The sequence below is a fragment of the Notothenia rossii genome (genome assembly GCF_949606895.1).
Source record: "Notothenia rossii genome assembly, chromosome: 4".
Classification (NCBI taxonomy): Eukaryota; Metazoa; Chordata; class Actinopteri; order Perciformes; family Nototheniidae; genus Notothenia; species Notothenia rossii.
In genome coordinates, this window is record NC_136902.1 from 68970185 (window position 1) to 69258542 (window position 288358).

The following is a 288358-nucleotide window of genomic DNA, read 5'->3' on the forward strand; positions in this document are numbered from 1 at the left end:
CACCCCCTTCTGGAAGTGACGGTTATTACACAAACAATGCTGACGCAATTATGACGTATGAAATCACCTCATCTTCAGTCACAATATCAGGTATATCTATCTGATATATCCAAAAGTGTAGAGACAATAGTGTAAGACCTGTCTCAGCCCATGGTCTCGTTTCTTCTTTCAACTTTTTTCAATGAGAAAAATTGTCACCCGGTTTTTATTTAAATTGTCAATTATTTCCTTTTTGTGACTGAGCATATACTGCATTCTTTTTTAAAACATAATCATAGTCACCATGATGATAGCAAGCCTCAAGTTTGGGATTCTGGCTATTGCCATCTTTGTTTTTGGAAGAAGTTACAAAAGAGGGTGAAGCAATGTATAACCAAACGATGAACAAGACATGTCTAGGTAGCCTAAATGACACAATAACCTTTTCATAAACTAATAAAACAGACTATGAAAGGGTTAAAAATTGAAAAAAACAAACATGTGACAAGTAATTTTTTCATAGACTTCTATAAAAATGTTGTCATTTTTGTAACGGCTTGAATTTTCCCTTGCTGGATATTTGAGAGAATGCAAGTTTATGGCACGTTCCTGGCTTTACTTTTCAGACCGGGGATTGCTTCTCAAATTGAATCATCTGAAAGCCAGGTTTCCTTTTGTTACTTTTCTTTTTTGTGATAGCTCCCACCATACAGTTGCTGCTTCATCAGTATGGTCTCCCCCCTTTCTGCCACACTCAGCTTTCGCTGGTTGATGTTAAACACATCACTTTCAGTGCATCAGCGCATGAAAGTTGCTACAGACAACATAATCCTGATATACTCTTGAGAGCTTTGATGTAACGGAGGTTCATTAATATCTTAGGGTTCCACAATCCAGCTTTACATTAATTTGAGAGAATTATAAGCATAAAAGAGTAGGCCTACCTATGTAACAGAAAGCCACCACCTGCGTTTAGTTGTGTGGGCTCATTTGTAGGTGTGACCCAGACAAATGTTTATTTTTTCCTTTTCAATTACCTGGCTCAAACCTATAGGGATCCTGGAAAGAACAAACAAAGCCTTTCACCAGTCAATCACTATATTGGAGGCATGTACTTATGTGCTTTGAACATTGGAGGCTATGTGGGTATAAGCCTTTCTTGCAAAGCACATTCCTTCTCCTAAAATAACTGATCTCTTCTGAGGGAGCTTTTCTTAACTCGCTGATTTTTCAGACATGAAATAGACCCAATAACAGATGAGCTCCTGTCTGAGCTTGAGCTGCAAAGTACTTTTTGTTTCACCACCAATGGCCAAAGATTGCCTTTGTGCCAGCTTCTGAATGTGACTTATACCTACAATGAATTGCCCACATTTAAACAAAATATGTCTGAAAAATGTTTAAAAGTTTCTTTCTACGAGATAACAGTAGAAGTTTCTTATAAAAAAACGTTACCCGTCAAAGTTTTAGCAGCCACCTAGTTCTACCACACGTTTTACTTACTGTATGTGCTTGTATTGCTTCCCTGGGAAACATAATACCCCCTTTTTTTCCTCTGGGAACTAACATTATCACTGTAGTGCAATTTCAATCACGGGAGAATTGTTTGCTTGATTTCACCTTTGGTGTTTTCTGTGGAAGTTAATCTCGTTGGACCCTTTTCTCACTGTCAGCTGAAGAAATATACTGTTGAGGATAGGGAAACTTAAGGTGACTTAAACCCTAATGGGCTTTAAACGCAACCATGAGAGGTGAAGATGATTGGAAAACTTTTTGAAGAATGTAAAATTATAATTCATTGTCCTTAAGAAACAGTCTGAGGCATTGGAGGACCTGTGTAATTCTCTCTCTGATGAAAACCATTAATACTGATTCATCTGATCAAGAGCTTCTCAACAGCTTTTTCAGGTCTGCTTGAGGAATACTAATAAACCAATCACAAAAGCCTTGTTCGGCAGTCGTATTGTACAGGACTCGGGCCTTTGAACACAACATATTTTAAGGGTGTATGTGAACACCCATGATTTCTAACGTATAGCAATAAGTTAGATATATTTTTGTCTCTGCCAAAATAGATAGATTTAAGCCAGAAATATACATTTTATTATGAAGGAATAGCTTACAGTATTAGCGTTAAGATTAGAATGACAAGGTAACTGTAAAACAATGAAAAACTGCAAATCTTATACTGTTTTTCAATCAAACCAAGAAAAGCATAATCTAATATATAGTTTAAGTTAATTTCAGCTTCATGTTATTCTTGGTTATGTGAAATTAAATGATGCAGGGCACTGTCTTTGTTGGGGAAAAACAATTGACAGAATCGTTTTTTTCAACATCTCTCGTCATGATAACACTAAAGCCCAGTATTTGATGCGAAGAAAAAAACAAAACATGGCATCATTTCCAACCAAAATGGCACTCGAAAGGATGTCTGGTCAAAAGCATGGTGGCCAGATGGAATAAGCTGCAAGAGAGCATGAGTGAGTTTTACATGCAATCTGTTGTTTTCTGTTTGGACGAGGCTACAGACTGGATCCTTTCTATCAACTCCCAGATGGTTAAAATGAGTCGGTCAACACATTATACCCACTTATTTCATGCAACTGGTGTTTGGTTCTCAAAAAAGCGAATTAACCAGCGTGTTCATTGAGTTGGACAGCAGCAAAAACGGCTATTATACTGTCAGGAAATCATTAAGTTAGTACACAAAAGTAAACATAAAATGACTATCAATTTAGCTTTTCCTTTTTTTGAAAATTACAGAATTATAGAAATACAGAATTGTACTTGTGTTTTTAGAGCAGGGTAGATTAAATCTTTTTTTTAACCATAGAAGTGAATTATCCATTTTTTAATAATGTATCAGTTGTGAAATATTTTCTTCTTTGAGTTCAAACTGAATTAAAGACTTTCCTCAAATTCAGAAGGAATCAGTAGCAGATGCCAGAACTTAAAGTGGTAACCTGCATCATGCATATGCTTTTAAAGAAAAAAAACTTCTATCAAGTGTAGCCAATCCAAATTATTGTAAGCACTACTTTCTGCTTCAGTTTTAGATTTTCACATTAAGAGCAATGCCTGGTGTACCAAAACATCCTCACGATGCAGGGGCAAAAATGAAGGTGCAAAACAGTAGTTCATTTGGGTTGACAGCGGCGCTCTGCAGTTGAGAGCCTTTAGTTTTTTTATGCTGCTCTAAATGAAAGTGAAAGTTGCTTTGCTTACAAAGCTGGTTGAACTTCTCTTGCAATTTATCATCCAGACTTAAATGTGTGCCTGTGGTCCACCTGGACAGGTATGAAGGTCAATGAGGAACAACATAAAACCGCTTTGCACCTGAGGACAATCCCTCTTATGTGCGCTGAAAAGATTTGTAAGTCAAAAGCTACAGATGCACAGACTTTCATGTGTGCTGGATTGCATTTGCTCTCTACCTCCAAGCACTTTCTAAAGGATGTGTCCTTTACCTGACACCAGACTCAACTCGTATGCAGCTGTGGCATTTCAAGCAACAAAAAAAAGCTTACTATCCCAATTTTAACTGTGCAGTGAAAGGCAATAAATGAAATCCCTGTGGATGCTCACATGTTTTAGAGATGCCTCTTTGTGTGAAGAGGAGCTAATCGCGCATAACGGCTCAAACGTCATCTGGACATGGGAGTCATAAACGAGAGCCAGCCACTTGCCACTTTGGCAGATTGCACTGTCAGGAGGTAAACAACGGAAAGAATGAGGAAGGACTCATCTGATAGGAAATGTCAGAGCATGATTGCATTAAAAAAATCTTCTAAATTAGGGTCATTAATCATGAGCGGTGAAAACAGTGACAGGTCTTGTTCTCGAAAGCTCTCCTCTGGAACTAAGCCGAGTGCCACCCGGAAATTGTGCAATTACCTTAATACCTGATTCAAATGAAGAGCATGCATGGTAGTGTCAATTGTTAATTGGGGAAAACAGCTCATATTATTTAGAGGTAATTGCCATCAACAGAAGTCTAGTTATCTAATCCTGCCTTTTTTTTATTGATGCATCCGTCTCGAATGCATAATTATCAAAACACTATTGCTTTAAATTCAGTTAGTTCTACTGTTGTCCCAGACTTTGCATCTAGGGTTGTACTGAATATGAAATGTATTCTTCTGTACCCCCGGCTGGTAATACAGATGTCATGCATGACATCTTAAACTCTATCATCACTGCACTTTCAGATTGGGAAATTGAGAGCTGTGCATCGAGAAGAAAACATACTTTTTTCTCGTAGTCCATCTCACATTCATCATCTTTCACCCAATAACCTAGTTCAGGACTGCAGAGTGCACACAGCAATTAACTGAGAGCAACAGGGTTTCCACTAATGTATCACATTTCTCTGCTCGCTGTGTCAGTGTAACAAACTGCACCCCCGAGGGCTGCTTCCGCAGAATGATGGCACAAAAGCTGAAATTGACTAGGGCATGTTGGGATCCATCAGCCCCCCCCCCCCCCCCACCTACCCCCACCACCAGGAGGCCAGACATCTCCTCTCATGCACCGACTGCCCCACTGTGTGATGCAGTGATAACAAAGGAAATCTAATCAGGAGCTGCCTGACTTGTGCATAACTCATGTCAGAGGTAATCAATGCTTATTTTGCATGGATTATTGATATCTCTTGTGAAATCCAAGCTCTTTTTGAGTTGCGGATGCTCCATCAGGCGAAGCCAGAGTGGCCCTCTTTAATGCAGTGAAAACGGGACTGCGGACGTGGGAAGTGTGTGTCTCATATCTAATTTCCCACCCCCACATGTACGATATGTGAAAGATGTCTCATTCACTTAGTGTTGTGTAAAAAGCCTGCGTGGTTGGAGCCTGTGTACTGTATGTGTTTTTTGTATTCCCAGCATGTCTCTTTATGGTTCTTGCTTGTCTCCATAGGTGCAGTCACAGAGAAAGACACCTGCGCTACTCCTCAGAAGACTCATGCTCGCATGACTAATATGAATGTCTTTTTATGAGAAAGGAGCCCAGGGACACAGTTTTCTTTTGAGTATTATCTTAATTAAAACAAAATTCTCTTAAAGACTCTACAGGCAGCTTTCTTAGATTGCAATTAGCCATGCTTCATACAGCTAACCACTTATCCACAAGACTCAACTGGTGTGTTGTTAAGGCAGTATTTTAGCCTACTTTTCTCCATAATTCACACACATACTGTACAGCCAGAATGCACATTGCATATTTAACTTTATTGCTAATTACTGAGAATTACCTGATCACTGAACCATTGCTTTTCCCACGGTCAAAGCCAACCGAATGTGTATTGCAAATGGCATTAAAACAGCAGTAGAAATTGCATATCCCCAGGCAAAGCTTTGTCATGTATGAGTTTAATATGATTTCAGTGGTGACCACAATGGCTGTTAATGGCTCTCAATAAATCACCTAGGGTTTCTCATTCAGTTTCATTAGAAGACTTACGATTTCATCACTGTTAGTTAAGGTATGTACTGTACATGTAAAGACAACAATGCTGCCGTTGTGGCTGACTCCTCAGGTGCAGCCAGAGGCCAGCCGATGTTCCTTTTCCACGTCCTCCCCACAGCCATTTCACTAATTTCTTCCACAACTGAGAAATTTAGGGTAATTATTGCAGAGTGAGAAGATAAGCTGAAGCAACCCAATAGAATCCTATAGCTACTGTTTTTCTAATTTTCTTGAGTTCTTGAAATAAACAATAATATATAATAATTAAAAACAATTTTTTACGATATATTTGTTTTTTCATTCCTGTAATTGCACAATAAACACACACAAAGATTGCACAAAATGCCCGATAAACACTTGCTCATGGCTTAATGATCCATTTAATTATCAAAATTGGGAGATCTATCTATTATTTTGTATGACTGGGTGTTAAGTACTGTTAGGAGGTACAACAAAGTGTTATGTTTTACATAGCCACAGCATATTTATAAAAACTTTTTAACGCATGAATTTCATTTATTCAGATGTTATGTTAACTATATTTAGAGTTTTCTTCCCCAGTGTAGTACAGTATGGACTTTTCCCCTTTAACTTTGATCTTGTGTTGAAATGGGAATCTTCACTGTGTACACAACAGCCTCCAGTTAGACAAAACTGTCATTCTTATACAGTAAGAACTGAAGTCAGTGTAAAAGTATTTTTATAAGCATTTCGATGGTGAGAAAAAAACTTGATATTTCAACCAGTATTGCTTGCATTACAAATGCGTATTTACTCACGCGATAACTTGACATGCAATAAAGTTATGATCGACCATGAAGAATGCACTCACTTTTTAGAGAATGTTAAGACTGTTTAAAAAGCAAGATGAAATAGGTTGTGATTGTGGTTATTTTGCCTGTAAATTTTCCAGAGACCTAATTTGACATTTTAACACTATTATGTTTTTTTCAAACCCAATATTTTGTGTAGGATTCAATAAGAATCTCTTACATTTGGACAATCACAGCTAGTGCCCTGACTCACTTCTTAGGAAATGTCATATTTCTGTAATGTATTCTAAATTGGACATCCAACATTTTGAAATTGTAGACCTGTCTAATTCAGTCATTGCACACTTAGGAAGGAACCTTTGAAGCCCCCATGTTTTGGCGGTTTTATAATGTCATGGTGGTCCCCTTAGTGCAGCAGTATAAAGCTCGGCAAAATATTCATATTATACTATACTTAAATTATTCGTAGCTGGTCAGACAAAGCATCTAGGAACATTGTCATAGTTCATGAGTACAGTACATTGATATAAGAATACAAATATACATAAATAATTTAATATCTGTTTTTCACCATACAGTATAGGACTACTTGCTGGAATATGATGCAGCACACACTAAAGAGTCGGCTGCAGCCACATGACGCTGCTCAGGAAGGTTATCTGTCTCCAGTGATTTATATCCCTGCTACAGTCAAAGCAGGCATCTATTTAGGAAAGGTTGCTAGTTAGTTATTGAGGAAGAACGCTACAAGGATAGCTTCCAAATGACACTGAGCAAAAGCCCAACCCCACTCTCAGAGCTTATGGTCTGCTCTTGGTAGCAAAGCATTGAATTATTTATGCACTTTTATTTGTGTGTATTGGTTGTAGCAAAAGCTGCAACATCCGCCTCTCCGTGGAGATTGCTTTTGCACTTTGCTCAAAGATAAAGTCTCTTCTCAGCCCCCCGATGCTCCGAAGCACCATAAGTAGAATGAGTCCTCAAAAGAGCCTTCCCACTGGAGGCAGAGCCTGTTCCTCATGCCGACCAAAATCCTCATTTAGAGTGTGACATCATTATCACCATCCTTCCCCTGTTGCATGAAGGGAATTTGACAAATTCCTCTGACTCCAATTAGGCTCTAGTTTAATTACTTCCATTTACCAAGGTATTAATTCGGATCCCACTCTTCTAAACCTCAGTAATTCCAGTATGATGCATTGTCAACCCATCATTTCTGCACAGCAAACAGTTCATTACTTTAAAAAGTAAGCCCGCTGGCATCATTTAACCAAAAATGTCCACGATTCACAGCTCAGAGGCTGCCATAATAAGATGAAAAATAATTAAAGTTTAATATAGCAAACATAATAGTAGTGTTTAATTGTAGCATTGCATAATAATGATCATTATTCTGTGTTCAAACATATTTATTGTGATTAGGTGAAAAAGCAGGATGTAGCCGTTTGTCTTGTAATGTCTTGTTTGGATTTGAAATAGATGCCACACAATTGTTGATTAGCCTTTTTAATAGGCCTGTATATTTATTTTTAAGATTCATCAAATCCGTGCAAGGCACACATGGGCACCAGCACATCGAAAAATATCGACTTGATTCAAAGGTGGCCCAAGGCAAAATAAACCGTTGTTCAGGCATTGTGGCTACTATTTTGTAATACATTAATTATGTGCTTTCTTTAGTTATCTCATGGTTTTGTGGGGTTATTTTTTATTTTTGACAGGAAAATGAACTCAAATTCAACAGGCCTTTCTCACACTAGACATACGACTTTCACAGGTGTTACCGATGATTGTTTTTTGCCATTCAACCTGAAATCAAAGAAGCTAATCATTGATTTCATTAACAGCTCTGCTTTTTTACCATGTTAAATAAAGGAGATAACAGCTGTGTTTTTTGTGCTATGAGAACATATCTGGGTCATTCTACAGAAAAGGTGGAATCTGGGTGATACAAATATGCTAAAATATATTCCTTCTTACACACCTACAAACCTGTTAAATAGCAATAACTAACTCTTAACTTGATGAATCCACAACAAGTAGAGCTTAAAGTATTTTTTATTAGTTTTTATTATTTGTATACATTATACAAAGCTTATTTATATAGGAAGGTCACTGGTGTTACGTGTTACCAGGAAGAAGAGTAGCACCAGTGACGGTAACAAAGTAAGAAACATCTGACTTACCCTATGTCTTTGTCCAATGCACTGCCTCAAAAGATCTCTTGTTACAGGAAGCTCTTCAGAGACAGTACATTGTTTCAAAAATAAAAGCGTTTTGTGTAGCAGTAACACCAATGACGTAATTTTGGGTGACTGATATTTATTTTATATTATTAATAATAATTTGCGTTTACCATTTCAGCATTATATTTAATGCATTTAATGTTATGTAAATGTGGCTGAGATTTATTTATTGAAAAATAAATATTTTAAATGAAAACTATAGGCTCCACTTCCATGTATGATCAAATTGACAATAGGCAGTTCCTTGAACTTGGCATCTTAAATACATTGCAATTTATTAATAAAACCATTTTTTAAATGTATTTATTTAGTACCATTGCAAAGACATTCTATATTTATTCATTATATGAATGTGAGTAGCCTATTAGGTCAACGTCATACATGTATTTTGGTGTCTGCAAAAGTAAGTGACTTCCACCATTTTTGTAGAATGACTCACCTCCCGGGACAGTCACTCTTCTACATCCTGGTAATATATTTCCTTATTGTATTTATTTTAGTTATTAATGGTTGAACCCATAAGTAGAGAAGTTGGGTTGGGGGTCAAATTTAGCTCAGAAACCCGAAAAACTAAGCTGCTTTGATTTAGGACTACAATAAAATAATACCAATGTGTAACTAATAGTAGCCTACGCTTTTGTTATAGACACTGTTTATGGATATACTTTTTATTATTTCGCTTTAATTTAAGTGAAAGGCACCTCTAATGCGGTAATTTACTTTGCAGTGTGACGTATCAAATGTAGTCCCCAAACGTTGATTTAGAGACTGACTACTGGTGTACATAAACGGTTTCAACTATCCTAAACTTAACCAGTAGGAGTCAGACAACAACTATTTGTTACGATAGGTAACCGAAAAACTCCTGAGAAAACCAAAGCGGAAGTTAGAAACATAGCGGAGCAGGACAACTTTTTGGGGGGAGTTTGGAGACGGCTGTATCTCAGCGGAGCTACGTGATGCAAAGCAAACACTTTTATTCGCTACGTTAAGTTTGAAAGGCAACTTTTTATCGTTGAGCTACAATGGGACTCCCCACTTTGGAGTTCAGTGACTCTTTCCTGGACAGTCCTGACTTCAGAGAGCGTCTGAAATGCCATGAAATAGAGCTGGAGCGGACTAATAAATTCATCAAAGATCTCATAAAGGATGGGAATATGCTCATCAATGCGCTAAAGAGTAAGTAGCCCAACACGCCATTTATCCCTCCCAAGGGTCATGAAATAATGTTGTATAACAGTAGCTACCTGAAAGCCACAGGAGACTTGTAATTACAGGATGCATTCATTGCAGCGTCTTTAAGTTACTGTGTCTGAGTGGGATCGTCTCCATGAAGCTGAGCCACCGGCAGAGGTGGAAAAGTACTTTGATCGTGTTCTTAAGTAAAAGTACAAGAGTGTAGGATTACTCTGTTACAATTAAAAGTCCTGCAATCAAAAAGTAAAAATGGAAAAGTATTGGCATCAACACTATACTTAAAAGTACCACAAGTAAAAGTACTCCATTTTCAGATCGGCTCATTTCAGAATAATATGTTTTAGTAAAGGTGCAGCTAGTTTGTATGACTTTGTATACTGCACTTACTGCAGGGTGGCTTGTGAATTTACTCCAGGTGTAACTAAAGTTTTATTTAAGAGTTATATTTCACATCATTAATCCAAATCTGCCTAGTAACTACATGTATTAAATAAATGTAGTGGAGTAAAAATACACGATTTATTGCTGAATTGTAGTGAAGTAATTACAAAGTTGCACAAAATTGAAATGATCAAGTAAAAATTACCTCAAGATTGTACTTAAGTAGGCTACAGTACTTGAATACATCTATTTAGTTTCTAAGTTACTGAGTAGTACCATGGGAAACATTTTCTGGCTATTACTGATGGAATCATATCGGTAATTTACCACAAGTACACATAATAGTTTTTTCAGAGGTTGTTGTAAATTCAAGACATTTGTTTGTCGTTTTGTCTTCATCCATGCATGCATGCTGATAGGCTTATCTATACAAAACTATCAATGGTGTGAATGGGTTTGTACTGCTCTCATAATGTATAATAAAGCCACAGCCAGACATTTGGAAATGATTAGTGCAGAGATGGAGTTTCTGTCCAATAATGCTTTCAAAAGGTTTTTAAAGTCACCTATGAGAAGTGAGTGAAAAGTGTTTGAGTGAGAGCTGTATGAGGATGCAAGCACTTTGTCATGGGTCAGTGTCCTCTGAAATTCTACTTTGCAAATTAAAGGGAACTTCCTGTTCTGCTGTATCCCAGGGGCAATGGCAGTCTGGTCCGTGCATGTCAGAAGTGTGTCTGTGAAATGGAGAAAAAATTAGAAATATATATGCCTAATAAATATGTAAACTAGATGGCTTCAATGAGGATGGGAAGGCCACAGCAGTAATGTCACTGCAATCACTAACCCATCAATCAACACAATCATGTTTTTTTTTCACGGTTAAGCATGTCCCTGTCAACCTTTAACTGTGAGGAAGCATCATACTTCATGCTTTCATCACCATTCCTACACACTTCATATGCTCTTGTGAAAGAACCAATCATCAACTCCTAAAATACTTTCTAGGCATGGAAATATTTACGTGGCTTAGAGCTGCAATATTGAAATCTCGTTCACATTAAGACATCAAATATTAGCATTTCCGATGCTTCAGATGATGAATATGTGTATGTATTTGAGAGCGTGTGCACACCAAATTTAGTTTATGTGCCAGAAATATTCAGGCATGATCAAGTGTATACCATAGTATGCCAAGATAGGCCTTTATTTTGTTTAGTGAGCACTAATCTTGTTTGTAAAATTAGCAAACCCAGTGTGCAAATTATGAAAATCTTAGAAAACTTTACTTTTCTTTCTGTTAATAAACGCTGTTAGTTATTTTATTAAGTGGGACAGTAATGTTATTCTAAAGCATGATGAAGAGATGGATAACACACAGAAAAACAAAACTACAGACCAAAGCAGTTACCTAAACCGCAATGGTTAACCAAAGTGACATTTGGGATAGCTACTGTATAGCATGTTCTAATGAGATCTGGATTTTGTTCCCACTGTTTCAATTTGAGGTCAACAAAAACAGTCAGGAGAGCTTAGCATTTTGATCTTCATGCCTTACCGCTGTAAAGGCCTACTATGTCTGAGGTCAGCTGAAGGCCAAACCTATTTCTTACCTTTTTGCTGGAAAGCTGTTCTGTCAGTGGGCAGGGTGCTGCAGGTGGACAGGAACACCCTGCTAAATGGTTTATTCATGGAAGGTATACTCGTAGCAGCATGTCAAAGGTCCAGGGCGCTTAATACCAAATAAGACCTTAACAATCCAGGATGTAATATGCATATAAGACAGTGGGGTATGAGTTATGACTTTGAATGCTTTTTTAGTTATGGATGTAGAAAAACTCTTAAATTGAAATTCTGTTAGATTCCATCCCCCCTTTCCTATGTGTCCGGTCTCTTGACATATTCAAAATCACAGACAACTCAACCAGATTCAGGAAGCAATCTCGACTTGTGTTTGTCTTTTTTTTATATTTGTATGCAACAGTCCTTTAACTGGAAAGCCCAGTTTCAGTCAGGGGAGGAGTGAGAGCGCAGGAAGTAAGTTATTGATGGTCTTTAACTTAGGACGCTACGAAGGTTTATGAGCCTTTATGACCTGCCATCAGTGGTGATATTACTGGAAGACCTTTAATGGAGCCTTTTTTTTTTTAATAGTAACCATCTCATGTTTCAAACTTGAATAGTAAACCATAAGTCATCTGTTTTCACATGTGCTGTCTGTGTGAATGAGGGCCCGTTAAGCCAAGGTTGACTTTCATGTTAATACATCACTTGTAAAATGGTTGGACACACACATAACTGAAGCTTTTGCAGTTTCTAATGCGTGTGTAGCTATACAACTTACTCTGGCTCAAATAATTAACTAGTAAAGGAAGGTAGGATCAAACTTGGTTTTGGGAATTAAATAGCCGCTCTTGATCTATATATATATATATATATATGCAATGTTAGTTTTGTCTCTTCTATGTTAACATGGTAATGAAAACCATTGCATTCTGAGACATATCTCGATTGTAATTAATGTTTATTGGTCATGATGAGGATCCTGGTTTAACTCTCCCAAATACTATTACATTTTAAAATTGGTGATATGGATAATTTGTTCCAGGTGTGAGTAGCATCTATCTGCAGATGCTGTAAATAGCTTAGCCTTACTAGCTCTGGCTGGCAATGACTGTTCACACCTGGTTTAAATAACAACTGCTGACTCTTATTAATCCCTCCGCTTGACTGCAGTAATTGAATACGCTATATGTACTAATTATCTCTTTGTGAGTGGGCTGGGCGAAACCACAAATACGAGGCCAATTATGATGCATTTTAGATGTGGTAGGTTGGTTTGTCTACAAAGCACTCAAAGGCAAGTAGCCAGGCCTCACTGGAGTCAAATGTTGTTTACTTGAAATCTATATGGTAACAATAAAATGGTGAGACGATGTGTGTAACAATGGTGCCCAAAATGTCACTTGTACACTTGTGTTAATTAACTGATATATCCACCCTGATTTTCAGTTTTAGGAAACATTCAAAAAAACTAACCATAATGTAATGCCACAATAATTCAATCAACCAAATGTAGTAGTGTTTCCATTATAGTTTAAGATTCTGCAAATTGTGGTTATTTATACTTTCACCTAAATGCATTATCACGTCTGTAGGATAAATAGGAAGCTACAGCCAGCAGCCAAAAATGCCCTTGGTTCATGTTAGCCAGTAATTGCATAAGTTACCATTGATTCAACGGGAAAAAAACAATTTGAACATGCACGTTTTGGCATATTTACAAAATATTGGATATGGCAGAGGAATAGATTTTCTCTTGCACATCATCCATCATAGTTGTACTGTATATCAGAACACCTCATCACATTTGATCACTTACATCAAACACACACAGAGCACCATGGGCATTCCATTTACAGTCTATTTTTCACCTGTCATTAGGGATGTCCCGATCACCTTTTTTTGCTCCCGATCCGATTCCGATCATTTGATTTTGACAATTTGCCGATACCGATTTTTCCCGATCCGATCTTTATGCAATGCATTAAGAGAAAAAAAAAGCATTCAAGTTGTCCCTTAAGGTTTTGTATTTAAATCGGATATTCTATCCAACATGGATATAGCTTCTTTTTTTCACAGCAGCATTGGATCAGTTCAGTTGTGCAGCATTGGATCAAAAGAAAATAAAGCTTATCAGTACTCGTTAGCTTACTGCTACAATTAGACACTGCGACATGCCCACTCTGTTGCCAGATTTGAGAGAAATAAGCAACCAGGTCTATGAAAACAAGCCCCAAAGAAGCAACACATACATGATGTTTTGTCATTTGAAACCAAAACTAAGGCCTCAGGATGACTTTAAGACTTGAACATGGTCATTTTTGTTTTGTAACACTGAATACAAAATTTTAAAAAAGTATTTAAAATTTTTTTTTTAAAAAAGGATTCCGATCTTTTGAAAATCACGTGATCGGCTCCGATCCTCGATCACGTGATCGGATCCGGACATCTCTACCTGTCATGTAAATCCAATATTCATTAGGCTTTCATCTGTGGATGGTCTGGCCAGCTCCTAAGAAAAATATTAAGGAGTGTTTATCTTGCTACATGACTATCTTCCAACAACCACTTGAATACTTCTGTCATGTCATAACGTCCCTGTAACATACTGTTGGCTTGCTCACGCTAACTGTTGAAAAGAGCCCCGTTGACGGAGCAGACAAAGAGGAAACCTTCTTTCTACTTAGCTGGATCAGTAAGGGACAAAACCTGCCTATGTATTAATACTACGCCTGTGGCTTTATCAAATAACTGAGATATGATTTATTTTGTGTTCTAAGGTTGTTTCGTGCTATAGCTGATGGCTGTAGCTCCATCTTGTTAATATTAAAACCAACAGACATAATGAGTGTTATCAAAGTCTCCTTTGTGCAGTTTCATTGGAAAAAAGGAGTGGGTCCTATGCTGTTTGTTAGGCTGAAAAAACTGAAAAGAGGTCTAGTTTTCTGACAGTGGCACCAACAATAATGCCTCTTGGAAACTCTTTAGGGGAAAAGTTACAAAGTGACCAATTTCCACTTGAAGTTTTATTGCACATTTTAGAAGTTTATTTTCTGTTCAGTCTTCACAGTTTTTAAAAACTGCAATATATTGCTTCTTTAACAACATTCATAAATCCAAGCAAACAATTAATTTTCATAAGCTTTAAAGAATGCAGCCAGATTAGTTCAGTTTGAACTAGAAGACAGCCCATTATTATGTTAGCTGACTGAGTCTCTGCCACCAGCCCAGGCCCACGCCTGTACATCAGCTAGAGTGATGCCTCCTCCCTGCTATACAAAGCAATGAATGGTTGACACGCATGGAGTGTTATTACGAAAAAATGATAAACTACAGTGTTTAGCAAGTCTATAAAATTGCATCTTTGCTTGCCCCAACTGTGCCTGCATAATTTTGAGGTATTTATGCAACTTGATATCGCTATAATTAGTGACTGCAACTTTAATAGAGGAAGATATGACGTGTGGACTTTTTGTAAAAAAAAAATGGCTCTGCTTTGGGAACTCTTGAATGTTTGTTTGTCTGAGGACAGATGATGTTCCCTAGGCACAGCCACAGGAAATGTCCTGTAAACAAGCTTGTATAACCGTCGCCCATCCCCCATCCTCCCTCAGATAGCATTTGGCTGGACATCATTTTGTTCCGGTGCGTGGGTGTGTATATATGTGAATTTGTATGCGCAAGTCTGTCGGACTGTGTGATGCAGGATCATACCATTTATAATGTATTGCTGCTTTGAGGACATTGATGAATCTGAACCAATGTAATGGAGATGAAATAGAGGAGTACATTATGTGACTTGTTTAGTAATGAAGCCAAGTGAAGCGGTAAGCAGGGCTCATGCAGCTCTGCAAGGGACTCTGGTGTTTTTGAAGACATATTTTGATAAAAGGATTAGAGACATTGCCCTCCTAAAAGCTGATTACCCTCAGACTCTGCCGGAATATGTGTTCCCAACAAAGTCCCAATGTATTGAAGTTTCCTAAGTTAAACACGTGATTTGTGTAGACTCCGTGTTAACAAAAACTCATGTTGACTTGGCTCGCAAACATTATGCGATATACATTCTTGTGAGGAACCAAGAGATTGTGTGGTAAAAGATGGGAAATGTGCATGTCGCCCTTCCAACGCAGACGTTAAACTCAGAGTTTGGATGGCGCATTAAAAAGTCTCCAGCGCCTGGCCCCATGGGTTGCCAAGTTTTATCAGAAAGTGTTTGCATAATAGGTTTTTAATTAGTTTTGCTAACGTCTTTTCATTTTGAATTGTCTTAAAGGACTTTGAAGCGTGTTCTTTGCTAATTGGGCCTGCCTCATAAGAGCAAGAAGGCCTCTCGCAAAATAAATGTTTTGTCAAATCCTATTTGTGAAAACTACAATTCCTACTTGCAACTATCACTACAATGAGATATGCTGTTTATTAGTTCTGAGTGCTTCTTCTCTTTCTTCCAGAGGCCATTGCATCTCTCTCAGAAGTTGTGTCAGATGTGTTGTCTCTTCTAAAAGAATATCTCTGTGCTCGGTCTAAAGAGTGTAGACTTGGCGATAAATGGCGGAGAATGACCTGCCTGGCTTTTTTCATTCCAACAGAATTGCAGGGCTAATAACTTTGATCTTTTTCTTTGGAGCTTAAGAATAAGCTGTAGCATTGCATCAGCCTCATATCAAAGAGCCGGAGTCAGTGTAGTCTTACAGTATTTCTTCAATATATATACTTATATTGATGTCATATTATACTATTTCTCAAATTCATACTTTTATTTGGGGTTTTAACTAGAACATTTTAACATGTTTAATGTTTATAAATCAATATTTTGCTCTGCTGTCTGTCTGAATACACCTGAATTCGCCCTCTGTCACAGACGTTTAGTTTTAGCGCCTGTCTCTTTAAAGGTCCCATGTCATGCTTTTCTGGTTATTACCCGTCCCCTTGTTGTTTATGTAGCTTTTTATGCATGTAAACGTTGCGAGGCTCGCTGCTGCGAGGAGCGGACAGTGTGAGCTGGCTCACTGGTGTGGGGTCAGCGAGACAGCGAGACACCGCAGAACTCAGCCTGGGCACACACACAAACTCCCAGCCAGGCTGCGGGTGTGTGTGTGTGTGGGCTCACAGCCACTGGGCACACGCAGGAGCCCAGCCACTCCAACAAGCCGTTTAGGACAGAGAGTGAATACACATACTATACAGAGATGCTGTATGAGAAACCAATGTGATTTTGGAAAATTGCACAATATAAATATATTCTAGTAGACCTCAACGACGGAATTATGATCAGTAGAAATGGCCATGACATGGGACCTTTAAAGAGCCTGTGACAGCCTCCCAACAACTGTTGTGCAATGAAATATTGGGCTACTAGTAATCTCGAACCGTCAGTTTAAAAAAGAAAAAGCGATACCGTTCCGATAAATATGAATAATTTCGAACATCGCGGGAAAATTCCTTCGACTCATTTTGAAGTTTTGGGGGAAGCCGGAAGTGACGTCAATGCGGGAACGCTTCACTGTGCGGCGAGAGAGCCAAACACGGACAAAGTGTGTTGTCATGCGTAGAAATGGTGAACTACTGAGTTGAGGCAGGTTAATAACGTTTGAATGAAGTTGACTAGTATATTCATATTTGTCAGTGCTTTCATGTCAATTCGGCGAACATAAACATAAATGATCGTGGTGAAGATGATGATTAAATTAGGATTACAAATCGGTAGTGAGAGCTGCTGAATTTCCTCCCGTAGGATGTGATATAAAACAAATCGATTATTTTTGTAGTTGTAAACTCAAGTGGATGAAACTACATTTATTTGTGCTTTCATGTCAATTCGGCGAACATATGATACATTAAATGATCGTGAGGATGATGATTAAAAATCGTTTGTTTGAGCCGGTCTGCATTTCCTGATGAGAAAACAAACCGATGCTTTTTGTTGTAGTAGTACACCAACATGGATTAAACGTGTGGTTTTTTTACCACAATGTTGGGGAATTAATGGATAAAATGCACGGATTATGATTAGTATTATTATTCCCACTCCGATCGGGACACTAGGTCCACCGTTTCCCCGCAGCGAGGCTCCCCCCGTTGACAGTTTACGTGGGCTGGGCTGGGTGCAGTGGCGGACTGGCCATCGGGACGAATCCCGATGGGCCAGTACCGAAGTGGTCCGGTTGGATAAGTCACTAGCACATCCCCCACTCCCCCTGTTGACAATTTACTAGCGGTACCGAAGTGGGCCGGTCGAGAGTCCCGGGATGATTTTTAGTCCCAGTCCACCACTGGCTACATGACCGTATTATCGTCCATATTGACGCACCTAATTCCTAAACTTCTAACAGATATAACATAAACCGATCCTTCAGCCTAATATGAGCTCTGTGAGACTGACCGTTGAGCGGCCCGACCAAGCAAGGAGGCAGAGGCAGAACGTCCAAAAATATAACCCGACGTGGGCATTTATTAAACCAATGTGCACAAAGTTCACAAACAGCCTCAATCCTGCTGCTGTTCACGCGAGCCCAGCCTGCAGCCACCAGGATCTCACACACACTACCACTCTCACAAGAAACAGCACTTAAATACACAGACACTAACAAGACACAGGTGAGGGGGAGCAATTAAACACAGGTGAGGGGGAAGGAGCAAACACAGGGCACCAGGTGAACACAATTGGGTAATCAGCAGGAGGGAACACAGAGACGACCGGAAACAACAGACAAGATGAGGGGTGAACACTTATTTAATTAATGCCATTTAATAAATAGCAGTAACGGCGTCTCGTCGTTACAAGCTCTCAGACACGTTCAAAATTAAATGTCATCGCTGTCTGAGCTGTCTGGAGGGCTGTGCCCGCAATGACACATAATTTGGCGGGACTTGAAGAATCCCCGAGAAGATCCAGAAAATGGTCAAAATTGAAGGGCAGATTAATGGTGATCAAAGTACAAATATCCAAAATCAGTTCAGTAACGGTTTTCAAGGGGACAATATTTATGGGTTTGGATGATGGGGGAAACTCGTGTCACAGGCTCTTTAAGAACCGCTGAATAAAACGCTCAGGTCTGCTCTGATTGGTCATTGTTTTCGGGTCTTCTGTATCTTTGCTCTAGTCTAGGCAATATGTATATAGCACCTCGACTTGTGATTAAAATCAAAAGGACATAGATATCCCACTTTTGATCATGTAGAAAGATAAATACAATGGAGAAGTGTATGCTGCTGGTAAATGTGGTTTTAAAATGTAGAATCCCCCCAGGAAATAGTTACTGGTATCTAATTAAGTATACAATAGTCAGCACATATACAAGAGCTATTAAAAAGTCATGATAGACTACACATTTACAGTATGTTTGTTCTATTAAAATAACAGAATCATACTGCATTTTGCTCAAATGTGTCATCCCTCTAAGAAATACCAAGTCTTAATCCCTAACATGTTGTTACACCACCCCTAACTTCCTTTCTTGCATTGGGAATCAGTGGTGTGAAAGATGTTTCAATAGCATCACCAACAGGCACTTTAATAGTCAAATATACAGTACATAGGCTGTATCTCTGCACCACAGAGACTTTGTTCTGTAACCTCTTCTTTTCATGTATTTTTCAGCCCATATTGAAAGTTTTCTGTCCCTTAAGAATTAGTTCACAGGTTTGGCAACTTCTGAGTTGCTGCCTGCTTCTTCGGCAGCAAGTGTGCAGTTATTAGATAAGGCTTTGTTTCAGGCAGAGGTTGGTGGTGGGAAATGTTCGGTATGCTCCGGGGGTGCGAGGTCCCGTCTGTTGGCACTTCTCCCTCCCCCGCTGGGCGACTGACAGGCGAACATAATAGCAAGCAGGTGGAAGAGGCCTTACCTGAAGGGCTGCTCCCCTATTACAATCCCTCAAAATGGAATCAAAGGGGCCCGCTGCACCCTACTGTTGCATCAAAGCAATCTCCTCGTCTCTCCTTAAGATAGGCGCATGGAGGCATTCCCCTTTGAAGACCTTCTCATCTGAAATCAGCAGTGTCTCACTGACAAGATAAAGTAGCTGGTGTTTTTCACTTGGATGTTAATGTGCAGGCACACACAGCGGAACCGTCTCTACAAAAGAAGAGCATTGTTCCAGTAAGCCTTTGCTTTTGTTGCTTTCTGAGTCGTTTGAGGAGACTTGCAAAAGCGTAGCAATTTAACAAAAGCCCAAGATGAATTCTTTATGGTGCAGATTGTTGCTTATTTAATGGGAAACATTTATGCCGTGTCTCGAGGTTTGAAAAGCTTTTCTGCTCTAATTTGTGTTAAAGCACTTCATTAAAACCTTTAAGATTGTTCGTAGGTGTGAGAGCTCAACAAGAGGCGCTTTCACACCGGAGTACTTTTACCATACTTTTCCCATTTAGTTCCGATAGTGCCTGGAATTTTGCGTTCACACCAACAAGAGAACTTAGTTCAGAGAACCTTTACCCCCATTTTTAGTGCCTGCTAGAGAGGTGGTACTAGCCTGGGGAGAAAAATGTACCAATTTCTGATTGGCTGGGCGAATTGCAAAACCACGGCCCGTAAAACTCTGAAAAGTTTTGTGAAGCCGCCATTGTATTTGCTGGCATTAGCATTATTAGCATTAGCCCTGCGCACCAACGGAGAGAGAATAACTTATGGCAAAAAAAAAAAAAAAATGGGAGCGGTGGAGTGATGAGGAGGTGTCGGCGTTTTTGACGATTTACTCGGAAGGATTCAGATGAAGCTGCTGGGACTCCCAGTAGCTTCTACTGAAGCCAGTCCCCAACTCCGGGGACTTCCGGCCGGGGACTTCGGGTGGCAGTATACGCCGTGAAGTGGTTTGCGGCCTGCCAGTAAACCCAAAGCAGAAGAAGAAGAAGTGGCGTCAGCGGCTTCATTTGCATAATCTTCCCTCAGGGAACTTATTCTGGTGTGAACGCGATCTGTACTTAGTTCCATGGGGGTACTAAGTGCTGGGCACTAAGTGCTGGGCACTAAGTACGGCAAAGTACTTGGTGTGAAAGTGGTTAAGGATTCTGCTTTGTAATTAGTGTTGTGATGAATATGTCAGTCATATACACTGCATGCCTCAGCATGTGCCTACAGACACATGTGTCTACAGACATTTTTGAAATACTTAGTTTTTTATACACGTGCACTCGTGCAGCCAAAATATCTGTCTGTATATTAGATAACATTGTTAAGAAGGAACCATTTCTAAATGTTCTAAGTGTCCCTATCACTCTTGTTTTTTCTCGAGCTTTATGCCCACTCTTTGCTATTACAGTCTTCTTTTGGCATAGAGATTATGTATATTATTTGTTTATCAGTTTTTGTGACAATGCCCTTGCATTTTGGCTTGGATTGTCTTGCTATCCTTGGAGGCATTTTCTCACGTTACAGTGAAAAATGAAGCTATTAAAAGACAAATGGTGTTAATTGGAACACCTTTGTATTTGCATTCCTCAGATAATAAAGTTTTAATGATGTCCTGCCGAGTAAAACAATAACTTGTTTTCTATTGTTTTTAATTATTTAAATACTTTTTAGCTATTATGAATAATACCACATACGAATAAAGTACCACACTGCATTATAACTACTATTTGGTTAAGTACATTTAGAACAAGGCAATGTCTAAATAATTCATTACATGCCAGTATTCCTGCAGAAATGAGAAGACATACTTTGGCTTTATGACACTTAAACCTCAGAACTGCACGTACAAGGCTTGCGGAAGTCAAACTGTGCAAATCTAATTACCTGTGCAGAATGTATGCACGCCCTTAAATAATAATTCATATAACGGCTACTGAAAAAAACTCCAGCTGCTAGCGAGCAAACCACAGACTTTCCTGCAGTGTTGTCTGTGTTTTGTCAGGGGTTGTCAGCAGATGGAATTTGGTAGTATGTGGTTGCCCTGGAGACGAGATAAAGGGTGTACCCAGGGGGATCTGCTGAGCGGTGACTGACAGCCATAGGCCTCACACACCTCACACACTCTGCTCTCTGCAGTCATGTTGGCTGGGTGGTCCGCGCTCTACTCATTGATTAGAACCTGCTTACACCATGCAGAAACTGTTCTCTCTGTCAGCCCTTTGTGCATGGCCACTGCGTCAGGAAAATGACATCCACGGTACAATAACAGATTAGAAGGCACTATTTAAGGTGACGGTATTAATCATTTTTGAGTCAACACTTACAATAGGTTGTGTTCTTTTTGTCTTTTTACCTCTGTTACTCGTGCTGAAATAGCTCTTTCTTGTCTTACTTCATGTAGTAAATAACGTCTTTTAGACCTTATCAGAGTTCTTCCGTTGTATCACTCCCCTGAGCAGAGCAGCTCTTTTCCACCACAGATGCTCAAAGTGAATTTTCAAAATGCTTAACTCTGTCAGAAGAGATGTAGAAAAGTAGGATGAAATATCAGGGGAACCATGAAGGCTCTACTCATACTACTCCCAATAAAGGTGCCTCTTCTATCTCTCTTTTATTCCTTACTTTCTGCTTTTCTTTACAAAGCTTATCTGGCCTGCATCAGTACAACCCTGCTTTGCATCAATATCATCGATGGGGTGTTATTTAATCATCATTGTAACAAACATGGCATGTAACAGCAAGGCAAGTCTGCATAGAGCACCATGAAAGTGAGATATTCTGTTTTTAATGTATTTGTAGACTGACCTTGTCATTCACTGTAATTTGATTAGTGTGTAAAAACTGATAAAACAAACGTTTAATTCAACAGTATACTTGACTATTTGGATGCAGATAGCCAACAGTAGACTTTCACAGTTAAACTGATAAAGCAGCATGGGAGCAGAGGGACTGTCCCTGCATTGTTTCCAACCTGGAATGTGTCACACTGATCATCCCTGTACTGCTTGCCTAAGGTAAAAACATTTAAGCAGTTCATTTATCTTCCTTTACACTCTTTCCTTTTCCATTAGTCTTTGCTGCTTGGTCTTGTGAGCACTTCAACTGAGTTGGTTTATTTGTAACTGCTTTAGCAATATTTTCTGTAGAATCCACTAATGAGCAAAGGGCTAAAATCATTTGTGATGATTACCCACTTCTTAAATAATGCATATACATAGAAAATAAACACAACATTGTTAGGCCAGGTCCTTTTGATGAGCATTGCCCTTATACAAATATGTTAACTATTAAGCACACTGTATGTTCACATTGAGGTATAGTAGAGACACATACCTCAATGTACACACTGCTCCTAACACTAGGATGGGTAAAATGCAGAGAAACCGTTATGTTACTACTACCTGTACTATGTAATGACAATAAAAGTAAAGAAAACGAAAAAAAACAACATACATATACCTAGAAAGCCTCATCATCTACAACTCTGCTCTTCTAGTGTTTGCTATTCCCGACATCATATATCATATCATTTATTCAGAGTAGAGATGTTCAAATAGATGTTCAAATAAGTCAACAGCATCAGTTTTCTATACGTTCCTGCTGAGGACAAATTTAACATATGGACTTCTAAAGTTATTACACTTTCTTTTTAGAAAACATCTTACTGTATACTAGATATATTAAAGATTCACTCACACATGATGCAATGTTTCAAATAGAATTTACATTCCAAAAGGTGTACCCTTAAAGTTCTGTTTTCTCTCTTACTTCAAATATTGAAGTATTTAAATTAGGGCCGAAAAGTTATTGTTAATTTTTTGAAGTTACAATTTGATAATGTTTGATACTGACACCACATGTCACTTTCAATGCTCTTCATCAGTTCCCTTAATATACTGAGTAGGAGGAGTTAGTAGCTAGCCAAAGCTTGTGAGTAATGTAGTATTTGCAGTCACATTTCTGGGCCAGCTGGTGCTCCAGCATCTGTTTCAACCACATCTCCCCTGAGCTTTTGATGCAGCAGTGCTGTCATCCCCAATGGGAGCGGTACCTGTGAAATGCTAATGAAAATCTAAAAAATTATCATAATTTTCCTTTGTTAAAATGATAATGTGCTCAAAATTTACCACCAAGGACAGAAGCAGAGCATACTTATGTTCCATCATGGAGAACGCATTGATGATAGCAAGCAAATCATGTGCAGAGATACCATGATTGTTTTTTATACAGCCTAGAATGCTACACAATCAATAATCAATGTACAATAAAAAATGAATAAATATATTAATACTCATGTTGCACTCAGGCCTCTATTATTGTTTTAGTGCTAAGACCAACGTAATAGATTCTGGGTAACTTACATTATACAAAATGTTCTTTTAACAAAAAGAGACACATTTCAAAACGATAAATGTTGTCTCTGCGAAGCAGCTATTTACGATGTTCCTCATTTACTCATTCAAATTCATTTGATTTAAATCAAAGACTATCTTATTAAACAATAAGTTAACAACAAAATCCTGAAATCCTGAACTTTTAGGGCAATTGGAGATACTCTGTTCCACAGACATACAGTATTCCGCTTCGCGTCGGGCCGAACCACGCCCCTTAGCTGTGATATAATGAGCATATACCACGGCCTGTCGTGAGCTATTGCTTTTATAAAACGGTTACCAAGTGTGGCAATATGAAAGAAAAATACACACTCTAATTTAAATAGTTTTTATTAGTAAATAATGATGTTCAAAATAAAATAGTCCCTCCGTTGCCTTCTGCACAAAACATAGTGCAAGGTGGTTGCTATGCAACAACACTAACAGCAAGCGAACATATTAGACAGAGAGCGTTGATCCATTATTTGGCTGTTTATTTACATTAAAGTGTATGTTGCTGTTTATTGTGCATCCACTGAAAAACTGTCCAGCATCAGTAGCATGGCTTACGTGGTCACTTCACTTGTATAGGTTGAGGTTGTTCGAGGCTGTTGCTTGGCGTGGCGAGAATATTGCTCCACTTTCTCCGGTCCCCGAGATTGGGCTTCCAGTAGCTCTGGAGAGAGCTTTCGCACCTGTGGCCACTAACGGTCATAATTTCTCTGCTTTGTTTCAAGACCCGCATCAGAAAGCTTTTGAATTTTGGTACTTTTCCAGTTGTTCTACCTGCTCTTCACGTAACTCTGCATGTCGTAGTTTAGGTGCTTTTTTTTCTGGAGATAGGCACTGCTCAATCCACTCCTCAATACTATAGTAAGACCCCCCCGGAGGTCGAAGTTAATCTTAAATGTTTCCATTTTATGCTTTGTAAGTTTGTTTCGTAACGGAAGAAATGTAAATATATTTATAAAACGGACAAGTCAAATCAAGCAATTTTGACTTGTCGGGCCGAACCACGATAATGAGCATATACCACGGCCTGTTGTGAGCTATTGCTTAATTATAAAACTGACAAGTCAAATCAAGCAATCTGATTGGTTCTTAGCCGTGATATACTGAGCGTATACCACGGGTAGAATTGTAAGTTACTTTTCACAACAAGTCAGTATCCCTCCGCTTCTGAGAAAAACAGTATACCGTTGTGCTGAAAAGCATTTCAAACTGGAACAAGAAAGCAGCGGAGAAGTAACGGGGCAGAAGCCCTCCTTTTTGACGCAGCGGTCCAGACATAGACATCAGAGGGCAAAACATATTCAGTGTGCAGTTCCTTTGGCATTAGGGCAGGGATATCTAGATACTTTTGAAGGTTTAACATAATAAATTGTGCTACTTTTAAAGCAAGCAACGATGTTTCAAATCTGTAATCAAAGAGGTCCGCAAAAACGCTATCGACCAATCAGATTGCTTGATTTGACTTGTCCGTTTTATAATTGGTAATAAGTAGCAATACTTTGGATTGGATACTGTTAAGATTGATTTATTTCCTTGGTTTTTGGAGGCTGTAAGGAAACAATGCGTTCAGTTGATGGAAACACAGCTTTGTTTTTTTAAGCCAGGCCTGTCCGAACCGCAGAGCTAAAAGATCATCTATTATTGATGGGCTTGCGAGCATATCCAGACAACTGCAGCAAGATATTGATTTTGAAATCAGCAGCTTTTGAGTCAAAGCAGGAATGATGGGCCCACATCAATGGCACAATATATCTGCTGGAAAAGTTCCACTCAGTGGCACTCAGGGCAGACTGAGCAACATTTACAAGTGGTCAGACATGCTCATTCAATACAGTGTAGAAGTCTTTAAGAGCTTTCAACCTGAGGTCTCATCGAGTAAAAGTCTTGTTATTCCATTCCTACCAATAACTACAGAAATACATATATAACAACGCTTACTCTTAGGTAAAGAAAAAAGTTTCTGAGAAATATTGCAGGATTCTTTTTTATCAGGCTTTGCAAGCAATTTATGTTCCTGTGGAGATGAGGGCATTGATTTTTGTGGGGCTTTTAAGGCTGGTTTGTTCTTCGGGAGGCCTGTTAGATAAACTATTGTTGTCACAGTGGGAGCAGTATAGGTTTCAACACAATATCCTTTATGGATTTTCAGTTACCTCAGAGACACAAGTTGTAGTGAAAACTTGTATTCATTGTAATTATTATAGTTGAGAAAGACAATCAATTAAATTAAGTCTTTATCCATTGAAATGTGTGACGTTTGGTTTGTAACTGCTAATGCTTTTATCACAATTTATACTTTTAATGTTCTTGCCGTTATAAATATGATTATGAATTGGATCCTTTGTAGCTTAAGAAAAGTCTTGAATGTAAAATGCCAAGATATAAATGAAATACAGTATATGTGTAACTGTACATGTCTAATGTAGTTACAGCTACAAACCCTGCAAAGCATTACAACTGCAGTACAACCTTAACCTCCATTTCTCATGTGCCATAATTGACAAGACTTCAAGCACGTTTGAGCGTCTGTGCAATGTATATTAGTGTGAGTATTTTCCTACTTTCCTGGCAGCAAGTGTTTTTAAGTTCACAGTTCTTTGAAGTGATGACATAATTGTCGGTGAGAGAAGAAAGAAGGAGAGAAGCAATTAGTGAGTCGCTGTCAACAATGGATACGTGAAAAATGTGTCAAACTGTGTGGGCTGACAACTAGAATGTCAGAGTATTTTAGAATCTCCATTTGTGCCTTTAATTATAAATTCAGCTGAGTTATAACACATGTTAAAAGCCTCCATTACGTGTGCAAGCTTCATCCCACTCGTTGGAGCACTTGTGAGCATAGGTTCCCCCTCAGCAAGAGTAAACTCACAGTGCTAACACGGCAGACCCACCCACTTATCTTTATGTACCTGAGGTATGAAACAAATTGAAATCAGTTGCATTATAGAAGATGAAATAAAAATCGAAGTGATTCATGCACTTGGTCAGCTATTCACGGGTCAACACTGCAGTTTCTTCGCCTCTTGTGTTAAAAAGCATTTTCATTGCTTTTCCTCTCACCGTGATTGCTTTTCCTGTGAATCTAACTGAAATCAGACACCACTTTAAAATAGAAAGATTATACCCATGAATACAGAGTTTTTCATGGACACAATCTTTCTATTTTACTCACTAAGAGAAGGGTTTATTTTCTTTTGTATTGCACTTGTTAGAAACTGTATTACTACCATAACTCAAAATGAATAGCAGTATACGAAGATGTTCAATAACTAAAAAAGATAACCTGCTATTTGCCTGAAAATACAGATGCATTTTGTTGAGCTAATACATGCTGTTACGTCAGGAGAACTGTTAAAACCTAAAAATTAGTTGTTAAGCAATTGCTTTGATGTTGGCTAATTGGGGAGTTTTACGTTTTTGATACTCCATATAAACTTGAAAAATGTTCCCACTGAGTCAATTAAAATGACAACTACGGTATATTAAAAAGAGAAAAGCACATTTGTCGACTGAAAACTGAATAACATCAAAACATTTTTGTCAGAGCAATTACAGTTATGAAGCTGAAAGGAATGGTGCGTGCAGGTCATGGTCCTGATGTTTTTCTTCAGTCTGTTGATGATTTGAGGTGAAATGAAAGGTTTATGTTTGGGTGGCAGGGCTTAGGAAATGAAAAGTCATCTGTTTTTTTATTTTTCATTGACAGTGTTGGGTGAGAGGCTGTTAAAGCATATCTCTTGAATAGACTTGTAGCACTCTGGTTGAATCATCACCAAAATAAATAACAAGCCCTTGTCCCATTCTGCCTCTGATAAGTGAGAGGTTTGCATATAAACTTTATAGGAGAAGTCAACTAAGAATTCCCAAGGATCTTACGACAGGATGAAAGCAGAGAATAAGCTTTGTTGGCAGGAGCTTGGTACACATAAGGACTTGGCTTGGGAACCAGAGGTTATTGGTTCAAGTCCCGGATTTGGTTGTTATTTTTAATAAATACTTGTTCTGACCTACATTTGCATTTTGATCAGTTCATCAACTATAGTGCAATGATTGGTTCCTGATTGCCATTGAAGCTTGGTGAATATGCTTGGACTGATTTGCATCTTCTTCTCCTCAATTATAATTGCTAAGGCTCTTGGGTACTGTAGTATTTAGAGCTATTCAACAAAAAAAATGTTTGGAATGTCGAATAGCTTTATTTAAGTATCTAGTGTTGTTCAAAGTCAACAGTAAATTGCAAATGAACAATTGGAAAATGTTTCTGAGACTTTAGAAATGTTCCACTTGCCTCTCCGGTTAATGTTTGATTAAAGGGGGGAGTCACTGGAAAGCTTTATTACCTAAGTGACACATTTTTCTAAGAATAGTAGAATTCCACTTTATCACACGTAAACTCCTGGAATGCAATAATCATTAATCATTTATATCCAAGAGTGAGAGTATCCAAAGGGGACATTTTTTTTATTTGAACTCTATGTGTGCAATATCACTTTGACACAAAGGTTAGGCATCTCAGTTGGGCTTCATTTCTCTGGACAGATCGCGGTATTATGATCAATTGGCAATTGAAAACATCATCACACATATTGCTTTCACTCACAGAACTGCTAAGCTATAAAGGTCAGTGGGCATGGAATTGGACAGTCAGCAGATAATATAAGTGCATTGGTTTGCTCCACTGCACCCTCAAGGAGTCAAGCAATAGTCATATGCGTAACTATTTTGCTGCTCTAGTTGCACTTGGATATGTTAAGCTCTCTTTATAATTACCCTGCTGCTTTTGTTTCACATATTCATTGATTCATTTATGAACGTTTAATTGTAATGCTCGAAACTTGTGTTTTTACAGATCTCTCTGTTGCTGTCCTGAAGTTCTCCCTGTCCCTGCAAGAGTTCCAGTTTGAGTGCATTGGTGATGCGGAGACAGATGACGAGGTGAACATTGGTGAGTTCATTTTGGCCTGCAGATTTCTCTCTTGCTTTGCCAATTAGCCTGATTGTCACCTCAATCAGAACCTTGTCACACATTTCCCAATGGATTCTGATGGGAGATCCTTGGTTATCATAATGCTGTAGTGCTGTCAATATAAGAGGTGTCTTTTTCCTATATTGCTAAAGTTCTGATGTTATACTACTTGAGCAATGTTATGTCAGTGAAAGGATCCATTGGAAAAAGGAAAAGCTTTCTCAGAGTCATTGGGAGCTTTTCTCAGACAAAATCAAGCATACTCTGCAATTTCTTGGAATGGGATTTGGCTTTGAGTATAGATCTTTAAGTTGTCTGCGATGCATGTCTAATTAATGCTATTGATTTGCTTATGATGCTTTCCCTGTATCGTTTCAAGTCTACAAAGATCAAGCGGACTAATTGTGATCAGTGTCAGAGATTAATGGAGGTGTGAACCTCCTTGCCTCCAACAGGAAAATGAAAACAGCTGCGCATGGGGGCTCTTTGGCTCTAATGGGCAGGACTCCCAGTCTGGCCTCTTTTTCCTCTTCTTTTTTCGCACTGCTCATTATCCGCAGCTTGAGTCCTTTGCTCCGTGGCGCTGGAGAATGCAGAATTACTGTCCATCTGTGAGGGCTAGACTGGATTAGACCTCTCGTACATAAGGCTGTAATGTTCATCTGAATGCGTAATGAAAGTCCGCCTTTCCTTTTTTTTCTCCCAAAGCTAAAGCGGCTATTTGATAGGCAGGGATGCAACGAACACTTCTGCTTGTTGAACATTCCACACCCAACTCCAAGCCTCATTAGCGTCAAGCACGTTTTAATTTATGACAATGCATTCTCTCCCCGGCCTTCAATCAAAAGAAGTGTTGATCTCAGGTTGAACAGTGGTTATTTTAGCTGCCCACTTGTTATGTAGCTGGACCTGCTCAGTATTTACAGTGCAAACCACTGGCACAATAAAAGCCAGTGGCTTGGCCGTGGCTCAATTGAGAGCCATGATCATCTGCTGGGAAGCATTTTATTGACTGTAATGCAGACAGTAGTACATTCACTTGAGTACAGTGGACTATGGATGCAGATTTGGCAGAAATAACAGGACACTGAACATATAATTGATCCATTCAGATTACACTAAACACCATGTCATTTTCTACAACAAAATTCCATTCATCCATAACACACAAACTCAATGCTTTCATCCAAAATAGCACACTGAGTCCAATTATGGGGCAAGCAATTAAGTGTTCAATATTTTCTGAAAGATAAAAGATGTTCTGATACTCTGAGTTACACTACGGTGTTCACCCTCCATCTTGGAGAGAAAAGGCCATTACTATGTGAGCGGAAAAAAATGAAACAGCTTGTTGAAATCAATCTAGTCATCAATGACACTGAGTTTTCTGACTGACATAGCTAGACCCTTGTGTGAATGCCAGCCACGATCTTGATGCAGTATCGGTATAGTTCACTTTGATGCTCCCAACTTCCCTACGACACATCGAGATCCTGTGCGCGATGCCAGACGGGTTCACCTGACCTTTTATTGATTTTACTCGAAGACTTCCTGCAGTGACATTCACATTCCGCGCCAGTTATCCATGAATCAATGGGGCCAAAAGATTGATGTAGCTATAGAAATTTAGATTTTTCCAAAAAGTAACATGCCCTTCTCTCAGAAGGTCAATCCTTTAGTCACTAGCTGTTCAAGTAAGAAGAGGGCGAGATCCAGATTTAAAAATTAAAAAATCAAGCAGCAAGACGCCATTTAAACCATGACATTGGATATAAGAACATTTTGTTATTGTAAGAAAATGTTCTATTAAATATACAGGCAAAAGTGTACAATGTCACACCTTATTTTCCTATAATCCTCCTTATGCGTCTACAATTGAGGAAGTCAATTTAATTTCCTTCAATGATTCATGAGGTCCATTGCTTCTCCTCCATTTACCAATGAATGATATGCAAGCTGTAACCTCAATTTGACTCCTATTTCCTTTCTTCAGAGTCTAATCTTGTCCCATCAACGGCTCCAGCTGTGCCCTTTACCCCCTGAGAGGTTTGTGCTGTTGATAAAGGAGCCAGTGGCGTTAATAGGAGGCCAGCCTGCCTGCAGGATCCCTGGCACAAAATCATTGCTCGCTGGTCTTTTAAAAGCTTTGGTGTGTAAATGGACCAAAGTGTCTTAGATGATGCATGGCTCCCCGTGCCAAGCCGTTGCGGCTGATAATGATGTTACCGTGTTGGCAAGCAGGGCAGCTCGACCGCAGCTAAATGGCTGGACACAGGGTGACACTGGGGCTGACCAACAGAGGCCCAACTGTATCTGTCCCTCTGTTTAATTAAGCTGTGAAGCTACATGGAACAATTCTCTGGCAGATGAGATCCAATGTATTGTGCTGAATTCATCCGAGCCTGCAGAATGCATTATGAGCTATTGAAGTGTAGCCCAGGTGGCGTGAACATATCTCAACCACATAAGTCACTCCTACATTGTGACAGCATATTGTGCAGCCTAACAGGGGAAGCAAATAAAAGGAAGCAATCAGTGGGCTCCATTCAATTGAAGTATTGTTTTTTACTGCAAGTCTTGGGTTTTAAATTGGACAGCTGCATGATTTTATTAGGTTCTAAAATGTGGTGCACTGAAAGCTCTGAAGCTGTATTGCAAATAAACATTTTAGCACCATGCTACACTGCTTGTGGGGTGCCAGGAACATCTGATGTTTAACGACTCAGCCACTGTGTAAAAATATATATTCTTTTATCATCTGAATATAAGAACCCGGTGGGTCACTGGGTCCGTGCGTAATGGTGAACATATTATGCGGGATGTATCATACATACGTTGATGCATTTATTGACCTAACATGCAGTGTTTCACGTTTGATGTGCTGTTGTATTTCTTTGTGTTACAGCCCAGTCTTTCAAAGAGTTCTCCCAGCTGTTGACCACGGTTGAAGAAGAAAGAAGGCGCTTGGTAAGAAAGCAATTTTGTTATTTGATTTTGTATATTATATAAAACAAGGGATGAACACATGCTTGTCTGGCTTTAACACTCTGAGAAACACCGTTTGGACACAAATTGGTTGGTTCTGATGAAGTAGAGACATATTTTTTACTATACCTCCCAATTTTGCCCTGAAACAAATGTATATAAAAAGTGAATTATCAGGCTTTCTCTGTACACCAGTCAGTCAACTTATTCAGCTGTCGAAAAAACAGAAGTGTTCTATTAAAGTTCACCAAGGTTGGAATTACCACAAAACTTTTCAGCGCTACAAAATCGCAGTATTAGGAACTGAGAGAAAGAACAGGTACAGAATATACACATTACAGCGGAACAAGGAATGTCTTGTACTTTATTCATATTGTGATATGCTTTGTATTTATTTCCCTTTATTTCTGTGTACGGTAATTTGGTTTACCGGCTTCATAGCATATCTTTCTTAGCTTTATCACCGTGCTGCTCAGTTTGTGTGAACAATTCTGGCCCTGCACCAGTTACTTTGTAACAGTAGACCTTATATAGGGTGGTACTGAAAGGTGCCTCAAGGCAGGAATTACCTTAGTCCACATGCTTCAGCTGTGCATCTAATTTACCAAGTCTGATATGCAAAAAAGATCAGCTGCAGCCATAGGTTTTGTAACTACCTCAGACATTTTCATTTGCTCTCCGTTTCCCTTGAAGGAGCTGTTTTTTACAGCCGCTATTTTCAGTTTAAGGGGGTGAGTTTTAGATACTGAACATATTTTATTTTTTTATTTATTTCATAGTTTGGGGAGCACAAATAGTGCTTTTTAGGACAAACACATAAAGGACAAACACATAAAGGACAAACACGTGAAGGGCAAACACTCAAAGGACGAACAATCAAAGTTTCAAGATAATTCTTCAGCTCTCACACTCTGTCACGAACGAGCTGAGAACCAAAATGCAACGCACGGGAGACCAGGGAAAGTCGGTAACCAGCTTCATTATAGCTAGTTTCCACAGAAAAGTTCTGGTGTAAGACAAACTGGCAGACAGTAGAAAAAGGGCTGGTCGGGGACAGGCAAGGTCGAAACCGGGAGAGCAAGGATGGAGAGGAGCAATCTGGGAGGTAAGGCTGCAAAGAACTGCATGCTGCGAAGTACGATCTGGCACTGAGGTGAGAGTGAAGGGGGCCTATATACTAGTGGAGCTAATGGGTGTAACAGAGTGTGAGAGAGAAACAGGGTGTGACTACCAGGTGACTAATGACGCATTTCCACTGCAGGGCTTCGCACGGCTTAGTACGGTATAGTTAGGCCTTGGTAGGCCAGACTCACTTTATGCTGCGTTTTCATTACAGTTTAGTAGCTGGGGCAGTAACTATAGTAACGCAGTGTAGGCGGAGCCGTGACGTCATCTTCAATGCGAAACACAGAAAACCAACATCAGCCGTTAGCTGTAGCACTCAGAGCTCACAGCTCCTCATATCTGTTCAGAAACTAGACAAAAGTTAAACAAGTACAAACCACAGACTGTCTGTGTCATGGCGAATACAGTCGCTGGTTTATTTATGTCTGTATAGGCCGTTGTTGTGAGTGTGGACGGTCGGAGCATATACAGCGTTAGCTTAGCCGATCTCCTTTCAGAAAACACGCATTTTAAAAGGTTTTTCGCCTGCCGTCTGTCTGATGACATGTCAAAGCATTCATTCTTAATTTTTACTAACCGGTATCAGTATGTTGTTACTTCGGCATCATTTTGAAACGTGTATTACAATTAAATCGCGGTAAAATATGTTAATTTTGTTGTAGTTGTAGCCCCCTTGCCAGCGATTCTCTCACTAGTTTAGTATATTCAGCCCGGTTCTTGGCCCGGAAAGAACCTGGATCTTGGAGAGCCAGAAAAACTGTGAAAAAGTAACCGTTAGCCGGGACTACCCCTAGTGGAAACGCAACCAAAAACGGGCCGGGTTTGGCACGGCACGCTTGAACCGCGGTCCGCGCTGCAGTGGAAATGTGCCATAAGGTGACTGAGAAATGCTAATGCAGAAAATAGGTGAGTGAGGGAGCAGACTTTGACACTCTGCATCATGTCCATATGGATTAATATAGTGTTCCTCGGTTTTATAGCTTGACAGAAGTAGCTGCTTGAATACAGAATCACTGAATACAAAGCTATAGAGGCTATGCACGTGTTGTCACCATTGGTGCAAGTCACAAAAATCATGTATGGATTGGGAAAGAGTTGATGTGCGATTGACTGTCCTAAAATATTTGACAATTGATGCAATTTGCAGCAAAAACTTAAATCAAGGGGCAGCAAAATGTGGATATACAGGTGTCATATCTGGTTCTAAAATGTAGTTACACATAGAAAACAATAACAAATATATATACTTCGAACGTCAGCCATGTTGCAGAAAGTCGTTTCACCTTCAGTCCAGCTAAAAGGGCGTGTTCTGGTGAGAAACTGATGTCAGTGCAAAACCCTCCATGTAAACATAAGTAATCAAATGTGTGAGACCTATTATGAAGCATTTGGCTCCTGACATTAAAAGTGCAGCTAGATTTTATGATGGAAAGAGTTGCCCTTTGAAGTTATGGGTCACCCCTCTGCAGCCCATGTAGCTTTATTATGGAATAACCTGTAATCTTAATCAATTTGACAAGCATAAAGGCACAGTGCATAAATTCATAAGCATTATAAATGAATGTGGCCTGTAGAGCAATATCTTTTACTTGTATAGTTCTGATCCTTGTCAATTATGTAATTACTACAGATGATACACACTGTCCAACACCAGTGACGAGCTGAACTAGCTGTATTCGGCTACATTAAAAATTAGGCAGAGCTTAAAAATGTCTTCTCTAGGAAGGATAGAAACAGGATGAGACATACTGGCCAATAAACTTGGTGTGCCACAGGGCTGATGGATTCTCACTGTGTGTGGTGCAGACTCTGGCATATGGGGTGAGTCAGTCTTTCTGGTGTGGTGATGGTCATCTGATGGCTGTCAAAGATGAGCATTAAACAATGAGTTACACCGTTTCCATACAACCTCTTTTTATGAGTTAATGTCACAAAGATGAATGCATACAGTGTATATGTATGTGGTCAAAAATATAAATTGGAACACTGTCTTTCAGCTGTTAACAGCATTTGTGTGCACTAATGATAGAAAATACAGATATTAAACAATTGCACATTAGTCTAGGTTTCTTCTTATCACAAAAGGGAACATAAACAAATCAACAAGCAGAGACACGGCTGAACTGATAACAAATACAAAATAGCACCACCACTGAGCGTAGGAAGTAAAGTTTTTATCAAAATGCAAGTTGACAGAAATAAATGTCATAAATCAAACGGCTATGACTAGTCTGAGAGGCTACAGGATGCAGTGTTTTATTTAACTGAAAGATTTGATAAGTAAACTAAGACTATTCATAGCACAAGCGCCCTTCATCATACTGTTTCTCCCTCGTCTTGCTTGAAAGGCCTCCTCTTTGCATCATCTCTTTTCTCTTTACCTGGCAGACTTCTCACTCGTCAGATCACAGGAATATGGAACATGGCTATGATCCCTGCACTTTGAGCTTTTGGTTGATTGTAATGTTGGTGAGACGAAATGTAAAGCTTATTCTCTACTTTCACATATTTGAAATCTCTTGAGATCAAGTGTCAGCAGTGTAACTTATGTCAGTTTTAAACATCCTTTCTTTTAAATCCCACTGAAATGAAAGTAAATAACTTTTTACATGGTTTCCAAGGAGCTTAATATACTTGTGCTTACTTTGAAGTAAGAGCAACTTCTTTCTTTGCTGCTCTTATACATGAACTGTTAGCTGCTAATGACTCACCTCACTTGGGGTCTTATGCTTGGATTGATATTGCTAGGGCTCATTTTCAAGCCTTTTTTATAGAAACAGTCGGTGTATAGCAAGTTCAGTGATTGTTAAATATGCTTGCCAGGACCATGGCTTTCATCAAGCATATCTGTTTCAATATAATTTACAGTTTCACAACAGTGCGATCTCGGCATAAATCGAGCTCCATCATAAATAATTAAAGGAGCTGTTTTATGTAGACAAGGCCAAATACACAGACTCATAAAACTGCATTAATTGTCCATATCCCCACCATAGCCTTTTTCAGCTTCCATCAAACTGGACATTAGGAACTTTCTCCAGATGTCCAGCTTTGTCCTGTTGCTGACTCAAGATGAAAAAAAAGAGTTTAAAAACAAGAAAATGTGCACTACTGCTGATTTAGCTAAGTTAGCCCAACAGCTGAAAATCTTTCGATGATATGGTTTATTATCCAGGTCTGTTATTATTCTTTCAGAATGTCTTTCCCCATGCATGTATGACATTAACTGTAATGGGCTTAAGCTTAGTTCACAGTTTCCTGTGGTAGTTCTTGGAAATGTATTGAACATCAGATTGTAATAATTCAGTAGTTGTAATACATTGGAAAAGCAGCACTTTGTATGCCTCAGGGTTGAATCCATACTGACCCAGAGCATTTACTGGATTCATATTAAAACATACATGTACTTATTGAGTTTACTCATAGACTGCATGGTTTAAGTATGTGCAGGACAATAACAAATACAAGCACTGAGCTATACAAACACAGCAACCTTCATAACTACAGTCCACTCCACATACCTTTTAATGACATATCCAAGAACTGAGATGAACATCTTGTTTAAATCATGCTCATTGAGTAAGATCCCATGATTTATTTCTCTCATCGTATGGATTTAATACGATGTAAATTAATCCCTACATATTCATATACATTTCTAACCTGCACTATTTGGGGATATATCTTTTTTTATTGTATTGCAGCAATCCTTTGCGGCTTTAAGCATTCATTTTTTAGTTGTATGCCCATTTAATGTTAGCATTTTGGGGCACATTTGAGGTTGTTATCATATATTGTTTTACTTTTCTAGCTCCATATGTGACACTAAGGATGTGTTAGAGTAAGTTCCAAGTAAAAAATGGCCCCAAGTGTAACCAGCAGCAACTCGGAAGGGTTGGTAAATTCTCTCATAAAGTAAATAATGTTCGGTTTGTCTTTTAATTATGCCCTTTTGTAAAATAAATGCAAATCGGAGTGCATTAGTTCTCATAAAGTAGTCATAAACCCATTGTGAGCATATTCTGCTACACTGTCATTAAAACCTGGTTGCACCACATAAAAACGAGACCTATGCCGGGATAATAGCCCATAATGGCCCATAATATACTATCAAAAATAGAACTGATATATTGCTCTACAGCTGTTAAATAATACATTTTTACTATAAAAGATATGTTGATGGCAACAAACGAATCGTTTACACCCCATGAGGAATAAAATAATATAGAACGATGTTTGAAAATAACTTTCTCTTTCATGACTTGCAATTATGTGTTTCACTAACAGCCCACCATGCCAACACTAGTCATTACATTAGATACAAAATACAGTTAAGCTCACAACAAAGAAAAGGGAAGTTACACAGGAACATTTATGGTGACAAGTATATTGTTTTTTTTTACCATTTGACGTTTATTTAATTGTAAGTCTACAGTGAATTTCATTTTCCCTCCTGTGTATGCTGGTTTCTGACAGCTGTCAGAGTAGCATATTATGGCATTTCCAAACTGCAGACTTTGTGTACTGAGCTACAGTGATACAAAATCAGAAATGACAGCATTCTAACAATAATGTAGAGCTGAGGTACGTGTGATTGTCAGGGAGGGAGGTGTCAAGCTAATACACTCAGCTGTCTGTCAGAAGCTCAAATATTGTTCAGTCTCACGTAGAAAAGACGGAAAGCTTTTTTCTTCACTTTACACTGAATATTTAGATAAATTGTTAACTGTCACACTCCTCTGTTTTTTCTCTGGTCAGCTTTCCTTTTAATGCCAAAGGGAACGGTGTGTAGCTTTACCTGGCACTTCTGGACATGCAAATGTCCAGGGTGCTAGTGCTGGCTATTGATGCCATACTCGGGCTCGGAGACCACAAGCAATTAAAGACTGTACATTATTTTATCTCGATGCCGTGTTGTCTTAAATGTTTGCTTAAATTAGAAGTGCAACCTGACGAACAAGCTATTAGCTTTCCACAGGCATTGCACTTTGCCTTGCCTTTCTCTTTTTGTGTGTAGTGGAGCCACACTTTTGAGTGTTTACCGCAATCCATATTTGGTGTTATGAGGTGACTGAGCCCGAGCCCCACATGCTGTTGGGTATCTAAACAAATCAAATCCCACGCTGCTGTTCCGTTGACGCGTGACGTTGTCACTTTCTACAGGTCCTTACAGATAGCTACGTAGCCTTAGCCTACGTCCGTGCAGATATGTAGGCTTTCTTTGCAATACTAAAGGGTTAGTCTACCGAGTTTCGGTTCCCAACCCCTATGTTATTGTTAACTGTTATTGTTATTTTATAGATATATATAAATTCTAGCGAGAACATGACGCCCGTATTCAAGATGGCGCTGCAGACGTAAACAACAACGCAACGTCAGAGCTCCGTAAAAACAAAGCTCTCTATGCTGTCTGACCGTCTATTTGACACAAATTTCATATTTTTTTAGTTATGCAGTTTTTTACGAACAGAAATATTGTTTCCTGGCATCACTTTAAAATGTTAAAGTAAGACGGCATTTTGGAAAGAGGGCGCAGCGCCCATGTTACCCGGTTTATACAAAACCCTGCTCTCTGTTAAGCCAACAGACCCCATTGACAGAAACAGTAATTTATCACTTTGTTCAAACTCGATGGAAACTAAATAAATCCAATCTTACAACATTTAGAAAAGCAAACCTCGTCTATTGGCAATGAGAAAACAATCTCTTGCCTATCGTTCTCACGTTTCCCTGTGTTTGAAAAACCCACATATACATCCTATATTCTGTGGAGAAAGGGTAATAGGGTGAGCATCTGGTTCGGGGAGAATGGCAGGATAATAAAGATTACCAGAAGGTTTTATTCTCGTTCTTTTTTTATTTGAAATTAAAACTCAATTAACACATCCTAAATCAACACATGTTCAGCCGATGTATGAAATCTATCTTAACGAGGGAATTATACAACCGCATAACATGAAATACTATGGAGTACATGAGTTGAGACTTGACTTTCTGCTTTATTTAAGCTGCATTGTCTCCCAGATGTTGTTTCTATGTTTTCGGTTTGTAACTGCTAATATATAACTGAAGCCAGCTGAGGCAGTGGAAGCTGCACATAGTTAAAAAAATCAAGTTGTCAGGCTCACACAGATAGACTATTAACTGTCAGCAGCGAATTCTAAAATGAACGCCAGATTCCCCCTCGCTCCCATTTCACATCTGGATTGAATCTAGGACCTAAAAATAGAAGGACACAAACTGATAAGAGTCACTGAAGCCCATACATGTCAGAGCAGACTGAGAGGAAACCTGTATTTTTCAGATGGAGCCTCCTGACCTCTGTGGAATTTTAACTAGCATACAGAGTATCTAAGGTGCCTCTGCTGCATGGGATGGATTCCTACCAGTAACCCAATTTCTGTTGGCCTTGTCAAGCATGAAGCCTTTGTTGTCTGTCCGGCTTGGCGGGTGGTCAGGCCTAAAATCTTTTGCTTGTGCACTTTGTGATTGGCTTAGCATCTCCCCAAGTGTGCTATTCCTCAGGAAGACATATCCAATTCTATCTTACAAAAAAAAGAAGATTCTGCTATAATTCCCCTGCTGATAATCCTTTCAGCTGCATAAAAAGAGTGAAAGTGATTCAAGTTCTGCATGGCTTGAACAGGTTCAGCCCTGCTGAGCGTGGAGGGCATTTAGGAGTGGAAGGGCAGTGCCCTGGTGTCGAGGCTTTCAGTGTGATGGTCCTATCCCCCCGGGAGGGAGCCTTTTATGGCTGTGGTGGAAAACAGATGTTGTTTTCATGGTGTTGCTGTTGTTGTTTTTTATTGAACGAGATAACAATTAGGGATAGCATTTTTACATCCCAACTCATACAATATTATTTGAAATACAGTATGAGCAATGACATTTAATTGCATTTTAATTTGAATGAAATGTATTTTAAAGGTCCCCTATTATACTGTTTTTCATCAATATATTATAGATCTCAGGTATATAGAAAGCATGTCTGTGAAGTATTTGCCTCAAAATACCAAACAGATTGTGCATTGCAGCATCCCATAATCCCCCTCTGTTTCAGCCCGGTTTCAAAAGTGCTGATTCTCTGTCTTTTACTTTAGATCAGTGGTCACCAACCAGTGTGGTGCGGGTAGATCGCGCACCATTCAAAAAAGTAACAAAAGACTGAAAAGTAAAAGAGTTAAATAATCATATTTTTTTTAAATAAAGTTTTTAGATGTAAGCCTATCATCCACCACCCCGTTAGCAGGTGCCACTTGATTGACGTATCTTTGAGACATTCCTTGTCGCTCCCGAAAATAATAGACTGACTTCAAGTGATGCGTCATTCGCATCAACCACGTCTGCCCGCGTCTTTGCATTGACTTTACATGTAATCGCACGGATAAAGAATGTTGTTTGAATTTGTTAGAATTGTGTTAAAAATAACTATGTTAATATTTAACATGTTGCACTTGCATGAAGCTTCAGTGGATAAGCCTCAGAGTTAAAATGGCACTTTATGTTATCTGCTCACTGGAAAATGTAATTTTTTCTTTGTTGTTGTTGCTGTCAACAAAATAATGTATTCATTCACTCAAACAAATGGAAAATAAGCTACATACATTTATATTTAGGATTGTAATAAAGGAATGAATGGAACTTAAAATGATATGTATGATGTAAATATATATATTTATCCTTTTTGACATGTTAGTTATGTTGTGTTCTTGTATTAATCATATTGGAAGTTGCACCAAATGATTTGATGTAATTCAGATGCAATTAGCCTACATAAAAGGCCTCAAATTGGAAGTACTGTCTGGGCTGTCTTTTTCACTCAATTGCAATAGGTAGATCTCGCCTTACACCAAGGCCGAGGTCGGGGATCTTGGGCTTGAAAAGGTTGGTGACCACTGCTTTAGATGAAAATGAGGAGCCACTCCCCAAGCCCCTCTGCAAGATATTTGGTTTAAAAAAAACACGATGGTGCTCTAGGAGGAGATTTGTGTGATAAGGTGGGGGATGATACCCTGGTTATTGGCTAATGGTTACACAAGCCAAAAAATCGTTATGACATCACAAAGTGGCCAAAATCTGATCAGCTCATTTTCAGACAGGTTTTTATATATATCTATATATATATACATATATATATCAGGACAGAAACTGAGCAAATATTTTTTCCTGAAACTTTCAGAATCTCTTTACACAGAGGGGACACGTGTGTAGTACATGAAAAAGTGGATTTTGCACAATAGGTGACCTTTAGCTGTGAATAATTATAAATATAGAAATACACATAATATTAAGGAAAATTGTCAGAAATTGTGTGTTTAGTGTCAGGTAGTGTATTTTTAAATGGTCAGTGTGGACCTTATATATATATATATATATATTATATATCTCCTCTTGTTAAAAAGAAATAGCTCAAACTTCCTCCCTCTATTCATTTCTTAATAGAGAGAGGAACAGTTATATTATTTAAAAGATTACTTATTCAAAATCATTCAAATCTAATTTTAATTGTAGAGCCCAATATCACAAAATACACATTTGTCTTTGAGGAGGCTTTGCGGTGCATACAGCATATGACACCCTCTATCCATAGACATATCAAAAATGGACCGCTGCCTCCTAAATGGAAAGTGGGCGTCAGGCATTACCACGGCAACAGGCGCGGCCATGACCCATGATCCAGAAGTAACCTTTAATGCTAGCGATCTGCCAGGTAAAAGACACAAAAACTACTGGACTGACACCCTGGATGCTCAGCTAGTAATGCATTTTTGGGACAAGAAATCACGCAGAGAGCGAAAAAGAGGAGTAAGAGAAGAGAGATACAAATTGGAAGTCCCCAGATAATCTAAGCCTATAACTAGAGGCTGGTTCAAGGCAAGCCTGAGCCAGCTCTAACTACAAGCTTTGACAAAAAGGAAAGTCTTAAACCTACTCTTAATGGGGAGCTTAATAGCTATTTAGATTACATTTAGACATATTTTTTCATCTCATTAGTTTTTAGTTAGTTTATTTGAAAATAAGCATGAATAATATCTTTTGTTTAGAGTTATCTCCCAAAACGTGGACAATATCAACAAGCTCTAGCACCCTCTCAGTAATATGTGCAAAATACAACTTTTCATTTCCCTTTTCCTGTTCCTCTATGCGATAAACAGCAAACACTCTTAAATTCCCATAAGTGCTGATTTGCTGCACCGCTTTGCATTTATGTTTAAAAGTTTTCCTTTGGTTTATATTTTCTTCGACAGCCTTTTATAAATGTTTAATTATACATCATTTGTATATGCCACTGAAATGGTATAAAGTGTGTCTCTGTCTGCGGCGAGGCGTTCGCTGCTGCTGGTTCTCAGGATTTAACAGTACAGTAACTGGGCTCTGTGGGTAACATGTGTGCAGGCCTGTGAACTGAGGAATCTCCCGCTGACCCTGAAACAACAGTGTGAATAAAGGCGGCCTTTGTTACCAGCAACCTCCATGGTGGCTTGTTTAATGAAAGTCAGACAAGTATTTGAAACGGACAGTATCAATTCCTTTGTGCTATCCACCACATAGCTAAAATGAAACTCAGTTAGTTCGAGCCAAGATATCAGTGTGTAAATCATTATGGTCCACACACATAGATGCACTAGAAGTCAAAAACGTCCCCAGAATCAGCTTTTTCTTCCACTGACAGTATACTTTAAAGGTCCCATGTCATGGCCGTTTCTACTGATCATAATTCCATTGTTGAGGTCTACTAGAATAGATTTATATTGTGCAATTTTCCAAACTCACATTGGTTTCTCATACAGGATCTCTGTATAGTATGTGTATTCACTCTCTGTCCTAAACGGCTTGTTGGAGCTCCTGCCCCCCCTCCCTGTGAGCCCAGTGGCTGCCTACGAGACAGCGAGACACAGCGAAACCCAGCCCGAAACCAGCGCGAGCACACACACACACACACACACACCCGCTGCCTGGCTGTAAGTCTGTGTGTGTGCTCACACACAGACTTACAGCCTTGCCGCATCCCGCCGTCTCCCAAATGGACCAATCCGCGGACATAACGTAATGGCTCCGCGGACGTTGCGTTACGTCACTATACCCAAATACGTCACTGTACCCAGGAAGAAAAAGAGAAATGTCCAACGAGGCGTTCTGGGGCAGCATAGACAGGTCTTTTCTGTGTTAGAGTTTTACTCGCTACAGGTTGTACTTTGAGGGTTTGTGACTCTGCAGACCGTTCACATGCAGAAAAAGCTACATAACACACAAGGGGACGGGTAATAACCGACAAAGCATGACATGGGGCCTTTAAAATAAACTACGACTACAGAGAAAATAAATCCTGGCTTGCATGTAAGATTTGAACTAAAATTAATTTCAATACATTAACATTGACTTAATGTTTTTTGCACCACAGAAACAGATGTTTTCTCTACATGTAATATGATCCAAGGAGTTGCTTCAGGGTTTGTTATTCCAATTTTAGGTCCGGAGTTTCCTCTAATAGCAGCTCAGTGTGAAGTAGAGAAAACAGGTCGTTATCTATTTATCCTATCTTCGTGTGTCTCAATCTAATTTATGTTTAATTCTCACTTTGTTTTTATTCAACATAGAATATGTCGAAAAAGATCAGCACCTCAGGCAAAGATCGAAACTCCTTCCATCCTGGAGAATTTCCGGCAAACCCGAGTTAGTTCAACAAAACGAGACGTATTGACACAGTGCATTCCCAGGTGGATCTCAGGATCACGTGATGGCGATTCTAGAGAGCAAACCTGATAGAGCTGATGAATGTCACCGTTCATGCTGCACTGCAGTGATTCCCTTTCCTCTCGCTGCTCTGCTTCTGTGTCACTTTAGTGTAGCAGTGTCACAGATTTCTCTGATGGAAAGCCTTGTTCTTTTCTGATGTAAACAGTCTTGGAAAGTGTGGAGAGCAAAGAAGGCCTTTTAGAAGAGCTGTTTGCTGACATGATGCATTTCCTGTCATTCATCCTGGCTAAGGAGAGAATGGATTCAGCAGAAAGCAGCATTTTTATGTTCCCATACATCAACCTGTTCACTAGGCATACATTAATTAATTAGAAATATGCTACTTAAATTGCTGTGTGACTTTGCCAGACAAATTATCTCACTCAATCAGAGTACTCAGTGAACTCCGCATGGCAGCTTTACTAACTTACTGACAGCTCGCTACATTTTTTAGGATCCAATTGAATTTTTTATGACGGCGGTTGGGTGGTGTTGTAAGTGCAGTGGGACTGCAGTGTGGGGAAAGCAGTACTTTTGCAATAGCTCTCTCCACATAACCTCCCCCCCTTCCCCAGCAAAGAGTCCTCTTTTGACACGCATTCTAAGTTAATAATATTACTATTTTTAAGTTTCTGCCTTTTAGCCCAGCTGAGTACATATTTAATGTGATGTGTTTCAAGTCGCTAAAAGTGTTTTCCCCAGTTATTCAAAGCCTGAAAACACAGCATTTCTTGACGCTTTTGCATGAAAAATAAATAATGATTAATCTAATGTCTTAGATAGTGGGCAATTATTTTGTATTTTTATTTGTCCATTTATCTAGCACTCAAACTAATGGGTGTAGCTCTAATTTGAGGCTTATTTGTTCAGAATATATTAAACAAGTGCTGTATAAGTGGGGCGTTTTGTGATCCAAAGTTATCAGGGTCAACTTATCCCCAAAAAATGAAAAACCGCGGGGTTTGTACAGTTATCCCTTAAATCCGTTGTAAACTACTAGCGATTGCTTCTCTGTGTACCAACCCCTTCAGTTGAAAAAGCATCTAAATACCCACAGATAAACAAACAGACAACTGCTCTACAGCAGCCTCACGCTCTGGTATCAAAAGGCATTATACTATATAAAAAGCAGCCAAACTGTACTTTAATAAAACAACAGAAAATCCTCAAAGGACCCACAAACCAGCTCCTGTCTCCATCCCAGCGGCTGCTTCATATCCTTGCTTAAAAGCTTACTCTCCAATGAAATGAGTAGGACAAATGTGTCACATCTTCACCCACACTGGTCTGCGACTCTGCAGAGGGTTTGTTTTAATTTCAAAGCTCATAAAAGTGACGGGAGGATGACTTTTCAGCTTGCTGCAGGTGCCAGTGCTGCACCAGATAAAGATTTAGCTCTGCAATGAGATTGTTACCACACAGAAACACACACAGAAACACACACAGAAACAGACACAGAAACACACACAGAGCTCCCCCCACAACAATCTGCAGACTGAAGGGAGTGAAACACACAGCTATAGCACTCCCTCTTTTGATAAAGGTCACACCGTCAGCATTAAATGGGACGTCTGTCACCATGATGAGGGCAATAATGTTTATTATGCATTTAACACATTAATTAGGTTGTGGGGGCTTTGCTCTCACCCACTTTAATGATTTAGGCTAATTCCTTTTGGTTGCTGATGCTGTCGTTGTGATTATTGGTGCGTGAGATGCTGATATTGTTATTTGATGCTGCTGGCTATCATCAGCGGTAATATGACTGGAGACAAAGAAGTGTATGTCTAACATATAAGGAGAGCACATCCGTTCCCTGTTCCACTCAGAAGCTCTACCAGCAGCCCTTATTCCTCGCCTACACTCTCTGTCATTGCTGGATATTAATAAATTGACACAATTATACATTCCAATCAGCGTCATTTCACTGTCAAATCCTTTAGTCTATCAGTCACACAGGACATCTGAACCTAATAGAAGAATGTAATCACTCCAAAGAATGAAGGCCACTGTCAGTATGCATAATCAATAAATAAGTATTTATAACCTGGATGCGTCCTTATGGTCTGTCGGTATCATGAATAATTCAAATCCAATGGATAAAACCACATGACCGGCAATTGTCTGTGTTTCTACTGTTCTAAAAGAGCTTGTTAAACTTTGAGAAAGTCTGATTGTCTCTGCAGATGCTAAATTGGTGTTTTTTCACCACTTGACTCCTCATCACAGTCCTCTACAAACAGCAGACATTGAAACAAATCATCGGAGGCCAAATGCCTTCTTGATGAGATGGCTGTTTCTATTAATATCTCGTAAACACGGTTGTGCAAGGTTGGCTACAAAATAATGGCATTAATTGCATTCATAACAGCGTTGGTCCATGTAAATCCCAATTACGTGAGTCTTAACAATAGCCTCACCTTTTTGACCTTAATCAATTGTCATAGTTGGCAGATTTAAACACAGTCAATAAAACACATGCTTGTCAAAGCCCAGGTGCCCTTTTCCAGAACTCTCGCTTTTGCCTGGATATTGTATGCAAGACTGAAATTGCTGAACCATAATAAAAAAAGAAGGGCTTGTTCATTTAAATGCAGCATGCGAGCAGGCTTTTATGTCGCCTCCTCAACCAGTAAAAAAAGTAGCAACCTCTGTGTGTGTCTGTGTTTGTGCGTAATCACAGAGATTCAGTTGATTTGCGGTGAAGAAACAGGGATTTAGGTGCATTAAGCTGGCTTTTCGCTGTGAGGACATAGTCAAAAAGAAACGGGCAACAAAAACCTATCAAAGTTATTTACTGCCCAGTTATAGACTTGCATGCAGGAAATTCAAAGTCAAATGCTACGATTATTATAACCCACAGTATAGGGCATATAAGAACAGAATTACAAAAAACAATCCTCAGGAATTAATCAAATACAACCTGAGATGTTTATGCACTTAAAGCTATTTCAATAGATCCAACAACGAAGAGGTTTGGTCCCAAATGTAGTTCTAGGGTCTAACAAGAGCTTACCTGGGTGATTGTTGTCTGCAGACTTCACTGTGAGTTATGCTTCTAAATGCACACGGTAAAAAATAAATTGTGCATTGTAAATGTTGGAAAACATATGAATGTGTTGGTTATGGGCACATACATGAGGCAGAGTTTCCAAACTATAGAGAGTAGATATACTTATTGAAACAAGTCTAAATATATCCAAGGAACATATAAATGGGTACATTTTCTACTATTTAAGTTGGTGTTGCGTTGGTGTCCATCTAATTTGTCTCTGCAAATGAACCTCGGAGCAACACTTCTGATCCGTCTGATATTTGGACTATAAAGCCGACGCTGGGGAAATATGGCACATTGACATTCCTTCCCCTATCTGGTAATGAAATTGCTTAGCGCTATTGCATCCTTTCAAGCATTACACTGTGCTCGCTCATATGGATTTAATCCATTTTAGAGAGGCTGTTGCTGAGGGCATTTCGGCATAATGCCAGTTTGAAAGTAAATCCATTGAGTCTTGAATAAGTTGCCTTCTTACAAATATCTGAATGGGATTATTGATAATCAAAAGTGATGAAGAATCCTCACATGCTAATTATATTCTTTGTCTATATTCTGCATTGATTTGGATATTGTGTGTGCAGATTACCACTAACAGTACTCCTCTGTCAAGTTTTTTTAAAATGAACAATTGATAATAGGTTTCTGACTGTCATCATAAAACATCCACATATTGTACACAGTCAGGTTTCAGGTGTTAATTTTGATGTGAATATAAGACCATAATCTCAAAGTTTATAGCGCTGAATATTAAATTGTCCCGTCCATTGAGCTGAAAAAGAAAAAGGAATTTATGGTATTACAAAATCCACGTTTGCAGCACGGTAATACTGCAAGCTCAATTAGACTAAAGGAATGGGAGATAAGACAGAGGAAATTACATTATCACCCTGGCAGAGTGGCATAATTCTCGCTGTTGACACAGTAGATAACATGATGGCTGAGATATGACTGCAGGATTATAACCGCTGGATTTGATGCCCGTCAAATGTCCTCTAGTGTACGTACCTAATGGAGTGTCACTACTTGTATCCAAATTGCCTTGGTTTATCTTACAGGAGCACTCTCTTCCATTTGCTTTTCCCGTCATTTCTACATACATTCAAATGAAAAACAACTATTTATACAGAAACCTTCAATCATTGGTACACTTGGTGGCTTCCAATGATAACAAAATGTCTTTATATTTTCCCATATCTTCTTTTTTATTTAAAAAGGTTCTTGTTTCATGACAGTATACAGTATACACCCCCTTAAATGGTCAAAATGGTTTCAAACTACTTTATCTTAAATGACAATAGTATATTGTACGTGTAATCAAGGGCATAACAGTCTGCATATGTTAGTTCTTATTTCTACCATAGGGATGTAACTTGAACGTTTCATGATTGTTGTAATTGTTATATTTTCTATTAGTCTAATACTTCAGTATAATGGTCAGATGTACCACAAGTAAATAGTATGACCAACAGTCAACAGTTTAAACATTCACAGCCATATGAAACATAAATGCTATATATTACAATTATATTTTATTTCTACTCGACAATTATCCAAATTAAGCTTATCAATTGATCATTTCAGCACAATTTCCTTTGACTTTCTATTATTTTGTGAGCAATTTCTAACTGTATGGGATTAGTTTTGTATCATAAAGATAAAGCAAGACTTTCTCAGAATAAAGCAAAACTATGAGTTTAAAAGAAAAAAAACTGAGTCAAGCAAAATAAAATAAATTTCAAAAATAAAACTATAAGCTGCAAACAAATCATTTGTGTAATCATGTAAACTATAAGTATTTTTTCTTTGTTTTAACATAGGTTTTTGTTTGCAGTTCTTGTTTCTTCTTTCTCAATGATCAGACTTTTGCTCTCGCTGCAGCTCTTCTCTTGTGCGCTCCCTCATTTTTTGTTTTCGATTTTGACACAAACCTCCCATGTGGGCGGGACTTTCAGGGGTGCGTCCCCATTGGCTACTCAGTTTTTGAGTGACAGCCCACTACACCACAGATCATACAATGCAACTCATGCAGCAACTCCGGAGTCCACTCGGCCACGTTAGTGTTGGTGTCTCCTGGGGAGTTTTCATGAAAATATCGGACTTATCTTATGGATTGCTGTGCATCATACTGTTGTGCAGTTTATACTTTATTCCAACTTTAAATATTTTAATACCTGAACACACTGCTGCTGTTGCTGTTAAATAATTTCCCAATTTGGGATTGATAAAGTGTCTGTCTGTCTATTTATTTAAAAGATTAAAAAAAACACACCTATGTATTTTCAAGCTAAAGGTGATACACAATATAAACTGTATACTATTATTTTTTCAAAGACATTTTACATTTCAAAACCATATATTGCTATGTTTAGGACAAACAATTAAAAACTGCTTTAATTTAACAAATTCTACAATATAAAAGTGGCAGATTTGCTTTATTAAACAGAGCAGACCTAGGCTGCATACCAACACAATTAGGAACATGCTCACATCTTACTATGTTGGTCTGAAGAGCTGAAGCATTCATACACAATGGATACAAACTGTGTTGTCTCATTCTATATCCTGTGACAAAATGATATACATTTAGCATTACAAATTCGACAAATTCTCCTGAGGAAGATATGAATAATCAACAGATTTGAATGGAATCTCTAACATTTTCATGTAGAATAAAGACAAAAGATTGATTATACAAATTACATTTATTGAAATGTGAACCAGAAGATGAAGTCTCAAAGAATGTTTTAAATAAAAGGACATAGAACAAAAAGGTGGATAATAATAACATCTATTACATGTAGCCTATATGTAAAGACATTTGATCAAATTAAATGACACTGAGCCAGTGATAACAACAACGCCCAGCGTGGATGAAGCTGGTGCAGGTCTTTCTTCATGACCCCCCTCAAACACTGAGTAGCTAATGGGGACGCACCCCTGAAAGTCCCGCCTACCTGGGAGGTTTGTGTAGAGCAAAAATCTGATCATTGAGAAAGAAGAAACAAGAACTGCAAACAAAAACCTATGTTAAAACAAAGAAAAAATACTTATAGTTTACATGATTACACAAATGATTTGTTTGCAACTTATAGTTTTATTTTTGGAAATTTATTTTATTTTGCTTGACTCAGTTTTTTTTCTTTTAAACTCATAGTTTTGCTTTATTCTGAGAAAGTGTTGCTTTATCTTTATGATACAAAACGAATCCCATATAACTGAACATATTTATACTTTAAAGTAACATCAACATGGCTATAAAAGACAATATTATCCCTTGCATGTACCCTACCTTTTGCTAAATGAATGCCATACTTTTCTTTACACTAAAAATGTCAGTTAAGAGCTCACTGTAGTATAGATTAAGTATAAGCAACAGCATTAGAGCACAAATAACCATAATATACTGTGGTGTAACAACGACGTGAACAATGTTGGGGTCGTTACTCAAAAAAAGTAATGCCTTACTTGACTAAATTACCCACTGCTGAAAGTAATTAGTTACACTAGTTACATTACTTTTGGACTACTCTTACTAAATTCTTAATCTAATAAGGGCAACACTATAAACAGACCTGTCTTTCCTGCTCTTTATTTGAACATCAGCCATGTTTTCTTTACCTCAGTTTCCATCGCGTGGTGCTATCTGATGGCGGCAGGCCGCTCGTTACCTGTATCTTGCTCGATATGTTTCAGAAAGATGGAGATTCCACCATCGAATTGGGCAACATTACCTCCACAATGTACGCTGTGACAAACCTGTTTATCTCGACTCTGACATTTTTGCTCCGTCTCCTTATTCATGAACTCAAGTGTAGCACGAGTGAAAAAGGACGTTTGATTAGTTTTTCTGTCCTCCCAATACGCAGATAGTTGAAAACCTTTAAGTATTGCAAGTAACAAGATAATTTAGTGATAAGTTATTACAGTTACTAAGCACAACATTCTTTCTCAGTAATGTAATTACAGTTACCCCTAACACTGGATGTGAACATATTATATGATTTATTTTGTTTATGTTTAAAGTGTTTTTTTAATGATTTGTCATGTATGTTACCTGTACATGTAAAGTGTCTTTGAGTACCTCATTTCAAGTACCTATATCTATGCTCGCAAGGGTAAATAAAATGTATTATTATTATAATTAACATGGATATGAGTTTGAGGCGTGTATAGTTGACGGTTCACAAATAACACTGTGTAATTACAGTGCAATATTACAACAAAGCTACAGATGTACACACTCACAACACAACATATAAATGGAAACAATTCAGGCTCAGAGAGATTGAAGCCTCCTTTTTCAAGTCACTCGTTCCGGTTGGGTGCTCGAGCTGACAGGGTTATTTTGGGCCAATGAGAATGCACCGTGATTAATGGCTCAAAACAAAAACTCCATCCTGAAACTGTACGTGTTCAGTGCACTGTATTCGGAAGCTGATAGACCATCTGGGCCGATGACACCTCTAAATTAGAACTGGTATCATAGATGCATTATAGACCCCAGCCCTTAGTTTATCGAACACACTCACCGCACAGAATAACACCTTAAATCAACCTTATAGCCATGTCATTTGTGACGGTGCCTCCTGTAGAGCAGCCCCACCATTCTGATGTCATCTGATCTCGGTAGATGAAAGCCCATCTTGGGGAAATTCAGCAGCACCTTAATGGCACCTTTCCGAAACGCTCGCTCGCAAGGGTCGTCCGTAGACTGTAATTGGTGCAATATATCTCACCTAATCTCTTCCTGTCTCGAATGAGAAGGGAGAGGCTCCGCGAGAGACCTTTTTACTCCAGTCATGGCGCAGGAGAGGTCACCAATATACAGAGACACACCTCAAACATTTACATTCATTGCAGGCTGAAGTTGTAAAGCTCCCTCCTCTGCCGTGCGGTGTCATATTTCAGCGAGGTTTGACAATGCTGGTGCTTCACAGCTCTCATAAAAAGGCTCAATTTTCTTCTACCTAGTGAACCATTGTTGAGTGCTCTATCTCTTATCTCTGCTGTGCTAATTTTGGGTACCTCACAGTAACACATTGTTCATTCTCACAGGCTTAAGAGATATTAATGAATGTGATTGCTCCATCCTCCACTTGTGTTTGGACTCCATGCAACTGCATTTGACTTGATCATTCTCTGTGCGATAATTTCCTCTTTCCGGCACATTTATAAAGAACATTATAATAAAACTGAATGACTGCTACATTAAAATCGTTTTGTGATATTCTTCCCGTCTAATAGTCGTTTTGAATTATTCAGAAGGTTACATAAAGTCAGATCACATCGTTTTGTCTGACTGACGTCTGTCTATCTCTCTGTTTTTCTATGTTTTTCATCTCAGATTCAGAATGCAGATGATGTGTTGATTACACCCTTGGAAAAATTCCGGAAGGAGCAAATCGGTGCTGCGAAGGTAAGAGCCCACCTACACGCGCAATTAGCAACTGAACAGAGGAAGATGTTTTAACACACTTGCCTCTCGTCTTCACCCCCTTCATCTCCCCTACAGTATGCAAATCATTAATTAAAAAGGAAGACGTGACACCTAGAAAAAGTGTCTTAATTAGACTGATAGGGGGTCTAAACAAAGACATCAGGTGGCTATATGATATTCAATTATATTAGGACGAAGGTGAAAAGATCTTCAGTTATTTCTTTTTTTTTTCTTGCCTAATGTTAAGTTGAAGATGGCACTTTTAACTAAACAATTATCTGCTGGCAGATATTCTCAAACTGTGCTGTGGGTGTTATTTAAAAATAATATTGAAGACATCACATTTTGAAACCACATTAATTGAACCACTGTATTTAACACATCATTGTACTTATTTACTTACAAATAGTGTTACGCAACATGAACGAGTGCTAAGACTTCAGTATCACAGCCTGAGTGCTGTTCAACCTTCAAAGCTACTTCTGGATTATCAAAATGTTATAATGCATTTATAATCTGATTACTGTAACCCTGCAGTATCTAATATATGGCATTTACCATTGTTGTAATCTGATTACTGTAGACCTGTTCCATGCAATGCATTCCTTCTATCCTATTGGTCATAGAGGATTGATAACACTGGGCTTCTGCAGATGTCGCCTGGAGGCACCCTGGTTCCACTGTGGATATGCTGATGAAGTTGCCTGCAAAAACCAGTGTGGGCTTGTTGCCACAAGCCATGCTTTCATTCCTGGCCAACGCAAAGGCATAAAATGAAAGTGTAGCCACTTGTTTGTGGTCTCTCTCTTGATGAGATCACACATGGATACTCCAGTAGAAGTCAGGCCCTTACAGAGAGCCCCCGCTGTGTCCCTCAGTCCACTGCTAGCTCTGCACTGGCCTCTGTGAATCATTTGCACATCTTCAGCCCTAAACCTCATAAGGGGAATTCCTAACTCAAAGTCTCACCCACCTTGATTTATTTGACATGAGTTGACAGTCACTGGTCTGCAAAAGTAACCATTTTACTGCTTTCTAGTAGTGCAAGCCGCAATGCAAAGGAACTATTTCTCTTCTCAGTGCTGAGGTGTGAACATCCATCACTCTCCTTTTTTACCGCCCAGACTAAATAACCATTGTCGCTACATGTCTCAGCCACCGCATGTACCTACCGTAATGAAAAAGCACATATTGCTGCCATCTCTTTCTCTCACTCCAGCCCATCACAGTTCTCAGTGTTATTGCACAGACTCTCTATGTTTATAAAATGGTTTCTTAAAAGCCACAGCCCCCGTCACTCCCACCACCTCTTATTTCCTCCGACCACTTCCTCCTAATGGCTCTCTCCTCCTACGGCCCATCCCCCGCTAAACATTAGCCCAACTAGAGTGAGATAAAAGGCAGACATCACGAGTGGCTGACCAACTTTCCACTGTTCCGAGAATCTGGAGGGATCTGCAGGCCGTCTGACCCTTCCAGTTACTGCGCTTCGGAACGTCAGATGGATAAACTGGGAGCTCTTGCCTTATTTGGGAATAATGCGAGTAATCCCATGGAGGTTGCGTACCAGTGTATCAGCTCCTTACGCACAAGCGCAACACTTTCATGGCCATAACACACCAGCAGATTGAATGCAGCACTACGGGACGTATTTGGCACAGTCTGCTTCACACAAATGCTGGAACAAATGTTTAGGAATAAAACCCTACAACTTTGCACAGCATAAACAAATACACATCAAGAAAGCCACAAGAATTCAAACAATCATGCATTTTCACTGCACCTTGTGCGCTTGCTGTAAAACCGGGATGTAGAACTGTCATTTTTCTAAGACCCTTTTTCTCAGTTCCAGATACATTTTTGTGATCTGAAAGTTTACTTCACAGGCCAAGAACTGAAGTGAAATAAGGACTGAAATCTGTGTTGGTTTCATTGTACTTTACTCTTTGCTGTCACTGCATCAACACAGTCAGCTCTGAATGGATTTCCCGTATCTTGGATCTCATCCTTGTGGCTGAACTGTCACATAGTCCTGCTCCTCTGATTGCTATGCTTGTATATTTTTCACGTAAACTTTTGGAGTAAAACTGCCTAAAGCTTGGTCCCCATTATATGTGTTTGTTTTGTGGTTGTCAGGTTCCTGGAGGCCTGACAATTTAAAAAGTCCTTAGGGACAAGGAATTACCAGGGGGGTCTAACTTTTGGCATTCCTGACAAAATGTTATTCCATTCAAGGGTCCTTAATGTTGGGAGCACCCTAGGGGTCCTTCACTTGCTGAGTGTGAGGAACTAGTGCAAACAGACCCAGATGAGAGTCAAGATAATTTGAGCTGTCCTCATCCTACAAGGGGTGCACGGACGTCAGATGATTCTCTACTAGTTTGAGTCTCCAGAGGCAGAAATGACATTTGCATTCATGCTATGAAATCCCAGATGCTAACCAAGACGCTGCTGAGAATAAGGATCAATTTAAGTGCTTGGGAAATATGCTCGCCAGCTGTGGGCTGCACTAAAACTTCAATCATAGAAATAAACCGTATACAGTATACATTGTTTTAGTTTGCTTACCTGGGGATGTTGTGCTAAAGAAATCATTGGAAATTAGGACTGAGCAAAGGCTTCATTTCCCGTGGAAGTGTACAGTGCTGATGGAAAAGTGTTATCCCTTTACAACATCCTTCGGGAAGTTAATTGCCAAGGGTACCAACAGATGGTGCCAAAAAGAGAAACTTACACATAGTGACTTTAATTGACACGGTTTATGTATAGTAAGATGTGACCACAGTTCTGCACAGTTATCCCAGCAGTACTTTAAACACCTGATGATTGAATATGTAATTGATGTCCTGTTGATTTGCAGAACATTTAGCATAATAAACTTTGTCAGATTGGGAGAAAATGGTTGATGTAGCAAAGAAATACACACTTTAATAAGACAAGAAAAACAATAGGCTTCAAAAACACTTCGCCCAATAACAGTGAGAGAAGAGGAAGTTAAGGTGACAGCCGTGGGGATGACTCTTACTTTATGCTGCAAAACAACAAAATGCATGAATAGGATGATGGAAATGAAATACATTTCCTTTCATTATTATATTGTCTGTCCCATCATATTCCACTGTGCCCTACCCAATAAAGCAGAAACACCATTAAAAACAATCTTTCAGAAAGTAAGGATTTTTTTCTCCTGATCACTAGCATTTCACGAGCCAGTCAAAAGTAGACCTCGAGAGGTCAGTCTCTTACCTGTTTGAAGGCGGCAGCCATCCACTGTAAATATTTCCGATTTTTGCAAAAGCAATATGCATTAAATTGGCTTATATTCAAACAGCGACAACATACAGAATTAACTAAAGGCCCTAAAAGTATAAGTCAGGAGTATATGTTGGCAGTTTTAAAAGGGTATTCATGTATTTCGCGGAAAGTTTTAATACAATTTTCTTTTATCTAAAGCACAGTATCCGATATACACTGCAATTTAACAATGACTTCATTTTGATGGATGAGCTGACATAATGGTTTGTAGTCTTATTGTATTTCCTTGCAGTGTATTCACTGTTTTCTGGCGCCAAAAGTGACACTGAACACAGGACTGTTTCACATCATTCCCTTTTTATGGTGAACATTTCCAGACAATCTTCTCTGGCTTTGGGTTAGAAAAAGCTGAATTGTTGAGAAAAGAGTAACATTATTGGTAAAGATGAGAGGTTCACAAAGACACAGCAACTATTAGAATGGACATTGATATTAAACGCATAATAAAATAAAACAAACTCTTCAATAACCTTGTTATAAACATAGAGTTATTTGAAGATGGCCTCAATGTTGTTATTAAACTTCCTGTTGCCTCGCACATAATGAGGGTAGTGTGAGAGAGCTCCTTAGTCATCCCCGACCAGTGTCCAAAACAAATAACCATTTGTGTATCATCTTAACAAGGAGTTCCAAACTTCCTGATGATTCAAAAGCTATTTTCCCACACATGATGTAGCCCGTGCGGTAGAAATAACAAGTAGATCTTAAAGGGGAGCACCACTTATATTAAAGGGGCACTATTATGCAAATGTTCACGTTTCATAATTGTATTTTGTGCCTCTACTGTGACATGCTTTAATGTTCAAAAAGTGATTTATTTTTCTCATACTGTCTGAAACCAGAGCCCAGTCTGCTCTGATTGGTTAGCTGGCCGGCTCTATTGTGATCCAATGGAGTTCAATGGAGTCCAATGGAGGCGTTTCAGGCAGGGGGGGATGCTAGGGAGATACTGTAAACTCCCTCTGGAGGGAACTTTGGGATTTGAGTCTTTGCAGATTATTTACATGCAAAAACCTGTATACAGCACTACAGGAAAGATAAAACCCCAAAAGCACAATAGATCCTCTGTAAGTTTCCAAGGCCTATAGGCACGTTCAATCGGTATTTGTGAACATGAGCTACTCTTTCTCAAAGCCAGACAAGTAAGTCTTGGGATGTGTACATTCTCCTCCATAGACGATGAATAATGTTGTGGACCCACACGACTTTCCTTTTCTTTTTTATACCCAGATTATCTTCTGTTGTTGTGTTTTCACAAACTATTGCTATATACTTGGAGCACTCCCCTGGCTGATGTGTGTCCTCTTCAGCATATTTCCCTGTTCATGGTCTATGGATCAGCTCCAGATATAACTTAATGACATCTCAAATGTGATCGCTCTAGTGTTGTTCATGTTCACTAATATTATTGACTGCCTTTTACCATAGGAGTGACATGTACAAAATATGATAATGTGCATAGTTTCCCTTTAAGATGGAGAAGCCTAAGGGATCCCTATAGGATTGAACGGAGCTATATTCCTAAAGCCTGCCAGAGGACTGTTTGAAACCATTACAATAAAAACGCTTTTGAAGGTTTGTGAGAATGTAGATACCAGCTTCTTACCCTATCAGATTCAAAGGCAATGTCTTTGTTCACTCTTCACATACTAGGCTATACTGTATGGAGCTTTTTTTACTTATATTTGTATTAATTTAGAATAATGTCATCATGTTTCACCGAGAGAATGGGCACTAAATGGTATAAATGTGTTTTCGATGAAAGCTTTGCAATTTGCCACATACACACTAGAAACAATATTTTTCTGGGTCTGGGTATTTGTTTTCAACTCTTTAGAAGCATCTGTTTGTAATTATTTCGTGTTAATTGGCCAACTTCTTGCTGCCTGTGATGTCTCCTCAGGAAGTGGGGTTTCAGGTTAGCAGGGAGACATTTTCTGGCTTTGCAGCAAAGAAACTCCAGCTGAAATCCTTGCGTTCGCTCAGCCGCCCCCGTGGAAGCGAGACCGTCTCATGTGTGGTGGAGCATTAAAAAAAAAAAAAAAAGCAGCTATTGCTATTTAATCGCCATTCTGGGCCCCTGCTCCAATTAGTTTTCTCTAATGAGCTTATAGAGATAGGTTGTGGAGCTCTCCCTGTTATGTCCCTGCCCAGAGAATTCATTTTAAATGAACTTCTGGCGCTGCACGTGACACCTCTCTAGCCATTGATGTTTATTTTATGCCATCGTGTTGGAAGGAAATGAGGAAGTGTAGTGTGTGATAACCAGGGTTCCTTCCTCACACATTCAACCTACCTCACTGCTTACATCTGTTACCATTGCAATGAGATGCTGAGAAATAATGGCCCGAGGCTCGTTAGGACCAGTGTCGAAACTGCGGATGTACGGCCAACCTCCAAATATGGCCCCCGTCTGCTCCCAGCACCCGTTCTTCTTTAGCACGCTGAGAACACCTGTTGACCAGTTGAAAGGCTGCCTGCCGCTTTTCCCATCATTTTCCTCCCTGCAACGCTCCATTAGCAATTAGCAAACGCACACATACTACAGCTGGCATCAAAGTGCTCTTAACGTCAACATGAGATTCGCCCATGAAAGACTACAGAGGAAAGCCGCATCAGAATTTCTCATCCTGCATCTGATTTATTCATGAGTGCGAACAAAGCAATCAGATGAGGAAATCTCCCAAGTGGTAGGTCCATGTGTGTTTTGTGCACTGCAGAGTTTTGGGAAGTACTTGGGCTTCATCCATTGCCAGCCAGCTGATTACACCGGGGGGGGGGGGCGCTGGCATTAGTTTGTCAGAAACGCCCCTGTCATGTGTTCTTCAGTGTTTATATCTCTCCGCATCTATGTCCTCTGCTACCCGTGTAGGACTTCAAAGCCTTCGCCTGTAATGCTCCCTCCTTCTCTCGGAGAGTCTTTGCTTTTTCAATTGTTTGTATTTCACCCTGATTACACAAACAGATCTGGGGGGCAGAGGGGGGGAGATGCTTTCACCACATGCACAAACCAACAAACACCTGGTGTTCTGCTGGGCTATCATTACAGTAGTGCCAGTTTGTACACGTTCTGCCTGGATCAAAACAAAGCAGGACACTTTGGGTGACTTAATCAGGCTGGCTCTGCCTCACAGATTCTCTGCAGCTCTGAGTCACTCCCCAGCTCTTTGCTTTGGACGTGTGAAAGAGTTAGTCCAGACAAACTGTGGAGGTGTTTTTCTTTGCAAGGAGTTTTTTGGCATACTGGTCAGCCGTGCAGGGAGATTCCTGCTTTGACTGCGGGGCTCAGCTAAACCTGAAGCTCATAATTTAATGTGATCCCCAATGTGTGTGTTTGTGCGTGTGTGTGTGTGTGTGTGTGTGTGTGCGTGTTCGTGTGCATGTGCGTGTGTGTGTGCGTGTGTGTGTGCGTGTGTGTGTGCGTGTGCACAGTGGTATTTTTCCCTGGTCTTTAGTTGCATGCGTGCGCACAAAATAAAGTCAACAGTAGTCACAATGGCAGACAGTCAGCCCCCTTTTTGTTATCTGAAAATCAAAAACACCCGACCCCGCAGTGAAATGTAATTCCTGTCAACATGATATCATATTTAATCACAAATCTTTTTTACTTTACCTTTTTTCGTTTCTGAATAGTGGGCACACGATGTACAGAATTGATTTTTTTATGTTCTCCGCGCTACTGACAAGATCAACCATGGGGCAGACATGACCAGAGAAATGGAAATCAGATGCTACTACATGAAATTATCTATTGATTTTTGTGCTGTATCTGTAAAAGTTATGTAGGAGGGTTACAGTGTCTCCTGGTGAATTCCTCCGCTGTGTTTAACTGCTGTGGGGGGGGGGTGCTGAGGCAGAACACTGTTCTAGGTCATATCAGTAGCTAGATTAGACTTGCTAAATTTCAGGGCCATGGGAATGAAAACAAACAAGGAGGATCTGGTTACATTGGCCGTTTCCTCACACTTTCCCCCACCCCCTCTTGTATTATGTCTCTCCACTCGCCCCTGCATGAGTGTTTGCATTGCGGGACGGGCATTAAATGGGCAAAGCTTGGTTTAGAGGTCAGACTTGCAGATGAGACACTCGAATGCCCTCGCACAGTCAGGTTCTGTTTGCATGGGCAGAGTTTGATTAAAGCCTGCAAAGTGGATCTTTTTTTCGGTCAGGGGGAAAGAATGTTCAATCTCTTAGTCCATATGCTTTTATAGATGGGCATCTGGCATGAAAAGCCCATTTCCTGTTCCTTCATCGCAGCCTTCTGGGACACCCTGTCTGAATCCTGGGACTCGTGACTACATAGCTTGCCTTGTCTTCGTAGGTGGAGCATAACAAGGAAGGAAAATGCTAACGGCATCCAGCCAGTCCTGCGTGTGACACTGCCAAATGCATTATCCTACTGATGATGAGCACTGTTTATTTTCCAGTGAACTTGTGTCCCTGGCTGGGGCACTGTTAGAATTATAGCGTGTATGGCTCTCTTGATAATAAATGGTTCTTATTGACCATGCCGACATAGTCTACTCGTCATTTAACAGTCATATGCCCCTTATATGAACTGCAATAATCTATTGACAAGAATCTTGAATGACATGGACCAAGCGGCATGTGAAAACGTAGTCAGACCTCCCCCTAGTGGCAGTTCCAACACACACACACACACACACACACACACACACACACACACACACACACACACACACACACACACACACACACACACACACACACACACACACACACACACACACACACACACACAGCCACATCAGGAATACATGAGACATTTGTGGTAATGTTTATGCCTTTTATGTGTTTTGTGGATCCTTTCAGGAGGGGAAAAAGAAATTTGATAAGGAAACAGAAAAATACTACTCCACGCTTGAGAGACACCTCAACTTATCATCCAAGAAGAAGGACACATATCTGCAGGAGGTAAAACCAAAGCAAATGTTCTGATCCTCTCAACATGTCTTTGAATAATGCGGTTTTATGGCTCAATGTCTCCTAAAAATAAAGCTGTTGTTTGTGCACCACTCTTGCACACCCTTCTCCTAGGTGTGCATGCAGGCATTAACTCTCTGTCCACACAGTGACCCCCGCCTTTGTGACGCCACTGACCCTGGTTTGTTTGCTATTTCTCAGGCTGACACGCAGATTGATAAGGAAAGACAACTCTTCTACGATGCATCCCTTGAGTATGTTTTCAAAATCCAAGAAGTCCAAGAGAAGAAGAAATTCGAGTTTGTCGAGCCGGTAAGAATAAGTTTTGCATATTTGTGTGCTCAGTTAATGCACATTTAAGATGCTGTAATTGCTTTGCTTTACTTAATATGTTGTTAAAAGCTTAGTTTAAGTGGCATCTAATTAAAAAAAGCACAGACTGTATTTACTGCTAATAGAAGTAGCTTTTTAAAAGTCTGTCGTCTCTTAAAGACACGCACAATGATACATCTCTCACAGGTATAATTATATGCTTGTGTATACAACTCATTTGTTGTCTTTATGGCAAATTCTATGTGATATAAATCAGTCCATTTGTGGAAGGTGGTGCGTTAAATGAGATGAAGTGAAGTGATTGTTGTGAAAAGCCTGTATAAAAACCCCCACCTAACAGATTTAAGGAGTCAATTCTAACATCTTTAGCGCAAAAGTTACCAGGAAGCATTAAGTCCTGTAAGGTGTTAAATGTCTGGAAATGTGAGATGGGAGCAAAGTGAATGTTATTTTGTTTACACCCGCTGGCAGCTCACCCAGAGCTGCAGCCAGAAATGTAAATCTGCCGGCCCCAGGTAGTTGGGGCGTAAAGAGTAAGAACCTTCAAAAAAAGAAATTTTTTGGGGCAATATTCAGTACAACTAGAAACAATTATATTGGTTGGATTTATAGATGTTTAAAAATAAGTTAATTCATTTTTGACTAGCAGTATGAAGTATTAGTATTTTAAAAGAAAAGTAGAAATCAATATAACATTTATTTGAAAATGTGATTGAAAGCACAGAATTAAAGCAAATTATGTCTATGTTTTTACAGTATCATAATTCAAACCATGTTGGAAAAATAGAATGGACTGGATTCCTGATGTTAAAGAGATTCTGAATGTGCGATACTAGTGATTATCAGCGTTTTTAGTGTTCAAAATGGAACATTTGATGTCGCAATGTTGCTTTTTAAAATGGCATTTCTCACTTGAATTAGCACTGAAGCTCTACATTAACTCAGTAAATCACCCCCTATTATTGTTCCCTTTCCAGCTCCTGGCCTTCCTTCAGGGTCTGTTTACGTTCTACCATGAAGGATACGAGCTGGCTCACGAGTTTGAGCCGTACAAACAACAGCTCCAGTTCAACCTACAGAATGTAAGTCCCAGCAGCTCCAGGGTGGTACACAAAGGCAACCAGCCACGTGATCAGATTCTGCAGCTTATCATACCCCCATATAACAAGCAGAGTTTTTACTAATGGATAGCTGTGTGATTAAATGAGATTCTTTGCTGCAGGGAGGATCAATATTTTTCGAGTGTTGTACAGCGGGCGGTTACTGCTGGCCATTTAATGCTAGTGTGTCAAGAATTGGGAGTAATACTCCAGCTGCCGCCATGCCCTCTCCTTCCATCACCATGACCTCACCACTTGCAGCCTCAGGGCTCAAATTTCTCTCTGACCCGAAATGTCAGCGCCATTGCCCTGACAATTTCCACTCGGTAACCCTCTCTCCATGTCCTCAGATGCAGAGGGCTCTAATAGGAGCTGCTGAAGGTGAAGCTGTCTCAGCACCGCTCTTGTAGTATCTAAGAAACAGCCTCATCCTGACCTTTTTAAAATACAAAAAGAGAATTCCTGGAAGCATTAAGAACTGGCTCTCTGTCCTAATTTGCATCACCTCAAGTGTATCCCTGCAATACAAATGTAGTGTTTTTGAATTAGATGCTGTCTGTATTTCCATAACGTTGGCCAATGAGTTCTTTTCCACAGGTGTTCTCGCGTCATTGCACAAATGTAAAGCATTTGTCAGATGTTTGACGTTTTTCCTCTATTTGTTTCAGCCTGACGTAGACAAAATGAAGCTATACAGTGTGAGATGAGAAATAGCAGGGGGAAAAAAACGTTACACAAGACTTCCTCTGTTAATGCAATTATAATCCAATCCTCTGTTTTCTGTGCAGACAAGAAACAACTTTGTGAGCACTAAGCAGGAAGTGGAGAAGCTGATGAAGAGGATAAGGTCTGCAGATCAGGACTATAAACCCCCCGGCCAGTGGACGATGGAAGGCTTCCTGTACGTCCAGGAGAAACGTGAGTCTTTCTTTCTTTTTTTTTCAAAATATTTGTATTTATTATTGCACTTTCAGCAAATTAAACAAAGTACAGAACAATTTGTTTGTTAAAGGAAAGACAAATACCCATCCCCTATCCCTTACCCCCACCCCGTTAGGTCCTGGTCACAGTAAATAGGAAACAATTAAAAAATACAAATACAAATAATAATACAAATAAATGAAATAATCAATACACAAAGTCACAAATAGCAGGAAAACAGCAAATTCAAATTAAGTAAAATAATAGATAACTAAAAAATTATGAAGACATGGGAGAACAATAAAGGATAAACAGAGTATTGTTCAACCTGAGTCTCTCTAACTAGACTCCCACCAAAGCCAACCCCCCCCCCCCCACCTCACTCATAAGTGCATGGTTTGACATCCATCACCATAAACATGCCTTGATTTTTCCCAGGCTTCTCTCACATAGAGCTCATAATTCATCCTGTTTACCGTTTCACTTTGATGTGCTCTCAAGTAAAGGGGGGGTTTGGTAGATTTTATCTGCAGTGATAAACATTTGATTTATCACACTTTAATTGCACATTGATTTTCAGAAGTCTTACAAGAAGTTATATTTTGGTCATTTGTCTGTCTCAGGTCCCCTGGGATGCACTTGGACTCGTCACTACTGCACGTATGAGAAAAGCAGCATGAACTTCAGCATGAGCAACAATGAAAATAAATCCAGCGGGAAACAGGTAGCTCAGTTTATTTTAGCTTAGTTTATTTGTACTGTTCATTTTAGTTACACATACAGATAACAAAAGAAAAGAAAAGCTAGTACAATCTGTGTGGATGAAACAAAGAACTCCCTAGAGCCTTATAAGACTCAACCCAGATGGGGGAAAAAAGATGACAGGACTGCAACTTGAGAACAGAAATCGAAAGGCTTGTTAACTTAAAGCAGACAAAAATGCTTCAAGGATAACGACATTCACAAATAACAAGAGAGGGGAAGGAATGAAAATAACATTTTAACAGAGAGAAATTGTGTCTTGAACGTATTCATTACATTTACAGTACAAGCATTTGCTTATAAAGATTTGTAAAAGCTTCATGAGACTTTATATAGATCCAATAATAAAGTTATACATTTATTTTTTATTTTGTGTATTAGATCAACCTCCTGCCACCGTCCTATACGTTTGTAGATTAACCGATAGGACGATTCATGTGTTTTTACTTATATAAACTTAAACGGAAAGTATTTGACATCATTTTTGTCATGTTTCCCTTTAATTTGTTTTTAATAATGTCTTGTTTGTTTATTTTTAGAATGGCATGGTCGTGAACCAGCCTGAGATGTTTAAGCTCAAGTCCTGCATTCGGAGGAAAACGGACTCCATCGATAAGCGCTTCTGCTTTGATATCGAAGTGATGGAGAGGTCTGTGATCTGAATCATCTATGTTTCCAAAAATGTCTTACAACTTACCTTGACTGAAAAAATGAACTTTAACACTAGTACCATCACCTCAAGCATGTCAACATTTCTTTTCCATGGTTAGTTAGAACAGTGGATTAGGAGAAAATGATTAGAAAAATTGAATATGCAAAGATCAGCATGGTATGATCTGTTCAATTTAAGCTTAATTAACCTGAGGTGAAACTATATCATATTCTAGCTTCTGGTAGTAATAATAATAGCTACCCTGCAATTGCTTTGGTTTTTATAATGTGTAAGTTAACAGTAAGAGAAATGTAAGGCTGCATTAATTTTTTGCTAGCATAGCAGATTGACCAACATGAAAACAGTGGTGATGTAATACACACCGTGGATAAACAGACTGTTTGAGTAACCAAAATGAAGATTAAGCAAGCGCATGTAGGACTTTTTTGTTCTCATGCATTTTGCGCCAGCCAACTGATGCTGGCAATTAACCTACATTACCCTGGGAGTACTCAGCACTTCAAGAGGCGTTCAGGTCTGATTAACATCTTCAAAGAGTCCCTGTTTACCAGATGTTTTCAGCTGTTTGTCTCCTGCATGTTCCTCAAGTCCTCTCCCTCCCTAGATCTTCGTTTGTTGTATGTGTCCACGACTTCAATATTTACTCCCTTTTTTTTTAATAACCCATTCCGTCTTTTCTCTGTGTTCGTGTCGATGTAGAAATGACATCTATCGTGGAACTCTTTTCAGGCCACTTCAGTTTTTCTGTAAAGTCCGGTATGTGAACTGACCAGTGCTGCCCAGAGCTCAGAGCAGTTGCATGTGCTGCATGTGTGCTGCTAATATCATCCTTCACTCAAATCCAAACCTTCTAATGAAAAACTGCTGCCTTCTGAGCACTTCACAAAATCGCTTGGTCAATGTGGGCTTCAGGACACAAACGCATTCATAAATGATTTCCACTTCACTGCAATTACTCAGATATTACATTGATTTATGCCATTCTGAGAATCAATTGATCATTTTGCCTCTTTTTAAACATTTTAATTAATGTGGCTGTATGGGAATATTTATAACTAATTTGTATTTATTGATGTACTGGGGAATAGGAAAGGGATCTAGCACGTTATAGTTGGCTTTCCACTGATGAGCAGTGGCGGAATTGATCAAGTCAGACGTAACGAGAGCTCGATATAAGCTCATTATTGTGGTGTGTTGCATTATTGTTGCGCAGCACCAGCACAGCTCACCCTTGGCGAGTGTTGCAGAGCATGGACAATAACTGCAGTTTATTTGCAGGACAACACATTTATCATAAACGGCCATGCCCCCAAGGTGATTGTTCCAACCACAAGGACAATGTGGGCCAAGCTCCAGTCAGCTTCAAGCTCATCCATTCATCCTCATTATAATAAACATGCTGTTACACCTATAGCCCCGCCAGATCCAGGCCAACAATCTCACAGCCTCATTTTTAAAGGGTTCACGTCAGTTAATCAAGGGGTATTCAGCCATGCCAATGGTTTTATTTTATTTGACCAATTAATACAATTTAATTGACTAGCTCATTGTAATGAAAATAAAGTTATTTAATAAATTCCCAAGCAACATGTCTTTCTAGAAAGAGTATCCACAGTATTCCAGATAATCCACATATCTTGGATTTTTCAGGAGGGGGACTTGGTCAATTTGATAAAAACATAATCTCTTTTTTCATATTTGCTCAAACTTTTACTATATCCTGCTGAGAGTAGTGCGTAAGATAGATAACATGAAATACATCCTTTTAAACTGTACCTCGCTAGGGCATTTACAATAATGAAATAAAAATTAAATTACTGTTCATGAACTCGCATTGAACTGTCAGACTAGGCGACACTGATTATAATCATCTTTTATATCAATCAATCAATTATGAATCAAGATTCTGTTACTGCATTGCCTATTTTCTCACCTCAAATGATTTAAAATACAAATGCTGGTGACGTACTGTTTAGCTGTAAAAAGAAAGTAAAGTTGAAACTCATGCCAAACATCGCCCACCCGCTGGAGCTCACTTTTCTCATTTGACGGTACACTGAAAACATTTGACAGAAGAAATAGCCAATGCAGTAACATGCGCCTGATAATTATGTTTGATAAAAGCTGCCTAGTTTTCTAGTTGAACTTCTTTTGTGTTATTTTGTTTTTCTTTTATTGAATCGTGTAAACTCAAAATACAAGTATGATCATTCAAATGAAATTCCTTCCACCTCCATTGTTTTAGAGATACACATCCGAACTTGGTCAAATAAATCCCAAACCATCCACATGGTAGTATATAAATAGAAGTAACATAAAAAATGTGGGCGTCTTTTGGTAATCCAGTTAATATAACCAACTTGACATGGCTCCATGCTGATACTGAGTGAACTTCGTCAGATATTGTTAAAGTTAGTTACTACATCCTGTGAGATAACACTCAGAGAGGTTTCAGCACTATACTGTGTGTAGCACTTGAGGTGAGATATAAGACACTACATTAGACGCAGATAATCGGTAGCGTGTTGGGTGCAAAAAAAATGAAGAAATCACTCTAATATCAAGCACATGTAGCATTTTAATTGGGAGTGGAATGTGATGCACCGAGCCAACCGAGGGCACAGTTTAAAGTCAAGCATTTGCACATGAGCTATTTTAGTCACACAAGTCCTTTTATAGTGGTCTCAGCCAATGTAAACAAGGTCTGTCCAGGGGGCCCCAAGGCCATGAGATCAGACTGAGAGCAGCTTTTCTCTGCAATCTTTACAGGCATGGCGTGATAACACTGCAGGCACAGTCAGAATCCAACAGAAGATTGTGGCTGGAGGCCATGGATGGCAAGGAGCCGGTGAGGAACTGCCTGTTTGTCTTTCAAATATTCATTTTGGCCTGCCTGCTGTTTGGTCTAGGATTTGGGGTTTTTATTTGTTTGTTTTTCTACAGGAAATCAATACCAAATGTGAATTATTTGCCACTGGCACCCTCTTCTGGTGGGTTAAGGCAGTCTTTTTTGTTTGTTTTTAAGAAACCATGACCTCACCATCCACTTGCTAAAAATAGAAGAGTCCACTTAAAGCAAAGGACAACTGGGGAAAATAAAACTCTTTGACATCATTATTTTCTTTCTGAGATGTTGTTCAGTTTCCCCTTGATTTAATAATGATGTGCTTGAAATGTCTCTAGATCTACAACCTGCCTGCCATATTAAGCAAAAAGGAAGAGAGTAAGTGTGTTCTTTTTCCAATTCATCATCAAAATGCATACATTTAGCTTGCCAAGACTTGTATTAACATCCCAAACACATACATGTCTAACACATGCTTTGTTACCTATAGCTATCTCTGTTCATTAACACAATTACTTGACATACACCCACTCAGCTGACATAGCAGGGCCTTCCAGCACACGGCTGTATCTTATTAGTCAGAGCACAAGCGGAGAGGAGAGCATGATATTCCTGCGTGTTGCGTTCTTAACCCAGGAGGTAATTGACGTGTCAACTCGATTCTCATGTTGTATTACAGCGTTTCTTAATGAGGCGGGCTTTAACTTCGTAAGGAAATGCATTGACCTGGTGGAGGATAGAGGTGAGGCATTTCAATCTCTCAGCTTTAATCTGTCAAATGACATAAGTGCAGCCTGACTGTGACTATGAACAACAATGTGTTTCATTCTTTGGTTGACATAACACATTATACTGCCTCTTAAGCCTTAACTAAACATAGAATCTTTCCTTTTCCCCCCAATCCTTTAATTTACCCCTGCCATACAGGAATAAATACAATGGGACTGTATAGGATTGGAGGGGTCAACTCCAAAGTGCAGAAGCTGATGACAACAGTGTTTTGTAAGTAGCCCCTAAAATAAGAGAAGCTGACATCTGTTATAATTATTTGTCAAGCTCTGATTTAAAATGTTTAGTCATTCTATGTCTGTACATAAATAATTAAATGATCTCAGATGGAATTAATACTTAGATGATTAACTTAAGTAAAAGTAGCAGTACTGCAGTGTAAAATACTCAGTTACAAGTAAAATTCCTGCATTCAAAATGATACTTAAGTAAGGTAATACATATTAGCATTCAAAATACTTTAAGTACCAAAAGTAAAAGTACTCGTTCTGCAAAATAGCATTTTAAGCACAATATATTTTCATATTTTATATCATAATCAATGATTTAATTATAATTATTGCTACATTTATGTGTTCATCAATAGTAGGTGATTTATATATTGTATTGATTGTCTACATTTACAAAGTAACTAGTAACTAAATATGTAATATAAATGTAGTGGAGTAAAAGTATAAAGTAGCAAAATGTGAATATACTCAAGTTACAATACAAGTACCCCAATTATTTACTTAAATAAAGTACTTGAGTAAATGTGCTTAGTTACATAACACCACTGTAAATGATACTCACAAGCCATGTAGCAAAACTAACACAATAGATAACTGTTTATTTTTGTTTTATTTGACCAATTATTCTTTACTTAGCTTGGTTTATGAACAGCCTATGTCCGACCACAAGTTGAATGGAGAGTTTAGTCAAACGTAATGTGACTGCAGAGTGAGGGAAGAGGTCCTCCTGGTGGTGTGACACTGTAACAGCCATCGGCCTCATAACAATCTGTCAATACCTTATTAGATGAGGCCAAGGTAATCCTGTTTGAATCCTACATTGAACAGGAAATGTCAGAATAATATTTTCAAATACTCTCTCAAGCTTGATTTCTGCGTCACAACGCACTGCTGTAAGCATGTCACAGAGTTCAAAGCTTACTTTTTATGATGCTAATAAACAATACAAAAAATGTATTTCCAATAGCAACCAAGGCACCTGTTGATATGGAGCTGGATCCAGAGACGTGGGACAACAAAACGATCACCAGCGGCCTGAAGAACTACCTGAGGTCAGCGTGCCCCACCGGCTGCAGGAATCATCATTATCTCCATAATGCCTCTTTGAAACCTCCCTGTTGTTAATCATTGATTCTTTGCTGCAACTCACAAGGTGGCTGCATTCAAAAGACCCGTGTCACTCAGGGAAATAAATGTCAACTCTTCTCTTTATTCACCAGGTGTCTCTGTGAGCCTCTAATGACCTTCAAGCTCCACAAAGACTTTATCTTGGCTGTCAGTAAGTTGTGAAAAGAAAACTTCAATTGTCGGTTATGATTCTATATGTGTTTTACCGTTTATCATTGTATTATTATACATTACATTACATTACATGAAGAGACATTCTTTGCTCAATTCAAAGACATGCATTAATAAGGTAATAATAATTAAATGATCATATCAAATCAATATTTTGCGCAATATATGTTGTTGTATTATTTGCTATGTGTTTGTACTGTGAACGGTTTTTCTGCTTTACTTTCTTGACTTCCCTGCTGTGGGCCTAATGAAGGATTATTGTATCTTATCCAACACTGCTAATGAGGAATTTACATACTGTGCTGTTATACATCAAGGAAAGGAAAATGATGAATTGTGCCAGAAGATATCCCACTTTAATTTGAAAATATGAAGATTTTAAATATATATTAACCAAGTGTATTTTCCTTGCATATTAATTATGTGTATATCACTTTTTAAAAGGGAATTAAGTTTGAACTGAACTGCATTTCAAGTGTATTAATTCACCCACCTCAGGGCTTACATGCAGGCCCTGAGGTTGGGAAACCAAATGAGCAAAGATTGAACCAATTAAACCATCTCAGGAAATAACTACATGCCCTGTGCATCATACAGCCCTTGTGTCATGTTAAATGAATAAGTTAATTTGGTTTAATCTCCAGTCAACTACTTTTTTTCACCTCTGCATGAAGTGTCTCAAGTTGAATGTCAATTTTACAAACTAAATTTGACATTTTAACCACATCTTCAAGTTGATATTTGTTCTATTTAAATTCATACAATTCTAGCTCTATGCGATCAAATCTATTGTTAAAATGGATACATAGCTGCATCGAGGTTAACAGGACTATTTTCATCATATTTACGACATTATAATGTTCTGTTAACCTGACCACAGTCACGCCAATAAGATCTTTATTGTCACCATTCTAAAAGTCAATGATGTGACCTAATCGTCATGTTTTTCTGTTGGTACATGAGGCTACTGGTCATTTAATATCCATTGCCTCTCCTCAGAGTCAGATGACCAGAACTACAGGGTGTGTGCCGTCCATGCTTTGGTTCATAAGCTGCCCGAGAGGAACAAGGAAATGCTGGAGCTGCTAATAAAACACCTCGTCACGTACGTATTCCTGTAATGAATCAGTTACACTGCAGCCCTTTTGAGAGAAGATACAAATAGCTGAGACTGATTAAATTATCTTCACAGGTCTAAAACAGTTTGTAGCTTGTAAAGTACATCCCCTTACCACAAGGTTAACTATCAGTAGAGAACAGCATCTTACCCTTATTAACGCACATGTAAGACATGTAACACATGTAACATTAAGCGCTTTGAGCACCAGGAAAAGCGCTTTATAAATGTAATGTATTATTATTATTATTATTATTATTATTATGTACCTCCACCTGCAGAGTTTCAGCTCAAAGCCAGTTCAACCTGATGACGGTTTCTAACCTGGGTGTCATCTTTGGGCCCACCCTGATGCGCTCCCAAGAGGAAACCGTGGCCGCCATGATGAACATCAAGTTTCAGAACATTGTGATGGAAATACTTATCGAGAACTTCAACAAGGCGAGTCATTGTTTTGCTGTAAATGTAAAGTATACTTGAAGTTTTACCTGCATCATTTATCCAATTTCTTGAACATCTTACTTTAAAGGTCCCCTATTATACTGTTTAATATATTATAGGTCTCAGATATATACAAAACATGTCTCTGAAGTATTTGGCTCGAAATACCAAACAGATCATGCATTGTACTGTAGCATCCCATAAACCCCTCTGTTTCAAAAGTGCTGATTCTCTTTCTGTTACTTTAGATGAAAATAAGGAGCCACGCCCCTCTGACAGATATGGTTAAAAAGAACACAATGGTGCTCTAGGAGGAGATTCAGGTGATAAGGTGGGGGGGTGTTACCTTGGTTGGTTATTGGCTAATGGTTACACAACCCAAAAAACACGTTATGACATCATAAAGTGGCTAAAATCAGAGGGGAGACAAATGTATAAATAAAATACATGAAAAAGTGGATTTTGCATAATAGGTGACCTTAAAAGTTGCAGTCCTATTTGGTTTCACCTTACACTAAATGTGGTTGAATACTGTTCCCAGAATACTTTGTGCAGCCAACATTGTCATTCTAACAAAGAGGTCAGGCAATAACTGGCCTGCTTCCATAATGCTGTGAGAACCGGTGATCTGACTTAATCCTGCACGCAGCATGAGTCTGCGAGCAGTGAGAGGAGGTGGTTACCACATAAGATGTTGAACGTGTGAAGCCTGTCGCCTGCAGCTCTTCATTTGACGGCTCCCACTATGACTGCTACTGACTTTCCATTACTCCCTGCACAATTTAAACCGCTTTTAAATAACTGTTGAAAATGAACGTTGTCTTTTAGGTAGTGATAACGGTGAGTGAATCGGTGAAAGTCGACTCATGTTTCAGCAGGCAAATCCTTTTATTTGACGCTGTGTGAAATTAGTTCTGGTTGTCTTAATACCACATCATTTTCCGTGAATGTCTCCACAGAAACCCAATTCATACACTGGAAATACTTTGATCATTGGGCCCTATAGGTGCATTGTGATTCCCGATTTAGCAATAGATAATTACTCAAAAGAAAAGTTTTCTTAATTGGAAATCTTTAAGAATATTGCTTTAAAAGTATTTTATTGCAAAACCCTGCTGTTACTCTTCCTTTACAAACACTTTTACTCCATTTTTATCGATACTGAGTAAGAGTATTCAAATATTGGTCACAATCTTCAAAATCAAATGCAGTACCAGTCCTCATTAGTAAAGAAGACACAGATTGTGTTGTTCACTAAACTAATCAGTGCTCCTTCTGGACCTCCAGATCTTCCACCAGCCTCCGGACCCCAACGTGCCCCTGCCCCAGCCCCAGAGCCGGCCGGACCCTCGCAGGAGCCGGGCCATCTGTCTGTCCACGGGGCCCCGGAAGCCCCGCAGCCTCTACACCCCGACACTGTGCCTGGCAGATGTAGAAAGTGAGTCTCAAAGCAATGGTTTTACACCACAGGTCTTCACACACGTAGCCTGTATTATTGCTCACACACCTGCGGACACACATTTATGAAAGATGCACCTCATTTAAGCTGGGTTTTCAAATACTAAATTCCAGATTAGTACTATCTCTTCAGAGAAAAGCATATTGTAGCTAACCATTTTTTTCATTATCATTCAATCTGTTTACTATTGTATTGACTAGTCGGTAAGAGGTATACACTTAGAGGTCTTGTTTATTTTGATATAAAACAGAAAAGCAGAACATATTCATATTTGAAGGTCTCCTATTATGCAAAATCCACTTGTTCATGTCTTTTATACATAAACATGTGTCCCCTCTGTGCAAACAGATTCTGAAAGTTTCAGGAAAAAAGATTCGCTCACTTTTTGTCCTGATCCATTGATATAAAAAGTAAACCTGTCTGAAAATGAGCTGATCAGATTTTGGCCACCTTATGATGTCATAACGATGTTTTGGCTTCTGTAACCATTAGCACCCCCCCCCCCCCACACCTTATCACCTGAATCTCCTTTGAGAGCACCATTGTGTTCTTTTCAACCAAATATCTCTCAGAGGAGCGTGGGGAGTGGCTCCTTATTTTCATCTAAAGTAACAGACAGAGAATCAGCACCTTTGAAACAGGGCTGAAACAGAGGGGTTTATGGGATGCTGCAATGCACGATCTGTTTGGTATTTCAAGCCAAACATGATATATATATCTATATATATAGATATATATCTGAGACCTATAACAGTCTTTCTTTGTAAAATACTTTAAAGATATAGTATATCATCTATTTTCTTATCAGCCATAACATATCCACAATGAATTCCTGGCTTAGTAGGTTTTAATGATGGCTGTGTGGGCCTCTTCTCTGGCCCCTGCATAGGTGACACTTTCAGCAGCAGTCCAAGCAGCACCCCCATGGGCAGCATGGAGTCTTTGTCCTCTCACTCCTCGGAGCAGAACAGCTCCTCCAAGACCGCTTCCTCGGCTCAGGCCAAAGACAAGTCTCTGCTGGACCTGCGCAGAACGCCATCGCTGCTCTCTAACGGCCCCAGGAGCGCCATGTGGGTCAGCAGCCCCGAGTCCAGTTCCAGGGAGGAGGGGGGGCGGACAGACGGAGAGTCAGAGGACGCTCTCAGCCTGTCCTCCATCAGCATCGCACCCCGGCTGTCCCCTGCTCCCAAAAAAGCCCCGCACTGCCGCATTGACCTCAAGCCAGCCCTGCTGAACCGCTCTGCCGGCCCCTCTCTGAAATCACTGCATATCGCTGAAGGTAAGTCGGCCATCAAGTGATCACAGTTTAAAGGTCACCTATTATGCAAAATCCACTTTTTCATGTATTTTATACATAAACTTGTGTCCCCTCTGTGTAAAGAGATTCTGAAAGTTTCAGGAAAAAAATACCCCCTCTCTTTTTGTCCTGATACATTAATATAAAAACCTGTCTGAAAATGAGCTGATCAGATTTTGGCCACTTTATGATGTCACAACCTGGGCTGTCCCTCCCTACAGCCCGATCACGCAGATTGCGTGGGGCCTCACCTTGCGGAGGAAGCCTCAACTGAGCCACACCTATGCGCTTATGTCAACGCTCGCGAAACAGAGGGCCTCATCATATAACTTTGCGTGGGGCCTCAAGTTGGCCATGGACGGCCCTGGTCACAACAATTTGTTGACTTGTGTAACCATTAGCCAATAACCAACCAAGCTAACACCCGACCACCTTATCACCTGAATCTCCTCCTAGAGCACCATTGTGTTCTTTTTAACCAAATCTCTCTCAGAGGAGCGTGGGCAGTGGCCGCTTATTTTCATCTAAAGTAACAGACAGAGAATCAGCACTTTTGAAACAGGGCTGAAAAAAGGGGGTTATGGGATGCTGCAATGGGTGATCTGTTCGGCATTTCGAGCCAAACACTTCATTGACATGTTCTGTATATATCTGAGACCTATAATAAATGGATGAAAAACAGTATAATGGGGACCTTTAAGCTTGCCTGACAGTAGTTTATAGATTTTGTTTCCCTTGCAGTGATGAAGTGGAAAACAACCTCCTCAAAACTGTCCTTTCCAAGACTCTAATCCATACAGCAGATACTTATATCGTCATTAATTATTCCTCTAGGACTTAGTACTTTCAAACACTGACAACACCCCTTCTTGAATTAAGCATTATTTAAACAGCAGTGGGACAATTGTATTTGAATCACTCATTTCAGTTGCTCTTTGCAGTATGTGAGCTGTTTAATTATTAAACGTTAATGTCTTTGTGTCATGTACTTGATATTTGTTGTTTGTCTCCCTCAAGGCCACAGGAGCTGCTCTGGATCCGTCCAAAGTCTGTCCACACTGGAGCCCAACGACACTTCAAAGCCCACCGAGCACCCGGACCTCCCCCCAAAACTAGTGATGCGCTGCAGGCTGGACACCTCAGTCGGCAACGGCTACCAGAGACCTGGCTCAGTGTAATGGATTTCAGAGAGCTTATCATTGTGCTTATTTAACCTACTATTCCTTACGAATTATGATATCCACTCCAGTGTAATGCCGTTGGTAAAAATCGTATCTAAAACCAGTGCTGCAGCTAGTTGAAAAAAACGATTTGCCTATTGGCACAATACGGAAAGGTATTCTGATAATTGGTTAACAGTTGCTATTTAGGTTGCAACTAACGATTATGTTCCTTGTTTACTTCCTATATAAATCGTTTAGATTATAAAAAGTCACAAAATAGTGAACAATATAAATCTCCACTATCTTAAAGTCCAAGGGGGTGTCTTTAAATATCTTGTTTTGTCAGTCCAAAAGATAAAGATATTCAGTTTAATATGATATACAAAAAAAGCAGGATATCTCCAGATGTGAAACAACATTTTTGGTAATTTTTGCCAAGAAATGACTACTATTTGCTGCAGCTTATCCATAAAGCAAAAAGGCCAACACGTTATGTTCCCAAGCTCTCAATGTGATGAAATGCTGCTTTTTCTTTGATTCATATCATTCTAAATCTAATAAACTAAGTGTTTGACTGTTGGTCGGAGAAAACAAGGGATTTAAAGCAGTTCTCCTGACTCTAGTCGAATGTATTTTTTAGTCTTTCCCCACTTCCTGGGCAGTAGTGGACAAAATGATTAATTGATTATTAAAATAACAAAAAATAGTCCTTAGTTGCCGACCTCTGATTTAATGGATATATTGTAAGGTCTGTTTGTACGTGTGCAGTTTCATGTGCCCCCAAAAAGTAGCTGCTAGTCAATAAGACATGAGGACAATAGTTCAGCAACATTTATCTCCATCTTCCTCCCCCTCTCCATGTCACCCCTGTGAGTCATCAGCCTCCTACTCCTCCGTGTGTTTATGAGCATCGAGCATAGAGAGGTCTCTGAGATCAGATGAGCATGTGAGAGCAGATTTATGTCTTTCCTCTGTGGTAGGAGCGCTGCCTTTAATTACGCCCTGCCTGCTCCTGGGTTGATGTGACCCAGCAGCAGTCTGCACTTGTTCTCCCGGAACAAATAGATTGTTTGCGCAGTCTGAAAAGCCAGTCACACAGTGTCTCTAATCATTTCCTTGCGTTGCACCCTCCCAACTGGCCCCGGGCTCCGTTGTCCCCTTGACTGCCAGGTTGTTGTGAGTGGGGTCAAGTGCAGCCTTGTTATATAGTTGAACTCAATCCAGAACTGTGTTGCCCTTAGGAAGGAAACCTTCTGTATTGTGTCATTAAGCATTTTACCACGTTCTAAACAATGAGAAACGCTGGAAAGTGGAAAGACTCGTATTAGATTGAATTTCTCTGTGGTGGCAGCTTTGCTGATTTTATAGTCATGATTTATTAAAACGGATTATTACTCTGATCATGTGATTACAGGCAGTGGTGGAAGTACTTTACTTCAGTGAAAGTGAAATACTTTGGTCGGAAAATACATCATTAAAAGTGAAAGTCCTGATTTCAAAATGTTACTTAAGTAGAAGTATAGAAGTATTGCCAGCTAAATGTTCCTTTAAGTACCAAAGTTAAAGTACTCATTATGTACCATGGCTGTTTTGAAAGTATTATAATATTATAGAAATATTAAATGATCCCTTCTTTTAATTGCTTACAAATACATAGTAAGACCATTTCCGAATTTCTATATATATATTGGTGTTAACGTACTGCATTATATCATATACAAATGTCATATTTATCTCTGAATATCATTTCAGCTTTTTACTTTATCCAAAATACAGTGGAGTGGACTGAACTTGTTTTTCTTCTTGTTTCAGGGTGGCTGCCAGAGCACTGCTGTTTGAAAATGCCTCTTCCCCACAGTCTGTTCCTGTGGGAAGGTGCAGTAAAAACATCACATTTTCTCTAACAGCTCTACCAAATGAATCACACTCCCATCATGTCAAATGTGCCATTTCATTGCCTTGATTTTTCGTCTTTACAGGGACGCCAAGGCGATGTATTCCTGTGAGGCAGAGCACAGCCACGAGCTCAGCTTCCCCCAGGGGGCGCACTTCTCAAACGGTAAGCGCTGCCATTAAGGGGCAAACATTAAATGTTCCAGCTGACAGAAGATCTTACAGCGTCCTTGCATAGGCTGATATGACACTTGGACAATGTAAAAACACACAGACTGTTGTCTGCTGGCAACACACAGCACAGTCCTGGATAATTCCCAGTGTTATGTGGAGGCACACAATCACTTTGTCCTAATGTAAAATCCTTATCTGCAGCGCTGAAGTATAAACAGCCTGAATGTCTTTTTTTTTTATTGCTTCTTGCCTTTTCCATGATGAGATGACTTGGCCCACAACCAGTGCAGCAGGTCACTGTAACCTCGCGATGGAAGGCACCAGCGCCTGTTCCTGCTCGCAGAGCCAGCAGCCAAATGCACAAACGTCAACAAATACTCCCCTCCACTTACCAGCAGACAGAGTGCTTTTACTGCTCACCACATTAACAGGCCAGGTTTCTCTACACTCTTGTAGAGCATATCCCTGCTTGATTATTCAAGCAGATCCTTTTTTTTAAATGTTGCTGCATCTGAGCAATGATTAACCTTGTTGTGTTTTATGGCTATACTGTATGTGTGTGATTAAGCAAGGAGATTCTACCATCAAGTATGCTAACATACTCCGCAGGGACTGAATCTAAAGAGCAGTCTGACCCTGAGTCTTCTCACTCTGGTTTAAATGTTTATTTTTTATGCCTAATAGCATTTTTCCACAAGACTAGGAAATTGTGAAACGAAATACAGAATGTTTCTCGCTTCCCTTTGCTTTAACTCTTTTCTTGATTTTTGTCCTGTAGTGTATGCCTCTATTGAACCAGACTGGCTCCAAGCAACATACGAGGGGAGAACAGGATTAATCCCTGAGAATTATGTCGTCTTCCTCTAACAAAGTTGGTAAACATGGCATCTTTTTCATGGTATCCATGAAAAACACAACACACAAAGTGGCAGATTTGTTTTTAATGTTGCTAATATTTCTGGTACTGACATTTTTGCATGTCATGCAGTCTAAGCAGATATCAAGCCAGGCAGTTCTTTAACATTTCAAACATATACCTCTTTTTACTGTAATAACTTTATTGTGAAATGATTGGGGAATCCACAGAGATTCAAAAGTTAAGAAGAAATTCACATTATTGTAAGATGAAAATATATTACCCATCGACTGCACTGATGTATTTAGTCCCAGTATTATCCAACAGAATCACAAAACAATCACGACTAATTTCACAAGTTTTATTCTCAGAAATATATTATATTTTACTTTGTCATTTATATCGACAGAACACTTTCTTTTAATCAAGCTTTTAATGGAAATCCGTAGTTTATTAAACATTTTCTGATAGCTGTAATTAAACAAACTGTGATTGAAAGTAATGATACAAATCTAATCTATTAGAGTCTAATAGAAAAAGCATTATGGGTTGCACCTTAACTGTCATGTTTATTGCCTGTGATCATTGTTCATCCACTGAACCTGCTCACTGCTGCAGTGCACTTTCTGTTAGCCACACGGTACTGTACTGTACATTAATGCTCATGAGCTCTTTAGTAACTGCTAACCAAAAATATGTACTTTGTGTTTCTCTTACTATAAGTTATCACATCAAATATATATGCCGTATGTAAAAATGTGTTTTTTATAATGTCATGAAGGTGGAGCTTTTAGCTTTAATGCCTTAATGTAGTACTGCTTACTGGTATGCTGGTGTACTAGTAATGACAACTAGACATGTATCAGATTATAATAATAAGATACCATTTAATATTGAATGTTCTATTACTGTCACAACCATTTCAAAGTCCATCATTATCAAAGCTTCTGTGATACTTTGTCAGAAAGAAGAAGATAAAACAAAATATAGACAACATAACTTCTACAATTAATACAAACTGAAAAATGATACCAAAGTCAAACCCTTGTGGTGACCGTAATGGTTGTTTTGAGAGCCCATGCTTGCCAAGATCAGGATGTTCTTTTCCATTCTCAACTTCAAGAATGCGAGGTGGCCTTGAACATTCATGCTGGAATAAAACTCCCTCACAGTCTGAAATTGCAGGGGAAATTATTTTCATATCCTAAATATATAACGTGCGACACCCTTCTTTTTGTATGGCAAGCTTGTTTCCTTGCAATCATCTACTGTTCTTGACGGTGCATAAACATGTCTTTAAATAAACAGAATGATTTATTCAAACTTTTGTCAACTTCTTTGTCACAGTTAACTTCTCACTGCAGCCGTCGACTGTTGGAGGCACACTAACACTTTTGTCTTTATGCACCAACTATAGGGGGATGTTTTTCAATTAAAAGAGCTACAACTAGACTAGAGTATGTCCTAGTATGAAATACTTTCATTCCTATCCAAAGCTAAGGAGACAGTGACCAGTTGTGTTTATGCTGAGTCAGAAAAGTATTTCATTGTGATATTGTGAATTGAATGTGTTAACGTACTGCAATCATTTAAAATGTGGCACACTTCTCCAATTGTCGGAATGTCTTTAATGAAGACATTTTTAGAATAAGTAACTGTATGAAAATAACACACTGAGGGCAAAAAGCCTTTGCGAAAGTGTTCTCGTAGTTATTATTTTTAACCCACTCAAGGTCACAGTAAGTATATTATTTCTTATCAAATATTTTACTGATAGTTATCTTCCATGTCTCCTCCCCTGAACATTGAATTGTAAACTTGTTGTTTTTATTTTGTTTCTCTTTTGCAGCTTCAGTACAAACTCAAAACCATTCATGCCTCTGAATTCATATTTTTCAAATAGATTATATTCAATGTACTTAAAAACATGTGGAAAGAACTCTGTTGTCCTTATAAAGTAAAAAGGCTGAAGTACTGACTCTTGAATAATGAAGGCTACAAAGAATTCAGTAAGATTCGTGGGATGAATAACCCCCTCACAAGATGTCTCCGCAGATTTGTGACGTGTTTGCTGGCATCTTCACTTGGAGTGGAAGGTGAGGGGCCTCACCATGCCTGCCAGGACCTTGGGAAGCTGGGAGGCGATCACCTCCGTCATCATCTCTGGAAACTCCACTTTCATGGCGTCCGCTTGGATGAAGGTGCTCAGACAGAACAGGTTGACCTTTTTCACTATCTGTCAGGGGAGAGACATGCATGTTTGTCTTGGTGCTCATTAGAACAGCAGTTAGATAAAGACATGAATCAATGCTCAAACATGTAGAGGGCTTACATCATGCATGGCGTCCATCAGCTTGGTGAGGTGGTAGAACCTCTGGGAGCTGGCCACCAGGCCCTTCTCCCTCAAGTGTATCGCCTTCGTCAGCTCCCGGATGTAGTTCTGTCTCATGTCTTCAAACACTGCCTGGCTTTTGAGTCCCTCCAGAGGCACTGAGAACAGACGGGAATATAAATAAAATAAATTCTCGAAAACAGATGTTTCCTAAGGGGGAGCAGTCCGTTGCAGGGTAGGCCAAGGGAATGGAAATCGAACAAAATGTATTTAGTTGTTTAAAGATCAAATATAATTGCATAAATGTGTGTTTTTTGGTTTGATATATTTGTAAGATACAGTAGATTTGGGGATTTCTACTATTTTCCCACTTTCCCAGTCAGAAACTAATAAATGCTTTAGGACAGACGTGTTTTATGTACTTGGTATTTACTCTAAACACATGTCAAACTATCGTAGTGGGTTATTTCTGCTCAATTCCTCTAAAGCCTCTAAAGGATCAAATAACTGTATCGTGATCTAGGAAAGTAAGGGAAACTAGGCAAGTAAACTAAGAGGGGGGGGGTGCATTTTTCCAAGCCTTGACTTTTGTTTTCCAGTTAAAAACTAGGTCTTGTTAGCAGTTGCTATATAAATCTATTCAAGGTCCACTCTCATGATCATCGAAGCTTCACATCTCTTACACCATTGTATTCTGTGTAAAGTCAAACGAGAAGGTCAACATGAGGGTACAAAGTGAGTCATCTGATGCAGGAAGTGTTGTTGCTTTTACCTGTGTTGAGTAATATTATGGCTTTCATGCAGAGAAACTCCTCGCGGCTAACTTGAAGGTTTGCAAACTCCTGAGGGATGAACTGTATCGCCAGGCAAAGCTCGTTAATCGGAGATCTCATCATTTGCTCCCTGACAGACAAAAAACTGATTTACGATTCTGAACCATCAAGAGCCTATTTTTCATCCAAAATAATTAAAGTTTGGGAAACAAATGTGTTTAATGATAGTTACTTACTGACTGAGAACCAGATCAGGTGCAAAGTATAAATATTCACTGGTGACATTCTGATAGGAGCGCCACCCAAGAGAGAACACCATCAGGTTCACCCACGAGTACTGGATGAGGGTCATCTGATCGGTGATGTGAAGATTACGAAACCCTTCGAAGAAAAAAGAAAATGCAATATGAATTTATTTTCCCACAGTATATGCCACCATTTCATTTGTATTTGTTCCGCTCATGGTACGCAAAACCCAATGTACAATAATGGCCAACAAAGCACGTCTCTACAAACACACCATTGAGCAAAAAGGAGCAGGGAGAAGAAAAAAATCTTATATTACCTGCCCCTTTCTAAAAAAAAAAATAGATGGTCTGCCCTTCATATTTATTTTTCACAGCCAAACATATTCACAGCAACAACAAAAAACATCAACACCAAAAAAAGGAAAAGTGCAAAACACCCTCATCTGAGTCCTACTGGAGAAGAAGGTGGAAAGTGGCGCATAATAATAATAATAATAATAATAATAACAATGGGACCTGCAAATAAAGAACAGACATCACATCAAAGACATCAACAATATTTACCAAGGACCAGATTACATAGATTTATTCACATTCTGCTTCATATAGTCCCATTTTTCTTAATTTATACAATTTCTTTAACTGAAAAATACAATTCTTTAGATCCTTCTGTTGAGAATTCCACAATTTTACACCAACCACCAAAATACACATTTGCTTTAGAGTAGTCCTTGCATAAGGATGCTTACAATTAAATGTCCAAAAACAAACAACTGTTGTAAATATACTGGTAACATTCTGCTTTTTGCCCTGTGCATTAATCTAATAATGTCTGTAACTCAACTATGTCTTTGAATTTAAAGAGTCCTGACTTCAAAAAACTGTTGGTCTGTTGGTGTGTTCTCTTGAATCAGCTTTATGAATTATTCGTACTGCTCTTTACTGTAATATTGACAATGGCTTTATGTTGGTCATATATGTGTTGCCCCAAACTTCTATACAATAAATATAAAATCTCAAAATGAGTGAACAGTACAACATTCTCAATGCCTTGTAATCTAGCAAATACTTTGCCTTGTTTAAAACAGAAATATTCCTAGACCCTTTCGTTTTAACATGTGCTATGTGTGATTTCCATGTCAGGTTATCATCCAGTGTCACACCTAAAAATTGAAATTCAGAAACCCTTTCAATAAAAACTCCATCAATGGACAGTGAAATGTTATCATCTTTTTTTCTATTAGCAACAACCATAAACTTTGTTTTATTCAAATCTAGGGTTAACTTATTTTCATCAAACCATCTTTTAAGTTTGACTATTTCATGTCCAATACACTTTTCTAAAATGTTTAAATCATCTCCTGAATTGGTGTCATCTGCAAACAACACAAATTGCAATAATGTTGACGTTTCACATAGTCATTGATGAACAAAATAAAAAGTTTAGGCCCTAAAACCGAGCCCTGTGGGACACCACATTCTATGTTCATACACTCCGATTTACTACCAGAAAATTGAACATATTGTTGTCTGTTATCTAAATAACTTTTTAAACAATCTAGAACTACTCCTCTCACACCATATCTATGTAAATAAAATTAATACATTATGGTCTATGGTGTCAAATGCATTTTTTGAGTCAATAAATACACCTATTGTTTATTTATTTCTTTCTATAGCTGTTGTAATTTCTTCGGTTATTTTCATTAAAGCTAAAGCTGTAGATCCATTTTTCCTAAATCCATACTGACTCTCACTCAATAACTCATTTTTTTCAATAAATGTATCACATTTTTGGACAAACAATCTTTCAAGGACCTTGTAAAATTGTGAAAGCAAGGACACTGGTCTGTAGTTAGTACATTGGCCTTTGTCCCCTGTTTTAAAAAGTGGGATAACTTTTGATATTTTCATGCTATCTGGAAAAATACCTGTCTGAAATGAAAGATTAAAAATGTAGCAGTTTAATTATAAAGTCAATAGTCGTTTTCACTATTGTCATGTCGATCCCATCACTATCAGTCAAAGTCTTATTTTCGCATTTGTCTACAATGGATCTAATTTCATAACAAAACATCAGTTCGCTCCTGATAGGGGTATTGTGATAAACTGGCATTGAAGATAACCTAGATAAAACAATGCAAATATTGATATTATGTCAGGAAAACAGTCATGATAATCTTTTACGTATTACGCATCTTAACTAGTTGTTGTTTTGCTGCTCTCCTTTTGTCTCCACCAATTCCCCACACACAAATTAGTAAATGTTTTTTCCAAAAGCGAGAAATAAGAAAAAAAATCACAGTTTCTGAATTGAACAGAAAGCATTACAGTATTTTATTCCTAAAGACATCCCAATAATATCCTTTTTGTGACTGCTTTTGACCAAGATAATTGTAAAGTGAAAATCTAACAGCTCTAAATCATACCCAGTGGGGATCCACTTTGGTTTTTTAACACAATTTATATCCACTTACAGCCTTAGTACAAAAAAAAACCTGTACAAAGCCTTCTAACTCTGTCGGTGGTTAAGGCTGTGAGACCTTCGGCGTGTGCTGCCAGTGCATCCCCATGGCGACCACAGTGGTGACCCTGAGCTGCAGAAAGACGTTACCTGGGAGGGACTTGGACCACTTGACGATCCACACCAGCTGTTTCTCACACAGTCTGTTGAGGCTGTTGAGCAGAATGTGGGGCCCATCGGTCTGGGCGCTGTCGAATCCGGAGTACATGATCTCTGGTTCGATGTTTTCCAGGATACTGAGGATCTGTTGGGAGAGCTGCTCCTCGTGGATGCCTGGTATGCACGACATGGAGGTCAAGGCGTGATTTTCGTTGGATATGGCAAAGTGTGACTGGAACATCAGGGACGGGGCCAAACTGAAGGCTTTCAAGGCCCCGAAACGCTTCAGCTTCCTGCCTGTGACAGAAGAGCAAGGCATGGTTAGATTTAGGGACAAAGAGAGCGTTTCCATGCCAAGTTAATTCATCAATCTTAACATCCTCTTTGATGCTAACCATGAATTCTGAATTACATAATTAGTTTCATATCTGGGAAAATAAATCCAACCACTCGTTACCTCCTAGCATCATTCCCGCTTGATAGCACTTCCGGAGGCGACATGCAGGGCAATTTTTCCTCCGAATTTTGTCCACAATGCAGTCGTTTCGCCCAGCGCAGAGATAGCTGTGATGGCCTGTTGAGTGAAAGGATACAGACAAGAACACCATTTTATGAGGAGTTGATCTTAAAATAAGCAGCGAGGGGTAGAGGCATAAGGAGGGGAGGAAATGTGTTGAAGGGCTCTTGACTATTAACATGGCTACTCCATCCACACGGAATCAATGTTCTGTGGAGAGATCTAAAGAAGAAAATTAGATAGAGGCAAGGCTGTGAGGACAGAGTGACACGGCCATGGTGAGACATAGTGGCTATTATGTATCTCGCGTTGCAAGATAACAAGAAAAACAAGTCCAAGCAAGGAACACTGTGAACACTGGTCAATGTGATACTGTTGCTAAATACCTTAAAAAAAAACTGCCATAGAAGGTCAGTAAAAATTGATGTGGTAACTCCCTATCATTATAATTTACTGGAGACGTGTGATAGCACACATCACAGATTCGATTTCCTGAGTGTTTTCTATTAAATGTTTTATCTTGGATTTTTTTCCCCGGGGAACTCTTCCAACTGATCAACAGTTGGCATGACGGACACATTTTAATTTGCAGGAACCATACAAATCAAGTTGTATCATACAACATGTATTATGTAATATCAACAATGTAAATACACTGGTACTAACAGTACAAAGGCTGGGGGGAAAAATCTGCTGTAGAGCTGATAGGTTTCCCCTCTCCAGCTCTACAGGATTGATGGAATATGTGAACAAAAGGAGATGAAAACGGATTTGTGGTTGAAATTATTAGGATTTTGAACATAAAATGTCCGGAAGTAGTTAACAAAAATGCTCTGCTCACCTTCAACTGCTCTTTTAAAAAATACTTTACAGCTCCCGCAGGTTAAGACACCATAGTGGCAACCAGACGCCTCATCCGCACAGATCACACACTGTCTCTGAGGTGGTCTTCTGAAATATGGAAGAAATGCATACATTAATGAACTCCCATATGAACTAAATGTATATAAAAATTGCAAAAATTACAATTCTGTTTTTGAGCAGAACAACCTAATTTTATCACTTTGGTAAAATGTACAGTATATTGTAATGAAGTCACATAAAGGGATAAATCATCTGAGCCAACCCTAATTAATTTAAAGGCCATAACTAAAAAAAATGTAATTAGACATTCACACTTGCCTTAATGGATGGTTTGTTTAACCCTTGAGGGTATTTTAAGTTAAGTAAAGAGTCCTCTTTGTATATTTGCAAAGTAAGGTATAAGACTTATGGACCATTAAGGACCAATTGTGTAGGCCTATAGGTGGGTAAAAAAAAAAAAGATGGTTTAAAAAAAATGTCTATCTCAAATTAAAAATAACAAAAATTCGACCAAATAGGATTAGATATTTTCATTTATTTTTACTTGTTTTTAAAACGATTGAAACCTTTTCATGAGATGTTAGATTAGTTTTAGAAATGAAGAGTTTTATAGTTGTTTTATTCCACTTTCTCTGCCACGGCAATGGCCGGTCCAACTGATAAACATGTAATTATGCTTTGGAAAAACCCATCCCCCTATCATGTCCTATAATTGGATTATTTAATGTCTGATCATCAAATGATGTGCATATTGGCCTAATTTGTCAACGCTATTGCTTCATTATCAAGTTAAAAAAGCAGAATGTATTTCAATGTATCACTTGAACTATCAACTAACCATTATGCAAACTTATTTTTAACGTTCATGGTTGACTCAGTTTTTTTTTTGTTTTTTTTAACGGTCAGGTGGTACTTAGTTTTTCTTTCTACGTCAAGTTGAGTGTTTTGTAGTCATAATTACCCGGGGTACGCGGAATATGGTGATGGGTTCCTTCGAATCATGGCCTGGTTCTGGATCCCCTCATAGCCGTTTTGTGTGAACTGGTCATCGTTCATCCCCACGGACTGGCACCAGTACTGGGTCTCAGGCGGAGACGGCTGCATCTGCCAACGGGGAACTTCGCTCTTGTACATGGTCAGAGGCTGCTGGGTTGCGTGCGTAATGGCATCAAAGTTTTCAACAGCCTTCCCGGACACACCGCACCTGGAGTCGGCCCTCATCTGGATGAGCGCCGGAAGCTGATCTGGCTGGTTCAGGTCCATCAGGAAGTTTGGAGACCCTTCCAGCCTCTGCCTCGCTGCAGCCGGGGAGAAGCTCGCGGACTCCCCGTCACTGAGCCTCAGCTGCTGCTTCCTGTCGCGGTCACAGCAGGTGTCCAGATCAGGAATCTCCGGTGATGTGTCGAAGTTGGGAATGGGGCTGTTCATAATCACAGAAGGCTCTTTTTCATCTTTGATGAATTGAAATGCTCCTGTTGATGTGGAGAAGCTTACATTTCCGCCTGGCAAAGTTTCCGTTGTGGCCACATGTGTCCTCTGAACGTCCCACTGCACAGTGTCACACTTCAGATAGTCACTGCTACGGTCATAAAAATGTTTTCCCGCAAGTGAACCATCGAGTAATGGAAATGGAAAGGAATCAGCCATCGTAGTGATGCTGCTTATTCTTCCGTGTGTGTTATTGTCCATTTTCTGATCCTGGGAGCGCGCAGCAGAGACTGGAATGCCCGGAGGTTGGATGATGTGTGATGAAAAGCTGCTCAGAGACTCTCCTGTAATCCTCCTCCCCGTCGAAAAAGGCTCTGGCCACGTCTTTTTCTCACATGGGAGTCTATTCCATGCAATTTAACTACGCTTCAGAAACAGATAAGAAAACCAACTGTTATCCTTTTGATGATGAGGGATCAGCAGAGAGATTTTAAACCTTTAAATTAATTGAACCCATATGTAAGTCAATTTCAAATATAATTCCTTGCTCTGGTTTAAGGTGTCATGTTTCAAAGCTGAATATACGTGTCCTTTAAATAGATCTCCAATAGCCTTCCTCACAATTAAATAGTTATTCCTTCAAAGGATGCCAGAGGAAGAATCAATGCATCAGAGTTGTTGGAGATGTACAGTATGCAGTTTCACAACCCTTTCAGTCGACCTAAAGTAAAATAGCCAGCCAATGAGAATGGATCACTTCAATGTCAAGGGCCAACAGTCTCCACCCCACTGTTCATGGATAAGGTAAACGCTTGGATATTGTTGGCCAAATAAGAAACTATTGAGACTGGGTGCCTTCCGGAGAGGAGATAATGGCTCTTTTAAATCAGTTAAAACCCTCAAAATCATAATCATCCTTTGAAAGTCAAGACCCAGATGTATGTTGTCCATTTTAATTGGTTATGTAGATCTCTTAATTGTTAGGTAATGTTGGCAGGTGAACAGGTTGGAGAATAGTAACACAAAATCACTACATGAGATTTTGGTTTAAAGTTGTATTTACCACTTTGGTACATCTTCCAATCTCAGTGACAGTGAACTGTTAAAGTAAATTATTGAGGGTAAGAAAAAAAGTCTGTAATGAATTCAATACAACAGCTTTATGCTACAACTAATAATTATAATACAAAATATAAAACATATCTAAATGGAAAATATTAATAAATTAGCGGTTAAACTGTCAATTCAGGTTACTTTTTCCATTTCCAATTAACGGTTTGACATTTAAACTGTTGCAACATTAATACAATGCTTTTAATATGTTTTTGTATAATTATTCATGTAGGCCACATTATTTTTCTTAGTTGTGATTTAATTTAAATGTACATTTCTGTTATCTTGGTAAGATAATTTCTTGGTTTGGACAACATTTCACTATTCAAGTTAATCAGCTGAGTGAGGATGTTGCTGATTAATGTGCTAATGATGCACACATAGGCCTTGGCCCCAATCTCCTACGTCATATGTCAGACGATAATCAGAGGGGATTCTCATGTAGTGGACCACATGATTATTGGATAACTGTTTCACATTCAAATCTACATGATGTGTTCTTCAAATGCTGTAATGGCCTACTTTTCAGACAAGGCTTTTATCTGTAGATGTTACGCTTATCTTGACAACCACCAGCAACAAGTCTTATGCAACCTAATCTGTATCCTTTTTTTTAAAACAGATTCCAACTTTAACACTTGGAGTAAATGGATTTGATCAAGCTCTAAAATAAACTGTAATTATGTTGTCAGTTTTGCTGTAATAGCTGCCATGTTCGCCCCTGATTCTTTCTTGAAATGTTTCACAGTAGCTTAAATCTGGTGGTAGCTTTTGCACGCCCGACTGATGGAGATAAGCTGTGTATACCTGACGCAGGTCAGCCTGTTCTCCACATTGTGTTTTGCTGCACAACATTAATCAGAGAGCACAGCAGCATCTGCTGCAACACTTTCAATAACCCATAAACTCTCTGTAACCAATTAGCTGAAGATAATCAAAACATATTTGAATTCAATTATTTAATAGTATGCTTAAGTGATCAACATTTATTGAACACTACATTAAAGCATCTTAAAGTTAATGTCCAGAAAATATACATCAGCATCCTGCTTATTGATTTAAAGATTACATTGCAAGAAAATAAATCAGTAATTCTCAGAGGAAAGAGCGGTAATTATCAAGCTTTCATATCGGACTTATAACCGTGCCACAAAAATATTCAACCATATGCTTTTTTTTTTTTTTTTGCAGCTTTGCTACTCCAGAGAGAAAATCACCACTGAATCAAACCATATAAACAGCTGGTAACCGGCAGCACCATCATATGTTAGCAGTCAGTATTGCATAATAGTGTAACATAGCCTGTGCAAGAAGAAGTTACATTAGTGCCACAGTGTGATTAACTGTACAGATAAAAGGACAGGGACGAAGAGGATTTGGTGAGTTACCTCCCAAGGGGCTCAATTTACACAAAAGCGGAAATTAAATGAATGTTTTTCATATTTTAAGTACAGAATATCTTTTTCTGTCAGTTGTTTTTGTCCAAAGATCTGTCTAAGAGCCCTTTGACCCAGACTGAATGCCTCATTAAGAGGACTTTACATTGACATTGAGAGGACTTCACCCAGTAAACACATCTCTATTCTTTAGATATTTTAATAATTAAAGAGATATCATTCTTCTGCTCTTCTTTCTGCTGAACATGCATGACTTCTCCCAGTTGCCTGATGAGTTTTGTCACTGTCTCCACGTCCTGGTTGGCCCTTTCCAGCAGCTCATAGCGGAGACTGGAGATGTCCTGTTTGATTTCTTTCAGCTCACCTGTGGGACATGTTTTGTAATTTAGTGATTGACAAAAGAAAAGAAATGTATCCAGAAAGCCTGTAGAACTCACCTTCATTAATTTCGTCATTTTCTTTATCTCGCTGTGCTTTTACTATGTATCTTTTGACGAGGCGATTCATTATACTCTGCAATTAAGAATTGAGTAAGCAATGATTGTTCCTTAAAAAAGGAGTATAAATAAAACAAGAACAGCTGACAACTTGTTTCAGTGAGCATTTTTTATCATAATGTGTTAACATGCAAGTCTTCTTTTCAGTACCTTAATGTCCTCTAGATGTAAATTACTTAAATACACTACTAACATTGCATTATTGATGTTTACATCTCTAAGTGTAAGACTGTACAGCTCAGTTATTCACAGGATAATCAGCAGTAGGAAATGAAAAGTGCTTTACTTGGTGACGGGTTGGACAAAGTGATGCATCCACACTCAGATCTGACTGCTGCCTCAACTAAGAATAAAAACAAAAAAGAAGAAGAACTGTCATCACATGCCTTTAAGTTACACTTTTAAACCAGCAATCTATAAATGTGACACAAGAGGGCTCTGCAGAGCTGTTTTAAAGAATATAGGTCAACTTTAAAAGGGACACTCTTATGCTAATTTTAAGGGTTTCCTAATTGTGTGCCTCTAATGTGACGTGTTCAAATGTTTTAATGTTCACAAAGGTCTTTATTTGTCTAATTCTGCCTTTACTGCATTAGAAAAAACCTATTTTCACCCTCTGTCTGAAACCAGAGCCCAGTCTGCTCTGATTACTAAGCTGACAGGGTCTCTTGTAATTGGTCAACTGATTAGAGATGTCCAGCACCTTAGCCTATTGCATACAATGTGTTTGAATGCTAGCCAATAGACATGTTATGTAGTAATGTCACTATGTCGCTGGAAGTAAACAAAGGAGTCCAATTGAGGCGTTTTAGGCAGGTGGGGAGTGTGTCGGATTGAACTTTGGGATTGTAGCCTTTGCAGACTATTAACATGCACAAAAACCTATATAACACACTACAGGAAAGGCTAGACAGTTAAAAGTGTCTCTAGCCATTCATTTACATTCAACCAAATGTATTTGGTCATTCTGTCGCATGCAATATTATTATTACCTTATTAAGCTCCATCTCATCATTTGAATTTCCTTTTATTTTGCCTTTAGGTCCACCCCAAATAAGTTCCCTTATCCCAAGCAAGAGGGAAAGGACAGACTTGGAGCTGGGTACGAGGTTGAAGGGCACGGACAGGGTGCCGCCGTGCTCAAAGTACGAGAACCACAGCTTAGCTCTGGCAAACTTCCACTCAACATCAGAATCATCCTGCACCAGAGAAGAAGAGGTAGGAGCCAGTATAAACATTTAATGAGCAACAAAAATGTGCAATTTGGATTTTTTTCGTGTTAATGGAAAACATTGACACCATTACATATACAAAACTAGACGGAATCTGGCACAAATTAGTACATGCTCAATATCACTAGATACTTTATGGATGGTTATGACTTACCTCAATTTCTTGGAAGGAGCTGTTGAACATGGCAATGAGCATATTCAGCAACACAATCACCATGATGATGTTGTACACCCCATACAGAACATAGCCAATATTCTCAATGAATTTATGGTCGATGTTGATGACCACTGATTTTACTTCTGACAAGCCAAAGATGGCCCAAAATAGCGTTTTAAAACTCTCTTCGAGCCTAGAAAAGAAGAGGAATGGGAAGTTTAGTCCAACGGGATGGCCCTAAATCATATCAATTCAACACAGATTTAATGTCATGGCACAAATGATGTGAAATATCAACGTTTTCAAGGCTTTTTCAGGCAATTGCATTACTGTCTATAGTTGATACTTACGTTGTGAAGGCATCGTTGTATTTGGCCCCGAGGTAGTACGAGTACAGATTGAACATTCCCACCATGAAAGCCAGAAAGACTGTTATGAAGATCACCATGAACTTAAAGAGGTCTTTAACTGTTCTTCCTAAAGAGATCTGTAAAGGCCCAAAGCTCTCGTTGGCAGGCAGGATGTATGCAATGCGAGAGAAACTCAGCACAACTGCAATTGCATAGAGACCTTCGGAGATAAGCTGTGGGTCCGATGGCATCCAGTTGATACGAGCTGAAAATAAACATGCCATATACTTTCACTCCATTTAAATTGCTGTTCCTGTGTATACTCATAGGGTTAAGATTTAGCCTGGGTTTGTTGATACTGGAAATCGCGCAATCATGACATGATAATTAACACATCTTAGTGGAAAAAGTATTTTTCAAATGATTTTCCCTGTCCTATGTCTCAAATTTGGTGGAGAAAACTAAAACTTTAGATATCCACCTATCAGATCAACACCTTAATTAAATAAATATATATAAATATGGAGTAAGAACAAATGCAACCTACATTTTAAGTCTGAATCAGTAAATCCTCTTTAATAAAATATTTCCTGTAGTGCTATTTCTACATTTAGATTGTGTTGGTGTTGGAGATATTGGCCGTAGAGATGTTTGCCTTCTCTCATATAATTGAACTCGATGGTACTCGGCTGTGGTGTTTAAAGCGATAGAAAAATACATTGTAAAACTCAAGAGCAATGCTTCTCATCAGAAATAATTACCTGGTTACACAAGATATAATCCACAGAGGAACAATTTTCTGACAACTGCATCATTGTGGAAAAGGGAAATGTGCGTCTACTCATGGACAATAGCCTCGTGCTCTCACTCATTGGCGGGTGTAGTTTAGTAGAAAGAAAATAGTTCCCATGTGAAACTGCTCACAACAATAATAATAATAATAATAATAATACATTTGATTTATAGCACACTTTAAAAACAACATAATCTCAAGGTGCTTCACAAAGCTATAAGGAGAAAATAATAAAACAAATAAAATAAAAAGATACCTAACAAGGTCTGAGAATCATCTTGCGTAACCTAGTCAGGATTTCTGGAAGGAGACACTTCTGTTGAAGCAAGCCAAGTGCTATTCAATGTCATTATTAGACGTCTGACATCTTTACAACTTTCTCCAAAACTTGTCAACTCACATCAAAAAATGTTTAGCTAATTAATAGCACTACAGGGATACAATATGTTTTGAACAAACTGTCCTTTTAAAGTTTGAATCACCCAATAGACTTTTTGTCCAATTCAGCAAATATCTCCTCAGAGCCCATGCTTCGTGTGCAGCCTTGGCTCGGTTAATGGATTTTTTGATTTTTTGAACCAAACAAGCCAATGCTTTTCCAGCCTGGACAGGAGAAAAGCACTGGAAGCGAGAAGGATGGTAAATCTCACACATGTTAACATTCTAAAAGAGCACTGATGGAGGAGTGTATTTGTTTGGGTGTTGAGTTCATATACACAACTTCCTTCAGAACCCTAACCCTCCACTTTATAGGTTAGTTGCATATATATGAAAACTAATTATAAACTACTTATTTTATAGGAATTATTTGGATATTTACCCAGCTGGAAATACTGTATCTCAAATGGCAAGGTCGTGTTGGACAGGTCAGTGTAGTGCTTGTCAACATAACACTGGGCAGAATATGCATGCCAGAAAGCCATTAATCTGGCAATGAAAGATGTCATAAAAATGGCCAAGATACTAAAGTCAAGAAGGTTCCAGGGCTCTGAGATGTATTCTCTGATGTCCTGCGACCAAATATCTTTACATTCTTTCCAGATCTTTCCTGTAATAGAGAAAAAAAAACATGTTTAATCGCACTGTTTCTGTCTCAAATGATCATAAATCAAGGATATAATGAATTGAGTTGTGAGTTAAATCACAAAGGGTTTAGTGATGCTGTATGCTGTTATAAAGTGTGTGATAAGGCTCCAAAGTCTTGTCTGCAGAGAATAGTGAAAGAGTCACCTTGCCTTGTGCCTTTGGAAAGTCAGTACTAGAATAATTCATGTAGACCATCTGGTAAGAATACATAATTGTCTTATCGGCGATTTAGATGTTTGGGGATTTATTACCCTATAATGACAGAATCCATGACCTGCATGTATAGCAGAATTATGGTGTTGTAGACATTTGTAAGAGCGATGGGAGAGGGACAAATACACAAAACAAAAATATATAAACTAATGTCACTGATTTTTTTTTGGCACATAGTTATTTTAAACATGAATGTGGAAGGGATCCTCTTCTGGACTCTCTCTGTCCTCTCACATCTCGGCAGGCTCGTCAGTCCCCTCCTGCTCTCTGGCTAAATGACGCACTGCGTGCTAATAGAACCATCCTTCGGGCAGCAGAGCGGAAACGGTGGAAACCCAAATACCATGACGACCTCCTAACCTATCAGGCTCTCCTCTCCTCTTTCTCTGCTTCGATCTCTCAGGCAAAAAGCACTTTCTTTCAAGATAAGATCCAATCTTATTCCAATCCCCAAAAACTATTTTCCATCTTCTCCACCCTCTTGGACCCCCCCAAAGCCCCTTCCCCCTCCTCCCTTCTGTCAAGTGACTTTGTTAACCACTTTGAAAAAAAGGTTGATGATATTCGCTCTTCTTTTTCGGACTCACCTTTACTCACCGCTGGGTCACCAGACCCTCCCTTCACCCACACACTAACCTCCTTTTCCCCTCTCTCTCCAAGTGAGGTTCTTACCCTCATTACCTCTGCCCGTCCTACCACCTGTCCTCTGGACCCTATCCCCTCAAACCTCCTTCAGACTATCGCTCATGATATTCTACTGTTTCTCTCCCATTTAATCAACACTTCTCTAACTTCTGGTCACTTTCCAAACAGTCTGAAGGAGGCAAGAGTAAACCCTCTCCTAAAGAAACCCACTCTCAACCCGTCCGATGTTATAAACTACAGGCCTGTCTCTCTCCTCCCGTTCCTGTCTAAAACACTTGAACGCGCTGTCTTTAAACAACTCCCCTGTTATCTCCATCAGAACAACTTTCTGGATCCGCACCAGTCTGGTTTCAAGGCAGGTCACTCAACAGAAACTGCCCTCCTCGCTGTCTCTGAGGAACTTGACACGGCTAAAGCAGCCTCCCTCTCCTCTGTCATCATCCTTCTGGACCTGTCTGCTGCATTCGACACGGTGAATCATCAGATTCTCCTTCGCACTCTCCAAGAACTTGGAGTTTCAGGCTCTGCACTTTCCCTCCTCACCTCATACCTCAAAGACCTACTTGGAGGTATGGAGGGTAACTTGAAGAGGGTCCGAGTCCGACCCTTGTCAATTAACTACAGGGGTCCCTCAGGGCTCTGTTCTCGGTCCCCTCCTCTTCTCCCTGCACACAAACTCGCTCTGATCTGTCATTAGCCCGCATGGTTTTTCATACCACTGCTACGCTGACAACACCCAATGAATTCTGTCCTTTCCCCGCTCAGAGACCCAGGTCGTCGCACTCATCTCTGCTTGTCTAGCAGACATCTCTCGGTGGATGTCTGCTCACCACCTCAAGCTCAACCTTGACAAGAATGAACTGCTTTTTCTTCCGGGAAAAGATTGTCCCACTCTTGACCTAACAATAAACATTGGCACCTCTATTGTTTCCCCGACTCAGACTGCAAGGAATCTGGGTGTGACCCTAGATAACAAACTGTCCTTCACTGCAAACATCGCTGCTACAACCCGCTGCTGCAGATACACGCTTTACAACATCAGGAGGATACGTCCCCTCCTGACCCAGAAAAAAACGCAGGTTCTGTTCCAGGCTCTCGTCATCATCCCTGGCTGGTCTACCTGCATGTGCCATCCGACCTCTGCAGCTCATCCAGAATGCAGCGGCTCGCCTGGTCTTCAACCTTCCTAAATTTTCCCACACCACGCCGCTCCTCCGCTCCCTAAACTGGCTTCCGGTAACTGCTAGAATACACTTCAAGACAATGGTACTTGCGTACCATGCTGCGAATGGATCTGGCCCTTCCTACATCCAGGACCTGGTTAAACTGTACACCCCAGCACGTGCACTCCGCTCTGCATCAGCCAAACAGCTCGCTGCACCCACACTGCGAGGGGGACCCAAGTTCCCATCAGCAAAAACACGTGGGTTTGCTATCCTGGCTCCAAAATGGTGGAATGAGCTCCCCATTGAAATCAGGACAGCAGATAGCTTGCACATCTTCCGGCGCAGACTGAAAACTCATCTCTTTCGACTCCACTTCGAGCGATAGAATTACTAACAAAGCACTTACTGTATATACTAATAAAGGACTGGCTTATCTAAAGCCAGTTGAGTAGCCCTTGAAATGTTTTAGCTCTATAAAACCTGATGTACTTACTGTATATGATTCTGTTTTCTTCAAGTTTGTATCTTGTTCGTTGAATGCATTTATTGTAAGTCGCTTTGGATAAAAGCGCCAGCTAAATGCAATGTAATGGATATGGTGTGGGGGGAGTGTGTTTTCACTTATGACCTATGACCCAGGATATGATGAGAATCTCCATCCAGGTGAAGGGGGTGGTCTTCATACGAAACAGTTGAGAGGGGTGATCGTGGGTGGTCATGTTGGGCAGCAGTGATGTTCCCCCAAAGCGGTCTGCTGCGTTCAGGACCAGCAGGCAAAGAAATATCATAAAGGAGGCTGCATGGGCCACAAACTTCAGGAAAGGTCCACGCATGAGTTTCCCTAACTGACACAAGTCAGGGAATGGAAAACAGAAAAAAAGTGTCCCAATTGAATTTCAAGTGTTATCTGTACAGCCTCTAGCAAATAAACCTATGTCCAACATTATGGGTAAGATTTGTGTTGAGTTCCACTTTTAGTTGCATTAGGTTGAATGGAGGATAATAACATTCTGAACCTACTCATATGCATGCCCCTTCTAACCCATGACTTTATTAAACAAAATAAAGGGTAGACAGCCCAGAGGCAAGGCAAAGGAACAGGAGGTGGTCTCGGGCGGACGACCCGGGGGCAAGGCAGAGTCCATGGAGGGGATCTCGGGCGGACGGCCCGGGGGCAAGGCAGAGTTCGAGGAAGGGGTCTCGGGCGGACGGCCCGGGGGCAAGGCAGACATCGAAAAGTCAGGGGCCGGGCTCGAGGGCGAAGGCCGCTGGGGAACTCAGGAGGCCGGGCACAAGGTCGGGCAAGAAGGCGGCGACGGGATAGCTCCGGAGGACGACGTACGCTGCAATGGGACCCCTCCAGGGACAGGAGCTGGTGGGAGCTGTTGGGACCCCTGGCGGGACAGGCGTGGACGGAACTCTGGACGGAACATGGGCTGGCTCAGTGGGACCCCGGACGGAGCAAGAGTTGGTGTCAACGGGATCTTCAACATGACAGGACATGGTGTTGGCAGGAAATCCGGCGGAGCAGGTGTCGGCGGAACCCCCAACAGGACAGGACATGGCGTTGGCAGGAAACCCGGCGGAGAAGTCGTCGGCGGGACCCCCAACAGGACAGGACATGGTATTGGCAGGACCCCCAGCGGAACCTCCAACGGCACAGGACATAGGGTTGGTAGGACCCCCGGCAGAAGAGTAGTCGGTGGGACCCCCAACGGGACAGGACATGGAGTTGGGACTTGAGAGGGGACTCAAGAGGTGACTTGAATAGGGGACTTGGGAGCTTGAGAGGAGACTCGAGAGGGAACTCGAGAGATGGCTTGAAAGAGGACTCGAGAGGGAACTCGAGAGGAGACTCGAGAGAGGACCTGAGAAGGAACTTGAGAGGGGACTCGAGAGGAGACTCGAGAAGAGACTCGAGAGGGGACTTGAGAAGTGACTTGAAAGGGGACTCGAGAGGGGACTTGAGAGGGAACTCGAGAGGGGACTTGAGAGGGAACTCGAGAGGGGACTTGAGAGGGAACTCGAGAGGGGACTTGAGAGGGAACTCGAGGAGAGACTCGAGAAGGGATTTGAGAGGTGACTTGAGAGAAAACTTGAGAGGAGACTTGAGAGGGGACTTGAGAAGAGACTTGAGAAGAGACTCGAGAGGCGACCTGAGAAGGAACTTGAGAGGGAACTCAAGAAGACACTCGAGAGGGGACTTGAGAAGTGACTTGAAAGGGGACTTGAGAAGTGACTTGAAAGGGGACTCGAGAGGGGACTCAAGAGGTGACTCGAGAGGGAACTCAAGAGGAGACTTGAGAGGTGACTTGAGAGGGGACTCGAGAGGAGACTTGAGAGGGGACTCGAGAGGGGACTTGAGCGGGGACTCGAGAAGAGACTTGAGCGGGGACTTGAGAAGAAACTTGAGAGGAAACTTGAGAGGGAACTGGAGAGGTGACTTGAGAGGTGACTTCAGTGGTATGCCGACAGGACACGGGGAGCTGGCGTCGGCCGGAGAGCCGACAGGAGACGAGGTGCTGGAGTCGGCCGGTACGCCGACAGGACACGTGGAGCTGGCGTCTGCCGGAGAGCCTACAGGCGACGAGGAGCTGGAGTCGGGACCATGGCTGCTGTGCCCGGTACTTGAGCCGGAATCATGGCTGGAACTGGAGCCGGAACCATGGCTGTATGGGCTGGTTCTGGAGCCAGAACCATGGCTGTGGGAACCGGAACTGAAGCCTGGATCATGGCTGTGTGGGCCGGTTCTGGAGCCGGAAACATGGCTGTAAGGTCCGGTTCTGGAGCAGGGACCATGGCTGCTGTGGCCGGCACTGGAGCCGGAACCATGGCTGCTGGGCCCGGTACTTGAGCCGGAATCATGGCTGGAACTGGAGCACAGTACCATGGCTGTATGGGCTGGTTCTGGAGCCTGAACCATGGCTGTGGGAACCGGAACTGAAGCCTGGATCATTGCTGTGTGGGCCGGTTCTGGAGCCGGAAACATGGCTGTAAGGTCCGGTTCTGGAGCAGGGACCATGGCTGCTGTGGCCGGCACTGTAGCCGGAACCATGGCTGCTGGGCAAGGAACCGGAATACGGAAACATGGCTGTGTGGGATGGTACTGGAGCACAGTACCATGACTGTGTGGGCCGGCACTGGAGCACGGAAACATGGCTGTAAGGTCCGGTTCTGGAGCAGGGACCATGGCTGCTGGGGCCGGCACTGGAGCCGGAACCATGGCTGCTGGGCAAGGAACCGGAACACGGAACCATGGCTGTGTGGGAGGGTACTGGAGCACGGTAGCATGACTGTGTGGGCCAGCACTGGAGCACGCAAACATGGCTGTAAGGTCCTGGAGCAGGGACCATGGCTGCTGGGGCCGGCAATGGAGCCGGAACCATGGCTGCTGGGACCGGTACTTGAGTACGAGCTGGCTTCCTGACCTTGCGTCTTTTAGAGGTCTTTTGGAGGCTCCGTGGACCTCCAAACGCCAGGCGGGATCCCAAGAAAGGGTCAGAGAATGGAGACTGGCACTCAGGGCTACGAGAAAAAACTCTGAGGAACTCAGGCAACGAGCTTCTCAACCATGGCACGTTGTCCACCTCCATTTGTGCCTTTTTGAGGACAGCCTCTTTCTCCCTTTTAGCCGAGTTTCTACTCCACTCAGCATAATGACACTGAAGAGTGTACTCTAGGGAGATCAAGTCCAAATAAAAATAAAAATCTGCTGGGTCCATTGTTGGTCGGTTCATTCTGTTACAATCACTGTCAAAGATTGCGGAAAAGGTTGGACCCAAAAGCAGACTACAAAAAGAGTAAAGGTCTATAAACAAAAGGGAGCTTTATTAAACAAAAGCTAATCAACAAAAACATGGCAAGGATATACATGAGTAACGCGAGGAAGACAACATACTACAAACAATCGTGACCAACATGAAGGGACGCAGGAGAAACAAACAATGAACCGACAGGGGAACACAGGAAGAGACAAGACTAAATACAGGGAGGGGTAATCACGAGATTAGAAACAGCCGGGCAGGGGAGGCAGAAACACAAGGGCAACAGGTGAACACAATTAGACAATCTGACACACCAGGGAAACTAACGACAGGGAGGAAAACACAGGGAGAAGAACCAGACAAGAAACAAGGAGGAAAACATGAAACAGGGAGAACAGAACAGCAAAATAAACCCAAACATACTAAACTAAAACCGTGACATAATACCAAGATCGTGACAATAATAATGCCACTCCACAGAAAAACGTATAATGTTTCTGTGGCTAATGTGTAAAACAATGATTACAGAATAAGAACTTTTAAGTTAAAACTAAGTATGAATTTTTGGAACTGACCTTACTTGATGGTGCTATCCAGTACAAAAAGGACAGGATTGGCAGTCCAAACGCTACACCAAGAACAAGAAGGATTTTAACTGCTGTGGTCTGCTGACGTAATCCGGACAAGTTCTCGTACCAGATAGAGAGGAGTTGCTGTTGGCAGTTTGGATGTGCCACAAACTGCCCCATTGGTGGTATTTGCGTTTGTGTGTGAGAGAAAGGGAGAGTAATTGAGAAGGATTATTTAGGGACAGCAGACTCCATAAAACCAACAAGATAGTTATAAAACAAAAAATGTGAGTGCTCTTCTCACATGCTTACCTTTTTAACTTCATACTTTATTGCAAGTTTTAACCTGATTAGGTTTTGTCTGCCCAAGGTCTCTGGGCTTGGACATGATTCAGTGTCCCCGTTTAAGATGGCCTTCACTTCCTCTGTGTTTCGACACAAATCCAGCAGTCCCACCACAAAATCTTTACACTGCATGGATAGCTTCTTGTAATCATTCTATAACGGACAGAGGAAACATTTATAGCACTTTTATGAATGGCATAAAAACAAACTATAAAACATAAATTCCTTTCATGACTGCAGAATGCAATCTTTTAAAGAGGCCTTATTATGCTTTTGTGGGTTTTACCTTTTCTTTCGTGTCTTATGTAGGTTTTTGTGCATGCAAATGGTCTACAAAGGTTAACATTCAAAGGTCCCTGCAGTGTGAGTTTCTCTCCTTTGGACTCCTTTGTTAACTTTAGTAACATAGTGACATCACTATGTTACACTCACATTTCTATTGTCTAGCTAGCGCTCTAACACATTGTACGTGATAGCATAAGTGGCGGGACATCTCTAAACGGTTGACCAATCACAACAGAGCCAGCCAGCTAACCAATCAGAGCTGAGTGGGCTCTGGTTTCAGACCGAGGGTGAAAAGAGCTATGCAATATGAGGATGTAAGAAGAATGTAAACATGTCACAGTAGATGCACAAAATACAAACACGAACTGGAAAATGTGCATAATAGGGCCCCTTTAATCGGCACAAAGCTGCTCTCCGATATGTTATTAAACATTTTACCTTAAACTCCTTCTCAATATTGGATAGAACTTCAAGCTCATTGCTCATCTCCAAAGCCGCCATCACCGGGTCTTCATTGGAGAGGGACAGATAAGTAGGACTGGCCAGACATTTATATGCATTGATGCGTGATTGTGAATGTCTGAATGAGTCGTGCCTCTGATGCTCGCTGCAGGTCCTACACTGGCAGAAGTAGTCATGGGGGCGTTGCACACGGGATCCCTTCATAAGAAGTATATGCACAATTTCATACTCATGGCACTGGGAAGCCAGTATGATGGGGGTGATGTCATGAGAGAAACGTGTGCCATCCTCATCATAGGCGAAGAAGTCATCATGTGGGTCCACCTGGCTGGGACTATTGGTCAGCCTCTGTCCGTCTGCGAAGGCCTCATGGCCCAGTAAAGCTTCCACTATACGGATGTAGCCTTTACTGATGGCTAACAGTAGAGCATCTCCAATTCGAGCCAGGTCTTTCCTCCTTAGCAGGAGCTTAGTGACTTCAAAATGCTCATTTGCAACTGCTAGCTGCAATGCATTCTGGCCCATGTAGTTCACACAGTTGATGTTGAGCTCTGGCTGCTCCTCTAACATCCGCCTCACTTCAGGAATGTTTCCATATTCTGCAGCATCTAAGAAAAGCTCCTCTGCCATGGAAAGGCAGAAGGAGGACTCCGCACGATACAGGTAACCAGCTCCCCGTAATACCTGCTTCCGGGGTTTGTGTACGACATGCTGCATCGTCATGGCTCTCTGATCATTGCTCCGCCTGAACACAGGTAAACAAATGGCTCAATACCTTATCTGTGTACATTCATTAATGTATGCCTAACATTCTACCATTTCCCCCCTTAATACAAATCAGACATATGTTTGATGTGTAAGATGTTACTATTATTTTTTTAAGCAAGCACATTATTTAATGAGTCTTCTGTTTTTTGTAAATAGCCTTAAGGTCAATCTATTTTACCAAAAATGTCCTTGGGACTGAGACAGCACGGAGCTAAATGGATGGACATTGGACAGCCGGTCTCAGCTGAGCTATAACTCACACTACACGTGTGACATCTCCCACAGATCCATCATCTGCTCTCCTTCATCTCATGGCCTCACACTGTCCATCTACTCACCCTCTGCCAGAGAGTTGATCAAATCAATTTGGCATTTCCGGAATATTATACAATAATGTCACCAATGTGGATCGTCAGTGATAAACTTGTAATATGTTCAAGTACTGTATGATGTTTACTTCATTCATTGCGATATAACCACACCACATTATTAAAGTGACCATCACTTACACTAATTGTATTTTGTGTCTTGGTCCAATTAGTAAATGTACTTTACATTCAGTAAATGCATTTGAATAACGTGATTATCTCCAAAGCTAATTGCTTTAACAAAGATAATGATAGATGAGGACAACTTCCCTTCATTCAATCATAATTAGTGTTAATAAGATCTTACATAACTGAGCAATTTGATGAGTGCATGCCATTTATACATAATTTTTTGTTATACAGACAAATTACTTATATTTTGCATCTATACCAGCTGAGGCGGAATAAAATAAAGTGGTATCAGGCTGTTCAGCCAGAGAAGGTGCGGAAATCACAACAACAATTGATTGATAGGATATTTCAAAATAACACGTCTGCTGTAGTTGTTTTATCCTTTAAAATGGTACAAGCAGCTGCTCAATGCCTCAATGCTCTGCCTGAGTTTCTGAGAATCCCTTGTTTATTTGTGCTGCTGCTCTTCCTCATCATGACAGGCAACTGGGTGATAAGGGAGATAGAAAATCAACAAAATGCACAAACTTTAGTGATACAATTTCAAATATATGAGATTATTCTGCATTGCTGGCTGAGATGTGTGTTTTGCATATGATATCATCACTAAACGTTTGTAGAAACTGAAACATGTCTACTTCCTCATGCAGAGAAGCCAGAGGACATCAGTGACAAGGACATGCACATAAGGAAATTTAAAGAATGAGACACTGCAGGATGAGATCACTGTCTCACTCTGTTTGTCCTTTTAGGAATATCATGGGCCTGAAGCTTTACCTTAGAAGCCTAAATAAACTCCAACATGTCTCAATTGATTTTTGGAAATAAAGCACGAAATGTCAGTGTGCATAATATGCGTCACATGAATATCAAATAAAAACTCTAACAGGATGATTTACTCACCTCACAGGAGACTTATGCGCCAAATGCCTTCAGTTTCACTTCATCAAGACATTACAACCCGAAACTACGATCAAAAGTGTCCATCTGCTCCTGCATCCCCGGCACCACCTGTCCGACTGACTGCGTCCCACCTTGGGTCTTTCACGGTGCTGCCTCTGCACGCCCACTGGGCGGTTTTCTAGCTTTACTGTGTGTTTTCTACTACAGGATATTAGCAAATGTGGGAACTGTGCTGAATATTATAAACTGTTTAATTTCCTTGATTTTCCATAAATGTTCCCGTTAAGCCGTCTAAACCAAGATATTAAAGCACTTTGTCAAACTAATAGAGGATTTTGGAACAGCAGAAATCCACTGACCTAACGGGCGGTGCCATAATTTGAGGATGAAGTGAAGAGACTATCAATGTGCCGGCTGCAGGCGAGACCACTCCTAATACTCTGGTGTTGGTCCCCTCTGACAATGGATTATTTTAAAGCAGTAGGCTACGTGGTTTATGTCTATAGGTCAGCATAAACAATCTGGAAAAAAGCTTTCATAGATCCTCTTAATTCATTGTGCTATTAAATGTAAAAACAACACATCCTTAGCCTATAGGCATTTTCTCCAAGCATATAGTGCTATGCAAAAACAATTATGATAAATAAATATGTGACCTTTCGTAAATATGTAGGCTATGTAGCTAGAACATATGAAATATGGCTGAAAAACGTTCAGATTTTATTTCATTATAGGCCTATATTTAGGCTTTATATGTTTATTTTTTTCAGTAACATATGTTACTGAATTTTAATGCCGATTTAGCCTGAATATAAGAGGGCAGAGAACAGTTTTAGTCAAATTGGTCAAACACAAAAAACCGTTGAATATTAGGTCGGTAAGGATCTGAAAACAATGATGGGATGTTCCAATGTAGCCTACTTTAGTGCTAAAAATAACCATCATTAATAATTTGTTTCTCTGTTCTCACACTTGCTGTTGTTGATATGTACATTTTACGATACTTCCAGGTGTACCTGAATGCAACCAGCAGCCCTCTGCTGGCCATGGCGGGTAAATGGTAAATACCCTCCACTCTCCCCGTTGTCAAGGAACTGCGTCCTCGGTTGCTATCACGGAGGGACTGTACACACAGACAGACACTATAAAAGTGACAGCTAAGCCGAATTATTTCTGAGTTTTTTTTAAACGACCATTCACGAAAAGTTAGTGCAATGTGGGGTCTAACATTTCCTCTGCATGTTTATCTTCGCCCTGAAAATGGTTGAAGGAGTTTGAACGGAGTACTGCGGACGTTATCTACAAGACCCAAGAAGCCAAGTTAGCAGCTAGCAGCTAACCTGCATGTCTGTCAGGCGTCAACAAGCTGCAGCAGCCTCGGAGGATGCAAGTTGTTCAGGGCAACTTCTTCTACCACTCGTATCCTTTAAACATTACGTTATTTACGCTGCTGAGTTATTTTAGAAATGTGTTTTACTTGTCTACCTTAGATACACCTGTGTAAATGTATAGAAGCTAAGTAAAAGTAGCAACAGCCTCACGTTACCACGTTTTAAAATAAAAGCCCTGCATTCAAAATGTAACTTTATTTAGTATAACATTAATAACGACTACCAAAAGTAAACAGCATGCATAATAGTTAATTTAATGGTAATGTAGGTCCATATAGATTTATAAATATTGATGAATTAATGTGATACTTTTATGTTGCAGCTGTAAAATATTAGGTTTTATTTTTTACTATAGGCCTATAGGTTAAAGAAAACGGTATAATACATCAATATTTATTCGATTTTTAATGTTGTATTAATAATTTAAACCAACTCAAATAAATTTATTCAGCTAATTCTCTCAAGCTGAAGGTTACATTCAGGTAACACATGTACGCTCTGGTATTTCAAACGTCCCCCCTTAACTTTGCACTTCCAGAAATTCGAGGTTGGGAGGCCTCGAAGATGAGAGACAGCTTTTGGTTGAAGAGCAGAAGTTATGCAGATCCAGATCTCGCAAGTTCTCCACAGAAACCAACCGACGAAGGAAGTCAGTTTATTGTTTACTATCTATGCATTTCTGTTTTAATTTGATGTCCTCTCAGGTCAAACTTGTGTATGCATTCTGCAGCCCAGACCTGCACAAGCAGACACTTCTTTTTTTTTGGAGTGGCCTAGAGTGCACCCCCTGGACAGCTTATGGTTCTGTCCTGAGCTAAGCACCTTTGCAGGATGGAGGGTGTTGACAGGCTTTTGCAGTCTAGACCTAGAAATAGATCTATGGGCACCGCGGGTCACTGTGGGCCATAGCAGTGACTGCAGCGTCCCCCCTCTGACAGCTAAACCTGCTAAACTGAGCTCCGCGTGAGGCTAAAATCCCTAACAGATATTAATAACTTTCTAAATGTGTGCTTCCACAACAGAAGCTAAAAGTAAATGTTGCTGTCTTTAAACTAGGAGCTTGCAATAGTGGGTTAATGCAAAGAGAACTGTAGGTGGAGGTCGGATTTATTGTGTAATATTCAGGTGATCATAATGCCTTTACATAATTAAAGTGCCTTTTAAAGAGCTTAGCACATGTCTGTACTAGAACAAAATGACCCACATATTATATTTGTTCAATTTAAAGGAGGGACATATGAATCGGTCTAAACAAACTATCTCTTTAAAACATACATTAACTTGTTTTTGTTTTAACTTTTAAAAAAACAATTTAAGTATGCAAACTTTTACAGACTTTCGGATGAATATAGTATTCAATATAATATATTGTCTAACAACACTGATGCTGGGAACCTAAATAATACCTTATTGCTTCGATACAATCTTTAGCCCTGTGGATCTCTGTTTATCAGTTCGCCTGGTTGTCTTTTCCCTGTCCATTAGTGTAATTGTTCTTCTGCACGGTTATCGTTTCAGACTCTCTTCCCCACTCAGCACTCTCTCTTCCCCACTCAGCACTCGTATGTTTGGTGTAATTCATTTTTCCAAAATAGAGACAACACACAATAGACAAAGTTAAGGGTGGAAATGACAGATAGTAATATTTATTTATTAAAATGTTCTATAGTATGATATTGTTACCATGCATTATTTTGGCCACAATCATCTATATAGTTAACATGTGATATTCTGACAGCTCCATTTTAAAGCCAATATTTGCCCAATTTCATTCCAGTTTAACCAGCAGTAATATCATAGATTTATGCATATTTTAAATTATAAGGACAAATGTTTTTTTACAGCGCACACTCATGCCTTTTTAGTATCACATTAAATTCCATATTGTTCATAATGTAGGGGTTTCCACTTTAAAGTACTAATAAGATGCATTCAAAAAATGTATTATATAATAAATAAAGCATAATAAAGAGTATGTTTACTTTTATAGAACATTTCATATGTCAACTAAAAGCTTTTTTGTATTCTTGCTCTCTTAAAATGTTCACTTCCTGTTGACATGGACCTCCAAACATTTGTACCTACTGAAAGAAAAACAAAATCCTGACCTCAGTTGACCCTGTTGATGATTTTGATTGTCTTGCTCTGTAAACCCAGTAGTGAGTGATAGCTTTAATTTATTAATGACTGTCGAAAACATATCCATGAACAGACTCAGGTTTCTGTGTCCAAAACATGGCCAGATTACATTTAATAACTTAAAATACACCTCGTCTTCATGCTCCTTCTTTGTCATGGCTCAGGGCTCTGGAGGACAGACGGAAGCAGCGGGACGCGCAGGAGCAACGGCTGATCGAGAACATCCTGAAGCAACGCAGACAGCGAGTGCAGGACGCAACTGAGCGCTTCCAAAGAGCCCATTTACCTCCCTCACAGAGACGCAGACAATGTTAGTGATGGGTCTTACAGAATTAGAATAGAGGAATAACAGCCTTGATGCATGCTTTTGTAATGTTTTCCTTTTTGTGATGTTTAAGCTTTCAGAAGAAATATCCCGAATATTGAAGATGCACTCAATGAAATCCAAGGCGCGTTGAGTTCATACACCCGGCAGTCCTCTTTCCTGTCCAGCAACTCTAACATTAGCAGGTAAAAAAGTTAGATTAATAATTATATAAATCTAATTTGTCCTACATGTCAATAGCCCAGGCACTGCTGTTGGATTTAAACTTCATTCTGGGAAATTCTGGCGACATTTTACTTGTAATGTACTTTTGGTGTAGTCCTTTTTTAATGGCTTGAATATAATGTATTAATGTTGTTTTGTTTCTCTTAAAGAAGCTGCTCTCCCTCCCCGAAGCCCCCCACAGTGTTTAAATCCTCCCACCGCAAAGCCCTCTCTGCTGTGAAGGCCTACACTAAACTGCTTCAGGAGCAGAGCATGACTTGCTTCAAGGACAGCCCACAAACTGAGAAGTCACCAGAGAACCAGCAAGATCCCAGTCATCAGGTATGTTACTTGTTTTTGTATTTGACTGTGGAGGAAACACCTACATCTTGGCTGGCATCTTCCAGAATAAGTGTAAGTCAGCCTTGGTTATTATAAGACAATCCAATTTGTATTACCTCAAAAAATGTTTGGGTTATTTTTGTTGTAAGATACTGTAACACACAAACACACAAACACCCACTAATACTGTATTTCAATGGGCTGACCGTTGTGAAGTAATTATTTGTGATACAACCCATTTTATAACCACACTGCAATTTATGAATGTTTATTATTGACCATTTTAGGTATTTGATTGACTACCATTTTAGGCAACACAAAGGCCTTTTTTTTATCTCACAATAAGACCCCTAGGGGGCAGCAGTGTCCCTGTTCTGCACCAGGAACACCACAGTGTGATGCTGCCTTCAGCACCCTCTGGTGAAATGTTAAAATAGTTGTTCTATTTGTGACAGAGATTCACAATTTTTGCTTTTGTTAAATAGTATCTGCTTTCATTATAAAGAGGCAACAAAGGGCTGATGTTTCTTAGAGTGGGACTTGAATGTATATGCAGAAAGTAGTATCTATGTTTTCAAAGATTACAGATATTTGCACCAAACCTTGTTCATAGTGCACATTTTACATCAGACACCTGCCCTTAAATGACCGTTTTTAAGTATATCATAATCTGAAACCCGTCAGGTTTACAAGTCTTTCCATTTAGATATGTTCACTGTTTGACACAAACAATGTATGAAAACAGTAACTATAGCTCAACAAATGTACAGACTCCAACATAATCACTTTCAATCGCTTTTCTGTTTCAAATGACAGAATTATTACACTTTAAAACACGTGGCACAGTTTAGGTGTAAAAGGAACATTCCCTTTATTCGCACAGACATAGAATTTAATAAAGTGTTTATCCTCTTTGAAAAACAACATCTGAACGAAAGTAAACCTGCAAAACTTTTCTGTGAGATTATTAAAAATTAGAACAGTGGATACAAATGTGTATCTTAGCCTTGACAATGCCTATTAAGACGTACATTAGCTCTATCATGGAAACACAAACAGCTTTTACTAGATTGTAAAATGTAAATGATTTCATATCTAATCTCTCTCTTCTACCTCTCTTCCATATTCCAGGACAGCCAACTCTCTGATAGCGCTAATTCTGACAGCATTTCCAGTAAGGACAGTTTGGAGAATGAAGACCCCAACCAAAGCACAAAATATTCCTATCTGTCATTCTTCCTTGAATCAGAGAAGCCCCATCCAGACCAAAACAAACAAAAGGATTTGTTACCAAATTCTGACCCAACGTCATTCTCAACAACGATGCATCTTGGTGATCTTCATCAATATCAGCAAAAACAAGATGATGACTCTGGAGGGCCTGATAATAAGATGCACTTTTCTAGAACTTCATGGGGGTTCACATCTGACGAGCGAACATCAAAAACGGAGTCTGCTCAGCACAACTCTAACTTATTAACTCTTTGTGAAATGATTAGTGCCGACCCAGAGCACTTTAAGGGAGACTCCTCTCAAAACAGTCCCAGTGACAACATCATCCTTACAAAGAGAGACGCTCCTGGCAACACGGCACTTGATACTTCCTGTCCTAAACAAGAGGCCCTGTTGAATCTCAGGCAGAAGGAAGTCCATGATGACAGACACTTCAAACGTCCATCAGCTACAGAAATGATTGTGCCTGCCAAAAGTGGCAACAGCAAAGACTCTTTGTTTGGGGCTCTCCCAAAGCCCAATATGTACTTAAATGATAGCACAACAGATAATGCCTCGCAAGAAGAGATACTTCAGCAAACAGGAAAAGAACGCCTAAATCATTCTTCCCAGAAACCGTCTAGTGCTTCCATAAACAACCTCAATAAGGTTTTAAACCAAGACCCCAAAACTCAGAAGCTCATGAATGCAGCATCGCTGCAACACGCATGCTTGTCCAACATTCAATCAGACATGAAGTGCCTTAAATGTCCTGAAGTGGAAGCACAAAAATGGCCTGTTTCAGTGAGGACATCTCGTTCAGTATGTGAAGTCAGATTCATTAAAGGAATCCTTAAAAAGCAGTCTAAGTATATGTCAGGAGATCCAGCGTGTGCATTAGGCTCCGGTCATGTGATGTTTACAAAACAAGTAGCTTTAGCGATCAGAGATAGTGTTGAATTGACCAGGTCAAAAACGAAAGACGAAGAGGGCAACAACGGTGTCAAAAAGAAGCTTCGTTGGTTTGATGAGGTGCATGTGGACACACAGGACAAAGAGGGGCACATCATGAAACAGATGAAAGGCAAATCAAATCTTCGTCCGTCATACAACATCTCCGAGGACCACCAGCTAAGCCTCAGCTCAGTCTCAGGGGCTTCCAAGCCTGGACCCGGGATGACCCCTGCAGCCTCCACTAGTTATCACTTTACAAAACAAGCGTGGGCAGATGTTGGGGTTCAAGTCAGCTTGGCCCAGGAACGAGCGGAGGAGGTCAAGGACAGCACCAGGACCGGTGGCCCCAAGGTCCCTCGGAGAGAGCGCTCCTCCAGGGCCGGAGCGGGTCCTGTTTCCTCTCGAGCCAGAAAGGGCACCGTCATACGACCTCAATCTGCCACCGAGGTGAGTCAGATTGCCAAAACCCAAGGGAAGATCATGATGCCCCGCCCACCTCCTAGGATGGAATCAGTTGAAGAAAAGTTGTTGTGCCTTGCTACGACTCCATATGGCATGGATCAGGCTGGTGTCAACTGTAAACAAGCTGTAGAGCAGGCCCAAGACAACTCGGAAGGCTTTCTCTCCCCTCACACACATAGTGTTATTAGAGCAGAAAGCACTGTTGCGTACACACCGATGCCCCCCTCGTATACCTACCCCGTCTCAAAGGGCAACACGAAGGGCCCGATGAACTCAGCTCCCCAGGAGGCGCAGGGCTGCAGCAGGAGAAGAGGGATGGTGTACAATGAGAAAGGCCTGTGTTTAGGTTGCACTCCCACAGATGAGGAGATCTCACAGCTCTGGCACGGTGTCCGCACGGCCTTAGCCACCAAGGAAGGTAATGTGTATTTTGGCTGACAGCCCCACATTGCAGCTTAGGCTAGGTGTGTATGTCTACAGAGATGTGTCATTTATTAACATGCTGTTTCCCCTCAACTTTAACACAGCAAAAAGCCCAGTGATTAATTTAATCACTCTTTTTATCTGCAACCAATCTCCTTTCCACATTATAAAAGGAACTTCACTGCACGATGTTTGTGTCACTGCCAATTTGTTACAGATTCCCAATAAATCCTCTTTTACTAGAAAGCTATTTCTCATCGCTGCATCATCGGCTGGGTCTGCTTTACCACCCTTTATGTGCTACAATTAATGAAAATGATCCTTATAATAACAGACATACTGTTCTATTTGCGTCATCGCATGTTTTGCAATTAAAGTCACTAAAGTCTTACTAACCTTTCCAGAGAAAAGGAAGCCAGTAATACTGGAAAAGTGGACTTAGTCGGCCCTAAAAGCTTCCTGCCTCACAATAGCCTGTTGTCTGCGTCCAGCCAGTGCCAATCTGACCCATGTTACTATCAGAGTTATCAGAAGTACGGAGCTTCTTTATTATCTCGTCTACTGCTGAGATCAGACATTGGATCAGAGCCAGATTTGCCCAATAAATAAGCATGCTTTTAAGAATGTACTTATAACGTGTTCAGTGTTTCCCATACATTGATTTATTTGTGGCGGGCTGCCACAATTTGCGGTTCCCCCACAAATAGAAGTCTGTGGGAAACACTGCGTGTTAACTTCATTGTGGCCTCTCTATAGATCCCTGCGCTAGTGGTCAAAATGTGCAGCTGAACAGATCCACATCGTGCTGCGAAATGTTTTCTGTTCAGCTTGCAATATCATTTTTGACACGTGAAACAAAAGCTCTAACGAAACAGAGAACAACAGTTGCAGTGCTGTGTTATGAAGTGGTATCTTTTCTTGCATATTAAGGAAAAATGCTGCACACATGAGTTATTTTACAGAAGCTTAAATAGAGCTGTGCAATATATCGATATTATATCCGTAATGTGATATAGAAGTTATTATTTCCAGGTTTTAATGGCTGCATTACAGTAGAGTGTTGTCTTTTTCTAATTTTCTAAATATGATTGTGAAACCACCGATTGCTAACCCTATGAATGTTGTTGCATAGATATTGGGGTTAGGATGAAAGCCTATCTTTTGTGGTTTCACTCATCTTATTTATTGCAGGCTAAAGATGGAAACTATTTAGTTATGTATCCTCTTTAGAGAACCCCAGAGCCTGGGCTCACAACATATCAATTAACATCAGTTGTGTTGACGTATTTATGTTGCTGCTATTTAAATGATTTAAGCAAATATGTCTACTTTCAGAAAAAAACAAGCTCCGAAAACAGGCGTTGGACAGTGGGCGAGGTGTGAGGAAGCCCTGCGTGGAGCCGAGCAGAGCGCCTCCTGGCTCAGGGAACAGAAGGCTTCCTCAGGTACATGCATGCTGCTGCCCTGTGGGGAGGAAGGGAGAGAATCATTGCTAAAGATCAGTTAAAGGGTGTGTTTGAACTTGTTAAATCACTCATGCAGTCCCTTTCATGCTGTCCTTTGCTGTTGGTAAAACTGACACGATTCATGCTTCTCGAGACGAGTCTTTCTGGATGGACTTGAGTCGTCAGCGTTTTACAAATAATAAGCGTTGATGCATAATGTTTTTGTTTACAACTTGCTCTACCTGTTTTGGAGTTTATTCATATCACCTTGAGGGCTTGCTGTGTAATATAGACTACTTAACTTTACTTAAAGTTAATCTGAGACTTATATTTGTTTTGTTTGTTTGTTGCAGCAAACAAAGGGGACCACAGAGCCTCTCAGACCATTTTCCTTTACTAATAACCTGGGCTTTGCAGAAGAAGGTACTTTGTTCTTTGGAGACGTTTTTATGAGTGTTCAATCTCACTTTTCAATTTCTATAATCAGCAGTATTACAAAAACCTTCGGTAATATGAATTTCTCCTGCATGTGTAAATGTATAGCCAAAAAGAACCCAAAGTTTCCAAATGTACTATTATTTGTAAGTAAAATGAAAAGTCTGAGCCCATTTTCAATCATTTTTCGGGTACAAAAAGAACACCAGACCTCTAGAAAGACAGCACCACAGCTGCACTTTTCACATGAATGCATTAGAAAAGAGAATAAGTGCGATTTCATGCCAGCAGTGTGACTTCGACTCTTCTCTCAGGTTTGTTGAGTGCAGCCCAGTTACACCTGGCACATGCTGGACAACTTCTGGCAGAAACAGATCTCGTCGCTGCCATGGAAACAGCCCAAACACAGAGGCCTGGCACAGTGCAGCAGCGCAGCCAACAGCAGGGACCAAACAACATATCTCTGGAGGAGCAGAAAATCCTCCTCTCTCTGGACAGACTCAACCACCAGCTGTACTGTAAGCACTTCAAAAAGGCTGTTTGTGTTAGAGCAGATGTTGTTCACTACACATGATTGTGATCTGGGTCATTCTATTCAGTAATAACCCTCCTGTGTGTTTCTGTGTGTAGGTGTGCGGGAGCAAATTGGTGGTAATGCTGGCACGCGTGGCCTCGTACTTCTTGATGCTCCCCCTGTGAGTGTGAATTACTCAACACATAATTCGTCAAACATGTTAGTGTGCTAACCTTCTTCTACTGTTTTCAGACAAGGGAAGGGAAACTCACAACCCATCACAAGAATCGCTCATCCTCAGCAAACAACCGCTCTCGAAACCAGAAGAAACTCTGACTGACAGCATGCGTGATCCACGGTGGTCTACCCTCCCTTCTGTGCGTTATATACATACCCTGTCATACTGCATCACCAGACTTTATTACTCGTTAATAATAAACTAATACGTTTAGTCTGTTTAAAACTCAATATATGTATAACTGCTTGAGTATTCTGGATCTAGGGAATGCAAAGGACCGTATCAGAGAAACTAGACTAAACGTAACTATCAAGTTAGAGAGATACATTTATGTTTGAATTTTTCCATCTTCCTTCGACAAAAACTTGTGGATAAAACATATATATTTATTGAGCAGTATACTATAACCAATTAATTCTATGTGCCTTTGAAAATTATTGTAGCTTCCAATTTTTTTTCTTTACTAATCAAAATAAATCCCTTCATATAATTGACACATAAGCCAAAGTTGACCTCATAATAGTCCTTGTACAAGATTAGATTTCATTTTCCAAACTATCTCATTCTGTATTTATTTCATATAGTAAAACTATAACTTTCTGTGCCTGACAGCGAATGAAATAAAGCTTCTTGTCAACCTACTGATAAACTGACTGGGTGCAGTGTGTTCAGCAACTTCAGCAGTGTGAGTATTTCATCAGTGACACACAAGGCAGTCCGTAAATAGAACTGGGGACCGGAAACGGTTTATAGAGAGCAGTGTCGCAACGCTGAAGGTGTGTTTGTCTTTCTTTGATGGCTGTAGAAAGGACGATTATATCTTGTGCAGTAGACTCAACCTACTGGCTAAACAAGGTGAGCCAGAGGCCTTCCAGCTTTTTGTTGAAGTTGACTCTACCCTGAACTCTTGCTTTAGGTCCTATTTCATTAAATAGCGTCCTTGAATAAGAGAAAAGCCTGTAGATCATATTTGTATTACGTATTAGTTGCTGGCTACTGCAATCAAACGGTTATTAATTAAATGTGTTTCTATCTCCCTTGCCAAAGACTAGGGGAAAAAAGCTCTAGGGATTATTGATGTGAGTTCAGTTGCCCCTCTTTCCCGGGCATGTCTGGTTTTGCCGTTCAGTCAACCTGCTGGGACTTGCTCCAAAAGGTGGAGGAAGCCCAATAGCTCATTTAAAGAATCCCTATCCTATCAGTGATGACATTGTTGTGTTTTAACTACAGGTTTCTTGTGTTTCATATGCATACATTCTTTAGCATTTCTACAAGGAGATGTAAACAGTCATGTGAATGTGCTGCCATATAGAGTCATGCTTCATCTTACACAAAATAGACACAGAGAGATATATGCTCCGCTTTGGTGTATGGTGATGCCTGCAGCAGCAGAGGGAGGCCTTTTGAGGAGCTGTGTGCAGAAAGATTCTCTAGTAAAAAAAAGGACAAAAGAACTGTGGTCATTTGAGGAGGAGCTCTTGTGGCATTTCTAAGCCAGTGGGTATTAGGTGATGAAAACAGAGAGAGGAAAACACTGACACTTCATTTGGACATGTCAGTCCTGATATTTAAGTGTCACTAAAACCAAAATGTGCCCAGTAGAAGCAACCAGGACTTGTGTCCTCCTTTCTTATCACCGGAGCCCCTCAAGGCTGCGTGCTCAGCCTTCTCCTATACCCCCTGCTCACACAAAACTGCGTGTCAGCACACAGCTCCAACACCATCGTAAAGTTTGCCAATGACAACACCGTTATCGGCCTGATCACCGAAGGCGACGAGACGGCCCACAAAGAGGAGGTCAGAACCCTGATATCTTGGTGCCAGGATAACAACCTCCATCTCAACGTCAGCAAAACCAAGGAGCTGATTGTGGATTACAGGAATGGGACTATTTTGTGGAGAGAGTCAGCAGCTTCAGGTTCCTTGGTGTCCACATCACTGAGGACCTGACATGGACTCCGCATACAATTACCATCAGCAAAACAGCTCAACACGGTTCTTCTTCCTCTGCCGGCTGCGGAGGTTCAACATGGACTCCAGGATACTCTGCAACTTCTACAGGTGCACCATAGAGAGTATCCTGACTGGCTGCATCACAGCCTGGTACGGCAGTTGCACCGCCCTCAATCGGCTTTACAGAGCCATCCATGGAGGACCTTTACTCCCAGCGGCTCAGGAAGAAAGCCCTCAGGATTACAAAAGACCCCCATCCCAGCCACAAACTGTTCTGTCTGCTGCCGTCTGGCAGGCGGTACCGCAGCATCAGGACTAAAACCACCGGACTCAGGGACAGTTTCATCCCACAGGCCATAATACTATTAAACACCTGAACTCTGTTAAGTGCCTCCATAAAGCATTCATCTGTTTGTATCTTGCAATTAATTGATCAAACAGTTATCACTGTAATAAACAATATTTTTGTATTTTACATTATGTTCTTGTTTATATCATATTCTATTTGCATATAGACTCCTGCATTTACTTGGTCTCTTATAACATTCTCTGTATTATTTGGATTATTGTATTTTTTTATTTTCCTGACATATATATGGTTTACTTCATCTTCATCTGCATTACTTGCAAATTAGTCTGCAACATAATCTGCACTATTCTATTCTCCTCTGTTTCTTCTTGCACTATTTTTTTGTATTGTTTAATGTCTTATATAACTAGGAAGAGCTCAGGATTTAAGATTTGCATTGCCATTTCTTCACAGTATAATGTGCATATGACATTAAAGCCTTTGAATCCTTGAATCCATCAATTGCATTTCAGAATGATATACTATATTCATATAAAAGAACAATATCAAATTAGAGCACTTTTTTTTATTGCATCTGTTAGTGAATACCAAAAGTGACCATCACTCTGAATACTTTGCTGCAGGTTTTCTGTGAAATCTGTTCCCATGATGTTTAGAGTTATTATACCATACAAAGGCGGGCCTAATGACATTTAAGCCTTAACCAGCACAACACCCAGAAACTCAACAAGACCGAAAAATAAGGGGAGATATTTCTACAGATGCACGTTCAGGCTTGTTCTTTTGTCTGTTCTGAAGCTTAATCTCATGTTTTTTACAGTCCATTTAACATGCAATGCATGACTGTCTGGTCTGGCCCAGTTTCTGTAAAACCAAATTATAATTGCATGCTTGTAAAAAGTTCAAACAGACTTGATAATAGGTTACAGCCTTTTCAACTGGTGTGTTCAATTGTACTTACACATTAAACCTTATACACAGTGCACATTTGAACAGGTTTTACAAAGAGATGAGAAAGTATAGAAAAAAATAATATTTGATGTATAAAATTGAAAAATAAAACTATTCTACTTATTTCCACTGTAGTGCTGACAATCACTATTGTGATTGTAGGCCTACTTAAATAATGAAATTCCAAGGAAAGGTAGACAAAGTGGGTCTGGATATGGAATGTGATTGTGAAGGTTATTATCAGTTTTCCGTTTATGTTTCTTATTTCCTTTAGCTTTTGCTAGTTCTTTCCTTTGCGTTGGCAACACAGATTAATTCCAATAAAGCAAATTGAAATTGTGGGAGGCGGGCAGGGAACCAGGCTGCTTGTTTTGATGTATATACCTTATATATTGTATTTTCCGATTAAAGACTGTAGGGGGCACTCAAGCCCCCGTCTGCCCAGCTGTCTGTAGCAACACCGTGCGTCACTATATCCGATAATAACAGCAGACCAACGCGTTTTAAACAGGGAGGACTTTCCCATCCGCCATGACTTTCATAACATTAATTGGAATTGAGAAAAAAAAAAGGTTCTGCTGATATCTCGCAACATCCAACCAAACAACAGTCAGGGGGAGAGACATGAAGAGACCAAAAAGTGACCAAACTGCGTGGTGGGTGGTCCCCTCCCCTCGGGCTGCCGGGACACTGCAGTCCATCTCTTTAATGTGTCTGAGTGCATTACAATGATGTGAAAATGACCACTTTCACTCAAACAATGGACATCTCTTCACTTGAAGCATGTGTGCACAGAAGTTATCATTCATACATGAAAATATGTGAGGCGTGTACAAATATTAATAAGTCATTTGTAGACTTAAAAAGTGAGGTGTAGGGATTTATTAATGCGCCTTGAGTGGAGATATTAAGAATAAAAGGAGGTACATCAATTAATAAAATACATTTATATGTATTTATGCAGGACTGAATAACTATGTGAAGCATGGTGAAAGTGCATGTGATAGTGTTGCATGCTGATATGTTCATACCTTTTATTTTGCTCATCTTAAATTTTTGGAATCAAATCAAATATAATAACTTCAATTAATAACAATGTATGGACAAATACAACTTGAGACCTGCATCCGAGCATGTGTGTGTGAGTGGCAGAGCAAAGCTCTTTAATCTGTTCATCGAGGCTTTACAGTGTCTGCGGGTATTTAATAGGGCTTCATAATCATTCATTCAGTGGATGTATGGGAAAAAGAGTTGAAACAGAGCCTCTGTATCCAAAGAGAGTGGATCTTGACAAAATGATTTCTCAATGGAAGAGGGGCCTCATTAGCATAACAATTGTGGGAACTGCATGGATCTACTTTTCATGAGCACTGTAAAAAAAGAAGAGAAAAATAGTACACTGTGTACACTGATGGGAGGGAGAGTGGTTTTCAATTATTGTTAAAATCATTGAGTTGTGAAAATGTTGTGTCATCATCCAAAGCCATAATAAACGATAAAATAATTTATATTTGAACAACAAAGAGCCTAAAGATATACACTATGGCCTTTTCTAAATATAAGAACACAAAACACATTTTGAAAAGTAGTGAAAATGTAAAAAAAAAAAAAAATGTAAAATTAAATCTTGTAAGCATTTTAAACGAGCCCTCAAAACACTAAAGGTAAATAATCCTGTACAAATGAAATACCGTTTAAGCAATTGTTATACCTATTTGGCATGGCAGAGTTCTGTTGATGTAAAAGTTAGGTAACGTGTGGTTAAGTATATCAGTACTATGAAACGTGCATATCTTTTTAGTTGTTTACAGTATTTACTTAGCACTCTGGCACAGTCATAATTCAATGTTTTCCCAAATGGGTTCCAGTTGGCACCAGCAGGGGGGCCCTTGTTGAATTCAACAGGTTGCCAAAAATAAATACTTACAAATACCCGATAATGATATTAATGTGTAAACATGACTATTAGGTCATCCATTATTCAATAAAACAATAACAAAAGTCACCATGTGGATACTGTCAAATCCTGAGAAATTGAAGTAAGATGATTTTTTACATTAAAAGTTGTGACATTAATCGCATAACATTTATTTTTGGTTTATATCATTTAAAGCTCGTGTTTTGTTGTAAATGAAGGTAAATGTTTTGCACAAATAAATGTGGAGGCCCTTGGTCCCACTCGGGCCCCTGGGCTACATTGACTGTACCTTTAAAGACTCTTGTCCCAATTAAAGCCAAGCCCCGCCTCCGGAGGAGACGTCCCATGAGTCATAAAGTTTGATGTCCTGCCCAAAGTTTAGACCCGACTGGAGCAAAAGTTTTTTCTAGAAAGTGAGCTGCGGAGATTTGTTGTACGAACTATGAATCTTTCCTGTAAGAATATACACTAACAGCTTCAACTTGGCTGAACAAGAAGGACCTATCAAGCCAAGCGTTTGTTGCCTTTTTCGTCTTCTGTGGCTGCGTCTGCTTTTTTCTTTTTTTTTGGAAAAGTTGGGCCGGGACGACAACACAGATTCCAGTGTGGAGTAGATATGCGCTTTGTTACATTCACAAGTATGCCAGCAAGAAACAACAGGAAAGCGCTGTCTTTCACTGCAGATTTCGACAGCTAACACACTTTGGAAAAAGAAAAAAAAACACCCGACTGTTAAACTTTAGAATGACTCGGGGTAACTTTTACTGAGTGTCGTCAATATTTCCTGCAGTGTTAAAGAAAAAAAAAAAGTTTGGGATTGGCTCAAACTTGTTTTTTGTGAGTTTCTCAACGCGACTTTTTAGGACACATAAAGTTTGCCGACTGCTTTGGGAGAATGGATCCGAGCCAGCACAACCCTCCTGCCGGACACCAGATCGTCCATGTACGGGGCGACTCTGAGACCGACCTGGAGGCTCTCTTTAACGCCGTGATGAACCCGAAAAACACTATCGTGCCCCCATGTGTGCCCATGAGGATGAGGAAACTGCCAGACTCCTTCTTCAAACCCCCTGAACCAAAGTCCCATTCCAGACAAGTAAGCCCGCCCTGTCTCCTCTGCCCCTTCCCAGAAATTACGCTAGAGCCAGGCCCAGTGTGTGGGGGCCCTCGGTACGTGACTGGAAGCCTACAGCCAGTTAAAGTTACTTTATTCTACTGTGAAGTCGTTTCGTTTGTAGACTTTGACAACTGTGCATGGAGATTCTATTCCAAGTGCACATCATAGGATATAAATGCATTTTTATATAGTTAATGGTTATTTGCACTTAAAACGTCAATTTACCCCACATTCTTTCACATGTTTTTTGCAGTTCATTGAGCTTTACATGTTTCAACAAGTTGGAACTAGCTCGGAAAAAAATCACTGCAGGGAAAAGGCCTTAGGGGCCTGTGCGTAAAAGTTAAACTCTAACCAAAGTATTCGCAAATCTATTTGTTTTTCTTCAGTGGTTGGCTATATTAGTGAAAAGATGTGCTGAAATAATTGTATTACACTTCAATTGAGTTGTCAGATTGACTGGACCTTCAGAGTGCAAGTGAACTTGCACATAAGTGTAACTGTTTGGTTTAGATTCCTTTGTATATTTACAGAAGGGTAGCACCTATATTGACACAATCTCATGGTATCTTCAAAAACAGAGATTTGTCATCAAGATGATGAGCCATTTAGAACATATGCGATTGTTGAATTCGTCCTATTAACCCCCTTATCCCTCCCCCTGTACCGTCCCCCACACAACTGTTGCTTGTGGTCTCTGTGGAGTTTTGTCGTCAGTGCGCATGCGTTGTTGTGCAGCGAGTCTGCGCTCTCCTCTGTCCCACCCAGGCCTCGGAACCCCCCCCCCCCACCACCCACCCCCGTCCTTAAACAACTCTCAAACTTGCCTACACATGCATAGAACGTCCTAACATGCAGCGAAGTAGCCTAATTATAACGTGTAAGAAGTCACTGAAATGTTAAATCAGGGTAATGTAGAAAAATCACCTTTTCTGTTATCTAAGTATAGGCCTTAAATACACGATGGTATTTTCTATTCAAGATCAAAATCTGTGCTGATGTTGTCCTTTCATCAATACATTTATAATCTCACACATGACATATTCATATATTCTAAGATATATATATATATATATATATATATATATATATATATATAGCTCTTTAACAATATCTATTTTCACTACAAATATTGAAACAGCTTTTAGTGTTAGACACATTCATTTAGCTTCATAAGAATATAAATAAACACATTATAATAAAAATGTCGCTATGAGGAAATCCCATGTTTTCAAATCTATGGGACTGCATTCATACTGGTTTTCCTCTCACACGTCACAGGCCAGCACTGACGCTGGGAGCGGAGGAGTTCTCACCCCCCACCATGTCCGTGCACACTCGTCCCCGGCCTCCCTGCAGTTGGGAGTTGTTGGCGGTGGCTCCATGTCTGGCATGCCCCCTCCAGGTGCTTCCCCTCAACATCTCCGTCAGTCTTCCTATGAGATTCCTGATGACGTGCCTCTGCCCCCAGGGTGGGAGATGGCCAAAACAGGCTCTGGCCAGCGATACTTCCTCAAGTAAGTATGCTTGCAAAAAGCGTAAACACTGTCTCTTGCATTATACAGTCCTTGAAAAACGTAAAAGGTTTGCAACTTAAAATCATTTGTTTTCAAAAATGAAAGGATAAAAAGTAGATAAACAGTTATATTGCTATATATCCCAGCCCTCTAGACATCTTCATGTACTACTGTTACTAAATTGCATCCTGATGAAGTCTTTGTCACCTCACAATATTAGGAGTAAGAAATTAGGCTTCTGTCATATCTAATGTCAACCACCCAACCATCTTGTCCATTATGTTGACTATTTTGAGGTTCAACATGCATGTAATTGAACCTTTCAATTTGCTAAGTATGCAGCATTACAAGCACATATCGAAAGCGTATTTTACATTCAGTTTTGGAAAGAAGGGAATATTTGATCTTCCACTTACGGTCAAGAAGACTCCAAGTTTCCAGAGAAGTCGTCTTGAGAACGGACTTACATAGTACAGCTCTGCTCAGTACAATATGCTGACAATAATTTGCAAATCTGCTACAGTGCACAATGCTGGCCAGTGTGCTCAAAAAGAGACAATTGTAATAGTTGAATTGTAGGTTATTACATTTGGTGGCCTCTGCAAACAAGAGAGAAGTCTTTTGAGGGACTGCTGCTGTATGTAGTGTTCCTTTTCTTGGGCTCAGGTTTCAGTAGAAACAATGGATCATTGTAGCCGCCCTAGACAGCAAAGGACAGACATCTCTGCAAAACTCATCCACTAAGGAGCAGATCTCCTCCACACTGATGATCCACAGTCTTAAATAGTTGCTTTTTGGTATAGTGGATCTTCTTATTCTTAATGACTTTCTTATGTATTTGACTTTATGCTCTGTAGTGCTAAGAAAATAAGGATTGAACTAGTAATCAAAGTGGTATCCTTGTCAATAATTTGTGTTAAGCTAATCTGCTCATTTTTAAATGTTCCACAGTCTTCTGAATAGCACATGTTTGGAGATTTGACATCAAAAGTCTTCATTCGTGCTGCTTTTAAAGGCAAAATGTTGTCAGCTGTAGGAAATATAACTCTCTGACAGAGAATCTGGACAAACATGATAGCCTCACATTAACTTGGATCCGAAAAGAGCTTTCAGTACCAGATGTTTTAAGGTCTCACATCTGGAGAACATCTGGACCGTTGTAAGGAGGCTCCTCTAAAATTGTACAAAAGGACTGGGGGGGGTAGGAGAGAGAAAACACTATTCCCAGAGACTTTTCCAGGATCACTGCATCTACTGCGCCTCCAGACAGTGAAGTTTAACTTGCAAAGTCCAATCTTGTATAACTTCAAACGCTTGTTTCAATATTACATTTTGTTGCCGGTTGTGTATATATATTAAGTCAAGTTTCTTTTTTAAATTGAAACAATCTGATGCCCCCCCCTCCTGTTGTATTACAGTTGCATAACTGGCAAAGTTTAAGTTTTCCTCCTGTTTTTATTTTGAAATCAAAACAGTACTGCAGATAAAATATATTGCCTCAGATTTATTTATCAGTGATAACGGCACAATGAAACATTTTAAAAGACAACTATTCTCTATTGACATTTGTACCAATGTCAACAAGGCCATCCTTCTCAAATAAAATGCACTGTAAACCCTGAATATTAAACATTATCCTGTTTTTCTAAAAGTTAATGCTAAAATATGGGTTTTAGATGATAACAAGTCTCTTCTCAAACGTGTTTACAAGTCTTATCCAAAGTCAGAGCCCCTTTCTTTTTCTGGCTTTGGAAAAATGGTTGAATCGCCATGTTAGGAGCTGTGTTTTGACGGGCGTGTCATACAACTGTAGAAAGAGTAGTACACCGTGTTTGTGTTCAAGTAAGGAAAACTCCAGGAGACGTCTTCCATACGCAGCACATCAAAGTGCAGATATTTGATCTGGAATACAGGCGGTCTCGGCAGAGCTGCTGGAGAAGACACTCCCCTATTTATAAACAGGGGTTGTCTGACCGAGACATGTTGCAGAAGGAGTGAAGCAGAGCGAGAGAGAGAGTGTGTGTGGGTGGGTGGGTTGGATGGACGGGTGGGGGTGGGGAGCCTGTCACCAGCTAGCAGAGAGAGAGCGGGGGTTCACATTTCACTCAGGTGACCGCTGTTGTCCTGAGAGATAAATCAACTCTGGGTGAAAGTTGTTTTTTATAATCATCTGCTTCTCCACTTCTGTTGTTTACTTGTACACTATAGGACCAAACAGTGCGGGGTTGCCTCTGTGAGTCATAGCAGTGCTGCCGATGTCCCACTCCCTTTAAAACCCCGGCTCCGTTTTGGTATGAATGGAGCCGTGGCGCTGTGATGGTGCCTCTTTTGTGTCAATGGAGTTAAATGGCAGCCATGTGGAGATGACTAGAAGAGGGGCCAAGAGAAACTGCGGCCCTCCCTTTGTCCCAACAGTGAAACAGTAATCTTTATTCAGACCACAGGCCTGTTGAGACTCATGTGAGCTTTCCAGAAATAGACAAATGGTTGACATGAAGTTTAAAGATGGCAGTGAGAGAGGGCAGAGGGTTTCACCTTGTTCACCGTGTTCTTCACATCTTAAAGGTCCAGCTCTTGTCAAGCTAGAAGATGACAGTAAATCATGGACTTAGTGCGAGTGAAACAAGTTCTGGAATAATTAACTAATCATTTGATTAGTTACGCCTCGTAAGATTAATGGTGATAAATCATTAAAATCATTTATTTTTTTGAACAAATATATATTTTGTAAGCTTCTCAATTGTGAAGATTTTTTGCCGTTCTCCAATCCCTATATGTAATTATGGAACCTTAAAATGTCAGCCTAGCTCTGTCATAGCTTTTTTAAATAATAAAAACATCAACAGTTTAATTATGAAATGAATTGACGGTTGTAACCCTTATGAAAATGGGATTAAGATTTGAGCAATCTCCTTCAGAAAATCTCAATTTGTTGTGATTAGAACACAAATAACACAAAACCTTAAGCTGGGAGAAGACTGGGAGAATGTCAACAAAGTCTGTTGACCTTTCCTCCTCTTTCTTCCAGCAGTTTGCTGTGGCCTTTGATTTATGACAGCAGGGGCAGGGAGGTGGGGTCACCTTGCTGGGTGCTGGGGTGGGGGTGGGGGCAGGGCCGGTCTCCAGGGCTGGGTCATAAACTAATGAAGGTTTCTAATTTAGACACACCGGTAAACTAGGAGGGGTAATCACTGTTTCCGGGCGCTTATTAAATGCAGCTTTGAATGAGCTTTGAGTCCGTGGGAAGTCAGCCCTAAGCAGAGGGAAGCTTTGGGGGAGCAGCCATTGTGCCCTCAGGGGCAGGTAGAGCTGAGTTTTGATGGACACTTTTGTGTTTTCTCAATTGGATTTAAAACTGTTTGGATGAGCCTGGGTTCCCACAACCACAATGTTTTTCCAAATTTAACTTAACTTCATCAAAACATTACAGTGACCAGATATGCTAATTTATAACTTCCACACTTTATCATAGGTTTTAACTTGTTTTTTTTTGTATTTTTTTCACTGCTTGGCTGCACTGTCCTGATAGAACAGAAACACTAAACCAGGAACACTAAACCGACTGAAAACTAGTCAAGCAGCACTATATGGGGTTTCCTGAACATCTGTTGCACCAAATATGAGTCAAAGGAACCCCCCATTAGAGCAGGAAAGACCAAAGTGTTTGTTTTGACCTTATGCTCTCATTGTATATCTGTGTAGTGTGGATTTGGTCCATGAGATCATATTTGAATTTCCTCCACACTAATGTACTTCCATAGTAATATTTCAGGATACTATACATTTAAAGTTCATACGAAAAAAGGATTTGACTTTGTTTGGAAAGAAAAACATGTATATTTAGTATTTGAATATTAAATTACCCACAGTCCATTGAGAGAGACCCACACTGATTTCATACTCGGCAACATCAAATATAATACCATGACCTTTTCAGTACCATCTGTTCTTTGATAGTCTGATGTGATAAGTACGCAAATTGGGTTTCTTACTAAGCTGTTCAGAAGCGAGGCCACTCGGTCGGTCACAAATGGTGCTGGGAAGACCTGGCTGTCAGCCTGCCTGGAGCCCTCATTTGGAGCAACTTTGTGTTTGACAAACTTTTGGTTTATTGACCACACACACAGACAAGGCCCTTCCTGTTCCACTGGGGCCTGTCAGCTCAGTACACAAATGGGACTGTGAGAAAGTCAGGCTAGTGTTTACCAAAGTCTTAATGTAACACCTCTGTTCCAGACATCAATGCGTGCACTGTCGCTGAGGGCATCTCCACACAGATGTAGTATCTGAGAAGTGGGCCCTCTCAGGTGGGGTTTTATAGAGTTCCCAAAACTACTCAAACCATAGCACCTTATGGAATAGTGCTTGGAAGAAATGAAAAGTTGTCGATTTTCAGTTGCATTCAGTTGCAAACTATTTTTACTTTTATAATGTATGTATAACAAGGGTGATATTGCATGGGATTTAATTCATGTGTTAATTATGTTGCTGTCAACACAGTTTTTGCTAAAACTCCTTTAAATCTCACTAAATTGACACTTAATTGCATGTTTCTTTTTAATTACTCTTTGAAAATAAACAACAGTCAAACTGAACCTTCAAAGCTCCATTCATTCGGGCACTTTGTGAATTAGTTGCTTCGTTAGGAAGTATGGTGATACAAACCCTCCTTCAAAGGGAAACTTAAAGCCACAATAGGGTCACAGAGGTTGCCCCAATAATCTCTCTTGATGATGTCCTGCTGATAGAGAGGCAGCCAGGCATCCCCAGTCAACCAGAGTAGAGGTGGTCATCCCCATCTTAGTGGCCTTATTACATCTTGCCTCCCTCAGTGCACTTCTTTAGTCATTCCGCTTCAACCACCTTCCAAGCATTTACTCCCAGGGTGGAGCCACTGTGGCCTGAGGATCCCATTTTTAACATTTGACAACTCAGCTGTTGGGTGTGTTTCATCATTGCTGCACTCCCAATAGCTTCCCTCTCTTGTTTCACACCAGTGAAAAACAGCTTTTGACATAGTTATGAAGAGAGATCATTTGAGTGGAATAAACAGTCAATCTGGCCTCGAATCGGGCTTTGATCTGTTGTTTTGGCAGGTAGCAGACCTTATTCGGAGAATGTTAAACCACGGAGCACACTTATTTTTGGATAGAACGGTCTCCCCAAAGCCAGATGAAAGCGCCACAGATTTCAAGGATGTAAACAGGCAATCTGTGTTAGGAAGTTTGTCATAGTACTGTAAACAGATGAGGTCTCTGAAACAAGTGCAACATTCAGACTTTTTCGCTCTGATTTTCAAGTGTTGGGCTTCTGCAAAGTTACTCTTTAAAGCTGACTCCTGTTAAATATTTTGATTTGGTCTTTACTGATCCAGATACATTTGATTTTGACTGATTTTCAGTATAGAAAGAAGTTGTTACTGACCTTCTTTGATGTAAATTGCACCGGACAGAAAAGTTGTACGCCAAATAAGCAAAGCAAAGTCAAGTTTAGCCTCGATGTGAAAGATCACCCTCCTTCTTTCTCAGCAACACACATTATAAATAACACAGGCACAATAAACGCCACCTTGATAATTGGGCCATCAGTCAAGGAGATGTCAAGTGGATCAAGAGTCCTACTTATTGCCTTTCTCAGCCACAGTCGACCATGATGATAGCTTGAGCAAAAATGAGCAAGTAAAGCATTTCACTACGGGCGACCAACTTGATAACGGGTCACGTTTGAACCACATTGCCCTCTTTTGAAATGCACTACCTGGCCATTTACAGTTTTTTATTAGTAAGCTAATTATGGGTTATGTTTGATCTTAAGTGATTCTCAACAGAATACCACTTAAAATTGTCTCTGGACATGTCCACAAAAATGCAGATACATTACATTTGTGTTGCTATTTTGACCTGTTATCCCCAATACAAACATTAGAACATGTTTGGTTATAAAGAGAATGGAGCGATTCAACAAACAATGCTTTGAAACTTGAAAACTTGAAATGTTATACATCTGCCCTTTCATCTCAAGGCTTGAAATGTGTCTGTATACAAATGTAGTTTTCTCATCATTAACATAACCAGTACTGACTAGAATGAAATCAAATCATCGACTACAGATTTGAATGAAAAGGACATGACATGGATACAACGCAGTCCAATAGCCAGTTTGTAATTTTGTTATAATCAACCAAATATGTTTGCGTTAGACTTTAAAGACAGACATTTTCAATCTTGTCGTCTTTCAGTTTGGCCTTTCCGGTGGGTCTTAATGTATATGACCCCCTTCTTCACCCTCTGATGTTTATTTTCTTCCCATTTTGCACCAGCTGCTAGATGCACGTCATCAGCATGCCTGCTCCATTCACACATGGTCTCAATCAGAAGTTACACACACTTTGTACTAAGGGAGCTGGCAGGGTGAAGTCTGTGTGATGTCTGGTCCAAACTATCCAACATTTACGTTTATTATCTAGATAAGTTTAGAGTTGCAGTGCTTGAAAGAGTATAATATCATGTGACCAAAGCCACAGTTCTTCATGAAGATTCACTTGATATATTCGCTTGATGTTTTGGCGTCTCAGTTTGGACAACAACCCTTTAAAAACAAATTTAAAAACAGCATTGTGGTTGGTAAACCTCAAACATGTAAACGTTGTTTTCCAATGTAGCTGCATTAGTGTGGACAAAGCCGGACCCACCACTAGTTTGTGCCCCCTGCCCTGCCCCGGGGATGGAGGTGGGGGGAGGGTGCGGTGGTCCTGCTGAGCTCGCCATGGTGTCAGAGACATGTAAAGACAACACCGAGCAGTTGTGACTGTGGAGGTTGCAGATCATCAGCAATTCCTAACAGCAACTGGTGGCCTCCAGCCGTCCCAACAGTTGCCATGACATTGTTTTGTTTTATGTTTAACCGACAGGAAGCGGTGTATAGCCCTGGCCATATAGGGTTCGAGGCAGGTTTAGTGAATGGATTATCTTTTAGTTTTCAAATCTGGTGATGAATTACTGGCTCTTGGTAACTTATTTACCAGTCCCCACGTACAGGCACTTTGAATACAGTGCAGTGCTGACTTGGAAGCTCTCACAGTGTGTGGAGATTATCACAAGGTCTAAGATTGTAATCTCCTCTGTTTAAACTGAAGCTTTGTTGACATGTCTTATGATTGATTTCAGCTACAGACACTAACCTCGCAGGCTGGGCTTTGAAAGAAAATTCAATATTTGTACTCTCATCTGTGCTAAGAGGAGCACACGTTAGGGGGGGAGCGAAGAATAATTTATGATCAGCGTTGTTGGAAGCTTCGAGGTTGTTTATTTCCATCAGTGTTTTCCACTTGTTGCACATTCGTTCGGGATTGGTGTACCAGGATGTGCAGGCCTCTCATTTACGATAAGCCCTCCCTTATCCCAGTGCTCCTCTCCAAGCCTCCTCCCCTGTTCTCCCCTCCCCTTTATAATAAATGTCATAGTTTCCAGAGTGGGAAGGACTCGGAGGCAGTGAAGGGGGAGGGCGGGCGCTCCGAGTGTAACAGGACCACAGCAACTCATGCAGCCAATGAAATTCAGAGGGATTGCTTCCGTAGAGGTTTTTTTCCCTCTTTCAATCCCTTTTTTTTTCTTTTCTGTAGTTGTCTCACCCCGCTCCCTATGACCCCTCTTTCTCAAGGGGCCCCTCCAATCTGAGCAGTTCCAGCTATTTTGCTTGGTTTGTGGTGTTTGTGTGTGTGAGGGCTGGGGGGAGGGTTTGGTAGGGGATTTGGCAGCTCCTTTGATCAGTAAAGCATAAACAAGAGGGGGCTTCAAAATGGGTTGCATTGTGTGTGTGTGTGTGTGTGTGTGTGTGTGTGTGTGTGTGTGTGTGTGTGTGTGTGTGTGTGTGTGTGTGTGTGTGTGTGTGTGTGTGTGTGTGTGTGTGTGTGTGTGTGTGTGTGTGTGTGTGTGTGTGTGTGTGTGTGTGTGTGTGTGTGTGTGTGTGTGTGTGTGTGTGTGTGTGTGTGTGTGTGTGTGTGTGTGTGTGTGTGTGTGTGTGTGTGTGTGTGTGTGTGTGTGTGTGTGTGTGTGTGTGTGTGTGTGTGTGTGTGTGTGTGTGTGTGTGTGTGTGTGTGTGTGTGTGTGTGTGTGGGGGGGGGAGTGCTGAGTCAGGCCCTCTCGCTCTTCGGCCTGGGATAGAGAGCAGACAGACAGGCTGGGATTACCGCAGAGGCCAAGAGAAACTCTCTGAATCTCTCACTTCGCCCAGCTGTTCCAAAATCTGGGCTGATGGCGCATGGGTATCAAATTAACAGCGGGTCGTAAAGAATCACAGAGGGTTGAGGGACACAATTATAGCAACATATAGAATACAGAGGGTGTTTTTCAATTGCATTACACTTCATTTTGTCCTTTGTACCAAATAATTCTGCTATATTAAAAAACAAAAGAGTTGCGGTGTGGCATAAAGAAGTTATTTGTCTGAGGTGAGGGGGGTCTTTTTAAATGGGATGTTTCAGAAAAACAAAAAAAAGAACAAGTGAATAGTCGGGTTTTAGGTCGTAGCTCAGTCTGTGCCTTTGTCAAGCAGGTGAAAGCTTTGTAAATGTGGCGCCAGATTGTTAAAGCCCCTGACACTCCACAGTGTCCGAGGCACTTCCAGGAAAAAGGACCCCCTGCGTTGAGCCCTGGGACTGACCCTCCCTCAATGGAGAGGGTCCTGCTCGGGAGAGGAGGGCTTCCTGTATTAGCTTTCCATCTTAATCAAGCAACAAGTACCAACAAAGCACTAATTATCAATGCCTTCACAGAATGAAACACAATGCCCCCCTCCACCTCCCCTTGCCCCCCCCAGGCCCCCCGCTCCTGTCCCCCGGCAGAGACAGGCCGTAAAATAGATGGAGCAACATTGTCTGACATCACAATAGTTGTTTTGAAACCAATCATAGCCTCTTAGACATTCACAATTAATTGTTAAGCCTACCTACAGACACATTGGTTTGACATGATTTATTTTTAAATTATCTATAGTTTTTTCTTATTGTTTTTTAACTTTAAAATTATTATTTTTTAAAACAAGGTGTTGTTCCTCCATTTCGCTTCTGGCGTACAGATTTAGGTGACTTATAGTGAAAAATATCTCAGTCTTATATTGAATTGTGGGTTCAGACTGGGTCCAAACTGCCACAGCTGACTTCCTGTAACAGTCATTGTTTACAGAAAGCAGGGGTTACATTCAGCATTTTAATCAAAGAGCTTGTTGAGTCTGTTCCGAGTCATCGGTTCGACGGTTCCTGCATGTGATCTGCTGTTTTGCATTGATATGGCCCCTGGCTTTAACTTAACACCTAAACACTGGTTGATACTTTTATTTTGTTCACTTATTTATGTTGCCTTCTCTTCTCCTTACAGCCACATTGATCAAACCACCACTTGGCAGGATCCTCGCAAGGCCCTGCTCCAGATGAACCAGGCTGCACCCCCCAGCTCTGTGCCAGTCCAGCAGCAGAACATTATGAACCCAGCCAGTGGTATGTACATGTTGATTTTGTTATATTCTGTGTTACCCCGCAAAGCAGCACATGACTCGAATTACAGACAATGCTTAGCAAATGGTAGGGCTTTCAACATTTAACACAAAACTACATTTCCTTGATTGTTTGATTATTTCCTTGGTTATTTCAAGGCATTTTCTTACTTTCATTGCACATACATTAGTAGTCAGAAGCAGTCTAGTTCCTACATGTCACTAAGACTATGTGTACCTCAGTTCTGGCCATGCAGATGGAATTTGCCCTAGGTGAGGTAAGACGCAGATAGAACGTGACAGGTCCTGTCTGACATGTTTGGGAGCTCCGTGACTCACAGAGTTTAGAGATGAAGGCTCTCTGTATTCTCAAGTCCTTGCAGCTACCATTAGATAACCCATAAGTAAACCCTACAAAAGAAAGAATAGTCTCCAATGGTTACAAACAGGCTTTTTTTCTGTAAAGAATGACAACGATTTATTACATTCTCAAAGATTCAAAAATAACAAGCAGCAATTTGTCCTGAACATCAAGCCTTTGCATATGATGCTTATTCTGTAACTATGCCCAATTATGTATTATAGTTAAAGTTGCAATAGACTTATATAACTTTCACCCAATCAATCATGGAAAAAGCAAGAAATATATTCAAATATATTATATTATAGTTTCATCTCAATGCTGCAGGGGGTCTCTCTGGGTTTTTTCCTATTGCATTTCACCCATATGCAAATTAGCATATAATGTCATCTGGTGATTTATAGAGTCTTTTAGAGGTAGTGTTATCTACCTTCATTGGGAAACAGTTGTAAACACTGCACTAGACACACTGCATTTTGTTTTCCACTGCTACTTCAGTTTTTCTACTGACCACCGTTTCCACTACTGGGGAAAGTAACTGCAAAAGACTTACATTAATACTCTTTGGTAACTGAGGATAGCTAACAGGAAGAGCAAAAGGCCCAACCTTTTGTTTACACACTTCCTTTTGCACTATACATTGAGCCTTCATTTTCAGACAAAATTTGTAAAAGTGAGGCTTAAAGGGAATTTATCTTAACCCAGATGGTGTCATTTGACTGTAGCCATTAGATCATCATCATCATCTCTCAAACATTATTTTTGACTGTTATCCCTCAGGTCCTCTCCCTGAGGCCTGGGAACAAGCTATTACATCAGAGGGAGAAATTTACTACATCAACCACAAGAACAAGAGCACATCCTGGCTTGACCCACGACTTGACCCGCGCTTCGGTGAGTTTACGATGAAAGCAAAATACAATGTAATGTACAATGTATTATGAAGCACCCAAATAACTGAATCTATAGTGAAAGTTTTCTCAAACGTGTGGTTTTTGCGGCAGGCATTTACTTTCCCCAGTAGAAAGTAAAGGCTAATCCATACAAGATGTATCACCACATTGTATAAGTGAGTTCAGATATGTGTGATTCATTGTTCATTTCACTGCACTACATTGCTTTGGAGTGACTATCCATTGAAACTAGATTTCCACCAATCCCCCACTCTCAAAATCCACACCTAACCTTTTGTCTGCCATTTTAGTGTTGGAGCAACAGCTGAGTTGGCCATTAATCCCCCAGTCCGAGTTTAAGTTTGACAGTTAGCTTTCAGAGTGTGGTGGCCAAAGGGTCGGTGAATCAGTGACAGGGCCTGGTACATGTGTTGAGATCTCTCTGTGGCCATGGGAATGAGCTATTCCTCCTTTGCAAAGGAAGACTTCCAGAGATGAAGGTTCCTGCTTATGTCACTCTGATTCATTTACGCTTCAGGTGCCATCCCTTCATTACAGCTGCATACCCCAGGGAATCTCACCCCGGTTCACAAAGGCAACATGTGTAAATCAGCACGCAGCCTGTTTTCCTGTTTTAATTTTACCTTTACTTTTTTCTGTTTTTATCAAGCCTGCACTTAAAGGGCAGTTTTGTTTTTCTGTAAGCAATTGTTAGTCCCCTCTGAAGGCAGGCAGGAACAGTTCAAAACAGAGTTGTAAGGGGAGTGGGGCAGCTGGGAAAAAATGGCGGCTCTGATCGGCAAACTCTTTGAAGATTTATAAGTCTTGAACACACAAGGCTGCTGGGCCCCTGAAAGCGAGTGAGAGGGAGAAAGAGATCATGTTAACTCGTTATGTGCCATTAAAAAACATTGTTTTGCTCCTCATTTGATACAATACTTATTGTACTTGGTACAACTAAATGTTCACATTTATACCTTGTGTAATACGCTGCTGTTGATAATACTTTTTGATCTTAGAGACTTTAGAAATCCCCAAAAATACATAAGTAGGCACTTTAAATAGCTTATTTAATTGATAAGTGTGACCTAAATGTTTCTTTGTGTGCTTTTTGGTCACATGTTTTCACATTTGTGCAGAGAAATGGGCTCCTCAGCTTCAGAAACATATATACTGCTGCTATGTAGGTCTCCAATCACAAGCCAGCTGCCTTGATAATGAAGGCTAATTTGAGCTTTGAGAAGAAAAGCAGCAGAGCGCCTTTAACTGAGGGTTGTTGCCGGCTGGCTTTCCCCTGCGTGAGGCCCACTGCAGGCACAGCCCCATTCTGCTTGAGCTCCAGACAGACTTGAATCTCTGCCAGGCCTCTTTATTCTGTGGTCCAACTCTTAATCTGTTCCAGACCTTTTCAGTCAAAGAACTCCAATGTGAGAGGGGAGGTGGGGGGCAGGGAGAGGCAAGGTGAAAGGGGAAGAAAGAAAAACAGAGGAACAGAGGGAAAATGCCGACGGGATAAGCATGCATCCTCTTTAAGATCCAAGAAGGTGGTGAACAGGGAACAAGCCATGAGTGCACTGTGGCTGGGTTCTAAAGGGGGGCTGGCCTCTGTGTGTGGACATGTTGTTTTCTGTACATACTACTCTGGAGAAACAGCAGGGAAAAACATACTGGGAGGAAAGTGGAGTGCACAAATGCATAGATTTCCTCTGGGAGTTTAATGTTTTGCTTTGAAGCCTTAATGTAAAGCCGTTTGTCCAACACATTGCTGCATTATCTGTCATTTGAAGTTTTTCTGCCTCTGCTGTCGAGTACTTCACCACGAGAGTTGGCAGGCTGGACAGTGTTGGTTTTATCTGCGGATTGATTTTATTATGTTTTATTACAACATCTTGGATATCTGCAATTTCTTTGGTGGTGAACCTATTTTGTGCTGCAAATAGCATTAGAAAACAGCAGTTCGGTTTTTTTTTTACATTGGGTTATCCCACTGACCTTGATTCAAACAGTAACATTTATTTGATCCTAAAAGTGTCTTTTGATTCATTTGCCGATCTGACCCTTTAACCCCTTCTTACAGAAGTTGCAGAAATAGTGAAAAAAATAATTGCTTTGCAATATTTGTTTATTTCAGTTTCTTTGAACAGCTTTGTTATATTTTTTTATAATGATTGTATTTTAATCAATAAGTAAATCCAACAGACCTTTTATTTTAACCTGTTTTGTAGTGAAATAATTGCCTAATACTTTTTTACCTTCCATCTCCTTGACATGCAGCACCAGGTCAACACAGACTAGCTTTACTCAGACCATAATGTTGTATTCAATGATTAAACAGTGTTTCTATCACATCCAGACTGTTGCTCCACTTTGCTTATCTGAACGCTAGAACACCTTCCCAAGGCGGCCTTTTTTTAAACCTGTTAAATCAAAAGCAGACAAATATTTACCAAACCCTTTAAAGGTGCTAAGCCCTGGCCACATAGAGAACTTCCCACAGCTGGCACACCCTGGGCCCTACCTGCCTCCAGGTGATCTGGTGGTGTATTATGCCTGGGTGTGAGATTTTGCTGATAAGGGCTTGTGTTGCTGGCTCGTTGTGTTGCAGGGGTGCGTGAAGAAGACAAAAGGCAGACGGCATTAACTTGTCTCTTATCTTCATGGCCCACCAGCTATCACCGCCCCAATGTGCTGCTGACTTCAACCACAACCTCCAAAAACCACACACACTCACACACCGTCTTCTCCTTTTATATGCTATCAGTCTGGCCCTGAACTGAACCTGTCCTTCGCTCTTATTTCACTCACAGATGTAATTCCTGCTTTCGATATTGTCATTGTTTTTGCATAGTTCCGAGAGTAGCATTGCTTTCAGTTAGCTGTTTGGTCTGGGAAGGAGTCCTTGACTTAGTGCTTCAGGAAAAATCTCAGCTCAGCTGTAAGATTGCATTTGTCAACATACGGTATAGTGTGTCATATGCCCTGCTCGCTTATTTATGCATACTTTCTTTAACAACACACAAATTCCAGTTAATTTAAATTTAAATTGCATTAACATGTTACTGTATTCAACATCAATCCATACATTAAACTCAGTTTTGAAAGAAACAGAACCAGACAGATAATTGGACACAAGCCAACTGCTGAAAGTTATGGAAAGTATGTTCAAAGTTAAACATGATAATCTGTAAACTCTGGTGGTTGGAAATGAACAGTTAAGTTAATAATTTTACAGCAAGTCTTCTCTTTTTCCTTCCAATAGATTTAGATATATGATCAAAAGTGGTCACTATGTCTGGCTTCCTATCAGTGATATTACATGAGAAAAATTGTTATCATCGACAGAAAATATGTTCAAACAAGAGTAACAAGACCAATCCTTTTTTGAATCTATTGGTAAATCTAGCCTGTGTGCATAATTTGTCTTGAGAACAGTTAACAGTGCCCCTATGGTGGAGTATTCCAACCACAAAAGGCTTCAGTATCTGTTAGAGATAAGAAGGGGAGACAAGTAACACACTCTCCCATGGCTTCAGTTGTGTGTGGGAGAGAGGAGGCGGCTCCGTGACTGTGTGTGTTTGTGGGAATGTGTATCTGCTGCTGGGGTGGGGTTGTTGGGGGAGGCAGCGTGGACAGAGGGAGGGGAGGGAGAGAGACGGCAGGGCGGGGCGGAGCTTTGCAGAGCTTCCCAGGGAGAGCCCTGAGCCACGGTTCATTCATCTCTTGAGATAGTGTAAACAGACAGTGATTGAATGGTGATGAGAAAGGTGCCGGGGCGGGCAGGACAGCACAGGGAGGCAGCCCCGCATGAAAATTGCGCCCCCGTCAAGGCTTTGTTTTGGTTGGTGCTTCAAGCGTATAAGCAAACAACTCTCCTCATTGGTTCCATTACTGTTACACCCCTCGTGGTCAGGCACATTTGCTTCTCTTTCTCTACTATAGTGGTAAAATGCGTGACCTACTTTGCATGCATAGATTGCTGTGCTCTGCTTTTATCCTCATGTTTATTAGACCCACCCTCGCTAGAGTAAAGAATAACAAAGATTTCCCAGGGGAACAGCTGTGTTTTCAATACACACATTTGTTTCGGATAATGTAAACATGGAGTTGGTGCACAATGCAATTAGGCTTACATTTGTTGAGTGAAAGAACTTTGAAAGTAAAGTGGCACAGTGGTGTAGTTTTTTTTTACATTAATTTGTCTAAGGTCAGAGAAAGGAGCCAGTCGGTATTGAGGGATAATCTGTGATTTGTTTTGAAGTGAACAAAAAGTACAATGAAAGGATAAGTCATAACTGATGCAATGTACGAAACCAACAAAGCCTGTCTTAGTCAGTCAGTGAGTGGGAGGGGATCAGGTCTTACAGGAATAGTGGTTGTTTCAGACACTAGGCGGAAAACGCATGTTGGGACTTCCCTTGTCCTACTCAACCTGCTGCACTGGCTCCACTATTTTTTTCCCCTTGTATGCAAAACGCTCAAGCAGCCAGTCTTGTTATGCAGCGTTTAAATGCAGCTAGGCATTAAAAGGTGTAGTTGCAGAGTGTATTTGTGGTTAGCTGGAGATCCTGCATTGTAGGTGTATGGGAACACACATTTCTTCATGTAGGCATCAAGATTCAAGGTTGATTTTAAAAACATTTGTTATACTAAAGTACCTAGTCATCCTTCACACATATTCAAGTTTTGTCAAGCATTAATGTGTGATTTATTGAATACTCACACAAAATAAAAGTTTTACAGTATTATTGTGTGTTCAATTTGTTTTGTAAACATTTTTTTGCAGGCTTGAACCAGCAGAGGATCACTCAGAGCGCTCCAGTGAAGCAGGGAGGGCCGCAACCCCCACAATTCATGGGAGGCAACAACCAGATGAGACTGCAGCAGATCGAGAAGGAGAGGATGAGACTGAAGCAACAGGAGCTGCTTCGGCAGAGACCACAGGTCAGGAATCGGAGCTAAAGTATTAAAACAAATATTCCAAGGCCTTTGGAAAACAGTCTTTGGCCTCATGGACGAATAAGTAACGTGTTTCATACTTTCAATGAGTGAAAGACAGTTAGGGTCATAGCAAGACAATTGACCGCCAACTGCTGGCTGTTTGAATGAGGCATCTGCAAAATATTTACGTAGTGAAACACAATGTACTATCTTCAGAGGCCTTTTAAATATGAGTCATAATTCGTAGGTATAGCATTGGATCTTAAGCCCCTTTGATTTGGCTTTATTGTTTAACCACCCTGCAATTAAGTCTTGTGAGTCATCTGTGGTAATTTTATCACTTCCTAACCGCAATGTGTCACCTTGCCGCCCACACATGGTGGTGCAAAGCAGTCCTGGAGTTTACTCAAGGCCGTGTCATACTAACAGAAACAGAGCTTTATGATTATGAATGAGGGTGCTGGTGACTTGTTGTTTACAATGCCATTCCCCTGGGTTGTTGAAAGTTCACTGTGTAGGAAGTGACCTGAATATGAACAGGCCTCAGGCTGTAGAGGTTAAAGAAAAAAAGATGTGTCCTTACTGCAAGTCCACAGAGCATAGCCCTCCATGCTTGAATAACCTGGTTATTGTGGATTTTCTGAAAAGTCATGTGAAGGAAAAATCTGGTTTGCCTAACGCGGGGTGGGGATTATAAAAAACATGGGAAGCACTGATAGATTTCAGATGGAGAATAGAGATATTTTACCATGTCAAAGCCTTAACTGGGTTTTAACTTTTCTAAACTTCTTTACACAAGGTTAAACTAGCCAGGTCATATAAGTGTATGCTTTAGTTATTTCCTGGCTCCTTGTTTTGGTGCATGTATGTGTAATGATAAATCCAAAATGTATTATTTTTGCAGGTAAAATATTGAATATGATCATGACACGTGAACAGCTCAACCATTCAAAACACCTCTGAAACCAACACTTTCCAGTTAAAGTAAAAGCGTAATGGAAAATAAAATTGTGCAAATGTATTGCAGACTGTATACATTCCAAGAGCTCCTCTATCAGACTATTGACAGTAACCCCCATATTTCCGTAACTTTCTTCAGATGTTTGGAATACGAACAGAGGCCATACTGTTTTTGCAAAAATAGGAGAGCGTGATTATAGTAGGAGATTGGGCAATTGTGCGTACTATATTCTCGTGTAGGGAGTTCAACTTTGGGGCAATACTTGCCACACCCAAATGGATTCCACATGGCAAATCTATGATGGAGAACGGGTGGCGATGTATGCAACTTGCTGGTGGCAGTCCAGTGCTGGCGCTGCTCAGTCATGGCCAAAAAGAGAGCCAATAAAATAAATGTAATCCTTTTCAATCAAACCCAGAATGCAAGGAATTTTGTGATAACATTTTGTTGTTGGAAAAGTAAAAACATCTTCAAGCACTGCTGCAAAAAAAGGGAAAGGCAGGATAAACATATACTTTTTTTTATATCAACAATTGTTTTGCCTCATGGAGTGTGTCCATTTCCCTTAAATATTTCCAATAGCAGCTTTAACAATTGGTGGTAATTTTACATTTCAAAATGGTCAAGTCACTTCACCTTCACGTTCAAGGTCCTATTATAGGGCAAGGAGTTGAAAAAGAACAACATGACTTCATATCCGGAGACTTATCTGATCAGAGCGTTATCTGAGCATGTGTAGAAAACAATTGTCTCAAACTGTTGTCGGCCCCTCATGTAATTTGACACTCTGTATGGGGAGAAATGGAGGGCGCCATGTTGGCAGTCTGTACATTCCCTTAAGTTAACATGTAATGCAACACAGCAGCAATGGCATTTGTGCCATTAGGTTATTTATTGTGTGACGTGTGAGGTTGATTGTGTTGCTCATGGGATTTGTGCTTTATTTTCCACAGGAGCTGGCCATAAGGAACCAGCTGCCCACCAGTATGGATCAAGATGGCATTACAAACCCTGTGTCCTCCCCTATGGCCCAAGATGCCCGCATCATGACTGCCAACAGCTCTGACCCATTCCTCAACAGGTTGGTTTGATACGCAGGAGTAGACTCATATCTCTTGCACATGGGGTGGGGGCTTCCATCCTGGCTCAGTTGTTCTTACTTAATGTATCCTGTTTGAGGGAATCTGTGTGCTGGACTGTTTGAGCTCCAGTGAGAGCTTTCCTGAGTTACACAAGTAGTAAAACACAGAAGGCCAGTCTATGGGCTTAACCCTCCTCACATGGTAATGTCTCATTTAGAGCAGCAGTTCATTGCACAATGATGACCTCTGGTGTACAACTAGTGCAATGAAGGCAATCAGAATCTTAATGGTGGAAAAAAAAACTCATTTTAATTAAAGAATACCAGATGGTCTGAAACTAGGTCTTAAAAAAGCAGTGATAAGAAAAGGGACAGACGTTTTTTCGGACTATCCGTGAATTCTGCTCCATGGTATTCTTGGATATTATTCCTCACAATTCAAGCTCTAGTTCTTCTGTGAGCGGATGAAGTGAGGAGGGATCTGAATAGCAAGCAGGCCATGAGAACATGTGGTCCAGTCAGTAGACAGGCCAACCTAATCTCCCCTCCTCCCCCTGTTGCCTCAACTCCCCTGCTCTCACAATGGCCTCATTCATCCTGCCTCTGCCATACTCTGCCTACATATTTTTCCTCTGCTAATTAGTATAGGCTTGTCAAATGTCTTCTCTCTACCTCTTTGTCTCTCCGTTTGCGCCATTCGTCATTGCTCTTTTTGCAATATTCTGCAATAGAGGAAAAAAAAAGTGAATCTGTGGATTATTCAGCCTGGTCGTTCAAACAGATAACTGCTGAAACGTGGATGTATGCGGAAGGTCCCCGAGGGAATTAAGTCACTGTTACTTTGCAGCCTGTGTGCTTTTAATAACTGAGTGTGTTTGCTTTGTCGGATCAGTTAATTAGATTCATGCAGTTCAGTTTCCCAGTAGTTAAGTGAAGGTCATTAAGGTCATCCACAAACTGCTGAGACCAAAAAAGCTTCTTTTTTTTTTCCTTCAGCGCAACAAAATAATAATGTTTTATAGCATTTTACAGAGTGAATAATCAAGATTTGTGTATTTTCAGTGGGACCTATCACTCCAGGGATGAGAGCACAGACAGCGGCTTGAGTATGAGCAGTTACAGCGTCCCTCGCACTCCAGACGACTTCCTCAACAGTGTGGATGAGATGGACACAGGTGAGGCTGGAAACAAAAGGAACGGGGTGATCTGTAGCATTAGATCCTTTCGCAAAGACTAGCTGAACTTTTGCTGTTTGATGCCCTGTTTTTTTATTTCTCTCACATTAGTTTAGTCAAACGCCACATTGTATTCATGTTGGCTGAATAGGATGGATCTCCTGTTCCAACATCCAACATTTACCTGTAACTTTAGTCATGTAGTCACAACATAGGCCTTCTGCATATAAAAAGCTGCTGATATGAACTTTTATTGACTCTAGTGCCGTTAATAGTAGATTTTCTTTAAATAATCTAGCGATGATGACAGTGGCTTTTTATCAGCCTTGGCTCGTTGATATTTCACAAGTCTTTCTACTATATGTGTAAAGTCATAGCTGTCTTCTCCCAAAACTCCTACTTTGCTTTATGTGAGTTTGAAGGACATATGCACAATTTCAAACTGACTAATATGCGATAACATTTTTGGAAAAAGTAAAGAACCTAAAGCCTACAGATTACTCAGTATTGCTGGCTACACAGTTAAAATATCTAGCTAGCTAGATATAATATGCTACTGCCTGATGCTAGCTAGCTAGCTAGATGTGCTGTGCTCTGCTAATGTAAGCTCTAACAGTATTACAAGTAGAAACATAACAATTTGAAAACATATATACTTCGGACCTATCCAGTTAACAAATATCATTAGGACACATTACCTGGACACAATGATGAATTAGGCTTTCATAATTTAGATTATGAAAAACTGAAACAACAACTATTTTCAGATATTTTTTGTTCTCACATCATAATCAGGGTCCGGAAAAAAAGATTATAAGAGATGTGTTTTAGTTCTATCATTACTGTAAAGCCCACCCAACACTCTCTAGCTTGCTTTGTCAAATTATTAAATGAAATATTTTCCTGTCCATTAGGAGATTCTCTTCCACCCTCCATGGCATCACAGCCCAGCCGCTTCCCCGACTACCTGGACGCCATCCCGGGTACAGACGTGGACCTGGGCACCCTGGAGAGTGAGAGCATGGCGGTGGAGGGCGAGGAGCTGATGCCCAGTCTCCAGGAGGCCCTGAGCTCTGACATCCTCAATGACATGGAGACAGTGCTGGCAGCTACCAAGATCGACAAGGAGAGCTTCCTCACGTGGTTATAGAAGATCACACACTCCTCTCCTCACACTCTGAACTGCTGCCTGCTCTGATCTGTGAAGGAGCCATAGATGCTTTTACAAGACATTTCAGCGAGCCTCTCTGAACTTCTGTCTCGGCGTGTAAAGCCAACCTATTTTGAGGCAGTATTGTTCTTTTCTTTTCACTGGTGTGTTATCTCTTTTATTTTGTCTGTGTCTTCAAGGCTGGCCCATGAACAGACAATAACGCAAGGGTCCCCAAAATCATTCACAGATCTGTCAATGAATCTAGGGCATCTTTACCTTCCTCCTTGTCTCTCCTCCTCATGGCTGAGCTGGGCAGGTGCATGAACTCTTCTGCAAGAACTGCTGACATCAGTTATCACCTGGACTCTATGGTGCCTCTTTTCTTGCAATATAGCATGAATCAGAACTACTTAACTGCGTTTGGGACTATTGCATCTAGCTTAAGTAGCTTTATATTTGGCCTTGTACATTTTTATTCTTGTGTTTGTTTGTTTTTAACGAGCCTGAGAAACCAAAAATGATGTATTCGAAGCATATGGAACAATACTGATTTGGAGTAAAGGTAATGTTAGGCCCAGTTTGAGCATGTTGGCTTGCTGTGGGGTGGGGGTGTGGGGGGGGGGGGTTGGAGCCTGGGGACCGACTACATTGCTGCTTGGCTGTGCCAGCAAGTCTAAGTTAAACCTTTGATAGATCAAGTGCCTTCAGTTGTATTCTTTAAGACGTGAGCAACACGAACAAATACTCAGTTTCTGTACCACAGCAATACGCATTAGACTCTATGAATTTACATCAGCAACACTTTCCTCTATCTAATGTTCAATAATCAGAATTTTATTTTTGTTTTATAAACACATTATAAGGGGGATTTAGGGATTTATTTTGGTTTTTAAATCCTAGCTTCTAAGTATCTCAGTCTTATCCAAGCCTAATTCATGATTCATTCTTTGATTTATCTTTTAGGTATTATTTTATTTTTTAGTTTACTACATATGTATAATAGCTTAGATCAAAATGGCATTTTGCTTGTTGTTTTTAATTTCTTTTATAGATGAATTAATACATTTTAACAGGGTCTACTGTTATCACAGCACACCATGTCACAAAGTGGTGCCGAAGTCTGCCAAGACACAGAATGATTCAGTTTGGGTTGTTTTTTTAACCATTTAGCTGATTTTCACCCTGTCTCTGATTTACTATACATATTAGTGTTATTGTTTTTTTTTGTTCACATGCAGCTTATAGTATCTCTATGAAAAAATTAACCAAAAAAAGTCAGATCTCTTGGCTAAAAAGAACCTAGAGCTCTTTGATCAATTAAACCTTGTGACAAATACAGTATACAAGAGATAAAATGTGTGGTCTTCCTGAGGAGGGAGCGGGGCCCCTCTGTGCGACGCTGTGTGTTGAAATGAGGGGTTTATAGAAAACAGCTAGGACAAGTTTAAGCAGGTTTCAGAGTCATGTTGAGGGGTAGTGTAGAAGGCCAGGGTTTGACTGATGGCGGTGAGTTACACGGATTGTTGATTTATTTTTTTGTGAAATAATTGAGAAACAATCAGTTATTATCTCAGTCAGGAATTGTTGTGGCAGATTCCAAAGATGTTTTTTTTGTAATGACGCAAACACTTGTTGCCTCCATTTTCACACAGTCCAGAAACGGTATGATTTGTCAATCAGCCTCTGTATGAACACACTGTATAAGCTAATGAGAAAATGATGTAGGTTGAAAGTGTTAATGGACATGTCTGAATAGGTCTAGCTGAGAGATTTCTTTTTTTTTTTTTTTACTTTTTAGACAAGATGGTTGTTTTGAGTGACTAACCCAGACATTTAAAGATGAGGTTTAAAAACAGAGAAGCAAGTGATTCTTCTTGAAGCGCTCACATGTTTACATTTTCTCTAAGTAACTAGACATCACACCAACAATTATTCATTATCACAAAATATGGCTACATATTTGCATGACTGCAGTAAGTTTTGAATGATCAGCCTGCCGTACATGCCCTGGGTTGAAGCCTTGGAGGGTGTCACACTGATTTTTGCCAACCGATGCTTAATTGAAAGCATTAACTTGATGAAACAATATTGATGTTGTTTTAGATCCGAGATCATGAACAATTTTCTTTAATCCTGTGTGAGAAGCCTCTTTTTAGTTTTGATTTTACTGATCATTAAGTCATTTGTTGATGATGGATTAAAGACAGATAAACAGTGTTGGTGAGAACAATGCAACTAAAATGAGTGGTACACTACAGTGCTTGTATTGCACGGCTACAGAGTTTCATTTTGATGCAATGACACATTTTGTCACACAGACCTGATTTTATGCTTACTTAGTGTGTAATCGTCAGAGCATATTAGCTGTTGACTGTCATTGTAGCAGTAGAACTAATCAAACAAGTTAAAGGATTTTGTATTTAGAGTTTTCTAAATGCACATGAAATGAATTTATATTCAGTATGATCTGTTCATTTTTTTTGATAGATATGTGCATGTGTTTTAGAAAAATAAATTCTGTTACATTATATCGTGCTTCATAATAATACTTTGGAATTGGCCTGAAATAAAGTATATACTTTGTGGTAAGTGTGTGTGTGTGTGTGTGTGTGTGTGTGTGTGTGTGTGTGTGTGTGTGTGTGTGTGTGACCTAGAATCAAAAAAATAAACCTGCAAGTTCTCAATGGATTTTAAAACAGCCCCATTCATTATAAACATAGTTAAGTATTTATGTTGTGTTTAGCTTTGACCATCATCGCAAATATGCTCTCGCACTATATTATGAAATTGTTTATGGCATACTACGTTAGAACATTTATGACATTTTTAACGTGTGCAATGTTATAAAAGTGTCTAATGCATACATATTTAAACAAAAAAAGGAAGTTCTATACAACATTTCTGTCCGACCTACTGTATGACTGATTATTAATTGTATGTTTTTTTATATGTTTTATAGTACTAAACCCGATTTTCTGACATATTATAGTATTCTGTTTTTAATTGCTCTTTAATTGATATGCTGTGGCTATTTAATTACTTTTTAATTACATACTATGTGATAACTTTTCGTGACATGCTATGGCTTTTTTCTGAAATACTATCACGACTTTTTTTGTACTATACTATGAGTTTTTGTATCACTTTCTCATGACAGACTGTACTATGATTTTTATGACATATTAGTTTTTTTAATATCTTTTTATGACTTACTCTGCAATACTTTTTAATGACATACTATACTAGAGTTTTTTATGCGTTATATTACATACTATGTGATTACTTTTTGTGACGTCCTAAAGTATGCGTTTTTATTACATACTATGCTATGACTTTTTATATGAAATAATGCTATTACTTTTTATAACATACTATACTATAATTATTAGGCATATTTAATCATAATTCTATGACGTACTTTACCATGTCCATTTTGACATACAATACTAGGATTTCTTCATGACATTTTATAGACACAAACATTTAAAATCTTTTTTTAATGACACTATTGAGTTCATCTTCATGAATATGTTTATGGAATACTATACTATGACTTCGTATGACATACTATATTTTGATTTTGTATACATTTTTATCACATACTATCCTATTTTTGGATATACTATGCTATAACCTTTTTATGGCATACTAGGATTTTTATTTTTACAAACTTAATGACTTATTTAAGAAATATTTGATGGTTATAACTTTTTTTATGAAATAGTATACTATGACTTTTGTAAGATTCATATTACTATCACTTTTTTAAACAAACTTTACCTTTTCATGTATTAATCAACAACAAAACAACAGCTGTTAGAAAACTATTACTATGATTGAAAGAATGATATTTAAGAAAACAGGCATCCCAAAAGGCAAAACGTGAACCAAATGAGCACATTTTATATATTTGTTTATTCAAATCAATTTGATTAATTACATGTATTATAATGTCTCATTACTATCCCAATACTTATTAAATATCACATGAAAAAATGAAGGGTTACATTACTTAAACTGCATCGAAAACTACCACAGATGAAAAAACATAAACAATAACTAAGAAAACATTTGTTGTGGCAAGGTTCTCCGTGTGCATGTCTGAGCAAAACTTCTGAAGGTAAATAACGTCATGCTAAATAGTGGATGCAGATTTAGAAACTTAACTTGGAATACCAAGATGAACTTGAAAGCAACACAGCAATGTTTTTTTTCACAGTGTGAATTGATATTTTATCCTTTACCACAGCACTACGGCATGAATATGACAAACCATATAAACATTCACTGAAAAGAAAAGTAGTTTCGTGATATACCAGGAATAAAATATGCAGGAGTACTAAGGACAGAACACAAATTCCTTTCACAGTTATTACCATACAAAACAATACAGTATACTTGGATAACAAATAATATGAGTTTATAAAATTCAATTTAAACATTATTTACAAATGTTCCCCCTAACACCGATAATCTCTATACTCTGAGCTGCGGGTTGATAGCAATCTGTGACCCAAATTCATGAGTGACTGCCCAGAATCTCATCCAAATTTATATCTTTCATCCAATCATCATTGCCAGAGCCAGACTTGAGCAGAGAGTCTATGAAGTCTGAGTCTGTGTTGATCCCTGGAACTGTGTTGTCTCCCTCAGGGAGGAAGTCAAAGGTCAGACGGTTGGCCCGGTTATTCTGGTAACTGCTAGAGCCGGGCTCTGCAAAGTTCCCTGCTGGTACCCTCTGTTCAGGAGAGGCCTGGTTCAGGGTCCCCATTGTTGATGGAGATCCCATCATCGGCTGGTTTGGTCTTGGAACTGTGTCTCTTAGTGAAGGGTTAAGAGGGAGCATCCCAATGTCTGGTGCTACCTGGTTTTGAGGGCCGATGTGCCTCTGTTGGTAGGGGTGGGTTGGCATGTCCAGCTGCCCACCCTGAGACTGGAGGGGATTGGGTAACCGTCTAACAAGTCCAGTTGTCACTTGCTTGTTGGCTGAGCCCCAGCCCATGTTAACATTTTTCATCAAGCCTCCGAGGGCCTGTCCTGGGATCCCTGAGGAATGCAGGTCAGCTGTTCTTGGCTGCTGTACACCTGCTACATTGTTCATCCCAAAAGAATTTCCGTGTGTGCTTGGTCCCAAGAACCTAGCTTTATTTTGATTGAGTCCAATTCGATTCTGATTGTTATGCTGCTGGAATTGACCAATACAGGGATTCGGACGAAGGTCAGTCCCGATACCAAACCTGCGGTCCGATGGTGGCTGACTCATCTTCGGGCCGGGCCCATTTGGGAGGTGACAGGACATAGACTGTAGGTCATTCTCAGAACCATTGCTGGAAGACTGGGAGGAGTTTTGACCTAGAAAGATATCAAGAAAAACTTATTATAATTATGGCTGTTTATTTTTAATTCAAGCACTTCCCACTAATGAAAACTGCACATTACCTGTGAAGAGGTTTCCTTGCTGAACTCCCACCATACTTCTTGACTGCTTGTAATCAGGTGGCGGTCTTGTAAGATGACGATTAAACTGATCATGTGCATTGTCCTTATCCTGAAAAAGGAAAGACAAAGTTGTGAATACTTATTATGTGATTAATCAATTCTGCCGAATTTTCTCAAAGTCTGAAGTGCTTATTAATTAGTCAAAGCAGTGTGATGTAAGAGGCCTCTTACTGAATTGCTAATAGTGAGCTGTTGTTGAGTAAGCTGTCTCTGCATGGCCTGAGTTTTGGCTGGGCCTTTTAGCTGGTTAATGGGCACCGGGGGCCGTGGCTGCGTCTGGGCTGACATGACTCCTAAACTTCCATTGGTGGGCAGCCTCGGACCAGGAAGAACCCCCTAAAAGAAAAAAACACACATTGTTTTAAAATTAGGGTGAATAAACGTACTTCTTTATATATGTATTTTTGCCTGGTAATTGGAGCCAGGTACTGTGAAATATGTAAAAACCAAAACATAGCAATACTACGAGTTGTCCACTAGAGGGCAAAACTCTACAAGACATCTTAGACCAGTGTCAAAGATGCTATTCAACCTCCAGAATGTGGTCAAGGCTACTCCCTCTGTAGATGAAAAAGGGAGACTTTGGAGAGAGGCTTTTTTTGGAAGGGGGAGTATGAGCCCTCCTCAAGGCCTGCTTCTCCCTTGATAATTGTGTCTAAAGAGAGTGGAAATAATCCCTGAGACAGCAAGAAATGTGTGCCAATGGGGAGTTAAGCGCCAGCACCATGACTACCTCCATTTAATAAACTCTCCTTTTCTGATCACTGTGTTGTGTTTGGCACGGAGGCATTCCATCCACTAGAAATCCATTTGGCTACTGACACTATCACACTGATTAAAATGTTGTAGTCCGCAGCACTCAAATAAAATTGAGAACTAGTGTTTTGTTTGAAGTCTTTTCCTGAACATATGCCATTGCAGATAAGCTTTCACCAGTGCGCTGTTTGAGATGTTGTATGGCCTTGTAATGCATATTTTTGTAGTTTTTTTTTGGCAGCTGTACGCACCATCAACTGCAAGTAAAACCTATCCTTCTTGTGGACACAAGGACACTCTCATAACGCTCAAGCTTCACCCAAGTGCAAGCATTTGTCATGAAGGAGGTTAATGTGCACCAAATTCAAGTCAACACACCCTGTGTATACAATGTCAGTCATTGTGTTGACTTAAAATGTTTCCCAGGGTGAAATGGATTAGAAATGTAACAGTGCATTTAGCAGGAGCTATTACTTAGAAGAAAGATTCTTTGCAGGGTGACTCCCTACAGGGAGGTGACTGTGGTCCCAGGGAGGAAAACAGAAAAAAGAGAGGGAAGTAAGTGTGTGTGAATTATAATGAATGGGGCTGAAATTTGAAGAACTAACAAGACAGGATTATAGAATGAGGGAAGTTGAAACTCATCAGGAGTCACAAGCCATTTCACATGAGCTAATATTCGCCTTCTCGTCGAGTTTCAACCCACACAGCAAACGGAGCATGGCAATGAGGTTACACAGGGACTAACACATCAAAACAGTGGTTTCTCCTGTTACTGGCTTTGATTCACTGTATTCAGTTATGGAGACTATGAGAAATGGTGAGTATCAGACACGTTTCCCCCGCAGAGTTACAAAAGAGGGAGTTTATTCCATCTTTGTTGTGAGAAAAACCCAATGAGGGGTGTTTTAGCGTGTACAACTGAGTAATCCTCTCTGTCATCCCGATGTGTCATAAAGCTGTTTTCCATGTTTTTTCCCCCCTCTCGTTCTTCACAAGCTTGTTGTTAATGAATACCACATGTGGCTCCAGCCTCATGGAAGGAGCGGAGTGATATAGTCTCCCATCCTGCGGCAGTGCAGGCAGCTGACAGTGATCCAGGCCCAGCCTTGCCGGCTCTCACACTGCACTTCCTCCAGCCTGGACTCAGGACGCTGTCACTGGGGACCGCCTCGGCATCTGGACTTGGCCGCGGTTCCCTTTCCCAGGAAACAAGCACTCCCTTCACAGCACTGCCGGATTGACCTGGTAGGCTAAACCCCCTTGGCCCCACTCTTATCCTAACTGAGGGATGTGGTGCCACAAGATCATCAACAAAAGCTGAGGAGTCATTATTTACTGCGAGCAAGCCTTTTCTTAAGTTGTAATTTGGGGTTCTGTGTTGTGAGTAAGGAAAGCACTCTATTCTGCAGAAAAGGAAAGTACATACTCTTGTGCAGCCTTACAGGGGAATCTGTATTAGCTGAAGCTATTCACTGGATGATGAAATTGCTGCCAAATGCCTGTCTTCACAGAAGTAGAAGTCACTCTGGATAAAATTCTGTAGAATGTTGGAAATGTGTATGAATCTATCAAGACAAGTATACATAGTAGGACTGAACGATATACCGTGTCATGGCGATAACCGCGATATGCGCATGCGCGCTATTCACATCGCAGGGACGTGCGATTTTTTAAATTGTGTTTTTTCTTAGGGCCTTCGATATTACAGTAAGTAGGTAAATTAACTCAAACACGTCATGTTACAATTATTTTGCTGCTTGCTACATAAGGAAAACTTGCGCGGCTCTCATGTCAGGGGTACAGGGCTCTGAGTTTGCATGCACAGCAAACAACTATTTCAGATGCCTTTGCCGGTGTTACACCATATGAGAAAGGTTCAAAACGGCATAAAGGAGCTGGTGTATAGCTGTTCTCAATTTTATTTTTATAATGTTGTTTAAAAGATGTCCAGTACTTTGCTGCTATTTGCACAAAAAAGGTTTTAATTGTTGAATAAAAAGTTAAATTACCTATTTGGTCACATGTTAATTCCCTATAATTCCTATAGTTTAATGTGATACGTTTAATCACTTGGATCCCTTCTAGACACCACTCTTCTTCATTCACAGATGAACCCCCTTATTTGAGGGTAAGCAACATGCATTATCATGACATGTTAGATCATGACTTAAGGTATGATGAGTCAACCAGTTAAGATCCAGACGTCCGTGACTAAAATCCTTCATCCGGTTAAATATAGTTAAAAAAAACACAATATATATCGCAGGGGAAAATAATATCGCAATGTCCGTTTTTTTCAATATCGTGGAGCCCTAATACATAGTGTACAGCTTTAACGGCACTGAAAGTCAAATATGGAAAAAGGTAAACCTCTTATTATGTCTTACATTGATCAGAATAAATATATTATTACAATTATTCAAGTAATTAGATAACACATAATGTATACATATATTATGGAGGCCGTTCAATATAACAGGTCTAATCCCCATTGTACAAATGTAAATTACAAAATAATTTGGGGTGAAAAGGGGTAAGTAGCTCAAACTAAAAAAGGGGGTAAAAACCTCCATTTATGCTAGAAAACAAAGCCTGTTTTTAATATCCCCTTAAATGGACAGCTATACTGCAATCAATCAGCTAAACGTCCATACAGATTTTTGTTTCTGATTTTATTTCAGACGTTATAAATACCAAATAACTGTGAAGAATTTCACAACACCAGGAATGCTGTCGCTGCCATGTCAAGGAACCCAAAAAAGTTGTCTTTCTTTAGATTAAACGCACAACACAGCTATACTGATGTGACTAGCTAAATTGTGTCCTTGAAATAGCATTGCCAACCAACCAAAGTAACTCAGGTTTCATAATGCATTAGTGTCCTCTACTTTAAGCTGCCAGAGAATGTATTCCTACTTTTGTTATGTGTGTGTGTGTGTGTGACCTCACAGCTAGAAAGTTGCAGAGTAGTGTATTTTGAATTTTGACATGTTTGACTCAGCAACCGATTATTAAACAGCAGTAGCTTCAAACAAGCACCAAAGCCCACATCTCTGGCTGGTTTTTAAAAAAGAAATGTCCTCAGCTTCACAGAGTGAGAGGGAGCCCACTGCTAGTTGCTAGCGTTACACCGGGGATTCAAGGCACTCTTTCAGGACCTTTATTTCTCTGGCATTACTAATTCAATTCACTGTGGGAAGAGACTCCACTCTTTCGCTCCTCTCAGTGAGCTGTCCCTTCCTCATTACGTAGACTTTTAACCCTGTCCATGCCGACTGCAAAAGACACACACAATCAGCTTTTTTTAAAGACTTGTTCTAAGATTATAAGAGGGCTCTTCTTCACAATGCCTATGCTATTATATCCCTAGGTTTATGTTTTCATATATTATTTGTTCAAACAAACTGAGCTTTTACTTTCAGGAAATGAACGCTTTGAAAAAGTTCACTTTTTTAATCATTTATCAAAATCAATTGAAAGCCTTTCAATTCATATCCAGCTCTTCTACGTCTCTGAAAAGGTTAACTATGAAATGTTGTTTTCTTTAATGCTTATCACTTGTTTATTAAACGTGTTATATTAGGTTAAAAAGCACAAACATATTACCACTGATACATTATTATTTCATCATTATTGCTAATACTCATATTGAAATAATCCTGAAAAAAAGGTTTGTTTTGATTTTTCACACAAGGATAGAAACTTGTGATAATGTAGATTTTTAAAAAGGGACATTTTGTTGAGAGTGTAAGTGGCTCTCTGACACCGTAGTGGTAAAACCGGCTCTGTTTTAACCATGACTGATGATGTGTTTGCCTTCCTACCTTGTTTACTTCCATGTCTGAATAACTCCCTTCTTCTCCCCCTCCTCCCACCATCTCCCAGTCACTCAAGCACTTCCCTTGATCTGTAAAGGTTATGAGAGCTCTCTTGTGTGGCTCGCATTATCATTTCACACAAAGACAGCCGCAGATACTGTTAGAGCAAAAAGGAAAGAGGGGACGGTCTAAATCTACCCAATCATAACAAATCAGTGGCTCAACCTCCGGCACCAGGCTAAGCAGATTACTGTCATTTTCCACCACTTGTCCCTTGTAGCTAACAACCTCCAATTAGCAAATCCCGCTGTGCATATCTGTGCGCTGACGGGGAGCCACCATGACAAGCAGAGAAATTAGAAGTCCTGCATTTTAATCTACCATGCTCTGGCAATCTGTGTCATCGTCAAAACACTTTGAGGGGAAATACATATTCAAGGGATTCACAAGAGCAAAGGCACAGTCAAGCAGCTAGAACAATGAAAATAAAATCCCAAAACAAACAGCGATGCATTGTTACTGTTCAGACAGCAGGTTGGCTGCTGCGGGGAAACTGAGGGAGCCGATTGATGAGGGAGGGAACAAAGTGAGCTTGACTGCACTGCATCATGTTACTATACCTTCAGTAAACAAGTGATACTATTTACTTGGTATATAGGGCGTAACAAAATCACACAACCCAGTTAGAAATAAAACCAGACAGGACATTTGTATTCATTGGAAATGTACCTTTAAGTCATTGCACTGTATTAGGACACTTTAGATTTTGGTTACTGCCATTAATTAACATGTACCTAATAACTTACCTGCACTACCTCTGTTGTACTTTATTTTAAAGCGTGATGGTGGCACATGTATTCCAAAATCCTTGCGACTCTAATGCCATATATATGATACACTCATATATAAAGTTAGATGTAACGTATGTCTTTAGAAGGCTTTGCAGCTTACATTCAGGGACTGTAATTTGTATAGTAAGGTTGAATTTCATGCTCCTCTTTAGATTTGGACATGGTAAAAATTGCTCAGTCAACATTTGGAGATGTTCACCTGAGAGCAAGAGTGTAATTGCCTTACCTGTCGCTGTTGTGCTAGTTTGAACGGCAGTCCTGAGGGAACCGGCTTGGGCGGCAGGCAGAGAGTCCCTGACGTGGAGATCTGCTGGTTCTGAAAGTGGAGGGATGGATGGGGCTGATTCTGGACGGTTGACAGCGACTGTTGCGGCTGTGCCTTGTTCACAGAGTTCCCCATAATGGGCATCGGTTGGCTGGCAGAATGGGGTGCTTTAGGGCTGAAGTGCAAGGTTGGTTTGGTGCTGAGAATCTTCATGTCCAAATGATGGGAGCCGTTGTGGCCATTTGACTTGAAGAGGCAGTTGTTGATCCCTTTACTTTGAGGGCCAATCCTCTGCTGGTTGAGCTGGGCCGGGTTGGAGACCTTGTCCTGGGGGAAGGCGCTGGTGGAGGAGTTGGTACTCATGGCGGGAGCCCAGTTGGTCAATCCTGCAGGTGGTGTTTGATGGTGGTGATGGAGCAGAGTGCTTGGCTGTTGCTGGTTTGCTGCCATCTGCTTCAGCTGCTCTGCGTGGGATATCTCTGGCCAGCAGGGCAGAGCTCTAGGGTGTCCTGCCTGATTGTTAGCTTTCTGTGACGAGGTGGGTGTAGGGGTGCTGGTCAACGTGAAAGAGGGTCCCGCTGAGGCTGGTCGAAGCTGTGGCGAGCCACCGTGAATTGGGCCAAAGTCTGGGGAGTGCTCCATCTTTATGGGCCTATCCAATGGGGGACACAGATTCCTGGCTGTTCCTGCCGAGCTCGGCCGACCAAGGTCCAAACCGAATGTATCATCCTGCTTCAGCATCTTCTCAAACTCCAGGTCATTCAACGTTGGAACTGTCTTTGTCAGCTCATCAAAAAGATCCTGGAGATCTGGGTCAATCTGACCACCGCCTTCATCTTTGAAGTCAAAGATCATCTCTGCGTTTGACTGGCCACAAGACTGCACCTCAATGGGCTCTTTTTTCATTTCTTTCAGGGTCATGTTGAATATGTCTGACCCCACTCCATGGGGCATCATGTAATTCTTCCTCTGCATGCCCATGGTTGAGGAGCCTTGCAGGGAATGAGACTGGGTTAAGTTATGGTTGCAGGGTCCATGTCCCAGGCCACCCGTGTCCATACGGACTCGCTTAAAGTCAGATCCAGAGAAACCACACGAGAGCCCATTCTGCTTTGATGCGTTTCCTGGTGCATGGCCCTCAATCTTCCTGCGCAAAGATCCTTGAAGCTGAAAGACATAACGGAATGGAGATTTAAAAACACTTCAGAAAAACTTGATACCTCATATTCATTACATTAATATATTATTTACAGGGTAAGTGTTTTTCTAAAAAAAGATCTCAACGGTAATGGAGTCTGAATTTTAATAGAAGACTTACCCACAAGAAAACATTTTCCTAACAAGGTTTTTAATTTCTACACTTTATTCCAAAGCTGTCTCGTGAGCCAATTTGAATTGTGGTGATAGAGTGGATGCATTACATTTGACATCCAGCTCAGAGTATCACCATGTAAATTAATTCAATTTCACAATTTGCTCCCAGGCCTAAAGATGCTGCATACTAGGCCAGCTTGGGACGTTTAGGAAGATTACTTTTATTAATAGACAGTGTTTTTTTATGTGGAATACATTTTGATTTTAAAACAGTGATGTCTAAAATGCTTTATTCTGACATAAATCACAGAGTCGTGTTACATTGTAAACATCTGATTATTCAAATAATACTTTACATTTAATATATAGTTGTATTGAAACACTTTCCATGCATGGATGAGGTAAAGTGTGTTGATAAAATGTAGATGGTGTGCAGAGGATGGGCTGTAAAGATAACTAGGAATCTAATACAGTCGACAGACTGCAGAGAGAAGAATAGGGTCTTTGTTTCCCTCATTTGCATACATCATTTTTTTCTTCCATTGTGCTTCGTTAGATAGCGGAGTTTCTCCTTTGTGGCTGAGATTCTGCTTAACATGCTGCTGCAGAAACCTGACTTCCTTTTGTCCTATCTGGTTGTCTTCATTTAAGGTAATGAGCATATCCACATGACTCACAGCTGTAACCACTCACTAACATCTCCAAAAAACTGAAGCAAAACAAAATGTGCATGTTATTATATGAAAAATAGATTATTTATATATTGAGGAGCAGATATGATTGTCATGTCAACAAAACAAAGCAGGTTTTTCCCTCCGCGCGAGTCTAGAAGTCCTTACAAATGTTCTCGCTGGTAGTAATTACAGGCACAGGGTTGTGTACATATAGAAAAGGCTGATTATCTGACTGTCTTTTAACGTAGCGCCTGCATGGAAACTAAAAGGCTTGCATTGCACACCAACCTGAGCACAGACAGGAGAGGAGTGTGTTGCATATTTCACAGTGGGAACACATTTGAGTCATTTCCACCTGCTGGCACACATTACATTAAGATGATTCATAGCCTGAGGGTTTGGAGTGTATCCTGCAGTTCACTATATTTCCACTCGGTTTGTGTCTGTATTACTGCTGCTAATGCTTCGAACAATTGTTCAGAGATATATCTTCACATTTTAATCATACATACAAACACATCTGTGATTCACCAAGCCTCCTTTATTAAAACTAATACGTGTTTATGCTTTTCCACATATCGAATGGATGTGGATGATTATGATTATGTTGATGGTGGTGTTGTACTGAGAGTGGGAGGGATACTAAAATGATCAATTCTATTCAGAGCATCACAGCAGTGGCTTTGCATTTAGCACGGTAAGTAGAAGCTGTTGTACTTCACATTAGTGCAGAACATTTTCTAAAGCATTATCTTGAGTTGCTGTTTTTTTCTGCATGCACTTAAATACAATGAATGGTAACCTGGAAATAAATCTATATGTTTGCACTTGGTACTTGCTGGAGCTTTACAACAACATGTGTGACAGTAGAAGAAAAAGATTGCGTTCATGGAAGAAAAAAAGAGAGCTGGAGTGTGTGAATAGTGTCAAAGTCAAGCAAGGGTGACCAACGCGTTTCCTTTTCTTTGTGTCAACTACACAATATTTTGCCCCTGTAGTTCTGCAGCTGGAGGCAGAACCCAGTTTCAAAACTCTAGTTGATGGTGCATTAAAGGTCCCTCGACCAAATAATCTTAAGGACATGTTACTCTTAAAATAGTCCCTTTTTTTTACAACTGTATTATAATATGTAGAGAATTACTTTTTACCAAACAAAACAAAGTTGACAAATAATTTGTTATAAATCATCTTACTCAAGACTTTGACCTAACAAATACTGAAATGCATGGAAATACATCGTTTTCTATGTATACTTTATCGATTAACTATTAATAAAAAATGCACAATATTTCATTTTGATCCAACCCTGTTTGAAACACATAGGACCATATCAGTAGCATTATATGTTATCAATGGGCTGACAAATAAATAAAAGAATATGTTTTTTTTAGTTCAGTGTTACCCTGTCTTTGACATTACATTCTTTTCATATTAGCTTAGTTAGCATTTTGTTTATGAAAAATTAAGTGGACAATGCATTACTTGCAGAGAAGCAACTTGTATTTTGATTTTAAAAGTACTAAAAGTTTGCCTCAGTCGAAAAAAGTTCTTACAAGAGACTCAAAAGAAAGAAAGCTTGTCAGATGATGTAATGACTGGATAGACGATGCCAAGCTTATACGGAGTATTAAAGAGACACATACAATTTTAACTTGGAGATGGTCCACGATTTCATTACAAAAGGTCTCCTTCTTTAGCTCCTTTTCACCATTTTCACTGAGATCCAGACCATTAAACATTGTGCGTCTCTATAGGCTACTGGACATCTGTTTTCCTCCAAATGCAGATGAAAACAGGCCCTCCAGTGTGTGCAGCTCACTCTCCCCTACCAGAGGGCTCTTTCTGTGGAAGACAGACAGGAGCACTCCTCATGGTTCAAGGCACTGTCTGAGAAAACACATCATGAATTATGCAGAGGACAGTGGATGCGTTGCAAAAAGCCATTGAGAGGCTGGGTTGCCTCACTACTGCCTGTGTGCCATAAAAACGGACTCAAGTCAAGAGCAGTTCTTCGTTGAAATTCAAAAGCTTTTAAAAGGAGTGAAATCATGGTTTTATCAAGGTTAGATCAATGTCATGTGTGTAAACTTCATTTGGGTACCAAAAAAACATATACTTTTTAGATTTGAATTATTTCTCAAATAAAGGACCATCCTGATCACGCAGCATTCAGAAGCAGCGGCCTCTTAGCTGGCCTGAAATCCTCTTGACAGATCTCCATGTGATCTGAAAATAGATTTTCTGATTAACATTTAATGAGCTTAGAAGCTCTGAATCACTTTGAAAGTGACTCCTGCTGCACGAGAGGTTTAAACATACGTGTAATATACTAATATTCTTAGAGATGGGGGAATTACTGCTTGTTTTCTGTGCTGTTAATACGCAACTTCCCTACTATCGGGGTTCAATTTGCAGTAAGCAGAACTTTCATTCAAATATGTTTTTATTATTACAAAACCAAAGCCAACAAAAGAATCTCACAGCTACAAGAAAGAGAAAAAGAACACAGTGTTTTACAGATTTTAACGAGGTCCAACTTTTTTTGGAATCCATCCAAACTGTGTCCTTTTTTACTGTGGACAATTTCCGAGAAAATAAGCTTCGCAAAACCAGAATGGATTTTACTTTTGAGCATAAGCATTTGGATGCTGCTTATCGATGCTCTTTGACTGTGGCAGTGAGGAACCTGACCTTGGCCCTGTCAACAGAGGCTATCTATTCCTGGGAGCTGGAGGGCTGCTAGCTTGTGTCAAGCTGAGCAGTGTGGTGATGCTGAGCACTGTGGATGGGGCTCCGGGTGAGCCATCACAGGGAGGCAACACCAGGCCTCCTGGTACCATCTGTCAGTCCGGTGGCACAGTCCTCCGAGCCATGCATACTTGAAGGGTATAGGTTTACAAGTGTTCGAAGGTTTTGTGTTTGAGTGTGGCTCACCAAAAGAACGAGCTCACCAGCCTTTAATCTATTCACCAGAGCCCTGAAACATGTTGCAATTCGCTCCAGCGAGAGTTAGAAACCCTCCTCTAGGCATTTGACATGGAAAAAACAGCCCCCAAAAATAAAAGGAATAAATACGACTATTGTGTTCCTAGGGAGACATAATATTTATGTGGTTCTGCAGGTTGTATACTGTTGCGAGAGGGGATTTCAGCTCTTTATTGCCAGATAAGAAACAAGAGCCCTCAGACCAGTGCCAATGATCAGCTGCCATACAACAGTCAGCTATCTGCTTGCAGAATGCTGAGAAAGTGTAAAGGGCTCATTTTAATTAAAGGGTCTCTACTAGCCGTCTTAAGCTGTGAGCGATTATATTATATCCAGAGAAATTGAATTAAAACATCCTGGATAACTTGAAATGTTTAATTATGTGAAGGGAGGTAAGGCAGCTAAGGCTGTGATAGTATGTTCATTCACAAGGCAATGTGTAGTTCCAGTTTAATCAGGTCAGGGGGGCTGACAGATTCTGCTTAGTCTTTCCTGTATCCCTTATTATTGTGTCTGAATCCCCGTTTGTTACCAAGTCATGGCTTTAAGGCATCAGCACATTTCAGGTAAGAGAGAGATGTTCACATGTATTTCTACTAAGAAACAACAAGAATAATCAAGATTAGATGCTATACAAACAGCATTCTAGTTCTAGTTCAAACAGAGCTTTCAATATTTTTGCCTTGAAGTTATAATATACAGACTATATTTGCCTAGCACTAAGAATAACTGAACACTAAGCAACAAACAGCTGAACGTGTCTGTAAAAAAGTGCCACACCAGCATATACAGTATAAGGTGTGTTTTTTTGATAATCCAGCAGGAAATACTGAACTAGATATCTATTGAAGCAATGTGTGGCAGAGATATTAGATAGCTGCCTCACGGAAATCTTGGCAGCTACTTTTGGCATTAAATTAAAATATCTTTGTAGGGTTTTGGTGGAAGATTAATGTCTGACAAAATGATACCATTGGTAGCCTTTATAGGTAAATTATTTAAAAAAGGGTTTATAACTGAAAACACTGGGAAAAGAACACATCGTTACCCGAACAAATAAGATAATATTTAATCTGTTTCTATAGGGCATGTGCCATAAGGTTTCACAGGGATACAAGGCAAGGTTCATGGTGTGCTTCCCTAATCAGGCTGGCTCGGGTTGGGACAAAGCAGCACACTGCAGAGGTGGGCTACTTTTGGCTCATCAGCACTTTGCATCCCCGCACTTCCTGACACAGTTGTATTAGATTGAGGCTGCCCTCGAGAGAGCAGGCAGGAGAGAAGGATGAGCAGCAGCGGCAGCAGGGAGAAAAAAAGAGAAGCAGCTTTGTGGCAGCCTCTGGGAAATGGGAAGAGATGATAAGAGCTCCTTTGAAGAGAAATCATCCATTATGTTTACTGAAGGCACATTTTTTTAACAGTTAATGTAGCTCAGCTCCGACATTCCATGGAGAAACTTGCTATTTTAATAAAACGCAGCTTGCACACAAAGAAAAAAATCCTGTTGGAGACACTTGCCATTCAAATATCAGCCCTCCATTATCCAAATGCAAAGTGTAAAAAATGGCATTCCAATCAGCTCTGGCTTTGGCATGTGCTTTGTTCAGAGTCAAGCAGATGAGTTTAATGTGATGCCCTCGGGGCTGAGGGAGGCAGGGGGAAGCTGCCCCGAAAATATGCATGGACCCCAGAAGAAAATATGTAGGGCCCCTCACTGCACACCCATTACAACACTGACAGTAGACTGCTGTTGGATTGTTTGATTCGTTAGAAACACTGATTTTAATCTACTTTTTTTAAACAGAGGTTTTATTTTATTTTTTATATTATTCACATTTATGCAAATAATTCAGATTGAAGGATAATAATGGTTAAATAGCAAAAATTCCAAATATTGTATTGCATAATAATGTGTATACTATTGAGAAAAATCATAGCCACAAACAAGTATTGGTCTTCTTCATTCATATATTTAATGTCCTTCCCCCATATATTTTGTATTTAAAGGTCTTAAAATCTTATCATTTAGCATATGTGAATGTGATACTGTATGTAGTCTTTTCATGGAGTAATTATTTCAAAAGAGCTTGACAACGGTTGACAACTTGACCCCCGCCCCACTGTTAATATCTGAAACCCAAATGATTATTAATGGTCAGATATTGAATGGCCAATTGTAAATTGAGTATAATCATGTAATCATGTCAGGGGGAGTTCAAGAGCTGCGGTTCCTGCAGGCCCTCAAATACCTAGGATGACAGGATAGCAGTGAAGTGATCCTGGGAACAAATATGGGGTGTGTGAGTGAGTGTTTGTGTGGGGGGGGGGTAGGCCAGCTCTGTCAAGGCATCACCACAGCACCAGCTAGGCCACGCCACTGCAGACTTACCACAGGTCACCAACATCGCAGTGACAAGCCGTCACATCACATCACCCATGGCCATGTGGCTCACAGAGCTCCTGACACTGCTGTCGCCTCTCATCTGCGTGTCATTCTTAACCACAGAGACATTTACCGTGGAGGACTGAGAGCTCCCTGGACTCAGGAGCAATCCCATGCAGCACGCATCACTGTGGCTCCTTCAGTAAAAGGGATCCCTTCAATAAGTGATTTAAAGTGAGAAACTACAGGATGTGTTCGCATGCACTGGCCCTAACATGTTGAGCACACTGAAAAGTCTTTTCCAGGTTTAACTGCCACATCCTGATCTTTAGACACAGCATCATTTTTCCTATTGAAGACAGCTTTGTCTTCACTTAGTCATCTTTTGAGAGAGAAAGGCAATGGACAGGAAGACGCCCCACCGTTTAACAAGCCCAGAGCGAGTCACACATTAAAGTACAGCTCCTTCCTTCCAACTGCATATAGACTAAGCTGCCACTGTAACGCTGTGGGTTTTATTCAGTTAGCTTAAACGCTCATTCCTGCATTACCCTATGAGCTGGAAACACCCTCTTTCAGCTCTCACTATTCCAATCCACATCTAAAGTGCTACACTGAAAATTAAAGGACACGCTGAGTCTACCATGACGACATGTTTCTTTAAATTGGTATACTGCATGCGCACTTACATGCCAGTGGCATAAGATGAAATATTTCTAGGCTGGGAAACTGCTTGAGGGTGTGAGAAGGTTAACATACAGTAAAGCATAACATTAAATTATTGTTAACAGCAAGGGCTTAGGGGTGAGATATCAATCCCTGCAGACACTAGAGGTCACTGTGAACAATATCATCCTCAAGCAAATACGTTGGATGTTATAAATACTTAGACAATATAGAATGTAATAACAGCACTAAAAGAATGGGTATGTATGTGGAGTTACAAGACATGGGCTAGAACATTCAAGTTACATAGGTGTTTTTAATCACAGTACTTAACAATGTATTGAATTCAGAGGTGAGAATAACATGGGAAAATAAGGCCACATAAAATAATGGAAAATCTAATGTTTTCATTCTTCTGCTAAAACAAATCCAACAGGTCCAACAGGTTGAAAGCTGTCCGAGAATGTTTGTACCCTTAAAAGGCCATTGCCATTCAACCACAAGTACCTTTTTCCCAGTTACTGTCAAACACAAGGCCTGCCTCCGGTCATGCCACAGGAAAAGGCCCATAAGCAGGGAACAAGTTCCCTTCCTGTTTTCAAAGACGAGTCCTATGGCATGCAGAGCCGTTTCCTGCTCGCTGGGCTCATTTCACCATCTCCAACATCTGGCTGCTCTTCAGTATGCAGCTGCGGCACGGTGAGAGCCAACAGTGCCACTGCTGAGTTGAGCAACACAGTCCAGAGCCTTTCCAGTCATATCTCTGGCCACGAGAAAGAATCATCTAGCTTCACTAGCCCAACGCCAGGCATCCCTCTAGTGTGCATTATTTAGAAAGTGCTGCAACTATTGATGAGATAATCTTGTACCATATTCAGTACTTATGAGCAGTTTATGTCGTATCACTCAATTCGAATTAAGAATTGCTTGGATGATCCCTTGTAAGCACAGTGACTGCGGTTCCAAATCAGGAAACAATATGTGTCAATATCGGGTGTGATCGCAGCAAAGTGATCTTTAGCAGCATTGCTGTGGCTATTTCCCAATGAAACAAGTATCCATTTTACATCCCGTGGGAAACCTGGGCTGAGTGGTTAATGCTGTGCTAATGCTGCATCACTCAGCCAGGTCTTGATAAGCCTTATGCTTTTAGAGAGGGGAAACACATTTAGTGATTTAAACCGCTTCAATGGAGAAAGCTTGGAAAGTTGAAAAGGGTCTACTTGTTGAGTTTTCTCACTCAGCTTTCACTAATATTACAAACACATATTAGACAGGAGAGCAGTCATGGATTGGAAAAGGGACTGCTGAAGCTAGAAAGTAAGAAGAAAAAATAAATGAGTGGGAAGCTTTGTTTGACTCCCACTCCTATCAGTTCTGACATTCCAAATAAGGACTGTGCAGACCGGTGCTGGCAGAGACGGACACAGAAAACACTGCAGAGCTCTCACAGACTCCAACCAAGGGAAAAGTGTGTGTGGTGTGGGGGGGAGCATTGGGGATCATGGTGCAGAAAATATGTGACCTCTAAAAATGTATCATCAGCCTGACATTTCCCAGAAGGACAAAAACACAACATCACATGACACAGATATATCTTAGATAATTAGTTAGATACCATCATCCATGAAAAACAAATTAAGATAAACTATTGGCCTTGATTCCAGATAGAAGTGTCCTAGACTAGAGAATGACAGTTTTTCAGGCTGTTTTGACTGGTTAACATATTTGGATCATGTTTACCTGGCACAAAAAAATGAAACCTAAAGAAATCATCAGCTAGAGAAGAAAACATAAAACTATGCTACATAACTTTATGCAGTATTGGTCAGGCATGTCACGAGAACCGATCATTTTGTACCAAGTCAACGACAACATTTATAATCTGTGATGGCACTCGTTTTTCTACAGTACAGTTCTGAGTACTGTCTGGGCCTGAAACTATTGGCTTTCATGGATGATAGAAAAGGTGTTTGAAGCGCAGTTAACTCACAACAAATCCATGTTGAAAGACGGTCCAGCTAAGTTCCATGCAGGGTGATTCAATGCTCTTTACAGTAACATTGGGCTAAGGTAAATGATATCGTTGCCATGAAGTGTTACGATGCAGTCTTGAAAAATGTGGTAGTTTTTAGAGAGAAACTTCAATAAAGACAGTTTCCATTGCATTTAATATAGAATGGAACTGATTTGTTTAACTTCCTGTCCTGACAAAAACCAGTATGCAAACACTAGTTGTTGTTTGAATGTTTTCTCCTATTTCTTTATGGTGGTATGGAAATGGTATATTGAGAAAGTGTCAATTAACAGCATTTTGATTTAATAAATGAGGCAAAACATTGAGCAAAGTGATTGTGTAGTGTTTGAGTTTTTTTAATTCAATCATTTTGTATACATACTTCATCAAATTAGAATAATTTGAAAGGATCTGATCCCGAGGTTTGCCCACCACCCGTAAAGGCCTTCAGGTTCTGAGCTCACCACTGTGGGGTGACGGTGGCTCTCAGTGGCAGGGAGAGTTCAAGGTTGCGGCAGAGCCTGTGTCTCAGAGCAAGTTTCTGCATGCAGGACGCTCTTGTGTGTGTCTAAGTGGGCCTTGTGAATTAATGCTGTAGGTCTTTTTACATGTCGCAGCTGGTGGGAGAGACGCAGAGTGTCTTCTCAGGTAATCTGCCTAACTGGAAAAAAACAACTTTCCCATGAGGTGATTCATTCAAAGTAAAGGGAAAAACTTTGCAACCTTTGTGATTTCAAACTGATTAAGAGGATTTGTGCTGATAAAGAGAAATGATCTCTTATCTCATCCAAACATAGCCCATAGAAATGAAAGGCAGGTCCTCTGTAGCTACAGTGGCGTTTAGTCAAATAAACAAGAAGACTGTTGCTAAGAAATAGACAAACTGTTTTTCATGGTGAGCTTACCGTCAGTGGTTAAAAGGCCAAGTTACACACTACTGTAAAGCATACATACAGCAACCAACTCATCTAAATGCTTTATAACTCAATAGTCAATACATATGCTAAATTAAATTTAAAAAATGTTTTGTAATACATTTTTTTATTTGTGTATCCTTGGTATAACACAAGTAAATGGACAGTGAACCCTGAACGCACAGCAAAGAAAGCTGCTAAGGGGAGGGACTCGCAGCAATGTGGCTTTTGTCACAGCATCTGCTAAAGGGGGAAGCACAGAATCTGGCCATGCTTCCTTTGCCCAGTCTGTAGCAATGTGCTGTACAACAACAATAACCTGACCGGACAGAGGCTGCCACATGGAAGATAAACTGGCAGAGATCACTGATGGTACAAGTTGGAAGAATTGGATCAGGAAGTGGAAATACAAGTTTATCAACTTCTGCTAATTCGCCAGCTAGTATTATGTTTTATTTCTGGAGGCTGTGTAAATCTGAACATTTTGTCAAAAAATAAGTAAAGGTAATTTATGTTTGTTTAAAAATGAAGCATGGTATGACATTGCTTGGTAAAAAAAATCCCTTTCACGAAAAAACAACATAACTGCCAATGTCAATGTTTTGGGATACCGCATTATACACTAAGCTACTGTCACATTAAATTACACCCTGTTAGGTCGGGGATGTGTTCATGGAACTATCTGCATTTCCATCCCAGGATATGGTCTAGGTAGAAGCGATTATCCTGCTTGCTTGTGTGGATTTCACAGCTCAACTGGCAAGGCATCCCTTCACCGACTAGACAGCTGTTTTTTTCCCTCGCTTTGACTACTTCAGGCAAAACAGATGAGCTTGGTGATTCAAACTCAGCCAAGGCAGCATAATAGAGGGGAAAATTCCCTCTTACCAAGGGTATTAATTCACTGGAATGACAATGAGGACAGACCCTGATAAACACAAGTGTCAGTATTGTAGTCGGTGCTTTGAAAAGTTCTTCAGTCAGTTTAATGTACTAACTATTGAAAGAAGCTACCGGTATATGCTAAAATTATTTAAATATACAATTCTTAAGATGACTGTTACATTTTAATTGGGTATTAAATCATATATTTAAAGTGAATGTTCTGTGATCTATTTCTCTACATTTATGGTAAACAAATACTAAATCAATAGTTGTTTTGCCGTCACAAGGACAAACATTACCATTGATGTAAAGAACATAATACCAAGCTATTATCCAATGGCAGGGTCAGATTCAGACCTGTAGACCTAGCACTGCAGTTTTAACTAGTAGCAGCCAGACAGGAACAACTGCAGCTCTGACACTCACCTCTAGGTGGTGCAGGTGGTAAAATTGTATGTGAGCTGGGTGAAGGGCTTCAAATCAGCCTTGCTGTCGATTGTTTAGTGGCTAACCATGGCTCTGCAACACACACAAAACCTTGTAGCCCAATAAGAAATGTCCCTGTTGGACCAAGGTTATACAACTGTTGTACAGTAAATTCATATAATACAATACAAGAAATAATTATTTTTATGTTTGATTTTTCTTAACCATGAACGTTTTGCTCACCTTTGTCTGAACTGCTATTACTATTCTTCTCCTTCCTACTTTTCATAAGATTTTCCCTTGCGAAAAATAAACAGGCTGCTCAATGATGAGTGAATTTGATTATACAAAATGTGAGCCACATAGTATATATTATATATCCTGTAGTCTCAGTTATGAGGTTAAAGTGTAAGATATTGACAAGAAATGTACATCTACGTGTTAGCCAGTATATTTCACTGTTGCAGGTATTGCAGGTGTTATCAATATGATAATTTATCGCTTATCTCACTATAATTCTGTTGTAATAAAATACAGTACACCTTCCTTTGTTTTACATTACTCTCAGTGAAATAATCAAGCGAGTGTCTTAATCTGGTAGCTGTGAATTGTGTGTATGCATGTAAATACAGTTTCTGTTACATTTAAATTAATATTGTTATGTTTATTATGCATTTAGGTGAATTTAATAAGAAACTACCCAGTACTTTTCAGGTAGTTAATCACACAGACTATGCAAAAATAGCTTTCACCATGGGGTTATTTCATATACTATTTATTTATTATATATATACCTTTTCAAATATTAAATTACCAATATCGTGATAGAACATTTTGCCACTTAAGCCTAGCCCTAGTAACAGGACACTGTTTAGTGTTTACAGAAAATACTGTACATGATGGAAACTGTTTCGGCTCTTCAAAGACACACCCCTCCCGACAAGACTAAGCAATCTGCTAAGTGAACAAGGAAGTGAAGTTAGAAAAGAGAGTAGAGTCAATTAATTTATCACATTTGTCCATGTTTGTGTAGTTTAACCACAGAACACCATGCTGTTATAGGTTATGGCATAAAAAGGCTGGCTTTGTTGCCGGATGTGGGAAAAACATCCAATAGACTCTAAAAAAAGCACAGGAAGGAAACTGGGGGTGGGGTGGCAGTGAGTAGCGATGGGGGTGTGGTGGTGGAGAGTGGGAGTGAGAAAGGAATGTTCCCTTCACTCTCTTTCTCCCTCTTGTTATCATGCATACACACACATAATAACCCCACTTTCTCACTAACAGCTATGAAAAGAATGCAGCCGTTACATGCTTAATGATCGTTTGCCATCAATTCAAAAGAACAATTCAAGCCAGGCAAAATGTAAAGAGGCCCTGTTACAGAAACCATTCCCTGACTGTGTGCTTACAATGCGTGGTTAAATGTGTTTTAGATATCTCAAACATCAAGAGCAAAAAAGATTACAAACAATAACATCAATCATATTCTCTCATTTAACATCCAGAACTTCAGAATGATCTATGTGCTGCATGCTGTTCTTTGGAGAGACAGCGGGAAATTGATGGAGAAGGGTTGAATAATTAATTGATTAATGATCCCTGGGAGGCACCTCTTCATCTAACACATGCATCACTCCTTGTGCCTGATATAGTCCTAAATGGTACAAGTTATTTTTAAGGGTTCACTTAGCTAGCATACGTTTAAAGTGTTTGGTGTAGAGGCCATACCATGGGAGGCCTACAAGCAGACTACACTCCAAAAGGTACTTTTAAATAACCTAGAGCATATTTTTTGCAACTATTTTCAACACTTTTGCGTTGCTGAGCACCTGTATCTTTCGAATTGATGGGTCTCACTTTTTTGCAGGAACTCCATGAGTGCTTCAAGTTGCTGGATACACAGACTATGACTTTGCCAACTGTAATTACCATGATCTGAACACTGCCTGGAGGAAGTTTACAGTTTGTGGTTGGTTTTAAGATAACGTTTACACTCATATTGAATGATGAGCTAGCAACAACTTTCTAAAATGACACAGAACACATTTGATCAAGGCCCAAGTCCGCTTATAAGCATCTCCCATGTAGTTGTAATGTTCATCTCCTTAAGTCATTCCCATCGAATAGAGGCAACCACTACCACCTGGCTTTACCAGATGAATTCATCTATGCATTTACTGTGTATGTTTAAGTTACAGATACAACAATTTAGGAGAACTAGGAACCGTTAGTGTGCAAAGTCTTTAAGGTGAAAAAAAAACCTTCCAGACATTGTAGGAATCCCCTCCTTGAACTTCCCTTTCGTTCTCTTCAAGATGAAATAAACTTAATAACCATAGAAATGCCTCCCTGTACCCTGTAATGTAATCTGGTATAACACCACAGAGTATTTATTTGATACTTAAACTTCAGGATCACAGTCTCCTAGCTGCCATAATTACTAGACAAATAGCACAACATGAAGTCTAGATGAAGGTTACAGTTATGTTTACACAACCTAAACTATTTGGCTGACATTAAGGAAAAACCTAAAGTAAAACTTAGACGCTGTAGGCAAATACATCCACCCACCCAACATCCAGACAAGACTCTATACTCTCTACTCTGTCTGCAACACGAATCCAGAGTGAGACTCCATTTTACTGCTCAGTGCTCATTACCCCTACATGTAATCCCTACACGGCAAGAAAACAGATTTCTCTAACTTGTCATGCAAAGGTCACAAAGCGTAACATTCTACAACATCATGCACGTTTCATTGATTTTCAGCAGTAGAATCAGCTGTGGCATTATTAGAATTAGAGGCACTGCTGATTTTGGCCATTCAAAATGTACTGTGACAACAACAAAAGAGAACAAAAAAACATTTGAGCCATTTATTCAACTGAAGCTGAAAAAATTGAATTAAAGCTACATAATTAAGTTAGTAGCAGAGGCAGCAGTCCCGTCAATGTAAGCCTGCTTCCTGTTAAAACCAGCGTGTAGATGATTGGACGGGGCAGATAAAGACCAGAGATCCTCCCCTGCTTTCACCTCCCGTGTGCCGTAGATTTAACAGCAGTGTCTGTGTGCCTCTAGGTAAGGTGGAGGGAGAGCAGGCGCCAGAGCACAGCTCAGCACCGTGACACCTCACCACAGCCCAGCACTAACACAAACATTCCAGCTGCCACTTCTCAGCCTTCCTGGCAGAGCCGCGGCAAGAAACAAGACCATCTATGTTCCTCCGGATCTGATGCTCCAGACAGGCTGGAGAGGCAGTCTGAGGCATTCGAATTACGACTTGACAGCTGTGGGATTTTGAAGGCTGATATAGCACCAATACCTTCTTTTAAGCAGAGGATATTTAGAAAAGAATACTTTGTCTGTAATTGATACTATCAAGAGAGAATTCCATTTTATTACAGCTTTCTTTTTTAACATGATTGTTAGCTTTCTTTGGAGGTAATGCCAAAACGTAAACAATTATTGCTCGGGAAAACTGTGTGTGCACACTGCGAGTACAGTAGGTTAAAGCAACTGATAGTTCGGGTAATTCAGTTTTCCTTTGTCGCCTCCTAAATAAATTGGCTAACCTGCGGTGTGTTTTAAACCTGTCTGATGCTGAACATTCACATTGTTTGCCCTGTCTGCCCCTTTTTGGAAATCAGAATACCTTTATTAGTCCCACAGAGGGGAAATTTGCAAATGATGTCATCTTCCCAGCAATCAGCAATTATCCGGGTAAGTACAATATTATCAAACCAATAATAGAAACAATGACTAAAACTATGAACAATTTGATCTAAAATGTTCAAATAAACGGGGAAATCCTCTCAAATTCTTCACTGACACTCAAACTAATTATATTGTTGAAACAGAATGGCAGATCCATCGGGTGAGGCAGTAGTGCGGTCCGTGAGGCTCCTAGATAATATTCCATCACAATGCACAACAATAATCAATTAAACGATAGTTTCATGCTGCGGTCAAGCCTGAATCTACACCAAGCTGTATCAACACTGATACAAATATTAAATTAAACATCTAAGCTCAGTTGGTTGACTTAAGTACAATTCTAATTTCTAAAGATAGGACAGAATTAAAGTGTTGTGTTTGGCCACATTTTCAGTGCTGAGAATAATAAAGGGATATGCATATTAAAACAATTTCTTCTTCAGAGGACGTGAAGCTGAAGAAAAGGAGATGTCAAGGACTGAAACAAATGAATAATAACTGAACAATGTATGCTTGAGCCGAGTTTGTCATTAGTTCCCAACATTCATGTCTTAACAATGTCACAACATCCTTTCAGACATTTCAAACATTGTCTATGTCAACTGCGTTGGTGACTTTCACCTTTCACGTTTCACATCTATAATATTCCCCAAAGGACAACTGTATCAAAGAACAGAACATTACTTCTATGTAAATGGACTTGAACTATGACTTAGACTCCAGAGTAGTGAAGCGGGAGGAAGAGGAGAGAAGAAAAAGTGAATGCTTGTGCTTCTTTTCAGCACTCTGCGTCTCTGGAGCCTGGGAACTTCAGCAGCTTGGCCGGGCTCTGAGAAATATCCTGAGCTGTAATGTAAACATGTCTGAACTCTGATCTAGCATGGCCCTCCCCTCCACCCTCCCCCACTCCCGGTTTAACCCGGAATTCTGTGCAAGGGGTTTGCCAGTGACATCAGGAGCCCACTTTCTCATTTCCTGAGCGGGGGTAATGACCCTGGGGAGAAGAGGTTGTTTGAAGTCCCGCAAAAAAAAGCTGCCTTGCACTGAACCCAATTGTTCTTCTACAGAGAAGCGAAGTGGCTGATTACATTTGGGCTGCAAATGTTTTTTTCTGATAAATAAATCCTGTTGTGAACCTATAAAAGCCATGTACTGTAAGGCTGGAGGAAAAAATTACAACAAGGTGAGGACATTATGTTAACATGGTAACACATTAGTGGACATCCACACCTTGTTCTCCAGTGCAGGCAGCTGCGATAATCAGATCTGTTTACAGGAGCAAGTCCAGGAAACTGACATATCAGGTAGCTGATTGGGAGATAAGTGTGAGAACAGCTCAAAAACAAAACCTTGAAGTCAGTACACAATATGACAGCCAAAAACGAACAGAAACCATTAAAGACATGGTTAAAAAAAGGTCTATGTTAAGGCCTTGTTGTAAATAAAGAAGCAAAATACTGCTTGAGTTTCCTTTTGCATGCATTTCGTCTCCTCAATTCACCTTCCATGCACTGCACATAAAATACACCTGAACATGCTTGTTCCCACAGGGTTCCAGTTTCAGCACTGGGTAGCAAAGCACTTCTGGAAAGACACTCCAAGGCACTACCCTACACCGCCCCTCCTTTTCCTTTTTTCCCCCACACACACACACACACACACACACACACACACACACACACACACACACACACACACACACACACACACACACACACACACACACACACACACACACACACACACACACACACACACACACACACACACACACACACACACACACACACACACACACACACACACACACACACACACACACACACACACACAATCTTCCCCTCTCTTCAATTAAGTCAAGCAGGAAAAACCTGACAAACCTCAAGGAGCTCTCTCAGCAGAAGAAATCACATCAGGCATGAACTGCTACCTCGACAAGGCCCCTCTGAAGATATAGATGTACATAAACACAGTCCTCTCTAGCTAAGTGAAGGCCCCAAGCTTCACACATATTTTTATATATAAATTCCGGATGATTAATAGCCATGGAAAAACATGTTTCCTCAGTCAAATGTATGTAATAGCTGAGATAGAGCGCTAATATATTAGTCCTCCTAAAATTCCCTATTGACTTCAGTGGCACAGATGAGATTTTTTTTTGTGTCTTCAGGTTCACAACAAAGTGCCGGCAACAACGGGAAGCATGCTGAAAGCGCAAATCAGCAACAAAGGGATACAGTGGGGACTCTCTAATCCAAACCCCTTGGGACTGGAGGTATTTCAACTCAGTGAAATGTGCACTTGGATGAAACACTGAATAGTCGGGTAATTCATATTCAAAACATGAAACAAGTATCCCCGCATATTCACAAGAGTCTATTCCACTGTCTAATTTGCAGTTGGGGGATCAGCAAGGACATTGAAACTAAATTGAGCAGCATTTTTGAAACGGTGCGCTTAACAGATTGCAGGATAGAGTATTAGACAAATATTATATTGTCACATGAACGCCTACAAATCACTTGTATTTCTTTTTTGACTAATGGAGTGTTTTGTTTTCTATTACAGTAAGAAATTAGATCAGTGGTAGAAAATGTCAGAACGAATGAAGAAAACGCCCGAGAGACAAACAGTCCAAACCCACAAAATATTCCGTTTACCAATAAACTCTAACTGGGAATAGCAAAAAACCATCACACTTAAGAATATAAAACCAATAAATGCGTATAGGTTTGATTGATAAACGCCAATAACTATCAAACGATTATGAACATTGACTTAGATTTCCTACTGATCAACTATATGATTTATTGATTCATTCTTTCAGGCCTGGGTGCATAACATTACACTTGTTATTCATCATGTAAGAATGCCAAACACATATACATGACCTTTTGTTTATCACTGCACTGGGTGTAAATTAGCAGAATGGACACAAAAAAAACACAACCTAGACCACCCAGGAGGAGATGTAGCAAGGTTGATGCTGATCATGTATTTTCTACAATGTTACCGCCGTGTCTGAAGGTAAAGTTGTTACCTTGCAGGCTCTGCTAGAGGCCACAGCCCACCGCCAAGGACTGCAACCAGATGTCTATGGAGGAAAGGCTCTTAACCCGGGACATGCAGCAGTTCCAGTACAACTAGAGGCTAAATGTACCCTAAAGCCGAGGCTGTTGTATACCTCTTAAAGAAGCAGAGCAGACCTGGCCCACCTGGACTGTCAGGGGCCTACGTTCCTCTGAGCATGTACCCACTTATATTGTATCATCCCTTGAAGACTGAGGATGAGATGGGTCTACTAAACAATTTCAGCAGACCTCTTCAAAGAGATATTCAGCCTTCCCATAGGCTGTTGAATAAAACATGAGGCGTGTGCGGCAGGGTGGGTTGTGTGTGAGATGGGTGGGAGGGTGGTTGAGTAAAGAGAGAAAGAGGGAAGGAGAATACGTTTTTTTAAGACACCACTACTAGACATATAACAGATGATCCATGCATGCCTTTGATTTGACACTCATCCTCACTGCCCCGCTGCTTGTTTGGCAGCTGTAGGCTTCACTGATTTATATATTATTCCTTTGTTTAGTTGTGTTTTTTTTCTATATGAGCTTTTTGGTGCCAAAGAACTTGTTCACAACATCTAAATTAGTCCAGAAAAGATAGAAAGCATGCTCATTTCAGGAGGAGAAGGCATTGCAAATCTTGCCAGGTATACAGAGATGTCCCAGATTTGCAGAGCACTGTTTCTTACACGCTGCTGCTGCATTGGCATGACAACACATTTGCTGAAGCTGTCTGGTTTAGACAAATGTTAGTGAATTTAACTTTATTTTGCTACAGAGATAACATTAAATGTATTATCCAGCAGAATATGGCAACATTTTCACATAAGTTATATCCACTCACATTGATTCCTTTTATGAAAATGGTCCTCAAGTATTATAGTATAAAGGGATTAGGACAAGGACACCGGAACTTGGGACTCACAAGGACTTTATTATAATAATAGTAAAACTGAAAACCGCAGCTCTTATCACACCTCTAATCTGTTTTGCTGAGCTAATCTTATGCGCGATGAATCACTTTTGTTTGCACCAACAAACAACGTCTGCAGTAACAGCATTTAAGTTATACAACATGTACCTGTTCTCCACCGTATCCCACTTTACACTCATGTAAGCGTTTACCGTACATAATGTCTCATATGTCTTTTCCAGGAAAACCCAGTGGTGCACAGGATGTGATAAATGTGTTCTGGCATTAACATTGTCTGGAATAGTCAGCAACAGCTACCATAGAAAAAAGAGCTTCAATGACTGCTAAGTCCTCAAGATAGAAAGAAAAAAGGGAATATTTTGGACAACAGCTTAAAATGTCATTTGACATACCGTAATCACACTGAAACTAATGACTTATTGAAGATCCTGACCTGTGCCATCATGACTTTTGGACAAATGAATAAAGCTCCAGTTTGTAAAATTGGAAACATTTAGTCTCTATAATAAGTTTAGTAAATCCAGTCATTAACTCAAAAGGATTGAAAATAAAGCTCCTCTGAGAAATGTTATTCATCAGTGAACTTTGCTCAGTGACACCAAAGAATCTGGTTTCTGGGTTGGCTACCAAAAGAGAAGCTTGTTGAAGCTTGTACCCCGCTCTCCCTTGAGGACAAAGCAATCATGAACACAAATGTATGTGTAGCTAAGTTGTTAAGAACACATGTATGCTGATGCAGTCATGACACTATGTTTACTGGGGAAGAGAGACTTTCATTTCATGCACAATTTAGCCGGAAGATGATCCTGAGGCTATTAACCAACTAAGAATCAACAGTGTCCAAACAAATGTCATCCAGAGGCAATCGTTTCCTGGAAACTGACAAGCTACAGCATTAGCTTTGTGTGTAATATTAAGCTACAACTTCCTCCTTCCTTAGGGACAAGCTGTACTCACGTAGATGTAGTTGGTGCTAAACATTTATGAACTGCCCTCGGATATGGCTGTGGAATGTCCAGAACATAATGTTACATGGTCCTAACTTTTATTGCACAAGTCGGTAAATCTGGCTGGTGTGTATCAGTTAAAAAAGCTCCCGTAGTGTTTCACTGAGCAAAATGTAATAATGATCCCTTGTGTTTATGTTGTGTCAGTCAGAATATATAACACAGACATGTTGGATTAAGATTTCATAATATCCACATTGGAAACAAGTTATTACTTGAAGTTAATCTGGAAATAATTGAGCAGACGAGTATAAAAAATAACAATTTAAGAGGCTAATTCCCTCAAATGAGTCCTCACTTAAATCAGCTTGTATAGCATACTTAAAAGCAATCTATAGCAGATCGTAAATGGAGGATAAGGCATCAATTGTTAGTTTGGCTTACTCAAATCTGTCAATCTGACACATTTGCCAAGTTATTATTATTATAAAATCGTTAGGTAACACTATTGTGAACTTTTGACTCAGCTACTTTCCATCAGTAGTATTCCCGAGAACATAATGAACACATGCTGCAAAGGTTTTTTGCTACACAACACTCACATTTGAATAATAGAAGACATTTTAAATACATATCCCACACCCACAAATGCACTTTGCATAAGTAGAATTGGATTGTGGCAGTGTTAAAACATATCTTGGAATGGGCACTAATCCCAAATAGAGGGAGGAGATTAACAGATGGCTTTACTACAGTATATGCAGGCCTATCTTAATGTCTTTTAATCAGAAAACTATGAGCTGCTCCACTCATCTCACAGCCAGCCACGGTCTATACAATGAGACAAGCTTAATCACATCAGGCTTACAGTGTAGTAGGGCTGTCAATAAACAGCATTCGCAGCGATTTCAGTCTTCACTAAAGGGGACTTAAAAGTAATGCAGTGTTCAGACCAACTGACGGCCTGCTACTCCTAAAAGAAAAATGTTAGCTTTCCCATGACAACATGGGAGTGATCTGTGGGATGAACATGGATCATTGCTGCATCCACAGGGCTGGGTTTAGCTGCGGGCTCCACTGTGGGTGGCCCCCATGGACCTGGGCTAATTGTTTCACATCACAGCGAGCCTGGCTGAGATCAGACCACCGGCGGCTCCGATTCAGGCAGTTCAACAGCCACACAGGGCATGCCAGGAAGCACTTACAGTGCACACCCCGCCCCACACTAACACACACACTCTTCATCCACCATACATGACCACAGGAGAGAACAAGGAATTACTTTTTGTCCATGCTTAGAAAGCTGTCAATCTACCCATCAGTAGCTCAGTGATGAGGAATTAAGAAGTGTGGTTGTTGTGTTTTCATTGCTGTGTTTGCTCAACAAAATGTTCTTGAAATGTAAAAAGGTGTACATAGAATAAGTAGTACAATACTGCCATAGGAAGAGCTATAGGATGTGATACATTTTCTATTGTTCTTTGAAATAATGTCTTATCAATGAATTTTGCCATATTTGTATTGATCGACCATATTCTGCAACACACGCCATTGGGTAGTGGTTTTGCAACCTCTACAGGAAAAATTATTTTGTTCTTTTGTCTGATTCCTATCCTGTTTAGAATATTGCAACAGATCAGATTTATCTTGCAACCCCAACATGGAAACATCTGATCTCTCAACAAAAGTACAACTGACGACGATTGCTAAATGTTGACTTTTTCTACGGGGTGTTGCAATTGGGCCAAAAACATAAAGCTTATTATTTAAGCATTGTACCTTGTTTGGGCAGTAGATAGTGACAAGTAACAACAGGAGAGAGGGGAGGAGGACAAAGGTATTTGGTCAAACTGGCGATGTTACGGTTCTGTGGTTTTGTTTTAGACCAATAGATGCCTAGACGCTTCATGTTCCAGCTTTAAAAAAAAAAGAGCTGCTGCCGTGGGGTGGACACAAAGAGGCAAACACAGCAGGCAAACACACAAGCGCACAAAGCACTTGCTCTATGAGTGCTTGCTGCTCTAGGCCTTCCCAGATCTGTCACTAGAACAAGACTGGGAAATAACAAAATGCTCCCAGTGCACATAGCACTGTTAATCATCAGGCCTCCTTCGCCTACAGCTTTTTCAAGGCCTGTTTGACTCTAAGTAAACACGTGCAGGAAATGTATTTAGTGGCTCTAAACATTTATATGGGGGCCTTGTGCTTTAAACAGTTTCATGGCCAGGACATCTTTCAAGAAGGTGCTTAGTGAGCTACTTGTTAAAGGCATGATAATGGGGTATGACAATGCATGGCATGCTCCACGCAGTGAAGCTGTTGTTAAGCCGTTGTTTGTGTACTGCAACTGCATCGTTGATAGATGTAAGATGGTGGCTGAACACTGATCTGATGAAACTTAATTTTTGTACATTGTAATACAGCACTAATAATGTTGTGTAAGCTCTGCCCTGGCCCGTTTCCATGCTGAATATATTTAATGACACAGGTATAAAAAGAGAAAAAAATTGATTCACATAATTAAATGAATCTAGGAATATCCAAAAAGCTTTCGATGAGTTCACGCAAGCATTATGGAAAATCATTTTCCTGAGTCGGTGGTAAGCTCTACTCTCTTCTTCTTCCCCATTTCTCCAATTTCATCTAAAAGAATATCCTTTGTTAATCTGGTCTCAATGAGCACCGTTGTTAAGTGCTGCTCACTCTGTACTCCCAGCCAGTCATAATCCATTGTGTTGTTTGCCCCTCACTTGGTGTACATTTCCATCGCAAATTCCAATGTGAACAGTCAATATCATGCACAGATGTGGCTATTGTAAAAGCCTTACTTTTCAATCCAGAAAAATGTAGTATGTGAACTACTCCAGGAAATATTTGAAACACAAATGTTACTTTCTTTATAGCTAGATATTTAAAGAAAAATTGAATTCATGTATTTAGTTGCAAGAGGCGAGCTATTCTACACTTGACTCAATTTGAATAATTGCAAGAAAGAACTCTCTGCAGTATTGATGCTGGATAGATTCCGTTCAAATGCAAGGGGAATTTCTGCACTGGCTGTTGTTCTGCTTCACCGAATCATCACGAGTTGTGAGAAACATATTAACCTCAGGGTTGATGTAAACATGTACGCCAGGACTTCATTTCCTCCTCACCATCCTGCTGCACTCATCAGTTTTATGTAGAACACGCTACTCCAGAGTCAACATCAGTACAAATGAAACAGTACATGATAATGATCTTCCCTGACCTCTTTTAGACAGTCAATATAATCCATGGTGTTGTTGTGTCTTGCCTCTCTACTTGTTTCATGGCTGCACTGTATACCTAACAGCATAAAACTGAATTATATGTGAAAAGCTAGAAGGCTCAACTGCACTTTATTAGCTCGATAAATCATGGAAAATCTACTTTTCTTGCATGTGAACGTCTCATGGCTTAAGCAAATACAGTCGCAGAGGCTACCCCGTGCTCAATTCCAGTGATGACAATAAATGAACTGACAGAAAAATCATCGTTGCCCTTCTATGGCTTTACTGGAAAAAAACATGACATTGTTTATTTTTCCATCCAGCATCTCAAGCAAATCTAGAGCAGGAACATCTGCAAGCTTTCACCCTTTTGACATCATACTGAAATGCTGCTTGGGAAATAATTCATAGTCTAGATGCTGAACTCCCCCATGCCCAATGAAAGAAAACAACTAAATAAATCTTACATATCGCTGGCTGTGCCCTTAACAGATGCCTACAGGAAGTCAGTGCTATCAGCACTAGCAGACACACAGAAAGCCCTGCTGTGTCTCAGTCAAGTTCCCTTAGCCTGTCCCCTGTTGTTGAGGGACAAATGAAAAATATACTGTCCTTTATTCTCGATATCGTTCTAAAAACTACTCCAAATAAGATATATTTAGATAATATGATACAGGATCCATTAGAAACAAACCAAAGCTCTTCTTAAGACACACTTTGAGAAACCCTGTTAAATGACAGGAAGTATTCTCTCAAGAATGTATGTGACCCAGAAGAAACTGCATTTTCTGTACTGGAAAATGCTATAATAATGCAAACTAAATGGGTTGAACAAGCACAAAATGTGCATCTGCATCCCTCTGTTTGGATGAGCTGCGCAGTATATGCTGACATGGGTTTGCAGAAAATGCAAAACATCCCCATGACCTAATGACCCCAAAACAATTTCCTCTGAATGGATTACTTTTCAAATCATTTTGGTGATCCTATATCATCCCATCTATTTCAAGGACCCCTTTAATCAGCAAAACCAGAAACCAAGTGTATTACTCTTGTTTGGAAACCTTGCTTGAGTGGTGTGCCAGTGGGTCTGGATTTGTTTGTCTTTTAAAGTTGCACAACGCCAAAACTGTTTGTTCACCAAGAGTCATAGCATAATTGTTATCCATGTGGAAACATTACCAAATACATTATGGCTGAACAAACTACAGCTCTCAGCTGACCAGCGGCACCTTGCTCATATTAGCATGCAGAGAAAAGAAAGTGGTCTGAGTTATGTTGTCCTGTAAGTTTGGACAGAACTGTAACTGCTTGCTCACCAACACAATCCTCACCATCACAACCCTGATAACTATATTCACCATGTGATGTCATCTTTAACACAAGCTGTATCATTATCATTACCATCTGTAACAGTGCACTAATGATGAGTAGGGCCTCAATTAACTATAATTTGGTTATCAATTAAACTGGATTTGTTTTCTTTAATAATTTGTTGGTCAATACAATTTCAGTGTAAATATATTTGTGATTGATCGATTATGAAAACAGTTGGCTGTTATCACTCTTGATCAGTGAGTGACCCTGCGTAACGCATAGTGCAGGGTCACTACACTAATTTCTCAGGCTGCATTGTTACCACCATCACCAACTGAGAAAGAAAAATAGGTTAAGTCCAATAACCTCTGAAACTCACCGCTATGCGCGTGGAGATCTTCTGGTCGCCCTCCGTGCCCTTTTGCTCTCCGTTGGCCCTGCTGTACTCTGGTGGTTGTTGGTTCGATCCCCGGCTGCCCTTCGCCTTTCTGTTCCCGGGCCCTTGTTGGACAATGTTGAGCAGATGAAGCGTGCTCTCGTGCTCCCGGTCCGAGGTCTCGGCCTGGCCCCTCTGGTAGCGGTTCTCGCAGGTGGAGTGGTGCCTCCTGCACAGCTCGATGCGGGCGCGCAAACGCTCCACTATGGCGTTGTGCAGCTGTGGGACCGCGGAGCCCCTGGAGCCCGCCACCACCGGTCCGTTACCGACCCCCCCGGGCATAGTTCCTAAACCGACCCCCAACATGGGTACGAAAGACCCTGCAGCAGAATGAGCAGGGGTCGCTTCTCCCATGCCCGCAGGTCCCGGAGAAGTTTGTAGAGACTGAGGTCCACTGAGCTGATAATGGACCACAGTACGGGCATGGAAGAGAACAGGATGTATGGACTCAGCTAGGATCCCATGTGGAAAGAAAAATACTACACGGCACGCACAAAGTCACTTGAGAGAATTACGATGTCGATACGTTGCAGAACCTTAATCAATGTTATAGTGATGTAAATGACTGGAATACACTTGCCTGTGGAATAGAATAAGCTACAAACTCACACTATGCCCTACAGAGGTATTAAAAAGTCCAAATGTTGCAGAATTATATTAGTGATTTCCTCCTCAGGGCTGTCACTACGTCAGCTAATAATTAAAACCGAAACGATTTATAAGCATAAAAGGCTCGTGGATTCACAGCTGGGATGAATCCACTCTTGCTTAACGACTCGATCTCTGCTCACAGATACATTATATTCAATATGAATCCCTTGGATGATTCATAACCATAGCACGCACAACTTCCATCGATGACTAGATCTCCGGTATAATGTCATTACTTTATCTCACATGTGGCACACTTATTAAATAGTCCAAGTAAAAGAGAGTAAGAGTGCCAAGTATAAATTAAAAGTGAACGATAGCTCGCCAAAATAGCAGCCGCCACACAAAAGCCACTCAACTTCCAAGACTCACGGCATTTTTGTTTGGAAATTAGTCCTTTTTCTCTGCCTCGCTCTTTCCTTCCGGATAAAAGGATCTGGTTGCAAATTACAAGTCAGGAAAACCACGCAGCCGAGACGCAGGGAGCCGTTGCATAAACCGATTGAGATCCGTCTCAAATAGTCCATTGACAATCGTTTGTCCGTGTGGTGCACCGAGGCAATAGCGGAACTACAATACACAGACCCTCATTGTATGAACATTCCTCCTTTGACATTATACACTCAGATATGGCGGGGTGCAAATGCACACTCTAGTGGACTGAAGGGGGACCTGTCCTGCAATCATGGACAAAGGAGGGAACATATCTTAATGTTTCTTAAAGGCTCTAACATCACATTTGAAGATAGAAGTACATGCCAAAGCATAATATACATATTTTTAAATATCTTCTGTGATGGTGTTTAAGATTTATATAATATCCTACTACTTTAGGTTAAGGCCTACAGTATTTAAGACTTGAAATGTTACATTAAGTGTGTGGTTTCTAGAATAATATCCCTATACATACCACAGTAATTAACTAGATTCAAACCCACAACATAAACTTGATTAGTGACAGTGATACTAATAGACTTTGGCCAGGGTATCAATACAACACCACAAATACAGACAGCATTGATTTAATCTCAAGAGAGAACAAAATGGATACAAAGAAAGTTGCTATTTGTTGAAACGAAGCGTTAAACTTATAGAATTCTGACAAGACGTATAAGCATAAGACTGCAAATATATGTCAATGTACAATTAGGAAAATAGGCACATTTGAAGTTGTCGGTCAGTTAACATCTGGCACTGTTTGCTAACTAGTCTGCGAGGGCACATACAGTATGAAGCACACTTACATATTAAGTGACGCACATAGCCTCCTATAAAAGACGATTAATATCTCATAAAACATATCGCTGATTGGTTCCAGACATGCTTGTATCATGGATGTATTCTGTCAGAATGGGTCCTTCATTCCCAGAAAGTAAGGGCTGCTGCTGTGCCTGAACATGTTGTCTACTACAGCAGCTGACTGACATCTCTAAGCAGTGTTTGCAGAAAATACTTAGTACTGTTCTAAAGTGAATTTAGTTGGTTTTTGTGCCACCTCTTTAGATAATTTACTAAAATAAAAAAACCTGTGGGTAAGATGACTGCTGACCCATAGTTTAGAGGAAAAAACACACAGATATAGGTAGAACAGGCAAAGTTCTAGTGAAGTAAAACAACAAATTAATTATAACATTGTAAACTGTTTTAAATGTTAAAGACGAATGACATCTAAAGAAAAATGTCATCATAAGTGTAAGTTAACATTAGTGGAGGGGAAATAAAAATGCATCTTTTATTTCCCTGCATTTATGTCTAAATGTGCCTTTTGCTCCCTTCAAATTAATACTATTTGTTGTATTATCTGTTAATGGTTTACACCTTAATAATATTTGTGGAGATTGGCATTCGAATGGAATTACATTTCTTATACCATTCATTTTTCATTAAGTCCATAAAAACTAACAAGTCTGGATGCTACAGTGTTACATGACAGGACTTTTTAGTGTGTACTCCTCTGGGAAGGCCCATCTCAGTCTTTATGGAGGCAGGACTATCAAAAATTAATACAAGCTTGGTTACGGTAATTAAATGTGGTCTGACTGAAGCATTTATTGAGTACACTTATCGATGCAACCACAACAGCAAAAAACTTTTATTTTTTAATTTGCTCCAGAGGGTTGGCTCAGCAAAAGAGAGCTATTGGGCTGGTTGGTTCGGAGACTAGCCCAGCCTTATTCGATCCAGATCCAGAGAGTAAAGTGATCCAGCAACACTTGAAAATAGTAAAAAGTATAACATATTATTGTAAAAATAACAATGAAGCAAGTAACGGTTTAACATCCTTTAGCCTCAGGCTGCTCCGACAAGGGAAGAAAACTAGCTATTGCAATCCCCAAACTGTTGACTATACAGGCATGAGACAACAGCTTATGACTCTCAGACCACCATACTGACCTGGAGGGATCAACCTGTCAGACACCAGATTCATTAAACTGACCTCCAAGGCTACTGAAGCAATAACTACAGCTCGGGTTTCAGTTTATTCTTTGCTGTTGGATGTCACCCAGTTATCAGTCTAGGAGTCATTAAATGACCATCATCTTAAACACATGGGGATTTCAATAGAAGTTGACAGCCAGCAGAGATACTTAAGAGCACCATGAATGCATTGTATTACAGGAGGACACCTGCAGAACTGCTAAATAACTGAGAAAAGGTTTATGTTTTATTAAATTAGAGCTCAAATGTTAGTAATGACTTGATTGCAGATTTCACATCGCCCTTCCTGGCTTTTTGGCACTCCAGCAATGATTTAAGGACATCTGACTTGTTTATATATTAATAACTGCTTCTGTTAGAACACATCTCTAGATTGTGGTAATGCTGTTGTTTCCTTATTTAAGTCCCCAGTAGATCCTTTATTTTCAAATACAAATTTGAATAAAATACATGAGACATCGAGAAACAATTTACCCTGCTACTTCACAGAGCCAGAGATTATTTAACGACCCATATAAACGCAATGTTGTAGCATAATCACTGATAATGAGAGAGAATCTTATTTTATAACTGATGTTTTTGTTGCTGCTGCAGCCAATAAAAGGAGAAAACAAATAAATAAAACACCAAAAATGCATTGCATATAAACATTTATATCAAAGAAAGGTAGTAGAAGAAATCTTATCTTTGAAACAAACTTTTTTTCCAGCTGCCTCTCTTTAATCAATCTGTTATTGCGGTCTTGGTTGACATTTCTAGCCGATTAGTCATCTTTTTTTTGTCCATGGCTAAATGAGATATTAGTCATTGGGCATTACCGTAAATGCAAAGTCATATCACGAAGCACATGCATTCAATTAACACGTGCATGAGTTCAACGCACCATGGAGGAAAACATATTTTTGTTTTATTTATTTATGAGATATTATACATTAAATGTATCATTTTCCAATTTAAGTCAAAATGCAGTTTTGTTCACATTTCCAGCATGCCGAGACAAAAATGTTAGGCATGGCATTGCATATGTGTACGTTTTTGGTAAGTAAAAATTCATATATCCTAACTGAAACCACTGGTATGTATATCAGATTCCACAAACCTTTATCCATTTATCAATGTACTTTATTAATGCAGCTGCTTTCCTACACAACAGGGGGCAGCAGACATTCAACATCTGAGCATTACAGCACCAATTGGGAATGTATGGGTAAGAGATGAGTAATGGCATCATTGGTTGCCAGAAAACAGTGTTTTGGTTCATGTTTAAAGAGAAACCAAAACGCCAAACTTTCACTTCTTGATTTATTCTATGTCAACAGTTAAGGTCTACCGTAATACAGGAATAACAGTGTTGTATCCTAAACTAACTGTACCACATCACCATGACACTGGCATCGTCTGTCATATTGCTTCACAAAATCAAGACAGTTTGCATACATCAATGTTAGTAGAGAGAGGGTTTCCTTGTTTGGTTGTTTTCTTTCTTTTTTACAAGTGTCGACTGCAAAATGCACAATAAATTAATAAATTAACACACAAGCAATCTGCAAATGCTTTACATTAGTAGCAATAACAGTGGTTAAAAAACGATCTCTACAAGTACAGTACGTCCACCCAGTGACAGTCTGACAGTAGATCTGAGCAGTGTTTTCAATATCGCCCAGTCAGGCTGTCATTTAACATACTACAACTCACAATCTACCACAACACATACACAGCTCTTCTGCTTACAACGGGTATCTCTAGATAATAAATTACACATCCATTTCACTTCAGAGACTGAAAGGGAGACAGGCTTTTCTTCAGCCTTTGTTTTCCTCTCTCACTTTCACCCTTTGTGAATCACAGCTCACCAGGGAAGGCCTCTGCCAGTGCAACTCAAACTGCCAGCCTCCCCATTTCATGTATAGATCATAAGAATTCAATGTTGGGAATAAAAAAGAAAAAACACACTGTAACAAACTTAGCTTAATTTAGCCTGACCCCATCCTCATTAATGTCACTTGCTTTACACGTATCAGTAAAAAAATGATGATAAAAAGAATACAAAAAGCAGTAAAAATGGTAGAAAAACATTAAGAAGTGAATCTTAATGAAATAATCAATAATACCATCCAGCACTGCATGGCCACACTTTTCATAAAAAGATCAAACAGGTTATTAACCCTTCAGTGGTTCCAGCCCACAATGAAATACTGGACTTAAGTTGAACTACCAACCGATCATTCAGCTGCCCTAAATACAATATGGCTCTCAATTGAATAATATTGTGAACAATTCAATTTCTCCTAGGCAAAATTTACAGTCAAAACTGAAATGAAAATCTAAGGCAAATTAAACAAATAAAATTGTTTAGGAAATTAAGAAAAAAACATTCTTTCCTAAACTATTTTCTTTAAGTGACTGATCCCTGGCAAATCTTCATGGTGGCAGGTGGCAGGAAAAGCACAATGTAACATTACTGTAGCGCACCTTTTGTCTCAGACAAGTGCATCAAACAGTCAACAAGATGTGCTGCAAATATGTCATTCTATTAATAATTTACATACAGGAAACAATTACTCTTCAGAGACATATCTGTAGTGTGTGGAATATCAAAGACCGGAGACATACATCAGTGAAAGATTGTGAATTATGGGAAAACATAAATAAGCTATTATCCTTCTGCTATTTATGGTCTCTAGGGAGAGATAGAGAAGATAGGGCTGGGTGTATCTGAACTATTGGAAATACATCTCCTGCTTTACTTTTACTTCACCTTGCTCAATAATGTTCTTGGTCAGTGCACATTTACAACAAAATGCATTAGAATATTACCTGAATCGAACTTAAAGTCAAAGAGACTGCTTATTTTCTCCGGTATTGCCTTTTTCATTCAGTGCATTACTGACTATGTACCTGCATTGAAATAATTGGCCTGCCAGCTTTTAAACATGGTTTGGGCACATGCCTAATTGAAACCCAGGCAACAGCCTTTTACAGTCATCATTAGGGCTTCTGACACAGGCCTTTACGTATTTGTAGGGCTATATTTCCCCCCCTTCTCCTTACCAGACATGCACTGCTAAGCTGAAATGATTGCCCGCAGTGAAAATAATCTCTTCACTGCTTCTGCAAGACTCAGCACAAATGATAGATTGAAGTGAAAAGAGAGAGTCAGCCTGCATGCCAAAATTGGAGTGCATCTTGGCATTCCTGAGACCAGCAAGCGTTCTCTCGCAGTATATTAATATGGTTATCGACCAGTTAGCCTCTGCTACTCTTTAAAATGGCAGCAATTGGGTAAATTACCTGCTAGATGCAAACTGTTTGTAGAGGGTGAGACAGCTTTGATGGAACACTTCATTTATAAAGGGTAGATGGATGAGTAAGGATGACATTTTGTATATACATTATCAAATATCCGTAGACCGCTGTACAACAGTCTGCATGAAGAGCTTTGGCAGAGCTTCAACTGTATGGCCTGATATCCTGCGTGTTAGCAGTGCATTGCAGTAAAAAATCATCACAGAGAACAGGCATAGGATAGGTTATGGCTTTCTGTCCAAATGTTTCAGTCTTAAACAAGCCCAACCAGAACTCATGGTGATAGAAATGCAATACTAGAGATGCTTGACTTAAGGTTGGGTTTTTGTTTCATTTTTTTGTTATTGTTTTGTACAGGTCAGTGTCAGGACTTGACCCCTTTAGCAGGTTCAGTAGACTGCCGCACATCGGTCCACTCTTGCATGGTGCTCTGCAGCGCCTGGGTCTTCTCCTTATCCACCTGCACGTAGTCTACCTTCTCATCAGAGGTCACGGAGGATGTAGAGGGCTGCAGAATGATAAATAAGGCAGGAGTGAGAATCTGGCTTGAGGGCGCAATGCAGTCAGATGGAAATAAAAACAAATGCTGATACAAATTGCACTTGTTTTTCTTAATTGTAGTGAAAATTGCCATTGCCAAAATGCATTTTAGCCAAACTATTTAAACTCAAAACTCTCTCAAACCTACAAAATGCTATCACAAAATGAGCTAGTTTAAAAATAACACTTGCAACAATTCTAACAACAAAAGCACACATTGTCACCTTTAACACCCTGAATTAAAAATAACAAAAGGAAGCATTATATAAATGAGGACCTTTTAACTTGAGCTTGTAAAACATCTTTAAAATATAGTATATAAAACAGAACCCCTTTTAGTCTTTTGGCAGAAATGCTACAGTATATGCTGATATGCCAAGTTTTTATTGTTATTTGAGTAAGGTTACTGCAGAAATGTGCCATTGTTCTGTTGTTTTTAACCATTTTGAAAAAAGTATGTTGGTGTTTGAAAAATGTACGAGTACGAAAGGTGGTCATTGAATGTTTTTTGTGTCAATCAATGAACACATCTTGAGCTTCTCTTTCGCAGACTACAGTATGTCAAGAGTTTTGAAAATATGAATACACCAATGCCCGTTGGCTATCGAAAGAAACTCTACAACATCATTTGTTTACTTTTCTGTGTGGGCTGGGTGATCCAGGCTGGAAGTCCAACGCTAAGTAGTCCACGTTGCCACACTTCCTAAGGGCCGGGCTGCTGGTGCCGCTCACGGCAGGGGAGGTAGACGCTGGGTTCTGCTAATGGGGACAAGAGGGAGACAAGAGGGAGGTTTCACTCACACAGGTCAAGTAGATCATTACAACAAGGAACAAAATGTGCTCTCCTGATCTCCCCTCCAGCTTTTGAGACTCACCATAGCCACATAATTCTCCTCACTGTCTGCAGAGTCAGTGCTGGTGATGCTTTGTGTAGAGATAGGTCGACAATGCTGGGAGGACATAGAGTTCATAGCAGGCCTAAAGCAAAGCAGACAGGACTGTGAGTGCTTCTACCTTCTGAACTCAGGCAGAAACCAAATACAGCAGCAATCTGTACCATCAAACCGTGTGTGTGTGTGTGTGTGTGTGTGTGTGTGTGTGTGTGTGTGTGTGTGTGTGTGTGTGTGTGTGTGTGTGTGTGTGTGTGTGTGTGTGTGTGTGTGTGTGTGTGTGTGTGTGTGTGTGTGTGTGTGTGTGTGTGTGTGTGTGTGTGTGTGTGTGTGTGTGTGTGTGTGTGTGTGTGTGTGTGGCCTTGTGTAACCCAGCTTGAATGACTGATATGAGACTCACATGGGCCGTGTCCAGGACATGGTCACTGGGCTCTTAAATGGCAGCTCATCAATGATCCCATTGTTCTTCAAATCAAGAGGTGTTGGCTTCGCTGTGGAAAACAAGAGCAGACATTGTCAACATTAACTTGTGTCTTTTTAAAAACAATTAACAACAACACATTCAAAGCCACAAATGCCTATAATTCTTGATGAGAACCTTGCTTTCAAAAACTCACATTTCCTGTTAGGTTTGAGGTTGCGGTTGACGGGTGGTGGTGTGACATCACTGAGGCGACTGGGCCGGTGACACAGGGAGGCGCTGCTCCCCTTACGGGCAGGTAACGTTGCAGAGAATCCTGGGAAATCAAAGTGATGTGGCCCCGGGCTCATTGGGATGTAGTTATTCTTAGGACTGTCAGCCTGGGCAGCGCTGAGTGGCGAGGAGCCGGGGTTCATGGGCACATAGTTGTCATCCGAGTTGCCGCTGTCTGAGCGAGTCAGAGGCGCTTTGGTTCTCTGGTGTCGGAAGAAACAGAGGGCACATGACTCTTTTAAACTCGTCGTTCTCAAAATTGGAGTAAATAAAAAAATGTTGCCCTCTCTTCAGTTGTTTTCACCCTAGCAGCATCTGTCTGTGAGAGAGTGACTCACCAGGTAGGAGCTGAACCCATCATTGACAGACTCCACAGACTGGCCTGAGTTGTTGAAATGAATGGGACGGTGATGGCTGTTAGTTTCAAACGAGGAGCCTGTGGAGAGAGAAATCAATATTTACCACTGCAAAAACTCTAAAAGCTTCTCAAGTGAAATATTATGATGTAAAAACAGCTGATTTCGATACAAAAAAACGACATTTCAAGGAGATAACCTGTGTTTCTAGTGAAACAAACAGAACAAAAGTGACATTTCATTAGATGCTTCACTGGGTTATAATTAGACTTTGCAGCACAGGTGTGTGAACAGCCTGTAGCCTCACTAACAAGGGTCACAGGTCATTTCTTGTCTCTGGCTATACACGGCCTGAGTGGAGCAGGGAACACAGCATAATAAGAGGCACTGCAATTTGTTTGCGACTGTTTTTTTCTTTTCATGGCTTATCAGCCTGGAACGAGGCATTCTGGAGCGAGCTGTATGGCTTGAATTTCATTAGCGTCTCAACAGAGTAGTGTCTGCTAGACTGGCCCGTTTGTTTCTGCTCAGCTGCTCGCGTTAAATCAGTAAAATGAGAGATAGAGAAAGAGGGAAAGAGTGAAAGAACGAGGGGGAGGAAGAGGAAGCACAAAGTCACTGCCATACCACAAGGGAACAGACTGATCAAGTCTGACTTGCATTTGAAAAACAGGAAACAGGTGAAATGTGAGATTTCTAAAGATCCTTATGAGTCAACTGAGATTGTGTTTAAAGGGGACAAATAATGAAAAACTCTCTTTTTGAGAGGTTGTGATTTGCATTTGCCTACCAACTCACACAGTGTCAAATATGAAAACCTAGTCAGTTTTTGTGTGGGCCTATTTAAAATGCATATTCATAAACAAAAACTTCCCCACATCTGATTATTTCACCTTCTAGCTTCAGAATACCCTTTGCAAAGGTTGGTCATACTTTTCTTGCAAGCAAACATGGAAAGTGGGTTAAAAAATCAGGCACTAAAAAGTAGCGGGTAAATCGAGAGAGGGTAAAGAAAGGGATGCTCAGACAAACAGTATGAGAAAAATAATGTTTTGTAAAATCAAACCATGTCAACATATCATTGTAGAAAAACAAAACACAAGTATGATCTGAGAATTAGCATTATATATCCCTTTTTTAAAAAGTAGCATTCAGGAAGAACACATTAGGGAAGCAATAAATCACACGTTACATTGAATGTACCTCGGTGCAGCCTGATGTTCTCGACAGCAGGAAGAGTATTCCTGCGAGGGATAACCGACACTGCAGTCGTCACATCTCCGTTCTGGCTCCCTACTGAGTGGGGGCTCCCAAACGGCCCCTCTGACCCCTGGCTAGGTTTAGGAGGCCTGGGAGGAGGAGCGCAGGAGGACTCCGAGCTGGAGGGTGTCAAGGCATTATGATTCTTATCAAACGTCCGAGGGATCTGGTAAAAGGAGCCAGGTGTTGTGGGGAGGTCATAATTGTCATGTGCACGTTCGTTGCTGTGCATGGTGGCAAGTGCATTGCAGGGCGTTTTGAAGGTATAAAGCTCCTCGTTCTCCAGGTCCGGCTCACCCAGTCCGCTGTGAGCCGGTGCCTCGGAGCTGAAACCTCGAGGAAGCACGTAACATGCCTCCTCAGAGTCCTCATGTCCTGGTAACTGGTGTTTGCCTGGCTTTGGCAGGCTGTAGAAGCCGTGCAGCTGAGCACCCATGCCGTTCAGACAGTGGGAGAAGCCATGGGAGAGTTTCTGCACCGCAGTGTCACTCCCCATAAACAGATTACTTCTTGTGGCCTGGGAGAAACTGGCACTCCTGCAACATAGACAAAGACATGCACAACAATAAACAAATGCACAAACTCATTTTTTATTCTCCCCACTTTCCAAAGTACCTAAATACTTTCTTGAAGCAGACATCTGGCCCAAATTCCAATCCTAAACAATGGCAAATGTCTAAGAAATGTCTCTTTTACAGTAGTATTTAAAGTCCAACGCTATTACCCCTGAAGCCACTAGATGGCACTGTCGCACTCTTGGTCTTAGCACAGTTTCAAAAAAACAACACACCTAGCCATCAGTGTCTGAGCCCCTTGATACAGCTTTACTGTAGCAGACACAATCAATGTTAGTATTCTTAACGTTTCCTTGAGAAGCTGATTTGTTCTTATGTTTTCTGTATGTTGGCAGGGCGAGGGCATCCATGTTAAGCAGGAAAATGCCATGACTTTCCCACAGTGTCTTACCCTAGGGACATGCCTAATTTATTCTGGCTCCTTAGTAGAACTTGACCTTGAGTGCCAACTAGAGCAAACCTACAGCTTAGATACTTCTAGCCAGTTAGGTGAGCAATGGTCTGACTTAGTTGGCCAATGCAAAGATAAGATATCCTCAATGAGTCGTTTCTTTATGTCTGAATTCATCTCTTTTGAGAAGTTATGCATATGTATTAGCTACACTGCAGGTTTTTAATGGTAACGTTCAATCTTGCTTATAAATGTAACCATTTCAAAGTAATATAATTAATATTGACATATCATTTTGCTCTCCCTGTCTCTATGACTGCGTTTCATCAATTCTTCGGCTTTCTTGTCAGGAGTTAAAATCCTGAATCAATAATACTGCTCATCACTCCTGCCTGACATCATGGGGCTTTTTACGTAGATTAATTCATATACTGGTCATCAGAGCAGCAGAGCTTCATTCTGACGTAAATCATACCCAGCCACCAGATGCCTGTCGTAATTAGCAGACCCACAGAGCAGAAGCTGGGGAGGGAGTGACAGATATATCTGCATAAAGCTGATGAGATGGATTGTGAGGTTTCATTTCCTGGTTTTCACAGAGGTCCAACACAGCAGATTTATGTGCAAATCGTGTGGCTGAGAGGGCAGTTCTCCCCTGTGTGAGTCTAAACCTATAGGAGTGATGAATTGCAGCTTCGGCCTCATTGATCATCTACTGTGCCGAGCTATCTGGTGAATGGCATCATTATTGAAGCTGCCTTTTGATTCGTGGAAGCGGGCTTGATGGCAGCAGGAGGTGAGGTGAATGTTAATGGAAAACTCAGGAGTGCATTTAATATAACATCGTGTTTTGGTCTCCTGCTCAGCATGTAGCTGATATATATATACACTTATACATATACAGTACTTCCAACACCTGACATGTGTTTCTATGTTATTGTTTTAATGTGATTAATATACTGAAAATTGTATAAACTCAGTTAAATATTTATTTACAGGAGTTTTGCAATGCAATACCGTCAATGTTCTTCTTTCTCATACAGTGGAGTATCCCTAAATATTATTATAAGTCTTTGGGTCATGTTACATGGAAGTTAGAAAAAATGAATTATGAGTGATGAATATTACATTTTACATAAAATATTAATGTAAATAAAAAAGCACTGAAATCTAATTTGAATAGATGTGTCCTATGTGTGTCTAGTTTAGTGACACTTTAGGTGTTAAATATAAGCCACTATATGGAAGTTATTGATATCATGAAATAAAATAAAAAATAGAACATAAATAAAATATTAAAGCACTAAAATAAAAGTGTGTCCTATGTATAATCTGTAGTGATGCATTTTAAATGTACTTTATACATATTTTATATTTTCCTTGAAAGAAAATAACGTAACATACAATTACAATCTATGTTACCTGTCTTCAGCTATCAACAGTATGTAATCATTTAAAATCAAATGTAATGCTAGAAAATAACACAAACCTTATTTGCTTAAAAAGGTTTTCAGACTCATCTGCCACACTAATACCTTTAAGATTACCAATTTTTCATTTCAGGGGGCATTTATCCTTAAAATGTAATATGCTTATTGTTATTTTTGATACTTCCTCCACTTTTACAGGACATATAGTATTTCCACAATGCTTTATCACACGTGCACGTGCACACACACACACACACACACACACACACACACACACACACACACACACACACACACACACACACACACACACACACACACACACACACACACACACACACACACACACACACACACACACACACACACACACACACACACACACACACACACACACACACACACACACACACACACACACACACACACACACACACACACTAGTTTTATCCCTTAGAGGCTTCTAAGCTGAGGAAACGTCCTAAACCTGTACGTTGACCTGCATCAATGGATAACAGGAAACTGACACAGGACGCCTGAGGGTCGTGACCTTTACCGTGCACTCTCTGTCTTCCTGCTCATGCACTGGTGGAGGAGGAGGTAGTCCTGGGGAGCACTGTTGGACAGGGAGCCGTGGTGTGAGTGGCGCACAGGCACATCAAAGGTGAAGAGCACTGGCTGGCTGGAGTGGATGGGGGCCGACGGCTTGCGATCTCCGGTCAGGGGAGCCATTGAGCCACTGACATCTGCTCCCACAGAACGGGGCATATGGTGCAACCTGCCATCTGCAGACAGGGGAAAGGCAAGTTATTGATTGTTTAACCCATAACATTTTTCTTTTCAGGCTTATATAAGAAGTTTAAAGCACTTTTATGCAGATTAAAGATGCTTTGCAATCAACACAAGTAAACATCCCGAAACCATCTTTCTTCTGAAGTCACACTATTTGAGTCAAAGGGTAGTGTGTGATTCATTTGATGGGTTTAAGCCTTTACATGACCTTGCTTTGTCTTGTACTCAGTAGCTTTCAGTATGCACTGATCAATAGAGAAGAGGGATCTGTCTCAAGGGAGCGGAGAACACAGAATCCTTCTGCTTTTCTGGGCTGCAGGGTGCGAGTGATTCACCAGCACATGATCCAAGCTATCCTTTTCGACCAGTGCCATGTGCTTTCTTTGATTGTATTGAGTTGCATCATTCTGCACAGCAGGACTGTGTGAACAACATGGTCATACAGTCTTTTTGTTTATGTGTGACATCCCTGATATCTGCATTGAAAGGCTACAAAGAAAAGACAAATCTGAGAAGGAGATGCTGCAAATAGACTAGGCAGGGAGCCAAAATGAGGAGGCGCACACTGGGCTGTAGGAGTGGAGAGTGGGCGGCACACTGATCCATCGACCCATGGTGCTGTGTGCAACACTAGCTGATGGCAGAGAGGGGAAAAAACTCCACCAATCGGGTTCTCTCTCTCTTTCACTGTACACAAGGTTTTATATGATCATATTTATACAAGAGCAACGAGATTCATCTATTTCAAATTGGGTTGGTTATTCAAAAATATTGACAATATATTGCTAAGTTTTTGATTTGTTTGTTTTATGAAAAATACAAATGCCCAATACAACATTCAAAGGACTTTGGTAATGTTTAGAATTGTATTTTTGGTCGAAGAAAAAGTCTCCAACCCAAGGTATTCAGTTAATTACATTCTTCTTCATGATGGGAGCTTGAATCAGTGTGTATTAGGTATTTTTTGTTAAATGAATGACTATCAATTACATAAACAGGTGATATTCTTTAATCACCTAATCTGTCAATCAACTAGAGCTGCAACAATAAACCAACTAATCAACAATAATTGATTAACAGAAACAAACTGCCAACTTTGATAATCAATGAATTGTTTAAAAAAAAAAATCTGTCAAAAATGCAGACAATCACTTTTAGAGTAATGTTTCGGTTTCACAATGACATAACAAGGCATTTAAAGACAACACCTTTGACCAGGCAGCCTATTACAGACATTTTGTTTGTATTAATGAAGGTACAAATATATACACTGAACAAAAATATAAACGCAACCCTTTTGTTTTTGCTCCCATTTTTCATGAGATGAACTCAAAGATCTAAAACATTTGCTATATACACAAAATAACAATTTCTCTCAAATATTGTTCACAAATCTGAAAAAATCTTTGATAGTGAGCACTTCTCCTTTGCCGAGATAATCCATCCCACCTCACAGGTGTGGCATATCAAGATGCTGATTAGACAGCATGATTATTGCACAGGTGTGCCTTAGGCTGGCCACAATAAAAGGCCACTCTGAAACGTGCAGTTTTGCTTTATAGGGGGGGGGTCTGGGGGGGGTCTGAAAACCAGTCGGTATCTGGTGTGAGGGTTAGGGTTAGGGTTAGGGTTAGGGTTAGGGTTAGGGTAATGTTGTGAATCGAGTAGCCCATGGTGGTGGTGGGGTTATGGTATGGGCAGGCGTATGTTATGGACGATGAACACAGGCCACTCGATTCACAACATTACCCTAACCCCTAACCCTTCATCTCATTAAAAATGGGAGCAAAAACAAAAGTGTTGCGTTTATATTTTTGTTCAGTGTATATATACTATCTATTATATAGATATAATTGATCAGATGCAATCAATCATAAGCTTAAGGACATCAAGACAATTCAGAAAATTATGAATTGCTCTAATATAAATCATATCTGAAAAGTCACTTCCCACTTCTTTCTAACAGACACACATGCTTTTTTCTTATCCTCCACCATTCTCCCCCTCTTCTATCAGACCTTCACTGAGCATGTTATGGGTCAAACTGCCCTTTAAGAAGAGGGCAATGTCATGTGAGTCATAATGTGAGCTGACCATACAGAGGGAACACAGCCACAGTGAAAAACCGAAAACACACAAGTGTGGTGTGTGAGCATGCTTGTATGCATGTTGGGTGGTGGGAGGGCGGGGGGTATTTTGAAACCCAGTTAGCTGAATGAGGTCACATCCATGCCTTAGGGGGAAAAGGCCTCTGCTGTGGGGTCTCCAGGCCAGTGGACATCAGTGAGATGCCCGCGCCCACAGCCACACAGGCAGGGACTCCCCCTCATGATCCTCAATTATGCCATTGTTCTTAGCGATTCCACTCTCCCTAGGCTGGTTAGGCATCATCTCCCTTCTCCACAAAAAGCTTTGTAAAAGCTTCCATCTACTGTGGTGAGTACTAACATGGGTAGATATATTGATTTGTTGTAGAAAGACAGCTCCTCCCCCTCCTACTACAGTGGTGAGCTGCATGGAAAAACACATGCCATGACTCAAATACTGACGACACAACGCAACTTCAAAAGTCTGTGCGCACAAGAGCATGTTTTTGTGTGTGCCTTAAATGATTTTTATGAACTAACTCGACTGTCAGAACCAGAAGGAGAAGAAGTACGACTTGTCCAGTCTGCTGATGGAACAGCAGACATGGCTCATCACTGACACTAATGGGTCTGATGATGTATGTTACCACTGGGAAGCAATTCCATCAAGTCGCTACACAACCCAGAAATAGAGAAAACAGCAGAAAATATAAATGCTGAAAGTGTCCCCTAGATGCTTCCAGTAATATTCCCACAACTAATGTACTGTGACCATCAATATAGAGATGGCGAGAAGCTTATTAACCAAAGTGAAAAGAAACATATCATAATACGTCTTACAAAGAAAATCATAAAACTGGGAGGGACTGGCACCAGTAAAATAGAGGCTTATTATAGCTTTTTAAGTTAAGAGCCTAATCCAATCCAATCCAACTTTATTTATATAGCCCTTTAACACCTCCAGACCAAAGTGCTGTACAGAGATATATAAAATATAAAATCACACAGCTCAGCTCACAAAACATAAAATAAATACATTTAAAATAAAAGATACAAACACAAAACAAACCAGAATAAACGTAACAATTACAAAATAAAAAACAGCCATATAATAAAAACAATAGACCACTGAAAGCAAATAAAACCAACAATCTACTTGTTTACGAATGCTAAGGAGAAAAGGTGGGTTTTAAGACGGGATTTAAAAAAACAGACAGTGTGGGAGCCTGTCTGATTAACAAGGGCAGGTCGTTCCACAGTTTAGGGGCGGCAGCAGAGAAAGCACGGTCCCCTCTAATGTCATTAGCAGAGACGGTTTTCTTGACGACTCAGCTGAAACCGCAACATCAAACAGGCCAGTTAAAAGAGACAAAAGAGTTCATCCCATGACATTCCTTAGCGTGAAACAAACATCAGACTATCAACAGCAATGCATTAAAAGACCCTTTGGGTTGGTGAACGACATATGGCTGTTCTGGGTCAAAGAGCTCCTAAGTTCACGAGCAATTTTCCAATTATTCTCTATAATACATCACCTACTGCATGTCTCATCTGCTCTGGCTATAATCGAATAGAAGCTGGCTGCTGGTCTCAGGAGGCCAAAATTAGAACCGAGCTGGATCACCAAGGACAAGAGCGTCTTTGTAGGGTGCTCATTTCCTCTCAGTCCAGCTAGATTTAGACGAGGACATCTGATAATCTAATCTCAAATGAGAAGAATCTAAAATTGAAAATACCACTGTAACCCATTGAATTGAAAGGGGTTCAAATGGAAAAATGAACAAAAAGGAAATATGTAAATGTTGTCAACATCGTATGCTTTTCCTCAGGATTACAATAATCTCTTTAATATTCCAAACAACATAATTATGTAAAGTACACCTTGTCCACCTGCTTTCAATTTCACTGCAAGAAAAATGCAATTTACTTAATGGTTTCATATGAGATTGCCCTTACAAGGAGTGTTGCAAATTAACCTAAAATATGGCTCTGCATGGTGGCCTGCTGGTGGAGGAGGGGGGGGGGGGCATCTTGTGAAACAAGGGTCAGAAAAAGGTTTGATCCCCCATGGGTCCTGTCAAAATGCCCTTGAAAAGGCCTCTACCTGTTCACGTCGGTTTAAATCAATCTAAAAAAAGAGCATTGGCTTAATGACCTGAGTATGTGCAGAATACTTCAAAATTGAATTCCAAGTTCTAAATCAACATTTTTTTTCTTTTTTTTCAACTCTATCTATGACGTTTAAAGCCAGTATTTCTAAACAGTTGCAGATACAGATTCAGTTACACTACAATATTGGTATTACACTATTTTTGTTTAATTAGATTCAAATTTGAGGATTTAGTATGAAGTTTAAAATATTCAGTTTTATGTGATGACATCAAATATGAGGACAGACAATCATAGCTTATTTCTAAAACTTCAAGCTTTGAATGTAAAAAAAGACCCTAGTGTAGGATGCAGCCCTACTTCAGTGTGAAACTGATTTATTTTCACTGGTGATTCCACGAATATAGATACATCATTTGTTGCCGTGCTTGGATCTTCCAGCTCAGTGACTCTTTAAAGCAACACTGTCGCAGGAGGCCAGATAGTGGGCCATTTGCATGTGGGGCTATGGGTGGGGGGGGGGGGGGCTTTCCATGAGACTGACATAACTGGATAAAGGACATGCTAGCTTCAGCAGAGATGGGTTAGTTGACATAGCGGAGAGTTGTTAGCACTGGGGGAGTGTGACGTTCAGCAGGGAGAGGGGAAATTGCGTCCTTGCTCTGCTAGTTAGTCTGAAGTGAACAAAGAGACTTGGCTGTTTCATTCTACTTTGAAAACAACTCCGAAGAGTATTAAGCAGAGCAGACACACAGGTCCCTGATTACATTACTCCTCTGTGCCTGCCCCGCACCACAGCATCATGTGAGCACCGCCCCCTCCACTACACTGCGACATCAATTCGCTCCAAAACACTGGACCGATCAATTCACCTAAAAGGCTCAGGCTTGTCTGGGGCTAAATACAGAGTTTGGCTAAAGTCTTAAACAGCAGCTGGTGGAGTTTGAGTGTTGGTTTTCCTAGTTTCACAGGAAAAAATTCAATATTTACCGGGGAAGGACTGTGCCACTGAATGCCAGTAAACTAATCTGTAAGCGAAAAGGATAATGTGCTCTGACAATAGAGTGCATTACAATATGGGGACATGCTTGGTGTGGAAACACTGATGTCACTAGGAATGGAAACTGTTTTTATTGTGTATGCTCTCAATTACAAAACACTTTCCACTTGTAGTGTTGATGTGTTATACAATCACTGCAAACACCTTAAGTGCATTTTTTAAGGGTGAATACATTGGATTCTGGGATGAATCAAATCCCTTTGATTGTGTTTATGCAGCTTGGTTGCCTGTTAACAATTCTAGAAAAGAGAATGTTGAGTAAGAACACAGGTTATTTTTTTTTTAAATAGAACACAAATATATCATTTTATGGTGTCTGACAAAATAAATAATTAAATAAACTGAAAGTTTACAGTGATATTTTCAACTCCATAGCATAATGCGTTGGCAGATTGGACTACAAAGTTGAACCACTGATACTGGTCGTGTCAAGCAGGTAACCCAACCCTTGAGATATGGTTAGGACTAGACATCAACCTTGAAAGGTTAAGGTTTGGCAATGGCCTCCAATGGTTAGGGTTATGGGGAATGCGTGGCGCTCCGTAGGAACGCAGCGTGGTGCACGGGCTCTCGGGTAAATATTTTTTGTTTAAAAACTCCTGTAGTAAAAACAATAAAAGTTTATAAAAGCCCTGTTTGGTCTGGGTTAAAAAATGTTTAAGAAAGTGCAATAAAAAGGATAAAAGAGAGCAGCGGCATTATTAACAAAATGATATGTGTCCTGCATGTAGCTGGGGTGAAGTTTGGGGAGGGGATTTATGAAATGATCAATATATTCTGTAATGTTGTAGGTTTCAGACCCGCAGTCACTGACGATGGGGCGGCCGACCAGAACCACAGAGGTTAGGCATTGGCTTAGAATGGTTAAGGTAAGGTATTGACCTGTAAAAGGTTAAGGCATCTTAATCTCTCACAGTTAAGGTTAGGGGTTGGCATTGAAAGGTTAAAGGTCCCATGTCATGGCCATTTCCACTGATCATAATTCCATTGTTTAGGTCTACTAGAATAGATTTATATTGTGCAATTTTCCAAAATCCGTTTGGTTTCTCATACAGCATCTCTGTAAACTACGTGTATTCACTGAATTTCACTCTCAGCCTTTAACGGCTCGTTGTAGCTCCAATAGCTCCAGCCCCCACCCTCCCTGTGAGCACAGTGTGCTCTGATTGGTCGGGACGTTGTGAATCGCACTGAGCTCCGTGGAGGTGTTGTTTCCTTGTTTAGCGATACACAGTGAAACACAGCCAAACTCACCCTGAGCACACACAAAGTCACAGCCGAAGTAAAAACAATAAGTGTGGCTTGATATTGAGTAAGAAAAAGGTTGATAAACGCTGTGAGAATGGGTCTGCAGAGAGAATTTCACCGCGATCCCAACTGTCTGTTATCAGCCTGCAGCCAGGGAGGAGAGATCAGCAGAGCTGCTTGCACTGAGTGTGTGTGTGTGAGGAAGTCCGTGGATTGGTCAATTTGGACCAATCAGCGGGGGCTTAAAGTAACGGCTCCGCGGACGTAACGTAACGGCTCCACGGATTGGTCCATTTGGTTCCGGGTAACGCATGACATCATGAGTTACCCGGAAGAATCAATGGACAGTGACGTATCTCCAACGAGGCGTTTTGGGGAGGTATTTTCTGTGTTAGAGTTTTACTCGCTACAGGGTGCACTTTGAGGGTTTTGACTCTGCAGACCGTTTACATGCATAAAAACCTTCATAACACACAAGGGGACGGGTAATAACTGGAAAAGCATGAAATGGGACCTTTAAGGTTAGAGTATGTCATCAAGAAGAAAGCCTTGCAGTTCGCTAATCTGTGGTTACATTCTACACAGACTTCAATTTTTTTCGAAATGTCACTATGAGGGTAAAGGAAGCAGCTCATTCATCGATGAGAATGAAGCAGAACATCCTCTACTTAGCAAATACTTTAGAAATGCAACTGTAAGATGTAAACAGCTGCATGCCAACATACACTTCTTCACCACTAATAAGTTACATTAAATATCTACAAACTCCTGTCCACAGGGGACAGCTCTGTGATTACACATTTATCTGTCATAACACTACCAGCCTCCTCATTACGGTGAATGTTTTATAGTGTGAAAGGAGACGGATCCCTATCTGCATAACAAAGAGCCGATTATACTCCAAATGGCTGGTTACAAGTCGAAAAGATGAAGGAAGGTATATCAAAATCTACCTACTGTACATCAGCTGAGTTGCAAACAAACAGTTGGCCAAAGAAAACTATCCCATTCCAAAATAGTCTCTTTTTCATATGACTGTAGCAGCCTGTTCTCAACCAAAAAACAACCAAATAGGTCGATTGTTCAGTAGCTTATTACAACCTATAGTCACGTTTTAAAGTTTAGCACCTCTAGTGGTCGTGTAAGAAACAACAATTTGCGGCATATGGGCATATGCTCCCGTTGGTTGGAAACGCTCCGGAGGGTCGTATATTCACAAATAACCCTCTCTGGAAAATCCTAAATTATAGAATAGTTTGGCCATTAAAATGCTTTTTGATTTGATTTCTAGCGATAAGTGTATATTGTACTTTTAGAATCCACGTCCAGTGGAGGTGTAGGATCTATTTTACGAAGATAATTTGAGGACTCGCCAGGAGAACGTGTACTACATCTTTCCCCTATTCCTTTCTATTGACCGCGTCCATGTAAAGTTGGCGTCAACCCTCAAACAGTATTTCCGGTCTTGAAGTTTTCATAATAAAACCGGAAGTATTCCCCTCACTGTCAAATGATTTTACAGTGATATCTGCCGTACCCATCCACTAAAAAAGATCAGTTTATCCTTGTTAATTACACGGCATTAATTGGTTTAAATGGTGTACAATGCTTTTGTGTTTTTAACCTTCGATTCGGAGAAACAAATAGTTTTTTCGGAGTCTAGGAAAGACACTACACTACCCATAATCCTCAGCTATCGTTTGGGACTACAACATCCGCTTTGCTTGACAAACCCCGTGATTAGTAAAGCTCTGTGATTGGATGTTGGAGTGGCAGTGCGCCAAGGTTACGCCGAGCGTCAAGCAGCTCTTTGAAATGGAATGAAACCACGGCAGACTATCCAAAACTGGATTCGAACGAGTGGGTGGGGGGGCCACCCCCACCCCACTCCCCAGAACTACACATGCTGTCTAATTGTGTTTCGCAACATGTTCTATGTCACGTCTCTACTGGGAATTGTAGTTTTAAAAGACGTTTTCGTATTTCCCAAAATTAGAAGTTGCCCGTATTATACTGTGTACACCCCTGGAGGTTCAGGGGATGGGAAACACCGTGGTGTTATCAAATTTAAAACATATAATTAATAAATGGGTGAAAATTGCTTGTGTCCATAATGGGCAGCATTAATATATACCCACATGACAGCTAAGGTCAGAAGAGCTTTATTTAATAGCTGGTCTTATGTCTTCAAATGTTGCAAATATGGCAGTAGCCATCAATCAAAGATAAGATAAGATATACTTTATTGATCCCAAGTTGGGAAATGTTTTTGTTACAGCAGCATGTACACAATGCAATTTATTCTTACTTTGTAATTCTACTCCACTACAATTCAGAGGTTAACCTGGTATTTTTACTCCATTATATTTATTTTAGTTACTTTGCAGATTCTGATTAATGATGTGAAATATAAATAACCCTTAAATCAGACTTTAGTTACACCTGAGTAAAATTCAGGGAAGGTGATTGTCAAGTGTCAAAATAAACTGTGCAATATATTAGACGTTAAGTACTTTGTCAGGCTTAATATATATCTGTTGATACCCCCAACATTTTTTTCTTATTCAAAAGAAGACCTTAATTTAAAGTATTCTTTAATGTTTAAATAAGTTATATTATAACTTAGTACTTTTTTAACGCATTTAAGATATGCAACACTAAGCTGTCTGTGGCTCTTTCCTGCTGTAACGCTGCAAATTTCCCCTCTGTGGGACTAATAAAGGTATTCTGATTCTGATTCTGAAAGCCTTATTAGTTTGTCTGTTTTGCACATCCTCCTGTTAATATCTTTGGACGTCCTGCACTAAACTGTTGTATTGTAGAGATCACTACAGTATCTTTTTGATATTTTCTATTCTATATTTCTATCATTGACCTTCTACTTTCCCCCTATTATGTATGTAGGCTACTCTTAATATTTTTAATGAAATATAACATAATCAACAACACAATTAAATAACGTGCTTTAACCACTAGGCCACTAGAAAACGGTCAAGTTTGCACTGTTAACACAATAAATTGTACTTCCAGTATAAGTTTCCAGTTTAGTTTATGACAGATTTATTTTGTTATCCACACATATATTGTTTTGATATTTTTAACAACAAACCGACAGAAAAGATGGTCTTAACATGCAGTGGTCTAGTTAATAAAACATAATAATATCAAACATAATATTACTATTAACTTTATTGTGAAATTAAAACAGAACGGTAAAGAATAATACAGTTTCAGTCTCAAGATTTGAAGCTTTTGCATTGTACCATGAACCTGTAGACCTGAAACAGTCAACTGCTGAGGAGTTGGAAAGGTAGTTTCTGAAGATGTTACAAATAACACACAGCATACAATGCCATCATAACTTTGTATTATTAGTGTAGGACACTTATGTATGTGCCTGCATGTGCCATCCGAGCTCTGCAGCTCATCCAGAATGCAGCGGCTCGTCTGGTCTTCAACCTTCCTAAATTCTCCCACCCCACGCCGCTCCTCCGCTCCCTTCACTGGCTTCCGGTAACTGCTAGAATCCACTTCAAGACACTGGTACTTGCGTACCATGCTGCGAATGGATCTGGCCCTTCCTACATCCAGGACATGGTTAAACTGTACACCCCAGCACGTGCACTCCGCTCTGCATCGGCCAAACAGCTCGCTGCACCCGCACTGCGAGGGGGACCCAAGTTCCCATCAGCAAAAACACGTGGGTTTGCTATCCTGGCTCCAAAATGGTGGAATGAGCTCCCTATTGAAATTAGGACAGCAGATAGCTTGCACATCTTCCGGCGCAGACTGAAAACTCATCTCTTTCGACTCCACTTCGAGTGATAGAATTACTAACAAAGAACTGCTAACAGAGTACTTATATACTAATAAAGGACTGGCTTATCTAAAGCCAGTTGAGTAGCACTTGAAATGTTTGGCTCTATGAAACCTGATGTACTTATATGATTCTGTTTTCTTCAAGGTTATATCTTCCTGGTCGAATGCACTTATTGTAAGTCGCTTTGGATAAGAGCGTCAGCTAAATGCAATGTAATGTAATGTATGTATAACATCTGAAGATGTGTAGTTTTATTCATGTTTTCACAGAATATTGCTATATTATTTCACATATTGTAGTTCTACACATTAATATCTGATTAGTAAAACATCATAGACAGAAAGGTATATCCGTCATTTAATAGTAAGCTAAAAATAACTAAATATACACAGCTAGATCAGATCGCATTCCTTTTAGATGTGACTTTAGAGTAGAGGGGAATTCTTGAAACGGGATGTACAGTGTTCCGCGGCATCTGCCGCTGCGAACATTTTGGGTAGGGCTGTAAAGTGGGGGGACCAATGGCCCCTTGGCCCCCCTGCTTCCGGCGCCCCTGATCTGAACAATTGCTCTAATGGCAATCTAGAAAATGACACCTACAACCTGGGTCTGCACAAAAAAAACAAACACAAATGATAAAACCGAAATAGATACTGAACACCATACTGTATAATCCACCACTTTAACTCTCAATGTCCGCATGAATGTATTTCAAAAACAGTGCCTTGAGTTCTTAACATTATGTAACCGCTTGTTTGCTTCTGGTTGGTCACATTGAGTGACATTTCTTTCTCGTCGAGGGAAGTTTAACTGTTGCCAACAGCAGTCACAGTTTAACTGACATTTCTTGTGGAGGAGAAAAGAAAACACTTACCACAACATCACTGTCTAGAAGTAAGTTCCTCTTTGATCATTATCGGTATCAAAGAACACATGTCTGTCTGTAAGAATAATTCAATGAGGAAGTTTTGATTAGATTAAAATATTTCCTCAAAAGTTACATTTTGAAAACTTCAATGAAATGGCATGGTCATCATGAAGTTTAATAATGTCATTAATGAATCATTCTGTCTGAGAAGTATATCTGCAGTCAACAAATCATCAATATGTCCTGAAAAAGGGGCTTTAATATAAACCGCCTTTGAAAAAATCCCAAATCCCTTTTCAACACCTTTTTTGATAAAAAACTGATGAGGCTGCTGCTTTACTAGCTGATTTAGTAGTTATTCTTTTTTCAATTTCTCACCATCTTAAGGCCATGCAACAGTTTAACTGAAAAACAATACTGACGTTTGTATTTCCCCCCCCAGAGATAGACAGGGAACAGACAAAATGACGAGGAGGAAAAACAAAAAAGAGTGGGAGCTGTCATGCAAAACAGGGAACAAAAAAAAAGAGGTTTGCTGACAAGTAAAAACCTCATCCTTTAGTTGAGATTATCCTCATCTCGAAGTTCAAACAGCTGGGGGAGAGCAGAACAAAGCCCATGATTGACGAGATGATGTTCCATTCATTAGATTGTGCTCGGGGGTGGGTCTCCCTGGGAGCAGACACACGCCACACACCCAGCCGTCACTATCTGAAAACAACAGTACTAACACCCATCAGCAGATTGTGAGAATAAGAAAAACATGTGGAAAAGGTGTTATATTGACTGGTTACTGTCCAATTTCTGATAAATATTGTGCCTTTGATTATCAGCATTTGTTCAAAATAAGATGAGTGACAAGCACACATATCATTTTTGTATTCATATTGTTACAAGTGATTCAGGATTCATATATCAATCTCTTTTTACATACTTCTTTGACAAACTTGATGATGGGCACGCACAATGTATTCTCAAGTCTCCAGCAAGTGTTTCAGATGTTGCTAGTGTTATTGTGGGATGCACAGCAGTGGCAGCAGTAGCAAACCGACCTCAGACAGCTCTGTGGCAGCAGAAACCTGACCTTCCAGTGCCATCGAGTCTCATTGTTCCAACAAAAAAATCAATGCACACAAAGGGCACTTTGGGAGGGGAGAGGCAGATGTGTAGCCAATGAAGAGGGGAGTATGTTTGTATGTACTGTGTGTGCCTGTAAATATGTATAAAATATGCTGTAGGCTACAACACTGGCCTGTTATTTATTTGAATCAAGCCAAAACGATCGGCATAAAATGGGACTCTTGGAAGCAGATACCCAAATATAAAAAATGTTTTACTTGGCCCATTTATTAAGCATGTGTGTATTTTCTGCTCACAATGTGTGATATTCTTTTCTCAAACCTTCGTCAACACATTAAAGCAGGGTGGATGGAGCTGACTGTGTGCTGCTCAAAGCATTGAATATTTGACTTAAAACTCCATTATAATCTTTCTATCAAGAAACTACAGTATGTCCCGTTCACTTTTGATAATACACAGACCTCATTGAGAACAGTAGAACTACTCTCTACTGACATTGTACATTTTACAGTTTGTTCTGGGATTATCTGGAGTGACAGAAGACCAAAACAAGCTGCTGTTTCTCGGTTGTACCTTTTAACTGTAGAAGGACAAACCTAAAACCAAATGATTGTCATGGCCACCAGAAAAATGTAAGTAGCTCTAATGATGTAAAAAGTCAAATGGTCACTGAGTGTGACAATGTGTGGGGCATTGTGAAACCTCATCAGATATAATACAATATAAAAGTTGTATTATATAAAAAGGGAACGTTGCCCTTCCTCGGTTGTGTAACAATGAGCTGCTGTCATGTACTTGGCCAACCTTCCTCAAAGACAGACTGACAAAAGGTAGGTTCAGATTAAGGTGCTGATATAACTAATGCAGGCAGAGTCTCAACAAAACCATCTGAGGAACACAAACACTCCTCTCTAAGAGTCACTATTGTCTAGCCAAGCCTGGTTGATCCCATTCACTGTCATTTTAGGCTTCCCATTGGCACTGCAGATGTATTAGAAAAACAAATATGACACAGTGTAGAGTATGTAAAACTGCGTAATAAAATCAATATGAATTCCAGACACCCAGTAGTCTGGTCTAGTCTGTCTGGCTTTTTATGAAAACTAACATTGTATCTGCCTAACTTGCCATTTGTGTGTCGTCTTCTGTTTGTCTCAGTCTGCTAGTGTACTTTCCATAAGAGGAAGTAACTTATCATGTTTTTCAGAACATGGTTTGTTTTCTTCCTGAAAGGGAATTCCCAGTCTGTTAGGTGACACACTAGCACAGATCTGCAGATGTCTGCCAGAAAACAAAATTATATTTACCTTCTCAAAGATCTTTGTGAACAGTTATCCTCTGTTTGCTCTGAATACAATGCAAGTGTCTGAGTCACTTCATCAAACTAAAATCACTTAACCCACAAGTATAGGATTCTGTATCAACTGATAAAGGCTCAGTGTGTTACAGTTAATGTGTTGCTGCTGTGAAACTGTGGCTCTGCTCCACCAGTACTATGGCTCAAAGAGCAAGATCAGAGATGTTGTGTTAGGAATACTGATTCACGCAGGGAGTTGCCTCCTCACACACACCCTTATTTCTCAATCTTACAGTCACACAGATGCTCAGTGAAATCAATGTCAGCCTCAATAAACATTATTATTCACAGGTCTGGTAGTTTCTTCAGGTTATATTGGCATAAAGCATTTTCTGACTGAACAAATATTTGTGTTCTCAGCAATTGAATTTGTTTCCATGTGACTGCAGTACGTTTTGTCCCTCTCAAAAATGTAAACTGCTTTGTTCAACACACTAAAATAACGCTTAATGCTTGGCTGGTGACTTGATGAGTTGATCCTTAGAAAACAAAATAACTAATCTATCAGACTTTTCAGCAATGAAATAAACGGAAGAATATACTCTATAGTATTTACAACTGTGCAACAATCTAACATTTTGTATTAAGTTACCATTGAATTATTTCAGTTGGTTCCCTGAGAATCTATCCTAGTCACAACAGCTAGAGGATGTTATGTATTGTACACATTGGTGATCCATTCTAGGCTAATTTGAGGTTTTTGGCTCTAAGACAAAAATATCTTGCTCTTGTAATGAAAGGTAATTTTTGAATTATTATACAATAGGTTATTTCAGCTTTGTATTATTCCACTTGTGTGAAAAGTGAGGCAAAAGTTACGGTCTTTGGAGGGAGAGCTGCATGGAATTGCATAACAGTCAACAACTTATTCCTCGGAAAGACACTGCCTTAAATGCCTATCATGCAAAAATGCTTTTCCATAGAAGGTGGAACGTGTTGAGTGGAACAATCTTAAAATGTGCATGTAGTTTGTTTAAGATGGAAAGCAGAAACAAGCAAACACCAGCAAGAAGAAGCCATGTGTGTGAGCACCAGTGAACAAACACAATCAGCTTGTTTCAGATCAGCAGTGGGTCAGCTCTGAATGGTTTTATGAACCAACTCAAATTCATGGCTGTCTATAAATAAAGTCCTTGCTTTTTCACATAATTTAGACTTCAGTAATGACGCAATAGAGAACCAGTGGTAAATCAAGCAACAATGCCCTTGGGGAACAAATAGGTGAGAAAATAACATCTATATTTCCACTTGTTTGGTTCACTATTCAGCTGCACACATTCAAAACTACTACTACTACTTAAGCATCTAAATAAATGAAGTTGCAGCTTATAAGTATTAGTAGCATAAGATTGTCATGCCTTTCTAGAGCATTGAAACATTTGAAGAAGGTATTAGTTTTGGTTTTGAATGCTTATCAAAAGCAGTCCGTTTTTACTCCTTTGGCATAAATAATGCTAGGAATCATGATTTTGCGAGGAATAAGCTGCAAGTGGTTTTTCATCAAATAAGATAGCACAAAGGGGTAATAACAAATACTAACTTCCTGTTATGATGCACCCATACTAAAATATAGTATGAATTTGGAAGCAAAATACATTTAGATAGGGATTTCTCCAAAACACATTTAAGTGAAGTTTCTAGATCAAAAAATGGTGTCACTAATGCAGCTGTGATGACATAAACCCTCTCAGTCCCCCCACCCATTCTCCCAGCCACACCCGCTGGCTACAGCTTATACAGTTTGAGATTCATAACACGACCTCGCTAGTTGTTGAACTTGGAGCAGGGGGATTCCCTCCTGATGTGAGAAAAATAAGACAGCTGTTTTTATTTAACACCTGGACATATTGCATGTTGCAGATGATCAACCATGTGCACCAAGATTAACGTCCACCAGCTGCCAGATGGTGGGAAAACAACATCATGAGCTCAATCTGGATGGACAAGAATATGAGGAGAGTATATTTTACAAACTCACGATAACACACACTGTCCTGAATATATGGGGTGCAACTAATTATGTTTTTCATTATTGATTAATCTGCTTATTTGTTTCTCGGTTCATAGTTTGGTCTATACAATTGTCAAAAGAGGGGTCTTTAAATACCCAAGACCCAAGAAAGTCAGCTTAATATGAATAACCTGAAAATAGCAGGACAACTGCATATTAGAGAGGCTGAAAACTATTTCCTAAAAGTTCTGCAAAATACTTAAGATTAAAGGGGCCTTTTTATGCAAATGTTCAGGTTTATAGTTGTATTTTATGCCTTTACTGTGACATGTTTACATGCTTTAATGTTCAAAAAGGTCTTTATTTTTTTCATAATGCGTGTGCTGCATAGCTTTTTTTACCCTCCATCTGAAACCAGAGCCCAGTCTGCTCTGATTGGTCAGCTGGCCGGCTTTGTTGTGACTGGTCAACCGCTTAGAGATGTCCCAGCCCTTCGCTTATCACGTATGTTGGAGCGCTAGCCAATAGCAGCTTGAGTGTTACATGGTGATGTCATTATGTTACGGAAGTAAACAAAGGAGGTCGAATGGATGCATTTCAAAGGCAGTGGGGGAGAAACATTGGGAGTTTAGCCTTTGCAGACCATTACATGGATAGACAATAGCCTATATAAAACACTCCAGGAAAGGGAAAACCCCAAAGAGCATAATTGAGCCCCTTTAAAAAGGGTTAAATATGTTTCTGTTGATCGACTAATCATTGTGGTTCTACTGAATATTTGTGGTAATGTATGATCTAAAGGTGCATCGATGCTCCAAGCGCACCTCAGATGCCATGAGCTAAAGTAACAATAACTAACACAACACATTCAGCTCACTATTATAGCAGGTCTTTGATCAATCCACCCAGAAAATGAGTCTGACATCTGAAAACATTGGGTTCACCCACACTGGGTAAAGACCTCACTTACTGCTGCTTAGAGGGAGGCGTTTGCATTACTATCATTTATTTTCTTTCAAATGGCAAGAGATAATAGCAAAGTGTGATTCAGAAAATTAAGACCAATTTAAGGATCACAGAATTGCTCCCAGACTGAATCTGTTTTACATAAGAACATTACTGCATAAACATGTTGTCATTTGCATGAGTTTTCTATTTGGCACTTTAATTCAACAAGCTCCTTTTTTTTATCATGAGCAATCCAAGAGGAAAACAAGCCTTTCTCAAGCGCAAAATATTTAAAAGAGAAGCTGTGGCAAAACTGTCCCCTCTGTATCTGCCACTAAGTTTTATAATGGCCAAAATCAAGAATAAGAATTCCCACCATCCTGGAAACAAGAGGCAGAGAGCAGACCCTTTCCTTAACATAACAAATGAAGAGAAAAATCAATAACACTCTCCGGCACTGTGTCCATTTATTTGGCAGGGATGTTCCCATTCCACTCTCTCAAATAACAAAGATGAAAAAAAAAAAACAATTGCCAATGATATCATGTGGCTGGACCTCTGCTGCACATTTTGTGAAAACTAAGACACAAGCTGTTCCAAATAACACCAAAAAAAAGCACAATAGGAGACTTAGAGAAGGAATGAGTTATTAGATTTTGTTTTGTACTTGCATGCCTTAAACGCCAAAACACATTATATTGATTCAGTAAAGGTGTGTTTTTTCATAAATTCTATCATACTATTGTACTTTGTAATCATTCTACAAATTGATATGCAATTGATTTCTGTCTACGAATGTAATGTTTATTTTTTCGTCTATTGGTTTTTACATTTTACAAAACTTGAATAACACATTTAATGAAAAGATAATCATTTATAAATGGTAAACATAGCCAGCAAGGATTTTTCTATACTGTATGACTTGTGTAACTAATTGATGATCTATTGTGTCCCTTATTTACTGTTGGACAAAGAATAATTTAATGAACTTGTCCTTTTAGTACTACTTATTATCATATTGGAAGCAGATTTTTTACTTTACAAACTAAATTGTCTGAAATGTAAAATTGACATACAGTAACAGCAGTAAACACAAAAGCAGATCAATAAGCCAACATGACACAAAGATTCCTAAAAATTAAAAAAATCTTAATGAATTGGCTTGTTAGGTTTCATTGTGTTTTAAACAGGGAGATGGTGGAGAGTTAAATGAAATCAGTGGCAGGTGGATAGAGCAGCAAGCACAGGTCAGGCTTTCCTACCGTGGTTGTCGTCTGACTGGTTGAACCCACACAGCTGGCAGATGGAACGGACCCACTTGTTCATCTCCTCCTCAGTCTCAGCTACGAGATAAAAAGTGCGGTCTGAGGTCTTGATGTCAAACACGAAGCTGTCCTGGAACTCCTTCCTCTTAAAGGTCAGGCCGGCGTCAACCTGCTCGCAGCAGTGCAGGTCGATTACCCTGATGGGTTTCTTGGAGTGGTCGTTCTTGTAGTACTCGAGAACATCAGGGTCACCACTCATGCGGCCGCTGCGGAGTATGAACCAGCGTTTCTTCCATGCCTGGGAAATGGGAATAAAATGTAAGTACAAGACTGACCCTGTGAGCCAGAACAGCAAAATCATATGTGTTGATGGAGAATTACTTTAATCTGCATTTAAAATACTGAACAATAGTTCTGTTTAATTCCCTACTCTATGTGATGCAGAATGTTACCGTGGCAACGCACTAAACCGCTGAACTGGGTTGTGATGTTAACTGTTTATCAAGTAGGGAAACTAAAGTCTGCCTACTTGAGGAGGATGCTGTGCTTTAGCACGCATGTGGTTGTGTGTGGTTGGAGTGTGTGTATGTTGGAGGCTGCGGGGGGAGGCAGCAGGTGTTTACTCCCTCCCAACGCATTTCCTGTGCTGAGATCCCTCTGTGAGCTAAGACAGAAGCAGATCTCCTCCATGACAACTTCATTATGAAACTGCAGACCCCGCCCTCTTCCAGAAGTGGTGAATGACAGTGCGTTGCTCCAATCAACACTGACACATAGCTGCGTGTGACCGTGTCACTGAAGTTGCCTCTAAGACTGTAAATAAACACTCCTTGTCACAACCAGATGAAAGGCAGCAGCAGTCCAACAATACCCACAATTATGCAAGAGCAAAACCAACAAAAGTAACATGTTGATTTCACAAAAACAAAACCACTGTTGCGTTTGTCAACTGGAAACAGCATAAAGGAAGGACAGTGGCCTCCATATGTTTTCCCAGTAACTGTCTTAAAGGGCCTCTGTGTTCTCGGTGCTCAGAGACAAAAGAGGAAGATAGACCAGGAAGGGAGAGGGGGAGTAAAGGGGGGTTTTGGACATCTGCCAGCGATGCACTTCCGCCAGGCAATGTCTCTCACATGCAGGCTGCTGACACACAGGATCCTGCAGGCCCCCTCTCTCCATCAACACAGACACTGCTGCAAGGCTAGCTGCCCCACACCCCCTCAAAGCAGACAGATGCATAAACACAGAGCAAAACATGGATTTCATTGCATCTCTCCTGTGCTTTTCAAATGAGGTATTTCTAATCTTCTTCAGATATATACATACATCATTTTCTTATAAGCTATTTCAGGGATACAATGAATGATGGCTGAATTCGCTGTTTAGGTTTCAATGTCCTTGTACTGCGCACACTGGCTCACTAATATGGATATCTGTGACATTTGTACACACTTCTAAAATGTTTATTTATCCTCTGAGAAGTCAACAGAGGTAAAAAGGAAAAAGGCAGCAACATATGTTTTCTCTTTTTTACCCAGGAAGTGCAGATTGTGATCTTATCTCCTGTGTAGCTGAAGAGCTCCATGTGGTATATGACTTTTTCATTTTTATTTTCTGTGAGAACGATACACTGATAAAAGCTGGAGGCAGTGTATATATATATATATATATATATATATATATATATATATCCTACCACTACAGCCCTATCTGATGAGCTGTGCAGATATACGAGGTCATTTCTCACTATGGGAGGTTGTTATTAATGTTGCAGTTTGTACCGCTAAAGGATGTGGGAGAAAATATTTCAAATAAAGTCTTTAAGCTTCCTTCTAAGTGATTCTATCTGAGTGTGAACTTCCTTATTTCATAAATGCACAGTACAGTCATCTTACGCCTCAAAAGAAACAAACTGCATTCCCCCCATCGGGTCTGTAAAGCTCTTTGGTTCAGTGCCATTACACCATGCACAGCTATAACTCTTGCAAACCCCATTTAAATATTATTGCCTTTTCTGGAAGGAGAGAGCATCACTTAATTGAGACCTGGAGCGCTGCCCAGTTTTCAAGAGGTCAGTGTGACCCTGCTGGGTTATTCCTGGCATCCTTCAACTGCGGCCAGCGTATTAACCCAGGACAGCCACAGCTCTCCACCGCGGAGCAAAGACACATCATTTAGGAGGCCTTATCACTCTAAAAATAGCATGCTTAGTTTCCACGGGAAATGTAGTTGCAGCCTAATTTGGGAACAAATTAATTTCCAGCTTGGTCTTTGAATAAGAGGGTTAAATAATGTTTCCTTTTGTCACACTTTCTGCCAAGCTCTTCAACTGGCATCGCAGCCTCTACTCCCTCTATCACTCTCTTTCTCTCTCATGAACTCTTTCAAATTCGAGCAAACTTCCCCGGCGAAGTAGATCATGGGGGAGGAGGACACAACAAAATGAGCTTACCCACCCACCGCCTGTCCTACAGAGCATGTCTAAGCCCATCGATCACTGTCTAAGCGCTGGGAAGTGAGCGCTGAAGCTGTAAAACTAGGCTGAACTCTCCTGGCTCTCCAACTTTCCCCTCCCCCTCATAGCTTTGGTTTGAGCAGCATCACTTTTCTATGGGGGGGGGGGGGGGGCTCAGCTGAGAGACACACTGTCCATAATAACAACTGGACAGGACAGTCCATTGAACCACTGACAGAGCTGTGAGATACAATATGATTGTTATGAGCTGTTTACTGCAGCATCACAGGGCGTGTTGGAACTCCCTGCTATTTATATAGTGTTGCATCGACTCAGTTGTCTTGTGTCTTATCTGTCAGAGAGAAACCATTATTTATGTATTTTATTATCATACATTTTACCTCCTTGTGTCTATTAACCTGATAACATGTTACATTTTGCTGCCTGTACCTTTAAAGTTCTTAACAAATAATCTGAGGGGAATGTCTTGTTTGTTTTGAACTTGTGATGTGTCATTTTGTAAAGCACTTTGAGCTGCATGTGTTGTATGAAATGTGCTATATAAATAAAGCTTTATTATTATTTGCTCATCATGTTCCCGAGGTCAAAGTCAAATAAAGGTCAAATCTGAGCAGAAAGAAACTATAACCTCAATAAGCAAAAAACAAATACACTATACAACAAAAAATGGTTCTTGACTTCCTCAGATGTATTTTTGTTAAACTCTGCTTTTTAGATTGTCAGGGTCTAAACTGTAGAATAAATGTTCTGCCAGCGCTTGAAGCTCTCCAAGAAGAAGAGCAGCCATCCGTGTCTATGTGTCTATGAGTGTTTAGTTCCTTCAGTCTTATCCAATCAGCCCAAAGGCTTGATCTCACCTTGTTCTAACTCAGTCTCCCTTGTCCTGTGCTGATGGCATGCTAAAGATACAGAGAGGCTACAGTGGAGTACAAAGGAGAACACGTCGGCATCTATTTCAGATGACTGGGAAGGAAAACCTCTAATAACAAATCCTCACACAAAAACCTTTTGATCTAGTTCATTTCTAAAAATAGGATCAAAACGTTTTGTCTTGCCAATTCCTTTTGTTTCTTTGCATGTTGAGAAAGAGACATGTTTTGTTCTATTTTTGACTTCAAAACAATGATACTGGGAAAACAAACAATCATACAAAGGGGATACAATTGTCTGGTATGTGTTGATAGTTCTCCGAGGCTCAACACAACAGTTTAGGAGATAAATACGCAGCGACAGCTGATAAGTCACGGCAGTCATTCACTGTATTTGCACATATCTAATCCAACACCGTAAAAACAAGCCCAGTCTCGTGTCTTTCAACACAACTCATCACTCTGCTGTCCGAGTAACACTGAATAATGAATTTGGGGATGGTTGTGGCCTAAACAATTATCCAAGGTGTGCCTTACAGCAATCGAGCAACACACAGTGTGTGTGTAGGAGTAGGCTGTGTCAACAGGCTGGCTGATAAGTATCATGTTTTTAAATGTGCATGAGCAAACATCCAAACTAAACACGTATGCTATCATCATAAAGGTTAGAATAGTCTTGTTTACCTCTCCTCCTAGAGCAGGAGAGGAGGAGACAGCAGGTAGTTGTGTGTGACTCCGCCTCCTCTGCTTTACCTGCTGCTGCTGCTGCTGCTGCTGCTGCTGCTGCTGCTGCCGTACTGCTTGTGTACATTTTTTTTCATATTACCATCATTTTTGTAAAGGTCATGTGTTGCGGCAGGGCGATTTACCTTTTGTGACACTGAATGCTTGGCTGCCGTCAGAATGGAGGCCTTGGGCAACATGTTTGATCAGGGCAACATCGCTCAAACACACGCTCAAACACACGCTCAAACACACGCTCAAACACACCCCCCCACACACACCCCCCCCCCACACACACACACACACACACACACACACACACACACACACACACACACACACACACACACACACACACACACACACACACACACACACACACACACACACACACACACACACACACACACACACACACACACACACACACACACACTAACAACACTGTGATGAGACTGCTTGTAACAAATGCACTAGTGCCGGGCCATTACTGCGTAATTATAGTAAAAGGTGAAGGGAGAGGGATCCCATCAGTGTTCTCAGAGGTCCCACCGGTGGGCTACTAAGGGATGGGACTGAGCATCAGGGAAAATAAGAGGGGGAGGAAAAGTGGTTGGGGAGGTAGTATCCAATTTCAGCCAAATTGGACTCCCACTATTATCTTTCATATATGTTGAAGCTCCATAATCTTTATCCATCTTTTATCTTTTGTTCTTTTAAAGCTGGCTGTGTTTATTAAAACATATTTACAACTCAAGAGCTATGAGTTCTGCCTCATTTGTAAAATTAAAAAAGCTATTTTTAAAGAAAGAAACGTGTTAGTATCCCTCAAGAAAGATATGAATGACCTACAATATTTATATCTTGACTTTCCCTGGTAACATGTTTTAGAAGGTTATACAATAAACTTTATTATCCATAATTCTAAGAGAGGACCAATTGCTCGTAAGTTAGCATCGTAGGCTACAGCTTTTCATTTCACACATACGGGATCATTACTGGTTCTAAATAAGGACAGCAGACATAGCCCGCCTACAAGAATTCCCTGTAATGCATTAACCCCACATCTATTCTATGTGGGTGCTGTTTCCTAGCTTCTCAAAGTTAGCGAAGAACAAAAGAGGAATATTCAGCACATAAGCGACTTTTTTTTCTTGTCCCTTCTGGTGTCTGAATAAGATTAGAATTGCATCTTTACAAAACAACACCTCACAACAAAAGAACAGCAGCAAGAAGGACCTCGTTGCTGTGCAAGAATGAATAAGTAGGAGTGCAATAACAGCCATGATCGTACAAAACAACACCTCACAACAAAAGAACAGCAGCAAGAAGGACCTCGTTGCTGTGCAAGAATGAATAAGTAGGAGTGCAATAACAGCCATGATCGTATGAGTGAGCGCCTTAACACTTGAGATCATTGTTAAAGGTGAGAGGGGACAAAGCTTGACATGCTGCAGCAGACATTGACGACAGAGACCCGATTACGTGGTCCTGATCAATAGCCAGGTCTAACGTCAGCCAACATTCCATGAACAGATGGGAGTTTCAAAAAGTGAGGGAATGCAATGCTTTTTCATTTGAAAAATATCTCCTGGGCATTCACACAGCTCACAAACACCTTTAACATTTGCATAGTAATGCTTTTGAAGCGTTCCCTGACCTAGGATTAGGGCCATGCGGTTGACCTTTTGCAACCACTTTCTAGACCAAATGGATGTTTGTACCAAATTTGAAGAAATTCCTTCAAGGCGTTCCTGAGCTAATCAACTGGTGATATGCTTGCCTTCTTCTGTGTGCTTGACGGGTGTCACGAATCAGTATTTACGTGACATCGGTTTATGTAAAAGAGAGCTTAAATAAACTCCAAATGGACATGAGAGAGCATGGAGCATGTCCTTGAAAGTCCTACAGTTTACACAGGGCTCCCCATCTGGGCTCGCAGCGAGACGTTAAGCAGACAGCTATCCCAGACAAGGTTTATAACACACGGTTCTGAAGCCTTTCCAATCAATTCAACTCACAAACAAAACAGGAGTCCGACAGTGAGCCAACAATGTGTGGCCGTTTTGCATTTTCAGCAGCTCCAGCCCAGTATCTGTCTCCAGTGTTGAGGAGATCCAGATGCTCCTGGGTCGGACATGACTCTGTCCCATCCGTGTACCCGGAGAAGTAAACGTAAACAATATGTTAAACAGGATTCGTGAGAGTTTTAAACTACAGCCATTTAAATCCAACGGGTGCTTCAAGGCACAGTTGCCATTTAAATCAACCTGCTCATGTTTCCCAATAGTCAAAACACTGACCTTGGAAGGCCGGCAGCTGCAAGACACAACACATGCAGATAAGACCCTAACAGGCCCATAAATTCTTGTGTGTTAATAAAGAAGGTGAGAGGTTAGCCATGGAGCGCCAAGGCAGACATAGTAGGGACACTCCTTATGTTTCCCTCATGCGTATAATTCTCTATAAGACATCAGCTTTGCAAACCCCTTTAGTGCATGTAGAATAGAGCCTCATTTGGTTCAGCTTTCATAGCATTATAGGAAATACGACTCCACACACAATGCCATCATATGCCTGTAATGGAAAGCTCCATCCTACAGGTGCGATGAAGATAAAGAGGGATGCTGCATTTGGTAACTGCAGTGCTCATTCAATCAGTTCATCATGTGCAAAATGTGTCGCGCCTCCTATGAAAAACAACCTCTCAAAACTCTCAGTAGATATAATCAGCCTCAATGTGCAGTCGAACACTTCCATCATTAGGAAAATGAGTAATCTCTCGCCATATCTCTGTACCGGCGAAAAAAGCTCGGCTTATTTAGTGTGAGCCCGCCCTGACAGTTTGACTAACGGGGAGCATTATCTTTAATCAGAACTCTTTGTGTTACTTCCCCTGCCTCCGCCATCTGCTGCGACTCATACATGTCTGTGTAGAACGGGCTGTGAGCATCTCCTAGTCTCTCTGACTGCTACCAAGGTGGCTTTGGGTGCAAAACACAATCATTAAATCGGGAGTAAAGTCTCTGAAACAGCCTCTTCAGGACCACAATGTAGACATATATAGATTCAAGGTAAAGGTTGGACCTTATACTTGTCGCACCAATCGACCCAGCCCAGCACATCACAGAGCCACACCAACATGTGCATCATTGAGTCAGCCACTGCTGCATTCAGGGTCTTGTGTGGATGTCAGCTGAATACAGTGGAAAATATAACAGATACCAGGAGCGCATCAGGCACACACCATCCCAAAAAGGGAAAGGAGTTGTCATATATCTGCACACAATATTAATGTATCCATCACTGTATGTAGTCATTTGAAATATTATATTGAACTAATTTACAAATGTATTTATTATTAGTTTTGTCATTGTTCAATTAATTTAAATCAATAATTGGCACACTTAATTGACATCTGTACTTATGTTGATCACTATGTCAATTAGGATTAAAGGCAACTAACTGTAATTCTAATCATGTAAGTGGCACACTGCAATAGCAATCATTGTTTTAGTCGAGCTAAGTGGTCGGCTCATTTCAGGGGTGTTTTTCACGCAAAAGACAGAATTGCAAGTAGTAGTTGATTATTTTTGGTGAGCAGTGAAAACATTTCAATGCTAAACAGGACCAAAGACATTAGCGTCAATGCTTTCTGTACTTGACAGTGTAACTAAGTAAATGTATCCTCTCTTCATACACCATTCCCCATGCTGTTGTTTGTTTAAATGTCACTGCAGACCCAGAATCTCTTTCTGATTCTAAATGAATGCAAACATTTGAATGGCTGAAAGAATGATCCAAAATTACAAAGGATATTTGTTTGTCATGACTCAACACAATCACATTTATGTGTTCGAGTGATTATTGGAGGGTTGCATTAGAATATAATAAAAACTGTAGATATTGATTGGGATTTGTACCTCGATGGTGCCTATCAGTGAATGCAACTATACACACAGATCTGTGACATGCAACACTGTCTCTTCTAAACTTAGATGACATTTGTCTTATTTTGTCTCACTTTGTTCCACTGAAGTCTTTATTTGTACGCTAGCTACATTACACAGACATTATTCTTATCTGAGTTTCAGTAGTAGGGCATTTCAATTCCAATATCTGAGCAGTAATGACTCATTACTGTCTGGATGTTCAGAGAAAGAAGAGTCTGAGCTGTGTCAATATTAAAAGAAAATTAAGCAAGTAAAGGAGCTAAGTGATCCACAACATATTCAAATTATGGAGATGCAATTCACTTTCTTCAGCTGAGCTACATTTCAAGCATGTGCTTGCTTGTAGCTGTTTTCCTTCTGACTAATGTTGCAACCTTTACCACAACCTTAGCTGGAAAGCACTTTGCTTACACATTTCCAACTCCTACAGACTATTGCAACAAGGCAAGTGATTCACCTACTTGTGTTAAAATCATATTCCACCATGGCTTGTACCAAACAGGCCCAGACAATTAACTCCCAATTCACTTGAAATAATGTGTCCTGGGGCATTGAGCAAGGTCAAATAGTATATTTCCTAAGGTGCAAAAACAAGTTATTTGTATTCCATGAATAACCTACTTCCCTTATAAGTGGTACCTTAATTAATCTCCATGTATCACCAAGCAAGACATTATCCGGTTTAATCAAAGTCCTGCTTCACAAAGCAGCATGACCAGGATGTTTGCGGGAAGAAAAAAGTCCCCACTAAAAGGGACCGCAGACCCTTTTAGAAATATCCCTGCCTACTGTATAAGCTGTAATAAGGAAATAATACATTCTCCATACCCCATTTCAGGGGTTATTGCAAACTACGTTCTGTAAATGGCATGTGCAAACGTTTGTTTATCTTAAATTGTATTTTTAGATGTATATAAGCTATAAAAACACCAGAGTTTCCTGTTATTTAACATCCACTATCATGCTGCATCTAAACTGAACCTGCTCCTTGCTTAGGGGCATCAGAGAGGTGTGGTGTGAGCAACTGTCTCCAGTGTAGAGCAGGATGCTGGTCAAAAAGAGCAAGTGTGCTAAGTAAACCACTAAATGAATGCAAAAAAAAGAAAATGAGTTAGCTTTCAACAAGCTCTAACACAGCTAGTATTCATATTTCTGAACATAAATGTTAATCTTTTGCTCTTAATAATGGTTTTTGGTACCATTCTCACGTTTATTTCTTTGCATGCTGCTGTGTGGAAGGCCAAAAGGCATTTCTACTGACTGACATCACCATTTCAAAGCCCTTTCCATCAGTGGGCCAATCCAATGAAAGTTACATGACATAAGCCACTAACATGTACAAGCTGGTAGTATGATTCCTGTAAATGATTGCTTGTTTCTTATCTTATCAACCGTGCAGAGACTAGATGTATCTTCATGCAGAAGAAACAGTGCAACAAACTAATAGTACTACACTTAGATTATGTTTCTTGTGTTACAAAAACAGCCGGCATTGGGAGGACATACTGTAACAGATCATATACTGTATCTATAATCATCAGTGAGCATTTTATACTGCTGTTAGTCAGGATATTATCAAACAACATGTTGTAGATGCCAACTATTTGTTTAGGGTCTCCCTCATACAACGCTCTGCTGGGCTGTAATCATGTGTATCAGCAGAGGGTTTCAAACAGGAATGGAATAATCCCAGAAGTTACTTTGGTCAGAGGTTTTTAACCCATGTAGTTGTAGAATGACTCATTTATTTTAATTTTAAGCACAGTTAAATAAAACCATCACTCATCTGATAGTGAACTTTCTGAGAAAAAAAGAACTATCTCTGCTGATGGTCAAAGAGAAAAATCAATGGGATCTAATTTCCTTCAGAACAGCAGATTTGTAAACTCTGATGTAAGCTGATAAAGTTTGTTAGATGAAAATACATTTATATACTCACAGACCAATTTAGTTTCTTTCCCTGTCATGGGGCCTCTGTCACAACACTTCCTGTAGGTACCATCCAGAGGAAGTCTGGCATCTGCTAGTGCTGCAATAATTAATTTTTGGGCAGAAAACACACACGCTAAACCAGAGTTCATGGCAAAGGACAGGATATTTTGACAAAGGTTCAAACAAGGCCACCCTGGGATTTTCACAATGAATGTGAAAGAATGGATGTCAAAAGGTGGAGTAAAGCATAATTGTGACAAACAACTTTGACTTTTATGCATTTATTTGTTATGAATGTCACCGCTGTTGATCTTCAGAAAACGTATTAGCAACACATTTGATAAGAGATCATAATTAAGCTCAATAAAAACTTTAATACATTCTCTGTTCCCTGCCTCTTAAACATGGAACAGGAGCAATTAAAATGTTTATAAGAGATCTTTAATGTTTAAAAAAAACAGTCAACAGATTAACCAACAATGAAAATGATCGAAGGCTTCAGCTTTATGACCATCACAAGGAATCTGTTAGCCGTACATATCCAACAATGATACACTAATCTGACTTTGATATCGCAGTCACATAGTGCCACCCCGGTTTTGTAGTTTATGGGCAAAGGCCCTGTCGAGGTCCCACAGATAAAGTGGAACAAGGAAAATGTCTGTGTGAGTGCTGGGTGTCTGTCAAAGCAGGAACTTGGAGGCGTTCTCCTTTGACCTCTGAGGGCAAGGACTTCCCAAAGCCCCTCTGCAAAACAACTGCAGACCCGGCAGCTGACAGTGGGACACACCATGTCCGCCTTAAAAACTCACCACCTCCCCCCCGCCTCTCTTCCTCTGTACCATCCGCAAGGGCAAGATGGTAAAGCCCGTAGAAACTGGCAGATCCAGAGAGCTGTAGCTGCAGCTATCACCTTGCCGATATGATCCATGTGGAATGTGGCAATGCTTTACTGTATGTGAACAGACACGTTTTGTGATGTTGGATACAACAACGGCAAATGGGAGGGTCTAGCCACTGATCCCGACCTGAGAACAGGAATTAATTTGTTTACAGAATGACACGCAGCATGTTGAGCAGGCAAATTACTATTCATATGTGCTTGATATTGTGCATATGTCGTCATTGGATGTCAGGTAAGGTTAAATGTGAGCATTCGTTTGTTTATAACAGGTCAAGTATTTCTGATCATTATATTGATCAAGCAGCGACTACAAATAAAATAGGAAATAGTTTGTTGGAGAAATTTTTAGGCATATGATCTGAATGCTGAGTGATGTGTAAAATAACCACGACAGAACTGTGTAAGAGGCATTAGGTAAGTGCTGGATTAGTCAGTTGTTTTCATGTTCCTTTTGCTTATTCTGGACATTGTTCAACAAAAGCAACCAGGCCACTCCCACCTGCCCATAAAACACGGCCCACCTCTGAAGCCTCCATCAGCCCCTGAGACGAGATAAACTTCAACCAAGTGAATCATTTAGCAGCACTGGGACATTAGAGCGCGACTGTTTTCCTTGTGAAGATGCAGAGTGTGTGAAAGGGGCTACACACGTCTGCTATGCCGTGTCACATGTTCAGGGGGGGCATGGAGAGTTTACACTCGTCTAGTGATGTTTGTCCAGCAAAGAGCTGATGTAGAAAGAGTGAGTCACTGCTGAGAGTTAATAGCTTTGGTAAATAAATTAGCAAACATTTAACCAAGACTAGTCATACTTGTTGTTACTAAGCATAGCATGTTTTCTCATGACTTCACCCACAGAGGCATTGAGGCTCCAACTGCCATAAGTGTTTTCTCGCTGATTTTGCATATCATTTGCATGCCTGACCTGTGGTGGTAGTACCAGTTTTGACTCTTCTAACCAGGCGTGGAATTCCATGCTGCATATCTGTGTGCCACATTTTTTAGAGACCAATGAGCAATTATTTCAACAACAACTATACTGATTAACAAACACAGGCCTCATCTGGCTTAGGGAGGACTTTTTTGGTAATACAAAAAAAGTGGTGGAATATTGACAGGGAAGAACTAAGAATTAAAACACACACAATTGTAGCAAATAATCTCCCAAAAGAGGCCCAATAGTATGAACTGGAGCATTTAACATTGGAGCTCTGAAACAATACACTCCTTACACCTCCTCAGCTCATTCCAATATAATGACCAATCAAACTTGCTACCAAGTACTCTGAGAAACACAACACACCTTCAGGCTGGAATGTCTGCGGGTATGTGAAAGTAGTATCTGAAAATATCCCTCTGCAATAGGACGTCAACTCTGTCAGATGACAGCAATACTGGTGAGTAAATGGCCCCGATTGTCCATAGCCTGACTTAAGTGGAAGGAATTTCAGATGGACAGATTATCGCATTCACATGTCTGCCTGTTCTGTACACTCCATCTCATGACACTGTTTTCTGGCTCAAACTGTGTTTGTGTGTGTGCAGTTGTTTGGTTATCGCTCAGGGTGAGAAGGGCTGAGAGCCTGCTCTCTTGCCTGAGGAAGGCCATTATTTTAGCACCAATATGCCTTGTGAGCATTTTCTCTCCTTGTTTATACAGTACTGCTATGAACCAGGCAAGTTTTTTCCTCTGTTCCTCTGCCGTTCCATACGGACCACGGTGGCCTCTGTGTAAACATTAGCCAGCTTTAAGTGGAAGACAATGAGGAAATGACAGGACAATGGGGGGGCTACATTTGAAGACATCCAAGGATGGATTTCCAGATGAAACGGAGAGATGACATCATGGCAAAATCAGCTAGTAGGAACATGGAGAGAGAGGCCTGGTAATGCAACACCATACATAAACAGTGGACAGCTGTATTTATAGGAGATTGTCTCATGGTTCTATCTGCCTGCATACATCCTATTATCTGATTTGTAGCCTTTCCTCTGCCCAGCACCCAGCAAGAGATGAGCAGCTTTGGCTTATGAAGCCTTATCAAGACACTCAAGAGCTGTGCAGTTATTACTATTGCTGTGACATTAGTCGACATTAGATGAAAACTGCACCTCCATGCTTGATTAGACATTACCTCATAATGATCAGACCAAGCCAAATGACAGTTTGTGTGTGTGTATATGTGTGTCTGATTTAGTCAAAATGATAGACAGCTGCCGGGTATTACACAGGCTTACTACCATGTTGTCACTGGACCTCACAGCAGGGGCTATAAAACCTGGCAACTGCATTTTCATGTTAACACACATTTCTAGATGATATTGGATTGAGGCTGTAGGCCTATTTCAGAAACCAGGATAACATGTTTTGCCTCCCATGGGTCACAAAAGAGAGGAGAGGTCCAGATGGTAGTGGGGTGCACCTGCTACAACTGGGCTCTACATATTGGAGTTTGACACCACTTGACTCTGATGCAGATATGAACAAAGCAGCAATTTGACTGAGAGGAAACTTGCACACTGCTGTTTCAGCTAAACCCATAAACATAGCAAAACTAAGTGAAAGTAGAGATCACTCACATATCTCCTCAGCTTTTTCTCCGGAGGTGACTTCCTAAGCCAGCCTTGGAAGATGATTTCACCGCCGCTCATATTTGCCAGGGTGTGCTGTCTCTTCTTGCTCTACAACTGCCGTCTGTCACTAGAACATGACGGCTCCTGATCGCTTGTCTGTTCAAAGTGCTGTCGGCGTTTGGCTCTCAGTGCTGGTGCAGTCCGCTCCCTCCATTTGATACAAATCAAAGTAGTGCTGTTCGGGGACGTTGCCAGTCGCTCCTGGTGGAACCGTGCGCAACGACCGCCCCGCAAAGCCACACTTGGGGGGGGGGGAGATAGAAAGGCGCAACTCGACTCTTGGGGATTTACGCACGGCCAGCTGACGAGGAGCCGCGGGGAAACTCAACTGATGCAGGGTGAGGAAGTATCGTAGAGTGTCTGCAGTTTGTTTTCCCAACTCATACCACGCCCACCGAGCCGAGAGAGGGATGGGCTGCGCTGGGATGAACAGGATGGAAGCACGGCCAGCCACAAAGTAGCTCCAAGATCCCAAAAGGAGTGTAAATAATTGAGGAACCGATTGATTTGTGATATACCATCTTTAAAGGTTCACCAAAAAGAAATGTTTGTTTTATTTCGAATACGGAAACGAATCTGATTGCACATTATTGCATCTAAAGTGTTTTGAATGCCTAACCAAATAATTAAGTATCAGTAACAGCTAACATATTGTAACGGTGATATGTGTTTGAAACAAAAGGTCAAGAGTCAGAAGCTGCTGTTATTGTCCGAGTAAATTATTTGATCCACTGGATGGCCTGGGGAAAAAGCACCATCTAGTGGAAATACTGTCAGTTGCTTTGGAAAAAAAACATTTATTTTTTTTGGAAGTTTATGCATGTATAAAAAAGGTACTTACATTTTACTTAACACTTCCCTGATGTGTGGTGAAAAATATACTTCATTAAGAATTTCTTATTGTTGGGAAATCATTTACAGTTGATTGAAATTAATTCCATATTAACACTCATTTAAAATACCAATGGTCATTGTTTTTATATTTCAGGAGCAGATACATTATAAATTAAATAAATAATGATATCTAAATACCAATAAACCAAGAAATAACTCTGACAAGCAAGTATAAGTTAAAATCATTTTTATTTGTCGTTAGGCAGACAACCAATCCTGTCATTAAAATCTCTACAAGGCTGAAAATGTTTCATAGAACACATGAATGGGAAAACCTAGGAAAGGGGATCACATCTTTGATGTTGTCAACACCGAGGATGCATAGCAAGTATCTCTCAAATCCCATTCCAAATCCACCATGAGGCACGGAGCCAAAACGCCTCAAATCCAGATACCTGCAAATAAATAAAATGTCATTACAGTTCTTTGGTGTGTATGAGTGTTTCTTTTAGAATGTTGTTGATATAAATGTGTTTTTTTTACCAGCGGTAGGTGTCTTCTAATCCAGCCCTGGAAAAAAATACACGTAGGGTTAATGTCAGATGTAATTTAGTTTTCATACAACGTGACATGGGTGGTGAGTCAGGAATAATAAAAAAACATATATAGATTATAGTGTCTTTAAGGGCTGTCGTTGTTGCACAAAAAATGCTTTACAGCCACTGCAGCACAGGCCAGCTTGCACTACTGGGATTATGCTTGATCTCAATTCAATTCAAATACATTTGATGCAACTATGCGAATATTGGGAATGCCATTGCCACGAGGCTTCTAATAAACCTGGAGTTCATGTACATACTGTTGGAGCCGAGCTCTCAGCAGATCCAGCCTCTCCTCCCTCAGCGAGCCCCCACAGAGCTCTCCAACTCCTGGCACAAGAAGGTCCACTGCAGCTGCCTGCACACAAACAGCAGTCAGCGCAGAAATGCAAATCACTGCGATAACCCAAGGGACAATACAAGGTTAGAACGGAGCGGTTAAATCATTGATTGGCTTTGTGTTTTTCACAGCAGAACTATTTCTTACTGTATGCTCAGGATGATCCTGGTTGTCTCTTGCATAAAAAGGCTTGAGGTCATAAGGATAATCAGTGACGAACACTGGAATGTTGCCGCAATGTTTCACCAGGTACTTCTCGTGTTCTGTCTGAAGGTCACAGCCCCACTGTGGAAAAGAAGAGCTAAGGTCAAAGAGGAGCTCAGTGGAATGATAGTATCAAATATACAGATGTAGATATGAAGGAGAAAATAATTATGTTGCGCTTACGTCTGTTGGGAAGGCAAAATTCTCAGAGCTGCGGTTTAGGATGTTGATAGCCTCACTGTAGGTAATCCTAAAAGTCGATTCAGATACTGTTGATTAAACGCCTTAGACTTCATTCTTTAGCTCATATAACTTCCTTGTTTAAAATAACAAAGACTTACGTAGGGAATCTGTTTTTCAGCATAGCTTCTAAAATGTCCTGTAATTGAGATTATAATACAGTGAGATGCAGTTGTGTCTGGTTGGTATAAGGAGCTAGGTTATGTAGCCAAGTTAAATAAGTGTCCTTCAGGACTCACCCTGTGTCCAGGAGTCACATGCTTGTGAAACAAATCCACATCCTCAGCGCAGTGAGCCAAGACATGCTCCGTGGCAGATCTGAACATGCCCTCCATGACCTGTGAGCGGGGCCGGTTTAATAATTAAAGCATTTCTGAATAACTGCGCATCAGGGCAACTTTAAAAGTCACAAAAGGCAAGTGTAAAGTTTAAACTTCAGCAGACGTAAATGTATGTGGTGTGACATAGGTTCACGTCATCCAAGATCCTCATGTTTAATGCATTAGCCAGTCTGTGACGACTATGATTCATAAAAAAGTCACGGGAAAGAGTAAAGGTTACTTCTCTCCTTCATAAAAGTGGTCCCCCCCCCTTTCAGATAAAATAAGATGACACATTATAAAACTTTTAGTTTATTTTTTATAACATGCTTAATTGAATAGAAAAAATGTGCTTTGAAGACCGTGATAGTGTACCTTGGTGAGATCCTCTAAGGACTGAGCGAAGGAGACCTCGGCCTCCACCATGTAAAACTCAGCCAGGTGCCGTCTGCTCTGGGAGTTCTCAGCCCGAAAAGTTGGCCCAAATGTGTAAACCTTAGAAAAAGCCCTGGAACAAATATGAGTGACATGGCATAATTAAAAAAGCTCTTCAGTGCTAAAGTGTATCTCTTACTTTCTGAGGTGGAACCGAACGTGCAAGCAGGTAGATGTGATCACCAGAAGATAAATCCATATAGTTGATCTCACCCTGACATCAGTTCCAAGTGAAGCTGACCAGACACAGTGAGGAAGGCTGGGACAGAGAAGAAGTGCTCTTCTTCTTCATAGTTTGTGCCTGAGGGCTAGGAATCAAATCAGAGGATTTTGATGTTTAAACAATATCATTAATACTTATGTTCACATCAGGGCTTTGATTCACAATTGCATACTGGAGGTGACAACACATATAATACATATATACACACGATATAAGACTAATAGGAGACACAGAAAGCTAAATTACAGACATGTTCATTTATTATTCATAAAATAATATTTCACACTCAAAATTACCATTTGAGTAAATATCAATTAAGGTCACTTTTAAATCTTGAATACATCTCACTACTTCCCCAAGCAAATGCATTTTCACAAAAGAATAATAAAGTAAAGTCATACTTGCACAAACGAGAAGCATGCTTGCACAAATGTAAGTGCTTTAAAAAATTCGGACTTTGAGAAAACACTCCTCATTTCTATAAATTGTGTAATAAGTGTTTTTATTCTTGCGAGAAAAAAAAAAAAAAAATGGTCACACAGGGTGAGGAATAGATACACACTTTTACTTTAAAAACATTTAAAAACACATCTAGTAGATAATAACCTCAATTTTGAAGAGCTCCCCTGCCCCTTCACAGTCATTTGAGGTGATGACTGGAGTGTGAATCTGCAAAAAGCCATTTTCCTGGAAAACAAAATATATACAAATAAACACAGACAGTCTCACTGCATTCTGTTACAAACTCATCCACTGATGGTCTCACCTTGAAATACGAGTGAACAGCTGTAGTGGCCTCACTTCGTATTCTCAACAGGGAGCTAAAGGCATTTGTTCTACACCTGAGATGAGGAAACTGTCGAATATACTCAAGGCTGTGTCGTTCTTTGATTTTGAATGGAAACTCCTGAAGCAAAAAGACAAAGCAACACAATGATGTTACATTTCCTTTACAATGAACACATAGTTATAACATAGATTAAGTTTAATTTCAAGCTAGCACATTAAGCCATGTGTTAAGAAAACGTACCAAAGGGTTGCATTCTCCTACGATATGGATTTGCTCTGCTTCCAGTTCAACTGGCTGTTTTTGGTTTGGGCTTTTCTTAAGAGTGCCGGTGACTTCAACAGCACTTCCAAATGTGAGCAACCTTTGTATTAGGAGAAGAAAATGGAAGATTATAACTGTATAACTGCACCCTATATACCTGAAACTACATTGTCAATGATTAAGTAAAGGAAGTAAAACTGAAGGGCTTACGGATAACTCAGCTCTGAACTGGCAACGACCTGCAGTGATTGCAAAGAGCTTCCATCGTTCACATGCAGGAAGAGATGTGACTTCTGAGCTCTAACAGATCGAACCCATCCCTACAAGTAAAACAAATAAAGAATAAACAGTGCATTCTGGTAATACAGAAGAAAAAAATTAATTAAGTTCATAAACCCTAATATTGGTTATTTCATATTTGTACCCTAATATTTCTCAACTTAATGTCAACTAGATGTATATAATGTGATATCAATATGCAGTTATACTAGAAGTGTCCTTTTTCATAGTTGAGACACTAGCTAGAATTCCAGTGAATTATTTAAAAGCATATATTTGACTGGACGGTTGTTTAGCAAGTAGGCATATAAAGTATATACATGCAGTTTTTTAGTACGTGTAGTTATGTGTATCCTTGAATTATTAGCAAATAAAACTGCAAGCTTTTTAAGTTATTGAAAGGATTAGGCTATTGTATAACTATTTTAACACACAATATTGGGCGCATGAGATATTGCTTTTTTCTTTCTTTCATATTAAATTATATTTTAGGAGAAAAAAAAGCATCAGCCCTATGTGCTTAAACACTTATTTTAGTATTATGTATCTAACAAAAAAATTACCAGAGGAGCAACATTTGGTATTTGAACCCGCACACACATGCAGTGTAAAAACTGTGTTTTATATGGAGGACATTTTGAATAACGCAAAGTCTTTCCCACATTTAAAAAAATTCTAACTTTGACTCCATATCCTTTCACCAAGTATATCAATAACATAACACTTAAGAACAATCACAATAAATGCTGTGATATGTTCTGTAATAAACATTTGCGAGAAATTGCTTAGTAAATAAATGTAACCAAATAATATAAAGAACATTAAGGTTTATTATAAGGTAATATGTATTACATTCAGTGAAAATTCATGATAATAAAGTCAAGTCAGTTTGGGTAAACTGCATGCTACTGGAGGATAATTGTTAGCACAGATTAGCAGAACATATCGTGTGATGAAAGCATGCGTGAATATTACCTGTACTTTGACATTAGCTCCCAACTCAGCACCTGAAACTGCTTCGGACACCCTTAGTGTTGCTGGTGTTTTCTTACAATAACTTCGAATATTTAACAATATTCCCCGAGATACTGAGGTGGTTGTGGCAACAGAAAGCGTTTTAGCTGCAGCTTGTAACATCGTAACAAGCGCTGCACTTTGACGCGAGCATCCGCTAAAAGCACAACATGTTGCGACAACTTAAAGGTTAAAAAAACATCAATTTTAACGGTATTTTTAAACGTTTTTCTAACACTTGACTTTCACGTTGTGTCACTTGTGTTGAGACACACTTCCTGTTTGGGTCTTCTTCTTCTTCTTCTTCTTCTTTGCTTTAACGGCGAATCACTTCCACTTGGAGCATATATCGCCACCTACTGTTGATTTATTTGTTCATGTTAAATCCTTGTCCTCAGACCAGTGTTTTTGAGAAACTTGAAGATCAGCTTGTTTACTTCATCTCTTGAGTTACTTGCGAATATTGCCTTGAAATCCATGTCCTTGATGTTAAGTTGTTCCAGTGCAGTTTTCAGAATGAGTCTTTGCCTTGTATATTCCGGGCAGCTAAAATTGAATACGGACACAGACATTATGTATTGTCTCTGATTGTTGGCAACCATCACAATTGCCAGTTGGATGTTTTCCAATCAGATTTAGTGATGAGTTTAATCCCCCTATTTGGGTCTTTCACCATTCGTTTAATTCAGTCACGTGGATTACGGTAACCCAAATCAGATAGCGATGTCTCACAGCAGTCATTTTATTGCAAGGGAGGCGTGTGGTGCAGTGGGTTAATTGTGCGTTGGTGTTCAGATCAGGGTCAGAACAGGTTCAAACCCCACTGCAGTCCGCATGTCGTTGTGTCCCTGGGCAAGACACTTCACCCCAAATTGCTCCTGTGGGGATTGCCCACAGTATTGAGTTTGTAAATCGCTTTGGATAAAAGCGTCTAACAAGTGACATGTAATGTAATGTAAAATTGCTCCAGGGATTTTTTGTGTTCTACTGAGTCAATAGATGTCTTGTTAAAATTCATGTAAGATCCTCATGCCTTAATATAATTCTCATTGATGTTAGAAGTATAACAATGTATGTATTTCTATTAAATTTCTTATGAGTCTGTAAAGACCAGCTACACATTTCAATCAGGTATTATTATAATTTTAATGGAAAAGCAGAATTCAGATGATGCAATCACATTTACGAACTAGAAGTTATACATAAATACAATCGGTTTTAAAAGGCATTACAAAAACATGGTGGGTTCAGTTATTCAGTAAATTAGGCTGAATATAACCTCAGAAACGACACAAAAATCTAAATATTATACATTTCTGCTGCTTTTTATCAAGCATTTACATATCAATATCCCAGTTGCTGTCCATCAGCAGTAGATGCAATAGTGATTCTTTTGTTTTAAGGCAAGCAATGTTTCTTGATGTAAAATTGCGACAAATATCCTGATCTAATCCTAATCCAAATGACCATCCACCAGTGTCATTTTCTACATACAGTGGAAAAAATAATATATATTTTGAACACCAAAGCGTAACACATGGCGAGATTCAAAAGTGTAATGAAGCAAGCAGAACAGCTATTACAACCACATGGAAATCCTCTTTAATCTTCCATGATGTATCTGCCGTCAGTGTGAGGTCCATTTGTGCGTAAACCTCGTTAATCCAATACCCAGAACGACACTGGGTCTATTCCCACCATTTGCTGCTGGGGTAAATCAGATCATGCCAGCAATGTAATAAGATGCCATGGACAATTATTCACCTGGACTCGCCTGTCAGCTCTGGAGCCCCTGGTCTGGGACTGCAGCAAACACAGAGCTGGATGTCTCCACCTCCGGCTGCTTATGACACATCATCATTAAACCCAACATGATGCATCTGAAAAGTCAGCGGGGTCATTGATATTAATTATCTCCTGCGTGGATGGAGCAATTATTCACATGGTCTCATCTTAATGGGTAGCAGAACAAATCTATTTTCCAATTCATTGAGTACAAAATACAATGGGGAATTAGTAGAGGTCATGATGTCTGTATCACATGTTTCTTTGTCTTGAAAGTTCAAGATGAAAGATGGTGACTATCAGACCTTTTGATACAACAATTAGGAGACAGTTATCTTTAATCTACTGCAATAAAACAACAAACCTTTGACGGATATAATAGGTTAAAATGTACATACAAATCACCCACTTTTTAAGGAAATATGTGTATATAGCTTGTGTATAATCTGATTGTTATACTGCTAAAATCTGCTTTCCTGCTGTTCCTCCATCATAACGTGCAATATCTTACTTTACCGCAAGGTGGTGCTGTAGCTCTATGACACAATTCACTCCTTTGAAATCCCCATCTACTACAGATTTATTCATTTACCCCTGAGTTTCCTCCAATATATTATTCATTTGCAGCTCCAAGGTCTACTCAAATGGAAACAAGCTGGCTTTGTTATGTTCTCTCTGCAGTTCTATCAAGAATAATGCAAAGGACCTGCTCGATTTCATTGGCAGCAGGTAGTCCAGTGCAGCAGTAAATTCAGGTAGCATCTAGGAACTGTTTCCTACACATCAACGGGAGCAGCAAGGATGAGATCCCCATAGTGTTTATCTATAACCTGATTTGTATGTTTCCCTTTTTTTAAGGCTTGACACATTCAGTTACATCCTGCATGTGGGAGTGATGCTAGATTGCATATTGCACGTGTTATATCCACAGACAAACTCCCAGGAACCACATGCAACAAACAGTATGTCTAAATACAAATCTGTAAAACGTCTAAAATAACGAAGTGTCATCCTGATAACATTCTCCGATAACAACCAAGAAGAGAAGTCGAATGGTACTTGCAATGGGAGATATAGCTCTCTGTTCTTGGAGCCTCTACAGGTAGAATAGATGTTTGGCAGTGTCCTGAAAACCTTATTTGGGCCTAACAACTTGTTAAAATCAATACCCGATTAGTCAGCAAAACAAAGGATTTTGCTGTAAAAGCTTGGATCTCAGGAGGATCACTGAACTTAAAGGGCAAGTGCATCCTCTGCTCTTAGCAGCCCCCCCCCCCTCCCCCCCCCCCCCCCCCCCCCGGTCCACCCACGACAGCACTGTATCGACAGCATCTCCTGCACCTTCCACACTCCTTCATCAGCGCCTCCAAATATTCTGCATTCTCAAATGAAAAGCAGCATTGATTTTATGTTACATGGCTCGTTAAGTGCTGATTAGACCATTATAGTGATGTGATTTCAGGGAATGGGTTTGGGTGACAGGCGGCCAAAAACAAATCAAAAGGAACTAACAACCCTTACTGAAAGAGATTTGGGCCGCTGCACTGCTTCACCTACGACTCTGCAGTTAATATCAGAGTCTTTTGTTTGTGTGGGTTGATATCTAATGGACCAGCTTCAATAGTCTCGAGAAAATATCCATTAACAGTGCTCAAGACTTTTACTGTTTGGAAATGATGATGATGTTCAACCAGTACAGGTAAATATGTTTTACATTGTATATCGTTTTTTATTTTTGGATTGTTAGTCAAAGTAGAAATAAAAAAGTGATTTTCACATTGATCTCCTGAAAATGTTCACTATTTAATGTCATTTAAGTGGCTAACTGTATTGATTGTAACACTAATTGTCAGATAAATAAATAATGAAAGTGGTCATTGGTTGGAACCATTATTTGTACAGATTAATTTGCAGGGCACTCAATAATATATATTTGTTTTTCTAACTCTGATTGGAAAATTGCAAAAAAAATACAAATGCTTGTTCGAAAATAAGGTTGACAAGTTACTATGGAGCAAAAGTCACATTCCAAAAAGTGCTTCACAAAGGCGGCACAATAAAACAAACAAGTCTTAAATCAACTATCAGGTTTAAAAGAAAACGGCAAAAGAAAAAAAAAACTAGTATCTCATATCAACATAGTGAATAAAAGGTAAGAATTGGGAAATATTGTTTGATTAAGGAAATAATAATCGTTAAAAGTTAAAAAATATATATAAGCAAAGGAGCTCTGATAAAAGCTCGTTTTGAGAAGAAAATAAAAAGTGATCACTGTCCCAGTCAACCTGATCTCCAGAGTCTTGGGGCTCTGACAGCAAATGCTCTTGTTTAGTATGCAGCCTCTGGAACAGACAAAAGACCTCTGCTCAGGATATTGAAGTCTTAAAGTATTGATAGGTCAAATACACATCAGGGAGAGAGGGCATAAAGAGCCTTAAAGGTAAACGGTAAAATCTGAAAATCTATTCTGCACATACTGGGAGCCAAGAAGCTAAAAGAGAAGTGATGTGTTTAGATTTTTTGGATAAAGCAGGTTCTTTGATTAAAAGCCTAGCCGCTCAACTCTGTACAGTCTGGAGTCTATAAAAAGATGATTAATGTTCCCCAAAGGAAGCTTGTATGGAAGAAATAAACTTGGTCCCAAAGCCGATCCCTGAGGCATACCATATTTAACAGAAAGCAAATGAAGAGACACAGAGGGCGTGTTTGAAATTGCACATTACATACTCAGTCTGTATGTCCTGTATACTGCCTACTAAATTAAGAATACCATTACCAGCAGACTGTTCATTGGTTTTTCTACAGTGCATTTTAAATGTGAGCTCCAGTGTTTTTCCTCTTAACTGTACCTTAACCGCACTCACCATCATTCGTAATTATTTTATCCTACAGTAAATTATTAAAACCGTCTGCCTTGAAGTCCATCATTGGACAGTCTAAAGAGTTGCAGTGCATTTTGGTATGGTTGAATATGTTCAGAAAGCTAATTTCTCATAGTCAAAATGTCTTACTAGTCTGATTAACATCCAATCATTTCTCACGTACAAATGATTTGCGTACTATGATGGAACGCACACATACTCAATTTAGCCTCATACTTTGTAGGAATAGAAGGCTATGATTGTATGTTAACACAGCTACTGTAGAACATCCTATTCGACAGGTAGGTGAAACCCATTGTGAGGCTGTTCCAGATATCTCCAGCCAGGGCCTCAGTCAGTCTAACAGGGTGCTGTGATCGATTGCGCGAAATGCTGCGCTAAGGTCCAGGTGTACAAGGACTGAGCACATGCCATCATCAACAGCCATTACATTGTTGTTGGTAACCTTGAGGATGGCAGTGCTGAGATACAGGAAAAATGTGTTTGTTATTCATTGCAGAGAGAAATCTCTTGGACACTATTTTTTTTCTAGAAATGTTGATATTAAAGATATCTTGGAATAATCATGATCAATCGTTTTAAGGGCAAGAGGGATCCAGCCCAGGTTTTTTCTCGCATTGATTACACAAGCAATTTTAAAAACAATTCTGAGATACAGCCATTTGACAACTGTTACAATCTGAAAGCAGACGGAGCACAAAAGATTCCTTTACTTTTAATACATTGTTGGTATTACCTCAAGACGGCTAGAGGACAATCTTAACTATATAATACTGTTTAAAAAAGTTGATGGGATGAAACTGGTTCAAATTACTCACTTTATCAGTAAAATAATTGTAATATTTTAAATGAGGAAACATGTTGATTCAGTCCATTTAATGAATGCTGTTATTTCCAAATAAGGGTTTCATGTTACTTAATACACCTTTTACAAATCAGTCCTTAAACTGCTAACTAAGGACAACATGTAGTTTTAGTTTAACCTGATATCTGTTAGTTAGCCTGAATTATTTAAGCTTCCATCAAAACAGGGCACTGAAAATACCGTTCACAACTTCAGAGTCAATCAAAACACAGTGACAGATTTGGGGTATTCTGTCATGCTTCAATTTCACACAGAAAAGATCTCCTTTCATGTGCTGAGGAGATAGAGTCATACTATATATAATATCACAGCTTCAACCTTAAAAATGTCACGACAGTTTGGCACCTGAACCCTTTCCTTTCTTCCACTGGATGTAGTCAAAGACAAGACTCTCCTGAGTTGGCTAAGAATAGATGATGAAACACAGTGATATCAAAACATTTTACCTCATCATGACACAGTGTAATTTTCCTCTGCACACACACAGGCCACAGTCAAATGAAAGAATTCATCCTAGTCTTCACTTTGTCCTTTGCAGTAGCTTCACTTGTCACTGACGTCTTTAGGAGGTTACGGTGTGGGCTTTATTTCCTCGGTTCTTTAATGTATTGTCCACTAATGATTAAGCTTTCATATCCTAATTTACAAAATCACTTGCACAAATTATCCTAAATTCTTTATTGTTATGCAAGAATTATAGTTATATCTATGTCACCCATATAAAAATGCAATTTATTTTCTTTCCTTGAAAGGCGTACATGTAGAATACACGTTTACAATCAGCATATGTTGCTTACTTGTTTTTGTCAATATTAAACATGAAATCCCTGGAAATTACCTGTTCAAAAAACACCTTAAGGACTTTGAAATTGTATTTTTCTCTACATCGTGCTTTGCCGGTCTGGGTCTGGAATACCACTGAGATTAGTTTGAAAACATTCAGCTCATAATATTTTTCTCATTAAAATGTCCTTATGTCATATATTTCCAGAGGTCTGGCGAGGGGAAATGCCTGCCATGGGATTTTCATGATCTGTCGCTCCATTTGAAGATTTGACAACTCTTTCAGGACATTTTTAACTCCCTTACATTGCTGAAACTGCTGTGAAGTGTATCTTATCTGAACCACATATATCGTTTTTACCTCCGCCAGTAAGGTTACGTTTATCACACCCATCAGTCTTTCTTGAATGTCTCTGTATGTCTCTCTGAATGTGCTAATACTGCTATAACTGTTTTTGTGCTGAATAATCAAAAATAACCTGCTTTTTAGTAACTGACTAAACTAGAGAATGCAATTCCTGAAGAAATTGCTAGTGGGAATGCTTTATGCTGAAAAGCTGACGCTAAACTGCTATGCTGAAATGTAATGTGTAAGAAGAAAGTGAATAATTTAGATTGAAATGATACATGAACACTGGGGGCTTGAATGTGTGATGAGAGAAGAAAAGAAAGTAAAAACGCTTGGAAAATCACCTGAATATTTGAAATGCAAACTTTTGAACTAACTTGATGGCGAAGGATCTGTCGCCATGCCAACAGCATTTGATGACATCCCATAATACGCTTAGATGCGTTGATGGCTGCATCATTACCAAACCTGTGAAGTTTTGGGCCATTTGGTGCCTTTTCACTGAAGTTATGAGAAAACCGTGTTTCATGGCGGGCAATGTGTTGCCATGGCGACGGCATGTCCCGTAGATGTCTTCACGGCTGGACTGTTAATACACATGTGAAGTTTGAGCACTTTTTGAACATTTTCATAGGAGTTATAGCGACATCATGTTTTATTGCGAGGGATGCGTTGCCATGGAAACGGCATATGGTGAGATCTCAGATTTGGCGTAGAGCTGTTGAAGCATGGACCGGTGATATACAAGTGAAGATTGGGGGACGAGTGGACCGTGTCGATTGGACTTACAGCGACATGGTGTTTCATGGCGAGTGGTCTGTCGCCATGGCAACGGCATTTGAAGAAATCTCAAAACTGTCCCGTAGATGTCTTCACGGCTGGACTGTTAGCACACATGTGAAGTTTTAGCACTTTTGGACAATTTTCATAGGAGTTATAGCAATATCGTGTTTTATTGCAAGGGATGCGTTGCCATGGCAACAGCTTTTGAGGAAAACTCACTAATGGTATATAGACATGTTGAGGGCTGGACCATTAACTGTCATCTGAAGTCTGGTGGTGTTTGGACCATTTGCATAGGTATCACGACAACATCGTGTTTTATGGCGAGGGATGCGTTTCCATGGAAACAGTCTACGGTGAGATCTCAGATTTGGCGTAGAGCTGTTGAGGCATGGACCGGTGATATACAAGCGAAGTTTGGGGACGATCGGACCGTGTCCATTGGAGTTACAGCAACATTGTGTTTCATGGCGAGGGATGCGTTTCCATGGTAACACCACATTAAGTAACATCAGATTTGAAGTAGAGCTGTTCCGGGCCACAGTCTTAACCATCATGTGCTGTTTGGTGGCGTTCTGAGCATGTCAGTTGGATTTATGACATCATCATGTCATCACTATGAAGGAACAGTTAGCAGTTGAAGTCGCATGAAGATTTTTCAAGTCTGAAGAGTTTCTCCACTGACTTCAATGTTGATGAATTATGGTATATATCTCTGGAAATATGACATTTATGACTGAGAAAAGTAATAGCCATCGATTCCCGATCGAGCTGAACATTTTGATGTTAGAACGGATTTTGAGGGTGGAAAAATGTGGAAGGAGTTAAGGTACAAAAAAAAGGGTTGGAGAATATCATATAAATACTAGAGAATGCAATTCCTGAAGAAATTGCTCGTGGGAATGCTTTATGCTGAAAATCTGACGCTAAACTGTTGAAATGTAATGTGTACGAAAAAAAGTGAATAATTTAGATTGAAATGATACATACAACACTGGGGGCTTGAATGTGTGATGAGAGAAGAAAAGAAAGTGAAAAGGCTTGGAATAGCAGCAGAATATTTGAACCGCAAACTTCTGAACTATGGCGAATTATCTGTCGCCATGGCAACGTCATTTGATGACACCTCATAATACGCTTAGATGCGTTGATGGCTGCATTGTTACCAAACCTGTGAAGTTTTGGGCTGTTTGGAGTATTTTCACTGAAGTTATGAGAAAACCGTGTTTAAAGGCGAGCATTGTGTTGCCCTGGCGACTTTATTTGAAGACATCTCAAAACTGTCCTGTAGATGTCTTCACGGCTGGACTGTTAGCACACTTGTGAAGTTTGAGCACTTTTTGAACATTTGCTTAGGAGTTATAGCGACATCATGTTTTATGGCGAGGGATGCGTTTCCATGGAAACGGCATATGGTGAGATCTCAAATTTGGCGTAGAGCTGTTGAGGCATGGACCGGTGATATACAAGTGAAGATTGGGGGACGATTGGACCGTGTCCATTGGACTTATAGCGACATCATGTTTTATGGCGAGGGATGCGTTTCCATGGAAACGGCATATGGTGAGATCTCAGATTTGGCGTAGAGCTGTTGAGGCATGGACCGGTGATATACAAGTGAAGATTGGGGGACGATTGGACCGTGTCGATGGGACTTACAGCCACATCGTGTTTCATGGCGAGTGGTCCGTCGCAATGGCAACGGCATTTGATGACACCCCATACTACGCTTAGATGCGTTGATGGCTGCATCGTTACCAAACCTGTGAAGTTCTGGGCTGTTTGGAGTATTTTCACTGAAGTTATGAGAGAACCGTGTTTCAAGGCGAGCATTGTGTTGCCATGGCAACGGCATTTGAAGAAATCTCAAAACTGTCCTGTAGATGTCTTCACGGCTGGACTGTTTGCACACTGCTATCTGAATTCTGCTGCTCTGAGCATGTCAGTTGAAGTGATGACATCATCGTGTTCCATTGCACAGGTGTTTATAGTTGAGCTAACGAGGTGCCTAGACTTCAAAGGCTTCATTTTTCTGATTGAGAGATGAACCTCTTACATGTGAGCGTTTTGTGGAAGAACCGTAACAGATATCTGTGAAATTTGAAAACGTGAAGCATGTCAAGGAAGTTGAGTATCTGAAGTGCAATTTTTGTGTAGTTTCGGATTAATAATGTGGCCTTTTTGGCAGTTTAACTAAAGGTGTGCGGCTGCTGCCGTGAGGAAATATCAGCCTGAAATTACAATGGGCTTTAATGGAGGAATGTTGAACGTTTTTGTCACTTCATGCCCTCAAAAAGAATTTTGTTTAATCATTTTTTGCTTAATTATTTGTCATTTTTCAAGCTACGGGATGTTTTCCTACGTTTGTCATGAAAAATTATGTCTCAGGAATGTAGGGTTTGGGAATTATGGCAGTTTTAAAAATATATATGAAGGCAAATTTCAAACTGTCCTCCACTCTAACTCTGACATCACGCACTCTGCCTTAACGAGCTGCGCAATGTTAAAGTTCAAATGTTAAAAATGTGATGAATTATGGGATGTATCTCTGGAATTATGAAAGTTATGAATGAGAAAAGTAATAGCCATCGATTCCCGACCGAGCTGAACGTTTTGATGTTTGAACGGAGTTTCTGCGATGTTCAATGCGGGAGAAGAAGCGCGGCAAAATAAGTCGGCGGAATAATAAACTTTTCGTGCGTTGAAGAACAGTTAGTTATAGTTAAAATAATTCTGCTTTCTATTGAGTACGTTACATTGAATTAACAGCCTGTCCTATTTCAAGAATGCCATTAGAATTATCAACAATTTACTTACTGCCAAACTACAAATTAGCAGTGAGAGCTGCTCTTTTCTATTTGCGTTGGAGCATTCCTACAGCCCTATCATTACTGTGTCCTTCCCCTGCTGATTTATCTCATTTACCTCCCCTGTTTAAACAGGAACACTCTGATGATAAGTGAATGATAACTAGTTACATCCCTGATGAAAAAACACTATTGCAGTGGAACAAAAAGAACACATTGGCCTTGCCACACGGTGTTATTGAAATTGGGAAACTTCAGGAGATACAGTTTGACATGCACTTCTCTGTAGACAAGAATTTCTGAGACATGTATGTGTAATCATAAAAGAGCAGAAGTTACTGGTGGGATCAAGGGCAGTTTGAAAAATAATGTCATGTTCTAAAAATTCAGCATGTACTGAATCACATTTGTATGTGTCCTTCTGCTGCCCCACTCTGAAGAAATGTCATTCAATCTAATTGAAAAGCAGTCTCCCCTTCCTTATAAAGACAATAATCCCTTTCATTAGATGCAAGTGTTGTCTCAGCAGACCTCCAACCATAAATCTATGACTAATTACTTTAGTTTATTCAGACACACCAACTACCCTCTAATTAGCCAAACAATGAATGGGGATGTCTTAGGTGTCCATGCGGGCACTCGCTGACTGCATCAAACTGAAGATATGGGTATTCAACCAAAGTGTTTTTAATGTTTCAGTGTATATGAAAACAAAGGCCTCTGCCCATATGCTGTTGTGTTAATTATAGAACAATTAGGACCGGCCTGCACTATCCCTCAAAACTAAGGAGCCGTATTTAAACTTCTAAAGCTGAGAACTGCAAATTGTGTGAACATAATGACAAAGTATCACACATATCTTTTTTTAAAACAAAATTATTTAAAAAACGATTTCCATTGTTACAGCATAACCCTGTCCCTCCAGCTGCATCGCATTTATTTCATGCAGTCAATTCCCATCCAAGCACCTTTGTGGTGCAGCCACAGAGACTGAAATATCATCTTTTGTTTTATTTGATAAAACAAAACATGCAGTGTTAGCTGGGAGTTGGCAGGCAGTATAGCTGCGCTACTCCTGAAACAAAACGTCATGATGAAAAGAGCTAGTGTTCAACGAGCTCTGTTTTCTGATCAAACTCTTCTGAGAGCAAATTATATTTTTAAAATGTCAACTGTTATTTATCTATTTCTTTATTTCACAAAATATTTCCTATTATTCCCGTCAGGTTAATGTTTATCATTCAAGCTGAGTTAAAAAGAAAAGAAAATCTGAGCCGGCTGCTGCTCTTGAAAGTTGCTTCTTCTTCCTTCCATGTAGGACGTTTTATGCAGATTTAATTATTTTTTACAGCATCCCCCATCCCAAATAAAAGCTGTATTTGCTGCACTGGGACGTCACTTATCAAAGCTGAGAGCTATTACTTTTCTTTTCCATTGTTTAACTGCTGCCAACAATCAGCGGCATTGTATTGAAGTGACTTAAAAAGAAGTATATTATAATTCTTTTTTTTCATTTTGCAAGTGCGGTAGCCAAATCAACGCAGTGAAAGCTAGTGTGCATTATAATTATCATTTTTATTCTGCTCCACTGCATGCACGTGTACTGGTCTGACGTTTCTTGCCAATAAACAATGGATTTGCACATGTAGAACAACAGTGTATAAAACTCCACTTAAGCCAGGAGGGATCATAGGAATGTGAGTCATCCAATAAAAGGGGTTTTGTTTGTGTCTGTCTTTGTCTTCCTGTGTTACATCCAAATGAGATTCAGTATGCCAAACAACTGCAGCATTCAAGCTCTTCCAAAAGGAACTTTTAAATAGGAAGTGACTATGAAAACCTGAGGTTAAATATGTTTTGCCCTGACAGCAATAGTCATTGTGTTTTCATGCTTTGCCAGCGGTGTGGTGGTGTGTGTCAGTCGGTGTCTGGGGGGGCAATTATATCAGTTTTTCTGGTTAGAGAAAATATGAAAGAAGACAAATCTTTCTGGGAAATATGCAACAACAAAAAAATCTCCTCAAGTTAAAAGCATTTGGATTGGCAGGCTTATTTGTGTGGATAAATGAAATGAGAGGCCATCCGTGTCCTGATCCAGATGCACAACGTGGAAATACATTTCCCAAGCCTGATCTACATAATAGTATTCATAATGGGCACAGAGGTTCTTTAACCAAAATAATTATGTCAGGCCGTCTTCAGGCTTTGTATGTCAGACTGAAAACACACACAGCTGCAGGATTCTGCGAGGACAAAGGAAACAAACTCTCTGCTGCATTTCTGAAGTCCTTTGGAATGGCTTCGTTCGGACTGAAGCACATACATTCTACTGTCTAAACCAATATCAATCACACAGTGTTTATCTAATCACTACCTCTCAGATGTACCTATTGTCGACCATCGAAAACTCAGAAGTTCCTTAGAAAGTACATTTGAAAAATGTAATGTTTTGAATTTAACTTTATTTCAAAAATGTTTTTGCGATAAAGTTTACAGAAGGTGCAATGGAGTTGTATTAGAGATGTCACTGCCAACACGAATATATATGTTTATAGTTATAGTGCCAAAGGCTATAAGAATATGCCTGTGGCAATGAGCACTTTGGGGATTTTGCCCACTCCAGAAGGGGGGGGGGGGGGGGGGGGCGGCAATATATGCATCACTATATGCCACGCATCATAAATTATAACATTTTCCAGATTATGAAAGGTAACGTATTACATTTATGAAGTCCTGCACTTCCCTTACTGTTCTTTATTAAAAACTCTTTGCAGTTGAGACACGCTTGCACAAACTGACCCAATTATTTCTCCATGAAAGGTTTTTGACCCATTTTAAAATCCTTTTAAAGACAAATATGAGAAGAAAACTCACATTCAGAGCTTGTGCTGTAAATTAATACAATCCAGTCAGATTTGTTGTGGGCTGTAAGAAAGTACAGGATCCGACAAGCTATTTATATTTCTCTCCCTCTCCTATGGCATATGCAGGCCCATAGAATAATTCACACCCTTTCTCAGAATCTCCACCATAACTACCTTTAAAAAGTGCAGCAGAGGGCTTAAAGAGAAGCCGCTAACACAGGGCTTTTTAGACCGACAGTATAAGAAAAACATGTTTTTTACAGTAAGAACTAAATACACAAGTACAGACATTAAAATGTGAAAAATATATCCCTTTTAAATCACCTCAGTTCATATGAGGTTCATTCTCGGAAACAAAATAGCTTCAGTAATTTATAAAAAGCTGACTAGAGGGGTTTGACATCCTTACAGAAATGTAACCTTTTGACCTGAACAAAGCTGACTAATTTAAAGAATACACAACCTTTTATTCTGCTTTATATATTTTTAATACAGCCTGCTGTTAAATAGACTACTTTGCAGCATCTCAAGCCTATTAAATATACATGCCTTGTTTGAACTTTGACAACAGCAAATCTCGACTGAGGACAAACCCTGTCTGTGATCAACGTCTTATCTCTTTCATCACACTCTCACATGATGGAGAGATGTGTTCAATCATCAAGTTTGTCTCCTAAATTTGATGAAAAAAACCTTCAAAGACACATCTTTCCATATATTTGCTATTCATCACTGCTGTCGTGCTAAACATTGAGAATGGCCCCTGACTGGTGCTCACGTTATGGGCAGAAATCAATAACACCTATTTTTTCATGGACATAAAGTGCTACATGCTAAGCTGTCCTAAGATATTAAGCATTCGTTAACATAGACACTTGGTTTGTATGGGTACTGATATTTGACTATGGAAAGATTTGACCTTAGGCATAATTAGCCTAATAAAAGCATTAGATATTCTGTCAATATTATTTGCATAATGTGTGAAGGCAGTTTTATTCCAGAATGCAAGCGGTGAATAACGCCGCAGTGACATTTCTCGGGGTCCTTTGTTCACACCTGTCAGGGGAAATGTGACGGAGTCGGCAGCTGCAGCTGCGGCCCCCGCCTCCAGTGAGTCCATCAAGACCACCCCGCTGGAGTCCGCCCCACACCAACCACACACACGGACATACACACCCAGTATGTATTTCGAGAAAGCAGAGAATTATTTCACCTTGTGTTGACAGATACATTTCTTACAGCGTCAATTCCAACATAATCCATTGTGATCAGAGTGAGAACAGAAAGATAATTGACAAGCTTCTCAGGTACACAAGATGAGGTAGCTGAGGAGAAAACACGCTGCATTCATTTCAATCTCAAAACAGGAGTGTAAAAAAGGTTTTTCAAAATATGCAAATTACTTTTGTCACAATGTGTATTTTTGTAATGCATTCACAAAAGAGGTACAACACTAAAGCGTGTGATCCTCTGGCGATTACAGTGAATAACTTCCCGAAAGAAACTACAGACTGTGATGTTGGCCAACATGAGGCCCCACGCAAAGTTATATGATGAGCTAGTGGAGCCTCGCAGCAGCGAAACTAACACTAATTGCGCCGCCTTTTTGGCTCAGTTGAGGCCCCCTCCCTAAGGTGAGGCCCCACGCAGTCTGCATGATCGGCCTGTAGGTAGGGACGGCCCTGGATGTTGGGGCTTTGATGTGACTTTACAGATTATAGACTAGCATAGCGATGTCTATCTCAGGGAAAATGACACAAAAACACTGAAAGCCATGTAATGAGCCACTCTCCTGCTAGAACAGAGGTCACCACTGTCAGGTTATGTTGCTCCAAAATGGGGGAGTGCAGGCTCTCATCGGGCTCTTAAATCCCATTTTTGGAGAATAATGCCTCTCATATTACAGGCATGCAGCATTGTGCTGCTTAAGGTGCTGGTACTGCACATTTTCCATTTTCCCTGCGCAGGTCAGTCGTATGAGAGGCAGCGCTGGCCTTTGAATGAACTGTAGAAATATGACACTTTGGGAAACCATCACCTCAGTTTCATTTCCGAGGCTTGCACTTTTCCTAGTGCTTGTGTTGCTGCTGTGTTTTGTCATCACGGTGGGCATCCAAATGAGACCTGAACTTTGAGGAGAAATTCAGCCTCACCTCTCTTTCTATGGCCAGTTGGTTTACCATTCCCTGCCCCATTAGCTTTTATGATTGGTCCACTATTTGCATAACTGGTTGCGAAGGGAATGTGGAGCTGAATGATTAAAGACAGAATCTGAGGCTGTCCTCTCCATCCAGGCATATGGTGTTATCAGACTATAGCTGTGGACCATCACACCAACCAGTTATGTTATAGCTGTTGGGAAAACAGGAACAAGTTTAGCCAGCCTGTGATGCTTAGAATTGTAATAGTGGGGAAAGGGGTTGCTTTTTACCAACATCTTCGCTCATTTGCTCTGAAATAAATGCAACTCACAGACATGTAATGACTGTACCTTTTGACAAAGTTTGACAAAAAACGAGAAGCAACAGGTGTTTTATTTCAGAAGTTATTTACAGACGATATGTACATAATTCATTGAGGGAATGGATGGCTGGGCCTCAGGAGGAATCTACCTTTTGCTGATTTTAACAGCAAATACCTTTTTCAGTGTTTATCAAACACTAAGAGAGTTTAAATGATCAGTAAGGGGAAACAGATGGAGTGTGAAGGCAATAGGAAGATATCTCTTCGTGTCAGACTCGTCGGCACAGGTAATGGGAAATAGTTCATGCATGAATCTCAGAGAAAAGTTTCCTGATACTAAAACTAGGGTCCTCTCTCATGAATATCTGGAAATGGTTAGTCAAATATGAATGTAGCTGTAGGTTTAAAGTGAATATGAGATCAAATTCAAAGTTTGGCTGCATGCAACTGACTGTTACATAAAAACATGATTCTGTCTTATGTATTATGACATGAACATCTTTTATTCACTCGTCTGTTTTGGGTGTACCGGTAGTAGGAATTATTAGGATTAAAGAAAATGTGTTATTTGTAGCCATACTGATGTGATGCTTTTATTGACTGAGATTAAAAATAAAATGATTCTCAATATCCCGCAGACACATATAAAAAAACTGTACATTTGCGAGGTTTTAATAAGGCGGTACATCAAAAGCTGTATATATAAAGATCAATATGAGTGAATCAGCCATTACTTCCTCTGCTCTCTGGCACATACACTTCCCCTCACCCTCCGTTCATCCACTCACTGACGGAGCACGGTGCCGCTGTATGTGCAAAGTATCAGCATCACAGAACACTCTTTTCTCAAGCAAAACATAACAGTTTCTGCAGAATGATATCTTTTATTTATCCATACATAACATGTTATTTGCACTAAACTAATTAGTGTGTGTGAAACATGTGGCTTAGTGAGCTATGTGAAAGGCTGTCGATGCTCCATAATTCCCAAAATAAATTAAGTCATACCAAATGCTGAACTTAATTAGACCTTATTAAGTTACATAGAAAAAATGCCCTATTTTTGGCAACTTTAATTTACTGTTATTAACAGAAGACTTCAGTCCTCCAGGCTAAAGGACATGTTGCCTCTGCAGTGGAATTAATTCTGCTCCGAATTTCTGTCCCCTGTTCATCCTCTTTACAGGAGTCATGTAAGGGCTCCAGGCTCAGGCTATAAAGAAAGAGATGAGCCACCTATTTGAAATGTACAAAATAACCTGTGTAGTTAAATGAGCTAAAGCAAATATTAGAGTCTGATCGATGATGCATGAGAGATCAGCACCGAGATCAGCGGCATTATACGAATGCAAAGTGGAGAAGAACAAATCAGAGTACTCTCTGGTTGGGTAAAAAACCTCTTGTTTTCTTCTGGGCACGGAGCTCAGCACTGCATGCAGTGAGTGTAAATATCCCAGGATCCCTTGCTGCACCACATACTGGCAGACAACTCCCCGCCTGCTAACAGGATTGGCCCCTGAGCTCCGATTGTTTCAACAAAGTTATCAAGTTCAAAAACACACCGTCTCCTGGTGGCTTTTGTAACATCAAAGAATTGGACCTAGACATTGACAGGTTAATTAATAGGCAACAGCATCCCTCGAGGCAAATGCATTTACTCTAAAGATGTTTTTTATTAAGTCTGTATTTCATGTAGTGGTGATCTAGCCACATGTTCACGTCATGTGAGGATATAATATATTTGAGTTTAACAGGTGCTAGTGCATGCTTAACTTAATAATGGCACATGGTGCAATACTGCATTATCATATTGCATTAAATTAGCCTCATTTAATTTTTATAAAATGTGTTAGGGTGAGAATTAATGTGTAATAAACTTGAGGTGCAGATGAACATTAAAACGTGTCTGGAATTTCTTAACTATGTAGTATATTAACCAGGGTTCCTTTTAGGACGTATTTATTGCCACTCAGAAAATAAAACTTAACAAAAGGCAACATTGATTTAAAGAATGGCTTGAATTAGTTAGGGATAGGGCCATTACCAGAATGTTTATTGTTGTTAGAATCAAAATCCTTAACTGTGTGCATTTCATAAATTCTTTGGGGGATTTTTATTTGGAATTTTCAGATAAAAACGATTCATAAAACATAAAACACACTTTCTAGGTTTTAGCATTTTTAGGACTTTAAAAGATTAAAAGTGGCCCTATGCTCATTTTCAGGTTCATATGTTGTGCCTCTACTATTGTACTACTGGGGGGGCGTACACTGTGGACATGAGTCGCCTTTCAGCGCGACTTTCATGATGCCGTTTAAAACATATAATAAAGGGCGGAGCCGGCCGTCAGCGAACCGAGCCGGCCTTTCTCCGCAGAAGCGTTTTGGCCAATCAAAATGAAATATGCGGGACATTGCCTCAATTTGCAGACGCACCAAAAGTCGTGAAAATGCTGTGCAGTCCCGCACAAAGCGGGACATCTGGTCACCCTAGGTCAACTGCTTAAAGATGTCCCGCCCCATAGCCTATCATGTACAATGTGTTTGAGCGCCAGCCATTTTCTTTTTTAATCACCTGGAATTTCAGGCAGGGCGCGGGGTTCCGTTGGCTGGCGCAGCGCCCCTCCAAGACAATGGTAGGGGAAACTCTGTAGGCTGCTGTGTATATCGTATTCATACCCCCATACCACTGTTTATTCATCATTCAATTCATTCTATATTTTATTCTGTAGATGTAGATGTACATTACTTTTCACTTTACTGCTTTTTGCACTCCTGGAAGCTAAACTGCATTTCGTTGTCTCAGTACCTGTAATATGTGCAATAACAATAAAGTTGAATCTAATCTTGAGCAGGCACAAATGTATTTACTTAGTAGGCTACATATCTGACATTAACGATTATACACATTTGTGCATTCTTTATAAATGCAAATAAGACCACTGACGGAAGTAGGCTAGTCTTGAAAAGTAATAAGTGGTTCAGTCATTTACATGTAGGATTCAACCACCCTTGTATGGATTTGTTTTAAAATGAACAGACACTTGAGTCATTCATTTGTAGTGATATAATAATTGTGGGATTTCTATTGCATCCACTTCATCTCCAGCGAAGAACGTCAACGCTATTTCCGCCATTGCAAACCGATTCAAGCCGACTCCGAGCTGTCCGACTTCAGGCGAGCTTTTTGGGGGGGGGGGGACTTTGGGATTTTAGCCTTTGCCGACCATTTACATGTAGAATAACATAACACACTACAGGAAGGATAAAGCATTATAGGTTTCTTTTATACCAACTAAAGCCATATTTATGAATTCATCTTTAAATTCAATGTCTTTGGGACTTTATGAGGGTCCGCGGGTATGTTAACATTAACTGTGGTAATCAAGTGACAGTAGGATAATCCCTCAGATATTTCTCTGCGTCTTAGTTTGAGATAAAGCTTTGAAAATATATGTTTCTGTAGTATGTAGAATATACAGCATACATAAAAAAACACCAAAATTAAACACAAAATATTCCCTTTATTTTTTTTCTACCTTAAGACTACACAGGGTCACTGATGTAGCTCTAAGAGGTATCTACATTTGCATTTTATTTACAGCTTACTTGGATGTCTTCGTATTTACATGATCAAAGAGAAGCGCTAAAAACACAGTGTTGAGAACAAACTAAAACTCAAAATGAGTCCAAAACTTTAGAAAAAGATACAGTCTTATGACGCGACAGTTCTCAGTGCAATATTCCACAATGCAAATATCCTTCATTCATATAATGTTGAACATACATATTTTTTTGGAAACAAAACGTCACTGAATCAACCAGCAGCAGAACAAACAATAACGGTGTACTTTGTTTACAGACTGAGACGCTCAATCATGCTCCCACCACCCCGTCCCCTACACACACAAATATTCTGATGGAAAATGATAAGAGAATCATAGTGTGTAGTGGATTGGCATAGTTCAAAAAGTACCAAATTTAAAATCAATGTCACAATTTCCAAAATAGTCTTGATTCCTCTTGAGTAATGACATTTTCCGAATGAGCAGAATTGTCCTTTGCGGTTTCCACTGAGGAGGACACGGACAAATGGGAGCTAGAATGTGTCCATGTGGGTTATTTCCAAGGTTGGCGTGTATGGACGACCTTTAGTCTGTAAACGGGCACTAGTACACCTGCAGGTCTAACGCAGCCAGGGGAGCCAAGTGGAGTCTTATTCCGGAGAATGAAAGCACTCTGGAAGCTGACCTGCGGGCAGCCCTTCGGGCAAAGGCAATTTGTTTCTTTCATCTCACCAACAGCACAATGTGAAGCCTCTCCCTCTCAGCAGCTAGTATGTTAGCATGGTACGTATCACGGATGACAATGGGTAGTCTTTATTTTTAAAAATATTCTCATCCCAAGCTTTACATGATTCGACTTTGTGTTGAGGAATACTGACTTAAGCTCATTCATAAACAAACACTGCCCTTCAAATGCAAATGAAGATCAGTCAAATGTAGTCGGTTTCATGAAACAGACAGTAATTGATTAAACTAAACCACCTTCCATAGTTTATTCCATGTGTTGAAACACCCTTAAGTATTGTTCAAGTACAACAATTAACAATAAAAGGGACAATAGTTCACATTATTTTTTAAATTCACATTTTTTATACTGTTAATTCATATAGCTATTTATAAAACAAAACTAAAATGTAATTCAAACCCATTCCTGTAAAATACCATTTGTTGTTTAACACAGACATTAATTCCACAGTAGCTTCTTACAGGGATGGCTCTTAGCTATTTTTCATAATCGAGTTGTTTGACCACAGTCAAATAAAAGGGATCAGAATAATTTATTCAATGTTTTCCTTTTTTTTCCTATGAAGAAAAAATTCCACTTAAAAAAATAAAATACACAGAAAATAAAAAGAGTGACCTCGTACCCCTGTGTTGGCCTTACTATAAAATTGAAGCTTGATTAAGCAGTTTACCTTGTTTTGTAGTTCATAAAGAAGGCATGGGCATGCACAGTCAGGGAGCTTCAAATGAGTATCAATCGTCCTCTGAAAAAGTACGAGGCATCACACAAATGAAGGTGCTTTGACAAGTTCAGCTGGGGTTTTGATGAAAGGCTCTACCGCCAACAGAAATCTCTCTCATTATTTATGGGTGACTGGGGCTATGAGGGGTTTCAAGTATAAAAAATAAGTGATTAAAAGAGAAGGAATCTCCTTGGCTGAGGCAGAATGGAGCAAGCTTGTGAATAACAATCTGCAAGTCTGGCTGCAGAGTTAGCCGGTGAACATAATGCATTACCAATACTCCTCTCGGGTTTCTTTGAACAGAATCACCAACAGGGACGAGGAAATGGAGTCACAAATATAAGTCACAGACATCGCAAATGTTCATCCTCTAGCAGCCGCACTTGGAGGGCAAAGACTGTTAAAGTATCTTCAAAAGGAGAAGGGCACTCTTCTATTAATACAGTGCAACTGATTGCAACCATGTTTTTTTCCTTTTTTTCTCTTTTTACAGTATATTAAAAACCAAGTTGAGCACAGTCAAAGGAGAAAAACAAACTGGTGGTCATGTACACAACTGTCTTTGGCAAGAAGTCCCATGTCCTAGATCTGAGACAGTGACTCTGGAGCCTCGTTTTCATGTCACCTTCGGCCCATTTCGCTCTGTCTCATGAAATGAATGTTGTTGACACTGTCTGCCAGCTCGGGGTACTGGTCCACTGACACCACGTAGTATCCGTCGTAGCCCTGCGCCTTGCCCGAGCCCAGGAGCTGCTGCTTCTCTCCCTCGGTCCAGGTGCGGGACCCCTCCTCTCCGTCCCTCAGTCTCTGGCGCTCCCGGGCCCACGCCTGGGCCACGGACCTCTGCCGGGCCAGCTCCAGCACGCGAGCTTTCTCCTCGTCCACGCTGCTGCCGTAACGCGTGTTCAAACACAGAGCGCCGTACTGCAGCTGGATGTCCGTGATGCGCCTAGTCCTGCCGTTCAGAACAGTGTTGACCTGAGACACGGTCACGTTGACGCCGGTCTCCAGCGTGCGCCGGCCCACCGTCATGCCGATGAGCGACAGGTCTCCCTCCACCGACCCCAGTTTGATGAAGTAGTGCGTGTCCATCCCGGCGATAGTGAAGTGGAGCTCTTCCAGGTAGAAGGCATCGTTCAGCACTGCTGCCATGCGCCGCCCGTCTTCATTTGCTAAACTGACGATATCTGTGCTAATGCGACCGTCTCGGATAGCGAATTTCACCCCCTTTCCGAAGATGGAGCCACCAGAGGCAAAGGTCTTCTTGTCCTCCGTCTGAGGACATCCGGCACTTTTGGCTCTGTAGATCTGACCAAAACGCTCTAGCTTCACAAAAGCCTTCAGCTGCCTCTGAACTTCACACTGAACACCCAGCAAAGACTGCAAAACAAAGAGAACGCGGTTAGTCACGCAGGCCCGCAGCATCTACACACACAGTGAAATGCTTGGTCTGCTAAGCAAGACAAGGATTTGCACAATATCATACAATTGCTTGTAGGAGACGTTCTTCTAGATATTTAATATCACACATTGTAACCTTTATTCAAGGGTGAGGGATTTGAGATGGGAATAACTGGCACTGTCGCTCTGTTTTTCAAAAGATGGATCTATTTTGCTTCATTGACACCTCAAACATTACATTTTCCAAAGCTATGACTATAAACAATTTTTTCTAACAGACATGACTAAGTGAGGTTGATTTGACACCTTTTGTAATATTTACATGTATTAATGTGAAGGAAATGAACAAATAAAAGTGATCCATGTCTAACAAACTGTAAATCACAAGAATGAACAAGTAAGCATCAAAGGTTATAAGCAGATTGCATTAAGAACTAGTTTGAGAACGTTTTATCAAACATTCTTTAATTAAAGGATTTCGCTGTGGTATAGAAATAAAACAAAAAGGTTTCAACACATTTGTTAACAATACATTGAAGGGTGTAAAAATAAGGGCTCACAGGTTGTATAGATAGAACACATCACACTGATCCCACATTCTCATTTGATTAAACATCTTTAAAACATGATGTTTTTAAATAATGATGCCAGTGCTACACATATATTATCAACACCAAACAAATCCCTGCTGCTGTAGCACTGTGAATATAGCCAACATAGTCAAGGTAGGGGCAGAGGTGTTTGTTAGCGAGTGCAAATCTTTCTGATCGTTTGTGACAGGCATGATATTTTCAAAAAGGGTGAAATAGCTGCGTTGTGACAGCCATGCTGTGCCAAATATGAAGCAGAAATCTGTTGCTAACTAGTGTGTATATGTATATTTATTTTTATCTTTCCTTTAGGGAATCAACACTTTGTATAGATACCGCATTCCCTTGAGCCAAAATTAATACTTTGTCTTGTGACTTGACAAGAGAAAGCTCCCGGGGAAGGAAAAGAGACATTGAAACGAGGGAAGTGATGTGAAATGGACGCCGGCCAACACACAGCGAGACAGTCGCCTGAACGCATCTTAGCAGCAATGAAAAGGTTCTCAAACTTTGTTCCTTCTTGCGATCCCCGAAGAGAAGAATCTGTGAGACCAGTCACATCCAAGGTCCTGCTGCCAGATTCTAATTATGTCTCTGCGTTAGAGGGCGGCTACAGGCTGGGGAGTGGGTGGGGCGGGCGAGCGAGGTGCATTCACTGACCTGCATATGTGCCCCGCTCTTTGACGTGACACTGCATCAGATCCTACATGAAGAGGGACAATCTAAGGGGGTGGTGCAGCTGTGCAGAGGGGCCCCTCGGGAGAGATGGCCTGGGGGGACACTTCACACCATGCCACTCCATGTTTGTTTACCGTGCCAACAGTGTGACCCGGTCAGCCGTCCCAGGGGTCGTGGGGGGGGGGGGGAAGGGGGCAATGTCCTCCACTTTACTGAAACACCCTCATGGGACACACCCAGAGAGGCATCATTCATGTAGTGTGGGGTGCAATCAGCCTCCAGCACAGCCCGAAATGAGAGATCAAGCCTGGTGCAGCAAGAAACCTCATCTGTCTGGCCCCTCACGGCATTTTTCAATCTGTGCACGGATTCAGCAGCATGGCGAAATAGGGGCTTAAATGAAAAGAGATAGAGGAAGGCAGGCAGGCTTCGTGTAAAATGAAATGCCAAGTGTACAGGATGTACCATGTGTAGTTTTAAAGCTATATTCATGCTTCAAAGAACCCTTCATTTAATTAGGCTGGTCTACCCATCTGCGGTGAGGATCAGCGTGGCATTTACAGGCTCAGATCACCATTTTCCAAGCAGGAATTCTAGATAAGAATATCATGCCTCAGCTCATTCACATGGTATAGAAGAATTATCTCAATCTTTCCTTACATAGCATTTACAGTATATGCTCCAGGGTATATACTCCCACAAACACGAGGTAAACCTGCAAATGAAGGGTGTTATAAGCCTCAGTTACGTGATTTTTGTTATGTCATGGGTAATTATATACTTAGCTGGGTTGTAGATGAATAATTAGCCTAATGGTATTATGTGTCAAATGAACTTCAGTTTGAGTCACTGAGGGTAAAACATAAGGTTCATTTCATTTATTAGTTATGAAGAGTGCTTCCAAGAAACTCATGGTAAAAATGGAAGCAATCTGTTGCCCTCTCTGAAAGTATGGTTAATGAATTTTACTTAAAAGGCTCAATCTGAACCTTCATGACTTTGTTAGCAATTAAAATCTATTAGATAATTGTGAAAAAAAGGCTTGAATTGCATGTTGGTAAATGTTTTCTTGGCATTTAAAATTTTTGAATTAATGTGTGAGGTCTGAGGTGAATACTTAATATTTAGAATTGCAACTGAATGTCTAAAAAAACAAGTGTTTCTTTTAATTATTTTTATACGAAACACTATTCCATCATATCTCAGATATTTTAAATTGGAACAGCTAGGGTGTCTGTGGATTAAATTGCATACTCTTTTGCAACTAATTTGTAGACTAGTATCCCAGCTCAGATATACTCAGCAGAGTTTAGGCTCAACACAGAAAAATAAAAAAGGGAAACCAAATGTACCAAAAGTAATGTCACATAAAATAGTTGAGGATTTAAACTTTGAACCATTTACTTGTCTGTGTTTTTAATTCTTATTTTAAATGCCAGTCCAGCAGTGGATACTTTATCAACACAGTCACACATTACTGATTTATCTGTTTGTCATGCCTGGTTGGGGGTGCCTGCTTATTATGGTTGGTTGAACCAGTAGCTTTTAGGCTAACAAATGTTTTATAACAAATACCCACTATGTTAGGGCCGCAGCCAGAGTGTTACTCAACATGAATCTGGCCTCCTGATGGGTGGCATTCACTGTAACCAAACCCAGGACAACAGTGGCCTGTTCAATAATTCAGGTGAGTTGGCGGCAACTTAAAAGGGGCTGATAAATGCGCGAATCAGAGCATGTCTACTACTCTCAGACCTTGGCTAACGGTGTAAGGCTGAGATGAAATCAATGGGCAGTGGTGGAGGGAATGGAGAGTGAATTTCCCTAATGGCATGACAATTACAAGAGCTGTTGAGCCTGACCCCATTCCCCGAGATGAGGACTGGGGGCAGGGGCCCGGCTCACTGGGCTGTGTTCAGGGCCTGATGGCTGGCAGCTCCTCTGGGAGTGTGGCTACACGGAGCATGTCTTCCTGCTAATGATGTTGGAAAGCAGAGTGAGGAGAGGGTGATGTGTGGTAAGGGCGAGAGGTGGGATAGGTGACAGCTTTACCTTACTGCTATCCCACTCCTGTGTCTTGATCTGGGTGCGCACTAACTCGTAGGACGGCTCCATGGCCTCTGTGTTCGGTTTGCGATAGCCGGGGATGACGTTGTACAGTTGGAAGCCGAAGGTCACCAACCAGCTGTTCACATCTGCAGAGGATAGATCAAAACATTAAAGGTTATTATACTCTTTTTCATCAATATATTATAGTTCTCAGTTTTATACAAAACATGACTCTGAAGTGTTTGGCTCGAAATACCAAACAGATCGTGCATTGCAGCATCCCACAATCCCCTCTGTTTCAGCCCTGTTTCAAAAGTGCTGATTCTCTGTCTGTTACTTTAGATGAAAATAAGGAGCCACCCCCCACGCCCCTCTGAGAGATATTTGGTTAAAAATAACACAATGGTGCTCTAGGAGGAGATGTAAACGAGATCAAGACCACAAGAGAGGGGGTATTTAATCTCTTTACACAGAGGACACACATATTTATGTATAAAACACATGAAGAAGTGAACTTTATATCAATGATTTACATATACCGCATCTCACTAGGCACAATAATTCTGGCTCTAGAGAAACCATAAAAAAAACTAGGAATTGATTGATTCATTATTAACAGTTGGCATTCTGCGGTCAAGTGGCTGTCTCCTTGAAATACTCGTCCTTCGGCCTGAGCATTTGATTTGTTTGTGAAAGTGGACAAGCGATAATAAACACTCGAGAATGGTGGCAGTGATTCATGTCCACTCCTGCAGGTGCCGCACTAATGACACACAGCTGGGGCCAACAAAAAGCCAAGAGACATCTGAGAGTGTCTGCTATGCTGATAATTATATACTGTAATTTCATGTCATCTCCAAGGCAGCCTTAGACTTAGCACACTAGATATTTTGAAGACTCAGCGCGTTCTTCAGCGATCATTTTTTCCCTAATGAGATGCTGAGGAAAGTGACGTGTCTGGGATTCAAATCCGTGTAATCATCATAATGTGCTTCGTCTAATAGAAGCCACCAGCGCCGTGGTAATAGGTGCTGCTGGAATCCCATGTGATAAGTCGTCATTAATTCTGAAAAATCACAGAGAAGGCTGCAGATATGACTGGAAGGGAAACCTGTTCAATCTGAGCCATGTGTTTCCCGGCCCTTTCAATGTGTTTGTTATGGACAGCAGAATCATTGCTGTGACACTTGGGGGGGAAGTTTGTCACAGATTGGCACTGCCACATTGTTGCACCTGACAAAGCTTTTTTAAATAAGAATTTGTTTGAGGACAATGAAAGGACCCTGATAATTTAATGAAAGGAATGGAAATGTCAGCACCATCAATCACAATTGAGGCAGACCCACTAAAGTATATCTAACAGTCTGCTTAACATTCAAATGCCAGTCAGCCCCTAATGGTGGATTGTGAGGCTGAACGGCTTTCTGTTTGACAGGCGGCTAAATGGCTTTGTTTAGCAGAAAGAAGTAGAGACTTGGACTCCACTTGAACAAAAAGTGACTATTTTCCTCTCTGTATCATCTGTAGGAAAATAAAAATAAAAACAAATTTTTTGATAGTCAACATACGCATATTGGCTAAATATAATGCAGAACGAACATGAGGATTTAATCTCACATTTGTGAATGAAATCTGGCTGAAGCCGATTGGTTTTACCGTAGTAAAGAGTATTTAAAGACTATCCTTAAAAATGTTGTTTCCCTTCCAGCCAAAGAGGCTGATACAACCAGCCCTGGCTAAGGTTTCTATGGATCTATTGTGCTCCCCTTCTCCACCGGGGTGCTTTCACTGCCATTTACCTCCTCCCTGCCACAAAGCAACACAAAACGATGTGATATTTCTGGGAAGGGACCTGGGTGTTCAACAACAGAGGGGGCTTTGCCGTACAGCATTGTTCCCTTCGAGCACTTTCAAAGCAATAGCTACTGGACACACACACACACACACACACACACACACACACACACACACACACACACACACACACACACACACACACACACACACACACACACACACACACACACACACACACACACACACACACACACACACACACACACAGACAGACAGACAGACAGACAGACAGACAGACAGACAGACAGACAGACAGACAGACAGACAGACAGACAGACAGACAGACAGACAGACAGACAGACAGACAGACAGACAGACAGACAGACAGACAGACAGACAGACAGACAGACAGACAGACAGACAGACAGACAGACAGACAGACAGACAGACAGACAGACAGACAGACAGACAGACAGACAGACAGACACACACACACACACACACACACACACACACACACACACACACACACACACACACACACACACAAAAACAACCTCAGTGTGAGGAAGCTTGTAAAAAGCCTCTAGCACACTGCTTTTAGCACACTGCTTTTCAATTTAATTTTAGCTGGGTCTGTTCTTCCATTTGTGGCTTGTTGTTTAGAATAAAATCCAACAAATTGGACAAAAAAACAACCTAGAATGAGTATTGTTTGCTGAACTGCAAGCAATAGCAATTTCACACATGAATGACTATCCACCCCCTCCACACATGTAATTTTAACACCATAAAAACGTTAAAAGCATCACTGATTGCTAGTAGGACTCACCTGTTACTTGCTAATTACACAACGTTTCTGTAAATAATTAATATACATGTTTTTTTGACATGTTATATTAAGAATTCTTGCTTTTTGGTAAAAAAATTGAAAATGCCTTTAGGTTTGAAAAATTGATATAGTTTTCATCTTGTTATGTTGCAGGGTAGGGCATTTTATATGGATTTAAGACTTTGTAACAAATGTATCATTGTTTACCATCCTCTACAAATCAGGGTTATGAGCATTTTCACGAGTCTATAAACTTATATGTGTTAACTGAACTCACCGGTCATGTAGCACTTTATGGCCTTATTGTTGCTGAGAGGATTGTTGTTCTTGAACATGTACAAGTTGAACGGCACAATGTGGTTGCTGTTGAGCCGTTTCCAGATGTCATGGTTAGGTGTTGTCCAGCGGCCGGCGAGGACATCGTAGTCCCGTGTGCCCATGTGGATCAGTCTGCTCAGCGGCTCGTACAGGCCTCCTTGGTAGCCGATAATGAGTTGGAAGCTGTGGTTGGTGTCGAGGTAAACCTCTCCAAACGCTGTGTGGAGGATTTGTTTGATCATGAGGCCTGAGCCACTGAACACAGCCAGAGGTGTGCCTATGTTATCACAAGCTACATAGAACTCATCCCCGCTGCTTAGCTCCATGGCAAACAAGTGTCCCTGTAAGTCGTAGTAGAGCGACGTGATCTCTGAGCTGGAGTGATTGTACATATGGGTGACCCTGGTGGGGCTGGATAGGTCAGCATAGAAGAACTGCAGGTGGTGGCCCGTGCTGCTTCTGCTGGACACCCTCCTGCCCAGGCCATCGTAACGGTATTTGATGTTCCAACCGGCCACTTTGTTGTACACCTTAACCAGCAGGCCCGCTGAGTTGTACTCAAAGTAGTCGTTCCCTCTTTGCTTGAGGAAACCGTCCTCATCCATTCTGTACTGGAAATCTCCCAAGCGAGTGATGCGGTCTCTGATATCATAACGTAGGGGCGTGAGCCGCGCGCTGTTTCCGGGGCTGAGGAGGTGTAAGTTGCCGTTCAAGTCATAGCTGTACCGCCAGAGAGGCTTGTCGTTGATGGAGACCACCTGGAGCTGACCGTCGGCATCATACTCGTATGTGTAGCGTGTGGTGTTGGCATAAGGCCCAACCTTTAGCTCCTTGGCAACCACTCTACCCATGTTGTCATACTGCACCATCATCCAGTACATGAGCGAGCGAAATATCTCATACTGGACCTCCTTCACTCGGCCATAGGCATCAAAGTGTTTAGTGTGGGTCATCACTGCTGTGGTGATAATTTGATTGATGTCATAATAGATAACTCCAAATTTGCCGAACTGTTCTGTTTTGCCGGACACATCGTCATAGCGATACAGGTCGATTGGCAGTGGTGTTTCATTAATGACAGCCTGCATGCTAGTGACGCGGAAACTGTTGTCGTAGACATAGTCAAACCTGGCATTGACCATGCCTTCTTCACTGAATCTGAAAATCTGTCTGTCTATCAGCGGGCCGATCTGCCGGTAGCGGATGGTGCAGGTGAAGCCCTCACTCTGCAGGTTGACCGTCTTCAGCATGCCGGCCACCTCGTCGTAGGAGAAACCGATGCGCGTGGTGTCATAGAGGATCTCGAGCAGCTTGGAAAGCTTGCCGTATTTGTAGATGACCCTGCGGCCTGTGCCCAGGTAGGTGGTCTGCAGCAACTGGCCCTCCTCGCTGTAGTCCTGGAGCACTGAAGCGTTACCTTCAGGGGGCCGGTAGGTGTTTCTGTAGTAGCCAATGGAGCGGGAGGTCTCTAGGGTCTGCCGTGCCACGTTGGGCATGGTCACAGAGAATAGTCTGTCGTTCTTGTCAAATTCAAAGATATACTGCCTCTGGCTGTAGAGCAGCAGTACCATGGACTGTAGAAGAAAGGAGGAAACAGTCAGAGCATTATTGGTGGAATTGAAATACAGTAAAAGATTCATTATATTTTGTGTATTTACATTTTTCATAATTAAATTCAAACAGGATATGAGCTCCACTTATTCCAATTACACAAATATTTGGGAATAGTATAAATAAATCATAATACCAAAATGTTACTTTGAATCTATTCCTAACATTACCTACATACTGTGTGCTGTCACTAAATTTAAGTTGGGAATAAAAGACAGTGGGCTGGTATGTCAAAAAGGTACAAGAACATTTTCACACTTCCATATTATGCATGCAACTCGGGTTGAGACTGAATCTAATTCCCATCTTGAATGTGGAGTTGTTTTTTATCCCTCTGACATTAAGAATTCTTCCTAAAGCTGGGGTAGGCAGTTTATTTCTGGCATCATGGGGCAAAAGTTCCATAATAACCTTTAAGCATTCTCTGATTCAAGTGGTCGGAGTGAAGACTAGACTCCTGCACCTCCTCTTGTCTCTGTTTACGGGCTTTAGAAAATGTAGCCATGACGGGAGAGACCAATCATGCCAAAGGAAATTTCAGAAAGAGGGTGTTCCTATGGGGAAAGCCTGATTCAATGTGGAATATCTTGCAGGAAACATTGCCATTTCAGCAATTGCAAAAACTGCCCTACAATGCAAAGCAATTAGACCAACAGTCTAATATTATAACTGAAGTGTTTCAGAGTGTTGTAAATGCTAGCTTAAGCATGATGCTAACTGTAGCCAAAGCTTTACCACTCCCACCTCCATTTTCTTGATCTCATGAATGCTTTGCTAATGTTGAATTACAGCATGTCATTTCTAAGGGTTGTACAGGCCCAATGGTTTATAGCCTTAGGACAAAGAGGGCTGAGCTGCAGGATAAAGGCTGTATTTTCACTTATTTCCCTTCGCCTCTACAGCAAGTGCCTACCCTGTAGTAACACTCGAAATATACAATGCTAAAAGGTTATTGTGGAATTTTGCCCATTGCCAAAAATAAACTGCCTCCCCCAGCTTTAAGAGATGAACAAGCTGCTCCGGCAAAATCCATTAGCACCTATCTTGGACCAATAAATAATATCTTTGAATCAGTTCTAAAGCAGCTGTCACAACAAGCTGGGAGTATCTCAGCACTTAGAGGTTGCTGAAACTATTAACAAGATGATTGGCTTCCATTTTCACGTTACATCTAAGATGCAGTGCAGCATCTCTTCACCTTCTCATCAACAATCTTTCCTTCAATTACAGTAGTTAGAAGGAAGTGACATTTTACCGTGTTCTTCTCATCAGAGCTATTTTAGGTTGAGCTCTGCTGCCAGACTGTGGTAACAAAGTACAACATCTGTGGTTCAGCAGACAGGTTTTAATTACATTTTTGCTGATAACTGCGCTGGAGTCTGATAATGTTGCACAAACACTGCTGGAGTTTTAAAAGTTAACTTTGAACTCCTGTTGAAAATCCACCGTTGAAGTTCTTACACAAACACACCTACAGAATTTATCTGTACGACATTTTCCAACTGTTTTATATTACATTTTTATCTCCAAACCATTTAATCATTACTGCAGCACTAAGAAAACGCACCTTCTCAAGGTAAGTGTAAGTCCATGATTTTCCATCAGCGAATATCTGGGAGGTGATTCTTCCATTCTTGTCATACTCCATGCGTACAGACATGGTTCCTCTTTGGATACCTGCCACATGCCCTCCAGGTGAATAGGTCACATTGACTCCATTCAGACGACTGCTTGGCGCCCAGAGAGTGGGCCGGCCAGCCTGGTCATAATGGATCCGTAATGTAAACTTTCTGTGGTCATCGTAAACCTTTTCGGTCCTGGTGATTCGATCGAAGTCCAAAGAAAGTAGGTTCCTGTTATGAACCTATAGGAAAGAAAGCAGGAAGTTAGAAACAGTACATTTGACCACAGCAGCTCAATCAGGCGGGAATAAACATGTTTGGAAGTTTGAAATGATTGATAGGAATTGTTGCACTTCTGAGGTGAAACCTTTAGAGGAAAGCTATAATCATAATGTAATTATTTTATATTCTTCTTTTCACAGCTTTTAATTACAATGGAGGAGCTGTATCTCAGGACTGCAGGAGCCATTGAAGTGATGAAATTATAATAATTACCATATTTCTTTGTTTGTGCAAAAAAATTCTGTTGAGTCTAAGTGGGAGTATGCCTATTCATGCAAGAAACATTAGGGCCACATTGATCATTGAATTCATTTCCAGTGCTTACTGAAAAGAATCACCAGGCACACATGACTAGCCATTTCCGTAAATTGGAAAAGATGAGACAAAAATCAATTATTCTCCTGTGTGACTCAGAACATTGTTTCTTCTTTTGAATGTGTGAGGCAGACAGTGACTCTTGGCTTCTCTGTGATCAGAGCTGAAAGACACCTCTCGGAAGAGTTAAGCCTTAAAACCATGTCCAGGTCAACAGAGATGAACTCGCTGCCAGTCAGCTCCTGTGCTGCAGCCACAAAGATCCCCAAACAGCCTGACCAATACACTTCTCAGTCAGCAACCTCTGTGAGCAGAAGCTACAGAGGAGAAAGGAATCAAATCATCAGGAGAAAAGGGCCTTAGATGCAGGTCAGAATACATGCCCACACAAACCACTGATTTAAAAACCATCTGGAAGATGGACATGGATCTTTGGTATTAAATAAAACTAACCCTGAATTTATTACGTATTTTTCTTACTGTAAATAGTTTCTCTTCAGATGTCTTACAGTTTGGCTTGGTAAAACACTTGGCAAAGAAAACTGCTTCTGGCAAATGTCCAACAGAGCCGGTCGCAGGGGGCTTGCTTTTTATCTTACAAATAAAAAACATGCTAAGGCCTCTCATCTGTGAAGGGACGATTACACCATAGGCAATTAATGTCACTGATCCCTTTTTGAGAGGATTACTTTACACTAAAAGCAGTGGTAATTTGAGAATAGGGGGGCTGGGGAACACATTTGTTATGTTCTTATCTACTCTTACTGTTATAACATGTGCATACCAGACTCCACTGGCAAAAATTACATTTGGACAGCATTTAGATTTACCGCCAAGGTTGTTAAAGATAAGTGACTTGATATCAAAGACTGAGGCCCCTCCTGCTCCCGCATTGGTAGAATTGTTTCAGACCACTTCATAGGTAGCAGAGGCCAGAATTCTTTCCAACACAATTTTATTTGGATTGCCAACAAGATATAAGGTACAAGAAGAGATCAAGTTCTTCGTGCCAGGATTTGTTTCACCGAAGACTCAACAGGGTGTAAAAACTCGTAGAGCCGAGATCCCAAGATCCCATGAGAATGGAAACTCACTCAAGAGGAGTTATTTTAAATTGGGCATTGCCTCTAAAGGGTATTCTCAAAGTAAGTTGCTGTCAGAAGAGAAACTTCTGTACATTAGACCGACAACGTTCAATTTCAAACTGTTTTTAACATGAAACACTGCAATATCAATGACTTTTGTGTCAAATGACAAAAATCTATCTGTTGTTTCACAAGTAAAAATGCCTTTCATTAGTTCACATGTTTAATTCAAAACGCACTCTCTCTTCCTCAATAGAATGTTTATTCTCGAACTGCAATCAAAGACAACACATTTTGTTATTTTTATTTATTTCCATCTGGTATCTCTTTTGAACAAACTCTATGATGATACCAAAATGCTAAAACAGAGATTTCAGCTTTGATTCTCTTATGAAATCAAAATTAAAGGGGTTGAAGATGCTTCCTATGGCAGAGTTGTAGCCACAAGGGTGCTCTCATTGCTGTATATTTACAAGGTACTCAGTTTGAGAGCAGGGTTTGTTTCTTTGGAGAGAGAAAGGTCTGTAGCGTTTCGGCAAACATAAATCATGACGGTGGTTGGGAGGGGCTGATCAGCATCAATGAGCCATTTAGCCTTAAGACATGAGAAGCACAATGCAACAAAAACTTGTAGTTCCACAATGAAACAAATACAGTCTGAGACACACAGGAAGAAAAAGAAAAGCCACAACCCAAACACTTTTGCTTTCTCTCTGTCATCTTCTCTTATTCCTAGCACAACAAAGATCTGTGAAGTCACACTGCCTCTCGTGTTTCTTTTCTCATGCATCTCTGTGCCCCCCCCCCCATCCCCGACACAATGCCACACACTCATCCACCCACCCACGTAATATCACTTGACATGCCACTCAAGGTCGCTCAATGATTCCAGCTCTGTTCATCCCCTCTGTTCTTGCCATTAGGCTGCTCCCATTTCCTATCTCACCCCTGGGGCCATTGTCTGTAACAAACATTAGAAGCTTTCACTTCCAAAGGGACGGCGGGCCATTAAATGAACAGCCAACGACAGACAAAGTGGCACCCCCCCTCATTAGCTGTGTCGCCTTACAGAGACTGTGAAAAGACAACTTAAGCAATGTTTATTTTATTTGTTGTACGAATCTGAAAAAAAGCCAATAAATTAGGGTACATTTTGTTCTAGGTGCTCTTTGTTCCTAATAATGTCTAGTGGGTCATTCTAGATGCTTTATGATTTATTTCTTGGACGTAGAATTCTTCATGAAAAAAATACTTGTTGATATTATGTGAGGGAGTGTTTCAGCTCTGCAAAATTAGCTCAGATTTCATTCCAGCAAAGGTGGAGCCAGGTCATTTATTCTTTTCTCAACATGACCCAGGTCTGGCCTCTAGGCTTTTTGACAGAGTGCTAATGTTCGCCTGAACCTTGCCTTCAAACTGTGTTCCAGTGAACATGGCTGCCATTCGTTAGCATACACCTACGACTCACACTGAGTAATGCAGAGGGCTTTCAGTCAGGGCTACATTTCACAGTATGTGGAGACATGTGAATGAAGAGGGTGAAATCCAAGGCCATTTTGAGCGAGATAGAATTTCTCCTCTCAGCCAGCCATCCTTATCACATTGTGGGTTTTTTTTGTGTGTGTGTGTGAGCATGAGTCACTCCTTGCAAGGCGGCAAGCTTACCCTTAATCTGCGGCCATACACAGTGACCTGGCCACGAGCCTGCTCCTTCCTCTGCCTCCACTCCACCAGGTTGAGGCCATTGTCGAGGGCCAGTGTTACGTTCCTCTTGCTCACTGTTGGATTGACGGTGCCGGACAGCGAGTGGGGCTCTGTGTGCAGCGACACCTCCATACCATTGGCCAACACCAGCCGCAGCGAGCCATCCAGACCAATGTAATAGCTGTTCCGGACTTGATCTGAGGATGTAGAGATAGGTGGAAACGATTAGGATTAGAAAAAAAAAACAAAAAAAACAATCAGTGCTTCTTGAAGCTGATGTAAGAGGACTAAATCTAATATTCATCTCAGCGAGACACAAACATAATGACCTAAAAACGCTGCTCAGCAAAAAGAAAGCCTTTAGCAGCAGTATTTAACTGAACCACTGCGATAATCTTGGGTCTGTGACAACAAAGATCAATAGTGAGATGTTTCACAGTGCCAGTAAAGTAAAGTTTTACAGCTGTTGCAGCAGCCTCGAGGATATGGGGAAATGAAAACTATCAAAGCTGCTGGCTTGCCTGTGGCCACAGAGAAAGGAGGGTGAACACACATGCAGTACACACACACACACACACACGCCCACGCACACACACACACACGCCCACGCACACACGTTGGATAAATCTGAGCCTGTCTGTTACTGTCCCCTAGGTGATGATAGCCTGTGTTGCAGCTCCAGACCAGTGACTAATGTTTTCACTGAGCATCTCATGTACATTCATAAGAGAATGACTCCTTCTAGCCTCCTGTCAGTCGACTGACAGCGACCGGGATGAATATTATTCTCATTAAAAACTGTGGGAAAATAATGGCTTGTCAAACACTACATTAATTAGTTGACTTCATTTAACAGAAAGAAGCATGTGACATGTCAGGTTTAAAAATGTCTTGATTTTGTACAGCAAACCATATAATAAACAGCCCGTGAGAAGATTAGAGTTTAGTATTTTTTTTATAGGATGTGTTGTGCTGCTGAGGCCTGAGAAATGGGCAGAGGAGGCAGGGCTGACCTTGCACTGGCTCTTACCTCGCTAAATCATACAGACACTTCAGGGGTTGACCAGCAGTCTCTGGGGCCGACCCTACCAAAAGGGGGCCACTAAGACCAGATGAAGCTGGAAATACTGCTGAATTGGACAGTTTACAGGAATGCATGCAAACAGTTCGGAATGGGAGGGATTTACCTTTACACTGACACTAAAGGGGCTTTGGATTGCTTTAAACCAAACTAATAATGCAGCAGTACACCTGACGCTAGGGCTCAACATTTTGAGTTATCAATAAGGATGTTGAACTGTAAGATCACAATGAGTCTATTTATACAATTAGCTAATAAAGCAACAGTTAGTTATAATTAGCTCATAAAAGGTCATTTTTAAAGACAATTACACTATAACTTCTTAGAATATTTAAGTAATCAGATACATATAATGACAATGTGATTAACAACCATGAGGTGTGTTGAAGCGCACAAAGAAAAGGACAAAAACAACCAGATGAGCAGAAAGGAATCATGAAGGCGGTGCATTCATGTGTTATGTGATCACCCAGTTGCAGGGCTTACAAAGCAGACAATAGTGAATTAATTAACAGCAGAGTTCCTGGCGCCGCTCCTCTCACCAGCAGATGTCTAGGACAAGGTCACAACGCGGAGGTGACCACTCCATTGAGCAACGGTGAGAAACCAGAGATTGTCATCTCCTGTTTCAGTTTTGCAGTGAGTCAGTGAGTGGAGCACACTTTTAAATGTTGAATCAAATGTTAGAGGGGGAAAAGGTGTAGGTGGCGCAGCACTTTGAGGAATGAAGGTAGAAAAGTTCAAAGCTATCAACGGGTATAAAACATGATATTGGAATCTATAAATGTTTAAGACAAATCAAGTGAACTAAGACACACCGTTACTCCACCCTCTGCCTGCTTCTCTCTTATTCAACCTGGAACATTTTGTATGGGCCCCCAGCATTGTGCCTTATGAAATGTGTGTCATGACAGAAAGTCAATATATAGTGTGTTTCCATTTGATTAAATGAGAGTTGCACTATAATAGATAAAATAAATGAAATCTGTCAAGTAGGGTTGCCTTTGACCAAATATCTTTTTAGTAAACCAGTAGTCGACAATTACTACTGGTTTACTTTATGATAAATAATGTTAATCATTTTATTGGCTTTATTTGGTTTCAAGGTTGAGAAAATACATTATGAGTAACATCTTGGCACAAATGTATACGTGCATTAAGCCCTGATCAATAATTTGAAACTTTAAATAAATGTTTTCTGAGGTCAGAATTATTCTATATTATCTATCTAAATATAATGATATTAGGCTAGGGCTGACTCACTGTCACTCACTGCTGCTTTTTCCTTCAATCCCTTCACTTGAAACTTGTTGTCAGATGAGCTCCGTGTCAATTAAGCCGGCTGAGATGTGGAAGGCACATTTTTGCTTGCACAGTTTTCCTTTCACCTTCTCATGGTCGTCCTTTACACGCTCTGAATGATCCCACACTTTGCATTTCTGCACATGAACCAGGCGCAGCTCCCCAATAAAGTGTGAGGTGTTTTCCGGCTGACGACAAAATACAAAAAAGTTGTTTTCTGAAACTAATGAAAAATTGGTTGACTAAGACTTTTTTAGCCAGCTAAGGTTCAGTTCACTTTTAGTGGGCAACCCTAGAGTCGAGACATGATGTTGTGGTTATTTAAGATAGCACAGGGACAGTTTTTTGTTGGACCGACACACCTTCTGAGTCAAGAATAGTTGATATATATTACCAATGAATGAATAATAACTTTATAGAGAGGTATCTGACTGAGAATGTGGTTTTGGCACTTTGTTTAACACAAAATACCTTTAAGTTACCGGTTCCATTTGTGAACTACAGTAAAAGACACTTACCCTGCATGAGTGTGTAGAAGGTGCCGGAGGCTGACAGGTTGGTGGTGATGGTGATATCTTCTTTGTTGGAGCCCTCTGTCTGGATGCGGATGGAGCTGTCGGAGTCTGTGCGGTAGCTGCTCACTCGGCCCGTGGGGTAAGTGACATTAGTCAGACGCCCGTAAATGTCATACCTACAAAGAAACACATTAATGTGAGCCAGAGAAGGCAAAGGGAGGGCATGTTGTTTGTGACTGTGTATAAACAGTCACTGCAGCAGAATCATAAACAGGGCTGTCATGAGACATTTTCTGAGCCTTGTTGAGACCTTTTAAATCATAAGGAAGCAATCAGCTGCAGGTAGGGTAAGCATACATGCATTCAGCAACATAAATGTGACTAATGTTGAGTTGCTTTCAAGGATATACTGTCTCAGTGGCAATTACAAGTAGGAAATGGGTGTCCAATATTTTCCTCTTTGTGTCACAAATTGTAGAAATGTGTCAACACAGGCAGTAAACACTGCAGTCAAATCTTCAATGGTGGCAGTCTGAGGTAATAAAACTCAGAACCATCAGCTTTAATCACTGAAGCACAACCTACACAACTTCTAAAATGTGAGCAAAGTCCACAGCAGTTAGCGTTTCATGAATAAAAAGTAGGTGCACCAACAAGCGGAAAAACAACCTTTTTAGCTTTTGCTTGAGGATGGGAATGTGCCATCAATACAAATGCTTCTCAGTTTGTAAATAACTTTCAAATGCTGGAAGCACATTTTAAAAAAAACCTGAACTTTTGACAAGGAAAAACTGTCATGGCCAAGATGAGAAAGCACACACCTTTTCACATTTGGAATTGTGTTTATTAGCTTAAAAGATTAGGGATATCACCCTAATCTCATTATACAGTCTATGAAATAGGAGCAGTGAGGTGAGACTCCTCCAAGAGATGCAGCATCTCCCCTGCCTACAAATCAGTCAGTTCATCACATACAGGAACATGAGTGGCCAGATTGTTTCATTTCGCTCAGAGAGCACATCAGCATAGAACAATTTGAAATCTTTCAGATTGCCAGTGTTCCAGAATAGGTGTGAGTGAACGGTACATTACTTAAAATGAAGACTTTTATCTGCGCACTGAATACAGATTGGAAAGCCCTCTTCAATGTTGCTGCCTGCCATAATAAAGCCTCTAATAAATGAGACGGCGGGTGCTGGTTTACGGATATTTCCTCAGCGCTGCCATCTCAAATATCCAATATGGAAAGGAAGAGTGGGAGAGGAATCATCTCCTAGAGATAAATGTTATCTGATCTCAACTGCACTAGGGACCGGGACTCATATGCATTACAACCCAAAGTCTTACCACTTTAGGAAATACTAAATAGCAGAGTAATTCATATCTTAAACGTTTGATTTCTTCTGATACTGCTTATATTTTATCAAGCAAGATATTCTCCCTTTGTTCATCTCACAGAAGTTGCACATTATCTGTGCTGAACCACTTTTAACTGTTCACTTCATTGGACAAAGAGTTCGCTCTTGTTTTCCTTAACCTCTGCACAAAAGACAGAGTCCACAAGACAGAAATCTCATTCCAGAGCGACGCTGCCATCCCCAGTTTGATCACTGACCCAAACTCTCTCTGTCTCAATTAGGCCCTAGAGCTAGAGCAATTCCTCGGGCATCACCGCTGAGCTCTAATGGCTCTGGCCTGCTTCAACTCAGCTGCCTATTAGCTTGCTTTCTCTGTACAAGAGGGGCATGCAGGGGCAGGCTACTCAGCAGAAGGAGAGGACTGCTTTCCAACTGGATGGCCACAAGTCCATTCAGATTGCATCACCTCAGTGTCACATGCTAGCTCTATGACCTTTCACGCTGGGGCCCAACAATAGCCCGGACTCTTCATATCAGCGTCGCCTCTGGCAAACCTAGCTTCAGTCTAACGCTGAATTCTTCCTCTTGCTGCGTGAGAATTTCAAAACACATGTGGCTAATGACTGTACAAATGAAATAAAGGCAACAGCCTTGTGATTGATTCAAAACAACTTGTTTTACATGATTTAGCTGCTACAATTGATGTATAATCAAGCCAAGAATATTTGCTTGGACCCAGTGACTACAGTAGATGCATTACTGGCCTGTTAATTAGAGGGCCAAGAGAATAATTAGGCATCCTTCAGAATTCCGCATGATTTACTAGATTTACGGCATGCCTCAAGCATGAGCACTTATCATACAACAAAAACATTAGGAGGTCAGCGGAGCATCTGCGTATACAGTAAGCGACAGAGAAAATGAGGTTGCCAAGGGTTACAGCAGAAAGACATTATAGCAGCGGTCTTTTTTTCACAAGACAGTCCCTTTGTGTTTAGTTTCTGCATTCAGCATAATTGATTTTACCGTATAGGCTGCAGGACGTAAGTACATATTCATTAATATTGGTAAAAATGTTTAGCAGTGCACTTTGCTTAGCAGAGATGAATGCTCATTCTGATGATGGCAAATTAAGGTTTATCCCCTCAGGTATGGAGTGACCTTCAATGCTTATTATTGAAGAAAAACCAACACTCTTTATTGGGTTTAATTTAAACATGGATGACGCTCATACTGTAGGTAACATGATGTCATTGTTTCATTTGAAAGAGAGAAACAGGAATAATTCCTTTTCTTTATTTTAACGTTAGATATTTCTAAATAAAATATGCATGTTTTTGAGATAGCGTAGGTTGTAATGCCGTCATGTGCGTCTGTTGTTGGTACAATAATTTAGCAGTAAATGGAGGAAACAAGCCTCTAGCAATACATTGCATTTACTACCGGCTAAAACACCATGCAGTGTTTCATATTTACAACATTTAAAATACATACTTTAGTTCTTTCATTACAGATCTTGATGATAGTACCGTTTTAGAATGATATGTATGAACATTATCCCTATTTCTAAAAGTTATTTGATGTTACTAAATACAGTTCAAACAGCTTGCAAATGCTGAAATTGTTTTGGTCCTTAGGTATAGGTAAGGTTGGTGAGGAATTTAGGAAATCCTGAACACCCATAATTTGTATTTCCTCTTTAAAAAAGCTTTTGAAGGCTGGACATCTTGGAAGCTAAGAGTATGGGACAGTATTATCTGTACTGTACTGCACAACAGTCTTGCATTGTGCTTTGAACAGCCTAGATTCCAGTTTCCTAGATTTCGTGCTTTGCTTGACCTCCCTAGGTTATGGCTCTAGACTCTTTTTACCGACCTTTAGTTTTTGTGTATATTTAATTCATCCTAGGGATTGACATGCGGATTATCTATCAGATGGCAGTGTGTTTTATGTTTGTTATTTTGTCCCATCTATTTGTTCATTTTGTTTTGTAAAAAAGGAAATAAATCATAAATAAAATATGTTTGTCTTTTCTCTAAATAAGGCAACTTTACTTTGAGTCTATTCTTAACCCTGATACTAACATCAGACATTTCACAGGAAGTCAAAGAGAAACAATTCAGAATACCAACCACCCACTTGGTTTGTCGAAGCCGTAGGCAATTCCCTGTACTCTGAGAAATGCCTATGCAACCGTCTCCGGGGACGACCAAATCAAACACAGGTGATAAATGTCTGCTCAGATTAAACAGAGCGCCGGATTATGTGTCAGAGTGTTATATTCCTCAAGCGAGGATGTCTGACCAGATGAATCACACTTTTTGGAATGACATCCAGTTAGCACAGTATCCCTGGGTACAGTATATTAAGCTAAGGGGCAGATTGCTCCATAGAAACCACAAGAACATGAAATCCTATGTCTTCGGTTGTTCTCTCACAATAAGTGGTGTGCCTCAATCAATTACTACCTCTGGCAATTCTATTATGCCTATATTGCGGGCCTTGTCACAGTCCTACGGGTAAATGTGCCTTCCAGCAGATATATGTTGTTCCAGTGCCTAACAACTCCAAACAAGCAATGGTCTGCAGTCTGTCACTGCAAGCATGGGTGCAGATGAGTAACACATCATCCAGTAATCCTATTTGGTATGATAACAGCAAATAGGATTAGACCAATATTTCCACATGCCTTGTATTGTAAGTGAAATAGACATAAGAAGGTAGATCATGTGCCCAAACACCAAACTCAGATGTCAAAAAGCACTTCAACTCTAAATATACACTCAAACCTACCATACATATAAAGACAGATTTCTGTTCAGATATTCCAACTCTATATTGAATTTAACAGATCTATTAAGTTGCTCTGTGGGGTGAATCTATTATCAGCTCAACTGGCAACCAGACTCTCAAAAGATTATTACAGTGTTTTACAATGTTTCTTAATATTACTTACTCAAAGAAAGTTGTCCATCCATTTTCATTCGTCTTAGTTGCAAGGAGTCCTGAGCTTCCGTGGTAGGTCATCACAGCCAGCTCTTGACCCTGTGCAGCCACTGATTTAAGGGCATTGTTTGTGCCAATGGTGAACCAGAATGTCTGCCCATCGGGGGCCATCAGCCACAGAGGCATGCCCGTCGTGTCTCGCCGAATGGTCACTATGTTTTTATTCTTGTCAGTAATGCTACTCAGATCTCCTGCGCCTGTGTAGGTCAGATTGTAGAGGTGGTCTCCTGTTGTCAGACTTTGAGTGAAAATGTGGCTGCCGTTGGAGTCGAACAGATAGAGTTCATCGTGAATGGGAGAGGACACTTCATACATGCCGAGGGGATTCAGATAGGGCTTGTTTTTGCGCACAAAGCGGATACGGATGTTGCCCAGATCTGCAATGTATAGCTCTCCATCCGGACACACCGCGAGAGACGACGGTGCATTCAGCTTAGCATCCTTGGCATAGCCTTCGTCTCCAAAGTAACAGTCACAGTTGGCATCATTCTTGCAGTCACAGCCACTCGGTGCCCCTGCAACCAGAGAGATCTCTCCATTGGTGGACACTTGTCGTACTCTGTTTATTTTCTTTTCATCTGACTCAGCGATGTACAAAACACCAGTGTGGGACACTGCTAGGGCATTGGCAGACTCCAGGGTGGCATGTATGGCCACTTTGCTCAGGAGGAAATGGTCAATACCAGGCACTTGGCAGTGCATGGGCCGGCCTGCAACAATACGAACTTGATGGTTTTCTGAGATCTGGAGTACTACATTGTTGTCCAGGACGAACAGGGAGTTGTCCATGGGACTCACTGCCAGGTCTGTGGGCCACTCAAGACGCACCTAAGAGCAAGAAAACACAACAAGAGTATCAGCTTTAGGTCAGAAAAACAGACCACTCTTATTGATCCACACAGTTTTCACTTTATCAGACATAACAGTCCCTTGAGGGAACAATCATTGAAAAGTGCTTACAAAAAAGATAGGCTGCTGTGGAAAAGGTGGGCTATCTCATAGCTTACGCTGGAAGCAAAAACATTATTTGAAACGATTTTATTATCTGATAAGGAGGAAAACAGCAGCTGTTAAAAGGGGAGCACAAAACATAATTTTAAGATCAAAGATGATAGCAGTGTCGCTGAGGGAACGCATCACAGGAAGAGATCTATCAAAACATCAGATTAACCTAAAAAAATCACACCGTAACTGATGGTGAGAACTCTGTACACACAGGACTGTATCTTTTACCTCCACCCTGTCACTACTTTTCCTTTGCTCTGGGTTATTCATTTTGTGATGACAAGAGATAGCATGAGTCCTTGAAAAGAAAGTGGAGCACACTTACCAAATGAAAGTACATCCTGCCTTTGGCCTCTTAAATTATGACCTATTGTTATGCTAACAATCTATCGGGCTTTTAACAAATTGAAATGATTGGATTCATCCAATTTAGCGGCCTCCCTCTCTCTTATGATCGCAGGGGACCCCTTGGGAACATAATATGAAGTGCCATATTTCAATAGAAGCCTTGAGGCACAAACAAAGGCAGGTTCAGATTTGGCAAGCCATTAAAAAAGAGCGGCCTTAGCATTGTTTTGGATACTTTGTACTAGAAGTGGGTGATGTGAAGGTGAATGAATGTTACTGTGGTTAACTCATTTGTCATAATGACCTGGAAATGCAACTACAGGGAACTGGGAAATCTCCTGAGCATCATGTCATGTGTACTTTGAGGATCATATTATACTCTTAAAATAAACAAAAGTTGTATGAGTAGTAGTCTTTAAACAATTTCCCAAAGTGGGATCAATAAAGTACAATCTTATCTTATCTTAAAGAAATAGACAAATGCAACATGCTGAGTTCATCTGTGAGGACAATAGAGATGGTATCTACCTACTGTGGTTAAATAATACATTCTTTCTTTCTTTCTCTTTTTTATTAAGCTTTGTTATGTATTTGATTAGGCTGTACTTCTTGGAAAATAAAGTACCGGTAGTAGCAAAAAAAAGCTAAACAATAAATTCACCAAAAGCCTTTAAAAAAAAAAGGAAGGTTTCTTACTTGCAAATTCAAGAGCTTGAGGATTACAAGGCCTTGAGAAAAAAATGTTTTCATTGAATAATTTGGGAAAACAGCCAAGGCTGACTCATTACATTTAACTTATTTTGACATGCTACTCTGCATTACATGGCACGAAACACAGGGGTCATAAAATACAAAATATTAAATTTAGTAAAGCACATAACAGCAGGTTGCTAACATTCAAACGCTTTCATGCCATATATTGTCTTTTATTTAGGGCACATATACCTAAATATTTCATCTGAATATGACAAATGTTTCTCTGAAGGGGATTATTTAACTCCTGGCATTGGTCATGTTTTTGAATCCCTGACACTCTTTAACAGAATAGTAGTTGACCACTTTCAATAAAAAAACCGATTTGAGCATCACACATAGCTCGAATCCCATAAACCTCCCATCATCCACCCCCCCCCACACACACACACAACTGATGAGGTTTATATAACGGGACATATCTTGGGCCACATACGGTACAACAAACAGGGGACAGGCAGTGGATACATGTCATCTTGCAGTGAGCAGAAAATGCATTTACTTGGGAAATGAAGGGGAGACTTTAAATTCCTTAAAACCTATTCCTTGTCAACACTGGTGTTTAAATATTTCATGAGCCAGAGTGTGGAGTGGCTCGGAGGAGCTGCCTGTAAGGAGGTTTTCACGCCACTCTGACTGATGAGGGAATATTTCCCGAGCTGCTGTCCCATATGCTGTAACCTGATCATACCCTCCCCGTTATACAGTGGGGCAGCTGTCAGTAATGCCTGTTTGACACAGCAGCCTCCAGCAAAAAAACACAAAATGTGTTTATTAGCCAAGGAAGCACATCATGGATTTGCACCGACACAACAGTTATTTTTAAATGTATTTGAACTTGTATTAGATAGATAGATAGATAGATAGATAGATAGAATTGGAGGGATGAAACACAGCACACACAGTGACATGTGTTCTCTGCATTTAACCCATCCTAGTACCAGGACTCTAGTACTACATGTAGGAGCAGTGTAGCACCATATTGTCCTTTTCCATTAGCAGTCTCCTCACTATTTGCTCAGACCAGCATGATGTCTGCAAGGAGAAGAGTGACAAGACTTGAATTGAATGTCACAGTCAGAGGCTTGATGAAGCCCTCTGAAGCTGCTAATACACTTGAAATATTTTAAAGTGATCTTGTTTCAATACATGGTTTCCCTCTGTTGAAGTTTGAATTCAGCGCGGAAATGCATGGACGATTTACAAGAGAAACATACAATGGAGCAGACTCATTTAAAAACAGTAAGGGCGAAGACTTTGGTATAAACAAATTAAGAGATTGTCGAAATAGGTCAAACTCTTGTCCTATTGCATGATAATACAAAGCTGAACATGGCATATACTGTAGGGAGTGTGCACACAGTAAGCTCAGAAAAAACCTTATTATCTTTGTCTTTGTTGCATGGCAACATTTTGAACTCAGGCTAGGGAAAACTCTTTTTGCCAGGATTTGCACACACTTGTGCCCTTTCATGATAATACAAAGTTAAAAGAAAGAAAGATTACAGAGGTGCACATTGAATAAGAAAGGACTTCAACAGTACGCTCTCTGCACAGATGGCACTGCAAGATAACAACAACCTCATCAGAGGAGAGCAGGAATTGTGACATTATTTCATGCCTGGAACAGGTGAGGTACGGAAGTAATGACCACTGCCATGAGCTTTCTCCAGAGAAACTCTGGTCCTAAGTGAGGGATTGGGGAGTGTTTGAAGTAGGAAGCTACGTGCCCTGGATGAATCTTTAATGGATGCTTTTTACTGTCTGAGTGTCTCTGGCAGTGCTGGTGCGATTTGTCATCGTTGTACAGCTGCAGTCAGTCTGCTTGCGTCCTGGCTGCTGGATGGTGAGCATCTATAGGCGCTTGTGTTTGCCTGTGCGCAGGGGGGCAAGGGAGCAAGGGAGCAGCAAGCACAGGTCAGGAGGGGGTGTGGAGTTCCCCCCGGGACTAGAAATGGGCAGCTGGAGGCTTTGCTCCGTCTCCTGAATACATCATTTCACAGACACACAGAAAGCTTTTCTGCACTGACATCTGAAGCCCCCTAGGACCTGTTTGCTAGTCTTACTCAATAACAAACACCATGGGGCTGAAACAAACTAGTGGATTGTAAATCACATTTGACCATTAAGGCCCAGGAATGCTCACCTCATGGGAGTATATCTAAAACAAGAATGGATTTATTTATTATAAATGACTACTACAGTATGGCAGGTATATCCAAACAACTCCTATGTACTTGCATTGAAAAACATTTTTTCAGGAAAAACAGCCATGCAAAGGCTGCTGGGGTATGCAAAGTATCTTCACCTCCAAAGCAAGTCACTGAGCTAGAGAGCGATGTGACCTCGGAGCAGTGTCCTTGCCTGGGGAATGTGCTCTATCTGAGGTAGCAGTCTGCTACATATGTGTGCATCAGTGAACATGTGTGGGTGAATCTAGAGCCACTGAGGTTACAGGTCACCGTCATCATCCCTACAGCTATAGGTCAACGGCCCTTTGCATTTGGTGCTGTGTGGCCACTTGACACGTACATGTGAGCTCCGGGACTACAGTGCCACCTCTGATTTCAGCATGGCTCAATATGCCAGTGCTATGTTTATTCCAGCTTCTGTGTGCATCAAGAACGTGTATTTGCTTATAATTATATCTTATATATATTATGCATTTTTGTCATATACCAGGATGGCACAGCTGTGTTTGGGATTGCATCCCTAAATTCATCATTTTTTGTAGCATTAATTATAACAAATCCATACAATCCTTGGTCTGACCCTACTCACGTGAATGATCAAAGTTTTGCAAAGAATAGCTGAATCCTGTTAAGATAAGATGTGCAATAAACACATGTATTTCAAATATACAATACATTCCTTATAAATTACACAGTTTAATGTATTTTTTGTGTATTTGCATCTTCTGTTGTCACATTGAGTTTTTATGTTTTAAACCTTCTTGCTAACAAACCTCCTCTTGCGGAGTATTACAAATCTGAGCCCAACTATTACTGGCAGTGGAATCCAAACAAAATGCTAGATGCCCGCAGGCTCTAACTGCCTAACTCAGTATATTGTTTAAGTCCTGAGTATTTGAAAAGCTGGCCTCGTGCAGACGATAAACAAATGGGAATCGGAACTAAGCCCATATACTGTAGGGATGTCGGCCGCCTGACCGGGGTTATTCAAGGAGATGGGAGTATGTTGAGAGACACGAGAAAACACATTCTGCTGGCCAGGTCAGAGAGGTCGTACCTGAGAGATGTCCATCACAGCATCGCAGCTGAGAGGTCGGGCAGAGGTCAGGTCATTGAAGCCCAGAACAGTAGAGATGATACCATTCTGATCAATCCTGCGAATCATGGTCCCATCCACAAAGAAGATAACACCGTACTTATCCACCGTAATGCCTGCAGATAAAAAGCCCCCCAAAGGACAGAAGAGGAAAATATTCATCAGTTGTTTTGTTTATCTGAGACTTAAAGTGAGGACAGAGAACCACTAAATGACAAGTAAGTGGTATTCACTGCAATACAAATTAAAGAATAATCACTGCAATGAAAGCTAATGCGAAGATTGATTTTTTTAATCAATATTAGAGAACAATAGACATGAAGTATATGAAGAGTAGTTTTTATTGATTCAATTAAACCTACAATTTCATCAATATAGTCCCTTTATCTCATGTTCCCTCAGCCCAAAACAACAATGGAGCTGAAAGAACTACATGTAAATCTCTGTATTTTTGTATTACTTCAGGGTTTGTCACACAATATTCAAGTAGCTATGAAACATCTAGCCTAGAGTAGTCACGGCAACATTTTCTATTTGTACAACAGACTATATGTGATGCACATTTCAGAGGGACTTGAGTGTTATTTCAGTACATATGAATCACAATGTCATCCCCATGGAGGACAACAAGTAAGCATGTGATCTGGTGACTAATGCATCATCCAAATATGGAAGCATCAAGACAAAAGACCCAAGAAAACGGGAAAGCATGCCATAAAAAATATGTTCTGTTTTAAAAATAACCAAAGCTAGTTAGGCCAATGTGTCCAGCATTAAGTGATGGAGGTATGATTGTTTACGGCATGAATCCTGAAGTGTATTGATTTAGCCTTTGGGAATACTGTCTTTAATTATCCAGCAATCTAGTCTAATTAAAAAAGGAAGCAAGACCACCAACTGACTTGGGATCTCACTCTACATTGATTATAATAACAACGAAAACAATACCTCTGGGGTTGGTGAGAGTGGCCTCAGCAGCTTTTCCTCCATCCCCGCAGCGAGTGTCATCGTACGGGAGACACTGGTCACCTGTGCCCGCCACCAGCTCCAGGTTCTTTGCCACATCTTTCACAACATTCAGGGACTTCACCTTGAACACCTTCCTGCTGCTGGTGTCCGAAAGGTACACGGCGCCGTTCACTGGACTTGTTGCCAGGTAGTACTTGTGAGCAGGGCTGTTGCTGAGAGGAGGGAAGAGAGAGGACCAAGCCAATGGAAGTCAATAAAGCTGGATGGGCTGCAGTGCTTTCAATAAGAAACATTGTTTAATACAATTAAAATGGATTCAAAAGCCATTAAGAGAGTCAATTGGGCACAGTTACAGTTTAAACCATAGACATGGGAAAAAATAGAAAGAGATTAAACATGGCAAAAGAGAATGAGATTAAACATGACATAATGGTGGAGCTTAGACCTCATGTACAATACAGTCAGCTTTGTTAGAAATCCCTGTTGTCAAAAGAGGGTGAAAACTCCTGTAGCTTATAGATTTATACACAGAAGACATATGTGAAAATACTGTATACGTAGACACATACATATGTGTAGTTTATTTCAAATGACTGGAACAATAGCAATGCTGGGGGTTATAAAGAGTAAGGAAGACAAAGACAAACGAGGGTCTATTGGGACTACGTCATTGGGGAACATTGGATTCTTTACAGAGATCCTAATTACTCCCCCATCCCTGACCAAAAGAATCATTGTGATAGATCTGTATCATACTGTAGCAGTTGCCTAGTTATTGCTAGAAGGAGCACAGACAAGTATATTTTCTGTCTCCCATGGGACTTTCTCTACAGAAACAAATCCAAAGCTAAAGCATCATTCCAAACAAACCATGCATCCATGAGGTAGATATTCTAGTGTAGGAAATAATATACTTTTAAACTTCCAACTAAGTCAGCAAAGTAATCCTTCATATCCAAAGGAGGTTGCCCAATCTGTCAGACATAGAGACACATATAACCAATCCTGCTGTGGTGGTGATGCACACAATCTATTAGCAATCTCCTGTCAGAAAACACAGCAAACAAAGATGACTGAAGAAAAATCCATAGTTGTATAAATGAAGTGACACAGAGGACTATTTTTTCACAAAACATCTTAACTGAATAGAATAAAAAACATTATCTCCTGCTGAAAAATCAATTCATGACAGATTGTAAGTAAAACTTCCAAGCCCACTGGTACCATACACTGCTGGATGCTATTGACTCTAGGCAGGTCAAATCTTATTTTGTATCCACCTGATATGACTGACAGATTTGACCGTTTTCAGTGCGCCCATTACTACAGTACATAGAACACATTGTACTTGGACACATGTTCTTCCAGACATGAAACACAGCGGAGGTTTAGTCGAGTAACTGAACGTCAGAATTGTATTATCAACAATTTGGCAAATCTACAAAGATCTACAAGGGCCATTGTGGGTTAAAATAAATAAATACGAAATTAGGGGAGGCAGGTTATATTCCAATAAAGGACTCTGACTGAAAAAACTAATTACATAATCTATGATATTTTGAAGTCATAATTTCGGGAGAAAATGCTCTTGTCCACCACATGCTTGACTTTGCAAGGTTGGATTTACTAACCAAATGATACTTTGTAATCCGGTTTAGCCATAATGAAATAGCTGGATTTTAGCCCGGAATCAACATATTGTAATTAGCAATCTGTGTGGCATTCCCTGTTAACACTATGCATCTGTGGTGTGATGGGCTTGATCAACTTTGCAAAGTGAAGCAATTTGTTAACTTCAAAAAAGAAAGATCATTTAAAAATGTTGGAGGTATGTTCCCCCTTTGCCCCCATTTCTTTTTTGTGTTATCTACATTGTCCCCTATGTGACATCATATTAATATAATACATTATTAAATAATTTTTGCAACCATTTGCTGGTTCCACCTGAACACATATTTTCAGCTTCTTGTTGCTAAGCAGTGTAGTGTTTAGCACCATCTTAAAGATGACCAGAGTCATCAGGGCAGGCTAGAGCTCAGTTCTGCCAGACCTGATGAGCATTACAGAGAAACCTGTCAGCAGGGTGTCATTCAAAGTGGATTAAGATAGAATTTCAACTATAACCTTGAGGGTTCTTTAGGGCTTATGTTCTGCACGACAGTGCCAAAGCTTATGTTTTTTATAATACAACAAGAAGAAAGACTAGTGGGTCTGTGGAATTGTCAACTCTGATACATAATTTTAAATGACAATTGACCTTCAATGAATCAGCGATGACAGGGCACTGCAGCACACCTCAGGCACACATGTCACAAACAGCCCACTGATCCAGCTGACTGATATGACGGCCTACAGTACATTCCAGGTACAGCTGAATGTCTGAGAGAAACCACTGCTGTCACAGAGTGGCTCAGTAGCAAGCCTCAATAACTGGATACTACTTTGCATTCTATCTGCCATGTGCAATCAGCTGATAGCTTATCAGCTTCCAGTTGCATGTAGAACCGTGTTTGTCCCCCATAGTGTTTGAAACTATGAGGCGTTATTCCCTGACCTTGAGCTACGGCCATATACTCCATCTATATTCACTGACAACATCTAGTTTGTAGAAGATAATTGGATTTTGCTGCATGCTGGCGCGGCAACGGGGGGAGCATGGTTGGAGTAGATGGGGACATCCTTAGTAGGGGGTCAATGAACATTGCAGTGAGATCACCCACCTCACCATCCTATCGCTAGCTCCCACATGAACAGCAGGCAGCCACCCGTTTCATACAGACACATGCTGTGTGTTCCTACATGCATTTATCTTTTTATTATGCACATTTATTTTCGGGTATTGAGAGCGAAGGGACAGAGCGTTAGAGGTTCTTTGCGTTTGCTATGAGGATGTTTCTTTAGTTATTGAACACACAAATAATTTTGTTCTGCAGAAATAAAAGATTAAGATATTGCGTAAAAAGCAATAGAGGGTTTTCTTTTGTGGTCCTTTGAAAATAGAGGTCAGTGACCAGCATCACTTGGCTTTTCATCCTCAGTGTGACTGCAATGTTCCTCAGCTGAAGTCATGCAAGGTATCAAACGACCACATGCCACCTGCTAAAGAAAATGAGGTTGTATCTTTATATCTTACGCCAATGAGAACATCTACACCGAGTTACCATTTTATTATTTTCACCTGGCATCATTTTTTTAGGCTTGCTATTTAAATGTCAGAAAGGTGTTGATTTAAATCTGTATTCTTGTTTACCTGTCGTATGCAGTGCAATTAAACCATCGGGGCAACATTTGCTTTTAAGTATAAACCAACACCATAAAGCACTGTCTCCCAATGACTGTACAATACTTTAAAACCTCTCTGACAAGAAAAACAAAGACCAATGTGTTTTATAATGACTAGGTTTCTTGCAATAACTTTCTAGACAGCACGCAAGAGTTACTGGTGCACACGAGAAACTAACTCGTGAGCACATTTTCTTTTTCTCAGAGGCTCTGTAGGGTTGCATTTTGTGCCATCATTAAAAAAAAACGTTTTAAACTGGCATATTCAATATCTTAATTCTTCTAAACTGATTGTTGTTTTCAAGTCTTTGTTTTTTAAGTCTTGAATTACTGTTTGCTGTTGCTTGCTTTTAATTATGCTCTGTAAGGTGTCCTTGAGAGCTTTGAAAGGCGCCCATAAATAAAATGCATTATTATTATTAATGTTGTTTTTAATCCTAAGGGAAAGTGCCTCTACTGAGCGACCAATCCATTGCATTTGCTCTTTAAATTCACACTTACAGATGCAAAAACACTCTAGTGAACAATGCACTGAATCTAGAGATAAAGCAAGCTCATAAACCAATAATAAACTAATAAATCCAGGCTTTATGGAGATGAAAATGATGCAGTCAGCCAGTCAGTATTTTACGATATGGTATTCTCGCTGCTCAAAAGTGTGTGTCTAAAATTGGTTTGAAAGGGCACTTCGACATCAAGTATGTGGACTGTACCCTTTTCTATATTCATTTAAGCAAATACTGAGGCTTACCTATGCCTGAAGTCTTTATTTCTGTTTGCCAAGAGCAGCAGAAATTGAGAGAGAAAGGAGAAACAATGTTAGTTGTTAGTGAAGGGATGGAAAATAACAAAATAACACTTGTTAGTGGACAGAATTAATTATAAGAGAATCATAACACATCATATTCTGTATCAAACCTTCTTTGCTGACATTTTGCTAAAAACACATTTATATTTGTCCTGCTCTGTTAGGAACCCATTACATCGTCCTCATCCCTATAAGGGCCAACTCCTCCAGCTGATACAGGTGGAGGAGATAGGCAGGACCATCAATCCTGGGCCTTTAGGGCTTTTCTGTCTATCTCTATCAGCCTCTGTGCTTTATGACCTGTGTGCAAGCCCATCTGAGCTCATGGTTCTCAGTGAATGTTAGCAGGCTACTCCTGAGTTACCTGAGCTCCAGGACGCTGGTGACATTCCCCGTGTTGAAAATCCTCCTCACATAGTTGAAGTCGCCCACATACAGACTTCCATCCGAGCCACAGGCCAGAGCCACAGGAGCCAGCAACTTGTTTCCGTCAGCGAGGCCATTACAGCTGGGGCAGGAGATGCTGCGCCTGCGCCCGTTACCCATCACACTGCCAATCACAGGGGGCTGCTGGGAGATGAACACGTTCTCCCCATTGCCCATGTGAAGAATACCTGATGAGGAAAGAAAAACGTTAAACCGGCAATCTGTTTTGGTCGAGCCTATTTGAGGCATAAATGCAAGTGCTGACTTGTGGATAATTGAAAACAGATGTGACATAGAAGTTACAGGTATTGCAATTGATGTATCTAGAGGGGGGCTTGAACATTTGACAGTTAAATCAAGTTTTTTATATTCTTTGTCATGTAGCAGTGTTTCTAAATACGCCATGTAAGGCATTCAGGTTAGTTCCCTCCAAGAAAAACAATTATTCAAGAGGCTTAATGATGCAGCACCTTTTATATGTGATCAATGTCAGAGATCGTTTCAAGGGGGATTTAATCCTGTCCATGTGTAATTCACCAAACTATACAAAAGTATAGTCACACAGATAGTAATAAACAAAACAAAAATGAAATATGGTACCATTAGCAACTGTTGACTATCATTTTACTACAGTGATCATAAAGGTTGCACCGAATTAGCTAGGTTAGGTTAGGTATGTCTACGTGCATGTATACAATCCTAAATTGTTAAGAAAATACACTTTATTGTATAAGCTAAAAGTTCCTACATAATTATGTTCGCACAATATAAGTTTGGATCATACAAATTATACAATACTGTTTGGAGTTTTGCTGAAATAAAACAATGTAATGCTATTATGCTGCTTGTCATTTTCTCCTGGTGACCAAAGATTGTTTATTGCAGTTTAAAAAGTACAAATGATGAACATTTTGAGGTCTGCGAGTGCAACTCCGCCACAACTGGAGCCATTCAAATGAATCTGTGTGCCAGTGTTTGCACTAAGAGTACTCTATCGTCTGTTTTAACGGGTGGAAATACAATTTCACGCCAAATGGGTACCAAAAAGCCCTTTGGCAAAAGAGGAATACCTTCGAGCTAGAAAATTACCACCCAGTCACAATAACGAAAAAATGTACTTGCCCCGATTAAAATGGCATTGTGCCTCCCTTTCTAACTCCACATGAATATAAATGGAGCCGTATGAGTTCAGTTCATGTGCAATCATTCAGGCATGTACCCACACACACTATGTTTCCATTAGTTTTGCCAATCTACTCTTCAAAAATGTTCAAATATGTTAATGTAAAGATGTTCCCGCTGTCCAATCAATGTAATCATATTTGAAATTCAGCATCTGCATGTCTGTGGTGGTTTTATGCTTCTGAGTTCTTTGAGCAGCACAACATTTGGTCTATTAGAAAAGATCAGCCAAGCATCTCCTTCCTGGGACTTGATTTAATCTTAGGGGCGGCTGCTGCTGGGAGTAGCAGACTGACAGCAATTTAATTAGGGATGATTCTAAAAATGCTGGGCCTGAACATTGGCATGGAGGTGCCAAAACGGGGGAGTCGGGTGGAGGAACTGGCAGTGCAGGTGGTGAGGGGGCAAGTAGCAGCTCTCTGCCTCACCCAGACAGCACATCCAGACTCAGCAGGTTCAGTGTGACAGATCCAAGTGCCACCTTCCTGGGCACTTTTCTTATAAGTATGCTTCATCTCCTCTGATGAGCCCTTCCAGACACAAACAGACTGTGAAGCCTAGCTACTGACAGCTAGCCCCTCACTTTTTCCTCTCTTCATTCACACTCCTGCCTTTCCGGAGTAATTTGATGGCAATAACAAAATTGACCCTGCTCGCCTAAAAGTGGACAGCTGTAATAAAAAAGTCAGATCTATCTACGGTAATACGTCATGACACTGCTGAATTGGAAAAGCCTCAAAAAGGCAACAGACAGGGAGAACAATTCAATGTTACACTAAAAGCACGGTCTTAGGCACTGAGCGGACAAGGTGGTACTTATCTGCTGTCTTGGGTACATGCAGAATGATGTGTGTAAAATACAATAGGGAGCAGCAAACAACAATGTTCCATCTTAACAAATGGCATAGTATGATTGAGTCATAAGAACATTTCATTCCATAAGGCCAGTGGTGGAAGAAGTACTCAGACTTCTTATTAAAGTTAAAGTAGCACAACTACATTTCTTTATTAGAAGTAAAAGTATTGCATTCAAAATCTTACTTAAGTAAAAGTACAAAAGTATCAGCATCAAATTATACTGACACATGCAAGTAAAAGTAGTTTTTATGCCTAAAGGACCATTTCAGAATCATATATATGAAATGACTGGATTATGATCAAAGGTGATAGAAATACTCAGATCCTTTACTTAAGTAAAAGTAGCAATACAGTAATGTCACAATGCTTCATTACAAGTTAAAGTCCTACAAGTACTAATTCTGCAGAAACATTTCCTCCATATGTGATATATTACTATATGTATTACATTATTGCATTTTTATTATTATTGTTGCATCAAGTAGCATTTGACTGTTGTAGAGAAACAAAGTTTTGATACACAAATGAAGGATTTCAAGAACTGTTTGTAATGTAATGTTTTACTTTCATATGCCTTAAAGTCGTTTAATTTTTCACAACATCTTAATCTGAAAAGTCAAATAAAGTTATTAAATAATACAGGATTTAATCAATGTAGTGGAGTAAAATTACATTATTTCCCTTTTAAATAAAGTGGAGCAAAACTCCAAAGTTACTTTAAATAGAAATACTCAAGAAAAGTACAAGCACTTCAACATCTTATAAAAGTACAATTGAATAAATATAATTTGTTACTTTTCACCAGTGACATTTTAATAAAACAAATAAAATGTAATTATTTATTTGAAATGTGTACTTGTATTAATGTACAGTAGGAGTGAGACACATTCCTGGTACACACATGTATTTTCCTTGCTGTGATTCTAAAATTGAACAGTTTTAATAAATAATGTGTACAAAAATATATAATTTTTTACAGTTTTAATGAATGAGTGGTTATGAATAGAATTGAAAAAAAAAAAAAAGTAGTTGACTCACCACTCTGGATATTTAAAGCGTGGTGGTTGTCAATAGTCCATCCGCCCAGTTTGGATGCAATGGTTTCGTAGCCCTGAAGAACAGCAGTCCTCTTCTCCCAGAGAATAAGGTCTGGACATGACTCATACTCAAATCCCACAGATACTAGAGAAAGAAGCAAGGATAACATTAGCATTAGTAAACCACACATGTTCTGGATACAAATAAATATACATGAATTCCATGTAATATACACTTGAAGCCTTACCAAAAGCTTCAGACAGGCCATAGACCTTCTGGCTGTAGACGTCAGCCTTGTCCCAAACAAAGTAATACAAGAGGTTTGGAGCGGCAGGAAACCACTTTCTGAAGAGCCTGCCTTCCACAGCCACCATAAGATGAACCTTCATCAAGTTGAAAGGGATTGAGGTGTGGCTGAGGGTCACTCTCAGTATTGACTTGTAACCTGGAGTCCTGCTGCTTAAATACCCAAGATGAATATCCGTCCCTGGTATGGGGACTTCCTCCTGCAGAGACTATGGATGAAACAAAAAAACAAAGCTTATACATTTCGGAATGAAAACATAAATCCTTAAGCCAGCTGAAAGGAATTGTATATCCTAAAGAGCTTAGAAATCTATTTTCTTCAGTGTTGGTGTGTCAGGATTAATAACAGGCCTTTGTGTGTCCTTTTTTTCCACGCAGATTATCATTTTCCCAATCCTTTGGTCAGTGGCCACTACAACCTTTTTTCACATATTTTTCATTGACTTGCCTCCCACCAAATATATGGCTCCGTGGGAAGATAAGAGCGTCAATTAGAGGACAATTATTTTCATGCATTACAAGGAATCCAATGAAGGATTTCTTCATTATGTACTCCAGTGAGTATTTCATTATTGAATTATTAATAGTAAGCCCTTCATTAGGACAACAGTCTTCCCTGCAATCCATATGACAATGGCATTACAAGATTGCCCTTGGGCCCGGAGCTTGTGCAGTCCGATTATATATAGAGTAATACAGTTAGACTGGGAGATACGTAGTGGCCTTGGGAGTTGTCCTACTGTAAGACCTACAACCTCCTGATGATACAACAGTAGGTCAGCAGCTGTTGTACATTGCTCATATTTAGGATCAAGAGTCGACAGCAAGGGTTTGATTGAACAAGTCTCTGCTTTGATTTAGTGACCTCTGTTCGTCTCCTCAGAATAAAATGTAAAGTAAACATTTAAATAGCTATTCAAAAGCCACATCGGTCAGAGGACACATCACTTATGACATGTTTCTTTTTAAATGTTCACAGAGTGTGGCCATGCCTGGTTAATTAATTAGAATTCCCTTTCATAAGGACAGGCTTGAATTGGGTGATGCTCCTTTATGGTGTTCCTACAGCTCTTGGGATAGCAAATACAGGGCTTCCATAAATAGACAGGACTGCATAGTAAATTCACTGATATGCCATAAATCATTTGAAACAAAGTTGGAGACAAAGTAATTAGAAGGGCACAGAGATGCCTGCTAGAGATACAGTAGCCACACTTTCACCTGCACACAAAGGCTCAACACATAGCCAAATCTAAAAATATATCAAGTTAAAAAAGACAAAAGCAAATCGTTTACCCTGGTTCTCGTATGCCTATCATCATCGCTCCGCACATTGTAAATTGCCCAAGTTCCGCAGACCAATTACACCGGAGAGATAAAATCACAGCACTGCCATGAGCCACAGTTACTATTACACTTGTACTTGATGAACAGTCTTCAGGGGGCTCCCCCAGATGTGTGTCATGAATCATTTGGAGGACAGACCCATGTAGATCACATCCTGCAGGGCAGTGAAGAGGGGGGGGACAGTTACCTGGATTTCGGGTACGACGGTCCGCCTCTCGGTGCAGGAGCCGGCGAACGCGGTGAGCGGCGCCGGGGAAACCACGGGGCTCGGCCTGGTGAAGCTGCTCAGGTCACAGCTAGGGATATCATTTTCCTCATGCCGCATGACAATGGTATCCATGACAAAGAAGCGTCCCCATGGCAACCAGAGAGTGTGCTCCTGGGTGATGAATGGAGAGCGCTCAAAGTGCAGGGCTATGGCTATGCCCCCATTGGTCACCAAGTCAAAACTGGAACACAGACGTGCACACAGTGTCAGAGAGGATAAATGTTGACTCGCATACAGAGAAGATGGATTATATATTTTTCAAATAAATACAGTGACAATTCCCATTAGCAATGCGTGTAATCTGCTGTGCGTTGAGGATTAAGCCATGCAACAATTTACTGTGAATATAATGACTGTTTTCTAATTAATGGTAGTTATAACAGATCAAACCTTAATACATTCCATGTTTTATTAAATGAATGCTTTGAAAGGATTTGTTTTCCAGTATATAGCATCTTTTAGGCAGACAAAGGCTAAAAAATACAATGGGATTAATCACAATGTCAGACCCGCATTTCTTAATACATCTCATAATCTGTAGATTTTCTTTGCTGAATGGAAAATAGTAGATGTCTGCTATAAATCCAGGCATGGCTGTTTCACCCCCATCTATGTGTAATGCACTGCACCTGTGCTCACATTTATATATGTGAGAGAAAGAGATTTGTGCTGCAGGAGGGAGGCAGCCGCCACTTCTCTATCGATCCCATAGATGAAGGCTGTCCACTCTAACATCAGTCTAAAAGCCCTGCAATGCAATCCCCTCCACTGTTGAATTTAAGGGCCTCTGCCTCTGGTCTGACTTGAGAGAGTCTCAGTAAACAGCCTGCTCTGGCCATTTCATCATCTGTAACTGCTGCCTGGCTATAACAGCATATCTGCACCTGTGCCCAGTTTCTGCACTTCTTGTCACTTCTTTCTAAGAGCCAATTAGCACCTGGTCACCTACAGGCCCCTGGGACAGGGCTGCATCGCACACAGGAAGTATTTTTACCAAATGACAGGGAAAATAACCAAATAGTGGCCTCGAAATAAGGCAATATCTCCTGATTTAAGGTATTTTAAATAAGCTTCCAAGTCTAACCTGCGTTAAGGCTAAACATCTGATTGGCTATTTTTGTTTTGCCCTTGTCTGGGTGTGAGGTTGTCCACTAGCGGGGTGGCGCAGACAGAATAGGGGTCGTGACAGTCATTCGCTTGTGTAGCCATGATCCGTCAGGAGCCGTACACCTGCAGCCGGTTAGTCTGCATGACACCTGGCAGGCTAAGGCTACGCACGCTCATAACACTTCTGTACAGATAGCCATGGGCATCGTGACCAATCGATGCAGGGATTCACTGGCTGTTATCAATCATGACAACAGCCTTAAGCCATGTGACAAAACGTATAAAGCTACCTACAACAGCCATGCTCACTTGTGCCCTCAGGGAATGCATCAGGCTCAAGGAGTTAACCCTGCCAATGAATTTGGCGCGGCTTATACAAATTACAGCTGATCATTTCTCAGCCAGTGTACAATTATACTGGGATGGACACGATCTACTTGATGTTAACTTGAACCAAGGAGACACAAGTTTTGTAAAAGTGAATAAAGACAGTATTAAGCGCTAGGGTAGCCTCAAATACAATATTCATGTGCACTTATAAACTAATATAACACACACACAAACATCCATTTTGTCAAGGGTGCCCATTGTCTACATAAAAAACGTATAAGGACAAAACACATAAAAAGGATAGGATATTATAAGTACATGTGAGATGTAGACATCACAGCACCCTTTTTGGGATATTTTTTTACAAACTGCCAAGGGGCCAAGTGTATACTGATTTTCCCATTTATATCATGTCTCTTATAGAGGTTCTTCTAAGCACATAATCATTTAATAAGCTGGAATCCACGTCAGCATTCTTGTCATTATTGGAGAATAGCTTAAAAGGCAACGCATGTTTTTCAATGATCGGCCAGTAAGAAAATGGCTATGCAGCTGTAAAGAAACGATGCTCAACCTCTTTTGTTTAGGCCAGAAACTTTTCAAGATAGTGGAAAAGGTAATTTAAAAGCTAAGCCCTTGGACAATAAAGAACACATCATAAAAATGAGTTGAGACAGCTTTCCCATTTCTAAGTGGCTGAACAGGTGCATTTCTGATTTCACGCTGCACTGAGCCGGTTTACAGTGATTGCAGGGGAGTTGCAGGAGACTGGGCATGTTTACAGGCAAACCTTGGAGATGGAGTAGTGTTTGCACATATGCTGGAAGGGAGAACAACAGTATAGAGCTTTTGCAAAGGGTAGAAAAGGAATGATGCATAAGAAAAACGGGACACGCATAAAGGGGGAAAGGATAGAGATGAAGCGAAGGCAGTG

The 288358-nt window shown here is 40.2% G+C and overlaps 9 protein-coding genes across 23 annotated transcripts in view; 3 read left to right on the top strand and 6 right to left on the bottom strand.

Annotated features, from left to right (window-relative positions):
• Positions 1-9347: 9347 nt before the first annotated feature.
• On the top strand, positions 9348-79079 carry arhgap42b (Rho GTPase activating protein 42b). Of its 4 annotated transcripts, none has more exons than XM_079675599.1 (25): positions 9348-9643; positions 28687-28782; positions 31709-31770; positions 52053-52124; positions 60294-60395; positions 60606-60716; positions 61715-61819; positions 62626-62755; positions 63382-63482; positions 64060-64169; positions 64893-64949; positions 66963-67041; positions 67377-67416; positions 67718-67780; positions 67966-68040; positions 69025-69109; positions 69278-69336; positions 70356-70461; positions 70755-70914; positions 72202-72352; positions 73251-73652; positions 74688-74844; positions 76646-76708; positions 76813-76892; positions 77679-79079. In XM_079675599.1, the coding sequence occupies exons 1-25, from the start codon at positions 9490-9492 to the stop codon at positions 77765-77767; spliced, it is 2709 nt and encodes a 902-aa protein (XP_079531725.1). In that variant the 5' UTR covers positions 9348-9489; the 3' UTR covers positions 77768-79079. The 4 variants fall into 4 exon arrangements, with proteins under 4 accessions (XP_079531725.1, XP_079531726.1, XP_079531728.1 ...); XM_079675600.1 differs by having other exon boundaries at positions 73263-73652; XM_079675602.1 differs by lacking the exon at positions 64893-64949 and having other exon boundaries at positions 73263-73652.
• On the bottom strand, positions 78619-87215 carry pgr (progesterone receptor). Its single transcript, XM_079675603.1, has 8 exons — positions 86075-87215; positions 85091-85200; positions 84190-84306; positions 83724-84029; positions 81098-81242; positions 80861-80991; positions 80089-80246; positions 78619-79992 (listed from the first exon to the last, which is right to left on the bottom strand). The coding sequence occupies exons 1-8, from the start codon at positions 86800-86802 to the stop codon at positions 79837-79839; spliced, it is 1851 nt and encodes a 616-aa protein (XP_079531729.1). The 5' UTR covers positions 86803-87215; the 3' UTR covers positions 78619-79836.
• A 1591-nt stretch (positions 87216-88806) lies between these two features.
• Positions 88807-103187, bottom strand: trpc6b (transient receptor potential cation channel, subfamily C, member 6b). 2 transcript variants are annotated; one of them, XM_079676570.1, is made up of 12 exons: positions 102787-103187; positions 100592-101360; positions 99836-100021; positions 99530-99694; positions 95819-96035; positions 92901-93128; positions 91288-91552; positions 90935-91130; positions 90541-90747; positions 89835-89891; positions 89489-89564; positions 88807-89415 (listed from the first exon to the last, which is right to left on the bottom strand). In XM_079676570.1, exons 2-12 carry the CDS (start codon positions 101336-101338, stop codon positions 89234-89236), a joined length of 2526 nt encoding a protein of 841 aa, XP_079532696.1. In that variant the 5' UTR covers positions 101339-101360; positions 102787-103187; the 3' UTR covers positions 88807-89233. The 2 variants fall into 2 exon arrangements, with proteins under 2 accessions (XP_079532696.1, XP_079532697.1); XM_079676571.1 differs by lacking the exon at positions 92901-93128.
• A 692-nt stretch (positions 103188-103879) lies between these two features.
• On the top strand, positions 103880-115613 carry cep126 (centrosomal protein 126). 2 transcript variants are annotated; one of them, XM_079676866.1, is made up of 12 exons: positions 103880-104205; positions 104716-104826; positions 106481-106626; positions 106715-106826; positions 107016-107187; positions 108319-110233; positions 111574-111683; positions 112037-112106; positions 112433-112636; positions 112749-112813; positions 112885-113009; positions 113483-115613. In XM_079676866.1, exons 1-11 carry the CDS (start codon positions 104171-104173, stop codon positions 112966-112968), a joined length of 3024 nt encoding a protein of 1007 aa, XP_079532992.1. In that variant the 5' UTR covers positions 103880-104170; the 3' UTR covers positions 112969-113009; positions 113483-115613. The 2 variants fall into 2 exon arrangements, with proteins under 2 accessions (XP_079532992.1, XP_079532991.1); XM_079676865.1 differs by having other exon boundaries at positions 112885-115613.
• Positions 115614-118347: 2734 nt separating this feature from the next.
• Positions 118348-143670, top strand: yap1 (Yes1 associated transcriptional regulator). The gene is made up of 8 exons (XM_079677087.1): positions 118348-119098; positions 120401-120636; positions 130011-130129; positions 131267-131380; positions 136163-136320; positions 138232-138359; positions 139422-139534; positions 140449-143670. The coding sequence occupies exons 1-8, from the start codon at positions 118898-118900 to the stop codon at positions 140682-140684; spliced, it is 1305 nt and encodes a 434-aa protein (XP_079533213.1). The 5' UTR covers positions 118348-118897; the 3' UTR covers positions 140685-143670.
• A 913-nt stretch (positions 143671-144583) lies between these two features.
• maml2 (mastermind like transcriptional coactivator 2) lies at positions 144584-179045 on the bottom strand. The gene is made up of 5 exons (XM_079677086.1): positions 177748-179045; positions 151841-153046; positions 146358-146522; positions 146127-146235; positions 144584-146039 (listed from the first exon to the last, which is right to left on the bottom strand). The coding sequence occupies exons 1-5, from the start codon at positions 178156-178158 to the stop codon at positions 145207-145209; spliced, it is 2724 nt and encodes a 907-aa protein (XP_079533212.1). The 5' UTR covers positions 178159-179045; the 3' UTR covers positions 144584-145206.
• Positions 179046-181779: 2734 nt separating this feature from the next.
• gab2 (GRB2-associated binding protein 2) lies at positions 181780-222805 on the bottom strand. 2 transcript variants are annotated; one of them, XM_079677291.1, is made up of 10 exons: positions 222359-222805; positions 208919-209219; positions 190893-191121; positions 187884-188476; positions 186663-186760; positions 186248-186527; positions 186031-186121; positions 185616-185718; positions 185377-185496; positions 181780-184708 (listed from the first exon to the last, which is right to left on the bottom strand). In XM_079677291.1, the coding sequence occupies exons 1-10, from the start codon at positions 222428-222430 to the stop codon at positions 184565-184567; spliced, it is 2031 nt and encodes a 676-aa protein (XP_079533417.1). In that variant the 5' UTR covers positions 222431-222805; the 3' UTR covers positions 181780-184564. The 2 variants fall into 2 exon arrangements, with proteins under 2 accessions (XP_079533417.1, XP_079533416.1); XM_079677290.1 differs by having other exon boundaries at positions 185377-185499; positions 222359-222802.
• Positions 222806-223476: 671 nt separating this feature from the next.
• Positions 223477-228257, bottom strand: nars2 (asparaginyl-tRNA synthetase 2, mitochondrial). The gene is made up of 14 exons (XM_079677419.1): positions 227913-228257; positions 226869-226978; positions 226638-226758; positions 226374-226514; positions 226214-226294; positions 225598-225692; positions 225325-225457; positions 224869-224967; positions 224731-224768; positions 224573-224639; positions 224333-224470; positions 224106-224203; positions 223790-223816; positions 223477-223701 (listed from the first exon to the last, which is right to left on the bottom strand). The coding sequence occupies exons 1-14, from the start codon at positions 228072-228074 to the stop codon at positions 223557-223559; spliced, it is 1455 nt and encodes a 484-aa protein (XP_079533545.1). The 5' UTR covers positions 228075-228257; the 3' UTR covers positions 223477-223556.
• An 18778-nt stretch (positions 228258-247035) lies between these two features.
• Positions 247036-288358, bottom strand: part of tenm4 (teneurin transmembrane protein 4) — a 151448-nt gene continuing 110125 nt past the window's right edge. For 7 of the 9 annotated variants that reach the window (XM_079673681.1, XM_079673676.1, XM_079673678.1 and 4 more), the window contains 14 exons: positions 285907-286168; positions 284314-284581; positions 284067-284210; positions 280927-281176; positions 280506-280526; positions 276452-276684; positions 275465-275619; positions 270060-270937; positions 265749-265921; positions 262809-263044; positions 259407-259703; positions 256188-257802; positions 253285-253427; positions 247036-249943 (listed from right to left, as the gene is read on the bottom strand). In XM_079673681.1, the coding sequence (XP_079529807.1) occupies positions 249185-249943; positions 253285-253427; positions 256188-257802; positions 259407-259703; positions 262809-263044; positions 265749-265921; positions 270060-270937; positions 275465-275619; positions 276452-276684; positions 280506-280526; positions 280927-281176; positions 284067-284210; positions 284314-284581; positions 285907-286168 (5434 nt within the window). In that variant the 3' untranslated portion in view covers positions 247036-249184. The remainder of the gene's footprint in view (positions 249944-253284; positions 253428-256187; positions 257803-259406; positions 259704-262808; positions 263045-265748; positions 265922-270059; positions 270938-275464; positions 275620-276451; positions 276685-280505; positions 280527-280926; positions 281177-284066; positions 284211-284313; positions 284582-285906; positions 286169-288358) is intronic. The other 2 variants (XM_079673677.1, XM_079673680.1) reach the window with 1 other exon arrangement.

Excerpts from the sequence above, each read along its gene's own strand:
- maml2 (XM_079677086.1), bottom strand. The coding sequence starts at position 178,158 with ATGGGAGAAGCGACCCCTGCTCATTCTGCTGCAGGGTCTTTCGTACCC. Across the intron at positions 146,236-146,357 it reads AGCTCACTATTAGCAATTCA|GATAAGGACAATGCACATGA; the intron begins GTAAGAGGCCTC and ends TTCCTTTTTCAG. Across the intron at positions 146,040-146,126 it reads GCAAGGAAACCTCTTCACAG|GTCAAAACTCCTCCCAGTCT; the intron begins GTAATGTGCAGT and ends ATATCTTTCTAG.
- arhgap42b (XM_079675599.1), top strand. The coding sequence starts at position 9,490 with ATGGGACTCCCCACTTTGGAGTTCAGTGACTCTTTCCTGGACAGTCCT. Across the intron at positions 62,756-63,381 it reads CCTGTACGTCCAGGAGAAAC|GTCCCCTGGGATGCACTTGG; the intron begins GTGAGTCTTTCT and ends TGTCTGTCTCAG. Across the intron at positions 64,170-64,892 it reads GATATCGAAGTGATGGAGAG|AAATGACATCTATCGTGGAA; the intron begins GTCTGTGATCTG and ends GTGTCGATGTAG.
- pgr (XM_079675603.1), bottom strand. The coding sequence starts at position 86,802 with ATGGACAATAACACACACGGAAGAATAAGCAGCATCACTACGATGGCT. Across the intron at positions 84,307-85,090 it reads TTTTAAAAGAGCAGTTGAAG|GCCATCACAGCTATCTCTGC; the intron begins GTGAGCAGAGCA and ends TTCACTCAACAG. Across the intron at positions 80,247-80,860 it reads CATAATATTACTCAACACAG|TGCCTCTGGAGGGACTCAAA; the intron begins GTAAAAGCAACA and ends GTCTGTTCTCAG.
- gab2 (XM_079677290.1), bottom strand. The coding sequence starts at position 222,430 with ATGAGCGGCGGTGAAATCATCTTCCAAGGCTGGCTTAGGAAGTCACCT. Across the intron at positions 191,122-208,918 it reads CCAGTCAGACGACAACCACG|ATGGCAGGTTGCACCATATG; the intron begins GTAGGAAAGCCT and ends CCCTGTCTGCAG. Across the intron at positions 185,500-185,615 it reads AGGAGAATTATGTGGCTATG|CAGAACCCAGCGTCTACCTC; the intron begins GTGAGTCTCAAA and ends TGTCCCCATTAG.
- nars2 (XM_079677419.1), bottom strand. The coding sequence starts at position 228,074 with ATGTTACAAGCTGCAGCTAAAACGCTTTCTGTTGCCACAACCACCTCA. Across the intron at positions 226,979-227,912 it reads GAGCTAATGTCAAAGTACAG|GGATGGGTTCGATCTGTTAG; the intron begins GTAATATTCACG and ends TTTTACTTGTAG. Across the intron at positions 226,295-226,373 it reads CTGTTCACTCGTATTTCAAG|GAAAATGGCTTTTTGCAGAT; the intron begins GTGAGACCATCA and ends TTTGTTTTCCAG.
- trpc6b (XM_079676570.1), bottom strand. The coding sequence starts at position 101,338 with ATGACGATGCAGCATGTCGTACACAAACCCCGGAAGCAGGTATTACGG. Across the intron at positions 100,022-100,591 it reads ATATTGAGAAGGAGTTTAAG|AATGATTACAAGAAGCTATC; the intron begins GTAAAATGTTTA and ends TGTCCGTTATAG. Across the intron at positions 91,131-91,287 it reads TACAACGATGCCTTCACAAC|GCTCGAAGAGAGTTTTAAAA; the intron begins GTAAGTATCAAC and ends CTTCTTTTCTAG.
- cep126 (XM_079676865.1), top strand. The coding sequence starts at position 104,171 with ATGCAAGTTGTTCAGGGCAACTTCTTCTACCACTC. Across the intron at positions 110,234-111,573 it reads GGCCTTAGCCACCAAGGAAG|AAAAAAACAAGCTCCGAAAA; the intron begins GTAATGTGTATT and ends GTCTACTTTCAG. Across the intron at positions 112,107-112,432 it reads CCTGGGCTTTGCAGAAGAAG|GTTTGTTGAGTGCAGCCCAG; the intron begins GTACTTTGTTCT and ends CTCTTCTCTCAG.
- yap1 (XM_079677087.1), top strand. The coding sequence starts at position 118,898 with ATGGATCCGAGCCAGCACAACCCTCCTGCCGGACACCAGATCGTCCAT. Across the intron at positions 130,130-131,266 it reads CATTATGAACCCAGCCAGTG|GTCCTCTCCCTGAGGCCTGG; the intron begins GTATGTACATGT and ends GTTATCCCTCAG. Across the intron at positions 138,360-139,421 it reads TCTGACCCATTCCTCAACAG|TGGGACCTATCACTCCAGGG; the intron begins GTTGGTTTGATA and ends GTGTATTTTCAG.